Source organism: Chrysemys picta, chromosome 1, assembly GCF_011386835.1.
Source record: "Chrysemys picta bellii isolate R12L10 chromosome 1, ASM1138683v2, whole genome shotgun sequence".
Lineage (NCBI taxonomy): Eukaryota > Metazoa > Chordata > Testudines > Emydidae > Chrysemys > Chrysemys picta.
In genome coordinates, this window is record NC_088791.1 from 326131572 (window position 1) to 326419929 (window position 288358).

Here is a 288358-nt window from a genome sequence, read left to right on the forward strand (position 1 = left end):
AGTCCCAAGGGGGTCTCTGTGACTAAACCCGTCACAGTAATATTACTTCTAACAGTCACCTCAGGGAGTTTTGTAGGCATAAACCCTTCTAGGGAATAGCAGGAGAATTGGTGCAGCATTCCATGGCCTTTAGAAGCAGCTTGCATCTCCAAGGGCACTAGACAGGGGAGTTTGGGGATTACCATTGCACCTGACCTTGAGGAAGAGGCACATAGTGGAGTGGGGAAGGTTCCTTGTGAACTCCTGCCCAGCGCTCTGCAGTTGAATAAAGGCCAGGTGCAATCTGGTTCTTTGCTATTACCAGTGATAGCTGTGTTTCAACAAGCTCTCTCCCACATGCCTAACTTCTGTGTGATCCCACAGAACAGTCATAGCCATGCATTTGTCACTTGCGGCTGCAGTCCTGTAACATGGAAATAAATATGCTGTCATCGCATCTGCAGGATGAAGTTGGGAGAGATGCTGGGAAGAAGAAAAGCCCTTTTTGTTTAAATGTAAATACCTTTAGTGATTAGCACTGGAGAATATACTGTAGGGAGCAATCCTTCCTCCATAACCCTGCTCCCCCCTCCCCCCCCCTTAGGGGCCTGCTAAACAGGGTGTTTCCAGCTTTGCTCTCTATGATCTTATAATAGTTAACAAAGGTGGAAGGCAAAAAATGATAGACAAGAATGAAACATGACTGGCTGTTAGGCTGGTGTGGTTTTTTTTTTTTTTTTTTTAAGAGATCTGAATGTTTTCCTTGAGGTTAAAATCCTTCTTTAAGGTGTCAGCTGTCTAGTTCCTACTAAACAGATGCCCCCCTCACAACCTCTGCAGGAGGCTATAACACATCACAGATTAAATCCCCAAGAAATGCTTCTGACGGGTCCTTCCAGCAACTCCACTAAGCAGAAAATTACAGGCCTCCTGGGCCTAATTCCTTCTGCTTGTTACCACCATATCCATCCATCTTTTGTATCATCCCTGGGGCTCTCTCCTCTTTCTGCTCTGCTGGGCAGGGAATGATCTCCAGACTTGTGGCCCCCCTCCAGCAGCATCCTACCCATCCCCAGTTCCTGCTGTCATCGCCAGCAATGTGTCTCTGTCCCCTGCGCCTTCTGTCTTGGCTGGGAGAGGGGAAAGGCCGGTGGTCTCCAGCAACGTGTTCATCCCACCCCCGCCTCTTAGCAACTTGATGGTGGCTGTTTATCACCCCCACGGGCCAAGTTAATCCCTTGACAGAACGCCTTTGGTATCAAAGGGTGGTGAAGCACTGGAATGGGTTACCTAGGGAGGTGGTGGAATCTCCAGCCTTAGAGGTTTTTAAGGCCGGGCTTGACAAAGCCCTGGCTGGGATGATTTAGTTGGGGATTGGTCCTGCTTTGAGCAGGGGTTGGACTAGATGACCTCCTGAGGTCTCTTCCAACCTTAATATTCTATGATTCTATGAAAGGCATCAGGGATGAATGGGGCCCCTTTTCCCTCCTCCTGCCTTTCTTCCTGGTCTGCCCTACACAGAAACTGTGATTTTGGGCTGAGGCTGGTCTCCAGCACTGCGCTGGTCCCACCCACCCTGCGACCACCGCTTCCTTAGTAGCATTATTTCCCCTGACCTCCCCTCGTCCTGCACTGCTGGCCAGCGGATGAGACAGGGAGGGGGCGTCTTGCACGATCAGGCCTACCCCCACCCCGCTTAGCAGCAATCTCCCTCTGCTAAATCTCTGTTGCTGCAGGACCAGTCCCTTGCCTTGAGCATCTCCTCCGCCGGGCGGGCAATGGGAAAGGGAGGGAGTGGTTGCTCTCCAGCCTGGATCTCAGGCGTCCCGGGCCGGCCAGCCACCCTCCTCAGGGCCGGGATGGAGGGGCTCGCCTCCGCCCCCTCTCCCGGGGGATAGCCGAGGGCACTGGGCAGGCGGCCCGGCGGGAGCCCGGCCGGCACCCTGCGGAGGCTGCGTGGTCGGATGGTCCCAGCCTCCTAGCGGCCTCCCGCGGCCCGGCTCGGGGGGCGTCTCTCCTCCCCTTCCCCGCCGGCTGGACTGCGGGGCCGGGGGGCTGGTTCTTCCCCCGCCCCCTCGCGCTGCACGCCGGGCGGACATGGCAGCCGCCCGGCCCCACCTCAGCCGCCCTGCTGCAGCCCGCGGGCAGCCAGCCGGCCCCGGGCCCCGAGCCTGAGCGGCCGCCGGCGGGACCCGCCCCTTCCCCATCTCCATCCCCCGCTCGCAGCCGCCGCCGCCCGCGATGGAGAAGAGCTCCAGCTACGAGAGCCTCGGCTCCAGGCCGGCTGCAGCCCGCCAGCCCAGCGTGGACTCGCTCTCCAGGTACCCCGGCTCCCCTGCAGCCACCGCCCGCGGCAGCGGGGCCGGGCTCTGGCTTTGCAGCTGCCGCCCGCGGGGCCTGCCTGGCCGGCCAAGGAAGCCACCCGGCGGGTGTCTCTGGCGAAGCCTTTGCTGAGCAAACCCTGCAATCACCCCCCACCCCCGCGTGTGAGCAGCTGCTGCTGCCGGGGCCGTTTCCTCCCCTGCCCGGGGATATTCCGCCCCTGCTTCGCTTGTGGGCGCCCGGTCTCCAGCAGTCACATCCCTGCCCCGGGGGCTGCTTCATTTGGGCTGAAGTTTCTTGGAGGTGGGGGTGGAAATCAGGTGTCTGGGTCCGTTTGAGGTGGCCCCCGTAAACAGCCCTTAGAAGAGGATATGGGTCCGGTGATTGATGGGTCTTTTAAAAAAAAAATCCACTGCCAACAAAGCAAAGAAACGGCGGATAAAAGCGATGGGACTGGTGCAGTTTTTAACCCAGCAGGGGAAAGGGATTGAGGTCCCATGTGGGGCAGGGCTCCGTGATTTGACATTTGCCCTTGGATGTGGGTTGAAGCATTCAGCCTGGATTGATGGCTCACGCTGAAGTTGAAATTGGGGCTCAGGAATAGCATATGTATTTTTAATGCAGTGATTTGCAGTTGAATCTGTGTTGATTTAAAAAAAATGGACAAAGAAAAAGAAAATCCCCTAATAACTAGTTTGAAAACTTCCAATTGTTTTGTGATCACTTGATATTTTGTAAAGGTTTTTGCAAATGCATAACTTTCACTTGTTTTAAAACATAACTTTTGCTTGAAAATCAGTAAAAACTCTAAGAATATTGTGTAATTATACAATTCAGCACTTCTTAAAAATCTGTCTGGTTTATCCATTGGATCCCATAAGAAGTGATTGTTTGTGTGTGTTTTGCTGTTTACAAAATTACACTCCTATTGTATAGTTATTGGTAATGATGCTTCTGGGATATGTTGATAGTGATGTTTGACCATTTATATTGTAGCAGTTCCTAACTTTTGAGTACTTGACTTTGTATCCTTAATAATTTGCCTACAATGTTGTAGCTGTGCTGGTCCCAGGATATTAGCGAGACAAGGTGGGTGAGGTAATATCTTTTATTGGATCAACTTCATTGGAACTTCATTCCAACTTTTATTGGAAGTTGGTCCAATAAAAGATATTACCTCACCCACCTTGTCTCTGTAGCAACCTTAATAATCTGTTGTTGTTTCTGTATAATTTCCTAGGTTTTCAAAAAAGCAAATAGAAAAAACAGAATTTCTATCATGTGGCATCATATTTACACTCACATGGGTCATCAGCAAGGTTGGAACCTTTAGATCAGTGGTTCTCAAACTTTTGTACTGGTGACCCCTTTCACATAATAAGCCTCTGAGTGCGACCCACCCTTATAAATTAAAAACACATTTTAATATATTTAAACACCATTATAAATGCTGGAGGCAAAGCGGGGTTTGGGGTGGAGGCTGTCAGCTCGCGACCCCCTCTGTGTAATAACCTCGTGACCCCCTGAGGGGTCCAACCTCCAGTTTGAGAACCCCTGCTTTAGATTCTCCCACAAGGACCGCTGCCACTTGAGCTAACTGAGTTACTGATAGAACTAGTAGGTTGTCATCCTCTATTGTGGACCAGCACTAAAAGGGAGTGGGACACTTTGCCAGTGGGTTTTACAGATGTTTGCTGACATCAGAGGAATGGTAAGACTCAGGAATCTTGGGCTCCATTCCAGTCCCTGGAGTCTCCAGTCAACCCAGTCTTGTTGCCCAGCCATTCCCAGTTCCCTCCTCCCAGGTCCTCATCTGATCTGTTTTCCCCACCAACTTGAAGTCAACCCCCATGCTGAATCACAGAGCTTCCCCCTCCCCCCCAGCTCCTTGTCAAATCTCTCTCTTCCACCCTACTGGTTCTCAGTCCCAGTCCCCTTGCCCAGCCTGTCCCAGTTGCTCCAGCTCCTCATCTAATCTCCTGACCCCTGACCCCTACCCCAGCTCCCAGTTTACCCCTTGGTTTCTCTTCCTGGATCCCAGTCCCCCCCACCCCAACTCCCAGTTTCTCTCTACACCCCCCATGCCAGCCTTCAGTGCCAGTTTTGGGCTCCCAGTCCCAATCTACTTCCCTTTCCCCTCCCATGGGTCCAGCTCTTCTCCCCTCTTCATTAAAATCAAGGCGCTTTCTCCTCCACGCTGATCATTGAGGGTATGTCTACACTTTGAGCTGGGAGTTTGATTCCCATTTCATGGAGGCATACCAGCCCTAGGTCTGGTGAATTAGATGAAGGTTTCTAACCATCAGAGGAGTGAAGTTCTGGAACAGCCTCCCAAGGGGAGCAGTGCGGGCAAAAAAACCTAACTTGTTTCAAGACTGAGCTTGTTAAGTTTATGGAGAGGATGGTATGACAAGACTGCCTACAATGGCATGTAGCTGAGGTGTGGCTGCTAGCAGCAAATCTAATGGTTGGTGATGGGATGCTAGATGGGGAGGGCTCTGAGTTACTACAGCAAATTCTTTTCCCATTGTCTGGGTCTTGCCCACATGCTCAGTGTATAACTGATGGCCATATGTGGGGTTGGAAAGGAATTTTCCCTCAGGTTGGATTGGCAGACACCCTGGGTTTTTTCGTCTTCCTCTGCAGCATAGGTCACGGGTCACCTGCAGGTCTAAACTAGTGTAAATGGTGGATTCTCTGTAACTTGAAGTCTTTAAATCATGATTTGAAGACTTCAGTAACTCAGTCAGAGGTTAGGGGTCTATTTCAGCAGTGGGTGGGTGGGTAAAGTTCTGTGGCCTGCAATTTGCAGGAGGTCAGACTAGATGATGATCCCTTATGGCCTTAAAGTCTGTCTATGAGTCTGATTGAGCTAGCATGCTAAAAATAAACTGTAGTTGCAGCAGCCTGAGCAGCAGGTGGCGCTAGCCATCCCAAGTATGTACCCATTGGAGAAGCTAGGTGCACATACAGGGCAACTTGCCCCTTCCGCTGGTGGCACTACCATGGCTGAAGTCTATATTTAGCTGGCCAGCTCAATCAAACCTAGCGTTGGTATATCTCTTTGAGCTGGGAATCACACCCCCAGTTCGAAGTGTAGATTTACCTTGAAAGCTCAGGAGTGACAGCCTCCCACTCTCAGTTCAGGTGACCAGACCTAGCATGGTCCAGAGCTGCGGTTGTAGGGAAAGTCCTGCTCAGCCTTGGGCTGGAGCATGCCCTGTGTGGATGGAATCTTTGGGATTTAGCTGCTAAAATCTAAGAAGTCTCTACTAAGCATGTGTGAACTGTGGTCTCCCCCCACACCCTCAATGCTTATCTCTGAGCCAAATTTGGGTGGATTTTCACAGGGGTGGCAAAAATCACATTCCTGACACAAAGGCTATTCCCCATACAAATTTCAAGTCCCTGCTCCGAAGGTCACCAGAATTTTTTAACATGAGCATAACAATATATTTTTCCTTAGCCTTGTTCTTAGCAATGGCTGAACTTCTTTAGGTGGAATTTTCCATTAAAATTCAGCCGAGTCAGACCCCTTGCATTGAAAATTTCATCCCAAGCTGTTAAAGTTTGGCAAAGTTATAAGCAACTGAAAACAGGGTGTTCTAATGGGAAGTGTTAGGAAACCTGCATAATATATGGTAGTACCATCCCCTCCTGTAATTCTAGTGATTCGGTTGCAGAAGGAAATAGTTTTCCTGTGGACTAAACAACAGATTTTCTGTTTGCCTGTCTCTCTCACAGAGGGTTATTTATTAATTAAGGCTCCAGTCCTGTGAAGATGTGAGCATATATGTAATTTTATGCACATGAGTAGTGCCATTGAATTCAGTTGAATTACTTATGCATAAAGTTACACACACTTAAATTTTGCAGGATTGGGGCCTAGTTTGTAACACCTTTCCTGGAGACAGTTGTGATTTACTTCTTTAAGTCTTACTTATAATAGTTTGATCTGCTAGACTACAGTAATGTTGAGTTGTTACAGTGTGATTGTAGTGATGTGTTATAGTTGCAGTATATCTGCTTGCTAAAAAAAAAAAAAAATCTTACATTTTTATGGGGATGGTGTGGGGAGTACAGTGTACTGTGCAGGTGCCATAATTAGTTTTATAAATCTGGCTTTCTTATTTAATAGTAATAATCACCTTCTGAATATAGATATAATTCATTCAAAATTCACAACTCTTACCTATGTAAACATGAAACCTTGTTGGGTTATAGGAGCATGAATATCCATTTTAAATGACACTAAAAAAACTGGAAAAGTGAAAGATGACTTGACAGATATGATGCATTTATACCCCACCCTGACATAATTTTATCGTACAGCTTTCTTAGATCTGATTGCGAAGTTAGGTCAGTTGTGTATGCCTGTAAGTACATAAGATGTGTTTCTGGAAAAACACGTGCATACCCTAGAACTCACATAAGTAAAGGTACTTGCATGAGAAAGTGCTCTCAGGATGATACTGTAGTTTTTTGGGAGTTAGTTTTTTCTTTGTAGTGAAATGTGTGGGATAGATCAGCAATGGTATTTGACATTTTATATACTTTAAAATGGAAGGATGGTCTAGTGGTTAGGGCACTAGCCTAGGACTTGGGAGGTCTAGGTTCAGTTCCTTGCTCTGTCACAGACATCCTGTCTGATCTTGTGCTTCAGTTCTCCATCTCTAAAAATGAGGATAGTAAAACTTCCTATCTCACAAGGGTGTTTGTAGGACAAATGCATTAAAGATTGTGAAATGCTTTGATATCTACCGATGAAAAGCACTATATAAGAGCTAGGTGATCTTATTATTAATAGAACCTGGTATGTGTGCATTTCATGAGTAACATGCAGAAATAACTCTTCATGGGACTAAACAAACTGTTGCCCATTTTCTACCCCAACCTAGAAGAACATTTGAGAACCAGTTTGCCCTCTGTTGCACGCAGAAGGCGATGACGAGCTTGGCCATAAAAACTGATTCCCTTTTGCAGTGTATGAGGTTGAATCTTTGTCAACAGCACAGATAAGGAGTTAGTGATTTTTCTCTCTGTTATGGAGGAGTCTTTCTCCCGTGTCTTCTCCCAGGATGATATGTCACTGAATTTGGCTGCTTTCACTTACCACCACTTGTCAATCAGCTGGCTTAAGCACTGGTATTTCTCCATTCATTACTCAGCACAACCGACTTTGTCGTTGAACGGAAAATGAACACCATCTATCCACAGAGTTTTTAGCTTTGGCTTTAAAAGACAATGCAAAATGTTTCCCCCTTGCCTATAAACTTACATTTAACAATCACAGTATAGAGCCTTGGGGTAGAATTTTCAAAGATGACTTAAAGTCCATTGGCTTTCAGTAAAACTTAGGCTCTTAAGTTCCTAAGGGCTAGACTTTTAAAAAAAGTATTTAGACACCTGAAGATGCAGATATGCACCTATAGGAATTAGGCAGTTAATGGGATTTTCAGAAGTATCCATCTGCATCTTCAGGTGCCTAAGTACTTTAAAAAATCTGTCCTTAAGTGCCTGTCACTACTGAAAATGGGACTTAGCCTAAGTCATGTAAATGCTTTTGAAATATTTACTTATGGTAAAATATTGATGGGTTTCTCTTTAGTGTATTAAAAAAAAGTAATAGCCTATTTGAACACCAGAACTTAGATTTCCTCAAGCAATTAAAGATGTCTGACAAAGAAAGCAGATTATAAAGGAATGCAAATCATATATATCTGATGTAGCACACAGTATTTTTAAAAGGTATTTGGAATAGATCTCCAGCTCTGGGTTCTGTTGTTGTGCCAGATGGATGGGGGTGAGACTAGCAACTAATGAGAGGTGGAGTAAGGGGAGGAAGTGTTCAACTATCTCCCACCAAAGAGCATTCACGTGCCTTGGGGAATCATACCAGCTAGCAACCTCCACCAATTCCTTTATTCTAGAGCTCTGTATCTACAACGTTCAAGTTATTCTTTGCCCTGCTTCTGAGAAGTGATACTTTAAATTCTTAGCTCTTTCCTTTTGGTGGTTCTGCTTTCTTTTCATGTCAATCTGTTTTACTACTTCTTCATGTAAGCTAGCTTACCTGCAAAAGGAAAGATAACTTTAGAACTCGGAACATCTCATTTTTGTGGATGTTGTCTTGAACTGTAAAGACTAGAGAGTTTGCATTTAACCTTTTAAAAAAATCTCCTGATTCCTTCTATAAATCCATTTTGTTGTAATAAGAGGCCTTTGAGGCACAGTCCAAAAATGTTGGATGGCCTAGCACAGGTGGAAAGGTTTATTGCTCACTCAAGAACCCTGATCGTTTTAATGGTATTGAAATGTATATATCAACTGAGAAAGTTAGGTCTCATGCTCCCAACAGTGTCTGAGCTCACCATGGAATGTCTTCAGGACGCTGGAATCTGTAGTTTACAATGACCTTGTATCTGAAGTTTTGACTTCAGGAGAATTACTTGACAACTTTAACTCAGAAATAAACTGAATTTGGCTTAACCTTTGTTAAAACAAACTGTTTCTAAAATTAAGAGAGAAAGCCACCAACGAGTGATGTTCATTTTGAAATCAAGCTACATAACCATACAGGTGATGCGAACACACCCCACAGTGAGGATTTATAAAGTTTGTTGTCCCATTGGGTAGCAATAGTCCAATGCAATACTCAAGCAACAGTCTGTTCTGTCTACTAAGAAACAGATTCAAAGTGCCTGTGGGAAGTTATGGAGGCACTTGAATACTAAACAAATCATATTATGGGAAAAGAGGTAACAATTAATGTTTTAACCCTATTTTATGAAGAATACAACTAGTTCTAACAGCAATAGTTTAGCTCAGGGGTTCTTAAAGTAGGGATTGTAATCTCTGGAGAGTCACAATCATGCTCCCTTTTCTTCCCTTTCTTAAAATAATTATACCACTTAGTGTTATGGATCCATTGATAACTTTGATAACATGAATTGAGCATAAACAGATGCAGTGATGCCTGCCTTAATCTGCAGACAGGCTGAAACAATAGCTGTAAGTGGTGTGAAGGGCCCCGTTCATCTTGATTATGGCCCTGTGGATACCTGCTCGGATGGCAATTTAAGGTCCTATTTGAAGAATTTTTCCCCGAGGACAAGGCTAACATTGGAAGGAGATGGATTTGGAATCCCTTTAGGGGCTTTCTCTCTGAATTTTAGACACCAAAACCACATTGCTGCCAGATATGTCACATTGGTGGATTGAGTTGCCTTGTGATGACTCATTGAAGTTACAGTTTGAAAGAGAAGATTTTTTTTTTTTTGCCAGTTTTGGTGATCAGTGAAGCACAAATATCCATCACTTTTTTCAAAGGCTGTGAGAATGCTTCTTCCTTTTGATTCCTCATATATATGTGAGGCAGGATTTTCAGGAATGGGTGCCATTAGAAATAAGTACAGTAGGTGGCTGAGTGTTGAGAAGGAGCGACTTTTGTGTCTGAGAAACTTCACGTTGTGTCTAGAACCTGTTAACGACTCCAAACAGGCTCATCCATTCTTAATAATCATTAACGTTAATACGTGAAAGACAAATTATTACACTTAATTGAAACAAATACATTTGGGTGCAAATTTGTACAACTGTACATTTTTGTGTATGTTGCTAACATAATGAATGGATTATAAAGCCTTATAATTCATTTGTATCATAGGGAAAGTCCATTTTCAGGGGCTGAGGATTTTGGGAATTGTGAAAATACTAGTAGCCTAAAAGGGAGTGACAGTTTTGAAAAGTTTAGGAATCACTGACTGAGAAAAAATGTAATCTTCCAGGAGCTGTCAAAATAACAATCTTCAACCTACTTTGGTACTCTCTACTTTTAGCTAATGTAGGTTCTAAACATCCTTGGCTGCTCTGACAATTCGCCTCGGCATTTTTTTGTCAAGGACATATTTTGCCCAATGATGGTAATTCATACTAAGAACTCTTGGGTTTTGGTCAACATTATCCTTCCATCTTCTGTTTAGTCAGACACCATAAGGGTATCTGTCTTCTATCATCTCAACTATATGTCCTCTTCACAGAAGTAGTTGCTTACATCATTTCCTCCCTTTAAATTATTGTCCTGTTAGCTATGCTCCTTTAATTATGTATAACTTTTACTTCTACTGTTTTCTTATCACTGTTCTTCTTTTTCTAATTCATTTATAGCCTCTGTACAAAGACAGGAACTGATTCTGAAAAATAAGGAAAAGCCAAACACACCCTCTCAGCCTAATCAGCAGGATCTATAAGCTCCTGGCTTCTCCTTCATGATCCTTTTTCTCTTGACCTACTTTGCTGCTATTGTTTATTCAGTGCTTATAGTGTGTCCGGTGCTGTATAAAGAGGCATGAAAAAGATTTGAGGGATGGTGGTGGATAGTCAGCTGAACATGAGTTCCCAACGCAACACACTGGCCAAAAGAGCTGAAGCGGTGCTTGGATGCATAAACAGGAGAATCTCAAGTAGAAGTAGGTGGTTTAGGAAGAGCACAGGAAGTGAGAGGGGAAGTGGGAATAAATGAAATGAGGAATCCTATTACAGTTAAGTTTCACTCCCAGTAATCAGTAGTGCATTGTAAGACAGTTAAAAGTGAAGGGTGGGTCTGTTTTTAGCTGCTCTAACTATCACTACACTTCTGCAAGGGTTGGTTGAAAAAATGCAACAAGACGCAGAAAAAAATTCAGTGGAATTTTTCGTGTTCTTGTTCCCCCTTTTGTCTGCTGCCTCTATTTTATTTTGGCAGATAGTTTTTAGTCCCACCGTTACATGACTAGATAACTTTTTCCTACTTTTCTCTGGTCTTTTACACTCCATTAATTATTTTCCATTCCTTTCCAACTTCCCACCTACCTTATGGAGCGAAAGAGCTAGTGGTTCTCTAATCCACACCCCCAGATGCAGTAAATAACATTTGAAGTGCTGTTCTAGTCAATAAAGTGACTATGTAAAAATGTCACCATTTTACAGATCTCTGTATACTCAGTCATCTGTTGACTTCGATGAGAAAAATAAATCCTCATTCCTTTTTATGCATGTTAGTCCTGTAGAGCCAACACAGCTGAGAGAGAGGGAGCTGGATTCTACTCCATCATGTGGCTCATAAACAGACTTATTTATTATATTTTAGTCAGTTACACCTGACTAAACCAATTGAAGACAAATAGAGGTTGCCCAGGTGGTATTGAGCACATAAGTTAAAGCCAATGCGGTTGCACAGATGTAATTGAACTCTTCTTACTAGAGATGATCTGTGAGATAGAAAGAACCTTGCTTAACCCTCATGTTGTGTTAGCTGGGTTGACAGTTGAAAAAATGCAAACAAACCCAAAGGTCATCTTTTTACTTGTAAACTGAACACATTTGATCCAGAACCTCTGCAATGTCTTTTTAACAAAGTCACTCTTCAGAGTAAGCTTAGATTTGAAATTCAGGCTGTCCTTATAACTGAAAACGGGAGTCCCACTGCCTTATTGAGAAGGAATGATCTCAGCTCCTTGGACAGTTATTGTGTCCCCAGTTACTGGGAGCACCTTACATCAATGTACGGAAGCTCAAAGGCCCAGATCCTCAAAGGTATTTAGGCTCTTCACTCCCATTGATTTCAGTGGAAGGTAGGAACCTAAATACCTCTGTGGATTTGGGCCACAGTAACTATTTAAGTATAAGCTCTATTGGAGATGTATCCCCAGAGCACCTCACTAACCTCTGAAAGTCATGGCCCAGCATGCAATGGGCTGTGTAAAACCTCAGAAGAATTTTCAGAGGAGGGAGCTCCACGGTGGGAGGGGCAGGCAATCTCTTCTGTGGTTGTTCCAAAGCCCCGATCAAGAATTTGGAGGGGATGTTCCCAGGACCGTGTGATGCTGGATGAGCCATTCTTGAGAGGGGGAAAATGTAGCAGAGTTTCCTACTGGATGCCATCACTTATGAGCTAATATCTGCTGTCAAGCAGCTGATCAGCTGTGACCCATTACTTATGTGATTACATAAGAACGGCCATACTGGGTCAGACCAAAGGTCTATCTAGTCCAGTATCCTGTCTTCCGACAGTGGCCAATGCCAGTTGCTTCAGAGGGAATGAACAGAACAGGTAACCATCAAGTGTTCCATCCCATGTTGCCTATTCCCACCTCCAGGCTAGGGACAGCATTAGCAACATCAATATAGCTTCTGGTGATCTGGTGGGGGCAGGATCATAACCATCTTCTTCACTGGTTGCGATAGGACAGCTACACTCCAGTGCAGTAGATGGATGTATTTCTAGGTTAATATGTTCTGATTCCAGACCATGACTCCAAGTGGTCTCAAGCAAGGAAAAGCAGATACCCTATTGCTACATTGCTAAAAAGTTACCTCCACTCAACAGAAGAGGTGCCCTGGCCTTAGATTTTTCCCTCCTCTTTTAGGAGGGGAGGAACTATTTAAATGCCTTTTTTTTCTTATTTAGGTGTTTAAATCCATTGGCAGGTCAGGAAAGATGAGTAGTTATTTTCTTTAGCAGAATAAATTCTTTTCTGGGTGGGACAAACATAACTTCCATTATTTATGGAGATAACAGCCTTTACTGTTAGGTGAGTAATCTTACAAGATTATCCCCAGTATATAGATTCGACAATTGATATATAGAGAGGTTGGGGACTCACCTTTTCAAAAGTGTTCACTCATTTTGGATGTCTCCATTTTTGGGTGCTCAGCTTGAGACAGACAGAACCAGATTTTCCAAACACCATTTAGACACCTTCAGAAGTGGCGAGTATGTCAAGTGCTAAACTCTTTTGAAATCCTGGCCATGCGTCACAATGGGAGCTGCTGGCCGCTGAGCTCTTTTAAAAAAATCTTATTTAGGTACCTATGGGATTTGGGCTTTTTTAGAAATCTGGTCCTAGTTGTGGGTGCTGAACACTTGGAAATCTGGACTGTGGGGTCTGATTTTCAGAAATGCTGAGAACCCACACCTGCAGTAGATGTTGATTTACCTAGGGACACGTAACAGTTCAGTGGCTGACCTGGGATTAGAAAGTAGGCTTCTGATCCCTATTCCAGGCTTCGTCTGCAGTCAGAGCACACTGCATCTCAACATCTGACTGCTAGAGAATATCTAGGTATCCGTTGGAGGATTTCTACTGGATAATAGGTGACTCTCCAAATGGGGGCGTATTTATGTGCTGTATTCAAAAATACATTTTCTTCTTTCTTTTAATTAATCCCAGTCTGGAATTACAAATGTCAATGATTAGTCATTTGCTGGTATTCTTAGTAACTAATTTTTTAATGAAAGATAAACAGCATGTTTGACAGTACAAGTTATTGTCTTATGCAAGTATTTAAAAATAGAGAAAGGAATGCAACAGAATAAGGACTGAGTTATGGTAGGTATACAGACTTACTGTTAAATCGGTGTGTACAGCGGCTAGCATAATAGGGTCCTGTTCGTGACTGGAACTTCTAGGTACTACTGCATTACAAATAAGTTATTTTATCTGTTCATCCTATTTGGGCTATCTTCCTTTGGTGTCCTACCAACAAGTAGAAAGTTTTCCGGTCTTTTTCTTGATCCAGTTCTTGCAAGTTTTGTTACCCTAATTATCACTTGGTAAAGATTTAAGATCAATTAGTTTCAGTTTCTGATTTTTTTTTCCTTGCACGCATTGGACTGATCTAACGTGCTGACTAGTAAGGGCCCCTAACAAACTGTTCTCTGGGGAATCACTGGAATACATCAACATTTTGGCCATGGCTTCATCTTTATTCCTGCTCTTCAGAGAAACTGTGCAACATAGTACAATCTCTCTCTCTCTCTCTCTCTCTCTCTTTTTTTTTTTTTTTTTTATAGGCTGTGTTTGTTTCTTGACTCTGAAATACTACCTCCACTTTCTTTTCTCAGGGGGAACCTTCTTCATTCAGCCCTGTTCAGCCCTGCTCTCTGCCGTGTTGCACCTTTGGAAAGCACTGAGTAGGCCTGGTAGATTTTCCGACCTTCACAGTACTCTCCTGCCCCATCTTTTAGCAATGGCCCACTGTGTGTGAGAGGGCTGAACTGAGTAGACCATTAGCTGGCAGTGTTGTTTGACAGGTTTGACAGTAACCTACGAGGACTCTAATTTAGGTTACATACCCAGTCTACGTTTTTGAACCTCCACTCTTTAAAGGTAATTTATTTATTTTTTATTTTAAATGTTAACTGAAGTTTTAGTGATTAGAAATGGGACCAGATTGGATACCTATAAACAGAAAACCTCAGAGTGCACAACAGACCCAACTTAGGTTTCCCTACACTGACACACAGGACCGGCTCTAGGCACTAGCAAACCAAGCACGTGCTTGGGGTGGCACAATTCCAGGGGCGGCATTCCGGCCCCCTTTTTTTTGCTTCGGCAGTTGTGCTCTTGGAGTTGTTGTTTTTTTTGCTTGGGGCGGCAAAAAACCTAGAGCCGGACCTGCTGACGCAACAGTGTGCCTCAATCTTTATTGGGGTGTCAGGGAGAATTATTTGGCTTGCCCTCATCATAATATCCGAGCACCTTACCATCTTTAATATATTTATCCTCACAAAATCCCTGTGAGGTTGGGATCATTATTCCCATTTACACATAGCAACAGCGGCGCAGAGAGACTAAGGCCCAGTTTCTTAAAGGCATTTACGTGTCTAACTCCCATTGATTTGAATGAGAATTAGGCAGCCAAATAACTTTGAGGGGCTAGACTTTAGGGCCTAAATCCTATTGACTTCAGTGAGACCTAGGCTCCTAAGTGCCTAAGTCACTTTTCAAAATGGGCCTGATGTGTCTGTCACCTGGGCCATACACCGCTAAGCGGAGCAACTCCTAAATACCTTTACAAATATGAGTCTGAGTGACTTGCCTGAGGTCACACAGGAAGTTTGTGGCGGAGCAGGGAATTGGATCTGGGTCTCCCAAGTACTAGGAGAGTGCCTTAACCATCCAACAATCCTTCTCACTCTTCCTTCTTGGGAGTGGTGATTCGTTTGCCCTGCCCATCAGTCACTGTTATTGCTACTAAGTCTGCAACTGAAATGACCAGTGATGGTGGTGGTTTTTGCAATGCGGACACTGATCCAGAAGGAACTGGACTAAGACCAGCTAAGTCACTTCACATGGGTTATCCATCTGCTTTCAGATAGTAAGAAATTTTGATCCCTCCTGACATGGACTGAATTTCAACTGATGATGCAGAGGTAAAATGTGGTGTATTCCCAGTACTCATCTAAAATCTTTTGGATAAGAATATTATTTTGGCTTTTCCTTTGCAGCTGAGTGCCATCCTGCACCAGCCTGGAGCCTGTTACTAGGCGGATTCCTCTTTTGTTTCTCTCATGAATACAGATCATGATGTCGTCGTCTTCCATGTGATGTTTTTGATTTGGGCCTATGTCACTTGTATTCTTCTGGTTTTACCTTCTGGGCTGTTTGACTCAGGAAAGCGGGATACCGAGGGCTGCTTGTTATTATTAATTATGTGCTGCTTTTCAGTTAGGCTTTGGGTGTTGGCTTTCTATCCTTGGAACCTTGCTAATATCTCAGACAATTGGCCTGTTGTTTAGCCAGTGCTGCAGGCCTTTTGTGAATTTTGGTTAAAAAAAATAATAAAAGAATGACTAATTGAGCATGAGCAATGCTGGTGAGACTGTAGTCCATTGTGTAACTATTGAGAGCAAAATTTGCATTCCTAGAAAAGCTTGTTCACGGTCAAAATATAGGGCACTCTCTTTATTGCTCATGGGAAAACATGTACTATATATTCAGCTCAGGATGCTATTTAAAAGAATCAACTTTATAGAAAGTGACATTTTCTTTGCTTGGAACACTGAAGTCAGATTGAAACCCTGGTTTGCTTGGCAACAGAAGTGAATCTTTCTTATTCAGGCAAGTATCGCGGGGGCTATTTTAAGTCTGTCAAGCACACGCACAATGATTTGTGTGCTGAAGTGGCTTCTTTTAAGATTGTTTAGCACTGTGACATGGCCAAATCTTTTGAAGGGGAAGGCTACAGTCCTATGTTATATAACTATCTGCCTCTTCTGTGTGCTAGAGAGCACCCGCCAATTGTCTCTCTCTTATTTCAAAAATATATTTGTCTGTGGCTTTTTTCCTGAGATGTGTAAGTCAAGCAGAAGATAAAGTAGGTATCTAACAATGTTCAGAGAAATCATGACTTCTAGGTAACTCTTAAATATAGTCAGTTGTATACTGAGTACATGTACAGTATAAATACAGTATGCTGAGCTTTTGTATGTGTGCATGTTTTATATAAATGTATAATAGATTAAGTTGCTCTCTGTATGTGCATTCTGTTGTAGGTAGGATAATCTGTTTTTTTGGTCTATTTTGGTGTGAAGATTCAAGTCTGACTCATCGATGAATGGGGGATAGTGGTTCCTTTGTCCATCTTCTCTGTTTAGACCAGTGTTTCTCAAATGCAGCCCCTGTGGCCGCATGCGGCCACCAGGGGGTTTTCTTACGGCCACAGCCTCCTGGGCAGTGATTAGGGGGGTGGGGCGGACGCAAAGCAGCGGCCCCTCCCCAGGGGCCACCAGGAGTGGTTTGGCCCTGCCCCCCCTTTGGAGAGACACAAGCTGGAGGAACAGGCAGCCAGTGAGTTCCCCACCTTCCCAGGGGCAGTGGGATCGGGCTTCAGCCCTCAGGTGACAGGCTCCAGCCACGGGGCTTCGGGCTCTGTCTCCTGGGCATGGGGCTTTGGGCTCCAGCCCCAAGCTCATTCCCCCATCACCTTTGCCCCCCACTGCTTCCCCCAGTGCCCCATCACCCCTGGCCCCTGCTGCCTCTGTACCTACCTCCCTATCCAAGGCTTAACTTGTCCCTGGGTTTGCCGGGGCTGACTAAGTCTGTTGTGAAAAGTGATATTTGTATGTTTGTTAATGTAACTTTTCACAGCACACTTAATAGCTAGCAAGTCTTTAAACAACAACAACCAAAAAAAGCAACAGAAACAATAAGAAAAATGACAAGAATGGTCAAAGCACTTGATTTGTGTTTCTATTCTGTTTAGGTCCAATAAAGAATAGAGACAACTGTACACTATTTTTATTATTGAGTCTGTTTAAAAAAAAAAAAAAACCACCCTATATAGATAGATTACAATGATTTGGACATGTACCTGTGCAAATTTATTTCTTTTTTCTAAAGTTAATTAAGTATTTTAGGAAAAATTGTCACAGCAAGCATTGGTGGCTGCACTCTGAGGTCACGAAAAAATTTGTTTTGAGAACCCCTAGTTTAGACTAAGGCTAGGTCTACACTGGCGGGGGGGCGGGGATCGATTTAAGATACGCAAATTCAGCTATGCGAATAGCGTAGGTGAATTCGACGTATCCGATCCGACTTACCCTGCTGTGAGGACGGCGGCAAATCGACCGCCGCGGCTCCCCTGTCGACGGCGCTTACTCCTACCTGGGTTGGTGGAGTATGCGCGTCGATTCGGGGATCGATTGTCGCGTCCCGACGAGACGCAATAATTCAGTCCCAGAGAGATCGATTTCTACCCGCCGATCCAGGCGGGTAGTGAAGACAAGCCCAAAGAGAGTTCTTCGGGGCCCAGAGTGACTGTCTGCACTGTGTATGTACAGTGCCTAGCACAGTGGGGCCCAAATCTCAATTGTGGCTTTTAGGTGTTAGTGTCATACAAATCAATTAAAATAGTAATCTTTAAATGTTGTAGTTTGGGATCCTATTCTGCAACCCTTACACAGGCACAAGCACTCTACTCCTGCCGATAGGCAAAGCAAGCATCTGTTTAAGTACTTGGCAGAATTGTGCCATTAAGGGGCTACTGCGTAGTCGCTGGGATCCTTGCGTGAATGAGGGTTTAGGCCAGAGGTGGGCAAACTATGGCCCACGGGCCACATCTGGCCCGCGGGACCCTCCTGCCCGGCCCCTGAGCTCCTGGCCCGGGAGGCTACCCCCGGCCCTTCCCCTGCTGTTCTCCCTCTCCCACAGCCTCAGCTTGCTCCGCTGCCAGCGCAATGCTCTGGGCGGTGGGGCTGTGAGCCTCTGGGGCAGCGCAGCTGCAGAGCCCGGCCTGACCCAGTGATCTGTGCTGTACGGTGGCAACGGTGTGGCTGGCTCCAGCCGGCCAGTGCGGCTGTAATGCCGCCAGCCACTAGTGCTCCAGGCAGCGCAGTAAGGGGGCAGGAAGCGGGGGGGGAGGTTGGCTAGAGGGCAGGGGAGTTCAGGGGGGTGGTCAGGGGGTGGGGGTGTGGATAGGGGTCAGGGCGGTCAGAGGACGGGGAACAGGGGGGTTGAATGGGGGCAGGAGTCCCAGGGGAGCAGTCAGGAAGGAGGGGGAGTTGGATGGGGCGGCGGGGGGCTGTCAGGGGCAGGGGTTCTGAGGGCAGTCAGGGGACAGGGAGAAGGGATGGTTGGATGGGGCAGGGGTCCCGGGCGGGGGGGGCGGGGCACGACCCACTCCCCTAACCGGCCCGCCATACAATTTCCGAAACCCGATGCAGCTCTCAGGCCAAAAAGTTTGCCCACTTCTGGTTTAGGCCCTTAGTAACTGCTAAATGGGAAACGTGGATTGAACAGCAAGGTGGACTTCTTGTCTTCAGGCCAGCACTGGCTGGGTGGAACAGTGTAGAGGAATGGGGTTCTGTTTTGATATGAGCCAAACTTTCTTCAATATTTCTTTTTCCTTCTGTGAAGGAGAGAGAGGAGCAGGGAAGAGTGTTGAAAGGGAAGTGTTGCCATCTTGGATGTTGAAAATGAGCAGGGAGTGCTCAATAACTCTGTTTATTTCTGCTTTAAAAGAAAGTACATGAGGTACTAGAAGTGCTCCTATGCATGGTCCGACTACAAAATTCAAACCCATTAGATGCCAGTTTTCTGGCATCTGGAATTTCCAAATTAAATTGTTTTTGCCACTAGTCATGATTAATTTGCAGTTTTCACCTTGCATTTTCAGGATTGCACATAAAGAGAAACTTTGAGGAAAAACAGGAAGAGAGGAAATGGAAAGTATATTCTGCAGTGCTTCTCTCCTTTATGACCTCTGCAGCTGAAATAACATAGCACAGTGCTGCATTTTATCACCTGTTTTCCATATCAGCTCAGTGGCTGCAGAAAGAAAATATACAGTGAAAATGTGTGAGCAGCTTATACCAATTAGTATCCGAGCAGCTGGCACACCTCTGCAAGCAAAAAGCAGCTACTTGTTGCAGCACCAGGCAGGAACATTCATTAAGAAAGCATTGGAGAATCAATCTGGCATCCTATGAGGTTATTTTGCTTGCTTTCCCCATGAGAATGAGCCTGGCAAAGATTGTCAAGCTTGGGTACCAAATTTAGTGTCCTAACATATTATTCAGTCACCCTAAATGAAAGTGGCCCTATTTTCAGAAGTGCTGACCACCTCCACCCATCCCATTGAGTTCACTAGAAATTGAAGATGCTCAACACCTTTGAAAATCAGGTCAAACTTATATTTAGGGGAGCATAAATAAGGATTTAAGAGACTAATTTTAGGCACCCAAGTTTGAAAATTTTGGCCATTATTTTTTCTTGCAGAGAGACAGAGGCATCTGTTCCACTTTCACCCTTCAGAGGTTGAACAAGTATAGCAGAAAAATAAAGTTTTGGACGGTTTCCTTGGGAAACATCCCATCCCAAGCGGCACAGGATTGGTTGAGGCTATTGGTCTGCCACATGTATGCTTTCCTGTGTTTCTGCTGATCAAGAGGTGGAAACAATTAAGATGCTGCTTAGGAAATTACCATTAGCGTAATTACAAGTCCTGATGGCTGATTCATCTTACACAGTTTCTCACAGGGACAAAGTAGTGTTATGACTTTACTCTAAATTCTTGCCAAAAGTTGTTACAGTGCTTGAGCTTCATATAAATCGGTAAATTTGTTTCCACAACTTTATTTTCAAAACCTGTGACCTACAAGGAAAGGTTATGTTGTATACTTGGGATGTGAAAAAAAAACCATAGGTTTTATTTTCACAGAAGAAACCTTTCTGAAATTCCCCTAGGATATCTGTTTCCTTTGGAGAAAAATCTAAATTTCAGACTATTTAAGTACAAAAGATATCCAAATAGATCAATTTGCCTGCTACAGGAGAAGGCTAGGTACTATATGGGGTGAGATTTCATTACAGCTTAAACCAAAGGCGGCACGCGAGCTGATTTTTCAGTGGCACTCACACTGCCTGGGTCCTGGCCACTGGTCCAGGGGGCTCTGCATTTTAATTTAATTTTAAATGAAGCTTCTTAAACATTTTAAAAACCTTATTTACTTTACATACAATAGTTTAGTTATATATTATAGACTTATAGAAAGAGAACTTCTAAAAAATGTTAAAATATATTCCTGGCACGCAAAACCTTAAATTACAGTGAATAAATGAAGACTCGGCACACCACTTCTGAAAGGTTGCCGACCCCTGGCTTAAACAGTGTGGCAATCTGCATCAAGTTTAAATTTTCTTTTTTCACCTTCAAGGTCCTTCATAATTTGACTAACTTCAGCTTCTATGTCCTTCCTTCCTTATCTGCTCTTATTCCTTATTGCATCTTCCCATCTTCACACTGCCAGATTGTATGCTTCTTCCAAACAGTATCGATGCTTTCTTCCGCACATGGAATGCCCTTACTGAACGAGTCTGGAGGGCCCAAACCCCCTCCTCCTTCTAATCCCTTCTACAAGAATGTGAACTAATAACGGGCAAATAAATGGGCAAAGCAAATAATTAATTAATGGAGATAGGCTATCTCCTAGAACTGGAAGGGACCTTGAAAGGTTATCGAGTCCAGCCCCCTGCCTTCACTAGCTGGACCAAGTACTGATTTTGCCCCAGAACCCTAAGTGGCCCCCTCAAGGATTGAACTCACAACTCTGGGTTTAGCAGGCCAATGCTCAAACCACTAAAAATCACTATATGTTTTATTTCTGCCTTCACCGTTTGTGTGTGGCTTGCTTTTTTAGATTGTGAGCTCTTTGGAGCAGGGACTGCATCTTATTATGTTTGGAAAGCATCTAGCCTCTTGTGGGTAATCCTAGTAATGATCAGCACCCTACCAACAGCTGAGCCACTGAATTTAGTTCTCATTATAATTCCCTTATTAATTGCATATATCTGCTCCCCATAGCCCAGGGCTCAATAATGAGGGTAAATATTAAAAGAGGGCATTGCGGACTCCGTCCTCTGGACAAATCTTGGTCTAATTTATAGTTAAAAACCTGGCCTTTAGAAATGCATTTAACTGTTCTGCCAATGTAAAATATAATTATCAGGATGAGGAGTAGACTGTACATCGGTGGTAGGCAGGGAAAAATTAGGATCGAAATAGCAAGAATACCCTGAAAAGTCATTCTTGGTTATTTCCCCAACAGTGCCTTTGAATCACTGCGGGGATCTCTGTTCCCGTTTAATAGTGGTAGCAAAAAGGAAGTAGGCAGAGCAGCTGGGTTTTGGAGCTTGGGGTGAGCAGAGGTTAGGAGGTACTTGGGAGACTGAGGTGCATTCTAAAGGATCAGTAATATAATATTTAGCACTTCCAAAGAGCTCCAGGTATTTTGAAAACATTAGTGAATGTAGTGACATGGTGACGTAGCCCCGTTGACTACAGTGGAGCTGTGCTGATTTACACCTGCTGAGGTCTAGCTGTTAGAGTTCTCACATATACATGGCCATCCCATTTTTTGGGTGCCCCTTCCAATTTTCAAAACCAGCAATTACACAGAACCATTAAAATCCACAGCCACCCATCCGTACGCTCACAATTCACCCCCATCCCATATTGCCATTATTCCATTATTCCCCAGGTAACAAATTCCTCCCTGACATCCTCATCTCAGCCTCTCCCCCCCCCCCCCCCCAATAAAATAAACATAAAATGGACAGTTTTACAGTGGGTCTGGAAGGCTAACAAATCCCTGGGAGTGAAGGCGCATTGCAGAATCTAAGGGCCCTCATAGAGAGTGCCTGGGCAGCAGCTCTCTCTGTTCTATATTAAGGAATCTCCACCTTGAGTGCCTCCACTGATTGTAACTGCAGTAGTGTGGAGCAAGAAGAGAGGGGGTCTGCTGGGTAGCCTAGACCCATGTTATTTAATGGTTCAAACAAACATCTTGAACTCAACCCAGATGCCCACAGACTGCCAGTGCAGCTCCCAGAACACTGGTATAATGTGCTCCCGGTGCAAAACACCACATACCAGGCAGGGCTGGATTTACACCTTATGTGCCACTAGGCACAGCATCTTCTTCATCGTCTCCTCCCTCTTCCCCCTCCTCCCGCCCCCCAGCCTACAGCTGACCTTTGTGTTTTCTGTAAAAAATGAAATGAAAAGAAATATAAACACAGCCTCCCCAGGAAGGCACAAGACCCTCTGCCATGCATGGTGCTCCCTGCCTGAGCTGGGGCGCAGCCCACCTGTCCCAGGCGAGATGCAAGGGGGGACTGTACCTCTCCACAAGGCGAATGGTCCCTGGGTGTCTTCCATCCCTCCTGCAGCCCGATGCAGCAGCCGTGCTCTGGCTCTGCCTGTGCAGGTGAACAGGCTGCTGGTCACGCTCCTCCCTCTCTCTTCCGTGCATGGGGCAGAGGCAGCGGGCGGGCGAGATTGGGAAAGGGCTGGGATGCTCCCAGCTCCTTCAGCAGCTGCCCTGACCGTCCGCGGCTCACAGCGCGGGCTGACTCAGACGCTCATCCTGCTCCAGCCCCACATGCTGGGCAGCCACCAGCCCATGCCAGGAACCTGGCTGCCCACGGGGGAGCTGTATGTATTAACTTTTAGGCACCCCTAAAATGCTGGTGCCCCTAGGCACATGCCTACTGTACCTAATTGGAAATCCAGCCCTGATAGGCAATTTGCCATGTTCCAGCCTAAGCGCAACTTCTGAATGGGCCCAAGTACAGTGGTCTAATCTCAGGGTGGCAAAGACTTTGATACGCTGGAGAGACGACAACACAGAGAGGTTAAATAATTTGTCCAAATCACACATAACGTCTGTGGCAGACCTAAGAACAGATCTCAGTTCTTCTCATTCCTGGTCTGTGTGTTAGCCGCAAAACTATCTTTCCCTTCAACGAGTATTAGGCCACATGGCTTCAGGTTTTTTGTTTTTTTTTGCCACATAGGAGAACTCCAGGTTAGCTAAACCACTGAAGGTAATAAATGTGGTGTGTAAAGGGACATCAGGTTAATTAGTTTGCTCAGTGAAGCCATGTCAACCCAAACCTGACTGATACTGATAGGAGGAAGAATGTCGTGAGCCAACTGAGTTTAAGTTCTTTGTTAAGTCAGTGTTTGTTCCTTAGCTTCATTTCAGTTCAGTATTAATGACTGATGAGGCGAATAGAGGCACTGAGCCAAACACATGCAACCTATGTATACTTTTCAGAGCTGCCTAATCCAGCTATGTCATAAGTGTTGTTTGCTGTGTATGCAGGGTAGGTTTTTCAAAAGTGCTGTGCTGTCACTGATGTTAGGCCAATGATAGATTGGCACTTTTGAAAATTTTGCTTAGAATGTGCAAACATTTACCTGCATTAAAAACCATTTGGGACTAAGCATGATCAACAAATACGAAATGCTCTTACAACTGAATGTCCACTGCCTTGTCCCTTAGGTAGTCATTTCTCCCTGTGCAAAATGAGCCTAAAACTCTACCAGCCAGATTTGGTAGCATTTTACTTACACTTTGCATCAGTGGACACAAAATGCAAGGCAGTGGAGAATCTGGCCCCTACCATATAGGTCTGGACTCAAATGCAAGGAACTGAAGAAAAGAGAACTGGAAGTGATATTAATGATGGGGGACTTTTGCATATAAGTGACACTTTTGGGGATGACTCCCATAACTGAAATGTTGATGCTGATGGGAAGGAGTCTGTGATAGGTGGTGGGAGAGGAGAGTTAGAAGAGGTGGCATTGTGTGCCCAAGGTGCGTACAGTGCCAGTGAGCTGATGTCTGTATAAAGACCTGATCCTGTGAACCTTTACTCAGGATTTGTCCACACACAAAGTCGCACCAGATGAACTAAAGGTCTGATTATTATTTTTTTAAGCCAAATTAGTTAAACCTTTGTATATCCCTGGAAGGTGCAAGCCAAACTGACATAAACCAGGCTTAAACTTGATTTAAGAGGGTCCATCAAGGGGTTTGCACTGGTTTAACTAAACTGGTATAAGCCAATCAGTGCATGCTGTGTAGACAAGGCCTTGCACAAGTAAGGCCATGCCTACGTGAGGGAATGTTGTGGGATTGGGCTTTACATTATTTTTTTTCCAGGACTTTGCTTCATTTACTGTCTGTGAAGCACTGGATATACAAGTGGTTCTATGATGACATCCAAAATACAGCATTGCCTTAGTGTATATTAATTCCCAGAACTAAGTAGTTTGGAAATGAAGTGATTGGCAGTCCAATGGTGTACAGTAAATAAACCACATTGAATTGTGTCTTAAATTCTTATTTTAAATAATTTATTCTTGAGTCCATTTCTGAAACTTCAAATGAAAATAATTATTCATCACCTGGTGGTAGGATAAAAAGTTACCATTGCATTTTTATCCTTGTAGCCAAAGTATTTACTCCTAGCCAGAGCCACATTTGCTGTAGTAATCCCTCACTTTTTTTTTAAATGTCACCAGTGTGGGATTTCCCCAGACTTGAAAGCAGGGAAATTGAATGTTTTTTGTAATTTGATATTTGTTTGTTTTACCAGTGAAAGAGTCAAGTAGCAGGGGGGAAAAAAACAACCTGTGAGACAGGTCTCCAGACCTATCTGAAAGCCTACACCTAGATGTTTCCAGCATGGGATGTCACGTGCTCAACTAAAACAACAGTTGATGGTGACATTAAGGCTGGACTTTGGCCCTTGGCTGAAGCTAGGCTTGACCCCTGCAAGCTGTGTGTGCAAGTTCTTTCTCCCTACACAGAGCCCCGCTGAAGTCAGTGGGGCTCCACGTGGACACAAGGTTCCACCCATACGGAGTTCATTGCTGCATTGGGACCTTTTGCTACAGTTGCACAGCATTTCAAGAGTGCTAATGCTAGGTGTAAGCTGTTAAGGTTATAGGGAACGTTGCAGCGTGAATATACAGTGCAACAGTACTAATTTTATTTATGCACAGCCATACTGGAGGGGCAATATAGAAAAACAGGATGATGCCATGATGTTATAGTTTGTCAAATAGTGCTACATGTCACCAGGGATGTACGAGGATCTAGGGGAAGAGGCTGTTGTAGTGCATGAGAGTTACACTAAAACCCAAAGGGACAAAGTTACAATTGATGGAAGAAACTTTTAGTTTGTTCTGCTTTCATTTTCACTGCTTCCATGGTAAATCTGTGGTCAGGCCGGGGGTGTCTTGCACTCAGGATCCTGTCTGGTTTTTATCCCGTAGTAACACAGTAACCTCTCTTATATAAATGTTTGAAATTGAGGCTTTTCGCTTTAGTTAGACTCAGAAATGCACAAGTCTGACGTGTATTTGTCTCTTTGTAGTGCTTCCACCTCTCACTCGGACCAGTCAGTGCATACAAAATCTGCTTCGGTTGTGTCATCGGATTCTGTCTCCACCTCCACAGACAACTTTTCTCCAGATTTGAGGGTACGTATTCCCTGTTTTGAGGCTACAGTGAGATCCCCAGTACATTGTTTGGTGGTGGCGTAAGACTTCAGCCTCCAGATTAATAGCACAGTTTATTTAGCAGGAGCTGGGGAGGGACACAGAACCCAACAGCTGACATAGGAGTTAGTTTGATCTCTACACCATTGCTTCCTTTGTTACTGAAAAAACAGTCTTGTAAGTGGTCCCACATTTGGGACCAGACTTTCAAAAGAGTTCAGCTTCCAAGAGTTCAGTCCACCTAAATAAGGGCCGGATTCAGCACCCAGCTGCTCTCACAGCACCTTATTTTGGTGCCTAGATGGAAGCTGATCCTCTGAAAATCTGGCCCCATTTGTGAGCATTGAACTCTTGAAATATCTGGCTGTTAACATCTGTCTTAAAATAGTTTGCACTGGAATGATCACTGACAAATACTAGCTGGTACTCCCAGTAATATAGACTTCTCCTCCAATAAAGACCTCTTAAATCAAAATGTCAAACTTGGGTACCTAGAGCCAGGCAACTAAATCCATAACTGGACACCTAAACACGTGGTCTGATGGCCTGGATGCTGAAATGTACCTGCAGTTCATACTGAAACCAGTGGGATTTGTGGGAATATCCAGACCAATGAGGGGCTGTGTCACCACTTGCCCTGCAACTTGGGGTGCCTCACAATACTTTGCAGCTGTAGCTTCCACCTGGGCCGCTCACAAACAGCCTGCCAGCATGCAGGTCACACCCCAAGTGTGTGTATGGCTACAGCTCTGGTCCAGCAACTCTGACCCCAGCTGCCTGACAGCAAACACCAGCCACACTCTGGCTTCCACCAGCCTTGGTAATTAATTACCGGGTGATCCAAACATACTCCCAGTCTCCAATTTTCCCCCAAATCTGTGTGTTCTGCACTGTCCAGCCTTCTCCTGGACAACCTAGACATATTAGGTCCATTGCCTTTCTACGGGGATCAACATACAACAGTTTGCTACCTTAAATGAAATTATGCAAACATTTCACAACACTGGTTTAATTTTAATAAAACAAATGCATTTAACTACAAGGAGATATGTTTTAATTGAATAAAAATATAAGCCATAAAGTCAGAAATGGTTACAAGAGAAATAAAGATAAAATGCTTCCTAGTACTAAACTTAACAAATTAGATTTTGTTCAAGGTGAAGTCCCTTACCACGTTTTTCCATTAACATTGCTGACCCAACTCTCAGGCCAAGATCTGCTCCCAAAGTCCAATGGCTGTTTCTTTTGTCGTCTTAAGTGAAAAAGAGAGATGGATAGGGAGAGAGAACTTGGTGTGTTTTTGCCCCTCACTTTTATAGTTCAGTCACACTTTGAAATGCATTTTCCTGAGGGTTACCTTACCCCTAGTTAAAGTTCATTCCAAGGGTAAAGAAGACGACGGTGAAAGAGGACGCACACTGTTTCTTCTCACCTCTGTTTGCTGAAAAGCAGATCTTTCTTGTCTCCTGTCTTCCCCCTCTTGATATCTGAGGACCCTGTTCACAACTTATACGTAAACTGAGGTAAACACACATTTCTGTGTTTAAGACTGGCTTGACCAGTCCTAATTGGGACTACGTGGGTTTGAACCTGTGCTACCAACATTATTCAGGGGGAATTCCTGACTTTACATATAATGTTGCTACACACATTTCATCATGGTATTATTGACCAGTGAGTTATTAGTTTTCAAATGATACCTCACAAGGCGTATTTTGTAAAAGATTATTACAATGGGTGCTCAGCACTTTTGAAAATCAGACCATTTATTTCGGTACTTAAAATTGGTTACACATTTGTTTAAAGTGTGTACTGGTTTGAGATAGATTTTCATGTACCTATAATGGGGGATATTGGTAGAACCATTAATAGCTTTCAAAGTGTGGCCACTACTTTGTAGTTAAGTTAATATCATTTTCATTATTTTTAGTATTTATTATTTATATGACAATAGCATCCAGATGCCTCAGTCAAGATCATGGGCCCATTGTGTGAGATGCTCTGAGAACCTGTATGAAGACATGGTTTCTGCCCAAAGAAGAGCTTAAAGTATTGCCAAAAGTATTTAAAAAAATCATGCATCTTCCTTAAAAACCATGGGATTTTTAAAAAATAGGGATTCACTTATTTTCCTTCTAGTTTCTTTTCTATTCAGCGTTCATGTTCTCAAGCTTGTCTGCAAATATAAGGTCTAGAAACTTCTTTTTTTTTTTTTAAATGAAAGCTGAGATTCTCATCATCAACAAAACTCCAGGAACTGGGGCTATAAAACAAACACCATATGCTCACAATCAAATTGTAAGAGTTGGCAAAAGCAATACAGGCCTTTTTCGTTTTTATACTGTGGCTTGTGTTAAGTTTAGTCTCAGTGCTGTTTTGGCGAGTGTAATTTTTTCCACGACTGGTATCTTTCCACAGCTAACAGAAAATCCCCTAGTTTTACTATTACAAGGACTTGATTGTTTCCATTTGAAGAAGGTACTTGACTCTTTGAGGCTTCTCAGCCATTTGTACTTAAACATTAGGCTGCCGTTTGAAAATTAAACATATGTTCCTATTTTCTGATGATAATTTTCATGTCTTTAGTATCTTCCATCTGAGAGTCTCCATCTGCAACACAAGCACATGAATTCATCCTCACAACAACCCGATAAGGCAGATAAATATGTAAATCTATAGCTTCCCCCACTGCAAAATAGGGATGTTGAAATAAGGAAGTTAAATGATTTATTCATTTTCAGAACTGGGATCAGATCACAAGACATTCTGATTCCTCGTCTCATTGCTTAGACCATGCCTAAGATTGGAAGCTCTATTACAACTTTAACTGCAATTATATCAAATTCTTATTCATTCCCTCAATTCAGACCATGCAACTCCCACTTAAATTAACCAATGTTTGATTTGTATGTGTGCATGCCGGTGTGTGTGTGTATGTATGTATTGTGACGTTGCATTCTATATGATTTTATGAAAATATGCTAATAAGTGTAAATATAATGTAACTGGAATATGCTTCATGCAAAAGGTTTCTTGTACGGTATTATTACAAAGCTTATAATCTACTGAGTGTGGTCATCCTATTTGTATGAATGTATCACTCTTGTATCTGAAACGAGAAATATGAAATGTAACGCTGAGGTCCTATTGTAGTTATGCAAAGTGTAGGCCATTAATGGTGGTTTGGAATCTAGATGGCTTCCATCAACGAGGACAATTGACTGTGGATGGCTCTGTTTGCTTGCAGGTCTTCCTGTGAGTCAGGCTGGGAGGAATGAGGGTTTGAAGTCTTACAGTGACATGTGATCATGTCACCTGAACTGGAATCCATCTTTAACCTGGTGCTTTTCCATTTAGAAGGAGGGGTGGGAACCCAGAGAGGGACAAAGGAGTCCCGCCTTGTGCAAAAGATATATAAGGGGGTGGAACAAAGGGGGTTGCAGTCATGAGAAATCCCCTAGCTACCACCTGAGCTGGAACAAGGGCTGTACCAGGGGAAAGGATTGTGCTCAGACTAGGAAGGCGTCCAGTCTGTGTTAGAAGCTTATTAAAACATCTCGGAGGGTGAGATTTTCATCTGTAATTACTTTCTTACTGTATTAGGCTTAGACTTGCGTGTTTTATTTTATTTTGCTTGGTAATTCACTTTGTTCTGTCTGTTATTACTTTAAACCACCTAAATCCTACTTTTTGTACTTAATAAAATCACTTTTTACTTATTAATTAACCCAGAGTATGTATTAATACCGGGGGGGGGGGGGGATGGGACAGCTGTGCATATCTCTCTATCAGTGTTATAGAGGGCGAACAATTTATGAGTTTATCCTGTATAAGCTTTATACAGAGTAAAATGGATTTATTTGAGGTTTGGACCCCATTGGGAGTTGGGCATCTGAGTATTGGAGACAGGAACACTTCTTAAGCTGTTTTCAGTTAAGCCTGCAGCTTTTGGGGGATGTTGTTCAGACCTGGGTCTGTGTTTGTAGCAGGCTAGTGTGTCTGGCCCAAACAGGCAGGGCACTGAAGTCCCAAGCTGGCAGGAAGAATGGGTTCAGCGGTACTCTCAACGGCAGTCCCAAAGGGGATTTCTGTGATCCAATCCGTCACATGTATGTATTCATTCATTCTTGGGCTAAAACTACACAGATGATTGAGAGATGAGTGGAAAAAGCAGTAATGGACATGAAAAAGAAATTTCTATTGACCTCTTTTCATCAACTGAAAGAATTCTCTTTAAATGGTTACTCTACTTTTCTGTCCTAATGCACAAGTTTAATGGAGATCAGCAAGTACCGTTGCCATTGAAAATGCTGTAAACACCTACTGTTATCTTGGAGATTATCTTCCACAAATGGAAAATCAAGCAGTACTTAACAGATTACTAAATACTGCTCTTTTAGGATCCAATCCTCTAAAGTGCCTGGTGTTTTTACCTTCCATTCACTGAATTGGATGCTGAGGTCACTCAGCACCTTAGAGAAGGGGGCCCATCAGTGGTACTGCTTTAACGAAGCCCGTGTCATGAAAGGAGGAATTATCAGTAAGTTTACTAAACAGCCAATTTTATTTTCATTAATACCACTTTTGATCCCTTGTGTTTTGATTGCACCAGAGAATGTATTTTCCCAATAATTCCCTCTTGAGCAATTATCATGGTGGAAGGAATTCTGCATCTGTGTCTAAATCTGAGATTGTGAAATCTGGTTTGTATGCTGGTACTTTTCCATCTCTTGGACCTTGCTAGCTGACCTTTTGATTTCCAGCTTCTCTTCTTACCAGAAGTGGTGTGGTGTTACCTTATTTTAGTGACAACATTGGCAGCTGTCTTGGCAGATATGTCCTCTCAAGTTTCATACATCTGTAGGTTTTTTTGGTTTGTTTTTATTTTTTGCTGACCACAAAAAAGACGGAAGAGTTTGCTCAATGGCTCAGTTAATTAAATCAGAACCAGCAGGCAAAGGGGTTAAATATGCCACCCCTCTTAGGTTTTTTGGCCAGTAAGAGTGAGCATATTTTCAAAGAACCCAGCCTTGTTCTAGATTTTCTTTTTTTCTTTAGTGCATAGTGGTTTCTGCTGCAATAGCTAGTACTTAACTGCATGCTTTTGTGTTTCTATAAAAAAAATAAATAGATTCTCCCCTCCCCCCATAAAATGCAACATTAGGGATGGGTATTTAAACACACACATTCAAAAATAAGGTCACCATGGCAGCATCACCTCAGCTACATTATATATACTTCAGCCAAAATGTACAGACTTATTTAGAAGTATGGGGGAGGGAGGAAGGTGGCTTTTAAAATCTAAATAATCTTTACAATCCTCACACTATATCACACGCACGCAATCCTCACACTATATCACACGCACACTTCAATTCCTAATTTCCCCCAAATGCCACTTCTCCTACTGTAGCCCAAGGGCAGGGAGTAAGAGAGTTAGGCTTGCCTACACTACAGAGTTTTTGTCGACAAAAGTCAGCTGTCATCAACAAAACAGTAGAGGTGTACACATTACAAAGGTCCTCCTGCCAACAAACTTTCTCACTTTGCCGACAAAGTAAAACCACCTTAATGAGAGGCATAGAGCTTTTTGCAGCAAAGTTACATTGACAAAGTGTCAGTGTAGACACTGGTTGGTTATGTTGCTGTAAATGGCCTCCAGGAGGCGTCCCACAATGCCCATCCTGACTGCTCTGGTCAGCAGTTTGAACTCTGCTGCCCTGCACCCAGGTACACAGGCTTCTGTCCCTCCCCCTTTAAAGGCCCGGGAATTTTTAAAATTCCACTTCCTGCTTGCTCAGTGTGGACAGCTCACATCGCATCTTCCCAGCTGACCATGGCAGATTCACGAAGCAAACACTCTCCTGCTTAGAGCACACCTGAGTTGTTGGATCTGCTGGTACTGTGGGGAGAAGAGGCTGTTCAGCCCCAGCTCTGCTCCAGCCATAGGAACTTAGATACCTATGGTCAGATTTCTCCTGGCATGTTGGATAAGGGCTACAAACGAGACACATATCGGTGCCCTGTGAAGATAAAGGAGCTGAGGCAGGCGTACTGTCTGCAAAGGCCTATACTTTAAGAATTTAGGTGTATTCTTATCACTTAGCTAGTTATAGAGGTATAAAAGAAAGAATCAAAATCACTGTCTGCTGGTGTAAGGGCCTTTTCGTACTGTGACAGGCTGAGGCCCTGTTCTTAGGCTAAGGCCTTTGGCGAAGCAGCAGAGGCAGCCATAAACTGGGAAGTGTATGGTCACATCCTCACATCCCAAACTAGTCACATTGAAATAAGGTGCTATTGGCTGTTAGGAATATCAGGACAGGATTGTATTCCTATCACCTCCAGAGAAAGGGAAGAGCCTAGAAGATGTAAAAGGAAACTTGATTTGATAGCATCCTGTCTGGCAAGAACTCACTTATCAATAGCTGGGATGTGAAATCCTCATTTCTATATTGTTCTATCACTGTAGTCTCCACTTCCCTATTGTTTGTCTGTATAATCTCTGTCTGGTTCTGTGATTGTTTCTGTCTGCTGTATAATTAATTTTGTTGGGTGTAAACCAATTAAGGTGGTGGAATATAATTAGTTAAATAATCATGTTACAATATGTTAGGATTGGTTAGTTAAATTTCAGTAAAATGATTGGTTAAGGTATAGCTAAGCAGAACTCAAGTTTTACTATATAGTCTGCAGTCAATCAGGAAGTAAGGGGGGGAATGGGAACAGGGAATGGGGGCGGGGGAATTGGAATCATGGTTCACTAAGGGGGAGGGGAGAATGGGAACAGGGAGTGGGAACAGGGACACAGGCAAGGCTCCGTGGTGTCAGAGCTGGGAAGGGGAACACTGAGGAAGGAAACTAGAATCATGCTTGCTGGAAGTTCACCCCAATAAACATCAAATTGTTTGCACCTTCGGACTTTGGGTATTGTTGCTCTCTGTTCATGCGAGAAGGAGCAGGGAAGCGAGAGGGTGAAGGAATAAGCCCCCTAACACCTACCAGAAGGCAAGGGAGTCAAACCGTTGATCTGGTGCTGTGGCGAAGACCTGCTGCTTCTATAAGGAGCTGGACACCATGCTCAGTGGCAAGCCCACCTCCGCCACCAAGAGCCCTCTGAATACTTCGGCAGGGCTGGAGACCGCGGATAGTGGACTCAACCGCGAGGACAAAGCTGTGGATGAGAAGGTCGAGTTGGAGGATGATATGGAGCACACGGCAGGGTCGTCTGGTGGTGCAGTGAGTCAGGACCTTTTTTTCCCACTCTGGAGGGATCCAGTCAGTCCCAGCAGTCCGTCTCTGGTGCACATGAGGCAGGAGAGGAGAGTCTGGTAAGTGATCTTTTGATGCTGCTCGGTTACATGAGGTAGAGCTATCCTTTGCTCTATATATTCTAGAAGAGGGTGAAGGGATAGGAATGTACATGATTAGCTGTGTTTGTGTGCTTCACATTCCCCTGTGCAGCTAAGCAGTGCAGTGGAACAGTGTGTTAATGCACACTTAGATTTCACGGGAATCTTCCAGAGAGATCTCTAGGAAACTTTCCTGGAGGTACTCGCCAATCTTCTTCTGGAGGTTCCTTGGCAGAGCTTCCTTGTTCCTTCCCCACATTGTAGAAAACTTTCCCATGCCATTCGGCAATCACTTGTGCAGGGACCAAAGTGGCACACAGGCAAGCAGCATAGGGACCTTGTCTGATGCCACACGCATGCAAGAGATGCACCCTTGCATCCTTGCTTACCCTCAGGAGTGACATATCAACTTCAATGACCCCCACCTGTGGATAATGGTGTCTGAATTTACAATATTGTCCCTCGTCGCCTGCAGTGATCCCGTTAAAAAAACATCAAGATCCTTTGCCCCATCTTCAGTGCTCTACGCTCCCCCTGGGCTGAACTCACCATGTTCAGGGTGTTCGCCGAGCTGTGTGCTTGCCAACGGACAGTGAGAAACTGATTCATATTTTTAAAATAGGTGCATTTTACTATAATGATTCGATGCTGTGCGTGCACTAACAATCATGCTTCTGTTTATTGTTTCTTGTACTTCTGCAGATGTGGCCTTCATAGGAACCCTACACACCAGCGGAGCACCTCCGCCAGTTAAGGAAGAGACCAAGGAGGACATGTTTCGAGAGGTGCTCCAATCCTCAGAGGCCAAAAAAATGGAATGCGGGGCGTAGAGAGAAACTTTAAAAGAAAATGATAGAATAGTACAGAAAGGAGGAGCAAACTGAGATGTTGAAGTTTCTAATCAAGCTGCAGGCTGAATTCATACGTGCTCACGCCCTCCCTCCCCCTGCAGCTGATACAGAACTACTTTCCATGCCATCCCCAAACTCCTCCCACACATTCCTTGCAACATCCCAGCCTGTCTCAGTACCTTGTTCACTCTACTCCTTCGGACAGATTCCAAAATGATAGCTGGACTTACATGCAGCTATAAGAGCCCACACTGCCCTTCATTGTTATCTCCCTTCCCACCAAGCCTTTTGTGTGTGTTGGTAATTGGTATTTAATAAAAACATACTCTCTGAAAGATAACCAATCTTTATTTGTCTCCTACACACGGTAGTTGCTGCTGGAATTAATACACAATGGCAATTTGATCATTTGCTGAGTACAAATCCTGTTCAGGAATCAACATTTTCATGCAAGGCAGCAAGTTAACAAATCATGGCAGTGTCAAAAGCCTCCCTAATTCGAATAGCCCCCCATTATGCCCCTCTAATAGGCTTGGTGTCTGGCTGCTCAAAATCAGCCACCAGGTGATCTACCTCTGTGCTCTACCCCAGGGGCAACTTTTCACCCCTAGCCTCACAAATATTATGGCGTGCACAGCAGGCTGCTATGACCATGGGAATATTTTCCTCATTTAGATCTAACGTGTTGTAAAGGCAGTGCCACCGTGTTTTTAATCTGCCAAAGGCACATTCTACGGTCATCCGGTACCTGCTCAGCCTATTGTTGAAGCGCTCCTTGCTGCTGTCCACATTTCCCATGTAAGGTTTCATGAGCCATGGGAGTAAGGGGGATGCTGGGTCTCTCAGGATCACTATGGGCATTTCAACATCCCCCACTGGAATCTTCTGGTCTGGAAACAAACCCTCTGCTTGCCGCTTTTCATACAGGCCAGCGTTCCTGAAGATGCGTATGTCATGCACCTTCCTGGACCACTCCGTGTTGATGTCAATGAAACAGCCACAGTGATCTGCAATACCATAGAGAAGTATCCCTTTCTATTGATGTACTCGGTCTCAAAATGGTCCAAGGCTAAAATTGGAATATGCATCCCATCTATCGCCTCACCACAATTAGGGAATCCCATGCTGCAAAGCCATCCACCATTTCACACACATTGCCAAGAGTCACAGTCCTTCGTGGCAGGATGTGATTAATGGCTCTGCACATTTGTGTTAACGCAATCCAAACAGTGGACTTCCCAACTACAAATTGATTCGCAACTGACTGGTAGCAGTCTGGAGTTGCCAGCTTCCACACACTGATTGCCATGAACTCCTCCATTGAGAGAGTAGCTCTCATTTTGGTGTCTTTGCACCGCAGTGCTGAGGCGAGCTCTGCACACAGTTCCAGGTGTCTTTCTGCATCTGAAAGTTCTGCAGTCACTGCTCATCATCCCAGACCTGCATAAAGATGCAATCCCACCACTCACTGCATGTTTCTCTAGTCCAAAAGCGATGGTCCACCATGTGCAGCTGCTCTGAATGCCAAAAGTAATCTGGTGTTGTTTCTTTCCCTGGCACACCTCTGATTCCTGTTCAGATTGGGTGCTCATGATGTACTGCATGGCCAGTCATGATGCATTCATAAGAGTGACAACAACAGTGGAGAGCAGTGGGACAGACATGGTGGGCACGCAGTAAACGGGTCATTGAAAAATGCTGTGAAATGCAGTTGGAAGTCCATGGAAAGTTGGGACGGAAAAAACTGCATCATGGGACGTTGAACGCACGCTTTTGATGCACTGCGATCCACTTCACCTTCCCACAATTCCTAGCTGCAGAAACTCACTGTGGCGAGTAGCACAGTGGATAGCTACCCACAGTGCACTGCTCTCTTTATCAATGCTAGAGCACCAACTGCTGACAGGTGGAGTGTTGTGTGAACATGCACAAGCAATGTAATTATACTGGTTTTTGATTGTCGGCGTAACTTGCATCAACAAAACTGTAGTGTAAACAAGGCATTAGAAGCCACAGATACCAGTCTCTGTACACCTTTAAAATTGGTGAAAATGCTCTGGAAACCTATAATAGGTGCTTCTTCCCTGTTCAGGATGGAGAGTGGGGCTCAGTCCTTCCCACAGCAGGAAGGTTGGGTAGGACATTCTGCATGGCTGTCTAGCCCCTGCTGTGCGAGCAGCTCTTGTCATTTCTGCCAACGAATGAGGACATGGGGGGAGGGATAGCTCAGTGGTTTGAGCATTGGCCTGCTAAACCCAGGGGTGTGAGTTCAATCCTTGAGGGGGCCACTTAGGGATCTGGGGCAAAAATCAGTACTTGGTCCTGCTAGTGAAGGCAGGGGGCTGGACTCGATGACCTTTCAAGGTCCCTTCCAGTTCTAGGAGATGGGATATCTCCATTAACTTATGTTTCACAGTGGTCCCAAGTGCCCCAAGGGATGGTCCAGTTCAGGAGCTATCAAATGGCTCATGGAGTCTATTACTTTAGTTACTTTAGATACAGAGTGTTCACATAGACATTAGGAAGGTCCATCTCAATCACCGGCTCCAAATGGAACAGAAGTAGCTTTAGTAGTAAATAGGATGCCTCGATGTAGCTTTATAACTTGTCTTGAGTTCCCAAGATGTCAAGAGAAGTATACGCGATACCTTCTCGCTACAGCATTTACAAGACATTTCTTGTTACCGTTACCTTTTCCCCTTTATGTTTTTAGTTTTTATAAGCAGCCCAAATAGCACAGGACTATAGAACAAATAGTGCTAACCCTCCATTATTTGCCGATTTTAGAATGATGAGCTACGAGAGATCAAAATATGAATGCAGCTATTTTTATTGCTTGAATCTGGGGTCTCCTAAAACAGAAAAGCTTCTGTTCATGGCTACTGATTTTTTTTCTGTCTGTCTATAAAAGGAAGAGTTTTTGTTGCTATTTTTACTTTAATAGATTTTTTTTTTTTTGCTTTGCTCTGATGTGCGTGGAGTCTCAGTTGCAGCCATCTTTATAATACACACACAAGGCCCTTTTTCCCCTTTCCACGCCATGGACATATCTTCTGTGGAAGGTGAGAGGATGACCTCCATGGCATTATTCCCCCTCTGCTTTGCCTGACCACTTGACAGTCTCTTTGGGGGGGATTCCTGGTGCTTGGGCTCCATGCCCGGAGAGGAGACCATAAGGGTCGGGACTGTGGGAGAAGGGGAGACTGCTGCTCTCTGACATCATTCACCCTTCTCATTGCATCCTACCAAAAAGATCTTATCGTTTTACTTGTGTGCCTTCCCCATCCGTGTTGTGGAACCATGTCCCAGCCTGATATTTCTCCATACGGCAGGTTCAGGGGGAAAACATGTAGCAGGGGAGTACCCAGTGTCATGTCCTCTGAAGCCAAAGGGGGCCAGGTGGGGGTCAGAAGCACTGGTACATAGGAATTGCCATACTGGATCAAAATCAAAGCCCCATCTCATCTGGTATCTTGTCTCTGATAGCGGCCAGTGCCAGATGCTGTAAGCAGTGGTTTTCAAACTTTTTGTATTGGTGACCCCTTTCACACTGCAAGCCTCTGAGTGTAACTCCCACCCCTTACAAATTAAAAATGGGGGAGGGTTAATTTAATGTAATGGGGGCTCGGAGCCGTCAGCCCCATGGAGTTGACAGCTCCTGATCCCCATGTAATCACCTTGCGACCCCCAGAGAGGTCACGACCCCCAGTTTGAGAACCCCTGTGTAGAGGAAGGTGTAAGGATGGGAGTAGATCACTACACAGTAAGCAGAGGAGGGGTAATCTGCTGCCATCCTTATCACCAATAGTTAGAGACTGACGTAAGCCCTGAAGCAGTAGTTTTAATTTCCTTTCCACAAAATTTGTTATCCTTGATCATTCTGGATGTTCTCGATACCCACATAAATGCTCAGCCCCTTATGGAATCTTGTTAAGGTCTTAGCCTCCGTGACTTTCTGTGGCGATGAGTTTAATCACACATTGTGTGTGGGGGAAAAATGTATTTCCTTTAGTGGTTTTGAATTTCCCACCTTTTAATTTTACCACGTGTCCCCTTGTGATTGCGTTATGAGACAGAACAGAAGCTCCTGATCTCCATTTTCTAGACCATTGAATATAGTTTTATCATGTCCCCTCTTATTCATCTCCTTTCTAAGGTAGACAATCCCAGTCTTTTCAAACTGTGTTCATATGAGAATTTTTCCAGGCCCTTGATCATACTTGTCATCCTCTGAACCCGCTCTAGTGCTGCAATAGCCTTTTTGAGATGGGGTGACCAATGCTGCACACAGTATTCCGGATCAGGCTGCACTATTGACTTATATAAAGGCATTTGAAAATTATCTGTACCATTTTTTTTCACATCCTAACCTCTTCTTTGCTGTTTTGGCCACATCTGTGCACTGTCACACAAGCCAGAGTAGATGCACAGGGCTTCCACCTAGATGGTCCTGAGATCTGAAGAGAATTTGAGGGAGCCTAGATGGTCCTGAGATCTGAAGAGAACTTGAGGGAGCATCTTATTTATTTTCTATTCTGAAAATCTTCTGTCTCTGTGGAATTGCTTATGTGGGAGACAATAGACACAAAATGCTTGGGGCCTGTGATGGTCTTATAAAGAGGGTGCCTTGTAGGAGCATTTGAAAAAAGCATCTTTCAGATTTTGAAGTGATTCTGTCAATCATTGAAAATGCACTTGTGGTGTGTAACTAAAGCATCCATGCTAGAATAAGCTGCTACATGGATCTATCACTCCTACCTCTGCTTGATCTCTTGCTCTGCGTATGAGTCAGCTCAATTCTAGAAATTAAATCTCTGTGGCAATGGAAAAACACTCTATTGTAGCTTCAGCAAGGCAATTTGCACTAGTGCTTTCTGTGGGGAATTTTTAGCAGAATTGTAGGAGTCCACAGGGGGGAACACAAATCTTTTCTCTAGTGTCTCTGTGCCTGCAGACTTCCTCTGGGCAACAATGTAGTGTGTGTGTGTGTGTGTGTGTGTGTGTCTTGGGGCTGAGGGCACAAGAGAGGCTATTACTAGTGATTCCTACAGTGTGCGTTTTCAGTATTCTTAAGTCTTTGACGCATCTCATAATAACGTATATAAAGCTTTTCATAGTAAACATTTTGATACCTGGATCTAAGATTAAATCCACCCTTCACTGCAATTTACAAAATTTTTCACTTCATAAATCCAACATTAAGTAATATTTAGCTGCTACAATCAGCAGTATTAAGCTGCAGGCATTGTTGGATTGTCTCCTGACTAAAGAAGCTTAGAATCTGATGTAGGGAATGCACTTTTCCCCCCTGCCACATGTATTAGCATAAGCCATCAACCTGCTACCAGACAGGAACAGAATTAATTCAAAGTGAAAATCCCTTGGAAAACCCATGATGTTTTGTATAATTAGGGTGAGATTTTTAAAAGGCCCAAAGTGACTTAGGAGCATAATGGGAATCATGCTCCTAAACCCCTTAGATGCTTTGGAAAATCCCCCTAACTGCTTACAATCATGTATTGTACATCTCACTAGTTATTTTTTAACTAGTGCTCTGTCATCCTTATGGGATACAGTCCTAGAGATTGCCACCTCGACTTAGTTCTTCACTCATAGGAAAATGCCTGGTTTACTACATTCAAACTTTGGAGTAGTTCTTGGTAAAAGGATTGAATTCACTCCCAAGGTACCACCTGCAGGTAGAAAGCAGTGGATAAGGCGGTATGGAAATTGTCAGCAAACTCCTCTGAATAGTAGAATGTTTGACCTTAATCTCCATTAAGGCCTATGTGTTCCTTTATGGACTATAAAACTGGGAGGAACAGAGCTGTTTTTTATGGGCAGAGAATAGGACCCATAACTATGTTGCTGGGAAGTGGAAGAGGAATTGTTTACTGGTAGTATAGCCAATATTAACCTCCCAATAAAACCTTATGAAGTAGGGGATTGCTCACTGGAGCTATGCCATCAGCGATGAAGGCTTGTCCGAAATACCGCCTTGGTCATTATGCAAGGTAGACAGATTTAACGTGAACCCTGAAAATGATGGCTAACACAGGCTGCAGGGCAGCAGCTGCACCTAGCTACCTGAGGCGAAGGAAGTCGCTGAGAAAGACTCAACGGCTCGGGTCACACAGCGTGAAGCCAGTACTGGTAGAAAAGAGGAAAAACAGGAAAAGAGTTGTGTTACTGCACCTCTGTCTCATCCCAGTGGGGTGAAGTATTTGCTGGGATAATCGTTCGCTCTGGGTTTTTTTGGACCATGAATAGCCTAGTACTCAGCACCAGAGTTAAAGCCCCTGCCTTACTTTCAACTGTAGATGCCTTGTTGGTGCTGTCTCCCCACAGTGCAAACGTGACGGGTTTGTGCCAAAGCTCCTCCGGGGATGTGCATTCTCTGATGTCGGCAGGCACTGTGACAATGCATCCAATTCTATCTGGGATCTCCAATAGTCCACCAAAATTGCAACTTGGAATGTTGCAGCTCTTCACAGGCCTGGTCATCAGGTCGCTGTCTCACGCGAAATGGACCGGTTTGGTATATCGATTGCAGGACTAACAGAAGCAAGACTGATAGATCACGGACGTCACAAGGTGGAAGATTCTTTACTTCTGTATTCTGGCAGTCCCAACCATCTATATGGGGTAGCACCACTGCTACAAGGTGAGGCCAAGCCCTCCCTGACAACCTGGACTCCTGTGTCTCCTCGTTTACTTACTGCACGTCTTAAACATCGGCATGGTTCCTCACTGTCATAGTGGTCTATGCGCCGACAGAGGAATCTGTTGACTCAGTTAAAGATCATTTCTATGATCAATTGGAACATTTAGTATGCACAGTCCCTCCACATGATAATCTCGTGATCCTGGATGACCTAAATGCAGTTACTAGCTCCCTGCAAACTGGGTTTGAACATGTCATTGGTCATTATTGTTCAGGCACACCCAATGATAACTCTCGCCACTTGCTTACATTCTGTGCCTCCCAGAATCTTTCCATTCTTGGGTCATGGTTCAAGTGGCAATGCATACACCAGATGTCATGGATCTCTCATGATGGTATCACTCAGAAGGAATTGGACCACATCATTACACGGGATAGGCATCTCGTCGCCTCTTGTAGAGTATATCATGGTGTGGAATGCGTGGAGAAAACAGATCACCATCTAGTGATCACCTGTATGGTGTTGATTCTCCAACGAGCACATAAGCCCTCTGCAATGATGAAGAAATTTGACATGGACACACTCCGTGTGCCAGTTTAGCCAACAGGTTTTGTACTGATGTCAGCAACAGATTCTCAGCTCTAACTAATTTGCCAGACGACGTGGAGGTTGCCTGGTCCCTGATCAGTTCTACCCTTAACCAATCTGCTGAGCAGACGATTGTCTATAGGCATCCAGCACGCTGACCTTGGCTATCAGAGGAGGCCTTCCAGATAATTAAACGAAAGGCTGCAGCCCACAAACGTGGTGATAAGCGCACTCATAATCAGCTGAAGCGAAAATTTAACACCCTGGCACTCCGCGATCGCGAGGCATATTATAACCAAGTGGTGGATGATGTTGAATTTTGCTTAGCCAGAGGCGACTTGAAGCCAGCATTCCGTGCCATTCACAACCTCAGCAGTCAAGAGGTAGTCACTACAAACAGCATCCTGAATGACAGCCAAGGCCATCCATATAAATCGGATGATGACATTCTCTCACACTGGGTGGAACATTATCACAATGTCTTGAACCATCCTCCAGCTGCCGCTTGTTCAGAGCTGGATGATCTGGCAGTCACTGCGGTTCTGGATCCAGACATTTGTACTGATGCACCAACATTGGGTGAAGTGAAGTGTGCCATCTCTAAACTGAAAAATGGACGCACAGCCAGTGCTGATGGCATCCCCTCAGAGCTGTTAAAATGTGCTATTGATCTTGTTGCAGAATCACTTCTGGCCATCTTTCGTTTGGTGTGGAGAACTAGAACCCTGCCAACCGCCTGGAAGGACAGTATTGTGATCTCACTCTATAAGGTCAAGGGACCACACAGTGAATGTAAGAGCTACAGGCTGATCACCTTGCTCTCCATTCCAGGGAAGGTGTTTGTGCATGTTTTGCTGGCACGCCCGGCGCCTTTGCTACATTGGAAGCGTCGTCCCCAACAGTCAGGCTTTACTAGGACAGGACCACATTAGATGCCATTTTGGTCCTTCGCTTGTTGTCAGAGATACATCGCAAGTTCAGGAAGCCCCTGCACTTAGCATATGTTGATCTTAAGGCTGCATTTGATTCAGTAGACCATATTGCGTTATGGAAGGCCTTAAAGGGCATAGGTGTCCCTACCACTCTGCTGGGCTTGATTAGAAAGCTTCATAATGGAATCACTGCCTGTGTTCGTCTGGGGAACTGGATGTCAGCGCGTATTAAATCAATATCTGGTGTTAGGTAGGGTTGCATTCTGGCCCCTGCACTATTTGGTCGGGCAATGGATTTCATAATGCAGCATTCCGTCAGGTCCATAGGCACTGAGATCGGTGATCTCTTGCTCGCAGACCTTGACCACGCTGATGACATTGTTCTTTTAAAGGATATTACCTCACCTGCCTTACCTCTTTAATGTAGGCAAGGCCTTTGGGAAGCAGCCAGTCACAGCAGTTGTTTTGTTTCTTCTCTTGCTCCTCTTTTTCTGCTTCCTAAATAGAAGATAAAGTTGGTCAAATGGGACGGGCATTCCCCCCACCAAACTGTGTCCTGCATCTGGCAGGAGAATAGGCTGGAGTGGGAACTGGACTTGCTTTCTTCTCTAGAACAATAAGCTATCGATGAACAGAGATGCAAAGGACTGAGTGGTTACAGAGACTGAAGTATGCTCTTGTCCCTAGGCACACTCATTTCTGGAATGGCACGCTGGTGATGAGTGAGCAGCCCCTGCCTATGCAATAGTGTATTTGCTGAGATAGGCCTCAAGTCTCCAGGGCTATAAATATGGAATATTTCAAGAGAGTCGCCATCTCTTTTTTTCAGCTGCCTTGTGATGGGGAAGATTTTGCTTGTTTGAGCAGGATTATCCTTTTCATGTCTTTCCCACCCTCTTTTTATACCTCCATCATTATACACCAGCCAAAGTTCAGGTTGCAGGATATTGACTTAATGCAAATTAGATGGGGGGAAAAAGCTAGACGGGGTCAATTTTCTGTCTCTGTTAGATGAAAATAATATCCCCTGAGCACTCATCTGGTCAGAAGACGGCAGAAGTGGCTAACATTAATATGCCTGAACATTTTAATATAAACTAATGTAAAATAAAGAAAAAACTCTGGAATCATTTATGATTGTCATCCATAAGGAATGGAAACCTAAAGAGAATAAGCAAATGGCCTTCAGATATTTCTGCTGATTTTTTCTTAGATGCAAAGTTCCTGAATTCTCCTTTCTGCTGAGTAGAACTAGAGAAGGGGTTATGGTTTTTCCAGATAAATATTCAGTAGGCTGGAGTAAGAAGCCAACAGGAGTGCAGTACTGTACTCTAATAAGAGTCTTCATAAGGGTGATTGATTTCAATTCTTTGCTAAGATTTGATTATCTGTGGGTTTAGTTGTCTTTGCACTAGGAGAGCTATTTTTTCCTCCTCTTTTTGCAAGTGGTACATGATTGTAGACAAATAGTTGTCATTTCACATCTGGAACTTCTACTTTACTCAGCACTATTTCCTAAGTGAAATTAGTACCTTGATCTGAAAGCCAATTTTCTATGATTTGGCGTAGTTAGCAGAGTTTATCACAAATGTGAAAAACTCTGCTCAATCAACTAGAGCATTGATTTTTACTTTTAATTTTATGTTACTTACCAGCTCATTCACAAAAGTTAAACTTATCTGCCGCAGACTGGAGCTTTGAACTTCATTAATGTGCATTTTTTAGGATTAGTTTATTTCTTTCATTGGGAGCTTTAACAGTTTAACCTATGACTCTAGGAATCTGTTTAACAAATGGAAAATAATCAAAAAGTGGATGCAGACAGGCCACTGCACTGTCAAAAGATATTGGATAGCCGTTGTTCATGAATAGAACAGTTGTCTCCCAAGACACCATTGGCGCTGAAGAAAGCTCTGTATTAAAAATCTTGAACTTGTTCGAATAGATATTTTCTATGATATTCTGTGCCGGGGAGGCTGACATGTTGAGTAGGTGATGGCTTGCTCTAGGAGCCTATTGAGACAATTTTTGGAAGCACCAAGCCACATAAACTTGCAGAGAAACAGGAGACCATTCAGCTCCCATTTGGTGGCCCTCAACAATGAATTCCTTTTGAATTTCTAACTCTCAGCTCACATTCACATGTCAGTTTGAAGGGCCGAGAAATTACAACAGCCCAAGAAATGACTGAAGTGCCCTGCACAGCTGGGACTGGGGGTGGGTGGGTAGGGAGGTTAGTCATGAAAAACAAAACAAAAATAAACCAGGAAAACACTGCTGTGAGACTTATATTCCCCTCCACTGGAAACCATCTTCATTTCCTTGGTGGTCTTAGTTATTTAAAAAGAATCTTCTGGCCATAAACCTTTTTAAAGCTCTTCAAGCCAGTGGCAAGTAGGCAAGTGGATTTTTCAAGCCTTGTTATACTTACATGAAACATACAAGACGCAACGGCAGGTGAATTTTATTTAGTTTGCTTGCTTGCTTGTGTTTGTTCAAGGCTTGGAAAGCTATCACTGGAAGGCACTTGCATTGTACATTTTATCAGATGGTGGTTCTCCAGAATAGAGAAAGGCACAACCTAATATTCTCTGGCTTAATTATAATTGGAATGGGAGTTTGTTATCTTAAAGCAAGTTGAGAGACTGTCTTCAGCCTGATGTTCTGTTCTAAACTGAATGGAACGCTGTGAGATAATTCCTGTGGGCAGATTGGCCATTGTACAGAATGTTGAATCCCTTGGATGTACCATTTTGAAGTGATCCATATGCCTTTGGTGTTTTGTTCAATTCCCATTTTCACTTTGTAACAGCCAAAAGATTAAGACACAGGCATTTCTATGGGATTAATGACATGCTGGGCTGAATGGCTGTATTCAGCCCATCTGGTCATTAATCGCCAGAAAAGGCCCTACGGCTCAGTCCTGCAGTTGTCCTGTCATTATGCTCCATAGATACTCTGGTCATGGTATCCCCAGTGATTCTAAAGTAATCAACAAAAGCCCGTTTATAATTTATTACATTTTCAGTAAGAAACATAGCACAAAAATCCTCCCAAAGTGCCGTTGAAATAGTCCTAAATGACAGCAGAAAATCTCTCCGAAGATGTACAATATTTGCAGGGCACAGTGGGATTTATCTAGTAAACATAATTACTGTTTTATAGTTGATCTAATTTTGCATGAAGGAAACAGAAGCATCTTGCTTGCAAAATTCCAGAAAAACGATGCCCTCAAAATCTGCTCTGTCTCTGTAGGAAATGTTTTGATTAGTGGAGAAATTAATGCACCAGTGATCGATTATTTTGTTCTTAAATTAGCATCAAGGGCTTGATTCTGCAACCATTTGAGTGAGTGAAGAGCTCCCATTGACTTCAGTGGTGCAGAATTGGGCCTCCGTTATTTATTGTTGTGAATGCAAGGAGACTCCCACTTCCATTTCCCCCCCCCCCCCCGAGATCCTTTAATACCCATTTTACAGTATCCTGGGCTAAGAATGGATTTTGGTACATACACCATGGTAATGTCTACAGAGTTTCACTCAAACGATTAAATGCCAACTACACAAGGCAGTGGAGAACTGTAAATTCAGGAGGCGAGACTAACTTTGTGCAAAGGTAGCAGATAGATCAAGGAGGAAGATAGGGGAGGAGGCTGTGATACTCTCTTGGAGTGCCCAGAACTGTAAGCCCCTGTGTTACCCCCTGCCTCAGCAAGAGAGAGCTTTGCTGAAGTTTAAACTCTGTGTGTCAGCTCCCTGCCACACCAGTCTGTCCACTGCCCCAGCAAACTCCTTGAGACTCTGTGAGTCTTAACCTTGTCTTGCAGGTAACGTTCGGTGAACCCCAGTTCCCGAGCACCCTGGAAGAGCATTCCTCTGCAGTCTCCAGCCCCTATCATAGAAATTGCCAAGTCTGCTGACTCCAAAGACACATGCTACACGCCAGAGGATGCACACCTTACTTTAATATAATAGCACTGAGATGGATTTATTATAAAACAAGAATAAGATTATTAATAAAGACCAGCAAATTAAGTGATACTTAGCAGAGAGAATAGAAACAGAAAATAGTTATATATAAAACATGCTTACTAGTGTCTAAAATTTAACAGATTACAATCCTGGTCTCAGGCAATTTTGCACCAACAGTCATTTCTCAGCATCCACAACCCACATGGTTGGGGGATCCTCCTATCACAGATTCCAAGAGCGCAGCCCCTTTTGTCCCTTAAGTGATGGATAACAAAGGAGTCCCTTTCTTCCCAAAATCTTTGAAATGTATTCTTTGATGGGTAAATCCAGACAAAGTTTCTCTTCCCTGCTGCTTGTTCTTCGGGGTGCAGGTGCCCAGCCCCACCTTCATCCTCTGGTCACTTTGCTTTCTCAATTAACTTGACCACTCTGTTTACCTTAGATGCAAATATATTTTCATTGTCCTTCGCTTGTAATCAATGCTATTTGATGCATGCTATTTTCTTATCTGCCTGTCAGCTTGATCCATGTGGGCAGGTAAATCCACATTCCTTTGTCTAGGGAAGGCTTGTTCATCAGCTGGGTTCAAAATGTATTTCCAGCCCATATACACAACTCTATATATACAACCCATACATGCATCCTGCAGTGATATTTGTGACCAGTGTGTCACCTTACAAGACATTGTTTGGCTAGATAGCCTGACAACAGTGTGTTGGGTGTGCCCTTTGTCAGTTGACATACGGGGGCTCTTAAGGTCACAGAGGCCTTAGACTCTATCAGGAGAATGTCTTTGGATACCTTGGTATAGAGCATGTTGCTTTTTACATTCCCGGGGGGCGGGGGTGTTAAAGAACATCACAGATGCAAAAAGAAAACTCTGTATTATTATGTACATTACGGTAGTGTCCAGAAAATTGGGGCCTTGTGTCACTAGGCACTGCACAGACACACAGTACGAGACAGTCCCTGTCCTGACAGCTTACGATATAAGGCCCTGATTCAGGGAAGGATATTTATTTGGGAAAGAATTGAAGTATGCACTTATGCTCAGAAGAACTGCATTTTTTTCACAAAAGTTTTGGATATAATATTCAGGAATATGTTTTCCTTTTATAACCCATTAAAGTAATCAATTAGATAAAGAGTTTACTGAGGGAGCTTAAAGGGTTACTGCCCTTTTGGTACTAGATTTTGAATCCATGGATGTTTTATCAGCAAATAAATTGTTAGCTGGAAGATTAATTTTTTTAATCCATTTTTAGCCCAGTCCCTTCTTTGCTCACCCCACCGCTCCCACACACATACTGTCTCAGCTGTCAGTGACGTGCCAATGGCCAATGTAAAATTGACAGGGAGCTCTGAAAAATGAATGGGTGAGAGTTCAGACATTGGGAATGCAAAAGGGATTATTACTATTTATAATGTCTGTTCTGGTATGCTGAGGAGCCAACTGAGACTGGCAGCCACAGGGTGGGGGAAATGGGTATAATGTGTAAGCACAGTGAACAGAGCGATGGTTTGCCAATGCCTTGTTAGTGCCACCATTTTGGTCCTTTTTGGTGTGATGTTATTTAAAACCTTTTGGGTGGGGGCTTAGTGAGGAGGGGATTAGCTGGATGGGAAAACCAACAAAAAGGTCAAGTTTGGCTTTGTAAGAGGAGGCTGTTAATCCTGACCGTAATGTTGGCAGTAGCCATTAAATAGCCAGGGCCGGCTCTAGGCACCAGCATCCCAAGCATGTGCGTGGGGCGGCACTTTTCAAGGGGCGGCATTTTTTTTTTTTTTTTTTTGCTTCAGTGGCGGCACTCCGGCTTTTGTTTTTTGCTTGGGGCGGCAAAAAAACTGGAGCCAGCCCTGTAAATCGCAGTTTCATATGGGAACCTTTAGCCTCCCCTTACGTTGCATAACACAAGGAGATGACTGTTGGAGTCAGGACCCAAGTGCACAAGCCAGATTAGACCATGTGACCTTGGGTTTCATTTCTTGATGGCTTACTGTGCAGATTTTGCTGCTCAGAAGTCAGGTAGAAACAACACAAAAAATAATGTCAGTAAATTATGTATATAAACAACTGAGATTTCCCCCCTTTGTCTCCTCCCACTGCCAGCTTCCTAACTGCTTTCTGCCCCAATGCTTGGGGCAGGCTCTTCTTTTTCCTGTGTACTAAGCCCTCTTCCTTTTTCTCCAGCAATGTCCTGTTTAGAACCCACTTCTTTTGGGTGACCTCCTTACATGGGGCTCATTGCCGAGTTCTGGGGTTGTGAAGTGCTCTCCCCAGCTTCATGTTTGTTTTTGCTGGTATTACGGCCCATTACTGCTCACTCTTACTACTGGGCACTGTCCTGTTAATGTCAATGGGAGAATAGTAAGCACTGCCTCTGGCAGAAGTATTTTTCATGCATGCGTAAATCTCTTGTGAGAAAATCCTGAAACATCCTTTTTTTTCTGTGTGTTATTTTCCAGAATGCAGGGAAGTTATTTTTCCTGAAGTTCTGCCATTGGCTGATCCTACATGAAAGTTGACCACAGACTTGTGAGGTTCCAGAGCACAATTTCAGGCAGGCTTGTTGAATTGCCTTGACAGGGATTTCCTGATCTCAAATAAAAACAGCTCTTTCTCTTTTCTGTTTGAACAAACAAACACAAGTCTTCCTCCTGCCTTATCCTGTCCCCCTGCTATGTGTGTGTCTCTCTCCTGTCAGTATAGCTGATATGCAGTGGTGTCGTAGCCATATCGGTCCCAGGATATTAGAGACACAAGGTGGGTCAGGTAATATATTTTATTGGATCAACTTCTGTTGGTGAGAGAGACAAGCTTGCAGTTCTGAGGGTATATAAAAACAAAATGCAGTTCTTCTGAGGGTAAGCCCATACTTCAGATATTTCCTGAATAAAGATACCCATAAGGAGTCATGCTTGTCTCTCTCACCAACAGAAGTTGGTCCAGTAAAAGATATTACCTTGTCTCTATGTCAGTGGTTCTCAAACTTTTGTACTGGTGACCCCTTTCACATAGCAAGCCTCCGAGTGCAACCCCCCTAATAAATTAAAAACACATTTTAATATATTTAATACCATTATAAATGCTGGAGCAAAGCGGGGTTTGGGGTGGAGGCTGACAGCTCGCGACCCCCCCATATAATAGCCTTTTGACCCCCTGAGGGGTCCTGACCCCCAGTTTGAGAACCCCTGCTCTATGTCATTCAGGGAGATGGATTAGCTATGCTGGACTGTCTCCACTAGGGGGCTGTACCAGCATAGGCATTTGTAGATAAGCTCCTTTTGTAGAGGCAGTTATACCAGTGTAAGGTGCTTTATACTGGTATAGCTTATTTCGCTTTAGCTGAACCAGAATATCGATATACCTGTGTCTACATTGGGGGAGGGGAGAGGGTTCCATTTTAACTATGCTGGTGTAGCTAGAAGTGTGACAAGGCGTTTGTAACAAGTGTTCACACTGAGCCAGATCAGGCATTTCTTGTAGACTTAAGCCCATTGTCTTCAATGGGAGTTCTAATTCAGCTCCCACTTACAGCAGTATAAATTAGAAGTGACTCCATTAACCCGATAGCATTGGACTGGAATAAAATCAGTTTAAGAAAAGAATTTGGTCCATTTGATCATGTTTATAGATGAAATAAATGGTGGTAGAAATCACGTGTTGGTAAAGGGTTTGATTTGGTGTAATATATACACCAGGAGGAGCAGGGTGATGGCATGAAAAACAGATGGGGGGGAGGGGCTGGCTTAAACACAATTTCTGTCACAATCACCACCGCTTAAATCATTTCTGGACTGGGCCCATGAGGTGTGCAAGAGAAGCAGGAGTGGATTGAGATTTCTGAAGTGCTTGGTCACACTTCAGACGGGGGAGATTAGTCAGTTTCTCTCCGCTGCTGGAACACTCAGTGTGGAGTTGAGTGATACTACTCAGGAACTAAAAAGAGGTGTTAAAGTGGAATGCATAAAAGGGAGCAGGACCTGGAGAGAGGAGGGTAATGAATGGGTAGGCGCATGGGCTGTCAAAACTGTGTCTCGAGCAAGGAAAAGGAAATTCTGTACTAGCAGGTCATCTTGATATATAAGCCCTTCTACAAGTGTATTTAAAAGGTGGAAAACTGGCATCTGTAGACAGCTAGTATCTATCAAATGCCTCTAAAGCAGATAGCTTGGTACTGTTGTACTTTTCCTTTCTGATCACTGCCAGCAAGAAAATTCTTTTCCAGGAAAGGGAATGTAAACGTTTCCGTCCACTCTCTTGTGCCACTTGCAGTATGGCTGCTCGTTAACAGTATGTCCTCCTCCTGCCTGCTAATGGATCTCACTTGTGCTAAAGTTTACTTACTCACATGAGGTTGCATAGCCACATCAACCACCCCTCACGCTGCAATAGTGAGCTTTAATGCATATTGTCTTAACAAAACTTTTCAGATGACAAGATCTGTCCTGGTTCAGATGCCACAAGCATCAGTGCGTGATGGTGACGTCATACCGAGCCAAGTGTCCTTTCCCTGTTGAAAGGGAAATGGTCAAAAGCATGCACACCCCACATCTGCTGGAAAGTAATTAAGGAATGTTGGGCCAGGACCTGAGCTCTCACTCTGTTTCCTTTGTGTGCCTCCCACAGTGCCCAAGGGGATGGAGAGTTGGTAGGTGGGGATTCTCCTGTGCAGGGGGAATCCCCAGGTGGCATAAAGATGATGTAGACGGTTCTCTGCCATTCACTCCTGGGCTCCAACCCCCTGACATAGCAAGGACTGGGAGTTGCAAACTCGGATCTTGTCCTGGTTGGTCAAGTCACTTGGTCAAAACCTGCCTTTACCATGATGCCTACAAAAAAAATTGACAGCAGTTAGGCAGCTGGTGAACCATGAACACTGCCTTTTATGTTGACCAGTATTGTCTCATTGTTTTCTTGCGCTCCCCTGTTGGTCTGTCTGTGGTCTCATGTCTTATACTGTAAACTCTGGGTTAAACATTGTCTTTTTGTTCTGTGTTTGTACAGTGCCTAGCACAATGGGGGTCCTGGTCCAGGACTGTGACTCCTAGGCACTGTGACAGTACAAATAAATAACAACAACTTAGGGTGGGATTTTCAAAAACCGCCTAAGTGACTTAGAAACACAAGTCCTATTGAAAGTGGTGCATGTGCTCCCAAGTCACTTAGGTACTTTGTAAAATCCCACCATTAATCTCTGTGCCTCAGTTTCCTCTTTTATACAGTGAGAATAATCATAGTTATCATAGGAATTTCATGAGGCTTCTCAGTTCATATTTGAGAAGCACCTTGAGATCTACAGGTGGAAGGTCCTATCAGAGTGCTGAGGGTTTATTTCTGTTGTTATTATTGACCAATTGCATTACATCAAAAGGGTGAGCTTTTGATATATGAACATTTAATTTAATTCATTTTTTTTTCTGGGGCATTTTTATGTAGGTCCTGAGGGAGTCTAATAAATTGGCTGAAATGGAAGAACCTCCTTTGTTGCCAGGAGAAACCATTAAAGACATGGGTATGTGAACATGGCTCTAATTGCTTTTTTTATTGATTAGACAGAATTCCCATAATCCCTAGTATGTATTGAATAGATTCATTGTCACCCACAGGCATGGGCAAGGCTAACTAACTACCGTCTGCCCAGTAGTCAAATTTGTCCTGCAAGTCGATGTCTAGACCTGTCTGTGTTTCTTTTTACAGAGACAACTGGAAAGTTTGCAAGCTTAGGGTTCTTGGGTTTGGTTTTGTTCTGGCTTTTTTTCATTCAGGCTCTTTGATGTGATTGAGTGCAGTGGGTTTGCTGGTGAATTCCATGGAATGAAATTCTAATCAAACCTCTCATGCTTTGATTTGTCTCGGGGGTTCTAAAATGGGACATCTCATAAATAACAGCATTGGATAGTTGACCTGCCATGCTAGTCTTTTCCCTCGCCTCATTCCCTTCCCCTAAAAAATGACCTTATGTAGTCTTCGAAGAATAGATCATTGCTGAAAAGCTCGTGTCCTTCCCCAAAAAACTTCAAACATTCAGTAATAATCAGGCCCTGGAGACTGACATTTAAACGGTCCTGTGCCCCACAGTTGCATGTTATTTCTCACATGTGGATAGTTGTTAAATATCTTTAGCTATTAAGGGGTTGCAGACATTTCCCAGGAAATCTAAGGACAACAACTTAGATTTCTTGGCTGAGTAGACATGCTCTGGAGAGCTCCTGGGGAGCAATTTAAATATATAGAGTCACTAGTATTTGTATCTGTTTGTAAAAGATACTGCAGAATATATAGGTTCTAAAAACAAAATATAGAAAGATGGCACATGCTATAGGTTATAATAGGGAATTACAGAATTTTTAAACCAATCTATAGGATTCCATAGCTGAGATACCTTTTTCCATTAAATGCTATTGAGTTTTAGAGTCCTTTCTGTAGACCTCTATAGGTTTCATTCTGATTCCATTGTATAGGACAGGGATCGGCAATCTTTGGCATGCAGCTCGCCAGGGTAAGCACCCTGGCGGGCCAGGACGGTTTGTTTACCTGCTGCGTCCGAGGGATGTGCAGGCCGCCACTTCTCACAGCCCCCATTGGCCTGGAGTGGCGAACCATGGCCAGTGGGAGCCGTGATCAGCCGAACCTGCAGACGCGGCAGGTAAACAAACCGGCCTGACCTGCCAGGGTGCTTACCCTGGTGAGCCGCATGCCAAAGGTTGCCAATCCCTGGTATAGGAGTTTTCCATAGGGGTAGATTTTACTTACTTTTGAAAATGTTTTTTGCCCTGTAAATGGTTTAGATTAGCTTCACTATTTTAGAAACTCTACCGAGATGCCTTTTTTCCTCCCCATTATTTGGATTCAAATATTTCCTTTTCTTTGTAAAATGCCATTGGGATCTGTAGATGAAAAACACTCTGTAAGAACTAAATATTTATTATTTTAATTAGAACTGGTCAAAAATATTCAGAATTTGCAAATTTAACAAAATGGTCGATCAGAGTTTCAGTGAGAAAATAGGTTGCAACTTTCAACAATTTTTTTTCCCCATAAAAAATTCTCTGCTCCCTCATTTACTCCAACCCCTGCCTCCACCCTCTGTAAGAACCCTCAAGTAACCAATCAGGACTCTGTCTAGCCTGTCAGTATAGGAACCTATCTGTGTAATTCCTGACTTGGCTCAAAGGGGTCAGTAATGAGCAACACAAACTGCTTCAGCCCACTCCCGTGTCCTGCCCCATCAACCCCTGAGCTTAGTGCACTTATTCCACCCGGCATCCAACACTGGCAACCTGGGGAACCCAGTGATCCCCACGCTCTTGTCACCAGACTGCCAGGCAAGCTCTCCCACTGACTTCACCGGGAGTCACATGCTGTGACAAATGGGTCTGGTAGGGTTTCTAAAGGAGGTCTGTTCTTTGCGAGCTGCTTGGATTTGGCAGCTGTAGTCAATAAGCCTTTTCTGAAAAGATGGTTTGTGCCTCTGACAACGAGGGAGTGCTGGTACCTCTCATTGCAGAGTGCTGCAAGCTGGTGCCGTTGCACAGAGCCTGCAGAGTGTTTTAGTGACACGAGATGTGGCGTGGCACCGACTGAAGGTGGGGAGCGGGTAAAAAGTCACTTAACTGTTGGCATTTTTAACTGACATGAAACAGAAGGGTTGTTAGGGGAAGTGTTCCCAGTAGAGAGCCAGCAGCACCTCTTGCCTAGAATGAATGAGAAGCATTGACCGCCTTTTCAGAAGGGGACTGTTTTGAGTATTCATCACTCAAACCAAAGAATAATCATGTGTGGCAGATTGACTTTATTGCTTAATTAAAGATTAAAATCATTGGCAAATGAACTCCTTCAGTCAGATCCACAGCTGGTGTAAACTGGTGTTGCTCCATTGGCTTCAACGGAGCTATGATTATTTGTACCAGTCAGATGCAGAAGGTCACTATCTGAGAGTTAATTGAAGGATCAGGACCTACTCATGCTAAAAGCAGCCATGGGAAAAGTGGCTTCTTGCATTTATGATGGTATCTGAATTGGTATCACAGCACTGACCAGGATCCATGCTTAGTTTGATGCTGTTTTTTTACACAACGTTAACTATTTGCCCTTCAGGGCAGTAACGATCTCTTTTCTATGTTTGTGTCACGTCCAACACAAGGGGGCCCCCAGTCCTCATTAGGGTGTTTAATAAACTTTAATAGTAATAGGTTTTTTTAATGAATCAACTGTGTAACCATATGTAACTTCTGGTTTCTTCTCTTTGTGAACTGTTGTTTTATTTTGTTTTCCCCCCGTCTTTTTTCTAGTTATAGAATTTACAACACATTTCATCCATCTCATCATGTGCACCCATACAAAGATCAAAGGATTGATTTTTTTTTTTTTTGGATGTGCTAGTAGTAAAACAAATATCTCTTAAAATTGCACGGTTGTTCCATAAGATTTCTATTGGTGTTAGTGTGGTGCGTGATTTGTGCTAAAACGTAGAGGCTCTTTCCTTTGCAAACTTCTACCTTATTTCTGGATAAGCATTGACTAGACAGTGATATTGAAAGCAATGTGTGTAACCTAGAGATGTGCTTATGTGGTGGTATTTGTATGCAGGTTCAGTTTTGTACCGGAGCACAAATAGCCTTTACTTTGAACCCTTACTTCAGGGGTCCCCAACGCGGTGTCCGCGGGTGCCACGGCACCTGCCGGGGCGTGTAAGTGCGCCCGCGTACTGGCCGGTGGACGAGCATCCGCCGAAATGCCGCCGAGAAGCAGCGTCATCCAGAGGCGTCGCTGCTGAAATGCCACCGATTTTCGGCGGCGTTTCGGCGGCAATGTCTCTGGATGCTGCTGCTTGTCGGCGGTGACGCCTATTGACGTTGCCGCTTGTCGGCGGCATTTTGGCGGATGCTTCTCCGCCGCCACGTCCTCCGTGGCTCGTCGTCTGGCGCCCGCTGGGGACCACTGCCTTACTTTATAACAGTAATGGAAATTGCATTTATAATTCTGGGCAGGGTTGTGCAACCCTTGATCATACCTGGGAGCACCTGCTCATGCAAGTCGTGCCATTGATTTCAGTGGGGCTTCCCATGTGAGTAAGAGTCGCAAAACTGTAAATGTAAGTTACTACTATTAGGTTTTTGCTCCCATAGATTAACCTTAAACTTGCACTAGCTGCTTTTCTCTTTCTTTCACTTATTAGCCAAAGATGTGACTTACATCTGCCCGTTCACTGGAGCTGTAAGAGGAACCCTGACTGTTACAAACTATAGACTATATTTCAAAAGCATGGAAAGGGTAAGCTTTGTAACCATTTAATTCCTTGGTCTACTGTATGTACTGAAGCGCTGGGCTCTCCGTTATGACTCTGTATAAATAGCGGTTATATGTTTTGGTGGTTGGTTTATTTGTTTTTTCCTTTTAAACTAACAAATTTCAACGGTCTCCAGGACCCACCGTTTGTCCTAGATGCTTCTTTAGGTGTGATCAACAGAGTGGAGAAAATTGGAGGTGCTTCCAGCCGTGGTGAGAATTCTTATGGACTGGAGATTGTATGCAAGGTAAGTGGGCCTGGGGAAAAGATTTCTTTTTAAAGAAGGTGTCCCGCTGCCTGGTATGGGACACAGATAAGAGCGCCAAGCTCAGACTGCCAGAAAACAGGGCATGTTCCCCAAACTGGTGGTACACCCTATAATAAGATTTCAGCAAGCCTGTGACAAATGTATGCTTCCAAAATACTATATTAGTTATTATGGAGCCACAGACAGTTCCCTTCAGGCCCTCTAGCCCCTTATGCACCACCGAGACTAACCAGACTTCTGTGATAAATGATTATTAAAACTAGAAATCACATATATTAGGTTCGTCCAGTTCCAAAGAACTAGACACCCACCCCAGGTCAAAATATACTTCAGATCTTATCCAAAAACCACACTGGTAGCTAATCCTTTAGAAAACTAAAGGTTTATTAATACAAAAAAAGGGAAGAGAGTTATTAAATGCTTAAAGTGAATCATATACATCATAGTTGATTTCAGAGTTTGTAGACCAGGATAATAGCAGTGATGTTAAATCTGCTATCTTGTAATAAGTCTCTCTGCATCACCCAAAAGATCGGGGGTCCTCAGTCCATTGTTCAAAGCTTCCCTTTGTTAGAAATCATAATCCAGAAAGGTGGAGCAGGAAAGAGGCAAAGAGGTGGTGTCACAGTCTCCATTTATATCCTCAGCCAATGTGTATGGAAAGTTACTGTCTCAAACATGGAATCAAGGATCACATGTTCTACGTGCCCTGCTGAGTCACTGGGCCTCCATTGTCCATTGCTCTCTGAGGCGTTCTCAGGAGGGGCTCACTGAAACAGCTCTTACAGGGGAGATTGTGTGTGTGAGAGAGAGAAACTGACTCTGTAGGCCAATCCCGTGGGATGTGGGCGATCCAGGTTCAAGTACCTCCTCTGAGTCGGCGTATTATGGGATGGGTTTTGACCCGAAATTCCATCCTGGACCCAAAAAACTTTCCTGATGAAAGTTTTATCAGAACCGATATATTTCCATGAAAAGTTTTGGTGTCAATAACTCAGCATTTTCCAACAAAAAAATGATTAGTTGAAAAATTCCCTACCAGCCCTAGAGAGCACACGAATCTCCTTCCAGATCATTAACCAGTCTTCACCTCTTGTACATAGTCCATGGCAAGGGAAGGACAAGGGGATCCAGGGCCTTTGTTGAATGATTTATTTATTTCAATTTAATAAATTCAAAAGAATACCCGTCCAGCAATCTTGGATCAATTAACTGTACAATCTTAATACAACCAGCATATTATCCCCTAACATCTAGCCACTACTTAACCAGTCCACAAATAAATAAATAAAGCCCCTACCTAACCCCGGCCAGCCACCATAAATGATTGCACACAACGGCAGATGTTGTTTCGTGCCCAGAAGATCATCAAAGCTGGGCTATGTCAGACCAAGGTAGGGAAGGGGAAAAATGAATTCCAAAGGCAACACCCTAGCTGTAGTTCCTTCCCTTATACAGCAGGGGAGCTTGGGCTCAGGCACCCCTGTTGGCCACAGCAGTGGTCGTATTCTATGGGGAGAAAGGCGGTTTCTGAAGTAAACTGAACTCAGGCCTTTAGGACAAGGCCCAGGTCCAAGAGGAAAGGATACTACAGCCTCCTGGACAAATGATTGGAAAAAAGGCAGTCCTGGTCTCTGCTACTGTTTGAGCAGCTGGGATTCTATCGAGACTCCCAAACTGTGAACATGCTTAGTTGAGGGAATTGCATATAATCTGAGACAAATCCTCTAGTTGCTTCCTCAATGCACCATAGTTGTTGTCTTCTCTGGACACTATGTCTCCTGAAATTTACTCTGTGTGAGAAGCAGGATCCAGATCCAGGCAAGGCAGCCATCTATTTTCTGTAGCTGTTTCTCTCGTTTTTTCTTTTGGCCTGACTCCTCATACATGAAAGAGGGATATTCATGTATATGAACCTTCTAGTGTGACCACCATTTTCCATTGGTTACTAAAGGCTCTTAAATTGTTTACTACAAATCTCTGTGTTTTGGGTGAGGAGTTTCTCCCTTTTGGGTAAAATGTAGTGAACCTGGCTTCTTCTAGCTTCAGAATTTTGGTTTTGTAGGAGAGTACAATATCATAGAATCATAGAATATCAGGGTTGGAAGGGACCTCAAGAGGTCATCTAGTCCAACCCCCTGCTCAAAGCAGGACCAATTCTCAACTAAATCATCCCAGCCAGGGCTTTGTCAAGCCAGGCCTTAAAAACCTCCAAGGAAGGAGACTCCACCACCTCCCTAGGTAACGCATTCCAGTGCTTCACCACCCTCCTAGTGAAATAGTGTTTCCTAATATCCAACCTGGACCTCCCCCACTGCAACTTGAGACCATTGCTCCTTGTTCTGTCATCTGCCACCACTGAGAACAACCGAGCTCCATCCTCTTTGGAACCCCCCTTCAGGTAGACCAATATATTGGTCTTCGTGATCTAGCCGGACCATTGACCTTGTTCACAGAAACTGTTCAGATGTAGAAACCCGGGTTACAATTCTGTATTTCAATTCTCCTTGGATTCATTGGAATCACTATGCACGTTCAAGTTGTATTTAAGGTAATAACAGTTTGATGTCATGGTTTGTTTAACTTTTCTAGGACATTCGAAACTTACGGTTTGCTCATAAACCTGAGGGACGAACTAGGCGATCCATATTTGAGAACTTAATGAAATACGCTTTTCCAGTATCCAATAATTTGGTAGGTACTTCTCCTGCTGTTACTGGAAGATGCAGAATGTTGGTGCACAGCTTTGTTCAGATAATGCACTATTTTTATGGGGCGATTTTATTTGTGAGAGGAGAAATGCTGATCTTAAATCCTTTCTGGGTATGTCTACCCTGTGCCAGCTGACTTGGGCTAAGGGGCTCAGGCTAAGAGGGTGTTTAATTGCCGTGTAGACGTTTGGGCTTGGGCTGCAGCCAGAGCTCTGGGACCCTCCCATCTCTCAGGGTCCTAGAACCTGAACATCTACAGTGCAATTCAACAGCCCCTTAGCCCGAGTCAGCTGGCACAGGCCTGCCGCAGGTTTTTAATTGCAGCGCAGACATACCCTGTGTGGACAAAACGCTGCTTAGAAGGACGTCTTCTGGAATTCCAGGTGTGTTGAAAAGACAGGAGGTCTGGTCTAGTGATTAAAGCACAAGCTCAGGAGTCCTAAGGTTGGATTCTGTTCCTGTATCTGTCAGTGATGTCCAGGATGACCTTGGGCAAGTCACTTTTTTGTCTCATTTCTAAAATAATAATAATAAATTGCTTACTCCCCAGGAGTGCTGAGACTGTATTAATTAATATATGTAAAGCACGGCCATGTTAAATGGAAAGTATTCTGTAAGTGTAAATGATTATGATTATTTATTAATAGTTATTAAATGCCTGTTCAGTCTCAAAGCCTGATCCAACTCTACTAAAGTCAACGGGAGTCTTTTCATTGACTTTATGGGAGTGAGAGCAGCAGTTTGTCACATTTTACATGAAATTGTTTGAGCAAAGGGAGAATGCATGGTTCATAAATTCCCCAATCCTGCAACTTTGTGTGCATGTGCATTCCGTGCCTGCACCAGGGAGACCCGCTGATGTGAGCATCAGCGAGAGAACTCACCTGTACCACGCTTGAGTGGGACCTACTTATTTCAGTGGGGCTCTGTGCAGACAGATTGGTGCGTCCACATGCAAGCAGTTGCCGGATCATGCCATATTTTGTAACTGAAATATAGTATAGTATATTCTTCTTCATGTGTAAAGGAAATGCAACTCCTCTGTGTCACTGTACAATTATTTGAGAAGCCTGGGCGGGGAGTTTTCTCACTGATGCTCACATGCTTGTAATGGAGCAAAATGTTCAGGATACAATTAAATCTGTCAAGTATCAGAGGGGTAGCCGTGTTAGTCTGAATCTGTAAAAAGCAACAGAGGGTCCTGTGGCACCTTTAAGACTAACAGAAGTATTGGAGCATAAGCTTTCGTGGGTGAATGCCATGAATGGCCTAATGAAGTAGGCATTCACCCACGAAAGCTTATGCTCCAATACTTCTGTTAGTCTTAAAGGTGCCACAGGACCCTCTGTTGCTTTTTAAATCTGTCAGAGGTTCACAGTCAATATTTGGCTGACTACTCTCACGTCTGCAGAACAGCTGGTCCATTCAAGGATGTGATGACCATGCAGTTGTTGTTTTAGATCAGGGATTCTCAAACTGGGAGTCAGGACCCCTCAGGAGGTCGCAAGGTTATTATATGGGGGGTCATGAGCTGTCAGCCTCCACCTCAAACCCCGCTTAGCCTCCAGCATTTATAATGGTGTGAAATATATAAAAAAGTGTTTTTAATTTATAAGGGAGGTCGCACTCAGAGGCTTGCTATGTGAAAGGGGTCACCAGTACAAAAGTTTGAGAACCACTGCTTTAGATGCTGGTGAGTAAAGGATGTACTTCTACATAATGTGTGAGAGGAGCTTTCTTGCCACACAAGTCATTTTCCTTTAATAATAAACACGTTTTGTCCCTGTGATGTAGGAGGTAATGGATCAGTGTGATAATGAACATGGAAGAATGTACATTAGTGTGTTAATTACACTGTAGAAAGGGAGTGTCAATTACTTTACAAAGGCTTAAAGAAAAGTAGTGTAGTAGAAACAAAAGAAGAGTCGCAGGTTATTATCTGAGATGTCAGATAGCATGAAAAATGAACTTTGAGTATTTAATGCTAAATGTTCTTTCTCTCAGCCCCTTTTTGCATTTGAATACAGAGAGGTTTTCCCTGAAAATGGCTGGAAGGTGTATGATCCTATTTTGGAATACAGAAGACAGGTAGGTGCTTGTTTCACATCCTTGCTCCTGTACGTTCTTCTTCGAAAGTTAAGGTCTTTGCTGGAATATAATTACTGATTGTATGTAAGGAGGAATAACCCGACTCAGAAGTGTCTGCAGGATCAGGGCATTGGTCAGCATGTTTCAGTAACTGACAGCAGAGGTACAGCTGCACAAGCAGTAACAACACCTTAAACATTAGTGTAAATGGGATTCAGGTTGCCGGCTGTTTTCAGGATAATGTGGTAGAAACACCTGTGGCCCTGTCTACACTATCGGCTACACGGTTGCTGGCAGCTGCTGAAATGAGTGCTAATTTTGCTAGTGGAGACACAAGCCCATTGAACTTTCTAGGGTATGTCTAGAAAACCACTACCATGGTTCTCCTATCGCTGTAGTTAATTCACCTGCCCGAGAGGTGGTAGCTAGGTTGATGGAAGAATTCTTCTGGCAGACTAGCACTGTCTACACCAGGGGTAAGAGGATTTTTACATCCTGAGAGACATAGCTATACCAATGTAAGTTTTCAGTGTAAATCAGCCCCTATTCAGTGATGGGTTACGGTTTTTCCATCGTGCTTTAATTAGTTTTAATCCTTTTTCTGTACATTTACAGTTTCCTAAGGGTTTTTCTTTTTAAATTAAAAAATGTTTCTTTAAAGAGTATTTTTAAATGATTTAACTAAGAAGTTAGAAGGAGAAAATCCATATGAATGATGAAATAGATACTGTATGTTGTCTTGGGGGCTATTTTAAGGGATCAGCCTAGGCAGGGTAAGGTACAAATGTTCGTAGTCTGGAACAAAGGTATCCAGACTGGCCTTTACAAAGCTGTTAATTACTTTGAGTTAATTGGCAATCAGTTAACTTGAGGTAACGAACTCTAGGGGTACGTCTACACTGCAATAAAAGACCCATGGCCCTGGGTCAGCTGACTTGGGGTTGTGGGGCTTCGGCTGCCGGGCTATAAAATTGCAGTGTAGACTTTCAGGGCGCAGGGTGGGGGAACCCTACCAACTTCTTCCTAGTGTAAATACGGCCTCGGATTATGTCTTCTCTGCAAGAAAAGTGGGTTATTTGCACTGAGATAACTCTCTCAGTGTAAAATCAGAGGGGAGACAACGTTCAGGTATATATCTAGTTGAGATCAACCATCTTTCTTCCCCCACCCCATCCCTCAAGCCTAGGGTTTACCTTGACTAGTTACATTAAGGTAAAAATTACAAAGCCTTGTCTCCTCTAGGATGTTACATCGAGCCAGCTATCTCGGTGTGAAAACACACCTGGGTTTTGCAGTGAAGACAAGGCATGATCTGAATTCTGACCTTGATGGAACATAGTCATTACCATACCAGATAATAATAATAATTAATGGAGATATCCTGTCTCCTAGAACTGGAAGGGACCCTGAAAGGTCATCGAGTCCAGCCCCCTGCCTTCAGTAGCAGGAACAAGTACTGATTTTGCCCCAGGTCCCCAAGTGGCCCCCTCAAGAATTGAACTCACAACCCTGGGTTTAGCAGGCCAATGCTCAAACCACTGAGCTATCCCTTCCCCTTCCCCTTCCCTTTCCCTCCCCCCCATCCATCTTGTCTTCAAAAATGATTGGTACCAGCTGCTAAAGAGCAAGACACAAGCAACCCTTCAATAGGCAGTTATGGTATGACCTGGCCCCCTTTAATTAGAGGTTTGCTTAGGTCCTGAATCATGAGGGTATATGTCCCTTGCCAAACTTTGGGGTATTTCAATTTATTTATTTATTTATTGCTGTTTGTAACTCTGGATGTTCTCATTGTCTGAGTCTGTGTAAGTGTCTAATCCTTGTTTTGACTCTTTACTTAAATCTTATTGAATACATTGGATAATGTGTAAATAATATAATATTCTTGATAAAATAATAACTGTCCATTAATAAATCAGTATTGTGTTCCTGGCATGGTACTGGGATTTGTGCATATTGTAACAAAACTGGGATAATATAGCAAATTCGATAATGAGATTACCTGTCTGTGACCATATAAAGTGTGAACAGAAATCACAGAGGCAAAATGTATGTGTTATCTAGAGAACCTCTGGAATGGATTTAAAAAATTCTGAGAGCTGGTCTTGGCACAAGCAGTGCATTGATTCTACGGGGACTCCATGGTCTTACATGTTAATTGGCATCTCACAGACCAAGTGAATCTTCTCCCTCTGGGTGGAGGAGGGAGGGTTAGCTCAGTGGTTTGAGCAGTGGCCTGCTAAACCCAGGGTTATGAGTTCAATCCTTAAGGGGGCCACTTAGGGATCTGGGGGAAAATCACTACTTGGTCTTGCTAGTGAAGGCAGGGGGCTGGACTCGATGACCTTTCAAGGTCCCTTCCAGTTTTAGGAGATGGGATATCTCCATTAATTTATATTTAATTTAATTTAGTAGAGGGCAACAAGTAGAATCCAGCTGTCAGGCATTCAGAAAAGTCCTGACTTCAGGAGGAGGATAGGGTTGCCAATGCCAGATGTGTTTGAAACCATGGATGTGATGTGATCTCTTCAGATTTGTATAAATGATCTAGAGGACATTGCTACACAGAGATCCTGGAGATTAGGAAGGATGTTTAGTGAACCCAAAACTACTCTGTAAATGTCCCTGAGAAAAGAGAGAAAATGTGTAACTTATTAAAAATTATTGGTCACATAAAATGACGGAGAATAATAAACAACGTGTAGAGAACAAAAGGACCTCAGAGAGGCTTGGGTCTGAGTTGGTAATTGAGATCATATGTGGAAAATTAAATTTCAAACTGAAATTGCTCCCTGATTTTTATTACACACTGACTGGCAAAATATGAAACAGAACTGCCAAATGAATAAAATTCAGCTAAACCCAAAAGGCTTCTAGATTACTTGGGAATAACGTAAAGCTTTCAATTTCAAACAAGGTGGGGAGCAATTGGAAAATCTTACAAGGGGTTCTGAAGCTTGAAATGTGAGATGTTTCCTGAAGGAAGGCGTGCTGGAATGATACTATGCTCTGGTTAGATGTGTGGTGGAACCACAGCATGCAGGTTTCAGAACAAACAAATAGGAAAAGGTACTTGCAGTGGTGCTGTAGAGGGAAGAGCATCAATGCTTACCCAGAAGCAGAAAGGTAGAGAAAGAGAACAGATTTTTAAAGGGGAACATTTCCTAGGAAAGGAAAACAGGAATTGATCGGAAATGTTTCAAAACCAGGCTTAGTGTAGAATCTGCCCTCAATTAGACTCTGATCCAGTAAAGCAGTTAAGCTCATGCTTAACTTTAAGCATGAAACTAGTCAGTGGAAAGTACTTATGCTCAGTGATGAGCTCCCAAAATCCTAATAACCGGTTCCCTACTGGGTCCTCGGCGGCACTTCGGCAGCAGGGGGGTCTTCACTCGCTCCGGGTTTTTGCTGGTATTTCGCTGGCGGGTTCTTCACCCCCGCTGCCAAAGACCCGGTACGGAACCGCGCGGTGAGTACAAGCCCCACTTGCCTGTCTCATCTCCCCCCATCTGACTCCAACCCAACCCACGTCCTGCCCCCCTCAAAACCTGCAACCCATCAACCCCCCCCGCCCCCTGCTCCTTGTCCCCTAACCACCCCCTCCCGAGACCAGGGGTGAAAGTAAGTCCAGTGACTTACCAGTACGCTGGGGCCAGCTCTGGCCCCCAGAAGGGGCGGGGCCTAGGGCGGAAGGGGCGTGGCTGAGGGAGTCAGAGCCAGCCCCAGCCTACCCTGTAAGGTAAGCGTCGTCGTCATCGTCGTCCCCCCTTTCCTCCCCCCCCGGGTAGCAGCAGCAGCCCGGGACTCCAGGGGCTATTTAAAGGGCCCGGGGCTCCCCTGCTTCTACTGCCCCAGTCCTGTAAATAGCCGCGAGAGCCCTGGGGAAGCGGTGGGGCTCCCGCGGCTATTTAAAGGACCAGGTCGGCAGAGGCAGCTGGAGCCCCGGACCCTTTAAATAGCCCCTGGAGCCCCCCACTACCCCTGGGCTCTCGGGGCTATTTAATGGGCCCGGGGCTCCCCTGCTTCTACAGCCCCGGCCCTGTAAATAGCCGCGGGAGCCCTGGGGAAGCGACGGGGCTCCCGCGGCTATTTAAAGGGCCGGGGCAGTAGAAGGAGCCGGAGCCCCGGACTTTTTAAATAGCCTCCAGAGCCCCGCAGCCCTACCCCAGGGCTCCAGCAGTGGGGCTCTGGTGGCAATTTAAAGGACCAGGGACAGGACGGTCCCACGGACCAGAGCTTGCCCATCCGCTGGCCCCTTTAATAACTGTTTCTACACCGGCTTCTAAATTTAACAACCGGTTCTTGAGAACCGGTGCGAATCGGCTCCAGCTCACCACTGCTTATGCTTAACTTTAAGCACATGTGCTTTATGGGATTGTGGCTGTCATACCCAGTCTGATTCAATGTCTGCACTTTCACCATGTGACCAGCAGGGGGAGTGATTCACTTGAATAAAAGTTTATATGCTGCGTGTTTAGATGATGTGAATGTAAGTAAGTGATTAAAGAATAGTGTGAGTCAATACTATGAGGCAGATTGTGTCTGGCCCCTGAATGGAGGGGGCATACGTTGCTTTCCTCCCTGTGCCCTCACGCAGGGACTATGCACAGATGCAACTTTTGATGCTCCTGAGTTCAGGGACTGTAAGTGGTGCTAGCCTACCTGGAGAAGATAAACCATCTCCGTACCAGGCATCCATACCTCTCTGGGTGTGTCAGCTTGTCTCCCTGTCAGATCTCACTGACTGCTGCTCCCTGCTTCCGGGAGTGTCACTTTAAATCTTACTCAGTCCTTTAATCACCTCCCTTCACAGGAATCCAGTCCCTTTGTAACTGTTTATAGCCCTTTGATCTGCTAATGCCCCGCTCAGGGCTGGCTCTACTGTTTTTGCCGTCCCAAGCAGACAGAAGCCACCGAATTGCCGCCGCGGGCAGCTGAACATAGAAGCTGCCGCCGAATTGCCGCCGCCATGGAAACGCACGTTCCGCCCTAACGGCACACAGACTATCCCCGCTGTCCACGGCGGCAATTCGGCGCGCTGCTTGGGGAAGCAAAAACACATGGACTGCCGCCTCTTGGAGATTGCCGCCCCAAGCACCTGCTTGGAATGCTGGTGTCTGGAGCCGGCTCTGGCCCCGCTTTAGCAAAACAAGGCGTGCAGCTTGACAGAGACAGGAGGTAGGAAGAGTCCTTGCAACTCATAGCCTCCCTCATTCTCTTCCAAGTGTGTACCAGGATGTTCTCATCTGGCAAGCCATTGTGTTGCCTTCCTGCTCAGCCCCCATTGAATTCAAGCTTTACAGGCATATAATAAACACTCCACTGCTCCCAATACAAGTTAGATCAGTACAGTCATACAGGAAATTCTAATAACCTACCGTAGTTATACAGTAGCCTCACCTCGCTGACCAGGCCCCTTTCAGTGTTCATAAAACTCTTCCATCTCCGTATTCTTAGATTATTACATACTAGTTCCACAACTGCCACACTGGGCGCTATAGGAAAAAGTGCTTCTGGATCCCAGAATTCACAGGTGCAGCCACATGCCAAAACAGTTGTCAAAACAGAATTGGTGTGTGGACACCCTAAACCAGAGCTGCTCAGTTCCTTATGAACTTGGCTTGGTGGACTGGTTGATGGGACCCCTGTGTCCTCTGAACCATGTCCTGACGCAGCTCCTAACATTGCACCTTTATTTTCTCTCTCGTTTTTCCATTATCTGTTCTCCCCCCACCCCTTCTCTTTTCCATGTGCTTTACTGACCCTTCTCCCTTCTGGTCTCCCCTTCACCTTGTCTGGTGGCTCCCATCCCCACTCTCCCACTCACCAAAAAGGTGAGCATCACTGGGGCACCATCCAAGGTTGGACTGAGCAACAGAGAAGAAGAGAAGCTTGGGCTAGCCGGCTCCTATCCTGTGCTCTATAGTCATGAACTGTTCCTCCAGCTTGTTACGTTAGGGGCCACAATGGGAGCAGGGACAAAGTTGCTCTCAAAGCATTGCTTCACAGTATATTTTCCATGAGTGTGATTTTGGGTCTTGTAGTTTTACCCACCTTCCCTGATATTCTCCACTGCTCTGTCTCCATGAACTAAATCACTGTCCCTCTTGCAGGGGAGCACTTTACCAACTCATCACAAAGACAAGGGAGGTAACCGGCCATTTCATACAATCTGCGTTGCTGCCATAAGTTTCCTTCCTTAATACAGACACGCTTGTTTGTGCCCTTGAATTTAAATTCTTAGAAGTGACGGCAAAGTCCACTGGTCTCTTTTCCTTGGGTTGGGGACCCTGTAGTAGTTTATTTTCTAAACTAGTGTTGTTTCATATGCAGGGAATTCCCAATGAAAGCTGGAGAATAACCAAGATAAACGAGCGCTACGAGCTGTGTGATACATATCCTGCCATTCTAGTCGTGCCCGTGAATATTCCAGATGAAGAATTAAAGAGAGTGGCATCTTTCAGATCAAGGGGTCGCATACCAGTGAGTATGACAAAGGAAGACACTTTGATGTGGTTTTATAAAGACTTTCGTACCATAAATAATGCAATGATCAGACAAAGAGGATGCCATGGAGCAAACCCAAATGATTGATGGATAATAAAAGCAACGGGGAGACCTCTGCAAGGAGTTTGAAGGCAGCATTTTCTGTGGAATTAGTGTCATGAAAGAGACATAGACTAAACTGAAGTGCTAAGAAGATAAGAAAATTGAACTAAATCCAGACTTAATTTTCTAGGATACAAAATTAGCCCTGTTAATTATTCAGAATTTTCTGCCTTTTCTGATTTTTTGGGGAGGGCTGGGGGGGGGTATGTGTAACTGAATACTTTTTTTCTGAAGTCCTTTATTACTGTTAAAGAAGACTCTTATTTAACATCAGGTTGTAAATAAGGAATGTCATAATCATTACCTTTATTTCAGAAGCAGACAATATTATGCTATTTGCTTCACAGATATATAAAAAGACAAGTCCCTGCCCAAAGGAGCTTACAGTTTAAATGGGGAACACTAAAACAAAATTCAGAACAATGGGCATGCGTGAAAAGGGGTCTGTCTTACTCAGCTCATAACTGAATGGCAGGAGAATTAGCTGTACTCCATTTAAAAGTCAGGTTTAAGCATATTCATACATTTGTAAGTGGGTTCCAGCTTTGGGAACGTACTGAAGTGAAAGAACAAAATACAGGACAGTGCTGTCACTTTAATTCAGTCACGACTTAATTTGATCCAATCCTCTGGAACCAAATCAATACAAGGAATGGATCCAATGGAATCGGCTACAGGTAAATCATTTCACTGTCCTACTGAATTTCTGTCTCCATTTTTCCCCCCTGTGTATTGTTAAAGGTTTTGTCATGGATTCATCCCGAAAGCCAAGCTACGATCACGCGCTGTAGCCAGCCGATGGTTGGAGTGAGCGGAAAGCGAAGCAAAGAGGATGAAAAGTATCTTCAGTCCATCATGGATTCCAATGCTCAGTCCCATAAAATCTTCATCTTTGACGCGCGGCCTAGCGTTAATGCTGTAGCCAATAAGGTTAGATGTGCTCTCCTCTCTCAGTGGCAGGGGATGTTGCAATTCAGAGCTAGCCTACCACCCTCCTTTAATGGATAAAGGTGCGGTTGCCGTGATAGAATTGTTGCATTGACAATGGCTCCAATCCTGCAGCTAGATCCGTGCAGGTAGAGCCGTGCCACCTGCACCGAGTCCTGCTGATGTCAGTGGAACTCCACCGGCATGAATCCAGTTGCAGGATCAGGGCCTCAAACTGTAGAGGAAGAAAAGACCACTGAGCCAGCCACAGAGGGTTTAAGACCAGGCTTTGTTCAGGGTGTTTTGCTCAGCAGTTCAGAACAGAGATTCTGGCACCTTGAATCTTGGATGCTTCTGTTTCTCTGTGCTTGGGCCTGATTCCCTCTGCGCATGTTGCCTTTAACAGGACCTGTGGATGTTCAGGACCATTGAAAATAGGGCCTGAGATGCCTCAAGCTGGGCACCTGACATCCACGGTTGCTTTTGAAAATGTGATGGCCTGTCGTGTGATTTCTCCGCGTCAGACAGAGATTCAATGGAATGACTAGGAAGGCAGCCCAGGCCCAGACCCCTGCGTTAATGTTATGTAGCATACAATAGCTATCGAGCTTTGTTTACATGCGAGAATCCCTTTGCTGCCTACGCTCTGGATTTTCTCTATGTTCATCACCCCTTAAAGGCAATTACCTGTGGGGAAAATGCAGCCCTTCCCATAGGATCCCAAAGTGGGACTGCCAGACTGCAATATAGTGAGTCTGATGAATTTGTAACTTCAGGGGTGGTAACTCATAATTTTCAAAAAGAAAAATTAACACCTGTACATGATATTCAGCAGTTTAACATAGGTGAAAATTACCGTATTAAGGAAAAACCATTTCTGCAGGAAAATTCTATTAAGATTATGTACAGGAATAGCCTTGTCCCCATTTGTAAAATGAATACAATGCATAGGTCTGTTTCCTGCTTTCTTTCATCATGATTTTGATAGCCAATTTGTAATTGTTTTGATAATACATATCAAATAATATCTGTCCGGTAAATGCTACTGGGTTGAAAGACCAAACACATTTTTGTTAATGATTTCCTATGGGTTTGTTTTTATTTCCAGGCTAAAGGAGGGGGTTATGAAAGTGAGGATGCCTATCAGAATGCAGAATTAGTTTTCTTGGACATTCACAATATTCATGTTATGAGAGAATCATTGAGAAAACTGAAGGAGATTGTATATCCTAACATTGAGGAGACTCATTGGCTGTCCAATTTGGAATCAACTCATTGGCTGGAACATATCAAGGTGTGCATGTGTGTTAGTATCCGTGATGTATGTATCTGTCTGAAAGCAGAAGTGTCTGTCTACTCCTGGGACAGTTGCGAGGCAGCTGCTACTTCGTGTTTAATTTCAGACTCAGAATATTACAGAATAAGATCCTGATCCTGCAAAGACTTACACATCTGCTTAACTTCATGCACTCTCCGGAGTTCCATTGTGCTCAATGGGAAGTTCATTGGGACTCATGATAGTGAGTAAAGTTAAGCACATGCATATAGCTAAGCACATGTGTAAGTCTTTGCAGGATTGGGGCCAAAGTCCAAGTGTTCTCTCTCACAGAAACTTCATATTAATTCTTTTTTTCACTCTTGTTTTTCTTACTCTTCTATAAAAGTAATCTGCACTGAAAATATATGTTTTTCACGTCGTATGGGAGAAAATATAATGGCACCAGATGAATTATTAAGTCATTTTCATCCCCCGGAGGGAAATCTTTTCAAATAAGATGCTCTATAATCCTGATAAACCAAGAGAGAGAAAAAAAATGAGGGACTTATTTGTGTAAAGTGCTGAGTACCATCAGCTTCCCCTGCATTAGATGGGTATTAAGGGCTCCCAGTTGCAAACAGCCCTAGAGAGAGAGAGAAAAAAAGCCATTTACTTATAAATAAGAAGCTTCCAGCTGCCGCATTAACATAGATTTTTACTAGATTTGGCCTATGATTTTTATCATATGTTGTCATTTCTCTGAAAATCAGTGAGGGTTTCTCCTCTCCAAAATGTAAACTTTGTATGTGGGTTCATACTACACAGGTGTCCCAGGGAAAGCCAGCAGTTTCAAGTCTAAAAGTAGGAGATAGCAAGCCAAATCTTTGGGAAGAGTAGTACCCTATGTTGTTTGTCCTGCACTGTTCCTTATAGCTGAGTAGTTTGATGTCAGCTGTTCAGTTGGCAGAAAATATTTAGCCAAAGTAAATCAGTATTCCACGGGTGCCTGTGTTCATAGATAGATAATTTTTGGGGTGAATAACCTATTAATGTAAAAATGTGTAATGCACTAACACTTGGAACAAGGGCTTGTCTACATGGGGAAATTGACCAGTTTAGCTACAGTGGGAATAATTATTCCTCTATAGTTATACCAGCCAATTTCCCTATGTACACACACCCCAAGTCTCACTCATCTGACAAAATTAGAGTACCTGTATTTGCAGGGTTGGCACATAAAGGTCAACTCCCTGAAATTATGCATTTACACGAAAAAAAAAAAGGATAGTACAGAGCTGCTTTTGGAAAAGCAGGCTTGCCAGTTTCTTCCTTCGGCAAAATATAACCAATCTAGTTTTCCCATGTACACTACTGCTGTAGCCGAGACAAGGGACTTGGTTACAGCAGCACTGTTCCCTGACATGGTTAAAACAGGATTAAAATTGTAGTGTAGATGGGATTTAATTGTGTCCAGGTAACTGGGTTTAAATCCTGGACTGTCCAAGTATTTAATCTGGCTACTGGGACACTTCCAGAGTCATGTCTGCCCTACAACTTGTAACCTCTCTGGGGCATAACCAGCCTGTAACCAAGCCCCTGTCTCGGTTATAATTGTGACGCAGACATGGCCCTTGTCTTGTCTAGAGGTGTCACAGGCAATTCTCCACTTGTAGTTCATATTCTATGGAGAAACTTCACTAATGCCCTGTCTGTGTCGCAGCTAATTCTTGCCGGTGCTCTTCGGATTGCTGATAAGGTGGAGTCGGGGAAAACCTCCGTGGTTGTGCACTGCAGCGATGGCTGGGACCGAACAGCTCAGCTCACTTCTCTGTCCATGCTCATTCTCGATGGCTACTATCGAACAATAAGGGGGTTCGAGGTGCTTGTGGAGAAGGAATGGCTGAGCTTTGGGCACAGATTTCAGCTGGTGAGTCAATAGCCTTTTGAGCCGATTCAATTGCTGGGTGTTGAACAAAGAGCATCTCACTGGATTAGTTACATAGTTCTATATGTTCCTTTAATCAGCATTACTTGATCACAGCTGAGCTCACAGAGTAAAGGTGAATGCCACTGATACGCATTCTGGCACATTATATTCTTTGCTGATTTTTGCTCATTGTCCTTAGACTGCAGTCAGTTGATGTTGGTTAAGGTTATCTGATCTAATACTGTATCTAATACTTACCTAAGGCATTGATTTCATTATGTGATTTTGGGTAGTCACTTAACAGTTTTTCCATCTGCATACTTGTGATATTATCCCCCATTTTACATGTGGGGAAACTGAGGTAGTTGAGTGATTGAGAGCCCAATCCAGCAAAACAGTAAACCAGGTGCTTAAACTGTAAGGAGATGATTAGTCCCATCTATAAAATGGAGATGATGATGCTGATCTTCTTTGTAAAGCACTTTGAGCTCTACATATGAAAAGTATTCTATAAGAGAGAGGTATTATTATTACTTACATGCTTAAGCCCAGAAGAGTGGCTATACTGGGTCAGACCAATGGTCCATCTGGCCCACTATTCAGTGGCCAATGTCAGGTGCTTCAGGGGGAATGATCAAAACAGGGCAGTTATTGAGTGGTCCATCCCCTGTCGTCCAGTCCTAGCTTCTGGCTAACAGAGGTTTAGGGACAACCGGAGGATAGGATTGTGTCCCTGACCATCTTGGCTAATAGCCATTGAACTTATCTAATTCTTTTTTTTGAACCCAGCTACACTTTTGGCTTTCACAATATCTCCTGGCAATGAGTTCCATAGGTTTGCTGTGCATTGTATGAAGAAGTACTTCCTTTTGTTTGTTTTAAGCCTGCTGCCTGTTAATTTCATGGGGTGACCCCTGGTTCTTGTGTTATATGAAGGAGTAACTAACACTTCTCTATTCACTCTCACCACACCTTTTATGGACCTATTCTGTCATTCCTATATATTTTGTACTCTGGTATTACTGTGTCCCATTGATTATCATTCCACCAAGTTTCTGTGAGGGCTATTATATCAGTATACTCATTTAATACCAGGCAGTCAAGTTCACCCATTTTAGGATTTAGACTTCAGCATTTGTATCCAAGCACTTATAAAATTTGTCAATATTAAGTTGTCTGCCTTCATGTGATGTAACTGAATGGGACTCTTTTTCATCTAATTTTTTTCTTGAGTTCCTACCTGTCCTTTGTCAATTTTCTATCTTCTCCTCTTTAGTAGGATATAGATTATCCCCTTTAATAAATCCTCCCCAATGGATATCTCGGTCCAAACCGTGTGGTCCTCCATACCTTTTAGCTTTCCCCAAGTCTTTAGTTTAAAAACTCTTCTACGACCTCTACGGCTTTAGTGCTTTGCTGAATTGGGACCTTAAGTGATTTGCCCAAGGCCTCACAGCAAGGTCAGTGTCAGAGGCCTACTTCTTAGGGACACTTTCGTAACTACCTCTCATGGGGTGGTGAGGATGAGCTAGTGTTTGTACAGAGCTTGGCAGCTAGGAAGTGCTATATTATAATTATCATTAGGTGCTGTGTTTCTGTGCAACTCTTGGATCCATTATACTGTACTACTGAATGAAGATGATGATGATATATATAATTTAAAGGAACAAAAGTTTAAACTTTTTCTAGTCTTTTGAACGCTAGCTGTTAAATGAAGTCAGTGCCAGAATAACATCTGGAGCTTCTATTTAGATCACTTTTGTTTTTAGTTCTTTCTTAAGTGCACTTAACAAGTCCCTGAGAAAGGAACTCACTTCAAAGACTAGAGGAATAGCTGTCCAGAACTTCTGCACTTACTAATATAAACACAGCAAAATCAGGACACTTTTAGACCATCTTACTGCTATTGCGGGCTGCTGCATTGGTAACCCAGGTACACAGAATCCAAGCTATTTCATTGTGAAGTACTGTACTAGTTCATGTTCTTTTTTTGTTTTGTATCAGAGAGTTGGCCATGGTGATAAAAATCATGCAGATGCAGACAGATCTCCCGTTTTTCTCCAGTTCATTGATTGTGTCTGGCAAATGACAAGACAGGTAAATTTCTAAGCTGCAAACTTGCTTTATGCAGGACTTAGATGGGTGCGTCTGGCTAGTGATCTTGCTGCTCAACTTTGAAATTAAAATACAGCATCTTTTGTGTGTTTTTTTTGTTCTTTTCTGTTTTCATTTGGGTACAATTGTCAAAGTAACTGAGTGAGTTAGGAGCCTGTCATTGAATGCCTATGGGATTTAGGAGCCTAAGGGCCTAAGACACTTTTGAAAATAGGACTTAGGCTCTTTAGTCATTTAGTGACTTTTGAAAATTTTATTTTCCCCGAGTGGCATTAATTGTGTGAGGGGAGAAGGGATTGAAGACAGCTGGGTTTTGTTTCACTTTAACCTCTTCTAAAAGTGAATGCATTGCTCCTAAATTGTGCATGGTTATCAACATTGGAGTGTCTTCTTTACCCACAGACCAGGTACTGTATGAGCAGGGCCACTTAAATTCCTCTGCTCTGGAGGGAACATCTCTAGCGGCTTAGAGTGAGAGCCATGCCGCTGTGTCCACTCTGCATTTGGCCTCTGCGCCAGGGCCTGTAGGTTGTATTTTTATCCTTTTGACAAAGGTGCCTAGCCACCATTGAAAAAACCAACCTATAATAAAAATGGTGAAGAGGGATGCCATTTTAGATGCGACTTTTCAGTCGCCAAACAGGAGAGGTGGCAGCATGTCCCTTTCTTGGATGTTGCTAAAGCATCCTTTACAGTGGTCTTCGTAACCCTTCTCCCATCAAGTTCCTTGGGAGGAGTAGGTGTTTGGGATGGACTGAACGGCAGCTGATGACATAGACTCATAGGCATCAGAGATGGGAAAGACCTGTTATATCATCTAGCCTTGGGAATAGGGCTCTGAAGCCAGGGAGGACAGGATGGTAAGGGTTACAGAACAAGATTTCCTGCTGTCCCCTTGTGTTTCCCCACCACCACATGGTTTCAAATCACCCCACCCCCACACTTCCCTCTGGCCCTGCTCTGAGACTTCCTCCACCCACACACACCATAACTCCAGATCTGGCCGTGTTCCTTACTGCATAGCTCTGCCCCGACTCGAAAAAAAAGTGGACAGTTTTCACAACTCTCCCCACACAGGTTTTCCACTCTATATAGAGGGAGTCAGAAATATTCAATATTCAGAAAAGTTCTGATGAAATTTTGAAAAACTATTTTTAAAACAAAAGGGGGAAAAACGTTGTGAAGTTTTGTAACTGTTTTCCAAGCAGCTCAGATGGTTGCTATACATTTGTATTACAGTACACCTAGAGGCTTCAGCCAATGTTAAGGCCTTGCATGTGATGGCAATTCCTAGGTTCCCACGACCTATTCCCAACATGTGAACTAGTTTCATGGCCTTCTGCTGCAGCCTCATGGAAAACTCTCAATTGGATGCGTGAATTGTTTCCATTTAACTAGATGGAGCTTTCATTCCTACTTAGAGTTTGTTTATTTTATATCTGCTGCACCCTTTTGTTCATAACCTCTTTACAGTTCTGGCATTAGAGCCCTGTGCAAGCTCCAGTTTAAGCAGCTCTGGGTGTATATAAATACAGTGATCAGACCCTTCAGGCCTCTGGCTTTTGCTCAGAATTCCTTACTGCACATGTAAAGCAGATTTTTGAGTGAAGCGTGTGCTCTGAGAAAGTAGTAGTATGATTTTGGAGACAGAGGCAGCCAAATAACACAAACGAATCCTGCATTAGAAATGCATAGGGGACATATTCAGCTCATTAACTAACACGATTGGCTGTTACAGTGGGATGTGTGTTCATTAGCAACAAGCAATGTACTAAGGAAAATAAACACGCAATATTCCTGGTTGTGTTTGAAGTTTCCTACAGCATTTGAATTCAATGACTGTTTCCTGATGATCATTCTGGACCACCTATACAGCTGCTTGTTTGGGACGTTCCTGTGTAGCAGTGAGCAGCAGAGGGTGAAGGAGGTAAGGCCTCGCCTCTTTCCAAGATGAATGCAATTCTCAGTGTTCCTAAAATGGGCGAATGATGCTGATGGGATTGTTCCCATTCCCGGTGACTCCCGTGGGAGCAAGTTTGGGCCCTAACAGATCTTCCAGCTGAACAGCTGGCATTCAGAATTCTTCCCCCCTGTAAACTGGTGTAAACTACTCAGAGCTTAATTGCTATACTTCAGACTTGTGTACAGTCTCTAAAGGCACCTTCAACCATTAGCCTCTGTCTTAACAGCTATCAGTTGCCTAGGAGATGTTTATCTAAAGTTCAAACAAAATCATACTTTCAACTACCTGCCCAGTAATACTAGAAAGTGAGCTGATTGTATAAACTAAAATGTGTGCACAGTCATACCGTACATCCAGCTGACAACATGGAAGTAACAGGGTGCCAGATGCGCCCTTTTCCCTGGAGAGAATGGAACTGCTAGCTATTCGGAGGAATGTGGCTGTAGTGCGTTACATTGGATAGTTCTGTACTCTAGCCTGGCCTACCTTGGCAGAGCTTAAAGCAGTTACAAGACCCAAAGTGCAAGTGGAGGAATGTTGTGTACATTTGCATGACTTAAAACACTAATCCAATGTTACATGTACAACCCCAACCTGAAATCAAAAGGAAAATGAATGGCGCTCGCTCAGTCTCTACTTGCTAAAGCTGGAAGCACCATTTAGTTACACAAAGGTTGCATCTACACTAGGAAAAATGGCATCTGTAATTCTCCACTGGGGATGGCAACAGTGGAGGCTGTAGTCTAGTCAGGGCTATGGTTTTGTATCACTGTGTTGCATAGACGTGCACTGAGCTGAATTTAACAGCACAGTGGTCAAAATCGCTATTAAAACCACATTGCTGGTGAATTGTGTGTCCCAATTTTCCCAGTGTACGTGAGGCTTGAATATTTGTCATTCCAAAGAAGCAAACACATGCTCTGTTTGGTGTCTCTGTAAGGCCCATCAGTCTAGCAAAGCACTTAGGCATATATGTAGTCTCAGTGATTTCACTAGGACTACTCACATACTTAAACCTATTTTGCTAGATTGAGGCCTAGAACACATGCTTTTTCCTTGCAATTAAATACTTTGGGCCCTCTTTTGGGAGCATTTGAAAGATGGGAAGTGTAGCAAAAATAATGGTCATGTACATGGCCAGCCCTTCCTCCTGTCCTTTAAAGCTTCAGAAAACCCCATCTCCTCTCCGGGCAGCCTTCCCCTTTTTGTGCCAATGGTGATTCCCTTGATTGTGCTGCAGGTTGAGTTGGGAATAAGGGATGTTTGCATGCCGCGGTGTATACGTAAATGCCTGCCTGCATGTGTTTATATTCTAGAAAAAAAGCATAAAATGTATTTTTTAGTTATGAAAACGCAGCCAGATTTTTATTAATATGTATATGCAGATGCATATATTTTAAACATATGTATATGCTGGTATAAATACTCATAAAGCTGTGTAGATAAATACTAGTGTTCATATGGCTGGGTATGTAAAACAGCTTTTATTTTTTCCTTAAAGGGCCTTCCAAAAAAGACTCTGTCACTGTGGTCTTACATCAATAGCCAACTTGAAGACTTCACTAATCCCTTGTATGTGTGCTACGCCAACCATGTCTTGTATCCTGTGGCCAGCATGCGCCACCTAGAGCTTTGGGTGGGATATTACATCAGATGGAATCCAAGGATGAAACCACAGGTGACCATTTTGTTTCTAAAATACTGTGTTTGTCAAAAATCTTGTCTCTGATGTTCCTAAGGAACCAGTCACCTTGGCCTCTGGGAGCTGCACAACAGTAAGCAGTACTTTCCAAGCCCAAACTGCCACAGCTTAAGTTTAAAAACAAAACTTAATTGCAAGCACCGTACCTGCGACATGTGTAATTGAACTGGGTGCCTAACTTTAGTTTTAAAAATATCAGCCACGATTCTAAAAACTGGGTGTCTGACTTTAGACTCCCAAGTAAGTGGATTGGAAATCCCTGGGGGCTGTAGGTGCTCAGCCCTTTGAGAAATCAAATCACTTGAGCAGGTGTCAAAAGCGCCAGGTCCCACTTGCAGGAGGGACTCAAGCGCCCGAGCCTCATTGAACGTCAGTGGAACTGAGTCTTGCAAATCACATAGGCACTTTTGAAATGTTTACCCTAGATGCCTAAATAGAGACTTTGGGGCCTACCTTTAGTCATTCACTTCTGAAACTCCTGGTCACTAGAAATAAGAAGTGTTTTTAAACACTAGACCGTTGAACATTTAAGACAAGTTAGAGATACTTAGAAGAATCTCCAAAGTGCCCTTATTCTATATCTACTTAATTATCAACAGTATCGAGATGCCAAGGGGATAGGTGACCGAGAGATCTGCAGGTCTCAGCTTTTACAGTTCACAGTGCTTATGTTATTAACCTGTTAGTTTGTCTCATTCCCAAATCAGCTTTGTAAATAAAATATAGTAGACAATAAGCATCAGGGCCCTGGAACTAGCAGGCTGCAAGAGATAAGTGGCAAGGTATGTGGAAGTCAGAACAGCTCATTCATTTGCTTCATTCACTCAGCTGCACGTTCTTTTGCATTGCAGGAACCTGTCCACAGTCGATACAAGGAACTTCTTGCCAAACGGGCTGAGTTGCAGAAGAAAGTGGAGGAGCTCCAGAGAGAGATTACCAACCGATCGACCTCATCCTCGGAGAGAGCTGGCTCTCCTGCACAGTGTGTCACTCCTGTACAGACAGTTGTATAATACGGACTTCTATTAAGTATTTCCCAGGACCACCTTAAAAGGGCAGCTCTAGTAGGAAACCCTTTGAATTTAGATCTTGGTGTCTTGGAGGCACCAACTACCTTATTTATTACATTTCTCTCCAGGGTAATTTATTAGTACTGTAGCACTAGAGGAAGCTTAAGCTAAAAAAAGGGCAGACCCCTATGCAATCTTTTTGGTAGCTAGATGATGCTAAAACTAATTGCACTTGCCATCTAAAAACAAAACCTAGCGCTCTCAGTGATTTAGCTGTTAGAAATCATTTTGCTTTGAATGAGCGACTACTGCTTGGCAGGAAGTATTCTGTAAGGAAAGTATCTACAGAGGAGGAGGACTCTGAAAATTCTCCACTTTGCTGAAAGGAAACAAAAAGAGACTGAAGTAAGAAATCAGTCTGCAGAATTCATATCTGATTCAAATGTTTAGAATATAGCCATTGAATAGTTTGACTTATCAATGTCAATAGAGATATAACTGTCAGTTGAATTGTTTTGCCAACATCTCACTGAAAGACAGAAGCTGATAGGACCCGAGTAATAGAATGCTTTTTACTATTTAGTTAGATTGGCTCTTTCCTATCACTTTGATATACATCGGAGGAAGCTAGGCCAAGTTCTGCGACTTTACTTCTGTCATGGAGGTGGAACTTAAAAAAACAATGAAGTCTGTTTCTTTTAGGTATATACCCAATACTGCAAAGTGATGCCTTATTTACAGGAAGGGCAGCTTCTACCTATAGGACATGGTAGTGGATGAGCCCCTCGTATCCCTCAGCTTGTCCTTTTTGGGACCAAGTTTACCTCCATCACCCTCACCTGGAATCATCACTTATTTTCATCCAATTCAGTACTATGAAGCAAATGTTAATTACTGCGGGGGTGGGAAACAGATCCCCCAGTAGTTTCTGCAGCTTTGGGGAGGGGGGGGTCACCTTATATGCAAGAGCTGGCAAAGTAAGTTATATAAAACATGGCAAGTGCAACACTTGCTGGGATCAACTCAATTTAATTTTGCTTAGGTAAGTGTCAACCGTTATTTCCATATTTCAGTGTGGGATCGTGATGATGTACTTAAAATTCAAACTATTTTACTTCTCTTCTGTTGACAGTAAGTGTATTGACCAAAGAAAGCTTTCTGCATGTATTACAATCGCAATGTAAAAGTAGTGGTCAGTTGATGGAGTTGTGTAGTCTGCTAGCATAATATTTCAGCACTAGCTTAATACTTGTTACTCTGTCAGAGAAGAGAATACAGTGTACTTGGAGCAAAGAATCATTGTCATTGGCACAATGATCAATTAAACTTTATCCAAAATCAATTTTAATAACTTTATTGTAGAAATCAGGGTGAAAACGGTCAATTTTCTGGCGATTATTTTTGTTGAACTGATTTTTTCATTTTAATTGTCTTTCTAAATACATGCATATGCACTTGAATGAGAAGGTTGGGGGTGTAGCAAAAGTCAAAATATTTATAAGGGCTTTTTAGCTTTGCCTCTGGATCTCATTTCTATATGCAGATGTATGTTTTGATCAGAGTAGTTTAGCTGATTTTTGTGCAGTCAGCATATGTATATTGCCTTTAGAGGGAATGCAGCCCCTCAAGGTAGTGGAATTTCCTTGGAAAGCTACTTGTGGTTTACTGTGTGCCTCCTTCTTTCTCCTGCAGCTATGTCAGTCCATTAGGGTGAAGTCTTCTCTCTTATGGATGGCCTAGCATTAAGATGAAGTGTAAACATCACTGCATTTGTTAGGGTAACATGATCCTTAATGAGACTTCAAAAAAAAAAAAATCAGGTTGTGCTGATTCTTTGCACCATATGATGTATGGGGTGTACAACTTGCTTTAAGTTCACGTGTGTGTGTGAGAGAGAGAGAGACACTCAGACCGTTGGCCTGTCCTCCTTAGATTCCGTCACTATATAAAATATGTCAGTCTTAGGTTCTCAGATACTACAGTGTAGTATAAGAACCTATTATGGACTAGTCATTTACCTTTTTACCCTCACTTTGGCCATTTCACTAGGTATGCATTATTGTCTCTTTAGTATTTTGTTTCCTTATGGTTAATATTGATTGGTGAGTGGCTGTGGTCTTTTCTCCTTGGGCCCTGCTCTCCCTCCTAACAGTATTTATTTGTTCTTTATATAAAAAACACAAAACAAAACCCATCTGAATGTTGACGAGTCAGTCGTATCACTGAAAAGTAACCATTTCAGGAGTCAAAGTAAAGTGGAGGAAAGATGAGAAGTCTGTATGGCATTCTCAGTAAGCAACGTGGTTTTGTTGATATTCTAACTTTGTAGTTGTAGAATTACTGTAACATAATTGCTTTGTATACAACCAGAGCAACTTTCTGCTCAAAGGGAGTGTTTTCCTTTGGCTACTGTCCCAGTAACAATCCCTAGGTAGTTTATGAATTTTCCCATTATCTCAAATAATTTTGAGCTGGCAAATATTTAACATGAGCACCTCATACTTAATATCTAGCCTCACAGTATCCCTTGGAGGTAGGGAAACAAACACAGAGTGAAGGAGTTACCTGAGGCTACAAAGGATTCCTGTGGCAGAGCAGGAAATTTAACCCACGTCTTCCAAGTGCCAGGCTCCCATCTTCACTACTTACCTATCCTTCCTCTCTACTCATGCCACCTAACACCTTTGCTCAGGCAATGCTTGAGGTGAGTTTTAGTGCGGCAGGATTTTTTAAATAACAGTCTGATACAGGTCTGTCGCATCTTACGCGCATTTAACATGCGCGATTTCAACTTTATGCGGTCGGCAAAAACAAAACAAAAAACAGAGAAAAACAACACTTTTAATACTATACCTGTAGTGCGGGCGATTTCGCCTGCCATTGAACTCAATGGGGTTTTGACTATACGCGGTTTTTGCTTTACGCAATAACCGCGGAACGGAACCCCCGCGTAAGATGAGACAGACCTGTATTCAATTCAAAGAGTAAATTGTATCAGTGTCTTATGAGGAGTAACAAGTCACAGCTAGATAATTCGAAAGTTAGTAAAGAGAAATTTCAACTTACCTCACTCAGATTTGCAAGTTAATTTTATTGGTTTCCAATTATAAAAAACTTTATAGACACAGGTAATTTGAATCTGTCTTCTGTACACGCCATTACTACGAAATTCTTTACATTATTAATATAATAAATAACATTCACTTAGGTGTGCGAGTCATTTAGCACTCATATCTGCACCACTAAAAAAGCAGATATCCAACTCAAAATGAATAATAATTCAAGTTAAAATTAAGCAAGCTGCCAGCACTGAATAGCATGATTGAGGCACTTGCAAATTAAAAATGTCTGCGCTTTACCCCTCCAGCCAAAGTGCACTAGTAAATGATAGATTTTATCCCAATGTTCCACATCAGAAGACTTTTCCCTTAAGTGTGAAGGCACATTTCTCTCTTCAGTTTTAAGACATCATTACTATTAAAGAAGAGTCAATTGGTAAGAAAAACTAGTCCAAAAGATAATTACTTTGTTCTTTCTTTGAGTGAGTTGAAGTGTCCACTGCAATTAATATTGGCTAATGGAAGGTAGCAGACCTGGAACTAGATAGTTAAACAAAACACTTATGAGGTTCGCCTGCTTTTTCTTATGTTCTCAAAGGCTGTGCTGACAGCAACTGTGTATACATCCAGCAACTGATAATACCTTGTAGACTCGTGACTAAAGCTTCATTTTCGAATGGTGATATCCCTTTAAGCAGCCCCATGCAGAAGAGTTCAACAGCAAGAGTTGTGAAACCACACCTACCTTTTAGGCAAGCCACCCATGTGAACAATGAAATAAAACATCCTGCAGCAGGCGTGGAGGAAGGAGGCTAGAAGGTAAGACTTAAAGGAAGGATACAGCTGCAAAGGGGTGGATAATGGAGGGTGGCATATAGACTCAGTAGTTCGATACATTACAAATGAGGCTTGCTTTCTCCAATCTGTGTTGTGCATGGATTAGAACCATAATAAATCAGACCTACAGCTGCAAAATGGGGGGGTTACATTTAAAAAGTGCACTTCGTATACAGTAGTCTCTTTCACACAGTAGGAAAGGCATCTCTTTTAGACCTGGAATGTGAGAAGTAAAGTTCAGACTGGTGGAGTTTAAGGAAAATACCAACCAGTACAGAAATCAGTAGTCCCAGCTGACGTCATCTTTCTGAAGGGAAGTCTGTATACTCTGCATGTCCCGCAACAATTGAAGGTTTTTCCGGCTTTTCTCTCCAGGTTTCACTTTGATGGGGCCAGCATCCTTTCCCCTGGTTGTCACGGTGGTTGTTACTTTCACTTCACTAACTCCACTCCGGCAGTCTCGTGTTTCTTCAGCACGAGACTTTTTGGACTTACATTCTTTCTTGAGTTTCTCTAGCTGAAAGGAAAGCCCAAAGAGAAACATTAAGAGCAGCCCGGCTTCAGTTTACTTATTTCTCCCAATGGAATTAAAATCTCCCCTTTCACTCATGCCTGTGACTCAAATAGAAAGTTGAGCATCTATTACCAGGACAGCCAATCTCCTGGAATACTTAAGAAAACTTCTCCTATACAGCGTATATATTTACTACTATAGCCAAGTGAATAATGTAAATCTTTAAGAACATGGAGATAAAATCTCTGATTCCAGTGCAGTGTGTGTTCTGAATTACTGTTAGCTATTTTAGAAATCACACATCTAACAGATTCTAGGGGAGTTTCCCCAATCGTGAGGACATGTGGATAAGAACGGACTTAAGTCTCCAATCCACACAGCCACTGCCCAACTTTCCCCAGAGATTACTGAAAAATTAAGTTTTCCATTTACCTACGGCAGATTGTATAGGCCACTCACTGTCCTTAGAAAGCAGCTACCTGAGGTGGTATGAAGAACTGGCATCAGCTGTAAAGATGTGTAAATAGGACAGTATGCGACTCAATTCTACAGTGGTGCAGGAAAATTTTTACTAGTCGGGCATACAGGATTCATGCAGAACCATGCAAATTGCCATATAATGTCAGCAATGCTACACCTGCCGGTCTGCAACAACTGTTTCAGTTTCTTGACAGGAGTAACTAATAAATTGTCTTCCTCCACTGGCCCAGACATTCCTCTGCAGAATAGGTTAAGGGCTATGAATTCTTCAGTCATCTGATTGGAAATCTAGTGCAGTGGTTCTCAACCAGGGGTCTGGGGCCCCCTAGGGGTCCTCAAACAGTTTTCAGGGAGGCCTCCAAGCAGGGCCAGCCTTAGACTCACTAGGGCCCAGGGCAGAAGGGGGCTGAAGCCTAGGTCCCTGAGCCTCACCTGGGGCTGAAGCCTTAGCAATGTAGCTTCATGGGGGCCCCAGGCAATTGCCCTACTTGCTGCCCCTGGCTTTTATATGCAGGAGTTTTTAGAGCATGTTTTTTTGGGGGGTGGGGGGGTCAGAAAGAAAAAGGTCGAGAGCCTCTGATCTAGTGAATGTGTGGGAAACATGCTCAACTGCCTTTGATTTCAGATGACATCTGCAGTTTAAGTCTTCAACACACTGACTTTAGGCAGATGAATTTTCTGACTCTAGAGCACACACAGTGTCAAAGCTGGAGATGAGGGGGTTGAAAACTGCACTAAGATATGCTTCACAGCAATGTAAACTGAACAGGCTTGCCACACTGTATTTGATCTTTGGGGCAAAACAAACTTCAGTAAGATGAAGGAAGACTGGAGAAAGAAGAATCAGATATGGGATTGAAGTCTTTGATCAAAGTAGCTATCTTTAACTTTCTCTCCGATATTTGTGAAATGTGAATTATAAAGCAAGACCAGATAGATCAGCATATGCAAAGCAGAGGAGGACCGTCCAAAAATTTCGAGTAACAGTGAAAATAGACCCTGGGAACCCAAACCTTTTCCCGAGTAAAGTGTGGGTGACCAAAAGCAAAAACACAACTAACTTGTTTTCCTCAATGTATGTTAAAGTCTTTTGACAACTTGTAAAATGTCTTTGTGGGATTTCCCCCATGTACAAATGGTTCTTTCTCCTGTGACCACAAAAGGCAGGTCATGTCTGCTTCTTCCAAATTCAGCTATAGCAGCATTTCAGACAGTGAAAAATTCCTCAAAATAATCACTTTACAGAAGCGCAACTGCAGACAACTGACTTACCCGTGTCCGATGTTTCCGGACTTTACTTATTTGGTCTGCCTTTGCCTCCATTCTTCTCACCAATGCCTCAAGTTCCCGCTCCAGGTCTTCCCTCAGGCCAACAGTTGGTGTTTCGTGGATTAGCTTTGCTAGCTGCTGGTGATCACTTATACATAACGACAGAAAAAAAGCTTGGGTGTGATTTTTCTCAACTTTACATTGTTTGCCCACTTGCCTGAGAAATGACATCTCTAGGGAGGCATAGTATTAGTAACCAGAAACTGTCTCAATATATTTAATCTATTATTGCATAACAGTAGTCTGTAATGTTCTTGCCGGTGAGCACTGTCAATGTGGAATGCGTACACGGGCCACTGCTGCTGCACTAGATAACTGATCAAATTAGTTAGGCCTAAGTATTACTAATTTAAGATTACATGGGTGGCCTCCTTTAGCCATATAGTCTTAGCGCTCAGTCAGTTCTGAGGAGAGAGTCCTATTTCCCATTCTGCATTTCCTTGGTTCATTTGCATTAGCTGCTATTTCAGGTCCGTGCTCCTACTATGAATGATATGGGAGATTAGCAAAGCTGTTTAGATCCTGATAACTAGATGACTATTTTAGCAGAAAGAATAGCAAGGCAGCCCTCACAAAAGCGTAGTCCCATTTACCCACTTGTCTGATGCGTTATGAATGAACTCGGAGGTGCGCCTCTTGGAACTGCTGCTTGTAAATAGTGCAGGGCTCTTTGTATTAGTATGTTATAATAACCAAAGTTGAATGTTGATCAACATTACAGGGGAAAAAGGCTGCCATGATTGGATAGAACTAAATCCTGATCCACCTCTGCCTAAAAGCATGCATCATCTTTGGATAAGGGACTGCATAACCCCCCTCCCTCCAGAAAACTCCCAACACCAAACCAAAATCACTGGCAGTATCAAACATTCACATTTGTCATTTAATCACGGGACTCACAAACTCATCTGCCCAAATTCATCCTGCAAAGTCAGCAACACTTCAGAAAGCTCTTCCTGGGATGCAGAGGAGCCTGTCGAGAGAGAGGACTTTCTGCCTTTGCTGGTGTGAGATGCGTTGCCAGTCGGCTTAGGTGGTGGAACATCACTGATCACACGATCGTTACACAGAGCTTTAGAGTGTTGTTTCATTAGATGCAACACATGTTGTACATTGGCTCCAACAGAATGGCTGGGACTAGTAGACTGAAGGGAAAAAGTAAAGTAGATGTGAATAGATCTCTTAACCTAGAGCAGGAGAGAGATTTTAGGACATTTTATTTAGAAATAATTCTACTTGTGTTTTTCCTTTTGATTTGCTGCTACTGACTTTTTTAAGAAGAGATTTGTGTATGAGTGAATCCATGCTTGTGAAAAGTGCTTGACTAGCAGCCCTGAGAGCAGGGGAGACGTTTCTGAGCATGCCAGCTCGGTGTTACAGAAGACAGAACAAAGCATTGCAGGAAAGGCAGGAGGGAAAATTAAAAGTTAAAGGAAAATAGAACTGTTAAGTAGTCTGACCACTAGGTGTCATGAAAGCACCAAACAAGATGCTAAACCTGTGGAAAAAACGCAGAAATTGGGCTTGTTTTTGACTTAAATGGCTTGAGTGTTGCTTGTTGGGTAGTTTTTGGCTTGTAGCTTCTTTTTTGATTGGCTCCCAGCAAGCAGGGGCGGGGTGGGGGGTGGGGGGTGGTGAGGGTGCACAGAGGGCCCACCACAGTCCCAGACTGCACGCCGGGGGATTTAGTCACATAGTGTTGGGGTTCTTAGGGATTGGCTTGTTTTCGCCTTGTTTTGAAATGGGATTAGCTTGATCGTTGGCTTACTGTGCAAGTCGGGGTGCTTATTTACTGTGTGAAAGTTGGCAACCGTGACCTGGAGCCCCGTCTTCTGAACTAACTTCGTACTCAAAGTGTAAAATTCTCCACAGCTTGCTATCTGTAGGCATTCAGAATTAACCCCACTCACCTTTCCAGCGACAAATGGCACATCACCCAGACACAGCCTGTAGTGGGGCTGTGCATGGAAATGTCTCGTAAGAGGGCGTTTCTAAGAAGAGAGAAACTGTCATTAGACGTGACCCTGCCAAACCCCTACCCCTCTGCTTCCTAGTAAAAAGGAGCCAGCTACCTGATCTCTCCCTCTCACCCACCCACTTCATCCTCCTTCCTTCCCAATGCAATTTACAATGACAGCATGCTACCTTGTCTGGCTGCTTGGCTTTCTTCTTTGTTTTCCTTGGCTTTGGGGGAACTGATGGCGTTCCTGCCCGCAACAGGAGTCGGTTAGTCTCCAGTCCTGTCTGAAGCTGTGAATGGAGTTAATAGTGGGAATTATGATTTTTTTGAAAAAAAAGGAAGGTGTTAAAAAAAAATAAAATCAAACCCTGAAGTCTGGGACTGGCCAGCCAAGGAGCAATTTTTAGACAGTAAACTCTTTGCGGCAGGGTCTGTCCTTTACTGTAGGTCTTGTACTGCCTAGAACAACAGTATGCCCATGTGATTAAGGCCTCTAGGTATTATTGCAATGTTAAACAACAGTAGTGACACTGAGTACAATAGATAATCTACAGAAATTACTTTAAAAAAAAAAAAAAAAACACCCTTGAATTCAGTAGGAAAAAAAAAGAATATTTTCTATCCATCCTAAAACAGGCCTAGAGTTCTTTCCTAAATGACCTAGGATGGGTCAAAAACCTCTAGGAAGTCAATCATTTTCTATTCAACTTTTCAGAACAGAACCAAACAAAGCTAACTCAGCTGAGTCCTGTGATGTGGTCTCTACCAACCACGAGTGCTTTGGGACTTATAGTTCAGTAACCTTGGGAATGGCAGGCTGTCAAAGCATGCTTGGTACAAAAAGGCCGGTTTTCCTCAGTCTGGGGAGGAGAGGGTAGCAAATGTTTGCCTATGTGAAGGCTCAGGGAGGGCAGCAGTCTAATCTTTCCTAGGGCAAAAAGGGCTTGAGGAAGAAGCATGTAAAAGCATGTGAGGAAGCTTTGGAAAGGAACGGGATAGAAGACCATTTGGAAGCCTCGAATGAAGAGAAGCTCCACGCAGCTTAGGGTGAGGGGCTATATGTAGGCCAGGGAGTTTGATTTAGCTGGAGTTGAAACCATCCAGTTAACTGGGTGCACTGGCCAGATCTGGTAATGGTAAGCTGCATCCTCATCATCCTAGCTGGAGATGATCTGAAGGAAACACCAGACTAAGTTTGTGTTTTTATAGTAAAATATAACTTACTGGACACCCTCTTCTTGACAGGACTGGGGAAGTCACAAAATGTCACCCTTCCCAATTCCCAGCCCTGTCAGAGAAAGTTTTCCACCATTGCATGCAAAAGAACAGAAAAAGAGAAAATGGTGCCTTTGGTATTCTTGGACTCCATCACCAGCCAGACTGCAACGAGCTCTTCGTTACATTGCACATGAGAGATCCTATCAGTGAAAAGTTTAATGAGAGGGCGACCTACTTGCAACACACAATAAAGTAGCAGAAAAGATTACTTGCTGGTTACCTCAGCTGCCTTCTCCTGCACAAGCTTCCTTGCATGTTCCTCCTCTTGGAGCTTCTGTTCCAGTTCTTTCATTTTTTTCTAATTGAAGTTCAATAAGAAAAATGTTACTGGTGGAATGCCTGGTTCCTTTTTTCTGAAGTCTTAAAATAGGAACTTGAACAAAATTAAAACTAATAGTTCAATGCATTGTTTTAGACCGAAGACTCCCTTCAGATTCAGAACAACTGTTGATGAGTCTCATCTGTCTTTAACAAGTACAAGCAGGCCTGAATATTTAAAATTGAACACATTGGATTTTCCCATGTTTATTTCAATAAGACATTAATTACAATGCCTGAAAGGCTAGAGCAAGTTAGTGAAGGGTGTAACCTACACAGAGGAAAAAATGAGGTTTCTTTAAAAATACATAAAAGGCCTAAAAATGGTTTAACATTTTTTTTTTTTTTTTTACATTAAAATTTAGGTCTTGTCGTGTGTCAGGCTAAAAAGACAGCTAAAGAACTAGCAATTTTTTATGTCAGATACTATGCAAGTTGGAATAGAGACCTGAAACATATTTTGGGTTTATTTTTAACATCTGTAACTAAAATGCCTCAAACATTTGCAACAACGGAGGTCTTTGCACATCCTGACCATAAGTTAACGACAGAGGTCAACAATCCATAAGAGACATCCAAGTGGTCGTCTAGTAAAGCCAGAGAAGACTGATTTCACATTCCTGATATTTCTAAGTAAAATACCAGGCAAAAAAATATAAAGAAGTACCCTTTGAAAAATCCTTCCAGGGATTCTTTATACATCATGAAGCAGTAAAAAAGCACACTTTTCCTCTTTGCAAATCACTCCTAAGATGAAAACCTTGACTTAAGGAGATGAAGTCACAGCTTTGTGATGAGCCTGACAGGTATAAACTCAGAACCTTAGAATGGACAGTAAAAAAAGCCCAGGGCTCTAGAACATGGCCTAACCTTCACACTGAAGATTAAACATTGCACCCTAATATAATCCAAAATCAAGCTGTCATCAGAAAAAAAACCACTGTATTCCAATTACTATGTATATAAATGGGAGCATATTTGTTAATTTTTAGGGAAAAATGTAATATTAAAAAAAAAACACAGTTAAGTGCATTACTAAGTCTATGCAGTATTGTTGTAGCTGTGTTAGTCCTAGATACTAGAGAAACAAGGTGTGGAAGTAATATCTTTTACTGGATCAACTTCCGTTGCTGAGAGAGACACGCTTTCGAGCTTACACAGAGCTCTTTTTCAGGTCTGGGAAAGGTACTCTCCCAGTGTCACAGCTAAAGACAAGGTGGGACAGGTTGTTTAGCACCCCGCCAGACATAGAGGGAAAGAAATGGAAGAGAAGGTGCTGGGAGGAAGGGAGGTTGTAAATGGGTTAGAGATTGTTGTAATAAACCATACATCCAGTTTCTCTATTCAATCTATGATTTTTAGCGTCTTGCAAAGTCATTGGAAAACTAAGAGCCTGTTTTATGCTGGTGTAACTACAATAAAGTTTCACACTCCCTAGCTGACATAGTTATGCTGGCAAAGCCCCGTTGCAAACACAACTACGCTATAGAAGAGTGCCTCTGTCAACTTGGCTAGTGTTGTTTATGGAGGTAGTGTAATGACGCTGGCAAAAGAACTCCAGTCTGACATAGCATCTCCACCAGGGGCTATCCCAGTACTGCTATACCAGCAAAGGCTCTGTAGTCTAGACAACGCCTTAGTCACAAGAGTTGATCGAAACTTCCTGGCTCAGATTTTCCACGGGGAAAAAAAACAAAATTTGATTTTGCCCCAAAATATCCAAGTTCTTCATGAAAACAAATATTTCATTTTTGGGGCACTTGGACCTGAATCAGAATATTGTATTGTGTTCAACTGACCCAAAATATTTAGTTTCAAATAGGGAAACAGTTTATTTTATGGAACTATCAGTGTGTTGCCTTCTGGGCACTGTAGTTCAAGCCCCCATTCTCTCCTATGAGCCAAGCTCCCTGGCTGGACTACATCTTCCATAATGCAATTAAGATTTGCCTCTGACAACACTGTATGTGGTGCAGAGGGTTACCACTTTTGAAATGATGGGTCCCCAACAAGGCCATCCCACCGCAACCCCAAACTCCAACCACAAGGCAACATCCACCCGCCCCCCCCAACAGCCATTTATAGTATCTAAAGAGAGAACACATATAGATAAGATTGATATCACATGTCTCCTCACTCTCACACGTGCACGTGATGTGCTTGCGTGCTGGTGGGCAGAAAGCTGTGTATTTTCAACAGTTTTGATCTGTTATCGCATAAACTGCGGAAGTGGGAACACTGCAGCATCTTTAACTGAACACAAACTTTTAACATTAGATATCCCAGTGCATTGTGATGATAATGCAAATCTTTAGACGCACATAAAAAAAACTGGCATATTAAATTATTTTTCTGGCAAATCCATAAAAAAAACTGGCCAAGCTGGTCAAATACCAGCCAGATGGTAACCCTAGTGGTGCATCATGGTAGATGTAGTCCAGCAAGGGAGTCTGGTCAGTGAGCGAATGGATACAGCAGGTTCCCAAACTACAACTCCTATAAAGCAACATGCCCCAGTAAGAAAATGCAGTTTAATGTTGAAATGACTAGAAATGAAGAGTTTGGGGTCTTTTAAACAAGCCAAAATGAAACCTCTCAATTTTGGGAATGTTTAAATGTTTCATTTCGATTGAAAACATTGAAACAATTCAGAATTTGTTCCATACAAAAAATTCAACTTTACGTCCTGATTTGGGTCAAAAATGTTAAAAATATCAGAATTTCCTGCAGGACGCACATTCAGCTCTATTAGTGATCTCTTGGCAGAGGACCAAAACATGCTCAATACTCATGACCAAGACAAATCTGATTTAGTGTGCAAGAGGAATGACGGACCTCTGCTAGAGACTGCATTGCAGTTAGTTTGGTGTATTCTTGTTCCAGCAAATCCAGCTTTTCCAATTTAGATTGAACATGAGATTGATCTAGAAGTCGGTCTCTCTCTAAAGTGACCTACAAAGAGAAAAGGAAAAAGCAAAAAACTGTTAGAAATGCACCACCACAAAAGCCTCCACAATCATCCAAACCTAGAGTTTGAGAACATGCAGAGGCATCACATAATGCAAGGAGGAAACCAGGATAAGTCTCTACAGATGTTTTAAGGATGTAAACATCTGAGGGGGGAAAGAATTATTTATAGACGAGGAGTTTGGGGGGGTTGCAGGCAGGGCCAAGCACTGTCCTAGAGGTATGGATTTGTCATTGGAGGGAACTAACAGACTCAGGATTTATTCATACTGTGAGAACACAGCTACTGACTTCAACAAGAGATGTGTTCATAAGGAGAAAGCAAAATATCAGTGTTGAAATAGGACTGGCAGATATGAGCAGAGAACTTTATTCTTAATTTATTTAGATTAAAGATAGGTTAAAGCAGCATAGAGAATCACATTTAAAGGTGCCAGAATTACAATGATTGCTCAACATCATGCCTTAATTCATTAACTTCTCTAGTACAACTAGCAGGTAAACTTGGATTGGGTGAAACTTACCTGTTTTTCCAAGACACTTGTCTTTTCATTTTCTGCATGCTTTATCATATTCCTCATATATTCCAGCTGCTTCTCTAAAAGCCTGCAACGAGATTCAGCAGCTGCCAGCTGAGAAGACAGTTCTAAGATAGAGAAAGTGGAAATGTGAAATCAGTCAGTTAATTCACTTCCGGTAGCATCCCCAACGTGCTAAGTGCTGCTCCAAAACAAAGGAACAGTCTCTGCCCCAAAGAGCTCACAGTTTAAAAATCCTCCCATGACACCAATCATGCAGTAGAGCAGAGCCTGGCAACGGGACTGGGATTCTGCGTGTCCCACAGGACCCACTGCCGTAATAGTGAGAGTGGGTAAAACATATTTTGTTATGGGCAAGATTGGGTGGGCAAAAAAAATCAGACTGTGGTAATCTGCAAAAAAATACTTTAAAACAAAAAACACCTTTTAATACTTAAATTTAAGTGAAAAAAGATTTGATGTCTATTATTACAGTTAAAGTACATTTTTACATGGTTTAAGCAAGATTTGTTTTATTCTTGTAGTGGTAAAAATAGTATCTGAATTCCATTTATACTTATATATTAACCGACTTTTTGTAGCACGGGGGAAATCTGACTCTCATACAGGATCTAAGGTTTTGCAGATGGGAGCAGGATAAAAATGTAAGAAACAATACAAGAGTGGGTGGGAGAGAGAGAGTGGGTATTGCAGAGCGATATGCGACCAGGATTTAAAAAAAAAAAAAAAAAAAAACTGTCCTGCACAGGGCTCTACAATAGAGTAAAATCTGTAGGAAGCTTTCATGTGAACTAGGACATCACTCCCTCCTCCATAGCTTAACAGAAAAAGTAAGCTGTGATTTAAAAAGAAAAAAGTCTTCAAAACAGTTCTCTAGTTCAGTGGCACAACCAACACATCTTTTCCTACTCTGAGGAAATCAGTCTGGCCACTTTGCCTGAAAAATCCTGGTGCTAATTGCTGGAATGTCTGTAAATTTTCTCACACTCACAATGTACAGTCGCTACAACTAGGCAAGTAATCAGAATCCTGCAAATCCTGCTCAATGACAAACAAAATATGGTAACAGGAACTGTTACGCATGTATCACAGACCACTAGCTTCATTTGAGCACCACTGGAATTATTCCATTTGTTTTTCAGAGAGTGACTTCACCTCTTCATCTCCAATCCTGCTGAACACAGTACAAGGCTACACTCATAACAAGATCAAAGCGTGACACCGTTGGCAGCCCTTCCAGAGCTCTAATAATGCAGAAAAATGTAACTTTTCCCAGTGTAGACAAGGTCTAATGCATTAAAGGAGTGTATATATGGCTAGGTCTACAGCCTGGATCGAGGCTCTGAGATTGATCCACTGCAGTCGATTTAGCAGGTCTAGTGAAGACCCGCCAAATCAAAAGCAGATCGCTCTCCAGTCGACCCCTGTACTCTATCCCCAATGAGAAGAGTAAGGCAAGTCAACGGGAGAGTTTCTCCTGTCAACCCCCGGCGATGTAGACCCCCATGATAACTTGACCTAAGGCAGGTAGACTCCAACTACGTTATTCATGTAGCTGGAGTTGCGTAGCATAGGTTGACTTACCGCGGTAGCATAGACATAGCCTATGAGTAAATTACTCCAGAATAAAATAGGGTGTAATTTTAAAGCGCAATAGCTATTCTGGAATAACTCCCCAAGTGGACACTCTTATTCTTGAATCAGAGTGTCCACACAGGGAGCTATTCCAGAATAGTTTATTCTGCAATAGCCATTCCAGTCAATTTCCTTGTGTAGACAAGCCCTAAAGCCTGGCCTATGCTAGAAAATTAAATCGGTTTAACTACATCAGTCAGGGTGTGAAAAATCCACCCCCCTGAGCAATGCTGTTAAGCCTACCTAAGTCCATGGGTACGCAGCACTAGGTCACTGGAAGAATTCTTCCATCAACCTAGCTACCACTTCTAGGGGAAGTGGATACTGATGGGAGAACCCCTCCCATCAGGGTACGTAGGTTGTGTCTATGCCGAAGTGCTACAGCAGTGAAGTTGCAGTGGCGCAGCTGTGCCACTTTTAAGTGTAGACAAGCCCTAAGTCTCTGTGGGCGCAACACACAAACAGTTCATTCCTGGCAGAATGTTCCCACACAATAAACTAAAGCCAGTCAGCTACCTTGGGTGGAGTTTGTATTGTTACACCCTGACCACGCAAAGGCTACATGTGAACAAACCTTGATTTTGCTTGGATACCTCCGTCTTGGAGTGCTCCCTCTGTTGTATTTGCTCATTTAGCACTTTCTTATAGTCAGATGTTTCTTTACTCAGGTGTTTCACATTCTCCTCTGCCTGAATCCGTTCCAGCTCTAGTCGGCGAATTTTCTCCTGAAGATTCTTCAGAGCAGAAAATATTGCTGTAATTGAATTAGACATCCTCGTTACACGCCAGTAAGAGACAGCGCCTCAGGTTGCCACTTGAATATTAAACGTTTCTTTTTAAACGTGTTAATATATTAACAAATGCCAACCACTCCCTCCTCTTGCCACCTTCCCGCACTCCCTCCACATGCCAAGGTCCATGCAACACCCATGTCCCTTAAGTCTGGTCAATACAGGGGAAATTTCCCCCAAGGTCCTAACTGATTTTTAAAGAGTCTCAGCTGAATAGAGTTTCAAAGTGCGTGAGGTATTGGGTAAACCAGACTGCATTGGCCTGAACAAACTTGCTTCAGTTGATCCAGTTTTGAAATCAGTTAGTGGTTTGGGGGCAACTTCTACAGCACAGCCCCTAGTGCCAGGCCCCTTTACCCACAAGTTGATTTTGGCCCTTGACAACATCAGAAGAGTCACTGGCTATCTTTGCTGGGCTCCCTCCTTCAACTCTACCTGCACTGAAGACATACTGGACAAGTGGAGCTAGTGCTCAGTGACAAGAGAAATTGCCTTTAAATTAATATAATCAACAACAGATTTCCTGACTGCATCTCTCATTCTATCATATAGGTAGAAGAAGACTGGCACTGAAGTGGTAGTAAGGTGCAAGACTGATACCCCACTATAAGCTCAATGGGATATATAAACCAGGGATGGGCAAACTTTTTGGCCTGAGGGCCACATCTGGGTGGGGAAATTGCATGCAGGGCCATGAATGTAGGGCTGGGGCAGGGGGTGGGAGTGCAGGGTGTAGGAGGGGGTGCAGTGTGCAGGAACGTGCTCAGGGCAAGGGGCTGGGGTGCCGGAGGGGTGCGGCAGGGGATTAGGGGCTCAGGCCAGGGGGTTGGGGTGCAGGAGGAGTTCAGGGTGTGGGCGCTTACCTCAAGTGGCTCCAGGGTGCAGGCTCCCTGCCTGCCCTGGCCCCGCGCCGCTCCTGGAAGTGACCAGCATGTCTGGCAGTGGCTCCTGGGGGTGGGGCGGGGTAGGTGGCTCTGCCGCGCACTGCCCTCGCCTGTGGGTACTCCCATTGGCTGCGGTTTCCCGTTCCCGGCCAATGGGAGCTGCGGGGGACAGTGCCTGCAGGCGAGGGCAGCGCACTGAGCCCTCTTCCCCCCCTCTCCTCCAGGGGCTGCAAGGATGTGGTGCCAGCCGCTTCCGAGAGCGGTGCGGGCAGGGTAGGCAGGGAACCTGCCTGAGCCCCACTGTGCCATGGGGCTGGCAATCCCGCAGGCCAGATTGAGAGCCCTGACGGGCCAGATCCGGCCTGCGGGCCGTAGTTTGCCCTCCCCTGATATAAACAATTACTCGCTAGCATTTCAGTGTGGCTACAGACTCAACCAGTGCATTAGTGTACACTGTGAATACTCACTGAAACCAGGGAGGTGAACGTGAGTCAGAAGAGATGCAAAAATCCTCTTCTCCTCAGTGTTGCTCTATTTTCCTCCTAAGCTGCCCTTCTGGGTGCCCCTTTTGTATCCTTCTCCCATTGCTGTTTTTTCCCCTTTGATTTGGAATTCCCTCCCCACTTCACTTGCACCCTTCTCTTAATTCAAATTCCTCCTTTAACCACCAATTATCCCACAGAATCTTTAGACAGTCAACTACCACAAAAAAAGAAACTGCATCATCTTGAGCTGAAACCTTATGCTGGTCATCTAAGGTATTATGGATCTACACTGTATTGTCTAATCAGGCCCCAATTCTGCAAAAGGACCCTTACTCCCATGTGAAGTCCCATTAAAGCAGAATACATCTATACAGAGACCACATCTGCAGATTAGTATTGTTAAAGTCACATTAACATGACACCTCTGTACTGAAACCCACACTGAAGGTAACAAAGCAGGTGCATTTATTAAAAAGATTAATACATGCAAGGGTGGATATTGACGTCTTGATATAAGATCACAAAAGGGAAAGAACAGTTACTACAGTATAGTGGGCAAATTCTGAAGCAAAGACATCAAACTCAATTGTAGAGTGGTAGACAGACAAAAACCACTGTTACTCTTAAAGTAACTAATTAATTAATAATAATATATAAATGAATGATAAGTGCATGGGTGTATATTTTTATACGTTACAGCTATAAAAACTGTAGCATTTAAAAGTATGGACACAAACAGTCAGTGGAAAGTAGCTAAATATTTGGATGAGCTCAGGCAGACAGGGTTATAGACAGCATGACTGTTCCCAATGCGACAGCAAGAGACTGGATTTTTGTTTGTTTGTTTTTTAATTGCGGTACAGATCACACAGCACCATTTTTGAATTAAGAAAACTCTCTCACATTTTTGCTACCAGACTATTTTACAAGTCAATGTTCTGGTGTTAAGCGCTGAACAATGAAAACCAGCTGCACACCGTGGCTTCAGTTTACCACTAGGCAACATATGAAAATACACCTTCATCAATAATTCGCAGGAGAGCTCTTCCTGCACTAATGAATACTTCTATGTTTCAGCCACAGTGCTCCTTTAATTATGTATCAACAGCACTCTCAGGACAGAAAGCAGTTCATGTGCCAGAGTGCATGTTACATTTAAGAGGCAGTCTGTGCTAGTTTACTACACTGGCCATTAAGGACCAGGCCTTCCCCAAGTCAGACTGCACTACAACATGCATTACAACAGCCACTCCAACCACGTTATACTACTTTATAAAACTTAGAGTTTGAATCCCGTGGTTTAGGTTCAGCTTAATCCTTCCCTTTCTTCCATCTCCCCCCCCCCAGGAATCTCAAACTCTTCACAAATCCACCCCTCCATACAACTCTGCTCTCATTTCATTTCATACCCCCTCATGGGTAGTGCGTTTCCGTGTCCTCTAAATGTTCCTCTGGCAATTCTTCCCCTTCTACCTTTTGTATCCTGCCCCTTCCCCTACACCGAGTGCCTCCCCTCTCCTTCAAACCCACTTCTGAGCTCAAATTAAAGCCCTAATCACTGGGGGAGTTGGGAAGGCAGGACCATATGTCAGTCATAGGCTACGTTATAAAGTCAATAGCCAACTACCCATCCATCCAGGGAATTGCACTGTTTTCCATGCAGCTTGACTGGCTCAAAATCAGACTTTTAGGCACAGGAGGTAGAAGATTTTCAGCCATGGGACTCCAGCTATGGCAGGGGTTCTCAAACTGGGGGTTGGGGTCACAAGGTCATTAAGTGGGGAGTTTGCAAGCTGTCCGCCTCCACCCCAAACCTCACTTCACCTCCAGCAATTATAATAGTGCTTAATAAAAAAAGTGTTTTTAATTTATAAGGGGGGGGGAGGAGTCTCACTCAGAGGTTTGCTGTGTGAAAGGGGTCACCAATACAAGAGAACCACTGAGCTATGGAGTGAATATTGCTCTGGGCTGTACTAAATAGTGTTTAGATCCAAATAAAAGAAGCACCTCTTTGATTAGACCTTTCCCTGGGAGTAGTATCACCCTCAGACAGATCCATAATGGGACAGTGAGGAGGGCAAAACAGGAGGAACTAAGGAAAGAGAAATGACAGGAAAGAGAGGAGAGATTAAACTTCACCTCCCCTGGGTAAAAGCAGGAGAGACAGTGAGATTACAGCCCTTTGTGGGCATACTCTATGCTTGTTACATGGCACCCAGATCCCACAGCAATAGATGCGGGACTGAAATATTACCTCTGCTGTTACTTTCTGGATATGGAATTACTGGTTTCTCAGGGGAGCGCTGCAAATCAGAATTAATGAAGGGTTTGTATTTCGGATAATCTACAAATGACGCTGCAGAGAGTCCATCTGTGACTGATGTAGATTTACAACTTCCACGTAGAGTACCCTGAAAAATGAAACAAAGTTGTTATTTGCAATCCTCATTTTCCAGTCACTAATTGCAACGAGCAGGGAGAATCAGATGTATATGGTGGTCATTATGCGATCAGGTTCTGCTACAAAAGTATGGGGGGAGGCGAATGGATGCCCTCTGAAGAGCCTGGGAAAGGGAGCTGGCAAATTACTCCAGCCTATGGTACACGTTTCTCCTCCCCAGCTCCTCCTAATTACTGATGGAGTGCTCAGATGCATTTTGATTTTCATGAGCACTGCAAGAGATTAATAATATAATTACATTGCAAAGGCCAGATTTCCTGCCCCACCATCTGGGACTATGAGCTTCATTTTCACCCTAACTCATATCAACAGGGTCTGATGTAAATAAGAAAAGAAAAATTATTTTGTTCTATTCCTTTGTTTCACTATACTTGCCCTAGCACCAGACTTTTATCCCTTTACTCCCCGCAACTGAAGGGGACAGGCTGAGTGCATACTGGCACCCAGCATATATACAACACGTCTTCAAGATTCAGAAAAACATGTTTGCATGGAAAAGCCTAGGGACATATAATCAACTGCGGTTTTCTTTCTTTGCTTAAGTGGCACCTAGCCACCACCATGCATAATATATTTTTTTCCAGAGAGTCTATTTAAACACTTGGACATAAAATTTCATAAAGCAAAATAAATATTTGCCCCTTTTACTTATTTGCATTTCCCTTGAGAACAATCTGGCTACAAGTATGTTCATTCAGTTACTCTCTGTTTGAATGTTGCAACGAAGAGTCAATATAACCATCCACTTTGGATCAATGTTGACAACCCCCATCTTGAAGTATTAACCATTGTATAGTTCAGACAAACATTTCTTGCCACAGTCCAAATAATATCATGCTTTCAAGTACATTTCACTTATGAATGTGGCCAAGCAACAGTTTCATATGCTACTCCACAAACTGGGTCAGGACTGAACTGTTCCAGATGTTCTGTAACTTACTGAAAGATAGTGAGCTTTACAGCGACTTGGATATTTGAATTTTAAAAGGTTCAAGAACAGCTTAGAGAGCACTTATCACCCCAATAAAATCACAACCTCACCAACTCAAACGTCATGACAGACCCTCCCAACCCCCACAATAAACCCATGAGATTGGCTTAATTCTTTTTGTAACATTATTTCTTTTTAATCTTTTTTTCCCCCCCGATTTTGGAACTCTTATGGGAAGGACCCCCTTTGTATGTGATGTTTCAGGAAATGCAACCTGAAATGTACAAAAATTAACATGAAAATGGAGGGACCTCCATCAAGGTCAGTCTAACTCATGGGCCATATTCACCAACCACAGTTTCTGTTCCCTCTCCTGGGCGTTACCCCCGTGACATAAGTTGCGCCAACAAAAGCGCGGTGTGGACAGCACTATGTTGGCAGAGAGTGTCTCCCGATGCCATAGCTACCACTGCTCGTTGGGGGTGGTTTAATTATGTCGGCAGGAGAGCATAGAGCGGCTACACAGACCTACAACGGTGCAGCTGCAGCGGTACAGCTGTAAGGTCCGTAGTGTGGACACAGCATAAATAATACTCTTAGACTTAACAGGAGAAAAATTAAGAGGTACAAGCAAGGGAGCAAACACCTTTTTAGATTAGATTTGTACAGGCTGTACAAAAGTTAGATGAGATTGGCTCCCGAGGACAGCGTTATATCGGGGCAGAGGTGTAGTAACTGTAGTAAACTTGCAGAAAGGCAGCAAGAGGGAGGTGGGTGCGCAAGATGAAGAGAGTCAGCAGGGAGGCAAGTGGAGTGGGAGAGGATTCCTGAGATTTTGAATTTGGATCCAGGCATGACTGGGGAAAGTGGGTGGAGGCTGAAGCTGCAGATGACAGCAGGTACTAGCAACCCAACTCCTTTACATTCCTACCAGGCAAAGCTGCCTAGGAATTTTGCAGTTGAGTTTTTCTGCAGGCAGTACCCTTTTAGAGGAAAGGAATAGCAATTTGATTGTCTTATGCTGGGTGACACAAATGCAGGGTGGGACAGATTCACATAGATAATAGTCAGACCCTGATCTTCAGCCTAGATATCAAGATAGAGGACATTACATTGTCTTGGACAGACCATCACCTCACCAAAGCCAATGGCTCAGGCAATAGAAAAGACCAGTCATCCTGACATGACCACAAAGGCTCACGAACTCCAACCAATTCCAAAGCCTGCTAAATGGCAGCAGCATTCCAGTCATAGGATGAGGAGTCAAGGTTACCTGTGGAATAATCACCATTCTGCACTGGCCTCTGCCATTGACATGCTGTCTTACAAATGAACCCTTCCTCCCCATCACCAACACAGACACCCTTCGGTTTTTGACACCTTGTGTTAGATGAAGGAAGGGGGCAGCAACTCAAGTACTTATGCAGAAAACAAAGGCTGATTCAGACAGGAAGAAACATAATTAATCCCTCAAAGCCTATGCTGAGGCTGTATTACAGGTAAGGCTGCATGTCCGTGACCTCCGTGACTTCTACAGCGGCTGGTGCTGGCTCGGGCTGCCTGAACCAGGCAGTCCCTGGGCTAGAAGCAGTTTGGGTGTGTGGGAGGGGGCTCAGGGTTGGGGTAGAGGGTTGGGATGTGGGGCAGCACTTACCGGGGGGAGCGGGGGCTCCCTGGCTCCCACCAGCATGTCCCTGCAGCTCCTAGGTGGAGGGGCAAGGAGGCTCTGTACACTGCTGCGGTTCCCAGCCAATGGGAGCTGCGGAGCTGGCGCTTGTGGCGAGAGCAGTGCGTGGAGCCCCTTGGCTGCCCCTCCCCTAGGAGCTGCAGGGACACGCTGGTCAGAGCCAGGTAGTGAGCCTGCCAGCCCCGCCAACCCTCCTCCCCCCTCCCAGCACTAGCAGGGGTCCTGATCTGCATGCCGCCCACCCCCAGCAGGGTCCCAGGCCGCACGCTGCCACCCACACACATACACCCCCACCAACGGGGGTCCCAAGCCGCACGCCACCGTACGCCTCCCCCCAGCACCAGCAGGGGTCCTGGGCCACCCCCCGCCATACTTGCAGCACCCCAGACTGCCCCCCCACCCCAGAGCACCCACGTCCCCTGGCCCATGTTTTAGTTAGTGGTATATAGTAAAAGTCATGGACAGGTCATGGGCCATGAATTTTTGTTTACTGCCGGTGACCTGTCCATGACTTTTACTAAAAATACCCGTGCCAAATCCCTCCCCAAGGAGCTTTCTGCCTGCCTGCATTTCCCAACGTTCAATACGTTCACTCATCAAGAAGTTCTTGACACCATAAAGGAGTCCTGATGCAAGACTTGTAAATCCAACCCATGCCCTTCCTGGCTTGGGGAAGAGAATCATGAACAACTGGTGCCATTCCTGACCAAAACACCTCATTCAAAGACTGAATCTTCCCTTCTTCCTTCACACACACGGAAGTCCAACCAACACTGAAGAAACCCACCCTGGATACTTCAGTCTTAGCCATCCATTGCCCAGTGTCAAACCTGCGCAAGCTCATAGAGAAGCCAGCCAAAGGTCAACTACAAGCTCATGTAACTGAAGCCAACATTCAGATAGACCCAGTATAATCAGAAGTAAAACTGCCTTAGTGTGGCACTTGCTATTCCAAAGTATGAAGAGCTGGCATGGTCACTTTTCACTCCACCAACATTTAGAATTCTAACAGAGCCGGTACAGTAAACCCCCAACTGAGGATGGATTTCACTTTTAAAAGCCCACATCTTAACAGTATATTTGAGATTACATTTATTATTCAATTCTCTCTCTGATTTGAGGCCAAGACTGTTGCTCTGACTTCTGTCCCATCTGAAGAAATAACATTCAGAATGCCCACCTAGGGACTATGCCGAGAGGACTACAAGCATCCCTACATCCCACTCCCCTCCCCTATACACTCTGACTGCTGCAGGTGGAAAGCTGGGGCCACAGGAGTGGAGCAAGCTTAGTGAGACAAAATTGAGGAAGCTAAGCAGGGTTAGGCCATGTCTACACTACAGGTGCTGCAACAGCACAACTACAGTGCTATAGCCAAACCGCTGTAGCAGCACAGTGTAGAGCAGGGATCGGCAACCTTTGGCACATGGCCCGCCAGGGAAAGCCGCTGGCGGGCCGGGCCAGTTTGTTTACCTGCAGCGTCTGCAGGTTCAGCCGATCACAGCTCCTACTGGCCGCGGTTCACCGCTCCAGGCCAATGGGGGCTCTGGAAAGCAGTACGGGCCGAAGGATGTGCTGGCCACCCTTCCCGCAGCCCCTATTGGCCTGGGACAGCAAACCGCGGCCAGTGAGAGCCGTGATCGGCAAACCCACGGATGCGGCGGTAAACAAACCGGCCCGGCCCGCCAGAGGCTTTCCCTGATGGGCCGCATGCCAGAGGTTCCCTGGTTTCCTCCAGCAACAGAAGTTTTTCCATCACTGTAGGAACTCCACCTCCCCAGTCAACAGTAGCTAGGTCAAAAGAAGCATTCTTCCATGAGCCTAACTGTGCCTACTCCAGGGGTTAGATCAGCATCGCTCCGGCACTCGGCATGTGGATTTTTCACACCCCTGAGCACTGTAGCTATGTCAACTTAACTTTCTTTTAAGCATAGCCCAGTCTTCAGTCATACCGGGCAGCTGATTCTAACCTGTGGCCCAGGAAGTGAGAATAGCGCTTTCAGCTAATGGTTTATGGCCCGTTGCCAGAAGTTCTCAGAAGTCAGGCTCATGCACCACGCCCTCCCAGCAGTTGCACCTCCTCTCACAAACGTAGTTGCTAGCAAAAAGAGCAGACTTCACTTCTGAGGGCCACGAATGTCAGGTGAAGGCAGCAGACCAGGAAAGTGTGGGGAAACCACATTCTCATGGCAATTCTAGCTTCACTGTCCAGGTAATTCTCTAGGATCATCTGCCTGGTAGCCTACAGACCAGTACAGCAGCCTCAATTGTGTGCTATTGTGCTTCCCACAACAGTCATCCTTTCTTCTCTCCCCTTCCCATGGAAGTTAGAGTTGGGAGAGAGAGGGTCCCACTGTGCTTTCCTGAGCTAGGCTTCTTGGGAAAGATACATGTGGGGACATTTGAGGTAAGTCTACACTGCAGCCTCCCAGCCTGGGTAGCCAGACTCAAGCTAGCACAATAAAAATAACAGTGTAAACATTGCAGCTCAGCCTGGCACTCCCAAGTTCAGAGCCAGGGGGCCAGGAAAGCTTGAAAGCCCGAGTTACAATGTCTACATCACTATTTTTAGAGCATTAGCTTGAGCTGAGCTAGCATAAGTCCGCCTACCCAGACTGGGAGGCTCTCTCCCAGCTTCAGTGAAGACATACCTTTCTGGTCCCTAGATTGTGATTCTTTGGGCTTTTAGGCCTTGATTTAGCAGCGTTCTTAAGCAAATGCTTAATTTTAAGCCTGAGTAGTGCTAAATTGAGCCTATGATGAGTCCTAGAGCAGACATCATCAAACCAACAATCCTGGCAGACACCAGAAAGTGCCGGAAAATACAAATAAACTATTACAACATTCTATTTCTTTTGTATAGAAAAGTCCTTTAGATGGAAATTTACCCTCCTCACTATACCAGAGTTTGAGGTGACAGCAACACTTTTAAAAGGGCCAGCCTTTTAACATCTGAAGCATTTTCAGAAGATCTGTCATAGACATGCACCACTAGACTGAAGGCATTTAAAATTCCAAATTTCACTTGCTCTTGCAAACATTTTTTAGATGTTCAATATCTTTTAGTAATTTATTCTGCTTGGATTAGGTTTTGGCTTCAGCTTCTAGTAACGTAAACACCTCTTCTTAGCAAACTGTGTTGGTCTCCACTATTTCTCTGGTGGCCACAGATACCAGACTGTGCTGTGCAATACAGAGACTCCCATGTAGTACTGCTGAGAGGTTTTACACTCAGAGATTTGTATATTTTTCTGCATCACACACAAAATATTATAAATTTTCTTAATAGACATTTGAAGCCCTTTGTAAGTAAACATGTGCCATTAGCTTATTAGATTCCATGCAGCATCACCATGATGTTACCCATCCAGAATTCTTTAGCCAGCTCCAAGCTGCTGAGGGATGGTAAGAAACAGCTGGAGACCTAGAGATGTATAAAAGCTATGCATATTATTTATTTGCATTACAGTAGTGCCCAGAAGTTTCAACGCATGGAGGTGCTCGGGGGCACCGTCTCCCACCTCCAACCAACCCAGGTCAGTGCTCAGGGGGGCAGGTAGAATTCCCACCAAGATCTGTCCTGGGGAGAGGAGATGTGCTCCTTGAGGGGGTCTTTCCCCACCAGGAACTGTGCTGGAGGAGGGGATTGATTCTAGCAGTCTTTCCCAGCCAGGTCTGTGCTTAGAAACAGAACAGGGCGGAATTTGGGTGTCTTGTTCAGGAGGGGGGATTCCCACCAGGATCCGGGCGGGGGGTGGAGGGGGTGAACCAGAGGGGGGTCTTTGCTGGGGCGGGGAGTCCCCGCCAGAATCCGTGTTGGGGGGGATGAGAGGAGGATGCAGGCTGGAGGGGGAGTGATCGGGGGTCTTTCCGAGCCAGCTCCATGCTATGGGGGTGACCGGGGGATCCCCACCAGGATCCGTGCTGGGGGAGCCTCAGGTGATCCGGGGGGGAATCCTGCCCCCCCCCCCCGGGGCTAGGCTGACACGAGCTTGCCCCCGGCTCATACCGGTGGACATGGGAGCGCCCCCACCCCGTCGCCATTTCTCACCATGTGCTGGGGGTCACCAGCCGCCGCCATGTCCCCAAAGGGCGGGCACAGCAGGTGCGGGCCCCTTTAAGGCCGCGACTCCCATACACCCGCCACCCCCACTCCAGTCCCAGAGGCGCCTCTACGCCAACAAGGTAGTGCTTGACTGACATGGCAATTGACCAATGAGGAGGAGGGAGCGGGGTTGCCCAGCATAGATCCCACCCCTTACGAAATACAACGTCTGTGCGTCACAAGCCGATATTTGATTGACATGTCAGCTGTCCAATCAAACGATAAAGATAGCAGTTTGCCCAATAAAAGGGGAAGGTTTGGCGGAAGGGGCGTAGCCTCGTTCTCAATCGCTTGACCTGACCAACTGAATCGGAGAAGAGTAGTGACGTCAAGGTTTGTTGTTGAAATAAGGTATTTCTTGCTCAGGCGCATCTCGCGGGCGGCGGAAGAGGACGGTCTTTGTCAGAATGCTCGCGTGTCCTCTTAGCCAATGAGAAATCAGAACAGGCCCTGAGCAGGCCAATCGGAGCAGCCAGTTAGGAAGGGAGAAAGCGATCCAATCAATGGCAACCGCAGGACGTGTATCCGAGCTTTGATTGGCTACTGCAGGAGCGGGCGGGGTTTGCCATTGGGTTACAAAGTTTGAAGGTTGGCTTGGCGCGCGGCGTTGATTGGCTGGGGTGCGTGTGGGCGGGGCTGGCAGCGGAGCGACGCCGATGCCGACACAAGGAAGCGGCTTCGCGGCCCAGGTTCTGCGCGGGGCCTAGCGGTGCAGCGGGCGCGGCTGGAGGCCGCGGGCGGAGGGTTATTGGCGCGCTTGAGTCGTTGGCGTCGGCCCCGCCTCCCTCCCTCCCCTCGCCCGGCTCCCTCCCCGCAGCTCGCGCCCTCCCTGTCGGCGGCGGCGCGGATGGCTGCGGCGGCGGCCCCGGCTCTGTACGCCTGCACCAAGTGCAACCAGCGCTACCCCTTCGAGGAGCTCTCCCAGGGCCAGCAGCTCTGCAAGGTCCGCCAGGGGCCGGGCCGGGCCGAGCGCGGGGCTGCGGGAAGCGGGTTCCTCCCGCCCGGGGGGTGGCGGGTGCGCCTGGGGGCCGAGGCGGGACGGGTAGGTTTGAGGGGTGGTTGGGGAGAGGGCTGGGGGTGCTGAGGTGGGGGGCAGCTGAGAGGAAGAAGGGGGAGCAGGAGGGGCCCAGAGGAGAGGTTGTGGGGGAACCGGGGAGGGGAAGAAGTAGGAGGAGAAGCGGGGGCCCGAGCGGGGGCAGATGAAGAGGGGTTGAGGGGGGGCTGTTACTGGGCACAGGGTTTCTGTCGCTCCCACATCCGCTCCCTGTCTGCGATGTTCAGGCTGTACCTTGTTCAGGACAGGAAGTCCCCCAGCTTAGGATGATGGCCCGAAGGGACCTTTTTGCCCTGGTGAAGGGATGAGCCAATGCGAGCTCTTGCACCACTTTACAAAACCAGTTACACTCACAGCATCAGGCTCTGCTCACCGGTCTTGCCTAGAGCTACACCCTGAGTGAGCCAGGATGCATACCATTTGGGGCTGGCCAGGGGTAGGGTCACTTCTGGGCTATGGTTAAATACTAGCACTTACCTTCACCCTCACACCAGTGTTGAGCATTAGTCACGCTAATCCTCTGCTTAGCTCTACCTGGAAGAAAATGATAATAGTGGGTTTTAAACATCCCTACTTCAAAAATCGTTTTGTGTTTTATGATAAACGTCATAGCCTCTTCATGCTTTTTGCATTCTGCTTCCTGTGGGGGGAAAAAAGGGTTTTGTTCTTTATTAAATCTGTTACATGGGACAGTTGCTACAAAACTAGATGGTGGAGAGCAAGTTGTAGGATAAACTATTGCGTGTGTAGTTTTTTTAATCACTCAAGCATGAATGTATAGTGCATAGTGGATGTATAAAATAACTATGTAAAAGCTTATGTGAAGAAGTCAGATGAGATCAACTTGTAACGTCATGGTTGTTTGCTTTGATAAATAGTTACTGATGGTTTTTCTTTCAGGAATGTCGAATTGCACATCCCATGGTAAAATGTACTTACTGCCGATCAGAATTCCAACAAGAGAGGTATGTATGTGTTCTGAAACTATTTCAGCCTTCAGAAAGGAGTATTAAATTGGCACCAAACCCTTCCTTCATGTGTGTGGCTAAAATCTCAAATCCACAAACATTGCTGTGGATTATCAATAATATCTGCAGCGAAAAGCTGTGTCTTAAATCATGTGTTGCAATAATGCAAATAATTATCAGTGAAAATATTAGGCTTTTGGAAGTGAATTCCGTGAGTTGGCATTAAACACAGTCACAATAACTTGCTTTCTGTAGTGCCCCAAATGTACTATATAAACATAAAAGAAAGCAGACTCCCTCCATACCTGGTTTGCTTTAACTAGACATTGGGTGTAGCTTATGTTTGCATGCATATTATATGGTAATTGCATATGGGAAAGAATTTGAAAGTTTTTGTTTGTTGTTAAAGTAAACTTTGCAAAATCTTCTCTCTAGCAAAACTAACACAATATGCAAGAAATGTGCCCAAAACGTGAAGCAGTTTGGAACGGTGAGTTGGCAGTTCATTGTCAAAAATACATACAAATTTCAGTTGGTCTACAAAGGCAAAAGATGTTGCAAAGAATAGCATGTATCTTGGTATTATAAGCTTATTTAGATCGTCACTAGTTAAGATTGTAAAATATTTTCAGTTATAGACATTTTTACACACACACACCCCTTCCTGAAAAAATAATCTTTTGGAATGAAAGTTTCTGTGCTTACTCTCTGACCTAAGAAAAATCCTCTGAAAAGCTTAAGGAAAAAGCCCTCCGCTATTTGCGTTTTTTTCCCCACTTATAAAAATTGGCATACTTTTCCACAACATTTAAAAAATGGTTCAGTTTGAAACGATTCATTCAGGGCAATTCACAGCCAAGTTTCATAGTTATGAATCATTGAAACTTGTTCATCCTGCACATGTAGTGCAAATTAAAGTCTGTGTGCATTTTATATGTACACAGTAAATCCCTGCATGTTTTCATAAATGCTCACTTGACAAGATATGCTGCTAGCTATCTGAGAGGCTTAGTGTCCCCTTGGTATTTTTTTAATGAGCGACTCAATGTGAAAATGTGGTTATGCAGTATGAAGGTTCCATTATTAATGTAATACAAAAATGAAGGTTCCGAAAGAATGTTGATTCCACGTGCTGTCAAGCGTACCATCAAATTCTGCTTGTGTAATGTGGCCTGGTTAATATTACTGTAGGAATGATTTATATTTTCTCATCTTTAGTTGTAACTTAGTGCTGTGTTAGAAAAGTTTTGCATGTAATAGTTGAGTCCATATTCATGAACAGTATTTACGTTAAATTGCACTGTATGCTTTTAGAGAAGGCATTGTTGGTAATGCATATCAATTTCTCATGTGAACAGAAGCACTTAAATCTTGTAAACTATGCCCTTAGATTAACACATTTTTACATGAGATTCAATTTATTGTACTAGTTCAGTGTAAAAATTACCAGCATGTAATTTACCCAGCTCTTTGTAAACTTAAACTGGATAAAGTAGGATCTCTTTTGGAAGTTCTAAAGGGTTGTAATACATCTCACCAAGCATAATATAGATGCACCAACATTTGGGGCAATACTTTATCAAAAAAGGAAACCGCCTCAAAGCAAAATAAGGTCATATATGAAATAGAAGGGAATTTTTTAGAAACTGATTACCGTAATTTTAGTTTCTAATTGCATGTCTTTATTGGCTTAATTTTACAGTAAAGATTAAACTCAATTAACTGACCGTTAGTTAGCTGAAGGTTTGTTTTACTCCCCATAGGGATGTAGGAGCAGGCATTATATCTGAAGCCTGTACCTGCAGTGCTTCGAAGTTCTGCAGTGCTCAAGTCCCTTGGGTATCTGAAGGGTCTTCATGGTTCTCAGAAACCTTCAGAGAAGTGCAAATGATCTAATTACTCTTTTTAGGTTTAGGTAGATTTCTTGACAGAAAAAATGTTTGACCTGGTAAATTGGAGAAGGCAACATCCAAAAAACGTGTGCACTTCTTTCACAGAGCATGTACGCAAGTTTGTGTGCAAAACACTGTTTATTTTTTTTCTCAGTTGAGCTAGCATCACTTTAAAACAAAACAAAACTAGGGCCATCGTTGATTTAAATATCAAACTTTTCTACTGTTCTTACCCTCAAGTTCTAAAGACTAGTTTAGAAGCATGATTTATTTTAATAATTGTAGTGCTAATTTGTTAAGCATTTTTAATGTACTAATTTCTAATTCTCCATTATTTTTCAGCCCAAGCCTTGTCAGTACTGTAATATTATTGCAGCATTTATTGGCACTAAATGCCAGCGTTGCACAAATTCAGAAAAGAAATATGGACCGCCTCAGACGTGTGAACAGTGCAAGCAGCAATGTGCTTTTGATCGCAAAGAGGAGGGAAGAAGGAAGGTATGCTTTATTGTGGTGGTACTGTAAAGGCTGGGTCTGAAAACAAAAGATACAATTTGAAATATTTCCCTCTTCAAAAAAAATAGCAGGACTTAATTTCACAAGTAGCAACAGGGTATAAAGAGAATTGCATTAGGCTTTCTAACATAAAGATCTGACCTAGCATTTTGTATTAAACTTTTGAGTCATGGCGATTCAATGCTTCTCTGACTTATTCTGGAATAAATTCATTCTCTTTTTATAAACCAAAAATAATCTGACCATGGCAGTTGAGTAGTCTGTTTTTTCCCCCTCCCCTTAACCTTCAACACTACAAATTTCCTTAGCTTGGATCTGTCACTTCCACCTTGTCCTATCCTTCAGTTTGCAAGAGTTCCTTTTAACCATAGAATATGACTGAAAAGAGGAAAAAGACTGCTCTCGGCAGACCCGTGTATTTTAATTTCTTAGAGGGGCACTTGCCAAAACCATTTGTCCAGAAAGTGGTGGTGAAATGACATGGGTGATCACGCTTTTTAATTGAACCCCAGAACAGTGCTGTCAATAAGAGACTTCTTTTCTCCTTAACTGCTAAAAAATAATTTACTTGGTTTGTATTGCAGCCGGTCTAGGCAGTCTGATGCTGCCCTGAGTAAAGAAGACTTGAGTTGCTGCATGATGTCTAAAGTAAAAATTTACTTAGGAGAAGGGATTTTCTGCTTTTTTTGTGGGGGGGAGGGCGAGGGGGAGTGTTGGCATTGGGGGAGGAATGTTGGACATATGTCCAACACATGTTATATAGCCCCTTTTACAATGCAACTAAAATGCTGAAGAGAGAATTCACTTTTCAGAAGTGTAACTTAACTAGAAAAGATGATGCAGTATATTGAGTTAACTTCATTGGTGTCATTTATTGTAGAAAGTAACTACTGGCCTTCATTGCCACGTCCCACAGTGTATAGTAAATAAGAAAATTGCGGCACAAATATGTACTGTTACTATGTATATTTCTAACTTTTTTGTGTATATTAAAGAATAAAATCCATATTCTGGAGTCCCAGTAGTGGTATTTGGTTGTGAAGGTTTAGCCAAAAGAGTCAAAGGGCTGATCCACACTAACCCCCTAGTTCGAACTAAGATACGCAACTTCAGCTACATGAATAACGTAGCTGAAGTCGAAGTACCTTAGTTTGAACTTAAAGGTACTTACCAAAGGTCCACACGTGGCAGGCAGGCTTCCCCGTTGACTCCGTGTACTCCTCTCGCGGAGCAGGAGTACCGGCATCGACAGCGAGCACTTCCGGGATCAATCCAGGATCGATTTATCGCGTCTAGACAAGACGCGATAAATCAATCCCAGAAGATCGATTGCTTACTGCCGAACCCGGAGGTAAGTATAGACGTACCCTTAATTGGTTTGGTTAGAATTATCTATTATCCCTGTGCAAGTCAGAGTAAGAGTTTTTCCTCTAGAGTTATCTTTCTCCTAGCAATAAGTACAGTTGCCTACTTTTTGTGAATTTTTTCTTAAAAGGTTGATGGGAAGCTGTTGTGTTGGCTTTGTACACTGTCCTACAAGAGAGTACTGCAGAAGACAAAGGAACAGAGGAAGAGCCTAGGGTCTTCACATTCTAATTCGTCATCCTCGTCTCTTGCTGAGAAAGACCAGCATCATTCAAAACACCATCATCACCACCACCACCATCATCGTCACAGCACCAGTCATCACAAGTAAGTACTCTGAAACTTGATGGAACTTGAAAAATCTTGTAACTTTTATGTGACAGGATTAGTAGTGAAATGAAAGTAGCTGTTTACATTACTGAATTGAAAATAGGAATAACATTTTGTGAATTTATTCCACAAATCTAGCAGAGTTTCAGTATTGCTATAAATGGAATGGACTAGAATTGATTTAGTAGAAAGGAAAACCTTTTGGCAATCTAATTACCAGCTGATGTTGAAACTGCCCATAAGTCTAGAAATGCTAATGGGGTTACTTATCTGAGAAGTAGATAAATGATGTCATGGCACCATCTTTGGGCTAGAAGCATTTCACCTCTGATTTTTCCCCAATTATTATAATAAATGTAATTCTTGCCAGAATATCCAATGGTGACGGACATTCATGGTGTTACCTGCACACTCTAAGGCACCCCACCTTTATCCTTCCATGGGCTCAAGGCGTAACCCGGTTAATTTAGGCACCTGCACGCTTTCCTAGGGCCAAAGGCACCTACCCTTACCCAGTTCCTAGGGTTCAGGGAGTAATCTTCTACAGGTTTGCGAGGCCTTTTACCAGTGAAAGAGCCTTACACAGTAATATTCTTAATCTCTTTATTAACAGTTACCAAAACAGAATACACACACAGCATTCAGTGCTCACCACTCCCAATAAGGCAGATGAACTTTTCCTTGTGGCCAATCAAGATCAGGTCATCTGGGGGTCCTCCAACTTCTGCACAACATGGTTGACAGGGTGTTGAGGTCTGGCAGCTCTGATCTTGGGCTGTGTCCTGGAGTGGTTCCAAAGAACTTCCTTTTGGACCCCCAGTTTATATAGTTAAACTTGAGTCCTGCTAAACTATATCTAGGGCCTTACGAAATTCACAGCCATGAAAAATGCATCACGGACCTTGAAATCTGGTCTTTTCTGTGCTTTTATTCTTTACTATACAGATTTCATGGGGGAGACCAGTGTTTCTGAAATGGGATCCTGACCCAAAAGGTGGCTGCGGGGGGTAGGAGGGCTGCAGTATTGCCACCCTTACTTCTGCGCTGCCTTTGGAGCTGGGCAGCCAGAGAGGGGCAGCTGCTCTAAAGGCAGTAGCGCAGGAGTAAGGGTGGCAATACCATACCATGCCATCCTTATTCTGTGCTGCTGCTGTGGGTTGTTCTGCCTTCAGAGCTGGGCTCCTGGCCAGCAGCCACCTCTCTCTGGCCAGCCAGCTCTGAAGGCAGCACTGACACCACCAGCAGCACAGACATAGGGGTAGACCCTACAATGGGTGGCTGTCGTGTCAGTAGCAGGGCAATGCTATTGTCATTTTAATTCTTACTTTTAAACTTCCCACTCGAATCATGCTTCAGAGTGTTTGCAGCTATCTGGCTGTGGGTTAAACAGTGTACCAATTTCTTTTGTCATGTAGCTCTAGTTTTGTCCACTTGTAAACACTTACCAGTCTTTGTAGGCAGCTGCTTCCAAGGATTTAGTGTTTGTTTTACCATTCTGTTAAAAGGACACTGGTGTAGGAATCATACAGATGTTAAGTGTAGGCTTGAAGTAGTTTTACTTTAGCACCTCTTTATAACATTGTTTAATCTGAGAAATACAAAATGAAAAATTATAGGTGGAGTGCATAGATTCCTAAGGCCACCCTAAACATTTTCATTACAAACTTCATTTTTCAGTTGCTAAAGACATTCTTACTAACTTCTAAGCTTAAACTTTTGCAGGTCTGATCTAACTAAAAATTACTTTTTTAAAAAGCTTAAGGGGGAAATTGGTTCAACTGCTCTTGAAAATGAAGACCGGGGAGGGGAAATAAATTGCAATTTTCCCATTATACCTCTCAGTCAGAAGAAGAAAGTGACTTTTGGCAAGCAGATTAATATTCGGAAGGATAGGTGCCTTACAATGTCTGATGAAAATCCATTTTCACTTACCCAAGATATAACTGGTCAAATCTTATTTCATGAGAGCGTGGCAAATATCTAATAAATAAAACATTTTCAAATAACTTCTTGGTGTCATAAAGAAAAGAACTTAAGTGTGTATACATGTATTTGCTTATATTTATTAAAATGCACAATTCCAAACTTAAACAGAGTTGACAGCTCCAATCGACAGGCAACTTCCTTTGTAAACCGCCTCTGTGGTTTCCCATCAACTTGCCCTGTCCAGTTTTATTAATATTGTTGGTAGAGCAGTGCACATGGAGGTTTAAAGTGTGTAATGAATTAAATTGGGCTCTACAGGAGATCAGTTTCATCCAATGCAGTCTTCTAAGTTGCACATATGTTGAGCGTAACCATTTCACTTGTGCTCTCTGGTCAGCTTACCTTGGAAATGAATGAAGATACAACTTATACTTACAAAAAAAAAATCAAGTTCTGTTCAAAATTGTCAAGTATTAAAATAATATAAAGTTGGCAGAAGTAGGAAATACTAAAACTGAGGCTGAATTGTCAACCCTAACCCTGCCCCTTGTGCCTTATGATAGCATGCAGTAGTTTAAAGACTGTTTTCAAATGAGCCTGGCCTTGATGAGGAGTAATCCCAAATGTACTTACTAGGTGCCTTGCTAATTAGCCATCCAATTACAAATGTATAAACTGAGCTGCTTTGCTGCACAAAACATAGATATGGATGCTTTTTCAGTTACAGACAGTGGTAATGGAAGTTGACCTGTTGCTGAATGTGTATTAATTACATGTATTTCAGAATCAGCAATCTGAGTCCAGAACAAGATCAGGGAATGTGGAAACAGAGGTAATTACACTGCCCGTTTCTGAATTTTTTTAGCAAATGAATCTTGTATTCTTTATTTGAAAGCTAATTTTTTTTCATACTTGCATCTCTGATTGTTCAAGACTAATCTTTATGTGTATGAGTCATTTTATATGTAAATAGTAGTAGGTTGGCTGTTTCTGCAGTCTGAGACCGTTCTACTGCTTTTGATTTAGAATATTTGTTGTTTAATTTCAGCCATAAATCCTCTGCAGCTATTCAGAATGAAACTCCAAAGAAAAAACCCAAACTGGAATCCAAGCCATCCAATGGAGATAGGTAAAGTTATATTCTACAGCTGAGATAGTTGAACCAAGTAGACCATCGGTTGCTGCCAGTTGCTGTTTTTGTTTGGCAGATTAGAAAGGCGAAAAACTACACTTTCATCCTAATAACTTTTAGGGTTTTATGGCAGAGTGCTGTCAGTCTGTTGAATGTTTATCAATAGAAAGCTGGCACTGTCCCTATTTTTTTCGCTGCTTTGGGAAAAGGGAAGCAAAAGTAGAGCATAAGGCCATGGTTACCAAACAAAGAATATTCTGACATCAGTGATTTTTCAAAAGGACACAGATTTTGAATCTGGTGCTTGAAACTGATGTGGTATCTAGAAATGTCTTTGGGCCTAAATGTGTGAGACTGAACAACTTATTCTGTCTCTGATCAATAGTTGGAATAAATGTACAAAGAGGCTGCTTCACTTAAGAAGAATTTGACCCCCTCAAAGCTAATACTCAATTATATTTCTGCAGGTGTATGTAATGTGTGCCATTAGTAAGGTAATTTGCCAGTTGCATCCATTTCTGTCAGGTACATACTTTTTTTGCATTAGTCCTTAAGGATGTTTGTGGAATTGTTAATTAAGCAATTTGAACTTTGAAAAATGTGGTGTTCTGTTGATGTTACAAGTAACAGGCATTTTTTTTTTTTTAATTTTAGTAGCTCTATAAATCAGTCAACAGACAGTGGGGGAACTGACAACTTTGTCCTCATAAGTCAGTTGAAAGAAGAAGTGATGTCACTCAAACGTCTTTTGCAGCAAAGAGATCAGACTATCTTAGAAAAAGATAAAAAGGTAAAGGCTACAGCTGCTTAAGACCTTATTAAATTTTTTCTTGTATCTTGCAGACTCAAGGAGCTGTCAACCTTACAATTGTTTGAATGTTAAAACAAAATTAATAGCAAAACTTTGTTTTGTGAATAGAGATTATAACATTACCAAATTGTCCTTTTAAAAGGTTAAGTAGCAGACTTACACAGCTTGGATGTATTTTAGCTGTAAGGCAACTCTCCCTGAACGTAATGTATACAAGAGACCCACCTTTCAGGCAGCGTACTGTCTTAAAAACAGTCCCAAATATTTTCATTTTGCTAAACCTTTATTAGAAGCTCATCTCTTAAGCAACTGACTTGTTCGCCAGTTTAAGGTTGTGTCTTTGGTGTAAATGGGTACTGTTAGGACTGCAATGTTAGGTTCTTGTATTGGTATATTGAATCTTTGAGGCTAAACGAATTAATCTGGACCACTTTTAGAATGCTTAGAAAGTCCTTATCTCTAGCTATTCAGTGGCTAAAGTGAAATGAATTGGGCAGTCCAATTCATAATACAAAAGCTACCATTACCTTTTCTGGTAGTCCCTTAATGCTTGCCCTCTGAAGAGTCTTGTTAAATTCCCATTGAAGTCAGTGGGAGGCCATAAATCAGTATGGAAACTGAAACTACATTTTGACTCTTTAAATTTGATCTAGGTGAAACACAAAAAGGGCAGTGTGAGGAAGCTTAGATGAACAGTAGGATTGGGCACACAGTAACATGCATTTGTGCCCCTTTTTACAAGCCAAACACTAAACTGAATTTTGTTGCTCTGTTTTTATATTCTGGAGTCATTGGTCTTTGCGCATAGTTTCTCCCTGCAGTACAATTTGAATTAAATAACTGTTTCACTGAAAGCTAATGCAGTACTTAATCTAGCTGATCCCATTTATTAACATTAATGTTCATATGTCCCCTCCTTTGATTTCACTTCATGTACTCTTAACTTGGTGGTGATTTGAGTTCCAAGCATTTATCAGAACACTTCTCTTTAATTCTAGAATAGTGATCGTTGGTGCAATTAGCCCTTTTACATAAGCCCTATAATCAAATAACTAAAAGATGACCCGTGAGTAGATATTGTAGCTAAACATTTACAGAGTGTGTATATATAATACTATGAGCTGTTTTAATACAGTTCTTCACTGGTCCAATTTTCTCCATAACTCACCAAGAAGATATTTGATATTAGCTAGGAGGTCCAGTTTGGTGTAGATTAGAACAGACAAAATGCAGCTCACAATTGGAATGATTGACAAGGCAGAGGACAATGCTTGTGTTAGAGGCAGTGATTAGGCTCATGCTACATTTTATTTGTCACTTAATGTTGTAATTGCAAAATCCTTGTTTCAGAATTGCTAGCTGAACCATTTTAAATATGGCTATTCATGACTTTAAGTTTCAGGCGCAGAGGATGTATTATAGAATATAGTCTACTTTTGAAAATGTAAATTCACTTTCCTCTGTGGAGGATTCTCCTCCTGGATCTCAGCTTCTTAATGCAAAATAGCTGGAACTCCCCAAGGTTTAGGTCAGAAGTAGCAAATAGTAGCACAAGTAGTCCTCAGCTAGTGGTGGTATGATATCCCGTGCCTTAACCACTACTTTCAGAACCTTCCAGTTTCTTTTTGATATTGATAGCTCTCCACAGGAGCTGCACCTCTTCAGCTCTTAAACACTCAGTACCTAACTGTTATGAATATATTTTTGTCTTCAAATTTTTTCTTACCCTGTGGCCTCTGTTTCCCTAGGAGCATTGATAAGGTTGCCAGTCTCTGGGGATCATAGAGAAACTTCTGTTTGGCCTGAGTTTTTGTTTTGACAACTTGTGCTTCAGCGCCTTAGTATTGCTGTTGTTAGAACCTTTTTCTTGGCATCTCATAGTTCTCTGAACTTCAAAGCTTTTTCAGGTATTAATTTCTTTCAGAATAACATCCATCTCCTCAGCACCTGGGTGGGAAGGATGACCAGTATCTGTCTGGCTGAAAGGTCCATTATAAATGATCATATTCACAGAATCCTCAGCCTGGGAGTTAGTAATTCAAAGTAGTGGGACAATATGTGCAGGGCTTTCAGATGTTTACCCTGTGCATCCAAGCACTGTGAGAAATTTCTTTAAGCCCTCCTTAACGCACTCCCCAGAGACTTCCATAAGTCCAGCATGTGGCCAGCCTGGTAAACTCTGAAGGGAAAAAAATAGAAATACAAGCCTTAATCAGCCTCTGACCACCTGGACTGTATGCCTGCAGTGCCCATGTCTGTGCAGACCTTGCTTCCCTCTAAGCCCAGCAAACTAGTTCCCTTGGGGGGGGAATTCTGTTTCATCCCATCCAAATCCAAGGACTCTACCACAAATCAAGGTCTCAGTGCTCAATGTCTATGGTACTGACTTCTGGCGCATCAGACTAGGAATTTTCTTTCAAAGGAATAATTAGCAGGAGACACTAGAAGAGAGCTACCTGCCCTTCAACTCGTCACTTCCAAAGACTTCGGGCAGCTTCACATCGTAGACCACGGCATCTTCTCTTCACATTGGTTCAGGACTGGGAAGACTGCTTTGGGGGGCCTCCATGGTGTCTTCAGCGGCCTAGCCATGTCCCCCCTGGTGATTTCGTACAGTGTAGTGCCATCACTTTGATCCTTCATCCAGATAAGCCTGAGTTTGATACCTGTACCCCAGGATTAGCTCCTTCAACGAACAAAGTACTGGCCTTTAATAGCAGTACACAAACCCCACAGCGCCTGTGCTGGGGGTCTGGGCACAGCCATTGTTGATGCCTTTTGAGATAGTTAATGTGCCAAAGTGCCCCTTTGGCTCACTACTTTGCTGCCTTAGTAGAAGCATGATGTTGGTCAGGGATACAATTTCTGCCTCCTGGATGCAGAACAGATTAACTGAAGGAGTAACAAGACATGCTCTATAAGGATTTGACTTCCTCTAATGCATAAAGTTGGTGGGATCTGGATTAGCACCCGTCGAGGAATTTACAAGGGCCACAATTAGTACGTACATGGAACAAGAGCATCCATCCAATGGGGTGGCCATATCCTTGCATCCTATTTTGGACCACTTAGCAAAGGTGTGTTCGACAACTCACAATGCTTCTTTTGCGTCAAACATTGCTGAGAAGTACATACTGCCCAGGACTCTACCAGCAATGTCTCCCATCCCAGTGAAAAGCTTGGTGGTCAAGACAACCATGGCTAGAGAAAATATCAGACAATTATCCTTCACATCAGAAACTGCCAGGCTTTCATGGCCCAATGACATATTAAATACTGGGGAACTGACAATGTAGTCCACAGGACGGATACCAGGAACTCAAAGATGGTGGATAAAAGTGTGGGGCTGAGCCAGTACTGGGTGCACGTGTTCTTTTATATGCAAGTGACAAGGTACCAAGAGCTGTTGCTTCAGAAATGGATGTTTGTAGGTCTCCTTGCCTGCAAGTATCTGGGTTCCACAAGAAGATTTAGAAAAAAATCTGTTCTGAGAATATTACATAGCTGGTGTCAGAAGATGAAAAATTACTTGTAGTTCTGCATCCCTGAAGATGTCATCTTGCAGGATTTTCACTTTCCCAGCTCCATTCAGAGTGGAGGGGAATCTTTGTGAGGTTACTGCTTTTTCAACCTTTTTGTTATGACTGGCTTATTTGCCTCTGGGAGGCGTCACTTCCTGATAAATCAAACTTGACTAGAAGGGTTCAAGGGTGGCACTACAGGTCTTAGATGGCTTGTGCTTCTGCCCACTGCCTTTGGGGATCAATACGCCTCTAAAGCACGTATTTCTCCGTTTCATGCTTGGTATCTGAGACCCAGGGTCCAGAAACCTGTAAGGTAGTCTTCAGAAGAGAATTAAAAGATAAGTAACTTTTCTATATAAACTTCACTTGTGATTTAATTCTCCTATCAATGCAGTGTTTGCAGTGGAAATGATAGATCTCTTGGAATTTACACTCCATTTAGGAATGAGATATAATAGAAAGACTTATTCTTCAGAATCATTTTATTACGTCTCTGTAGATATTTGCCATGTAAATTATAGCTTTATGCTGATTAACTGTTACCATAGTCCGTCTTGGCCAGTATCCTGTATCTAACAATGGCCTGTAGTGGGGCTTTGGGGGAGTTTACAAAACAGGGCAATTAAGCAGTAATTCACCCATCTTCCGCACCAGCTTCTGGTAGTCAGAGGTTGAGGGACGTCCTGAGCTTGTGATTGTGCTCTGGCCATCTTGGCTAATAGCCATTGATGGACCTATGCTCCATGAATTTATCCATTTCTTATTTGAACCTTGTTATACTTTTGACCATCACAATGAGTTCCACAGGTTACTCGTGCACTGTGTGGAAAAAGTACTTCCTCTTGTTTAAAGCTATTAATTTCCTTGTGTGACCCTTGGTTTTGTAGTGTGTGAAAGAGTAAATAACACTTCTCTATTCACTTTTCCAACCATTCTTGATTTTTATAGATTTAGTCATCTCTTTTCTAAGCTGAACAGTCTTACTCTCTTTTTAGTCTCTCTCCTTGTAGCGAAGCCATTCCATACCTTTGGTCATCTTTGTTGTCCTTCTTTGAACTTTGCACTATGTCCTTTTTTGAGATGGGGTAACCAGCACTTGGCAGAGTATTTGAGCTGTGGGGGCACCATGGATTTATATAGTGGCATTATGATATTTTAACTGTCCCTTTCCTAATAGTTCCTAACATACGTTAGACTTTTTGACTGCTGCTGTGCATTGAGAGAAGTTTTCCGAGCGCTATCCCCAGTGACTCAAAGGCCTATCTTGGGTGGTGACGTTTAATTTAGAACCCGTCGTTGTATATGTATAGTAAGGATTATTTTTTTCCGGTGCATTACTTTGCACGAATCAATGTCAAATGTTATCTGCTGTTTTGTTGCCCAGTCATCGAATCATAGGAGTGGAAGAGACCTCCAGAGGTCATCTAGTCCAGTCCCCTGTGCTCATGGCAGGATTAAGTGTTAACTCAGTCAACCAGTTTTGTGAAATTCCTCCAACTTCTCGCAGTCCGCTTTGGACTTATTAGCATGAATAATTTTGTATCATCTGCTAACTTTGCCACTTAACTGTTTACCTCTTTTTTCCAGATCATTAATGAATATGTTGAACAGCATGGGTCCCTGTGCAGGTCCGCTGTTCACCTCTCCATTTTGAAAACTGATCATTTATTCCGATCATGTTTCCTGTCTTTCAACCACTTACTGATCCATGAGAGGACCATTCCTCTTATCCCTTGGCTACTTAGTTTCCTTGAAAGCCTTTGGTGACAGACCTTGTCAAAAGCATTCTGAAAGTCCAGGCACACTGTATCAACAGGATCACCCTTATCAACATGCTTGTTGACTCTCTTAAAGAATTCTAGTAGATTGGTGAGGCATGATTTCCCTTTATAAATGCCACATTGACTATTCCCCCAACAAATCCGGTTTATGTATGATAATTCTGTTCTTTACTAGAGTTTCTGCCAGTTTGCCTGGTATTGAAGTTAGGCTCACTGACCTGTAATTGCCAGGATCTCTTCTGGAGCCCTTTTTAAAAATTGGTGTTGTAGTAGCTACCTTCCAGTCATCTGTGACAGAGGCTGATTTCAGTGACAGGTTCCATACAATAGTTAGTAGTTCTGCAGTTTCATATTTCAGTTCGTTCAGAATTCTTGAATGAATACCACCTGATCCTGGTGACTTATAACTGTTTAACTTTTCAATTTGTTCTAAAACCTCTTCTACTGGCACATCAATTTTGGACTGTACTTCAGATTTGTTGCCCAAAAAACAGCTTTGTGCCAGTGTCATAGCTAAAGCCTGTCAGACGAGTCTCATGGCTGAAAATAAAGCTGAGTATTGTAAATCAGTGTGATCCAATGTCTGAAAATACTTTGAAGGACTAGTCTTCCATATCCAGTTCTCAAATGGGACTTTCACATGTAAAAGAGATATTTGACTTGTGCTGTGAGATATTTTTACCCATGTCAACACAAGAAGCAGGAAATAAAGAAAGTAGTCAGTGTCCCCTAGAGACTCTTTTATGCCTCAAAAATTATTTAATGGATCTAAGAGTTGGTTAAAAATACATATGAGGTTGGCTTCCAAAATATCCTCATAGAAGTTGTTTTTCTTAGTTGACAGAGTTGAAGGCAGACTTTCAGTACCAGGAGTCTAATTTAAGGACAAAAATGAACAGTATGGAAAAAGCTCACAAGGAAACAGTGGAACAACTGCAGGTAAATACTTAAAAATAGTTTTAATAGAGTGGGTGTCAAAATATTTTGTATATTTGCTTTGAGAAATGAAATAGTTTAAATAGAACCATTGTGCACGGTCATCCTTGCATGAGTTACCAGTCATTGAAATGGATGAGTCAGTTTCCATCTCTGACCTGTTTCAGGCTCGCATGCTCGCGCTCTCTCTCTCTCTCTCTGTTACACCTGCATTATCTTCAGTTTTCTTTTCAGGCGTAACCACTTGATAGATACTTTCTTAGAGCAATTGAGGCACATCCTCTCCCCCCCCAGGTAGTTCCTCATGCCCCCCTTCTCAAGGGGCATACCCCTCATACTTTAAGAAACACTGGTATACCTGTTCTAGGTGATATAATGACCTAGCATAACTGCACAATTTTATTGCAGTGCAAGAAGCTAATCTTGCAATGATGTAACCCATATTGAAAGTACAACTGTTTAAGCAGCAGGAAAACCTGAAACGATTTATAAATTTTAGAATGAACAGAAATATCTATCTACCATGCAGTAGATATATTGATTTTGCAAATCCATGTGAGGGATTTGGCTTTATATCTTCTTTATATCTTCCTTTATAAAACTAGTGGAAGATGTGAAGCTTAAATACCTGTGCTGTGCTGAAAACTTCTGCCATTATGTTGATTGATTCTCAGGAATAGAAGTTTTACGCGGGGGTGGCTTCATAACTTCAGCAAGACAGTTGTGCATGGCATTGTTGAATAATTGCTCCCTCTTATTCAAGAAGCTTATTGATCTCTTTCTGCAATGTATCACTGATGGATATAGTACTGGAATTAAGAGTAACTATTAGGACTTTTGAACAGTGTTTCTGTTATGTTTAAACAGAAGAGAAAGTGTTTCTATAAATCTTTCTTTTTATCTATATTACAGGCCAAAAACAGAGAACTACTCAAACAGGTTGCCGCATTGTCAAAGGGTAAAAAGTTTGATAAAAGTGGAAGTATACTAACATCTCCATGAGGAACTGGTTACTTACATGAGGATTACTACTCAATGTAAATTTGAGTAATTCTGTGAAGCCCTTAAAATCCTGTGTCGTGGAAAAATATTTTTGCACACAAGATTACTTGGCATGTTTCCTACACATTTTTATAACTAATATGCAGCTTTTTAGTTAAACTGTTCAGATAAAGTACTTCAACTGGCTTGAAGAAATTTTTTATTTTATTTTTTTTATATTGGGAACTTTTTTGCCAGCAATAGTATTTAACAATTGCAGAGGGGGTAATACAGCAGTGCTCTCTTTAACACATCATGCAATAACAAAATAGGTGTACTTTCTACAGAGTTCAAAGCAGCAGCTGAATCCCTTAAACTATGATAACTTTGGCCAAAAGTTCAGTTTAGAGTTTATAAATCTGCAAGGACAACGCTTTTTGGAATAGGAATATGGACACTGGGTTCTGGCAACTGTTCTTTTGCTTTGTATTAAAATATAGGACATTTAGGATGGAAATCATGGTGCTCTTAAATGAAACTCAAAAGATATATACATATGTGTAAATACAATTGTAACAGTTATATTCTTAGTGATAACAAGTGAGTAACTAGTGTTTTACATTCTTGTGATAGGAATTTATTGAAAGATTATCTATTGTACAGTACCAGAGGCAAAGTGTGGTTTTTTTTTTGTAAGATTTACTGTAGACTTTTTTCTTGCAAGTGCCTTTCTCCAACTGTTTATTTATAGGAATGTTGGTATTTTGTACATAACGTTTTTGTTTTAAGATCATGTTTAATAAATGTTTGTGTATATATAAATGTGTGTACAGAGGAATCAAAAACAAAGATCAAAGTTTGCTAGTGCAGTGCTTGAAGCAGCATTCAGAACTAATTGATGGACAGTGTGTATTGACTTTTTTTAACCTTATTAGATTGCATCTGTGGGGTTTGTTGAGTCTGGTTAGTGCTTATTATGCCAAACACTTCCTAAATAAACAATTTGTATGTTTTTTGCCACACTAGACTATAATGCTTTATGTATTTTTCCTGTTGGCCCAGTGCTAACTTTTTTTTAATTTCATAGCAAGCATTGTACTCCCACTGTTATATCCTGAATTAGCAGTATAGTTAATACTCACTACTTTATTTTTAAAACTTGCATATTCAGTTTGTCTTGGTTTTAACTGTACTTAGTTGTAACTTATGGTCACTTTTTAAAAATTAAGTAATTAGATTGACACTTACTTAGTTTAGTAAAGATACACATCGAGAAAACCGTAGCCAAAACTGTAATGGTCAGTACATAAATAAAGGGAATGGATGTGGTGTGGTGTCAAATGAAAGCTTATTGTTCAACCCTTTGAATGGAATCTTCTGTTTTTATATTCAGTTAGTTCTGTTTTAGCTCTGCTCCTAATGGACATCAGTACAAGTGTCTTAGTAGGATGAAACAACTGTTTAGGAAAGCAAGTTCTAAACCAGCATAACTTGGAGTAGTCCGTTGTCTGTCAGATGGTAGCTCTAGTTCAGATGTGGATGTTGATTTGGTGACTTGGGAGCTGCTTGCACTTCAGCTAGCTTTATTGTCTGATCTCTTGCTGCTTGGAGGACTAGAATCTAAAGTCCTCTGGCTGTCTACCCAGATGCTACTGAATTGGGAACAACTTCAGCAGTTTAGAGAAGACCTAGTCTATGGCATAATTATAATTTGGAAAAATCAAGCTACCTTGTTTCCTACAGTGAAGATGTATTTGATTTCTTTTTTGTACATGAAGATCAACTTTGTAAATTTATAAAAACTGTTCTTTAAACTTACTAATACAGCTAGGATAGAAAATGCTGCTGCTATCCTATTGGGATGTTAGTTGTATTGAGAGATTTAAAAAAAAAAAAATTAGGACTTTTCCTGACTTTCATTAGTTCAGAATAATATTTTGATACCGGGGGCTTTTCTCTCCAGTTTACTGGCCACCAGTCCATGGTGCGTGTGGATTTTAAAATCCAATTCAGAACCATGCACATCAAATTGATGAATTATCCCATTAAGTGATTCTTATTCAAACCTCCTTGAGCTGCAATACAAATTGTCTTTTTTTAAGGAAAAGTTCAATATTATACTTAAGCTTTATAGATCCCAATGCTTAAAAACATTTAGGGGCTTCACAGTATTTAGTTACAATTAAATACTTGATCTCTTTATTCTGTAACCTAACTTTTAACTTTAATTTTTAAAGTTTGTAAACTAGCCAATTGAATCCCAGTCCTGAGGAATGCGATCCTGGAGCTGTAGTGAGTTGACATAATGAGCTGATGTTCTTTTAATGTTGATCTGGAAAGAGAGATGTTGTACTGTAATGTGCTTTTTAGCCTGTTTTTAGTTGTCAATTAACATTGACAGGTGATTGCCACTTTGGCTCAAGTTATTTATGTATTTTAAGTCTGTGAATATTGCAGTCCCTTTTTAGATAGTATGTCTAAATATGCATCCTGCAGTGAAGCTATTCAGCTGTCCACATGTATAGACTATTGAAATACTGTATTGACACACATCTGATTGACATTTTGTACCTTTTTCTAAATCCAATATTTCACAATAAAAGCTTGTCAAAACGTTTAGTTGCCTTTTTTATATTACTCAAAGTCGTAATTTTGTTTTAAACATCTGTAGTGCCAAACATTAACCAGAGCTCAACATCAGTCGCGCTTTTGAGGGGAATCATGAAGGATCTGTTCAAAGACTTAAGCTGCCACAGTAATTACGTACATGGCGCATTCTTCAAATTGCAACAAGTGATAGTTTTGGAATAATTACCTACTTTAGTGACTCAATATATTAAATTATTGCTATACTGTTACAATGTACAGAGTGATAATGTATGGAACTGCTTCAGGGCAGTGACTACATGTGTAACTCAAGAGAAATAGGCCTAGTATAGACCTAAAACTTAGGCCAACTTAGCTGCATCGCTCAAAATTTCACACTCTGTGATGTAGTTAAGCTGACCTAACCTCCATCGTAGATGCAGCTATGCTGACAGAAGAATTATTCCTTTGACCTAGCTACTGTCTCAAGAGGGTGAATTTACCACAGCAATGGGAAAAACCCCTTTTGTTGCTGAAGTGTCTGCACTTCAATGGCTCTAGCTCCCGCCCTGCAGTTGCGCCACAGTAATGCTTGTAGTGTAGACATACCCTTAGTGAGACTTCCTAAGCATTCAACAAAAACTTAGATGCTGTAAAATTGGGAAAGTTTAACTGAAAGATTCTCTTCCAAACTGACAGAATTTCCTCATTTAGTTTTGATAGAGCTGGTTCATTAAACTGCAGGCTATTTCTCTATTCCACATGCTTCACCTTCAAAAAGCTGGTTCCTTCATTTTATCTTATGTTCTGGCTGGAGAGAACAAGATATCTTACTGGAGTTTACTTTGCCCTTAACATCAGCCTTCCAAAATAGTGTTTCCATGATTTTCTTAAAGCCTGCTTCACATTAAACTCTTACATATATGAACCATCCACAACACCATTCTAGGAAATGCGTTGGATGGGCTTATTAACATATGGCATCTTGGAATTAATGTGAGGTCATATCCTGTGAATTTTGAAACTGCTTAAACTGACCCGCATTCCATTATTGGAAGAACTCCGATATTAATCTCACAATCTTCAGTATGTTTACTTGGCTTGGCTCAGCTCAGGCGCCAGCCACTGCTATTACAAATCCTGTCATTGCTACAATGAAACCAATCTCAACAGAACAAGGCTCTTAGGCCAGTGCAAACTTGGGTCAGGCCCAGAGCTGAAGCAGAGCTCTGTGTAGTTCACAAGCTCGTCTCACCAACAGAAGTTGGTCCAGTAAAAAAAATATTACCTCACCCACCTTGTGTCTCTAATTATATGATTTTTAAAGCTGAGTGAGTTGCATGTGTGGACATGACTCATTTTAAACCTGGCTTAGATAAGTAAACTTGAGTCATAGGATGAATCAATAAATCCAATTAAGAGTGCCTGCACAGGGTTTTGTATTGTTTAATGAAATCTGATTTTAGATTGGTGCAAGTTGTATATGAACAAGATCTCTGTTCTTGGCAGTCTGCAGCACCTCCAAGAAGCACTGAATGTACACTTCTTTTTAAAACAAGTTGTAGTGAAAACATATGACAATTGGCAATCTTTAGCAGAGTAAAAAGTTGTGTACAGAATCCTTATTGTGTATACATGTCCCTTTTTATTGTGTTCTTGAAGTTTGACCGGTCTGTAAAACTAGCGTAATAGAATAACAGTGGAGAATGCAGCATTTTACCTTAAGCTTTTCTACCAAGGAACCCAACATTTGTAGCTGTTGGCAGAGTAAATGTGGCTTGTGTATCCTAAAGAACAAGCACTGCTACAAAGGTGCATCATGCAAAAGAGGTATTTTTAAAAAACAAAACTAACTCTTTAGTTTGTATGTACAGAAGAAACTGGGTGGAAAATATAAATGTTCACTTGAAAAGAGAGCACTCTATCCTACTGACCCACTTGAGGCATGACAAGGGTTTCTGTTTACCTTACAAGAGACTTGACTTCACTTTGTCTACCTGCATTTTTATGCAGTGGCCAGCAAATGTTCTTCAAAATAAGATACTAGCTATATTATTGTAGTTATAGAATTTTATGGCTAGAGGGGACAACTAGATCCTATAGTCTGACCTCAGGTATATCACAGGCCACCAATACCATCCAGCACCCACACAGTAACCCCCACAACCAGAATTAGACCAAAATATTACAGCCCACAAGAGATTAGACTATTGTGTGCTGCAGGCAGAGAATAGGAGGGACTGAGGTGCACCAGTCCTCGAGGACCTTGCAATGGCAGGAAAGTGAGATATACCCAGATAATCCTGGCGAGTGACCTGCACCTCATGCTGAAGAGGCAGATGAATAAAATAAAAATAAAATTAATGGAGATATCCTATCACCTAGAACTGGAAGGGACCTTGAAAGGTCATCGAGTCCAGCCCCCTGCCTTCACTAGCAAGACCAAGTACTGATTTTCCCCCAGATCCCTAAGTGGTCCTCTCAAGGATTGAGCTCACAATCCTGCGTTTAGCAGGCCAATGCTCAAATCACTGAGCTATCCCTCCCCCGTCCAAAACCACTAAGGCAAAATCCAATTTGACCAAAATTCCTTACCAACCCCACATATGGTGATCCGTTACAAACAGCATGTGAGCAAAAACCAGCCAGACAAGCACCTGAGAGAATGCTTGGTACCACCTCAGAGTCCTGGTCCTCCCTGTCCAATGTCCCATCTCCAGCTGTGGCCATCCCTCATGCTTCAGAGGAGATCAAACTAAAATACAGTGGGAGGAAATCTATGCCATTTTCATTGAGACAGAATGGGAGAATACCTCCAACATTTATAATAGAGTTAAATTTAAATAAATGTGGTTTTTAATTTATAAGGGGGGGGTTACACTCAGAGGCTTGCTGTGTAAAAGGAGTCACCAATAAAAAAGTTTGAGAACCACTGAAGAGCAAGCTGTGCTTGGTGAACTTGATTTAGTAGTTTGAGATAAGCTATCTCAGGCAAGTACTTGCATAAGTTTAACATTTCACAGGATCGATAGATTTCCCCTCTTGCATTCATGCACTCAAAATTTCACACTACCACAAAAAAGGCTAGAGTTAAATTTCTCCAATTCCTGGTCCTCTTCCAGTCTGACACATTTAGGCTTAGTCTTCCCTTTAAAGTTTTACTAATACAACTGTTTTGCTTAGGGGTGTGATTTTCCCCCTGAAATTGTTTTATCCTTCTTGATGGTATAAGCTTATAACATTACAAGCATAGTTTTACCAGTATAATCATGTCTAGGGGGGTTGTATCACTTAATTATACCCTATTGTTAAAGAGGTACAGCTTTCTAGTGTAGGCAAAGGCCTACCAGGAAGGGACCACGTACTAAGGCTTGTCCACAGTAGAAAAACTTTTGGAAATCTTTCCCACCACACCTCTCACTGGGTCAGAAAAATCAGTAGCAGCAATAGTGAATTCCTTAACTTACCTTAGTATCTCCCAACAATTTGTTAGGGGTGAAATAGTGATATCCACAAATCCAGAGAGAGTGTGCTCACCCAAACCCTCTGCCTGGGAAGATGTGACCACTTCCTGTGTAAGAAGCTTTCTTCTGGAAGTGCCGATTGCAAGAGGGAGTGACTTAACCAATATAAATCAATGAATTTCCCTTGCTGTTTTTGGTTAAAGAAATCTTGTTCCTTCAGGTAACAGACTGCTCCTGTTTGTGGAGTATGACTCTTAATATCATTTGTTGCACTTTTTCAGCCATTGTGTATTGAAGATAGTGAGTGTGATGCTGTGAGCCAAGTGCCAGCTGTAGCCAAGGTGTAGGTGTCATAAATATAAAGGGAAGGGTAACAACCTTTATGTATGCAGTAACATAAAATCCCTCCAGGCCAGAGGTACAGAATCACTTTACCTGTAAGGGGTTAAGAAGCTCAGATAACCTGGTTGGCACCTGACCAAAAGGACCAATAAGGAAAGAAGATCCTTTCAAATCGGGGTGGGGGGGGGAGAGAGGTTTTTGTGCTCTCTTTGTTCCCCTCTCAGGACAGAGAGAGAGACCAAGCAGGTAAATCATCTCCTGAAAAGATACCTGAAATGATACATCTAAAATTACAGAAATTGTAAGTAAAGGCAAGGAAATGCATTAGATTATCTTTTGTTTTAGCTTGTGAATTTTCCCTATTCTAAGAGGGAGTTTTATTCCTGCTTTTTGTAACTTTGAAGCTGAGCCTAGAGGGGAATCCTCTGTGTTTTAAATCTTTTTATTTACCCTGTAAAGTCACCTTCCATCCTGATTTTGCAGGTGTGATTCTTTTACTTTTTTTTTAATAAAATTATTCTTTTAAGAACCTGATTGATTTTCAATGTCCTAAAAACCCAGGGGTTTGGTCTGTGCTCACTTTGTAACCAATTGGTTAGTATACTGCAGACCCTTGCTAGAACGTGCATCTTTATAGCGCAAATTTGGTTATAGTGCGGGACCACGCATGGATCCCAAATTTAATTACCTTCATTGGAATCCATGGTAACGTGGTCCCTGTGTTAATACGGGACCATGCATGGATCCAAAACCCCACTTCTAGCAGGGGTCCGGTGTATTATTCTCAAGCCTCCCTAGGAAAGGGGGTAATGGGGGAATATTTTGGGGGAAACAGGGACTCCAATTGGCCCCTTTTCCTGGATTTTTGTCAAAATCACTTGGTGGTGGCAACAATACCGTCCAAGGACAAGGAAAGGATTTGTGCCTTGGGGAAGTTTTAACCTAAGCTGGTAGAAATAAGCTTAGGGGGTCTTTCATGCGGATCCCCACATCTGTACCCCAGAGTTCAGAGTGGGGAGGGAACCCTGACAGTAGGCATCAGCAAAAAACTGACAAACTTGCAGCTGGAAGCCAGGCCAATTCACTTGTGTATTAATATAGATGAAAGTGGTTGTTGAATGTGTTAGGAACGTGTTTGGTGTTTAAACCTCATGAAAACGAATGGGATGTTGCATGCATTGTATTCACTTATCTGTATCCTGTTAGAATGAAATAGCAAACATTTATATTGTATATACCTTATACCTAAGTGACTGATCAAACATAAGGAAACCATGTATAATTCAAACTATAACAGGAAGGTGCTAATTCCTGCACATTTCTAAGCAAGTGGTCATTGTGTGTGATGATCAGAGATCAAAGACTCTAAATGCATTCCCCACTCCATCATCAAAGAGCCCACATGGGTAGCTGTACTGTCAACTTGTTCTTCTGTGAAAAGAAGCTATAAGTGTGGACACAAGGAACAAATTCTTCAATTCTGGACTGTTTGGATTCTAACTGAATGAGAAGATGGAGATCCCCAGAGTTAAGACTTTTGGAAAACTGGCAGATTACTACATCTGTGCTACCTTTTGAAATTATAGACTGTGACTCACCTGTACATATATATTTACCTGCTTTAGCCTCTCAAGAACTCTCATTCCTTTTGCTTAGCTAACAAACCTTTAGTTAGGTTTCAGGGTAGCAGCCGTGTTAGTCTGTATCCTCAAAAAGAACCTTTAGTTAGTTTACTATAGAATTGGCTACCAGTGTTGTCTTTGGTGTGATGTCTAGGATGCAAATCGACCTGGGTGAGAAACTGGTCTCTTGAGACTGGGTGTAATCTGAATATTATTGTGATTTTTGGTGTAAATGACCATTTATCACAGAGTTCAGCTTGCCTGGATGACAAGATAGAGCAGAGTGTCTAAGGGGATTGTCTGTGACTCCATTATAAGACTACTGTAGTGCTTTGGGAGTTCACATTTACTCCTGGGTTGGTGAAATCTAATAACAGAACATATCACCAGTTTGGGGTATCCACCCTGTTTTTGACAGTTTGGCCATACGGAGGCACTCAGAGTTGTGAGCCACTCCAGACAGTGTAACAGTGAGTGCATGTCCACAGAAAGTTTTGTTTATAGCAAACTCTCCTTTAAATGTTGATTATAGAAAGCATATGGTGGCATTTACCCAAGTCTTTGCCCTTATTACCTGAACACTGAATTTTAAAAATGAGCCTTGAGCTGAATGTGAATGGCTGCTTGTTCAGTATTAACCACTAGATGTTGCTTAAACCACATACTTTCTCCAAAGCATATGCTGTACAATGTATTGCTGCACACATCCAGCAGCGACACAAGAGATTTCATTGGAGAGCTAGGAATTCTCTGTCCTTCCAAAGTCACCAAAATGAAAACACCTTGGCTGCTTAAATTGCCATATTCTCTAGATCTGTTTTAGTAGATCTGTAAAGTGAAAATACGAAAGCTATTTTGGATAACAAACTAAAAATCTTTTTAGTAATTCAATAACCCTTGTCACTTAAATTGTGATTTTTTTCAGCCATAGATCTTAAATCATCGTACTCGGAGAAAAATATATCCCCATGTTATGAGGCCCAGAGGTAACTTGTTCACTGTCAAGCAGCAATGCAATGGTAGAACCGGGAATTGGATCTAGGTCTCCTGATGCCCAGGCTATGGCATTTAGCCACTGGATGGTGCTGTCAGTTTCTATATAAGTTAACAGGGAAATAAATAATTTTGGAATTTAAATGATATATTCCCAGGTTCAGTATATATAGGCTAAAGCAGTACCCCTTTGGCACTAAATCTAATTAGGCTTGACTGTTTTCCTCTTTCTTTCCCCCTTTCACAAAATTTTGATCCAGATATCTTCCAGGCAAACTGATTATAGTAGCAAAAATATTTGAGATCATGTGGACTTGCCAACAAAGGATATAACTCAGGTCATCATTTAAGAACTCAGGGGTCTACTTGAATTGAGTCCTGAAGCTTTAAGGGCATAATAACTTCAATTCTGATAAAAAGATTATTAAACAACCAAGCCTTTTCATCAGCAGCTCCACATGTTGTGCAGGGCATTTTTGTATACTGTGTATATGTGTTTTGAGAGCAGGAAGACCTGATACTGGAACTTACACATGGTAAATGAAAAATTAATAGTGTTAGTTCATGTGGACCATTAAAATATGTGCTTGTATTGTGGAAGAATTGCTATCTAGCCTAAGTTTTGATGTTTCTGATTGAGTGTTGTCAGGAATTACTTCCATACTCATACAATTTTATACCTTCTGCTCCTTGTTTTCAGTTCTGTTATATGAAAGAATCAAGAGACAGTAATTTTTGCATTAACAATCTAGTAAGAAAAATGTCATATAGGAGTTAGTTTTAATTTGAAGTAGAGAATTGGAAAGTAATCCTCTAGCTATAGTCTGCTGAGCTTGTAATCAGAATGTTTCTGCATGAAGAAGCATTTTCAAGAGCTATTTCGGGAAGAAAGCTTCAAGTACATAGGGCACAAAGCAGTGACCTCTCACCTACTTCTTCCTTGCTAATCTGTTAACAATGTGAGATAATTTTCATACTATGAAAATGCAGAGAAAAGTCTGACAATGTTTATTGTACCTTATTTCCTTGTTTTTTAAGACAGCTGTTGGGTAAAATTCTCAAGAGCACCTAGGTCCCATTTTCAAATGTGACTTAAGTCTGGATCCACAAATGGACTTAAGTGTTGCAACACTGAGCAAAGCCTAACTTTTAGGCACCTAGAAAATTACAGGAACAACACTGCGAACCACAAAGCCTGAATTGGGTGCCTAGGCTCCCCGTACAATGAGTGGGGAGAGGCAGGCCCCTTAGAACAGGACCCACAAAGCCAGCATGCTAGGTGGGGAGCTGTCTAAATTAGCCAATGGGAGATACCAAGGAGAAGGGTGTATCTTAAGCCCCTCCCCTCTCATGGAGATAGGCACCGAAGTCTAGGCTGCAGTGAGGCACTTACCTCTGCTAGAAATCCACAACTGGGAATCCCTCTCCTGGAGCCAGGTGCCTTAGGTGCCTAAGTTGTTTCTTGTGAGCATGATTGAGGCAGGGGCTCCATATAAAGCTGAGGTGGAGGAAAAGGAGGTGCTGCTGCCATGTTTCACCTCATAACTTTAAAGCCAGTGGTGGTTAGTGCACTCATCTGGGACGTGGGAAATTCAAGTTCAGTTCCCCCCCAGCTGAAGGGATTGAATAGGGGTCTCCCACCTCACAGGAGAGTGCACTAACCACTGAGCTATGCGATATTCTGATGTGGGGTTTGTGACAGGTTGGATCACAGAAACCCCCTTGGGAGCTGCCAACTAATGTTTTCCCTGCCAGCTCAGGACTCCAGCACCCTGTCTTGCTGAGCCAGACACTCCCATCTGCTCCAACAAAGACCCAGGGTCTGAATTACTTGCCCCAAAGCTGCAGGTTTACCTGAAAACAGCTCACAGAAGTGTGCTTGTCTATAGCACTCAGATGCCCAACTCCCAATGGGGTCTAAACCCAAATAAATCCGTTTTACCCTGTATAAAACTTATGCAGGATAAACTCATAAATTGTTCGCCCTCTATTACACTGATAGAGAGATATGCACAGTTGTTTGCTCCCCCAGGTATTAATACATACTCTGAGTTAATTAATAAGTAAAAAGTTATTTTATTAAATACAGACAGTAGGATTTAAGTGGTTCCAAGTAGTAACAGACAGAAAAAAGTAAGTCACCAAGCAAAATAAAATAAAATGCACAAATCTATATCTAGTCAAACTGAATACAGATAATCTCACCCTCAGAGATGCTTCAGTAAGTTATTTTTCTCAGACTGGACACCTTCCAGGTCTGGGCACAATTCTTTCCCCTGGTACAGCTCTTGTTCCAGCTCAGGTGGTAGCTAGGGGATTCTTCATGATGGCTCCTCTCTCCCCCTTTGTTCTATTCCACCCCTTTATATATCTTTTGCATAAGGCGGGAACCCTTTGTCCCTCTGGGTTTCCACTCCCCCTCACTGGAAAAGCACCAGGTTAAAGATGGATTCCAGTTCAGGTGACATGATCACATGTCACTGCAAGACTTCATTACCCACTTGCCAGCAAACACATATACAGGAAGACTCACAGGTAAAACACAGCCATCTGCAGACAATGGTCCTTGTTAATGGGAGTCATCAAGATTCCAAACCACCATTAATGGCCCACACTTTGCATAATTACAATAGGCCCTCAGAGTTATATTTTATATTTCTAGTTTTAGATACAAGAGTGGTACATTTATACAAATAGGATGAACACACTCAGTAGATTATAAACTTTGTAATGATACCTTACAAGAGACCTTTTGCATGAAGCATATTCCAGTTACATTATATTCACTTATTATCATATTTTTATAAAAAACATATAGACTGCACAACGTCACAGGGTTCCCTCAGTCTCTCCTATTAAAGTTGTTCCACTTTGGATAAATACTTAAAGGGTCACTGAGCCAGAGAGAGAACGATACTAGTATACTAATGAATATTGAGCAAAGAAAATTAATTTGTCTCCAGACTAATAGCGTGACTAATAGTGAGTAGTGGCTAATAAAAATGCCACGAGAGTGTCTACACACTTGATTCTTTGGCTAGAAATATAACCACACTGCACTGACACAGGCAAACAAGTTGTATAAGAAACTAAATGGAAATGAATGAATATGGAGGAGCATTACATTTTGCAAAATTTCCAAACTAAACTAGAATTAGAATGAAAGCAATTGCCATACTAGTTCAAACCAATAGTCCAAATATCTCGGAGAGTGTCCTGAATCTGCTATTTCAGTGGAAGGTGTAAGAAGCCCTGCAGTAGGCAGTTATGAAATTACATGTCCATAGGGAGGTTGCTTCCTAAGCCCCATTAACTGGAAGTTATCTCATACCCCAAACCCTAATGATTTATATTCCTCATTACCACAATGGTATCTTGTGGCAGTGAGTTCCATAGACTAACTGTTGATTGCACAGTGGCTCTTTCTCAGTTTAATCCAAATTTTAGCTTAGATTGTATAGGCTTTAGCTCTGGCCTCCAGAATTAAAGTAGTCATACAAGCAGTTAGTATTTTTGTTCACCTAAACTACTTTACATTTGTGTGTACTTCTCGGCACCATAACCCTTCCATTCTTAGAGTCAGAGCTGTCCCTCCAGAAATACATCATATGCATTTTCCCCAGAGTGACCAGATAGCACGTGTGAAAAATCGGGATGGGGTGGGGGGTAATAGGCCTGTATAAGACAAAGCCCCGAATATCAGGACTGTCCCTCTAAAATCGGGACACCTAGTCACCCTAATTTTCCCAGAGCTGCTAGGTCTAGTTTTTCTGTATACCAAAGTGTCTGCCTTTGCCCCAATGTGAAATAAGTTTTCTGTCTGCTTGAGCAGTGGAAAGTTCTAGTGACACTTCCCCTGCTGTTTTTCCTGATGGGCGGGCCCTGTGGCAACCAGCCAAGCCCAGCGCTTGAGAGAAGTCTTGGCTATTAACCATTGGTGGCATATCTAAGGAGAAATGCTATTGCCCCATGGCTGCTGTGGCCTACCCAGGGCGATGACTCTGCTCCCCTAGCCCCCACCCCACAATTTGGGTTGCTTTCACACACAATGGGCTAAATTCTACTCTTCCAACTCATTCACGCAGTTCCCACTCAGACCAATTGCAGTGGCACACATTTGTCTGAGGGTTGGTTACCACCTCCCAGTTCTATTCCATTTTGGTGTTTCATACACACCCTAAATGGTATTTTAAAAGTCAGAAATTGATTATTGTGACATGCAAGCAGAGTGAGAGCGATAGCTTGTGCATTCTGTTTCCCATGCTGATGTAGGGATGGGCGGGTGTGTGGGCTCGTCACTCGTGTAGTGATTGTGGGTGACACGGTGCACTAGAGAGAACGGTCTAGCTGACTGAGCACAGGATTGGGAACTGCTAGATCCTAGTGCTGACTCTGACACTCTCTATGGCCTTGGGCATGTCACCTAGACTAAAATTTTCAAAGTTGACCTCGGATTTGGATGCCTGAGTTCTTAGGTGCAAGCTTGAGACACCTGCAGGCGGATGTTTAAAGGTGCTAAGAACCCAGCCACCACACATAGCAGCCTTTCCCCCCAGCTAGCCAAAGATCTGGCTCTGCCAGAATGTGTCCTGGCCAAGAGACGGGTTTACCTTTGAAGGTCAGGAGTCAGTTCTCCATTTACTTCACCCTCTGGTCAATCCATAAATATTAGTAGGATTTCCTTTGACCTGGGTTTTGTTTTCAGCTTGAAACAAATGTCAGTATATTTTTTCCTGGCTCACACATACCTAACTCTCAGGTAATGTTTTCTCTAAATACCCATTTCACAGTGGGATACTTTTCCAATACAAACTTCCCTCCCAAGGAGGTGTCACTGCTCCTCCCATCAAGTATTGCCAGCTCTCCATTTCCCCCTCCACACCAACAGGTCTCACATTAATGGCATCAGCTACTCGACCATTCCAAAAAAATCCCCTTGAGAGGCCTCACTTGGGTAGCGTATTAATTGGGCAGAGCTGTAGAACTGACTTCTCAACCCCTAGGGTGAAGATTATTTAACTAAAGGTAAAAATTATGTCCAGAAAAGATATCAGATAGAAGTAGAAACTCCACAAGTTGGATTTACTGAACAGTCACTCACCAATCAGTAGTAATTTCAATAAGCATCAACCAATCCAGGAGCAGTACAAGACACAAAGTGAGACAGTCCTTTCCCTAATTAGCTAGTTGTCTAAAAGGGACCTAAAAGAGAAGACAGGACAGAGCCACAATGGAGAATCACTTGGGAATGTACTTAAGTTTCATTTCCTATGTACCAAAGGCAAATAGCTTTCTAGCCAACTCGTGCATCCTTTGCTTTTAACAGAAAATTTACAGAATGTGGTTTATTGAACTGTTTTTTCCCTTTGTCTGGTTCCCCTTATACTTCTGCAAACTCTCTGTGAGCCAAATTCTTAATATGACCTCTTTTTTTTTTCCAGAAAGAATGGAAAATTTTGTTACTGGGGGGATGACTACATGACTCAGCATCACAACCAATAACTAGTAACTGAACTGCCGTATTTTAGACAATTCCTGCTTTCTGCTATAGACTACCAAACATCATATGTGTTTAGCAGTAGTAGCATATTTCCAACCATCTGCATTTGCCTCCCACTCACATACACTTAGTCACTGCATACAAACATACACCTTCTGCTGAACTTTAGAATTATGTTCTTCTCTACTAAAACTCATTAAGTTTTTAGCAGTATGGTATTCTACAAAGCCTTTTCTGGCAACCTTTAGAGCCCAATAATCTGGATTTATTGCCAAGGCGTACAAAGTACATAATTTAACCCAATCATTATTGTAACTTTGCTTTTGCATGCGTTCAATAACACTTTGATAAAGTTTTACTAGAAAACCCTCTTGTTTCATTGGTTAAGTTGCACCAGGGGAAAGTATACATGGCACTGTAGAAATAATCCTATAGAATTTAATTAATAGGGATGGAACCAGTATAGTTCTATAGAAAACACTCTCAAAACAACAGGATTCAATAGAATATTATCCTTCCCAAAGAATTTTTTAATCTGCCACATCCAAGTCTTATACAGCCCCCAACACTGTGCTGTCAGAGTGCTTCTCAAAATTATAGAGAGCACAAGGAACTGGACCTAGTCAATTTGTTTATTTTTCAGTGTGGATTTATGGTGGGAAAACTCAACCAAAGAAAGTGGGATTTGCACTTTGCTCTGAAAGTGTTAAGTTCAGGGTTATTCTGGTCTCTCAGGAGAGTGAGTTCCAGATTTGTGGTCCTGGCTGCTGTCCTTGCAAATTTCACTCTACAGTTTGTTTGTTCCACTGGAACATAGCTCTCCTGGGAGGTCACAATTACTGAGGGAGAGGCAATCTCTCAGGTAACTTGGGTTAGTGCTAGGAAGGGCTTTGAAGATGAGAAAGAAAACCTTGACATCTCACCCAGTATTCCACAGGGAACTGGTGAAGAGAGTGAAGCACAGGTTTAATGTGCTCTCGGCAGCCTGTTGGGTTGCTGGGAACTAGGATTTTTAGGGTTGGTGAGTTCATTCCTAAGCATGGAAAATTGTAATATGCGAGGGTGGGGATCATGGATCACTGTGAATAAGGCTGAATCCAAAAGAAGGAGGCACCGTCACCTTGATAGCCAGAGTTGGTAAAGGGCATTTTTCATGGCTGTGGCTATTTGCGAATCCAGCAGATATGAACATGAAGAATGTAGATGGACACCACGGCTGTAGACCGGCTTAACAATTTTAGGGCCATCTGCTTCGATGGAGGGTGATGCCATGGAGGTGGTGCATCCTTCAAGGTGCTTCCCTCTCTCCACCAGTATCATCCTACTATTTCCAGATTCTGTCAGCTCATCTACATCCAGTTGCTGATCTTAGACAAGCCCTTGGGTGTCATCGGCTTATTGTTGGCATTCAAGTCCATACAGTTCCAGAATCTCCACTACTGGCTGCATGGAGGTGTTGGAGAGCATGATTCTGTGTTACTCAGATGAGAGCTCTGGAGATGGAGGAGCAGGGTCCCAACATGCCACTCTGGGTGCAGTCTGAGAGAAATGGTCAAAGCCATCTCCACATGAGCCTGCTCTCCCTCCCCACCTCTGGGGCGGGACAGCAGAGTCTTTGGTCGGCCAGTCGAATGCTGTGGAGAGGTCCCACATAAGTAGGGATCTTTGGCTCTTGGCACTGATAGAATCATAGGACTGGAAGAAACCTCAAGAGGTCATCTAGTCCAGTCCCCTGCACTCAAGGCAGGACTAAGTATTATCTAGACCTGACAGGTGTTTGTCTAATGTGCTCTTAAAAATCTCCAATGAAGGAGATTCCACAACCTCCCTAGAAAATTTATTCCATGATGAGCTCCTCTTAGCCATGGACAACAGCACCATGCCTAGTCCATGTTCATGTTCTGGTTTGAAACCTGAGTGGGAAGGGTCCAGGATGCTGTCAGGACCTAGGTGGAGTTGGCGAGCTATTCGGTTAGCTGCCTAGACACTGATTTCCATGGCAGTTAGGTGCCCCAGTACCTTTGTGAATCTGGGTCCTAGAACTGAGTAATTTTAGAGCAGGGATATCATTGTCTCTTACTTGCTATAGGCTGGTTTACACTTTCTATGAAAAGCTTATCAACTGTTATTAAATTAGACCCATTCCATAAGGATATGTCTTAGATGCTGTTTCACGCAACAACCCTAGTATTGGGCATTCATGAGAAAACATAAGCCAGTCAAATCTTTACTGTAAAATTCTTCAGTACATTCAGTTGCTAACATAATTTTTAGCATAAAGGTCAATAGTTAATAATGCACAACACTTATATAACAAGATGAATATAATTAGAAGTACATTAAATAGCCTAATTCAGCAAAGCACATGCTTAAGTCCCACTGACTTCACTGACTTTCAGCATGTGCCTAAAGTTAAGCTTGCACTTAAGTGCGATGCCAATTTGATGCCAATTGTGGCTAGAAAGGAAAGATGGGCTGTTGGTTTGGGCACTAGCTTAGGAACTTGGAGACCCATGTTCCATTTCCTGCTCTGTCACAAACCTCCTGGATGACCATGCGTAAGTCACTTAGATTCTCTTGTGCCTCAATTCTTCATCTGTGAAATGGGGATAACAGCACTTCCCTGCATCGCAGGGTTACGAATGGGGGCCAGATAAGTATGTAAAGAAAATGTTGCCATTGGGCTCCATACAAAATAAAAGTGCAGCATTTATTTGTGACTTCATTCAGATATTAGCCTAATGGGGTGTAGGCCTTTCTGTAAGTTGCCTCTATGAGTACTGTACACGCCTTGGCATTGACAGGATTATAACCAACTTGCTAAAATAAAGAGGTTTCTGGATTCATTTGCAAAGTAAACTGAGAGGAAATCAATGGGATAAAGCAGCTGTAAAGGAGTAAGAGGAACTAGGTGGTGAACACAAAACATGTAGTGCAACACAATTCCCCAGAGAGTCTCCCATGGCACCTCTCAGCCTTTGTACTTGGCAGATGCCTGTTTGACCTTACTGCTTGCACACAGTGTGAATAAAAGAGCACACAGAATCGAGGCCATTGAAAGAGGCCATCAAAAACATACCTTTTGGTGCCAGCGTATAGTTCTGGGTCTGGGGAAATGTGAATGAGCTGTTTGAAATACACAGGAGGAAAGAAAAAAAACAGAGATATCGATAGAGGCGGACATCTTTCTCCCTTTCATTTCAGTGGGGAAAAACATTTAACAGAGCAGATGGAAAATCACTGCTTTGCCATTTAACACCTGCAGTGTGTTTGCAAAGAAGAAGAAATATCTCCAACAGCCAGAGATGGGACACTAGATAGGGGAGGGTCCTGGGTTACTACTGAGAATTCTGTCCCAGGTGTCTGGCTGGTGGGTCTTGGCCACATGCTCTGGTCGAACTGATCACCATATTTGGGGTTAGGAAGGAATTTTCTCCCAGGTCTGATTTTTTTTTTTGCCTCCTCTGCAGCATGGGGCATGGGTCATGTGCTGGCCTAAACTAGAGGAAATAGTGGAGTCTCTGTAACTTGAAGTCTTTAAATCATGATTTGAGGCTTCAATAACTCAGCCAGAGATTATGGGTCTATTACAGGAGTGGGTGGGTGAGGTTCCATATCTGCAATGAGCAGGAGGTCAAACTAGATGATCACAATGGTCCCTTCTGGCCTTAAAGTCTAAGAAGAGCGAGAAGAAGGAAGGAATTTCAAAGTTAGACCAGACATTTCACTTGCCAATTCCAATTCTGCAGTTTCTCGTTGGAGTCTGTTTTTGAAGCTTTTTTGTTGGAGTATTGCGACTTTGAGATCTGTAATTGAGTGACCAGCGAGGTTGAAGTGTTCTCCGACTGGTTTTTGAATGTTATAATTCTTGACATCTGATTTGTGTCCACTTGAATTGGAATTAATTTGCAAACTGGATACCATTAAATTAGGCTTGAATAAAGACTGGGAGTGGATGGGTCATTACACAAAGTAAAACTGTTTTCCCATGCTAATATTTTCCCCTACCTTTTTCCTATTTTTTCCTATTATTTCCTATTTTCCTCACACCTTCTTGTCAATGGTTGGAAATGGGCCATCCTGATTATCATTACAAAAGTTTTTTTTTCTTCTGCTGATAATAGCTCACCTAATAGCTCACTTTAATTAATTACCCTCGTTACAGTTGATATGGCAACACCCATTTTTTCATGTTCTCTGTGTATATATATTTTCCTACTGTATCTTCCACTACATGCATCCGATGAAGTGGGTTTTAGCCCATGAAAGCTTATGCTCAAATAAATTTGTTAGTCTCTAAGGTGCCACAAGTACTCCTCGTTCTTTTTGCTGATGCAGACTAACACGGCTATCCCTCTGAAATCAGCCATCACAGGGCTCCTCTCACTCTTTTCCCTTTCAGAAGAAATGATGGGCTGCCACTCTTCCTCGCACCAGGATAGTTTCCTAACATATCTTGGCATAGAGGTATTTACAAGCTTGATTTTTACTGGGGTATGAATTTTGGATATCAGTTACATTACCTGTATCAATTCCAGCCAAGATCAAGTCCTCAGTAATAGCTTAGAGTGTCCAGCATTTCAAAGTGTGTTCCACAGGACAATTTTTTCTACTAAGCTGTAGGTCTGAGTGCTTCTGTGCCCCTAAGGCACTGGAGGCTTTGATGTGCATCCTGGAAAAATGTAGGTTATTTTCTCCTTAGAAGGTGAGATAAAAGACAGAAAATAATCTAAAACCCACCAGAAATGTGCAGAAAACCTCTGACCCAGAAACTTGTTTAAAAAACAATAACAGCTCTTGATTATTTCAACTCTACTCTTTCTACCCTGGTCCTGTCTTCTCTGCCTATCCTTGGGTTAAGCACCCTTGGTGAAAGACACCCCATGCAGAGGGGCCATCACATGACCTATGTACCACCCATGGGCAGTGGTGAACCACGGACTCAGGGAGGCTAGCCCCCAGCCTGGCCTACCCCTTCTGCCTGAGGCCCCCCCCCCCTCTTCCTCCCCAAGCCCAGAGGCCCCCCCCCCTCTACAGCCGCCAGCCTCCCCACAACCCCGGGTCACCTGAATGCCTCCAGCCCCAGCGTGCCCGGTGGGCGGTGCGCAGACCCCCCAGCCCTGGAGCGCTGGATGGGCAGGCAGCACACGGCTTCCCTCCCTTCCCCCCCAGACCTGGAGCACTTGGCAGTGTGGCCCCAGTGCTGGGGCCCCCACAGTGCTGGGAGGCCCCAGCCACCCCAAGTCCCAGCTGCCCTACCCCCAGCCCCAGCAGGCTTCCCTTCCTGGAAGAGGAGCAGCATGCCTGGGCTGGGGCCAACTAGCAGCTGGAGGGGGCCTCGAGGTGGAGTGTGGGCAGGGCCACGTAGGGCTGTTTCGGGAGGCACAGCCTTCCCCAGCCTATTATATGTGCCGCCCATGGTACCATCTCAAAATAGGCTCTTTGAACAGCGGTGAATTTCATCTAGTAATGGCTCGTGCTTCTTCTCACTGTGAGCCAATAAATCCCACATACAAACAGATCCCTGTAACAGATATTTATAAACTCTTTCACATCCACCCTTTCAATCGGTATAATGGTTTGTTCTCCCAGCTCCTGTGGATGGTCATTTTCCACACTTGATGATCTGTGCAGTGCTGAACAAATTGCCTTAAACCTTCCAGTGATGCAACAGGGCAGATACTGACAGCCTTTGAATTTGCAGACATGTGAAGTGCATGTCCAAATGTTGCCTTCCTGCTTGGCAAGCACAATAACTTTGGCCTTTGTGAGGAATGGGTAAAGAAAATCCTACCAGGATAGCCTTTGTCCTCCAATTCCAGGTCCAATAGCTGTCTGGAAGTTCAGGGTTATATTTAGTCTCTAGCTCTTACTTGATTTTGAACTTGGCATTTGTCTAGTGTCTTGTAATCTGTTTTGAATCATATTAACCAGTGTAGAAGCTTACAGCAGTTTCTGGTGCAGGACTTTTGAGTCATGCGCCTTTTTTTTCAACATTTAGACTATTGTTGTTGTTCATTTCCTGCTTTTATTGGAGTTACAACCTAACCTTACATTTTCCAAAATTCTCTTTATTTCCCAGCTATCACAATTTGCAATCAGTCACTAATTACTAACCTAATGCAGATTTTAATATATACTTTTCATACGCACTTAATGGCACTGTCTGGTAATGGTAGCTTCTTGTGTTTTGCCCGTAAACAGCAGTGTGTGGGACCGATTCTGATCTCAGTTACAACCTCAATTACAGAAGTCAAAAGAGTTACTCTGTCTCTACACTCGTGTGCCTAGGATCAGAATCTGGACTGCAACAGTATCCTTCATTCTTGGCGTTGTGAAATCCACTTCCAACAAAACGGAGCATGAGCTCCTATGTCCAATAACAGCAAACACATTTGAAGAAAAGCAGGTCTCCCCCACTTGCCATGAAATTTTCCAGAGGTGACAGCCTGTCTCCAATTCTTGCACTCTTCAGAAAGCAAATCTTCCAAAGGGAGCCTAGCGTAGCAGGAACTTTGTTAGTGAAAAAAATGCATAACTGGAAATGTTTACTCAACACAGTATGCTCATGTTAGTATATTATGGACTCTTGCTGAGAGCCTTCACATTGTGCTGTCGAACACTAAGGAGTAGATATAAGTTAGCAATGGACGGTTGTGGAAGAAGAAATATTTCCTTCCACAGAAAAGTAAAAATAAAAGCACAAATAGTTTCTGATTTCATTACCATTTTTCTTGCAACGTCCCATTAGCGAAATAGAGGAATCTACCTACCTACTCATGTATTTACTCATGTGGGCCCCATCACTGTGGTATCTGAGTGTGTCAAGCTTCAGGGAATTACAGTCATTTCTCTGCCAAATGAAAGTACTGCAAGTTAGGCCTTCCTTGGAATACTTTCAACTGTCAGTGCCTGAATTCCAATCTTTTCTTTGGAAATGCTGCAAAAAAGCACTTTGAAAATCATATTTCAGGGCAGGCTGGTGGAAGGCTAAGGAGCCTGTTTTGGAACAGTCTGTGGATAGCTCAGCATGAGGGAGAAAGCAGGAAGTAGGAGAAAGCACGTAGCTGCAAAAAGCAAAATAGCAATGAGACAAGGGAAGGGGAAGAAGGGGAGGGTGGAATGGACCGGAGCCAAGTTTTTCTGACTCTCTGTTTACTTTAGAATATAGAATGTGTACATTGAGCCATACGTATCGCAGTTTAACTCTATAGAGTTACACCAGGGATGCATTGTGGACCATTATCCTTAGTTCTTCAATATTTCACATTCTCCTCCTCCTCTGCTGCTTCAGGGTCCATGTCCTTGCCTTCAAAGCCCTGCATAATATATCTTCCGCTACCCTGTCCATCCAGGTCTCAGTCACTTCGCTCCACGTGTCCCCTCCACTCTGCTAATGCTGCCAGCCTTGACATGCCATCTGTCTGCTTCTCCCACAACACACCTCTGCATTTCCTTCCACATCACCCCCTACATCTTGCCAACCTCATCCACAAACCCACTACCCGTTCCTTTTTCCAATCCCTCTGGAACAGCTGCTTCTACCATGATGCCTACAAGCTGACATTGATTAGGAGGTAGGGTAACTTGGGACAGTCTATACAACTTATCTTTAAAAGACTTCCAACAAAATCCATACGCCATTATGCGATTCAGACTTCGTATTATCGGAATGGAACCAATTGCCATGTGGTCACCTTAGTTAGTTGTTCCCATCCATTTCTCTGTTCAGCTTGGTCTTTTTAGAGCATAAACACTTTGAGACAGGAACTGTGCCTTTATTTAGGGGGGAGGAATAGCTCAGTGGTTTGAGCATTGGCCTGCTAAACCCAGGGTTGTGAATTCAATCCTTGAGGGGGCCACTTAGGGATCTGGGGCAAAATCAGTACTTGGTCCTGCTAGTGAAGGCAGGGGGCTGAACTCAATGACCTTTCAGGGTCAGTTCTAGGAGATAGGTATATCTCCATATATTAAAATATTATTAAATTTTAGTACAGCACCTGAGCCTTGATTCAGCAAAGCACATGTGCTAACTATAAGTCCCATGGACATGCTTATGTGCTTTGCTGAACAGGCCTGAACTTACATGTGCTTAAAGTTAAGCAAGTGCTTATGTCCTTTGCTGAAAACTTTGCCTAGCACATTCTGTTGGAAACCAATACAATAATAATATGCTAATAATCCCAAATTACACTGTCCTCTGCTCATTTTGATAATTTGATGTATGTCTGTATGTATTTTTCTAAGTGATATTTGCTTTTTTTTTTATCAGACTTTCACTATGGCATCTTTTTGTGGACGTTCATAGCAGGGATTCATTTGTCATTGGGAATAGCCGTGTACGTGATGAGTTAGTAATCCTGGCAAGTTATTTCTTGAATAACTGCTAGGTTTTCAATGATTTCAAAAGGATCATAAGAATAAATTGCGGGAGGGAGGGAACCACCAAACAAGGAGCAATAGCAAGCCTGATTCTCCTCTCACATGAACTGATGTGAATCAGGAGCAACTCCACTTCAGTCCATGGCTTTACACCAGTGTACAACCAATCTAACTGAGAGGAGAGTTGTTATTAAAAAGCTTACATTTCAAGCTTGTTATGATGCAGAGTGGGTTACAACATGTCCTGTTACTTAGTATGAGATGGTTTTAGCAAGTACAAAAAGCCTGTGAAACTGTCTGCTAGAAAATTGATCTATGTGTCTGCATATGGGTTACCCGGATCTTGGGATGCAGCACACAGGAGTAACATGCTCACCCACTTACCCTTCCCCTGGAGCAGGTCAGTGAGGAAATGGGTGAAGCCTTGACCATGCCCCTATGTGCCAGCTAGCAGAACAGAGCAGATGCTGTGGGAGTGGTGGTGGTGGTTCGTAGGCTCATAGATTCCAAGGCCAGAAGGGGCCATTGTGATCATCTGCTCTGACCTCCTGGACAGTACAGGCCATAGAATGTCCCCAAACTAATTCATAGAACAGAACTTTTACAAAAACATCAACCTGGATCTAAACATTGTCAGTGGTGAAGAATCCATTGTGACCCTTGGTAAATTGTTCCAATGGGTAATTACCCTCACTGTTAAAAACTATGCCTTATTTCCAGTCTGAATTTGTCTCTCTTCAACTTCCAGACATAGGGTCATGTTCTACCTTTCTCTGCTAGATTGAAGAGCCCATTATCAAATATTTGTTCCTCATTTAGGTACTTATAGACTGTAATCGAGTCACCCCTTACCCTTCTCTTTGTTAAGCTAAATAGCTTGAGTTCCTTAAAAACTCCCTCTTGTTGTCCTTAACTCTGCTGGCCATAGATTTCTCCTTGTGTCCGTTTGCTTCCCTTATCAATTTGCTACTATTCCTAGCTTCTGATTTATATGGTAGATGTGGGTGTTATAATTTTCTGCCAGTGTAGGCCAGCAGCCTGTTGCTACCCTCTTGGAGCAAGGGGGAAGCAGGAAAGGAATTGTGCCTCAGATGGGTGACTGTAAGGTACAATGCCTCCCTAGGCCACTCCTGAGATGATGTGACTTGGACAATGTCCTTTGCCCTCCTGAAGGCACAATCTAGCCCAAAGTTGCTTTTTGCAGAAGGTGACATTCATTCCAACAAGTACTGACCTGGAAATGGGTTTCATGCAAAACACCTGTTCTGAGGCTGTGTCCTCTAATATGTCTTGGTGCAGAAACTAGTAGAAGGATAAAAGTAAAGGTCAATGAGAGTATTCGATTAATCTGAAATAACTGATTGAAATATGAAGCTATTGAACAAATGGGGTTGGTGAGCCAAAGGCTAACTGCAGAAAAAAAGAAAAAAAGAAACTGCAGTATTATTAAATAGTTTGAATCCACATCCAGGCAGCTACCTACTTAAAGGAAAGTTTTCCATGGTGGTTGTTACCTAGTGCACTACGCAGGTAGGCAGTGATAGTGGTGCTTAGTAACCAGTTTGTGAAAGGCGATGTGATGAGTCACTCGGTACATCAGCGAAGTCAGACCCTAAAGGGAACATGTGGGCAGAAAAATAACTCTGGATGTCTGCATGATAGTCCCTGTAAAGCATCATTTATCTCTACATGGTTCTTTCAATTGGGTGTGGTGAAAATATGAGAAAATTCAGAAGCAAAACACCTTGCACCAGAGAAACTAACAAGCCAGCTGCTCGCAGACACCTTGAGAAGGACCTTAGGGAAGGGCAGAAGAAGTGGTGAAAGTCAGCATTTGTACAGGATTCAGCATTTGAGCTGGGAAAGGGAGAATTTCTGCATGTAGCAAGACCTACCCTGTAACTCTTTAAAGCCTCCAATCAGCAGTCTCCCCCTGGGCTGCAGAGCTTTGCTGAACAGGGATGGATTCAAACAGGTGCTTAAATGTGTGAGTGAACTAAGACCTAAGTTTGTTCCAGCACATCTCCCCTCTTTTAACCCTAGAAACCTCCTTTCCAAACCATGGCCATTTATGCTTTATATAACCTCTACTTCTGCCATATCTATGTATTGAAAAGCCCTAGGAAGTCTAACTCTAAACTTTATCTGGAGTGTAGGGTAAGACTATCTGTCTGGAATTGTCTCTGGTTAGAAGTGGCTCTTAGCCTGTTCTTCCTCATTCAGCAGCCTGTCTATGAATGCACCCTGCTGCTTTCCTCTCTGGAGCTTCACTTTCTATCCTTTGACCTTAGGGTTGGCCTTTTTCCCTTCTCCTGAGCGATTTATTTTTGGTTTTGTTTGTTTCTTCGACGGATTTCCACTTTCTCCAGCTCAGGGGACCCCTAAGGGGCTAATTCGCAGTTGAGTATTGCTTAACTCAACTAGACTCCGCTGTAGTTTTCAGATTTGTCAGTAGCATCTCCGCAGCTCTCGTCGCTGCCTCAGACGCGTGATGTTGGGGGTCTGTGGGAAAGGAAGCTCATTCTTCTGGACTTTGAGTGACAGCATTTTTCAAGCCCTCCAATGAGCTGGACTGTTTTAAACCGAAGATGGAACCCAAATATTTGCTGGGAGTCCTCCCATTTTTGTCCAGCCAATGGACTCACTTAGCTTTCTCTGGTCACAAGTTCCATCCTCTTTGAGGCTTTCCGATTTTCTGCTGAATTTGCTATGGAGCTATGGTTATAGGACTAGGTTTTCAAAGGTGCGCACCCAACAATTCCCATTGAGAAAAACCTGTTCATGTCGGTGCCTACCCAGAAGCTGAGACCTTTGGAAGGTGGTTGCAGAGAAATAAGATGTTGACCATAACATTGAGTCAGTGGAGACAGAAACAAGTTGTATTCATGATTGTGGGGCAGATTCTGCACTACACTTTCTGAGGGACCCAGGGATGCTGGGGGCAAAGATGACTTTAAGCCACTGCTGTGCCACTCAGATTCTGGACTGCTGTGTGAGCCAATATGGCTTCCAGTGTAAGTCAGAGCAGCCCCAGGAGCTACTTTACTTTCTGACAGCCTCCTCTGGGCTACCTATGGGCTCTCCTGCAGCCCGAATCCCTGTAGCACTGAGTGTCACAGGCACATCTCCTCCCACCCGTGTGCCCATTTCTGACCGGTCACACCACCTGCACTGGGGCCTGCGAGGTTGGGGGACTGACTGCAAAGTCATAATTAGCATCATGTTAGTTAGTATCACTCCTAAAGGGGTGTTCTAACTTGCTGGGGTTTTCTAGTGCAGACAAGCCCTTGGTTGAGCTTTGTTAGCAAAGTCAGTACCTGGGGGTGAGGAGGACACCCAAGCCCCCACTATTGAAGAGTTTCTTTATTATTTTCTATTTATTCTGTCCTCTCTCTGGAAGTGGGATCCAGCCAATACTGGCACCATGTGGTACAGACAGGAGCAGGAAGCACAGAGCTGCTGGTATAGGTGCAACAGAGGTAAGTGCTTGATTAGTGATAATGAAGTGAGAAGGAGCAGCACTGCTTCTGGGTGCTGAGACCTACTGTATTAACTCCCTAGGTCAGAGGTCCCCAAATTGTGGGGCGCGCGCCCCTAGAGGGTGCAGAGGAATATCTGAGGGGGCATGGTGGGGCCTGAGCCAACCCATATGGGGGTCAGGGAGGGAGCATCACCCAGCCCCTCCCCACCCCCAGTTCTGCTCCAGTCCCGCCCCTAGCCATGTCCCCAGCTCCCGGCCCTGCATCTGGCCCCAGCTCTGGGGGCGGGGACCAGACACAGGTAGGGGAGGCGTGACCCTCAAAAGTTTGGGGACCACTGCTCTAGGTGCCTTCCTGCATTGGTCAGTGTTGTGTGCATATGCAAAGTAATAACAGCTGAGGACATGGGGAACCCAATTCTGCATTAATGGGAGTGCTGCTGCATGGCTGCAGTTTGTGGAAGGTCAATAGGCCTGATGCTCAACTCACAGAAGTCAGTGAGAATCTTTTCCTTGACCTCCGCCATCTTTGGATCAGCCTTGAAAGGAGGAGCACATCTGTTACTAAGCACCTTGTGAGCTTTGGATGAGGATCATCCGTAAGCCCCTGTCAGACATTCCCATTCTCTGCTTACACCCCACCTCTTTTTCCCCCCTGTGTATTTGTGAGTAAGGGATTGAGTGCAGAGGGTGTGTGGAGATTCATTCCATCTAGTTTTACCGAACCTCACACATAGCCTCCGCTTGTCCTGGAGCACAACAGACTTGCACACCTGGCTGTGCATTGCGCAAACACTTGCAAGATCAAGGTCCTTATGGGTGGCCACAAAGCAAAATGGAAAATACGGTGTTGAAGAAAGATTTTCTATAGAGACTTCTCCGGAAAGTTGCTGAAGTGGAAAGATGAAGCTAAAGCCCTTTAGTAACGCAGTCACCAGGACACAATCCTTGCTGCTGATACTTACTATGCAAATGTATTTGAAGATGGAAAAAATATAGCATTTATTTTTTCCTCTCGCTTAGCACAACTCTTAGAAGCTGAAAGCCATCATTTCCAAATGAGTCACTGGAAGCATTTGGATTTCAAAGGAGCCACTGTGAAGGTTGCAGCAGGTGGAAAAAGACTGCGGGGGGTGGGGAGCAGTCAAGGCATCTTTTCCAGCATAACTCTTTCAGCATTTTTAAGCCAGTCATGCAGTGGTTAGAAAAGGGAACTGGGAACTAGGAGACTTGAGGTCCATATCTGGGTTCTAACCATCTATTCTCTCTCTCTCTCTGCAGTCATATCCCATTTTTAAAGTATATTTCTTCTTTGAAGCCTACAGATATAGATAGGCTTGGAAGGAGTAGATGTATATTGGTTAAAGGTTGGTAAATGTCAATTTCACCATACGCATCCAAACCAATGAAAACATGTTTATACTGATAATAATCAAAATGTACAGCTGGGCAAATTAATAAGTTCTCAATGAGCATTTTTCTTAGAGTTTGGTTTAAGGATATTTACTTTGTTTTGACATGTGATGTTGACAATTTGTGTTTAACTGTTGTAAAGCTTTAACTTTTTGAATCTCAAAGTCTACTATCGTTAAATAATTATTGCCTGACCTGCCCATAATTTCCCACAACTGTGAAAACTTAAATAGATACAAATTGATAAAAACGCTTAAAAATAAACATCTCTATTAGCCGCTGAAATTTTATAAAAAAAAAAAAAAATTGAATTCTGTCAAGTCTAGATATAAACCTGCTTCATCAAAATACTGGAAATCCCCCATTTCCAAGCTAGACAAATTCAAACTGGAAACAAGCTGCAATTTTTGAACAGTGAAGTTAATTAACCATTGGAACAGATCACCACTGGATGTGGTGGAGCCTCCCTTACTTGAAGTCTTTAAATCAAAATGGAATGTTTTCCTGGAAAGCAGGCTCGAGCTCAACCACACTGAGCTAAATGCAGGAATCACTGAGTGAAACTCTTAGCCCTGTATCATACTGCAACTCAGACTAGACGATCACAATGGTGCTTTCTGGCATTAAAATCTGAGAATCTATACATTAGAATTTGGTTTTAATTGTCAGCCCATTTGAGACCTGATCCAACACTCACTGAAATCAACAGGAGAGATTCCCAATAATTTCAATGGGCTTTGGATCTGGTCCTAAGACTATAAACTCCTGAGACCATGTCTTCTTCTGTGTTTTTTACAGTGCCAAGCGCACCATCAGTGCATTACAAATAATAAACAACAGCAATAATATTCCCAGCACTGACTCCAGCTGTGTTGGGGCGTTGAGAAGGTCACAGACTCTCTGGACCTCAGTTTGCCCATCTGTGAAATGGAGCTAGGAATACCCACCTTGGTAATGCGCTTTGAGAGCCTCAATGAAAGGTACTAAGTATTGTTTTTACGATGACTGTTATTAAAAGCTTACGCACAAAGTTATGGTGATTAAGATGATTGCTGTTCATCTTGAGGCATTTGGTATGAGGAGAGCCAAAGACACCCTCATTAATGGATACAGCCAGCTCTAGCAGCGATCCCTTTAGTCATTAACAGAAATCCCCAGGAGACGTACTGAAGAGACCTTTGTAAAGGCTAGCTATTATGTCAAGTCAACACTACAGGGAAACAAGGTTTATATTTGCTACCCAAAAGGCCAAATAGAGTTCACAGATTATTCTTTACACAGATAAGATGGACCTTGTATAAACACTCATCACTGGAAAGTATGTGCTGTTTGTTTTCCAAACTTGAAACATGTGGTTAGTGCCAGCAAAGAGAATGAAATGAAGATGGCTTTTTAATAATAAACAAAAGCAGTATTTTCAAAGGTCCTTGATTGGGGTTAAGGCAATCATTGCTATTTATACCAGGCCTGGTCTACACTAGTCTGTTATTTCGGAATTAGCCGAGTTAATTCGAGAAAAAAAAAAAGATTCCGTCCACACGACCAAACCATTTTTTTTCGATTTAAAGGGCTCTTTAATCCGATTTCTGTACTCCACCTCGGCAAGTGGAGTTAGCGCTTAAATTGAGATCGCAATCCCGGGTTAAAGGTATTGTGGACACAATGTGACATTATTGGCTTCCGGGAGCTATCCCAGAATGCTCCCTTGTGACTCTCTTACATACAGTGCAACTCTTCCAGGTTTTCTTCCCCGCCTGTCCTTCCTGAACAGTTTATACCCATCCATGACAGTGCTCCAGTCATGTGAGTTACCCCACCAAGTCTCTGTTATTCCAATCATGTTGTTTAAGTAGTCATCCCAGAAACATAAAAATAAGAGTTGGAGTCTTCCTTTGCTGGATTGATCCCACCACTATGTTTGATTGCCTTGTCACGTTGTGGGACAAATGTGTTCATGTGAGCGGTGTTGAGGGAGTAGGTTTCCACCCATATGTTGTACAAGCCATTGTCATATTATGACCAGTTACATGGTGTGGCATTTTCTTTCTATCTAGCATGCCAGTTGCCATGTTATCTAGGTACCAAATACCTTAGCATTTCCATATCATCCTGGTGAGATGAATGCCTCAGCTCTTCCCTTGATGGGTTTTATTGTGTGGGTCTTCTTTAGAGAGAGCCATCTATGGGAGGAAGAACCTGTTATTGTTCCCAAAAATGTGTCGTTTATAGTGCCCTTTAAGAGGCAAGATATGAACTCATGTCACTTTCCTGGGGTAGAGAATTTCATTGCTCTTCTGGAGTTCTATTGGGGGTGTGGCCGAATAGCTTTAGTCTAACATACAGAGAATGTATATTAGGGAAAAAAAGAGACGCTTTCACGGACACTCTCTGTACTTGCTGGTGGAAGCTCACTGTCTGAGAGATTTAAAAGTGGACTGGACAAAGCCCCAGAAAACACACAATAAGGGACAAAGCTGCTGGCGCAGGGGGGGTACAGCTGTGACACAGCTGCACTTTTCCATATATAATTTGTGTGATTCTATGAGCATTTAGGCTACTTTGTTTTCCCTCCACAGAGTGTGCTAGGCATTGTGGCTGGGAATTTCAAAGAGAGCAAGGACCCCAACTCCCTTGGGCTTCTTTGAAAATCCCGGCTTGGCTGCACTGATTCCAGGGGGCTTGTGGGATCAGCTCCCTATTCATTTATGGTCGAGCAGATTGCGCTCAGGCGGGGAATCAGAATCCCCCTACGTTCTGATACTGACTGTGCCACTGACTCACTTTGTCAGTGGAAACTGACTTCTCAGCTCCACTGACTCAGCCCATTTTAACTGAGTGGGAAATGGGAAGTGCAGGAACTCACCTGCTCTGAAAATCACCCCACCCAGAGCTGCCTCACTCTGGGGTTAGAGCCCTACAAGAAGGCAGCTATATTTGAAAATTTTGATCTTAACCAATTTGTCCCACTTTCCCATCTGTGAAATGGGGATAATAAAACTTCCCTTTGCCACAATGGCAGTGTGAGGATTAGGTTGGGTGGGGGGAGAGCTGTAAGCCAAGTTTTGGGCTCAATTTCATAGTAGGGAGCCTACTAGCCTTTCTTGTCAATTTCACAGCTCCAGCTGTGAGCCATCTGCTGCGGAGTGGAGCTGTGAAATTGACAAGAATGACAGCTAACAGCTGATGTAAGTAACACAATGTTTAAGTGGACACTAGGTCACCCTAACTATACTGACATAAGCGCTATGCCTCTTGTGGAGGTGGAGTTATTATGTCGGTGTAGTGGGGCACTTACATCGGTGGGAGCAAGGCTGTAGTATGGACACTGACATAATTAGGTCGACATAAGCTGCCTTATGTCGACGTAACGTTGACAGAGCCTGGTCGTTGGCGGGCGGGATCGAACCTGAGGCCTCTGGAGCTTAGTGCATAAAGCTAGCTGGCTATTAGCTAAGGCTGTAGGAGCAGACTCATTTTACTTCTCTCTCTAAGTGGTCTCAGTGCCACTACAGGGGACAGAACACCACACCCAGGAGGTGTGTGGGTTACACTAACTCTGTAGTGTAGACCAGGCCTCAATTACTAATGCTTAGCAGATAGTAGGGTGCTATTCATCCATGGATCTCTGTCAAGGCGGGGCTGCTCTGTAGCACCCCCTGCAGGGCCAAGCATGATACTGCAGGCACTCCCTGCCTAAGTCCACAAGTTGTGGCTGCCTGCTTAGAGTAGGATAGCATGTGCTGTAAGCTCGGCGACAGTCTCTACCCAGTTAAATAAAAATAAACTCAGAATGTGGTTGTCTGAGCCTTTAAACAAGCAAACAAAACCTCAATGGCAAGCACTTAGTTGCAGTGCTTGAAGGCCAGGCCTTGACCTGGTGCTGGGGTTCTGGGCTGGCACTGAGGATCTCCCCCTCTGTCCCACTCTCACTGAGCATTGCTCCTGAGAGAAAGCAAGCAAGTCTTCCTAGCTGGTCTGTTGGCTCCTGATTGGTCAGTGTCTCCTCCTGGCCATCTAGGCCTCTGGAGGACTAAGTCTTGTTGGTAGTTTAGCCTGAGCAAGGGGATATCAGAGTGCAGATGCCATCAGCATGGAGCAGAGAAGGCCTGATGGAGCCCGTCACAATCTCAAAGCATTTTAAAAAGGTTAGTGAGTACCATTATCCCAATTTTCAGATAGGGAAAACTGAGGAACAGACGACAAAGAGTCCTGTGGCACTTTCTAGGCTATAACAGACGTATTGGAGCATAAACTTTCGTGGGTGAATACCCACTTCGTCAGACACAGTGGGTATTCACCCACGAAAGGTTATGCTCCAATACGTCTGTTAGTCTATAAGGTGCCACAGGACTCTTTGTCGCTCTTTACAGCTCCAGACTGACACAGCGACCTCTCTGATACATGAGGAACAGAGAGGGAAATTGACCAATGTCCCACAACCAGTGTTTTGCAAAATACCTTGAAGATGTACAGTGAAGTTATGTAAGTGCTAAGTATCCTTATTGAAAGGCAGTCTGCACTGAGTTCTGATCTCATTAACTGGTTTTTACAGCAGTGTAGCTCAATCAACAACGTCAGTGGAGTTACCGCTGAGTTACGGTGATGTAAATGAGGTCAGAATAAAGCCCTTAATTTCTGAATTTCCTAAAACAGCTCTGGCATTAGAAGCAGACTTTTTCCAGAGTAAATACCATAATGTTGTAGGTAAACAATAAATAACATTATTGGATAAACAAATAACATTGGGGAGAACTATGTGAAGAATTTGTCCCTCCACCTCACTGAGGGTGGAATCAATTATAGCTCAGTGTTTGTTTGTTCTGTATTTAATTTGCCACCAATTGTTATTCTTTAAGACTCTTTTGTGGTATGTACTGCTGGAATATATTTGCAAAGCAAAATTAGCAAACAGAACACAGATGTTGCTCTGTATCCCCTTTTTAGCCATACAAATGATAAACTATGTCTCCTTATGTCAAGATAGTGTTTTCAGGCTAATATTGGTTTCAGAACTGAGTCTTTCAGTATTTTAGCTGTTTATAGCAGCCCATCTGGTTTAATATCCTCACTACTGTACTTATTCGGAGGTGTAATAAAGGTATGCTCAAGTTCTGACCAGATATCTAAAATCCATATGAATATTATTCAACTGGCACAAGACTAGATGGGGCTTTACAGACCTAGAGGTTACCAGTTGCATAGTGACCAAGGGCTATACTGACAAAAGTTGTTAACAGCCAGACAGTGGCTTATGCAGAAGGAATTAGGAAGCAGCTGTCTCCAGCCCAAAGTACCATCACCACTGAGACCCTAGCTGGTATGGAAAGTCCAAGGACTGATAATCATGGACAAGAATAATACTCTCACAAAACTTTATTACAAAGCAGTAGCATGGCCGGTAGTTTTCTGTTCAAGTCCAAAAGAAAGCCATCCACCAATGCCAGCAGAACCATCTTCTTGCTGTGTTCTGGTGTGAAGGAGTCATGATTCACGAAGGTTTGTCTGTGTCCTGCCTATTTTACGGAGTTTGGAGTGGTGATCTGCTAGTAAGAAAGAACTGTTTAGGTACGGTGACCAGGGGCGGCTCCAGGCACCAGTACAGCAAGCGCCTGTCTGGGGCGGCAAGCCGCGGGGTGCAGTCTGCTGGTCGCCCTGAGGTCGGCAGTCAGGCTGCCTTCAGCGGCATGCCTGCGGGAGGTCCCCCGATCCCGAGAGGCGCCCCTGCTCTTACACACCCCAAATACTCTGTCCAGCACCTCCCAAATACCATCTCCCAGTACACACACACCCCTCCAGCACCTCGAAATACCCCCTCGAGCTCACCCCCCCACAGCAGTGGCCTCTATTAGGGAACGTGAAATACAGGTGGGGTCACCCCAGATACAGTTGAATTTTAAAGGCAGGTGTTTCTGTTCTCCCTCATGGTGTGACCGCAACGGGGCCAGGCTCTGGAAGAGAGAGGCACTTTTTATAAATGTATTATTTTTTCTATTTTTTATTCTACTTTATGTGAATCGTCTACTCTGTTGTCCAGTCATTTGGGCTCCTATCTTCTCTCACTCCAGTGAGGGTCTTCAGCCTCTCCAACCCATCATGGTAGTCATGCGCTGCCCCAGCCAAGTCTCTTTGTCCCCTGACTCCAGCCAGACCCTCCACCACCACCATTCCGATTGGCGGTAATTCGGCGGCTGGTCCCTCAGTCCCTCTCGGAGCGAAGGACCTGCCACCGAAGAGTGGAATGGTGCGATCGCGCTGCTGCGGCTTTTTTTTTGTTTGTTTGTTTTTGCCGCTTGGGGTGGCTGAAAACCTGGAGCCGGCCCTGCCCATGTGGACAGGGCTAGACAGCAGTCTCACTCCGGCCATGCGGCCACCCCAGCCTGGGAGTGAGGGGCGGCGCCCTCCCGGGCTTCTGGACCCACAGACAAAGCCCAGGGGGAACCACTCCCATTTATACTTGCTGGACACAAGGCTCTTGCTCGTGTTGTACAGGAGGCTAAGCGACCCCCCTGTTATACACTGAGCAATGAGGGCTCCCTCCGTGTGGGGCAGAGGCGAGACCCTGCGCTCCAGGGACGAGGTAGCTGGTGGATAGACCCCGCCGGAGCGGGGAATGTCGGCAGGCGCCACTCTGCCTTGGACGGAGTCATCTCCACTTGAGCAAGCGAGACTCCCCGCAACCGCCAGGCACCTCTTCCGTCAGTGGACAGTGACCCTGACTCCAGGAGAGACCCCCGGGAGAGCGAGAGAGAGACGGGGTGTCTCTCGGCTGGGCCCCCTGGGGCGAGATTCAGCCCAGCCGTAGCGGGGTACACAAGGTACTAGGTGGAGAGGGGAAGGAGAGAGAGAGCCAGGCTGGAGGCCTCCGGGCTCTGCTCCCCTCTCTCTGCACCGGCCTGAGTGGGGGGCCTCAGGGCTTTTCCCAGCGTGTACCCAGCTCACACAACCGTGACATGGGTCCGGGCCAAGCCTTCGGAATGAGGGGAGAGAAAAGGGCAACGCTGCCTCTGCCCGGGCTATGCAGGGAATCACCCCGCCCTCCTGGAACTGCCCTCGGGGGACCCAGCTGGGATTGTAGCTCATTGAGACTTCCAGAGCCTGGCCCCGTTGCGGTCACACCATGAGGGAGAACAGAAACACCTGCCTTTAAAATTCAACTGTATCTGGGGTGACCCCACCTGTATTTCAAGTTCCCTAATAGAGGCCACTGCTGCGGGGGGGTGAGCTCGAGGGGGTATTTCGAGGTGCTGGAGGGTATGTGTGTACTGGGAGATGGTATTTGGGAGGTGCTGGACAAAGTATTTGGGGTGTGTAAGAGCAGGGGCGCCTCTCGGGACCGGGGGACCTCCCGCAGGCATGCCGCCGAAGGCGGCCTGACTGCCGCCCTCAGGGCGACCGGCAGACCGCACCCCGCGGCTTGCCGCCCCAGGCAGGCGCTTGCTGTACTGGTGCCTGGAGCCGCCCCTGCACATGGGGGGCAGAGAGGGGGATACGGGGGCACACACCAGAGCTCCTCACCTATGATATGGGAGCACAAGCCCCATGGACTCTCGCCCTCGGTTTTACAATTGTACTTCTTTTTTCTTTCTTTTTGTGTGTGTTTTTTCTTAATAGTTATATTTTTACCTTTTTAATATATTTTACTTGTATTTCCTTTTTCATTTTATTGTTGTTTATGTATATTTTAAGTTTCATTTTATTTTATTTCCCCTTTTATGGTTTTTATGTATTTTACAATTCTTTTATTTTTCAGTTTTTATTATTTCACTTTTTTTAAGTCTGTTAATATTTTTGTATTTTATTCATTATTACTATTTTAAATTTATTTTGCACTTTTTATAAATGTATTATTTTTTCTATTTTTATTCTACTTTATGTGAATCGTCTACTCTGTTGTCCAGTCATTTGGGCTCCTATCTTCTCTCACTCCAGTGAGGGTCTTCAGCTTCTCCAACCCATCATGGTAGTCGTGCGCCGCCCCAGCCAAGTCTCTTTGTCCCCTGACTCCAGCCAGACCCTCCACCACCACCACCATTCCGATTGGCGGTAATTCGGCGGCGGGTCCCTCAGTCCCTCTCGGAGCGAAGGATCTGCCACCGAAGAGTGGAATTGTGCGATCGCGCTGCTGCGTCTGTTTGTTTTTTGTTTTTTTTCCCGCTTGGGGCCACAGAAAACCTGGAGCCGGCCCTGATGGTGACCATATGATTGAAAGCAAAAACTGGGTCATTTTTGTGGTGACATTTTTGAAGATCCTGAAATACTCCCACAAAAGTACATTCTTAAAAAATGCTTGTGAGTATCACTACTGGCAGCTTCTGACTCAGTGGCAACCGCTGCACATTTCTCACAGAGGAAGTTTTTCCCCCGTAGTCTTGCATCGGGGTGAGTTTATTATGACACACTGAACATATGTTTTTGAGCGAAAGTACAGATCGGACAACATCTACATTCATTCGACTCTCTCTTCACTCCAAACATTGTCCATTACTGAACCCTAGTTCCGTTGGACTGTTAGTTCCTGGAAATACAAAGCAAATTCTTCAAAATATATCTTGAAGAAACTATAGCTATTAAAAAAAAAAGGTCTGATTGTTGAAATGCAAAACTGGGACATTTAAAATGTCCTGGAAGAAGTTCCTTAGACAATGGGACATTAGATGAAAAACTGAGACTAGCCCCATTGTTTACTTTATATTTTGGGAACAGGATACTGTTGTGAGTTCAAATCCAGATTTTCCAGCAACTTGTATGTTGCATGCCTAGGTTTCTGTCTAGAGATTTAAGTAGCATTTGGATTTTGGTGGGTAGCGGTGGGGGGGCGGGGTTGGCTCTGTTCTTCTGAGGGTTAGTATTGTTGAGTCTGAAAATGCAGCTGTAGACTGATGGAGTCATTTGGGGCTTGTTTCATTTTGTGTTTGGTTCTTTAGTAATGGCAGAGGAAAATGATACTGCTCCATATGTATCGCGTTATGGTACTTCAGTGGGTAATCAGAGCCTTCGGGGCTGATAATCTGACACCTTTTGTCAGCAATAAATTCACCTAATAAAATAAAGCTGCTGGGTGAGAGGTGAGGGAATAAGGAGTGGCTCAATATTTAATGACACAAATTGAACGACTTGCAAAGGTGACCATGTTATTTGGGAAAGAACAAATAAACTGTGAGCGATCCCCTTTCATAATTTCTAGTCTCCTCCCAGGGGCACCAAAGCATTTGATGTGGGCTGGGACTGGATCTGACAGCTCAGTGATATTTGTATAATTCTCAGGAGCTGCAGGACATACAAACATGACTGATCTCTGCTCACGCATTTCAGGGAACAGAACCCATCAGGCACTAAAATGGGTACTAAAAAGATAGGTAAATCCTGCTGTTCATAAGTGGGCCTCATTTTCTCTCCCTCCCACTGGAACGTTTGGTCCAAGTGCATCTTTGTCTCCCTCTGCAGTTCTATGGAGAGGTCTTTCCTGCTTTTTATTTTCCTGGCCCTGTGGCTCATCAGCCATTTCCCCCAGCCCATTCACCTGCCCTCAGGCCTACTTTGGGACATCCATGGAAGTGATTTACTGGCCCATGCAATGAAGAATAAGACGTGACAGATCATTAGCATAGTGACGGTGTGGCAATCCCTTGGAGTACCCCAGGCATGTAATAAAAGGGGGAATGAGTCTCCGATGGATGGACGCAAGCCTTGTCATGCCACACATCCCATGCTGGGGGATTCATTGGGTAACAGCAAGTTAAATGAATCCATATGCACTTTTTTAGGTTGGAGATCAAGCAAGCATGTTGCTGATACTGCAGGGAAGGCAGCCTGAGGTGGGGATTTAAAACAGGAAGTGTGTTGAGATGGAGTAACCCCAGCCTCCTCCCTAAAGTGTAGTAGGAAGATCTGATTCCTGCTGAATGTTCCTTCTAGATTGTTTGATGATACTACCTTTTAGATGGTCCTAATTCTAGGCTCTAAATTTCACACCTCACTTAGATGAGGAGATAAGGCCCAACTTGACAAAGCCCTGGCTGGGATGATTTAGTTGGGATTGGTCCTGCTTTGAGCAGGGGGGGTGGACTAGATGACCTCCTAAGGTCTCTTCCAACCCAAATCTTCTATGATTCTATGAGTCATGCTGGGAGTTCACATCTTTTGTGCATCTAGTGGCTGGTGACAGATTACTCAGTTAACAAGCAAAGAGCTCAGCAAAGTGCAGAGCGAGAAGATTAGCATGTCTACCATTAGGGCGGGGGAAGGCTGGGCATTTTCCAAAAACAAAGTTAGGTTATGTTAAAAATGGCAAAAATTAGGGACTCTGATCGAAGGCCCCAATCCTGCAAACTGCCTCCAACACACTCCTGTGTCCATGCAGAGCCCCTTGCCCTCAATAGGGCCCTGCCTGCATGGAGCAGTTTGCAGGAGCAGACTCCGTATTTTTCGTTTATGGTCATAATTTCTCTATGAGCCTTATGTCCACAGTTCTTCTCCAGTGCAGTCCTGTGAGATCACTAACACATTTTTGAATAGGCTTTCATTAAAACAAACCCCGTAGACTCTGATTGCCACACCCTGTTATAGGGACAAAGTGTGTTGGTGGAGAGGTCAGAAGGCTAAAGCCATGTTTAGAACAGCAGCTCCCAGTACTGGTGAGGGTATTACTTGTGCTGCATGATGTGCTACGTAATAAAGAACCACTTAGGTCAGCTGCCTCCTAAATACAAAATGGCTTCCAATTTGGATTAAAATTTAAACAAAATTGATAGTTTTATTACTGCCTGCACCCCGGTCCACTTATTCATCTTGTCAACCTGGTATTCAGGGGTGCTGGAACAGTCTACATAGTGAGGGTGCTGAGAGCCATTGAACTAAACTGTAAACCCTGAATATAATGGAAACCACTTCAAGCCAGGGGGTGCAGCAGCACCCCTAGTTCCAGCACCTATGGCCACTGGTATGTGTTGTCTTTTAAATCCATCTACAGTAGGAACCTAATGGGAAGGATGCTTTGGTGGCTAGAGTGCTGTCCTGAACCTTGGGAGACCTGGACTCCATTTCCTCCTCCACCACAGATTTCGTTTGTGACCTGAGCAAATCACTTAGTCTCTGGGTGCTTCAGTTCCCCATATATAAAATGAGAACAGTAGCACGTCCCTACCCCACATGCAAGGATAAATACATCCTATGTTGAGAGGTGCTCACATACTATGACAATGTAGTGGCGCATATGTACATACAATGGATGGTTAATGAATAAGAACAGCAGCCTAATAACTGAGCGCCAAGATGGCCATCTCTTTGAGCTGGGACTGACACTTACTATATGTTTGTACAGCACCTCTGGCCTCTAGCTGCGGTTCAATATATAATTGTTAAAACCACTGACCCCTCTTCCCTTTATGGAAGTCTCCATGCCTGTTCGATTCTTAGCCTCACTGCTGATGCTAATCCAACCAATCAGGTTGCCAAACAATAGTCCTTTTCGGGGTGTAGTGTGGCCACCTCTCCACTAATAACTAGACTAGCCTGTGATATAGTGACAGGCACAACAGCAAAGTAGCCCATAGCCCAACAGCATGTGCTACTCTAATTCTCCATACAGTACAGGATCATTTTCCCAGCATGCCTTTCTGGGACTGGCTCTTTAAATTTGGCTGAGCCAAGAGCTGCAGCCCAAAAGTGGCCATTTTGCAACTGACAGCTGCATCTCTCTCTCTTCCAGCTGGGAAGTACCTCCTTAATGTTCCGTTCTTATTGCTGAGGAGGTGACACGTTGTCACTCATCACGTTTTACAAGTGCCATTGGACAGCCATCAGGTGGCAGCGCCTTCCAGCCCCTACTGATCTGGCTTTAATCTGAACAGGTGGTGAAAGGTTCATGCCATTACTAGTTCCTCTTTAAAGCAGCCTGTTAAAAAATCCTAATTCCAGCCACAACTTTTCCGCTTGTTTGTTTAAAGTGCCATTTGATTTCTCTCTTTGTGAGATTTTTTGCATAGCCCTCTGTATACGTTACAGAAGTTGGAAGGATTCCAAGTGTCTTATCTTTGCTGTAATTAATCCTTCCCCAATCTCCATATATATCATCCCCACCCTCTTTCACTTCTAGTTGCTTTTAAACTGTCATCCCTATGTGTCCCTCCTGCTAGCTGTTGTGCCGTCACACTCTGTCCAAACACTAGGAAGGGAATGGATTGGTAGAAGATGATATTGAGAGCAGCAGAACAGCAAAGAGTTTGCCAGCTTTTCTTCACAGCACTTGATACTCCTTTCCCTCATAACCAGAAGACTGGGCAGTCATCGTGGGATGCTCTTTGTGGTGCAAGAGGGAACCAGCAGTTGTACTGTCTTTCTGCCCAATAATATGACCAACTATTCTATTCACTCAAATGCTTAGTACAGTTTTTTAGCTTTAGGAGTTAATTAAAATGTACTGAGAGAAATGATGGCACCGAAGAGGGACTCGGGTTCAGGTCCTCACTCTATCATGAACTTCGTATGTGTCCTTGCGAGATGGACCAAGAAGGGGCCGGATTCAAAGCCCACTGGGAGTCTTTAATGGTTTCAATGAGATTTGGAGTGAAATCCTGGCCTCTGAAGCAAATGGCAAAACTTCCACTGACTTTGATGGGGGCCACCCCCTATTAATGCATGCCTCAATTCCCCATCTGGAAAATAGGGGATCCCTTCTCCCATCCTTCTTTTGTCTGTTTAGATTACAAGATCTTCAGGGCAAGGACAGTCTCTTACTACCCCTATGCCCTGCGCCTCGCACAACGAGGTTCCAGTCTCACGCAGGGCCTCTCGGCAGCATTGTAATAATCATCACCTACATACCATGGTGAGGGGAACCCCCTAGATGTGTAATAATAATGCATATGTAATAATGGACAGACTGATATTTTGATTGGATGGTTGTAGCTCCACCAAGAAGCAGTTGCTTTTCAGTGGCAAGCAAGGCCTTGCTTATCCCCACAGGTGTTGTAAAGCTTAATTAATGACTGTTTAAAAAGAGCTTTCCGCTGTGAGCTTGAATGGTACTAGAACCGCAGATTGTTGTAATATTGTTACTGGATCTTGCTGGGGGAGTGATGGTGGGGGGAGGGGGAGTAGAAATGGGCTACTGAGATAAGCCAAAGCATTTGGAGTTACAGATGAGACCAAGTGCCTGGTTGTCCTCTTGCTTACTCTGCGTAAGTGGGTCCCTACATGTGTAATTGAGGCTGCAGGATACAGAAGAATCTATAATTATGGAGTAGAGAAGGAGGATTCATAGATTCTAGGACTGGAAGGGACCTCGAGAGGTCATCGAGTCCAGTCCTCTGCCCGCATGGCAGGACCAAATACTGTCTACACCATCCCTGATAGACATTTATCTAACCTACTCTTCAATATCTCCAGAGATGGAGATTCCACAACCTCCCTAGGCAATTTATTCCAGTGTTTAACCACCCTGACAGTTAGGAACTTTTTCCTAATGTCCAACCTAGGCCGCCCTTGCTGCAGTTTAAGCCCATTGCTTCTTGTTCTATCCTTAGAGGCTAAGGTGAACAAGTTTTCTCCCTCCTCCTTATGACACCCTTTTAGATACCTGAAAACTGCTATCATGTCCCCTCTCAGTCTTCTCTTTTCCAAACTAAACAAACCCAATTCTTTCAGCCTTCCTTCAGAGGTCATGTTCTCAAGACCTTTAATCAATCTTGTTGCTCTTCTCTGGACCCTTTCCAATTTCTCCACATCTTTCTTGAAATGCGGTGCCCAGAACTGGACACAATACTCCAGTTGAGGCCTAACCAGAGCAGAGTAGAGCGGAAGAATGACTTCTCGCGTCTTGCTCACAACACACCTGTTAATACATCCCAGAATCATGTTTGCTTTTTTTGCAACAGCATCACACTGTTGACTCATATTTAGCTTGTGGTCCACTATAACCCCTAGATCCCTTTCTGCCGTACTCCTTCCTAGAGAGTCTCTTCCCATTCTGTATGTGTGAAACTGATTTTTTTTTCCTAAGTGGAGCACTTTGCATTTGTCTTTGTTAAACTTCATCCTGTTGACCTCAGACCATTTCTCCAATTTGTCCAGATCATTTTGAATTATGACCCTGTCCTCCAAAGCAGTTGCAATCCCTCCCAGTTTGGTATCATCCGCAAACTTAATAAGCGTACTTTCTATGCCAATATCTAAGTCGTTAATGAAGATATTGAACAGAGCCGGTCCCAAAACAGACCCCTGCGGAACCCCACTCGTTATGCCTTTCCAGCAGGATTGGGAACCATTAATAACAACTCTCTCAGTACGGTTATCCAGCCAGTTATGCACCCACCTTACAGTAGCCCCATCTAAATTGTATTTGCATAGTTTATCGATAAGAATATCATGCAAGACCGTATCAAATGCCTTACTAAAGTCTAGGTATACCACATCCACAGCTTCTCCCTTATCCACAAGACTCGTTATCCTATCGAAGAAAGCTATCAGATTGGTTTGACATGATTTGTTCTTTACAAATCCATGCTGACTTTTCCCTATCACCTTACCACCTTCCAAGTGTTTGCAGATGATTTCCTTAATTACTTGCTCCATTATCTTCCCTGGCACAGAAGTTAAACTAACTGGTCTGTAGTTTCCTGGGTTGTTTTTATTTCCCTTTTTATAGATGGGCACTATATTTGCCCTTTTCCAGTCTTCTGGAATCTCTCCTGTCTCCCATGATTTTCCAAAGATAATAGCTAGAGGCTCAGATACCTCCTCTATTAGCTCCTTGAGTATTCTAGGATGCATTTCATCAGGCCCTGGTGACTTGAAGGCATCTAACTTTTCTAAGTGATTTTTAACTTGTTCTTTTTTTATTTTATCTGCTAAACCTACCCCCTTCCCATTAGCATTCACTATATTAGGCATTCTTTCAGACTTCTCGGTGAAGACCGAAACAAAGAAGTCATTAAGCATCTCTGCCATTTCCAAGTTTCCTGTTACTGTTTCTCCCTCTTCACTAAGGAGTGGGCCTACCCTGTCTTTGGTCTTCCTCTTGCTTCTAATGTATTGATAAAAGGTCTTCTTGTTTCCCTTTATTCCCGTAGCTAGTTTGAGCTCATTTTGTGCCTTTGCCTTTCTAATCTTGCCCCTGCATTCCTGTGTTGTTTGCCTATATTCATCCTTTGTAATCTGTCCTAGTTTCCATTTTTTATATGACTCCTTTTTATTTTTTAGATCATGCAAGATCTCGTGGTTAAGCCAAGGTGGTCTTTTGCCACATTTTCTATCTTTCCTAACCAGCGGAATAGCTTGCTTTTGGGCCCTTAATAGTGTCCCTTTGAAAAACTGCCAACTCTCCTCAGTTGTTTTTCCCCTCAGTCTTGATTCCCATGGGACCTTACCTATCAGCTCCCTGAGCTTACCAAAATCCGCCTTCCTGAAATCCATTGTCTCTATTTTGCTGTTCTCCCTTCTACCCTTCCTTAGAATTGCAAACTCTATGATTTCATGATCACTTTCACCCAAGCTGCCTTCTACTTTCAAATTCTCAACAAGTGCCTCCCTATTTGTTTAATATCAAGTCTAGAACAGCTTCCCCCCCTAGTAGCTTTTTCAACCTTCTGAAATAAAAAATTGTCTGCAATGCAGTCCAAGAATTTGTTGGATAGTCTGTGCCCCGCTGTGTTATTTTCCCAACATATATCCGGATAGTTGAAGTCCCCCATCACCACCAAATCTTGGGCTTTGGATGATTTTGTTATTTATTTAAAAAAAGCCTCATCCACCTCTTCCACCTGGTTAGGTGGCCTGTAGTAGACTCCTAGCATGACATCACCCTTGTTTTTTACCCCTTTTAGCCTAACCCAGAGACTCTCAACACTTCCGTCTCCTATGTCCATCTGTACCTCAGTCCAAGTGTGTACATTTTTAATATATAAGGCAACACCTCCTCCCTTTTTCCCCTGTCTATCCTTCCTGAGCAAGCTGTACCCATCCACACCAACATTCCAATCATGTGTATTATCCCACCAAGTTTCAGTGATGCCAACAATGTCATAGTTGTATTTATTTATTAGCACTTCCAGTTCTTCCTCTTATTACCCATACTTCTCGCATTTGTATATAGGCATCTAAGATACTGGTTTGATCTTTCCTCCCAGTTTTGTCCTGACCCTCCTTTCCCTCTGCCAATATAGCCCACACTCCCTCTCATTTCCGACCCATCTCCCAGGTCTCCATGTTCCCCACTTACCTGCGGGCTTTGCTCACCTGTCCCCGTCGAACCTAGTTTAAAGCCCTCCTCACTAGGTTAGCCAGTCTGTGTCCAAATAGGGTCTTTTCCCTCCTCGAAAGGTGAACGCCATCTCTGCCTAGCAGTCCTGCCTCGAATAGCATCCCGTGGTCTAGGAAGCCAAAGCCCTCCTGGTGACACCATCTTCGTAGCCAGGCATTCACCTCCATGATGCATCTGTCTCTGCCCGGGCCCCTACCTCTGACAGGAAGAATCAAAGAGAATACCACCTGCGCTCCAAACTCCTTCACCCGTACTCCCAGAGCCCTGTAGTTACTCTTGATCCGCTCAGTGTCACACCGTGCAGTATCATTTGTGCCCACATGGATGAGTAGCATGGGGTAGTAGTCAGAGGGCTGGATAATCCTCGACAATGCCTCCGTAACGTCTCGGATATGGGCTCCCGGCAGGCAGCATACCTCCCGGGATGAAATGTCAGGGCGACAGCTGGGCGCCTCCGTCCCCCTCAGCAGAAAGTCTCCGACCACCACTACCCTACGTTTCCTATTCGCAGTGGTGGCAGCAGACCTCCCAGCCTTAGGAGTACGAGGCTTCTCCTCCTTTACTGTAGGGAGTGATGCCTTCTTTCCTGTATCAAGAAGAGCATAACGGTTACCTATTACCACAGCGGGAGGGTTCGGAGCAGGGGTGGAGCACTGCCTGCTGCCAGAAGTAACCAGCTGCCAGTGTCCACCCTGAGCCATCTCCTCCTCCACCAGTGGTGTATCAGCAGTCCTGTGTACTGGGACAGCTACCTCAGCTGTCTCCACATGGACACTGTCCAGGAATTGCTCGTGGATTCGGATGCTCCTCAACCTAGCCACCTCCTCCTGTAGCTCTCCCACCTGCTACCTGAGAGATTCCACCAGCAGGCACCTTTCACATTGGATGGTCCCCCCAGCCTGGATATCAGTAAGTGGAAATTGCAAGTTACAGTCTCCGCAAAACGACACCAGGATCCGGGTAGAAGCATCCTTGCTCAGGCGCTCTGTCTGGCTACAGGCACAGGTGGAGGAGACAGAAGCAGTGCTGGCACAGGTGTTGCGGGTCTTCCTAACCATCGTAAGCCTCCCTCTGTCAAACTCACATCTGTAGCCCCCTGCCCGCTAAAAGGGTTGTTTAAGCAAGAAGTTTTAGGTTTTAAGGGGAATAAAGGGAAAACAGAACCAGCAAGGGACCCTCGCCCCTTCCCACTCCCCTTCCACACTCCCTTGCGAAACCCCCTGTTCACAAAAGCTCCCTGGTCGCTTGTGCGCTGCTTTATAAAGCCCTGGCCTGTATGAATGCCCCGCCCACTGATTAAGGCTCAGCCACTTACCAGAGGCTTCTAGCTTTCAAACCTTCCTTTGAAGCTCACAGCTTCCAACTGCCAGCCACAGCACAAGGTCCTTCAACCAACCAACCAGACTGACAAACACAGGCTCAGCACACAGCAAGTAACCCCCAAACACAAACAAACACACACTACAGACAGTCACTTACCCCAAAAGGGTGCTGTATTGCTCCTCCTTCACCTGGAGAACTCCCTTGCGAAACTCCCTGTTAGCAGCCCCTGGTCACAAAAGGGAAACCCAAAAGGGCAATATTATGTTTTTCCTACACAAAGACTAACCATGTACTTCAGGCCAGATCAACAACTGGCATAAATTGGCATAGCCCCATTTACTTCAGTCTATAACAGCTGGGGATCTGGTCCTAAGAGAGCCATCAAGCAAGGAAGAATGAATGTAAAGGCTGCATGAGAGAGAGCATAGTGCAAGCAGCCTCTATAACAGGCACCATCAAAACCAAACACAAAATGGAAGCTGTCTCCAGCAGACTCCTAGAAATTTAAAGGCACAGTTCAACTGACAACAAAATCTTAAAGACATAGTTACATACACTCCAGGGAGCAAACCAGGAGTCCTCTCCTGCCTTCCCATGGCTACAGGGCATGGCACAGAGACAGCAGATGACATGGGGATGACCGACGCCGTTAGTGTTGGCTGGAATTCAGTGAAGGAAACCCTACTCTCTGCCTGCTTTTAATGCTATAAATAATAAACATTTGTATGGTGTCCGAACCGCCTACGCATTTTTGCTTCAGCAATCATCTCCACATGGAATTTCTTTACCATATCCCCAGCCCATTTTAATGGGAACAGTCATGTCGGAGGTATAGATGGGGAAAAGGAAAACAGGTCTTCAAAGCCTGGTCAGGGTATTCTAAAATTCAATAAGCACTTTCAATTAAAAGTGATTTGGACTGCATTTTTCTTTTGGCTCAGCTATTGTGTTGGTAAAGTAATTACTGTATTACCTCAGCCTTGGCTCTCAGCCCTGTGTTATCATGCTGAGCAAGTTTTTGGGAACATCTTTAGCGGGCTAAATGGTTACAGCTTTGCAGTAGTCACTAACTGAAATAGTCACTGAAAATTTGTTTTATAGTTTTCAAAACCATCTTGTACTCCTCAGCTTTTATCTGTTGAGCCAGGAAACTGCCATGAAGGATTTTTTTTTGGTGAAGAAAGGAAAAAGTCTGAACTGAGTATGCACTGTATAGAAAGAGATTATTCCTGGAGAGATGGCTTGCATAGTAGAAAAGGGTTAACACACCACAGACGATGCATTAATGTGGATATGACTTTTGGTGTGGACATAAGTAGCAGATTTATTTTTTGCTACAAGCTAAATCATTTTAATTATGTTTACTGCTTTTGGGGACGCACTGTACAATCTTGCACAACTTGGCTTTCCTGTTGTTTTAGATCTCTCACTATCTTCTTGTTCGAAAACAAGTCTACAACCTGCCTCTTTGTTCTCGTTCCCGGAATGATGCCAAGTACAGTGTTTGCTTTGCCCATTAGTGTCCTTAGAGACCACAAGTCTGGCTCCTTGCTCAACACAAACAAAGTTTTAAGTGAACCTCAAGCAGATGGTGGAATCCCACGAGCTGCGCAGAGAAGATGCTGCTGAGTAAAATAACTCCTGGCTCTGACAGCTCATGACCCGTGTTAGTTTTCCATCATAGCCAAGCATATAGGATTCTTCGTTTACACCAATGAGACCATGCTGTTCAGTAAAGGCAGGCATGTTGTGAAGAATGAAGCAGTTGCTCCAAAATTGGAATTTCATACTGCCAGCACATGACACAAGTGCTCCAAGTTCTGCCCGGGCTGCCTAGCATGTCATCAGGTCATATTGACCTATAAAGCCCTAAATAGCCTAGGATTTGCCTACCTGAGAGACAGCATCTCCCTGTGCGATCCTGCTGCAACTGAGATCACCAGAGACACTAGAGACAGAGGCCTCTTAGAACTTAAGAGAGGGAACTACCCTGCCAGGATGTTCTCCATGGGGGAGCATAGCCCAGTTTTGGAATTTGCTCTCCCTTTGGTTTGAAATCACCCATATCTATGAGCTTGAGGGCACACTGCAAATCCCATCTCTTTTCATAGACTTTTGGGGAGGGACGTGCTGAACGCTGGGATTGTGGCTGGGGTGGGGTTTTCTCACCCCATCCAGGTTTCGGGGAGGCTGCTGCAATTAGCTGATGTACACTGTATTTTGATTAACATGACAAAGGCACCTGGGACCCTGGATGGGAGCTTTTAAACGTACTATATATATCTAAATACATAACTATCAATATATGCCGAAGTTAGGCATTTCCTTCTAATGTGTCTTTGTAACATCCCCAACAGCTATAACACAACGTGAGGAACTGACAGCAGCACTCAGAGTTTTTGTATCAATAATATAAGGCATGGGACTTAAAAAGAAGTATGAGTCTAATAATAAATTCTATTAAATGGTCTAGATCAGTAGTTCTCAAACTTTTCTACTGGTGACCCCTTTCACATAGCAAGCCTCTGAGTGTGACCCCCTCCCCCTTATAAATTAAAAATACTTTTAAATATATTTAACACCATTATAAGTGCTGGATGCAAAGCAGGGCTTGGGGTGGAGGCTGACACCTTGTGACCCTTCCATGTAATAACCTCATGACCCCCTGAGGAATCCCGACCCCCTGCCTTGAGTGCAGGACTGGACTAGATGACCTCTTGAGGTCCCTTCCAGCCCAATGTTTCTATGATTTTAATCTCAGAAGCACAATAGTGAATTTGTTCTTGAGGTAAGAACTGAGGTGGGACATAGACCCGTGATTATAATCTCGTCTAAAATAGGTTTTTCTGCCATTTCATGAACTGGATCAGCTTATTTACATTTTTATTTTACTCCACAACAGATTCATAGAAATGTAAGGCAGGAAGGGATTTCCAATGGTCATCTAGTCCAGGCTGCTGCGCTGAGAAAGGATCAAGTATGCCTAGACCATCCCTGACAAGTGATCTAGGGTGGTCCAACTGGCGGCCTGTGGGCTGGATCTGGCCTTCAGGACAATTATGTCCAGCTCCTGAACGTGTCTGGCTCTGCACCATTTTGCTCTACAAAATGGCATCCTGCACACAGTGTGACCTCACACATATGGTGTGCGCAAGGTCACACTGTGCGGATGCTTTCAAAATGGCTCTCTCAGCACAGCATGACCTTGCAAGCACCGTATGTGTGAGGTCATCCCACATGGAAGATGCCATTTTGCTTCTGAATGTTGCCCCTTGAGGTACTGCACAACTATGCATGCAGCCCATGTCGCTGAAAAGGCTGTTCTTAAAAACGTCCAGTGATGGGGATTCCACAACTTCCCTAAGTAACCTAGTCTAGTATGTAGCTACCCTTGCAGTTCGGGAGTTTTTCTTAATATCTAACCTAAATCTCCCTTGCTGCAGATTAAGCTGATCACTTCTTGTTCTACCTTCAGTGGACAGGGAAGACAACTGATCACCATAACAGCCCTTAACATATTTGAAGACTGGTATCAGGTTCTCCCCCACCCGCCCCCTGCCCCAGTCTTCTTTTCTCAAGACTAAACATGCCCAGTTTTTCGACCTTTCCTCATAGATCAGGTTTTCTAAACCTATCATTTTTGATGCTTTCCTCTAGACTCACTCCCATCTTTCCTACAATGTGGCACCCCAAAGTGGATTATGTCTCCATGTGGACCACAGAGGCACTTTGTTAGATTTTTTTAAGAGGTCACAGAGACAAGATGGGTGAAGTAATATCTTTTATTAAGCAACTTCTGGTCCAATAAAAGATATTACTTCACCCACCTTATCTCTCTAATATCCTGGGACTCACCACGGTTGCAACAACACTGCATACAAAGAGGTCACAGGTATTTAAGCAAGCAGCTCAGAGATGGATAAAATTAGTTGAACCTCAGCTGCATATTAGCTGGCTCTTGAGAGGAAGTCCAGCAGTTAGGGTTTTAACGTGGGTCTTGGGAGATCCAGGTTTAATTCCTTGCACAATGTGACCTTGGATAAGTCAATTATTCTCTCTATGCCTCAGTTCCCCAGCTGTAAAATGGGAATAATAGCATGTCCCTACCTCACAGGGATGCTGTGAAGGTAAAGTCATTAAAGATTGCAAGGAGCTCATATGAGTATCTAGAATGATCTTGATGTACTATGTTGATGTATTGATACTACTGAATACTGGAAATAAAAAATGTCAGCTAACATTTAATACTGCTGAAGAAATGCCCATGGGTCATACTTAAAGCTCCTCCTTTACATTTTATTTGATTCACCTAATTATTTTTATAGATTCATTTTTATAGATTCATAGATTCTAGGACTGGAAGGGACCTCGAGAGGTCATCGAGTCCAGTCCCCTGCCCGCATGGCAGGACCAAATACTGTCTAGACCATCCCTGATAGACATTTATCTAACCTACTCTTAAATATCTCCAGAGATGGAGATTCCACAACCTCCCTAGGCAATTTATTCCAGTGTTTAACCACCCTGACAGTTAGGAACTTTTTCCTAACATCCAACCTAAACCTCCCTTGCTGCAGTTTAAGCCCATTTCTTCTTGCTCTATCCTTAGAGGCTAAGGTGAACAAGTTTTCTCCCTCCTCCTTATGACACCCTTTTAGATACCTGAAAACTGCTATCATGTCCCCTCTCAGTCTTCTCTTTTCCAAACTAAACAAACCCAATTCTTTCAGCCTTCCTTCAGAGGTCATGTTCTCAAGACCTTTAATCATTCTTGTTGCTCTTCTCTGGACCCTCTCCAATTTCTCCACATCTTTCTTGAAATGCAGTGCCCAGAACTGGACACAATACTCCAGTTGAGGCCTAACCAGTGCAGAGTAGAGCGGAAGAATGACTTCTCATGTCTTACTCACAACACACCTGTTAATGCATCCCAGAATCATGTTTGCTTTTTTTGCAACAGCATCACACTGTTTACTCATATTTAGCTTGTGGTCCACTATAACCCCTAGATCCCTTTCTGCCGTACTCCTTCCTAGAGAGTCTCTTCCCATTCTGTATGTGTGAAACTGATTTTTTTTTCCTAAGTGGAGCACTTTGCATTTGTCTTTGTTAAACTTCATCCTGTTGACCTCAGACCATTTCTCCAATTTGTCCAGATCATTTTGAATTATGACCTTATCCTCCAAAGCAGTTGCAATTCCTCCCAGTTTGGTATCATCTGCAAACTTAATAAGCGTACTTTCTATGCCAATATCTAAGTCGTTGATGAAGATATTGAACATAGCCGGTCCCAAAACAGACCCCTGCGGAACCCCACTCGTTATGCCTTTCCAGCAGGATTGGGAACCATTAATAACAACTCTCTGAGTACGGTTATCCAGCCAATTATGCACCCACCTTATAGTAGCCCCATCTAAGTTGTATTTTGTATCCATGTTTCTATTGATCAAAATGTGTGTGTAAGGATGGTGAGGGGGCGGGGAGGAAGAGACTGGAAAATACATTTTAAGTTGAAATGTTTTCACAGAAGTGGGGGGATAACATGGTCAGAGCAACAGGCCAGGAAGATGATTGTGGAAGCCGCATTTTGAGTGGACCTGAGAAGGGGTGAACTGAGCACCGGGAAAGCCAGAAAGGACCTCGAGGTTGAGCAATATAGACTGAAAGAAAGAGGAAGAGTGTGGAAATGCTATGGAGCAAGAAGTGGCAGCATTTGGACACAGCTTGGTCATGTGGGGCAAGGGAGAGGGAGGAGTCAAATGACTCAGATTACAGGCCTGAACAACAGGGAGCTGGGTGGCAGGAATGGGGGACAGGAGGATGTCGTGGGAGGAAAGATACGTTATTTCGCTACCTTCTACCTGGTCTTCTCCTCTGAAATGGGCAACGGTAGCTTTGCATTTGTTGTCATAAATAGACAATGTAAATTTTTCCTTTATGCTTTAAATCCAGCCCAGGTAATCACAAGGGGTTGGAATTTCAAAGGTGCCTGGGGCAGTTAGGTGGATTTTCAAAGGGAACTGGGCATCCAACTCTAAGGTGCCTTTGAAAATCTTACCCAATATCTTAATAACATCCCACCACAACTAAAATATCCCCTCCAGTGGTAGAAAAGGGCTCTCTGGCAGCAGGCTGGGACACTGGGTCAATGCTGACTCAGAGAGAAGAGCACCTCCTATTGAATCATCAGCACCATGTCCAGAAACAAGCTGGTGTTTCTTGGAACCCTCCCATTCTATGCTGGTCCTATGTTGCATAGTTTGGGAGAACTGACAGGATCACAGCTGGGCCAAGCTAACTGCAGGCATTGATCTCAGTAGATCAGTGCGATACAGCATGGTAAAAAGCAAAGTACTTTTCAAACAAACATTTAATTTAGTTCTTTTTAGATGAATTACAGGATAAAATTCAGAGCAAAACAACAAGGAAGACACAAGGCTGAGTGACAATGAAAATACACAACAGAAAATGAACTGTCTGTCTTTCAGAGGGATGGAGAACAGCTAAAGTGGGAGGGGGTTCAGACATCTAGAGAAAATCAGAACAGAAGGTTACATCCATGAGTGGTCACAAAAGTGGAGAAATCCTTTATTAACGTAGTAATTTTTTCAGCAGTTTTTCACTGAGGGTACGTCTATACTTACCTCTGGGTTCGGTGGCAAGCAATCGATCTTCTGGGGTCGATTTATCGCGTCTTGTCTAAACGCGATAAATCGATCCCGGAAGTGCTCGCCGTCGATGTCGGTACTCCTGCTTTGCAAGAGGAGTAGGCGGAGTCGATGGGGGAGCCTGCCTGCCGCGTGTGGACCCGCGGTAAGTACCTTGTAGTTCGAAGTAAGGTACTTCGACTTCAGCTACATTATTCACGTAGCTGAAGTTGTGTATCTTAGTTCGAACTGGGGGGTTAGTGTGGACCAACCCCTAGACTGATATTCATTTCAGAAGCAGAGAACCTAGCTAGTTTCTCTTGCCCCTAGATCAGAGTGGAAGGGGGGGGGATTTATAGGAGTGGCTAACAGGGGAGTTTTGCGAGGGAGTGTAGAGGGAGAGTATGTGTGTGTGTGTGGGGGGGGCTACATACACTTAACATTCTTTAAGCTTAAAGCCCAAAACACCCCCTGATAAAAACAAAACATCAATAAAGGAACGAGCTGCAGGAGTAAAAAGAGAATGCAGGCAGAAGTCCAGCAAGAGAGTGGGGGCTATCCAGTTTATTGCACCCAATGCAGCATGGATGATTACCTGCCCTAAGGGCAGATGGCGTATGTGTGCATTTGGTGCAAGGAGCTCCTGGCCATCAGAGACCATGTATGGGCTTTGGAGACCAGAGTGGCTGAACTGGAGAAGCTAAGGGAGACAGAGAGGAAGATAGATGAAACTTTCTTGGACACAATAGAATGGGCCCAGTCCCGGTCTGACAGCTTCTGTTCTGTTGAGGAGGATGAAAGGCTCAGGGAAGGAGAACATCCAACTGGAGCAGAGGGAAACGATACCATAGTTTCAGAGTAGTAGTCATGTTAGTCCGTATCTGCAAAAAGAAAAGGAGTACTTGTGGCACCTTAGAGACTAACAAATTTATTTGAGCATAAGTTTTCATGGGCTACAGCCCACTTTATCGGATATATGTTCCATTCTATGCATCCGATGAAGTGGGCTGTAACCCACGAAAGCTTATGCTCAAATAAATTTGTTAGTCTTTAAGATACCATAGTTGGGACCCTCCTTCCAGATGATGTTGTGGTATCCTCTCGCACTGAGGATACCTCTCCCAGGGAGGGGACTCCAGTTATTAGGAAGAGACAGGTAATAGTTATGGGGGATTCAATCACTGGAAACATAGGTAGCTGGGTTTGTGATGACCAGGAGAACCACATAGTGACTTGCCTGTCTGGTGCAAATATAGGAGAGAGGTCTTGGATGCCAAATTTAGGCTGCTAGGTAAGAGATTGAAGTCCAGGACCTCCATGGTAGCATTCTCTGAAATGCTTCCAGTTCCACTCACAGGGCCAGTTAGACAGGCAGAACTGCAGGGTCTCAACGCATGGATGGTGTAGGGAGGAGGGGTTTAGATTTATTAGGAACTGGGGAACCTTTTTGGAAAGAGGGAGCATATACAGGAAGGATGGGCTCCATCTAAATCAAAATGGAACCAGATTGCTGGCACTTAAAATTGAAAAGGTCATTGAGCAGTTTTTAAACTAAGAGCTGGGGGAAAGCCGAAAGGTGCGGAGGAGCACGTGGTTCGGACAAAGGCATCCCTTAGGGGAGGATCTATTAATGGAGATTCTCTATGTCCTAGTAAGGAGGAGAGGATGGAAGATGATAAAATACAGGTAGGATCTGATGTGAAACAGTCAAATGAAAAAGAGTCCCATTCAATTACATCATGTAATGACAGACAGCTAAAAAATGACAAGTTTTTAAAGTGCTTATATACAAATGCTAGAAGTCTAAATAATAAGATGGATAAACTAGAGTGTCTCATATTCAATGAGGATATTGATATAATATGCATCACAGAAACGTGGTGGAATGAGGATAATCAATGGGACACAGTAATACCAGGGTACCAAATATATCAGGACAGAACAGGCTGTACTGGAAGGGGAGTGGCACTATATGTGAAAGAAAGCATAGAATCAAATGAAGTAAAAATCTTGAATGAACCAAATTGTACAATAGAATCTCTATGGATAGTAATTCCATGCTCTAATAATAAGAATATAGCAGTACTAGGGATATATTACTGACCATCTGACCAGGATGATGATAGTGACTGTGAAATTCTCAGGGAGATGATTGAGGCTATAAAAATAAAAAACTCAGTAATAATGGGGGTGTAGACGTCCGGGGTGGGGCTCGTCCCTTGCAGGGGCGAGTGGGAGCCAGGCCGCCTCACTCCACGAGGCTGGGGCACTGGTCAGTCTCGCAGGTCCAAGCCCTAAGTCGGGGCGGGGTTGCGAGCAATCAGTAGTTCCGGGCTCAGGCCCTCAGGCAGGGGCTGAGCAAACAAACAGTGAGTTCAGGGGCTCAGGCCCTCAGGCAGGGGCTGAGCAAACAAACAATAGTTCAGGGGCTCAGGCCCTCAGGCAGGGAGGAGGAGAGACTGCCACCCGGCAGGGGGCGGCAGTGGGGAACACAGGCCCACCCACTCCACTGTGTTCCAACCCGGGGCCCTGTCAGCAGCAATCCGTCTGCTGCTGGGTCAGTGGGGATCCTGACCGCAACACACTGACATAGGTTCGGGGTCTGCTATGCCTGGGCCAATTCCCATCTCCTCCTCCATGGGTACCTGCACGTCCTGAGCCTTGTCCGCCGTGTCCCAGATCATGGGCTCCTCAGCTCCTCAGGGCAGCGAGTGCTGGGTAGATTGGGCGGCTCCTCTGGACCCTCGGTGAGGGGAAGTTCAGTTCGCTCCTCCGGATACCGGGCTCGGGGCAGGCGCGGCCAGTCTTCCTCAGGATACTGGGCTAGGGGCAGGCTCGGCCAGTCCTCCTCAGGATACCGGGCTCGAGACAGGCGCGGCCAGTCCTCCTCAGGATACCGGGCCTGGGGCAGGATCGGTCCAGCAGGAGCTCGGGCACCAGCGTCTGCCCTGTCCCATGGTCGGGCCGCCACTGAGCGCTGGGGCAGGCCTTTATACTTCCTGTCCCGACCCTTGACTTCTGGGGGGCGGGGACAGGCGGCGGTGACTCCGCCCACTCCGGCAGCTGTTCTGGCTCGTCCCTCACAGGGGCGAGTGGGAGCCAGGCTGCCTCACTATAGGGGGATTTCAACTATCCCTATATTGACTGGGTACATGTCACCTCAGGACAGGAGGCAGAAATAAAGTTTCTTGACACCTTAAATGACTGCTTCTTGGAGCAGCTAGTCCTAGAACCCACAAGAGGAGAGGCAATTCTTGATTTAATCCTAAATGCAGCACAGGATGTGGTTCAAGGGGTGAATATAGCTGGACCGGTTGGTAATAGTAATAGACCATAATATAATTAAATTTAACATCACTGTGGTGGGGAAAACACCACAGCAGCCCAACACTGTAGCATTTAATTTCAGAAAGCAGGATTACACAAAAATGAGGAAGTTAGTTAAACAGAAATTAAAAGGTCCAGCACAAATAGCGGAAGCCCTGCAAACTGCATGGGAACTTTTTAAAGACACCATAACAGAGGCTCAATATCCCAAATTAAAAAACATAAGAGAACCAAAAAAGTGCCACTGTGGCTAAACAACAAAGTAAAAGAAGCAGTGAGAGACAAAAAGGCATCCTTTAAAAAGTGGAAGTTAAATCCTAGTGAGGAAAACAGAAAGGAGCATAAACTCTGGCAAATGAAGTATAAAAATATAATTAGGAAGGCCAAAAGAATTTGAAGAACAGTTAGCCAAAGACTTAAAAAGTAATAGCAAACATTTTTTTAAGTACATCAGAAGCAGGAAGCCTGCTAAACAACCAGTGGGGCCACTGGATAATCGAGATGTTAAAGGAGCACTCAAGGACGATAAGGCCAATGTGGAGAAACTAAATGAATTCTTTACATTGGTCTTCATGGCTGAGGAGGTGAGAGAAATTCCCAAACCTGAGCCATTCTTTTTACGTGACAAATCTGAAGAATTGTCGCAGATTGAGGTTTTGGAACAAATTGATAAACTAAACAGTAATAAGTCACCAGGACCAGATGGATTCACCCAAGAGTTCTAAAGGAACTCAAATGTGAAACTGCAGAACTACTAGCTGTAGTTTGTAACCTATCATTTAAATAAGCTTCTGTACCAAATGACTGGAGGATAGCTAATGAGACACCATTTTTTAAAAAGGGCTCCAGAGATGATCCTGGCAATTACAGGCCAGTAAGCCTGACTTCAGTACCGGGCAAACTGGTTGAAACTGTAATAAAGAATACAATTGTCAGACATATAGATGAACATCATTTGTTGGGGGAAGAGTCAACATGATTTTTGTAAAGGGAAATCATGCCTCACCAATCTACTAGAATTCTTTGAGGGGGACAAGCATATGGACAAGGGGGATCCAGAGGATATAGTGTACTTAAATTTTCAGAAAGTCTTTGACAAGGTCCCTCAACAGTGACTATTAAGCAAAGTAAGCTGTCGTGGGATAAGAAAGAAGGTCCTCTTATGGATTGGTAACTGGTTAAAAGATAGGAAAGAAAGGGTAGAAATAAATGGTCAGTTTTCAGAATGGAGAGAGGTAAATAGTGGTGTCTCCCAGGTGTCTGTACTGGGACCAGTCCTATTCAACATATTCATAAATGATTTGGAAAAAGGGGTAAACAGTGAGATGTCAAAATTTGCGGATGATACAAAACTACTCAAGATAATTAAGTCCCAAGCAGACTGCTAAGAGCTACAAAAGGATCCCTCAGAACTGGATGACTGGGCAACAAAATGGCAGATGAAATTCAATGTTGATAAATGCAAAGTAATGCACACTGAAAACAAAATCCCAACTTTACATATAAAATGATGGGGTCTAAATTAGCTGTTACCACTCAAGAAAGAGATCTTGGAGTCATTGTGGATAGTCCTCTGAAAACATCCACTCACTCAATGTGCAGCGGCAGTCAAAAAAGCGAACAGAATGTTGGGAATCATTAAGAAAGGGATAGATAATAAGACAGAAAATATCATATTGCCTCTATATAAATCCTGGTACACCCACATCTTGAATACTGTATGCAGATGTGGTCGCCCCCGTATCAAAAAAGATATATTGGAATTGGAAAAGGTTTAGAAAAGGGCAGCAAAAATTATTAGGGGAATGGACCGGCTTCCATATGAGGAGCGATTAATTAGACTGGGACTTTTCAGCTTGGAAAAGAGATGACTAAGGGGGGGATATGATTGAGGTCTATAAAATCATGACTGGTGTGGAGAAAGTCAATAAAGAAGTGTTATTTACTCCTTCTCATAACACAGGAGCTAGGGGTCACCAAATGAAATTAATAGGCAGCAGGTTTAAAACAAACTAAAGGAAGTATTTCTTCACACAATGCACAGTCAACCTGTGGAACTCCTTGCCAGAGGATGTTGTGAAGGCCAAGACTATAACAGGGTTCAAAAAAGAACTAGATAAGTTCATGGAGGATAGGTCCATCAATGGCTATTAGCCAGGGTGGGCAGGTATGGTGTTCCTACCCTCTGTTTGCCAGAAGCTGGGAATGGGTGATGGAATGGATCACTTGATGATTATGTGGTCTGTTCATTCCTTATGGGGCACCTGGCATTGGCCACTGTCAAAAGACAGGATACTGGGCTAGATGGACCTTTGGTCTGATCCAATATGGCCGTTCTTATGTTCTTCTTATGCTACACGCTGTACAGCCAACGTACCGCTGGAAATGTTTATATTAATATTATTTGTATTACAATAGCATCTGGGGCCCAAGCCAGGATCAGAACCCCATTGTGCATTGTATGCACTTGTGTGAACACACATAGCATGAGACAATCCTTACCCCAAAGATCTTACAATCTAAATAGACAGGAACCCAGACAGATTAAGGGTGGGGTTTTCAAAAGGACCTGTGTGATTTAGGAGCACAAATCCCATTGATTTTCAATGGGACTTCCCCCCACCCCCAAGTTACTTAGATATTTTTGAAAATCCCACCCTAAGTGATTTACCCACAGTCACAGGGCAGGTCTATCATAGAATCCAGGTCTTCCAGTACCAAATCCATAGCCCTATCCACTAGACCATGCTACTAGCTATGCCCTGGGTGCTAATCTGGGGAGAGATACATTTAAGAGACGACCATGGCATTGGAAGTCATTTAGCCCTCACTGAGTAACCACATCAGCTAATTCAGTGGTTCTCAACCTTTCCAGACTACTGCAATCCTTTCAGGAGTCTGATTTGTCTTGTGTACCCCCAAGTTACATCTCACCTCCTTACAAAATCAGACATAAAAATTCGAAAGTGTCACAGCACACTATTACTGAAAGATTGGTTAATTTCTCATTTTTACCATATAATTATAAAATAAATCAAATGGAATATAAATATTGTACTTACATTTCAGTGTATAGTATATAAAGCAGTATAAACAAATCATTGTTTGTATGAAATTTTAGTTTGTACTGACTTCGCTAGTGCTTTTTATGTAGCCTGTTGTAAAACTAGGTAAATAGCTAGATGAGTTGATGTACCTCTGAAAGACCTCTGCATACCCCAAGGGGTACATGTACCCTTGGTTGAGAACCACTGATCTATTTGATGTAACACCTCTTCCCACCCCCATCGGAGCTAAACTGAGGACTGGTCCAAGAGGGTGTAGTTTCATGTGCATGCCCCAGCTCTGAATTTGACCCTCAGACTCTAGTCAGTTCTTTGTCTACCTGTGCACCGCTTAGTTAATTTATTTTAATGAAACTTGACCAGAATTACAATATCAAATATTTTTCTGATTTATGTCCTACAGAATCCTTTGCCTCCCACGATTTGAATGAGGTGACTCAGGTGAAATTGTCATGTATGCAGGCTGTAGAGAGGCAGGGTCAAAAAAACAATTGAGAAATTGTTACAAAGAACTGAGCAAAACAATCCAAGTTGTCTGTTGTCCTGGGCTTCTGTGGATGCTCTTCTGTCACAATCAAAAGTAACTGCATGTGTGGAAAATCAGGAACAAGTCCATGTCTAGACAAGCCCTATAGACCCTTCTTGGGGGTGAAAGATAGGAATCAACTGCCAAAGTTTAAACTTAACATTACCTCCAGTTACGTGCATGACCAGAACTTGTGTAGCATATTATCATAGGCCTTGATGACCTTGACAGTTGTGACCCTGGGTGCCTGGGGTAGCCCTCACTGGAAATGCCAAGGTCAGGGCAGGCTGCAAAAGGGAGAGCAGATACTTCCAAGACTGATGGGTAACATTGAAGTTAAACTCCCCAACCAGTCATAAACTGCTTCTGATCCCCCACATTGGTTATCAAGAAGCAAAAAAGAAATCACACAGCCCCCTTTATTGCATTCCAGTTCTCTGGCTCCCAATCAGCACCTAGGTCGAGTATAGTGAGACGTTATTTAAAAAACTCTGCTCACATATTCAAAATATTCTTCTGACCCCAAGGGTCAGCCACATTACCAGGTCAGTATAGGTTTGAATCTTATCCAAAATACCACGCTCCCAGCCAATCCTTTAGTGTCTAACACTAAAGGTTTCTTATAAAGAAAAAGAAAGAACAAAAGAAGAGATGTTAAATGGTAAAGCAGTCTCATACATACAAAGACTTCGAAGTCCATATATCAGATTCTTAGCAGTACTGGTGAGTTTGCTGGCTTGAAAGTCCCTCTGGAGGACATCCACAGCTTGGATGTGTCATTCAGTCCTTTGTTCAGAGCTTCAGTTTGAAGCAAAGTTCCTCCAGAGGTAAGAAACGGGATTGAAGACATAATGGAGAAGATGCAGCTGCCTTTTATAGTCTATTGCCATGCAGCCTGCACTTCCTTTGTCCCAAACACAAGCTGCCCAGCACATGGCTTGGAAAACTTAGAGCTCTGTCCATCCATAAGCATGCCCCCGCATGCCTTGCTGAGTCATAAGGTGTATCCCTTACCTTCTCTCAATGGGTCAGTTGTATAGCTGATGGTCCTTAATGGGCCATGAAGCAGGCTAGGCAGTGCTGATGCCAAACTGTCTGAGGGTATCACCCAGACAGGGGTGGTAGGTTTGTATAATTTTTGGTGGTGCCCAGAACAGGTCCAAGTCCTGTCCAGCTTCCCCCCTACTCCCTGCCTTGTAAGCCCATATATATATTTTTAAAATAATGTAAAAATGGACTGGAAACAGTAAGCATTCAACAGTTTCCCTATATTGCACAAAATCACTATCATAAGAAAAATGTATTTAACTAAGAGTATCAACTTTATTAATACTCTTTTGAATACGGAAACAACCAAGCACTCTTGGATCAATAACTCTCAAAAGCAAATACTTTCTAAAATTAAAACAAAATGTAGCCCCTTCTTTTGTGATGTTCTTCAGGAGGCAGCAAACACTTTTCGTCGTTGTTCGGTGGGGGAGGGGGTGCCCCTTGGGGCAGGAGCCGTGACTGCGGGCGGCGGGGGCCAGGGTGTCACGAGTCCGACACTCACCCAAGCCCCAGCTGCTCAGGTCTAGACTCCAGGAAGCCCCCTTGGAGTCGGAGTCATCTCCTGGTGGATGCCGTGGGCGGGGGGGGGGGGAGGGCTGCCATCATGTGTGCGCCTCCTCCCTCTGCAGGCGCAGCAGTAGCCTCACCCTGCCACAGGCGCTGCTCCCTTTGTTGTAGCCAGCAGCAGTTGGTGAGGGAGTGCAGCGTGGAGCGGCAGGGCAGCTGCCCACGGCGCAGGCAGGGACGCTCTGGGGGAGGCAGGCGGGGCTGGGGGAGAGACCCGGCCCCGAACATTGGTGGATCCGGGCCCCCATGCCCTGAATATTACAGGAGCACGGGCCCCACAGGCCCATATAACTCACCTCCCCTGCACCCAGAAACATAGCACAAGTTTGAATACAGACATACATACCTATAACTCATAATACAAAGGTGATACAAACATATAAGACAGATGATCATATCTGGCAAATTATAACATTTTTGCAGATATCTTATATGACATATCTGGCATAACTCATGGCAATTTTACAATATTGGTATTCATAATATCCAAAAGTGTCCCCCAGATTCCATATAGCGTAACAGCAGGATTAAAGAAATCACAGCTTTACGCAGATGAACTCTTGTGTCCTAAAACTGACTAGAATGATTTCATCAGTGTGGCAGGAACAAGCACGCCCTGAAGGAAGGAGATGGCGGTGCTCAGGAAACTCCATACAAGCCTGGGCCCGAGCATCAGGCTGTTTCTCCCTCTGGATCCCTGGGCTCTGTGGGGGGGGAGGGGGTGCAGGCATCTGGGCTGGGGGACCCCACAGCTGCACTCTGGGGGCAGAGGGGTTGTGGGTGTGTGGCCCCCTGGCTGGGCTCTGGGGGGCAGAGAAGCAGGAACTGGGTTGTCATAGGGGTTTCTTTAACTCTCTACTCCTGGGGGAATTTGTGTGGGTCTGTATTGTTACAGACATACTTGCTGACAGGTATTTTGAAATAACTCACCAAAATAATTGAAACTGGCGCGATTATGTAGTGTTATTTTGACAAATAAAATTTGCAGAATTCTAGAATACTGTGTGCAGAATTTTTATTTTTTTGGTGCAGAATATTATGTTTTGGTGCAGAATTCCCCAGGAGTAAAGTATGTAGTTACTAAGACTTGTGCTGCTTCCCATCTATGGTTGAAAGAAGTCACTCTATAAGCCTAGTGCGAGCCCCATGAGCCTAGGTCAGTTGAGCTGGGCTCTGAGACTTGCTGCTGTGGTATTCTTTTTCCTGTGTAGACTTAATGGCACAATCTCGCCCAACTTCATTAGGTTAATGTGTATTTCAAATGCAAGTCTCAGAAAAGAACGATTAACCTGCCCCTCCCTCCTTTCATGCTGTGATAAACTTCCTAGACTCTGAGAGGTGAAAAGGGGATTTTAATGGTTTCCCCACTCCCCATTATCTAGAGATTTTATTTTAAAAATAAAATGTGGCTGGAGCCACAACATTGGGATCTGGGCCAGGATTTAGAGACTCTCTTCCCCCACCTCCCCAGTCTAGGGATGCTGAGATTAGGCGTTTAGTAGGGTTACCATGTGTCTGGGTTTTCCTCAGACATGACCTCTTTTCTTGGTCCTCTGATCTCCATCTGGAGGGGTTTTTGATATATGAACAAATGTCCATGATTTTTCCTTCCTTGTCCTTTTTCCAACATGGACTCTGGTAAAACTGCAATTCCCGGAGTGCCCTAATAGCAGCATGTGTGTTTACTGGTTTGCCACCCTTACTTCTGCACTGCTGCTGGCCGTGGCACTGCCTTCAGAGCTGGGTGGCCAGAGAGCAGTGGCTGTTGGCCGGCTGCCCAATGCAGCCCCACCACCAGCAGCAGTGCAGAAGTAAGGGTGGCATGGTATTGCCTATTGAATCACTGAAAGGGATCCTGCTTGTACAGTACAACTTCAGACACACATCTTGCAAAGGACTTTCATGGCCACTTGATGAGCAATCAACCACTGCTGAGAAAGATACGCTCTACAGAGAAATATGCATGGGCACAACAGGAAGAAGCACAGTAGGAAAGGACTGAATGCATGTTAAAAGGTACATTTAAATTTCATTTACATTTATTTTTGAGGCTATTACACTTGTTATCTATAAATGTTAGACATTCAAAGTAGCAAGAAACTGTGCAGTAGAAACTATACCTCTTCTCCCCCTCCAATTACCCCTCCCCTTGGCACAGCTGGCATTAGCTAAAATTGTGCCCTAGGCAAACTTGTATTTACCACTCTAGCCTCCGTTTCCTCTTAAGCCAGCAGTGAAGTCTAAGTCCTATGTTGATGACATCATCTGCAATATTTGTGACATTACATAGTGTGTATTGTTATGTCACTGCAGCATCTGTGGTGCTAAGAGCAGACCTGGGGAAGAGGAGAACCTGGGATTAAAAAATAATCTGCATGTTTTTGACGCTAAAAGAAAAGCAAATTGCTTTGAGAAAGGAAGAAAAATGGTCAATAGTTTTAGGTTTGAAATAAGATGGCTCCAAAACACTTTCCCAGTAGGAAAGCCCCTGCATAAAGATTTCCCACCCTCAAAAGGCTTTGTCAAAAGTTCATGTTGCTGGCTCCTTACAAACCAGTTTGTTTGGGAGCCAACAATATGGCACTGGTGGCACTGCTGGAAAATGTTGCAAGAATATGCAAATAAGGCCTGAGGAGGCAGAGGGCTGCTGGGAAGCAGTACCTAACTATAAAAGGGCTTTGTTTATCAAAAAACAAAATTGCTTCCCCATCCACCCCCTTAAGTTTGGGAGACTCAACAAGTTTTTTGTTACCTTTAGGGAAACAGTGAAAATGTCAGTCATGCACCACAACTGTAAAGAAACATCCGCTCAAAAAGGGAATAGCTGGAAAAGTTCAGCTCTTGTAAACAAGAAGAATTTAGCACTGGTGTTTGTTGCATCATCATTAGGGACTTAAAGGCAGTTCATTGTGGTTATAATGAATTAAGCAATCCTCACTCTGAGCTCTGCTGACCTTTGAGTTTTAGAAGTCAGAAATGGAAAAGACCCATTAAATCATCTGGTCTAGTGAAGGCTTGTTCTTTGTTTTTTAGTGCTTTGGAAAAGTTTGTTTTAAATGTCTCAAGTAATGGGACTAGCAATATAAGCACATCACACGAGATCACGTATCTTGTATGGGAGACTGGAGAATGGTTATAAAATCTTATTTGGGGCAATTATCTTTTTAATCACATGGTAAATGCCTTGTAATTAATGTTTGAAATTAAGTTATGTTTACATGGGTCTAGATTGTGCCTGCACAAGGGAATAAGAATTACCCTTCACAGCTACCTGGACTTTGGATCTGGGGACACAGAAATAAGTGGGCAATGTACCTGCTTAAGTGGGGTGGAGCCCTGGGTCCCCCACCCCTATATGCTGGCCAGTGCAGCTGAACAGGAACAAGGGCTTCGGCCCTGAGTGGTGGGGCTCGGGCTTCGGTCCCAGGCCCCAGTAAGTCTAATGCCATCTCTAGTGATCCCATTAAAACAGGGTTGCAACCCACTTTGGGGTCCCGACCCACAGTTTGAGAACTACTGCTCTAGTAGTACCATACCCTCTTTGTCAACTGACCGCTGCATGTTATATCTAGCATATATACTTATGGTTTTGTCTCTTTTTGTGCACTGCTGCTTTAAGTTTCCAAGCAAGCTGCTGTTAGGCCCTCTATTTTGGAAAGTACTTCGAAGTGTCTACTGGCGCAGAGTGACTCACGCTTGCTGGGCTCTCACTTGCAGACTCAGCATTTGTTCTTTCTTCTTTTATTACAAAAATGCTCTATTGGAGCTTGGTATTGTTTCAGGCTGGGTGTATATGGCTGCTCTTTATTTCTGGAAAATCATAACACAAATCTGTTTGCAGCTCACCATGGTACCCAGCCATCATATGCAAGAGTTAAAAGTTCTCAGTGTAGTTCAGGCATGACCATCTCTGCTCTTCCCTCAGTGGAGGTTTTATGATGAGCCAGAGGAGTCTGTATTTCATTCCCATGCATCTTTTGTGTGTGTAGCCCATTTATTCTGCCTGTGTGCTAATTTCTGGGATTTGGCCACATGAAAGTACATTAATCACTTAAGTAGATGTGCAAGAACCTGTATGATATGGTCACAAGACCCAGTTAGTGATGTACAAATACAGTAGCTAAGCAATGCAAGTAAACATCAAATGAGCTTTCAAATGCTGAAAGCACATTTAGGATCCTAGCCATTATCTTCTTCTGATCTTTGTGCATATTTTGCTATATAATGGGAGTTCCTTATAGAGAAGGACACTTCAATATTGCCCTGGGTGTAAAGAAATTTTAACCGTTTATGAGTTTGGCAGGTGTCTGGTACATTCATGTATTTGGCATGCAGTTACATTTTAAGGATATGAAACAACTGTGTGCTTATATACTGTAGTTACTGTATTTATCCAGCACTATATTTCCTATTATAGTTTATTAGACACTCACTATAAAATGTCATTGATTTTTCATTTGTGAATGGATTGGACAATAGTTTATCACAGAAAAGGCCCCCACTAAAAAACTGTTGATGGAAGGTGCATACATTGCACCCATGTATTTGCATCCATGAATGGGCAGTCACATTCTCCACAGACAACTGTGAATATGGATAATCAATTAAGTGTGCTATTATCTGTTCTCGGTCACCTGTTTGCATGACTGGTCAAGGAACGGGACAAGTTCAGGAGATATGAGTTCTACTTGTTTTGTGACCTTAGGCAAGTCACTTACCCCTTTTCTGCCACACTGCTCCATTTAGAAAATGGGGGAAATAATACTTAATTATCACATAGGGCTTTAATTGATTTATGAAACATAGTGTTCTCTGTAGTTGATCAGATCTAATTCTGTCTAGTCTAGTGTCCTGTCTCCTGGTACCAGATGTTTCAGAGGAAAGTGCAGTATAACCTGCCCCCAGGGAAAGTTCCTTCCTAATCCTCATCAATCAGAAGTTGGTTTAAGCCCTGAAGTTTGAGTTTCTAAACTCCTGGGGATTTTGTTCTTTAAAACCTAACTATACTAAAACTCTGGATATTCTTATGAGTGAGTGCAGCTCTGCATAGAAGGACACAACTGATGTGTGAAGTATTATAATAGTTACTTGATTAGGTTTAATGGCTCCTTTCATGAGCTTTGAATTCATCACACACAGAATCCACTAAGGGCAGTGCTACCCTGCATCTAGGAGCAAGCCCAGAGCTGCAGACTTCTGCTACTGTAGGATTACCATGTTTCAAGTTCCCAAATAGAGGACACTGCCGAGGGAAGGGGGAATTGGAGGGGAAGGGCAGGTACAGTTTCTTTTTACTTTGAATGTCTAACATTTATAAATAACAAGTGTAATGGCCTCAAAAATAAATGTAAATGAAATTTAAATGTACCTTTTTACATGCATTCAGTTCTTTCCTACTGCGCTTCTCCCTGTTATGCCTATGTATATTTCTCTGTCGAGTGTGATTGCTCATCAAGTAGCTATGGAAGTCTTTGCAAGATGTGTGTCTGAAGTTGTACTGTACATACAGGATCCCTTTCAGAACCTCAACAGTCAATACCTTGCCAGCCTTACTTCTGCACTGCTGCTGGTGTCAGGGCTGCCTTCAGAGCTGGGCACCCAGCCAGCAGCCGCCGCTCTCCGGCCTCCCAGCTTTGAAGAGCAGTGCTGCTGCCAGCAGCAGCATAGAAGTATTGAATCCCATGATGGTACCATTTTAATAGTTCAGAGAGAGAGTGAAGTTTCCCTTGTCAGTACTCTACAGTGAGAAGGGTCTCCACCCATATCAATGGGTTTTAATAACCATTTTTAAAGGCTTAAGCTGTGTGTAAAAAAAAAAAGTGTTTCCACTATCAGCAAATCAAGGCTGTTGGATTTTCCCAGGCTTGACATGCCTTCAGCAAATGGAGAAACTAAAGCCAAGAACTGGATAGTTCACTCAGGGGGGAGGAGTTCCCATCCAGCACAGGGTAAGCACGCTGCACATCTGACTTACAGCTGTGATGGGTCTTGATGAAGTAACCTGGAAAATAGATGAAACGTAAAAGTGCGAGAGGCTCAGGTTTTATTTGTTCCTTTTTCATTTTAAATAGTACTGCCTGTGGCTTTACAGCTTCAAGCAAAGTGAGGCAGACTGAAGTATGAAAAGGCCCTTATTAAAACACAACATACATTATGTATGAATATGAACTTGGCCTGACCTCTAGTCCTGGATCTGCCCCAATCCCCCAATCATGAACAGCTTGGACCAGATTTCTTGATGCTGTACTAAATGACTTGAACAAAGATCACAAGCTGTGTTGTCAAGATGCCTATATTCCCATTAAAGAAATCTTCTCAGGATCTCATGTATCTCAAAGCTCCATGACTCAAAAATGTGACTAAACGTAAACAGTTATCTGTTGTTAGAACTGGGTCACAATATTTCTTCATACCTATTATTAGCAAAGTGTACTTAGATTTACAAATGCATAATTAGAATTAGGGCTGGTAGAATTATTCACTGTAAATCAGTTATCTGACACATCTAGCCCTCTTTTGGTTCACACCACTTGTTTGTGAACTGTGCCTGAGTTAGCTAGTCACTGGTATTTGCTGAATTGTATATGGACAAATTTCAGTCCAGTGGGTTATTTGCAAACTCTGCACTTTAGCTGTTTGCTATTTGTGGTGGATGACTCATCACATAAGTTAGATGGTATTGTTCTACTCCCGGACTGGAGGGCTGAAGCTTTTTATGCAAATGAGTAGTGATAATAGTGAACACTCTCGTTTGTATACATAACACCTTAGCCACTACAGTGAGTCACAAAAGTACTTAGGTGTTTAGGCACCTAAGTCCCAGTTTTAGACTCCATTGCAAGTCACAAAACTCCTGCTGAACCCTGTAGTTGCCTAAATTCACTCGGCACCCTAGTTTTTAGAGTAAAAAGTTCCCTAAGCACCTATATTTTCTAACTCTGTGCATTTGCTCTGCTGGCGCTCTCTAGGTGTCCAGATGCCTAACTCCCACCTGAGCCCCAGAAGGTTTCACAAACCAGGGGAAGATAGGCCTTCAGCCACCTGACTCACATGCAGGGCCCGCTCTGATAGGTGTGTTCAGAGACGGCCTACCAGATTGGGCCCTGTAGGGGAGTTCACACAAAACAAGTAGGGGTGAAGGAAGCCTAGTGGTGAGGTACTCACTGGAACTGGGGGCCTCCCACAGCCTAATTGCCCTCCATCATCTGATTAGAAGAAGGGATTTGAACTGGGATCTGCCAGCTCTCAGGTGAGTGCCCTAAGCAGTGGGCTAGGGGGTATTCTGATGGTAGGAGAGGGCCCTCATTCTCTTAGGTTGAAGGTGATGCACTTTGGCTCAATAATTAGCCACTGGGGTAAAGGGAAGTGGTTCCTGCCTGAGTGCTCTAACCACCAGGCTCACTCTCACACTTGTGCTTCGTCCCTCTCCCTCTGGCCCAAATGACCATTTATTTATCCACAGTGGAGCAGCTTCAACAGGAGAGATGGAAGAAGCCCAGCTTCCGAATACCCTACAGCCCAGCGGTCAGGGCACTCACCTGAGAGGTAGCAGAGCCTTCTTTGAATCCCTTCTCTGCATTGTATGGGGACCGGGGAGAAATTGAACTGGGGTCTCCCACAGTACCTGCACACTGAGCTAAAAATATAAAATGTATACTCCCCCCGCCCAATATTTTTGTGAGACATTCCACAGGCCCCTGACTCTAGGCGAGGGGTCGCCAGTTGTGGCTGGCTAGCAGAGACAGGTGCCTATAGTCCTGAGGGGGGCAGGGCTTAGCACACATCTCTTTTGTTGGCAGCCCCCTGCCTAGCATGTGGACTTTTGTGAATCACAGTCTAAGTTGCTTGTCTCTGCCTATTCATTGTATAAGGTGCCTAGGTTAGGGTGACCATCTTTTCAAAAGGCAAAAGCAGGACCCATGCAGGAGCCCCATTCCCCTCTGTACCCCCCTGCCCCTTCTCTTCCCCCGAAAGCCCTGCTGTCTGCCCCTTCTCTTCCTCCTGCCCTCCAGATCTCCACCTCCTGGCCATGCCAGAAGCCAGGGTCAGGCTGTGATAAGAGCTGCCCAGGAAGCCTGGGCTGCTGTGGGGAGCCCTGGACCATCCACCTGCCCTGGGCAGGGGATGGGGTGTCAGAGCAGCCCCTGACCTGGGTCCTTGCCCCTCCCAGGGCACACCGCCAAGGGCAGGTGGAGGATCCAGCGCTCCCCACAGTGACTTGGGCTCCTCAGGCAGCTCTTACTACTGTCCAGCCCCAGGTTCTGGCCTGGCCAGGGGACGGGGCCTCAGTGGGAGAGAACAGGCAAGGGGAAGGATCTTTTGGCAAATGGGGCTAAGGCCCACCTCAGTCTCCCTCATTGGGAAGAGGCTGGCGCTGCCCCTGAACCTCAGGCAGGCATGGAGCGGTGCAGCGAATCCAGTACAAATGCTGTCCTGGAGTCATTCAGGTGGGACTTGAACTCTGCGTTTCAGGATGTTCCACCCAATTCAGGATGAGTGGTCACCACAGTCTAGGTGCCTAACTTAGGCTTTGTAAATTGCAGTGGTGTTCCCGTCATTTTTTATGTACCTAAAAGTTAGGCATTGTGACTCACAGCCTCACAACACCTACATAACTCTGTGCGAACCTATGCCTATGTGAATAGGGTTAGTGATACAGGGCCTAATGCTGCAATCCTGAGTTCTTCTGAGAGGTGCTCGGAGCCCTTGAATCCCACTGAGTCTTGATTCTCCACCACCTCGCACCTGGCGTAGTCATCTACATCCCTGCCAAGTGGGTATAAAAATGTTAATATTATGAGTTTAATATGCTGTTTGTACGGGAGGGTTATGTAGGGTGCAGGGTAGTGGACAATCAGGCTCACAGACTTTCGTGGGTGTTGAAGGTACTGACCACCACTTGGAAATGCTCAGCCCTTGCACAGGATCAGTCCCATAAAGGATCAACTGGCCTCCAAATATTCATGTGAATGCAAACCCCTAAATGTCAACGTTTCTGAATAATGTCCCTTAGATTTATTTGCATTATCATTAAAGTGCTATCACCAGCTCATAAATGGTTTGGTTTTGACATTTAAAACAGCACTGATGATGTGGAATATTAGCTATAGAAAAGCATTTGTTTTTAATCTGCATATTATAACAGTAAATTAGCAAATGACAGAATCTGAATGCATGTCACCCGAAATAACATATCATTCCAATTATCTTATTTCTTGTTGCTAATTGTGGTTACTGCACAGTTCAGCCAAGAACTAAGCACATGCTTAACTTCATTCCTATTCAGCAAAGAATGTAAGCATATGCTTAAATTCCATTAGACTCATAGACAGTTAAGTCTGGAAGGCACCTCAAAAGGTATTTAGTCCAGCCCTGTGAACTGAGTCAGAACCTATATCTAGCCCATCCCTGAAAGGTGTTTGTCTAACCTGTTCTTAAAAGCCTCCAATGATGGAGATTCCACAGCTTTCTTTGATAACCTGTTCCAGTTCTTAGCTATCCTTATAGTTAGAAAGTTTTCCCTAATATCTAACCTGAGTCTCCCTTGCTGCAGATTAAGCCCCTTACTTCTTGTCCTACCTTCAGAAGACATGAAAAACAATTGATCACTGTCTTCTTTAGAACAGACATTAACATATTTGAAGACTTATCAGGTGCCCCCTCAGTCTTCTTTTCTCAAGACTAAACATACTCAGTTTTTTTAACCTGTCCTGGTGATGTTTTCTAAAGGATTTATCATTTTTGTTGCTCTCCTTTGGACTCGCTCCAAGTTGCGCACATCTTTCTTAAGTGTAGTGTCCAAAACTGGACATAGTACTCCAGCTGAGGCCTCACCAGTGCTGAATGGAGTGGGACAATTGCCTCCCATGTTTTACATATGAGATTCCTGTTAATATACCCCTGAATTATATTAGACTGTTTCACACCACCACCATATTATTGGCTCATATTCAATTTGTGATCCACAATAACCCTCAGATCCTTTCATTAAAATTAATGTGTGAGATCCTGGCCTCATTGAAGTCATGGGGAGATTTGCTACTGACTTCACTAGGGCCAGGAGTTCACCTAATGAGACTTAAAAACAGGCTTAAATGCTTCGCAGAATAGTGATGTTTACTGAATCAGGGCCTAAGAAAACCTGAATAAGGAAGGGAGAGATTGAGATTGATTCTGTGGGTGGTTTTATGGCAAACATCTGGAAAGGGACCTCCCTAGTGGACAGCTAACTTGGGAGTGAGGCAATAATATCACCAGTGGAAAAGCATTTGCTTCATACCTCAGCCCTCCAAAAGGGAGAAGGCAGTGACCCCCCCAACGAAAGAAGAACTAGCTATATTGTGTTATGTGGAGTAAACAACCCTAGAGGAGACCGCATTTTGTTTGCAAGCTCAGGTTAGCTGGAGGGATTCTAAATGTAGAAATCATTTTGTAAAATGTAACTGGAGACTATTTTGCAAGTTTTAAACATCTGAGATATTGATTGATCTTCATGAGATTTTTTTTTTAATAAATGCAAAACATTTCAGTGGTGAGTGGGAAGAAGGAAATTTATGAACCTGTGTGTCATAAAATGCAGTCTGTAAAACCAAAATATAAAGTTTCTTTTGGAAGTAACTACTTGACCTTTAATAGTTGCTGGCAATGGATATAACTTTTAAAATGGTAATAGATATGAAACTTTATGTATGACTGATTTGATTTTGCATTCACCTCTCTCAATCAGGGCCCAACTGATTTAATCAGGGCTCATATTCTCTTGTTAATATGAAGCAATTTGTTGAATGCATGCGGGAAGAGAACAGCAGGGAGTGGGTGTTCTTTGTTTAAATATTTAAACATTGGAGCCCAGATTACAGTCTCCGAGAGCAGCACAAAGATGTTTTCATTTTGCTGTACTACACTTTAAAACCAGATAAACTACTTTTTCCTTTCACTGACACAACCCAAGCGCCCTAGAAAGTTCCTATAGCACTCAGACGTATATTTTCTTCCCTGCACTTATTAGCAAGAAACTAAAACAAACATCCATCTCTCATTTCTTTTCTTATAGAATTTGGCCCTGATTCACCATTGTAATACTCAATTTTTATGCAGGTGTAGCTCCATCAGTTTTAAGAAGGGGCCAGTTTTGTTTTGCCTTCACTGTGGTAGGCAGGCTTCACCAGACATCTGGGCCAGTGCCCTTCTGAGGAAAACCCTAATAATTTCATTTCTAGTTCTGACTAGCTCTTCAGCCCAATGATCTGGCTGGGTAAATTCCAGCTGTGTGCCAGGGCTGTGTTTGTCTTTTGAGTAGTTTTCCCCCAAGGCTCTGCTTCCCATTCTGAAGCATTTGCAGCAGCTGGTGAGCTGCAGCCGCTCAGGGAAGAAAACAGACCGAGAAAACCAAGGGCAAAAGGCAAGAGTCCATATCTCCTACTTTGCTCTCCCTTGCTGAATGTCTCAGAGAATTCAGCCTTCTCCATTGGTAGAATAGTTTCCCCCTTATAGCCCAGTCAAGAGTGGGGTCTCCTCAAAAACCCCTCTCTCAGGCAGGCTTAGGGAGGCCAGCTTTGGTGGGCAAAATGGAGGCACTGTCTCAGTAACCCACTCAGGGTGGGGTTGGCTCTGAGGGGCAAGAGGGTTGGCTCTGAGGAGCAAGATGCAGACACTGTCTCAGTAGCTTAGTCCAGGCTGGGGTCACCTTGGCTCCCCTTGCCTGGGCAGAAAGGAACCAGGCAGGATTGGAAAAGCCAGCTCCAGCAGCAAGCAACTCCCTGGAGTCCCTATTATCCCTGAGGGAAGCAATGCCATAAAGAGCATGCCACATGGAGGACTGCATCCAAGTCCTAGAGCCCGCACCAGCAGCCACTGCTCCAGATTGCAGAGCTCAGGCACTTCCCTGACCTGTCTCCCCCCTCGGGCCTGAGGCCCCACATAGAGGTCACTGGACAAAGCATAGTCAATGACAGAATGCAGTGAGGGGCTTTGGGCCTGGCTCCCACCCAGCTGCTGTCACCTTTGTACAGGGCTCCCTAGGGTTCCCTACTGATATCCCAGGCTGGGGCATCCAGGGGGAAACAGATCCAACTCGGCCCCATGTGGCCTTAAGAGCCAGAGCACAAACAAAACATCCAGCTCCTTTGAGGAGAGCCAAAATCACCTGAAATATTGTTAGAGCAAACCCTTAGCCTGATTTTGCACCTCCCTCTGAAGCCAGCGTAGAGAGACAAATGCCCACAAGGGAAAGAAAGGATAAAAGGATTTCTTCCCCCTAAGGAGACATGCCTCTGAAGTCACTGGGTCAGTGACTTTTCTCAGTCTGGGAAAGAGCAACGTCAGCTCAGAAAATCCTCAGTGGTGGCAGTAAAGCCAGCTGAGTGAGGGAAATGAGCTAACAGCATCAAGTTCTTGTCAAACACGGCGAGGTTCTCACCCATCCCTACAGGGAGATGGCAAGAAGCAGTGTGGAGAATTGACTTAGAAGTGCTGTTCTGAATAGATATACATGGTTTATATATGCACATGCATATGGCCTACAAGAATGTCAGCCTTGGGATCAGTATGGTTTTCATCAACAAAAAACAAAGACATGTGAACAGCTACTGGCATTTGGCCAGTACTATTTCCCCCCTCCGCCCCCTGTACATTTTTCACTGTCATTTTGACTATGCCCTGTTTGTTTTACCATATAAGGGAAAGGGTCTAATCCCAGTCTGGTTTGTACTGATGCCTTTAGTTTTGAAGACATAAAAACTGCTGCCTGGATGCACTTATAGAGAAGGAGCCAAGTTTGGCCTTATTCTGGATCTACATGGGATAAGAGGAGGTAAAAACATTTCCCTTGCTCATAGGGAGGAGTGCGGGGAACAGTGGTCACCATTTACTAATCAACATTTGCTAGCAGATACCACACAGTTATTTGCTATTTCAAGTATAGGGGGAAAGTGCAGTATGATTTATTAATGGTGGCCACTGTACAACCAGTCATGGGAGGCTACCTGTTGCTCTTTGCCACTGAAGTTTAGAAGATATAGTTTACAGCATTGGTTCTCTCTAAGTGGCACATGGAGCATTTCTAGGGAGTTTGTACAGCAATTTCTGTCACAGTGGTAGGAATCCATCCCTCCTGACACAAAAATGAAAGAAAGGGACCTAGGGGTTACAGCGGATGAGAAGCTGGATGTGAGTCAACAGTGTGCCCTTGTTGTCAAGAAGGCTAATGGTATTTTAGGTTGTATAAGTCTTGAGGTCCGTTCCAGTCCTATGATTCCATGATTCATCCTGGTTCTTTGTTCCTTTAAGGTTTTTCCTTGAATGATCCATATTGACAAATGCTGCTATTTCATAAATTCCCCTGAAGGGACACTGATTTCATGCCTCTTATGTATAAAAAAAAAATCTGCTATATAAGGGGTCTAACTGGCTGAAAAAAGAATACATGTATAAAACTGGTAACAGAAAACTAAACTGTATGGCAAATGTAAATCCCACGCTCTACCAGACTCTGAAGACTCTTTAATTTATTACTTATCATCAAAAACATTATTCCTAAAGTATTATTGGACAAAAAACGATGTTCATCTTCTTATGAACCTGAAGGAAAAGAATAGAATAAACATACATTTTGTTGGGGCGATCCCAATGCTTTAGTTTGTATATCAATCGATATAATTTACAAGTAGGCTTGGGAGAATTCAATTTTTACTTTTTTAGAATTTGCTGGATAAAATCTATTTTTATTTTTAAGTATTTTTTCAATTTTTGTCTATTTAAATTTTCACAGTCGTGGCAACGTATTGGGGGAGGGTCAGGCAATAATTATGTAATGACATTGAGATATAAAATGTTAAAGCTTTATAACTGTTATAACACAGACAACATCACATGTCAAAATAGACACGGTAAGTAACTTCTTCAAATTCCCTGCAGCATCCAAGAGCTGAGATTGCAGGGAAAATCCTGCTCAGCCTTGGTCTGGAGCATACGTACCGCAGACAAAATTTTCAAGGAGTTTAGCTGCGACGCTCTAGCAAGTCTCTACTGAGCATGTGCAAACTGTGACACCCTGCCCCCCCTCACCCGAAGGCTTATAATTTGAGTGGATTTTCCCAAAGATGGCAAAAGGCAGATCCCTGAAACAAAGGCCACCCCCTGTCACATTTCACATCCCTGCTTGTGGGGATGCTGGAGCTTCTTAAAGAAAAGGTTGCCAAATTTTTTCAACAGGGTCAAAACAATGTAATTTTCTGCAGCCTCGTTCTCTGAACCTACTGAACTGTTTTTATGTAAAATGTTCATAAAAAAAATCATGCAGGCTGACACTCGGGATAGAAAATATCAGCCTAAACAGTTAAAGTTTGGCAAAGTTATAAACAACTTAAATCAGGGTCCTACAATGGAGTGTTGAGAAACCTTAATAAAAGATAGTGCTACCAACCCTGCCTGTAATAACCTCACCCAAAGCAGCTATGTGATAGATAGGCACCCAGTTGGAGCACTTTTACATCTTGCCACAGCTACATTGGCTTGCAGGCCAGACCATGATCACACCTGATCTAGCAGATCAAGGGAAGATTATACTAGCCCAAACTTTAGAAAGCTGAGCCTCTCCTTTGGGATGATTTAGTTGGGGGTTGGTCCTGCTTGGAGCAGGGGGTTGGACTAGATGACTTCCTGAGGTCCCTTCCAACCCTGATATTCTATGATTCTATGACTGATTTATGAACAAAATAAACAGTTGCAAGAAGGTTGGCATTTTGCCAAGAGAACCTGTATTTAAAAAATCAGTGATAAATAACAATTGCTGAGAGCAATTTTATGACACACTAGAAGCCTCGTACAGAAATGATCATTTACTGAGCAAGTTATAAAATCAGCTTAATGCCTAAGAAAAAGTAACAGCTGCAGGAGAAAAAAAATGTACAAAATTTCTTTTATTCCAGACTGGCAACCTCTGCCAAGCTGTAGCAAGGGGACTATTCGCTTGAGTAAAGTGATTCACCTCTGTAAATGTTTGCAGCATCCGTCTTAGGGAATAACTGGAATTTTAATGGGATATATCAGCACACTCGGAATTCAGAGCCTAAAGGCACTAAGGGCACCCACTTGCCCCTTTTCCCTCTCCCTTTTTCTGACCATTGCAGTTTTGTGCTGTTATATCCAGTTATTTGACAGGGGGAAGAAGAGAGAGAAAGACTGGAAAAAGCTGCTGTGTATGTATAACAAGACCACCCATGACACCCTTGCAGGCTGGAACTGAAAATATATGGTGCCTTGGGAGCAGGCTTGTTTCTTTTTTTAGGCCCTTTGTGCCCTTCTGAAAATGTCAAGGCACTAACGAAAATGTCAAGCACTGCAATATGCTTACACCAGAGAACTCGTGTTGGTGATGTGTTTACAATGCCTTGGGAATTTTCAACTACCCCGGGCAAAACAGCAACTTAACGAAAGGCCAGGAGCGTCCATTTACAAGGTTGTCTGTCTGCTAAAAATCCTCCTTTTCACTGGCAAGGCTCAGCGGAGGGTGGTCAAAGACCGAGTGGGTATGGAACCGCCCCCAGACAGAATCCCCCTGTGGCTCAGCAAGTTAGCAGAGGCTTCTATGGGGAAGCTTGTTTTGCCACTGTTGCTGCTGCTGCCCTGTCTCTATGGATGAACAAAAACACCCTCTCTTGCTGGTGTGGTCAGTCCAGCGCTGTTCGTCTGCATGAGATTCAAAGTTTAAAAAGCAGGACAAACACACTGACAAACAAAATGATAGTCTTGGATTTACCCATCCCACATAGCTTAAAAAGCCTGCCAGATGCCTCATGGAAAACACTGAGAATCTTGTTTAGAGATCCTCCGGGTGCATTTCACAGGTACCATACATGTATGACATTGAAAGGCAGCCCGGTCCATTCGTTAAGGCATTGGACTGGGGCTCTGGGTCCTGGCTCTAGTCTCAGTTGAATTATTGTGTGACCCTGAGCAAACCATTTCACTTTTCTGTGCCTCTTTTTCTCCTCCCGACCTTTGTCTGCCTTGTCTGTTCAGACTGTATGCTCTTTAGGGCTAGGGCTGTCTCTTACTGTCATTTGTACAGCACCTAGCACAATGGTCCGATCTCATTTGGGGCTTAATGCAAATAATAAAACCAATAAAATACTGTGGGAGTTGACACCCCTTCTCAGCAGAGATCCTGCATGTGTCAATGGGCAGCAACTGATTGGCTCAGAAGAAAGTAACACTCTCTTCCATGATATTGTCCACTATGATATTTCATAGGAGCCAGCAGCAATATCACAAATGGTGGATTACATCTTCAGATGCCCGCTCCTGAGTCCTAAGAAATTAAAACAAAGAAAAAAGTCAAAAATAAACCAGCCGAGAAAGGTATAAAGAAAGCAGCTGACATAGGAGCAGAATTGTCTCAAATATGAGGTTGCTCAAGCCAGGTAGTTTGCATTCAAATCTGGTTCCAAAATAGGAACATCTCCTTAAAAGTTTGGTGATCCTCAGACTCAGGGTTCCAGTTCAGCCCATTGGAGAAAAGTCCACCACAAAATTTGATCCTAACCTCTGTAGTGTTTGGGAGGCTGCATCTGGGGCTCTCTCTTCAGCCCAGATCTACTCTGTTCAGAATGTGTGTGAATGTTTTTCAGGGAGGGCAGGCCCCTCAACCTGCCAACCTGCATGAAAACCTGGGAATTCACAGCTGTTTCCTTAATTTTTGGATGGCTCTCAGATTCTCCCATGAGACCCACCCCTGTACACATTCCCCTTCGAGCCACTGCAGGGGAATCACACTTATGGTGCTGAGCTGGCTCAAGGCAGACAGAGCCACCCCGAGCACCACTGCGATAATCAGGGAGTGCCTCTTCACCCTGCCAGCTGACACTACAGAACACTTCTCTCTGCAGTACTGGCTGCAGTCTGCGCGGTTTCCAGACAGAGCTGCAGCGCAGGCAAGAGGCGCATAAACATGAGGCTACTGGAGCTGGGTGACATTCTTTCTTCTAAACCGTTTTTAGGGCATTTTTGAAGAAAAAAACCTTGAAAATTTATTGGCTTTGGTTAAAAAAAATTGAGGGTTTTTTGGGTAAAAATTTTCCACTGAAAACTGCAGCATTTTAGGGGTTTCATTTTTTTCATAAAGAAAGAAAAATGTTTGCAGGAAATTTAAAAAGAAAAACCATTGAAATTTCTCATGAAAATAATTGGAACTTTTCAACCAGTTCTAGTTGCTACTGACGGGCCTGAATGGAAGATACAGTACCTGCTAGCAGACTGTCAAGGAGAAGGGGGAGAGAGACACTACTTTTTTCTTATACAGCACTTTTCATCAGTAGATCTCAAAGCAGTATTGTTATTCCCATTCTACAGATGGGGAAACTGAGGCACAGAGCAGGAAATGATTTGTCCAAGATCACCCAGCAGGCTAATGGCAGAGCCAGGAATAGAATTCTGGTTTTCTAAGGCCCAGACTAATACAATAGACTCTAGGCCAAAGGGCCAGCAAAAGTACAGGGAAGGGGGGGCCTGAGGTTGAGATGTAGGGCAGGAGGTGTAAACGAGAAGACAGAGAATGGGAAGGTAAAGAGCTGGGCAGTTTGCAAGAGGGGCTGGGTGGGAAGAGAGGACATATGGGTGAGTGCTGAAAGTGGAAAAGAGAGAGAGCACTCCTTAGCAGGGAGAGAGTTGGCTGGGAGTAGTTTGCCAGAGCTGAGAGAAGAGAATAATAAGATAAATAAGAATGCATGAAGGAAGGGAATCTAAAGGGGAAAAAAAGGAGAACAAAGGGGGAGGGGACAGAAATATGATACTGAAGGGGAAATAGGGAATCACAGGAGAAAAACTATATTAAAAACTACTGGTAAACATTTTAGTATGGGCGAAGTACAGAAAATTCAAGCAGCTGTCCCTTTGCCAGAAGAAATGCTCTCTTCCATTTGTGTGTTTGTCCCAAGCCAACGGTAACAACAGACACAGCCAGATGCAGAAATCCCTTCTACTTATGTGCAATGTGTTATGCTTTGACTCAGGCAGCCTGGGTTCAAATTGATCCTCTGAAGTTGGGGGAGAGAAGGGAGGAGAGTGTGAAGGAGAGAAAGGGTCTGAAGAGAATCAGTGGAGAGATGAGGAGAGGGAAAGAAAGAAGCAAGCACTGTTTGAAAAGCAGTCAGTGCTTTGGTATTGCTTATATTTATATGGGCCTCCAGAGTCACCTTACGTAGCATAAACATTTATAGGGAATATATAAACCCTCATGCTTCCCACCACAAGGCAGCTAATAATCCCCTCCCCCATGGGCTGCAGGCAAAATTGTTCATTATGGGGTTTCTTGCATCTGCTTCTGGAGCATTTGCTACTAGCTCCTGTCAGAGACAGGCTGCCATGCTCAATGGGTCGCTGGTCTGGCAACGCCGAGCACTTGCTGGTTGTTAATGTGGGGCTTCACTCTTTCCTTTTAATTTTAAAAGCTTTGAATACGTTAAGTGCCCCTGACAGGTGCTGGGTGCTTACTGACAGCATAGAAACTAGTGCTGCTCGGAAAGTGTCCAAGAAAATGGAGATACAGTTTTTAGCTATTGTTGTACCCCAGCTCCCATGTTTCTGGTCAGTGCTGCTAGAAACCTAGATCTTCTGTTTATGCATGCAACTTGTGCATCACCACTTGTGGATAAGAGGGTAGTTCCATTGCACATCCAGGCCACCACCTCTGTTAAAATTCCTAACACATGTGGTCAGTTGTGGTGATGGCCTGTGTTCTAGGAAAAGAAATTAGCCCACCAGCTCAGGGCCTGTATGGTCCAGACAATAGTGCACGAGTCAGGAGGTGTACGTTTTTATTCCTGGCTTTGCCATTGACTTGAGCCCTAATTCTGCAGCTGGATTCCCATTGGAACCTGTGCATCCAGACAGAACCTTTCTGAACTGGGGTTCCTGGCTGGTGAATCCAATTTCAGGGGTGGTATGTAAGCTAGGACAGGTCACCTAGGGTAACATTTTCAAAAGTGCCCAAGTCCCATTTTCAAAACCTTTTTCAAAAATGACTTAGGCACTTTGGAGGTTTTTGGTGAGACAAAGGGCTTGTCTACATGTACATTTTGCTCACACCAAAATCTACTTCGCACTTGCCTGCCATGCTCCAACTGTCCATGTGGAGCCTGCTGACAGGCATTAACAGTTCGGTTATGCACTGGGATCTACTCCTGTTTCAAAGGGGACTAGAGCAAAGCTCATGACTGAACTGTTAATGTGGATTAGCAGAGTCCCCATCGACAGTTGAAGCACGGCAGGCTAGCGCAGGGCAGATTCATGCTCCAGCTTGCTGCGAACTAAATGTTTGTGTAGACAAGCCCTTAGTCTCACTGAAAACCTCCAAAGTGCCTAAGTCATTTCTGAAAAAGGATTGAGTCTCCTAATGCACTTTTGAAAATTTCCCTTAACCTTTCTATATTTTATTTTCCCCTATCTGTAAATTGGAGATAACTACACTTTACCCCCTTTGTAAAACACTTTGCGATCTGCCACTGAAAAGCACTAAACAAATGCCTTATATCACTATCATCATAATTATTAACATATTTCACAGACACTAGTGAACACCCATCAAACGTAGAGCACTAGGTCTCAACCTTGGACAAATGTTAATTTCATAGATGTAGGTTCCAGAGCCCATTACCAACCCCCTATGCTGCATAGCTTTCCTCTTATTTAAAAAGCTTATTCAGGAATTTTTAGTTCACCACTGAACTTTTCAAATAAAAAGGCAAAGTCAACAGCAGCAGTGGGTATGAACTGAGCGCTGTGGGGAGGAAGGGGTAAGTTAATATTTCACAGGCACAATACACAGCCGTGAAATGTGATCACGACTGGGAAATATGTGGGTTTATGTTTTTTCTATGTTCAAATAAAAACAAGGTTGTAGCTCCAACAAAATACTGAGCCAGGACGTTGTGTTGCAGCTTTACATGAAAATTGAAGTTTCACTTGAACACTAATTAAATATTTTGCTGTTCTATGAGAGAACGCATCAGCCCTGAGCCTCTGTCTCTGCCTTCGGAGCTTTTGATGTGTTTCCGTTTTTGAAAGGAGAACTGAGAGTAGCTTTTACAATGTTTCATTTCCCCATCCTGGCCTGAAAGAAACACAGTGCCTAAAAAGTAGTGACAAGCAGAATAGTTTCCATGGGGTCCCGACTCCTGCAGAGACTCCAGCCTGTCTTCAGTTATACCTGGGCAAGACCATTTTGTGGCATCTAGCATCAGCAAATAGATAGATCAAAGATATTAGTTGCTGACAGCTGGCAAGGTAGAGTTGTTTTGAAAGGATCTCAATTTACTTTCACTAGAATAGAACATATGGACAATGTAACTTGGGGAGTCACTGCTTTTGAAGATCCAGTTCCTGCACCATTGAAGTGGAAACTTTAGCCATCGACTTTAATGGAAACCCGCAGCAAACCCAAAGTTAGGATTTACTGGGAACACTGTGCATGGCAATCCTGGCTGATAATAAAAGGAAACTTTGTTTACTGGGAAGAAAACACATTCTGAACAAATTCTGACACACCCTAAACCAACTTGCTTTTGAAAGCAAGTTAGGATTTTATTAAGCTTGGATTTAGAAAGTGAAATTAAAATGCATCTGTGGGAACTTGCTTGAATTATTAAAGATTAGTTACGCTAAGGGGAAAAATGAAGACACACATTATGCTGGGCTCCCCCTCGCTTCTCACCGAGTCAGCGGCATCAGGCTGGGTCAGTGTTCTCCCCATTCATCAGCCTGGCATCTGACTGCCTGATGGTTGGCATGTTGGAAATACCTGGAGTTGTGGAGTACTTGGAACAGTGTTGGTGATTCAGTAGGTGGAACACTTCCCTTTGAAACAGTATTTGCCTGTATCCCAAGCATAGTTTATATTCATTCTTAGATTCATAGAATGAAACCCTAGCCCCATTAAGGTTAATGAGAAAAATCCCAGTGATTTCACCCTTAGATTTTAAGGCTAGAAGGGACCATTATGCTCATCAAATCTGACAACATAAAAGTAGGGAAAATATTTCCTAATGGTTTATGGTATTGAAGAGCCCATGGAACATTCCACAAGAGCAAGGGTGTTGGTCACAGGCTTCTGGCAAAGTTGGGCGATCACATTCTATGTCCGTAGGTGCCTCCCTGCACTTTCAATTGGAAATGGTCTTCTTCTTCACTTCCTGTCCTAAACTTGTGTAAGTAGCTGCACTGTCCCACCTGTGGTGCCAATTCAGAATTTCCTGGAGGGATTGTGACAGAGTGCTGAGAGCTAATAGCTGTCCCAGCACAGTGGTCACTTAAAACTCTGATTAGTCCCCCCCAGAGAAGAATTGAGGAATGGATTGAGGAATTGATTGAGGAATGGATTACTTAATTACCTAGACAGACTGTGGGATAGGGGCACTAAGGAGCTAATTGTCCCATCAGCTGGGAGGGTAGTTACAAAGCACAGGGAGGCAGTACAGAGGAGAAAAGGCTAGTAGAGCTGAGGGACAAGGGATTTCAGGGGGGTGAGAGCTCTCTCTGCCCCGGAGAAAGGGCTGACATCTGAAGAATGTTATAGGTAGAGCTGCTGCACTGGATTGTGACGGTGGTGAAAATAGTAATAAAACCTGTAGGGGTGTTAACAAACAAGATGTCTACAAGACTGTTTGTGTGGGATCGCAGGGCAGGAGTGGAACCTGCCCTGTGACAGGACCCTCATTCCAGTCCCTGATTCCCCCCTTCCTGGACCCAGGCCTCCCTCTTTCTTACTCACACAGTGCATGGGTCGATGCTGCCAGGAGTCGAGTGCTCTGCAGATTCCCCTGTGCACTGCTGTACAAGAACAGATACCCCCCATGCCAGGTCGCAACACTGTTTGGCCTGGCTGCCCCTCTGTCTGTGCTGAGGGGTGGCCACGTCAGATTTCAGTGGTGTACTGACCACACACCCAATGCTCTGCACTGCTCCACCAGCATCTGTACTGATTTACTATGGAACCACTGCTTAACAGTGGCTGGGGACTTTGAGCAAGTGCAAAAACCTTGGAGGGAGGGGCACTCAGCCCCCAGCCCCTTCTAATTGGCACCATTGTGTCCCACCCTTGTGGTGGCTGTGTTTTGTCGGTGATAAAGCATTCCCCATGCACAGTATGTAAAATGCTCGGAGATCTTTCAGGATTGAAGGTGCTATCTAAATGTACGGTGCTCCTGTGGGCGACACAGATAACTACAAACTATCTCTGCCTGGCGTTGGGGTTTTTTTGTTCTGATTTTTTTGGAAGTGAAGAGGAAGGACAACTGCTGATGTGGGTGAGAAACAAATAAAATTGCTGTAGCTTCTGTCATATTTGTTGTGTGTGCGTGTTTTTTAAGGAGTTGCAAAGCACAACAACTGTCTCTGTAGCAGGAGCTTGCTAACTATTCCCAGTGTCAGCAGTCTGTCAATCCTCAATTTGAGTATTTAATATACTGTATGCTGACTGCAGCTAGTGTTCCTATTGACAGCCGCTGCTGGGCTTGGCCGCTCTTGTGAGAAATCTCTTGATACAATCGTGCATGCCATCAAGACATTATGGTGCAGAATAGTGAGCAGCTCGGCAATAACACCACCAACTTCATTCCCTGCGCCCTGGCAAAAAGCCTTAGACAAAGGGTATCTGTGCCCCCTGGTACAGTGTTTTAACCTGCATTGTTTTAGCTTTACAAAATACACACAATGTCGAAGGTCTGAGCATCCACAAATCTTACTGACATCCGTGGTAGCTGTAGGTGCAGAACACCTTTGAAAATCAGGCCAAATGTCAAGCATGAATGGTAGCTAATAGTAAACAAGTCCCTTTCTTTCCTCAACTTTTTTATTTTTTGGAATCATGAAAATACAAAAGGTTGCTCCACCCAAGTGCAGGGCACTGGCCATGTGTACTGCCATGAAAAGACGAACCAACATATAATTTACAGAGGGAAAGGCAACAAAAGCTCTAAGTATACTTTATGTTTTTGTTCAAGTCTGTTCTCATTGTTATTGTGGAGTGGTTGAGTGATTCCCTAAGAACGGGGTCAGAACCTCCACTGATGTCTATCAACATTGCTCCATTGATTTCAACAGGTCTACACTGATTTACCTACAGATAAGATCTAGTTTCAGGTGTTCAGACACAAATAAAGAAAGTAGAGATGGGCATGACACAAAACCCTGGATCTGAACATCATAACCTTTGAGGAACTTGAAAGTTCCTCTATCTGACCTTCATGACTAGTCTTTATTTCCTTAATGAGCTGACCCACAACTCCAGTTGCAAACAAATCCCCACACCCGAGAATTTTTCTGTCTGTCTAGTTTCTACTCTGGCCTTCATCATTTGCAGTACCAGTATTGTAAGCTGCAATATTTGTCACTGTTATTGTAACATTTTTACAAGGTTTAGTAGAGACAGAGCTGGTAGATTTTTCTCCTGCAGTTTCTTTTCCATTAATTTTCAGCTGTTTAATTTAGTCTTTGCCAACCCTAGAATTGTTTATACTTGCAGTGAATGCTCTAGGGGTCTGATTCACCCCTTGGGTTCTGCCAGCTTATGCTAGGGGACCCAGACCTAGCCAGCTGGCACACCCCCAGAAGTAGATGGGCTGGCCTATGTGGGGGCTGATGCCTGGCTGGCTGGGAGAGGTGTTGATTTACCGTCTGTTCTGGGCTGTCTACAGTGGTGGGACTCAGAGAGCCTTGGACAGACTTTAAAGCGTCCACTGCAAGAAACCCAAAAGAGCTCTGAGCATAATCACTGCCTATTGAAAATTGATCAAAGGTTTGAGAAACTGGTCCAGATGCTTCTTCTGTTGAAGTCAAATGTAAAACTCCCATTGACTTCAAAGGGAGCAGAGTTGTGCCCATTTGTTTTTGCACCGAGACCAAACAAATGCCCTTGCCCCAGCTACATTTTTTACTTCTGCTCTAGTTTTACAGTAGATGTTCAGGATGAGTTTCATGTAAAACATTGCTGATCAAACATTTTTTTCAATTTCTCTTTTTTGGTGTGATTAATAATGACTGTAACCCTTCTGCCCATCTGAGTTGGCAGCAACAAGGGCCGGGTTCAGTATCTAGGGGTTCTGTTTCAATAACACAATGCAAAACCGGCTCAAGCCTCCACCCAGGGACCTGGGACAATTACATACCACCCCTGGGCGCCTCTAAGAAGCAATACTTACCCTCTCGCAGGCACGGAGTCTGAGTGTAGCAAATCCTTTTAATAAAGGAAAGAAACAATGCAGCATTATGTTGGGGGAAACACCACAAACAGGATTCATAACACAAACCATGAGCAAAAGACCCACCCCCAAGTAAGTCTGGCAGTATCCTTTTCCCCTCAGGGTTTTAAGTCCAACACCCCAAAAGTCTCTTGAGTCCAGCAACTCCAAAACCACCCAAAAGTCCAACAACCCAAAAGTCTCTGTCCCTGGTCAGTGCAGCCCCAGAGTTCAAAAGTTTATCTGCAGAGTCTTAACCCCCCGTCCCCCCGGGGTGGAAATGGGGGGGGAAGGGGCGCACGGGGTGTTAAGGGGCACCTTATGTGGTCTGAGGCCGACTGCCCCGCCTCTCCATGGGGTTCTGCTGCAGCTTTCATCACGAGCCGCTCCACTCCACCAGCTGTCCCAACTGCTCAGCTTCGCTCCATTCCACTCCACTCCCTGTCCTGTGGGCTGCTCCAACCGTCCCGCAAACTGCTCAGCTCCGCTCTGCTTTGCTTCACTGCACTCACCATCCCGTGGGCCACTCCAACCATCCCACAGACTGCTCCACTCTGCCAGCCGCTTAGCAATATATTTTCAGGCTCCCCCACTAGTTAACACAGCACTCAGTGATCTCAGCTCTTAGTAATTTTAGCTCTTTAGTGATTTCAGCTTGTAGTAGGGGAGCCCCAGTGCTGGTGCACCATTGGCCCAAAGTGAATTCAGCATAGCAGCCTATAACTAGACTCTTAATGGAATCAAAATTAGCTCCGCCATTCAACAGTGGAGGTAGCACAATTGGTGTTTTAAGCCCTCAAAATAGGCCTATGCCATCAGGTACAAATACCTGTCCCCAACCTCTTTCAATTCACTGGGTTTTGGAACCCATGTCTCTTGTCTAGAGAGTGCTACTTAGTTGATGGTGAGTCCCTCTATCATTATCAGTATCCTTTTCCCCTCAGGGTTTTAAGTCCAACACCCCAAAAGTCTCTTGAGTCCAGCAACTCCAAAACCACCCAAAAGTCCAACAACCCAAAAGTCTCTGTCCCTGGTCAGTGCAGCCCCAGAGTTCAAAAGTTTATCTGCAGAGTCTTAACCCCCCGCCCCCCCGGGGTGGAAATGGGGGGGGAAGGGGCGCACGGGGTGTTAAGGGGCACCTTATGTGGTCTGAGGCCGACTGCCCCGCCTCTCCATGGGGTTCTGCTGCAGCTTTCATCACGAGCCGCTCCACTCCACCAGCTGTCCCAACTGCTCAGCTTCGCTCCATTCCACTCCACTCCCTGTCCTGTGGGCTGCTCCAACCGTCCCGCAAACTGCTCAGCTCCGCTCTGCTTTGCTTCACTGCACTCACCATCCCGTGGGCCACTCCAACCATCCCACAGACTGCTCCACTCTGCCAGCCGCTTAGCAATATATTTTCAGGCTCCCCCACTAGTTAACACAGCACTCAGTGATCTCAGCTCTTAGTAATTTTAGCTCTTTAGTGATTTCAGCTTGTAGTAGGGGAGCCCCAGTGCTGGTGCACCATTGGCCCAAAGTGAATTCAGCATAGCAGCCTATAACTAGACTCTTAATGGAATCAAAATTAGCTCCGCCATTCAACAGTGGAGGTAGCACAATTGGTGTTTTAAGCCCTCAAAATAGGCCTATGCCATCAGGTACAAATACCTGTCCCCAACCTCTTTCAATTCACTGGGTTTTGGAACCCATGTCTCTTGTCTAGAGAGTGCTACTTAGTTGATGGTGAGTCCCTCTATCATAAAACAGTTCCACTGGCCTTGATTCACATAATCAGGGTAACAACACTTTATTCTTCCTGCCCCAATAACAGAGAAACTGGGGATCCCACAGCAGCCAAAGTGACCATCTGGGCTCATGCTAGGCGGAGTGGGTGTGCCTATGCAAACAAGATCAGCCCCTGAAGTTCTTTTCCACAAGTCACCACAATTCACCACCAGATGTCAGGGTAGAGCTCATCCTGACTCTGCTTACATGACAAAGATCTAGTATGGGATGAATTGCAGCCCAAGAAATGTCACATTAAAATGCCTATGAGTTACGTAATACACTAGAAAAGATCGGCCATTGGAATAAATCCTGACCGTGCTCGCTCAATGCAGAGGCCCCAGACTGCCGTGCAAGGGGGACAGGACATGGCTACCCCATGCCTGGAGTGCACGACTACATAGAACATAATATATCCATGACTATGCAGATCCATCAGACAAATCCCTCTGTAAGGTGGGGAGGATGCAGGAGTGTGGATGCTTCTGTAGCTCTGAGGCTGCAGTAGCAGCCAGGGAGCAATTGCAGAAGGAGGGCTCTGATCCTCCACTCCAGTCATCACAGGACCCCCTCCACCAGAGCATTTGCTTGCGCTCAACACAGGGGGCAGGATTTGTCCCAGTCGTCCCAGGGGATATGCTTAATGGCGAATGCATTTTTCTTTCCAGATTTTGGGCCTGATTCTGCTTCTGCTGAAGTCATCAGCAAAATCCCCATTGACCTCAATAGGAGCCAGATCAGCCCTTAATCATGGTGTATTCCACCCCCCTCTCCCCGCCCAGATTTGCTGGCAGAATAAATCACTTGCTTTCATCTCTGGTTCCTATCCTCTACTAACCACTCACTCCACTCCTCCAGTTCTGACCTTCCCTACCACATACTGCAGAATCAGATGCTCTTTCTCTGATGCTGCCTCACCTCTCTGGGACTCCTTCCTTTTCTTGAGCTCCTTCCTCTCTTTAAATCTCACCTCTAAACCAACCTGCCTTCTGCTTCACTTACCACTGCTTGGCTCTATACAGTGCTTGCTGATGCTACGCTACAAAAATAAATTGTATTTTATGGGTATAGTAAAATAGCCCCTCACAGTAGGTGAGCAAGACAATTTCCTAGATCCTGCCTTTGACGGTTTTCATCTGACAGTGTAATTAAATTAAGTCTAAGGACTGGCAGGAGCAAGAGGCAATCTGTACTTCTGAATCTTTAGCGCTTGCTCTCCTCGGGCTTATGTCTGCGTGTGGAGGAAGGCGCTGAGCCACAAGCAACAACTCTCTTGCCATCTGACTGCAGGTTTGTCAACGCCACACGGGGCTCACCGGCTTTCCCAAAGGAATAATTACAGTCTAAGTCCTCTCTTGCATCCCAAGCAGCCAATCGTGGTGCAGGGAATTATGACAGGACTGTAGTAGGCCCTGCTGCTCCTTCAGCCCCATCTGTCACGGGACAATAGGTAGCAGAGCCACTGATAATGCTCAGATTCCTACCCTGCCCCCCAAATATGGGCATGCAGGACTTCCCAAATCCTGCTCCATCCGCAATGCAGTGCAATGGCATTGGTTACACTGGGTCTGGAGCTGGAGCAAGGGAGCAGAAATGGCCCTCAAGTGCATATGAAATAAGAGCCATTACTGTCCAGTGTCAGTGCCCTGCAGCACACTTATCTCAGGAACAGGAAGTCAGCTCTCATCCATCATCCCAAAGTCCATTCAGACAAACTGGCTGGTAAATTAGAGATTGTTACTGGGCTAACTCCTGTCATCCATAGCCATGCAAAACTCCCACTGACGTCAAGTGAAGTGCACTGATTTGAAGTCAATGGAGTTACTCTAGGCTGACATCAGCGCAATTGAAATTAGAATCTGACCTTCCGTGTCTACAATTTTAAAGTGGCCTCTTCTCTCTTCCTTTTAGAATATCCAGTTACATTGTCGGCAAGGATTCAATGCTGTTTTTCTCCCTCACTCTCCCCTTCATGGAAGCCCCTTGTACTATTAATAACAGTGCATCTTTGCAAGTTATTTGATCTCTATCAATATCTCAGGAAAAGTATGTATCTGATTACCTTGCACCCCGTTGCCCTTTCCATATTTCCTTCTCACCTGAGCCCTTCAACCCTACATCAGTATTATCTATGAATCTTTTCCTGTTAATAATAAAATCACTATTCTATATATACTCCACTTCTTGGCTCTCTCATGTGATCTTCATCTTCTCTCTTCTGGCTTTCGCACTAATAAAACTAATTTCCTGGGTTGTTAGGAGCAAGCATCCTTGTTTGCTACCTATTACCACTCAGTCCCTACTTAAAACTCACTTCTTCACTGGTGCTGATGGGAAGTCTTCTTCAGTCGTATGACAGGCTATCCCCACTTGACTTAATGATGGTATCTCCATTAGCACTGTATGTCACAGCTGCCATATAAATGGTAACAAATTATTGAATTTACTCCAGGTCCTCACCATGTTTGCACCTAATATTTATTATAATTTTGAAATTTAGATAGTTCACAGGATGTAGGGGTGCTTGTGAATGTCTTAATAAGTGCATTTTCCTCCATCTGCATTTGCCAAGAAGATACTAGTCTTTTCTTCTGGATGAGGTCTTCATGACCATCACCTGTGACTTTTTCATCTCCAGACTGGAATATCGCTCCACTTAGGGCTGTCCTTGAAGACCACACTGGAACTTTAGCTAGTGCCGAATGCTGTTACCTATTTATTTAGCAGAGTTTCTTGCTGGGAGCGTATTACACCTGTGCAACATAGATTCATAGACATTAAAGCCAGAAAGGACCATCTAGTCTGACCTCCCGCACATTGCTGGCCACAGAACTTCACCCACCCACTCCTAAAAGAGACCCCTAACCTCTGGCTGAATTACTGAAGTCCTCAAATCATGATTTAAAGACTTAAAGTTACAGAGAATCCACCATTTACACTAGTTTAAAACTGCAACTGACCTGTGCCCCATGCTGCAGACAAAGGTGAAAACCCCCCCAGGGAAATCTGACCCAAGGGAAAATTCCTTCCCAACCCCAAATATGGTGGTCAGTTAGACCCTGAACATGTGGGCAAGACACACCAAACAGACACCTGGGAAAGAATTCTCTGTAGTAACTCTGAGTCTTCCCTATCTAGTGTCCCATCACCGGCCACTGGAGATATTTGCTGCTAGCAGACATGGATCAGCTACATGCCATTGTAGGCAATTTCATCATACCATCCTCTCTATGAATTTATCAAGCTCAGTTTTGAAGCCAGTTAGGTTTTTTGCCCCCACTTCTCCCCTTGAAAGGCTAATCCAGAACTTCACTCCTCTGATGGTTAGAAACCTTTGTCTAATTTCAAGCCTAAACTTGTTGATGGCCAGTTTATATCCATTTGTTCTTGTGTCAACACTGGTGCTTAACGTATTCTTCTGTGGCTCTCAGTTCATTTCTGGGTGAAATTCAGCACGCTGCTTGAATGGTTTGAGTCTTTGCTACTTCTAAGCTCTTCTCTCTATTTGTGCTAACCACAACAATTGAGATCAGCTAAGGAACTCAAGCTAACATCCCTGTCCTCTTGGAAACAAGAAGTGTCTAGAATTCTCAGGGATCGTCTACTTTTGAATCAGCTACCTTCAAATTTGTTCTTCCTGCTGATATGTTACAGCCTGAATTGTTGACTTTCGGAGCAGTTGGAAGGCCCATCTTAAGCAGAGGCATTCTTTGATAAGACACGTTTCTCGTATGGTATGCTGAATGGTAGGAGTGTTATATGTTTTGTATGTATTTTTTAATGTATCTTAAATTAGTTGAATATACAACCTGAGATCGAGGATATGAATTTTAAAATTCTAAAATTACTAATGAGATTATATATTATTTCTAGACCTATAGGATGTACTGTCAACAGAACAAGTAGCTGCCCGAGACCACAAAAAAGCTAGTGTCTTTGACTGAATAATTCGTAGCGTATAATTTATTTTTTAAATTTCACCTCCAATTTTTAGGCATCAACACATCATGAGATTCTCAAATGTACCAGTTATTTGAAAATAGTCCCATATTTTTTTCACATTTTTTCCCTCGTGGGTGAAATTAACAACTGCAGAAAGTTCACACGAGGTGTATGCACTGTCCAACTTAAACACTCAAAATAGTGTTAAGCAATGCATAGGCCTGGTGTAGACTCTCTGCTCTGAGGAGATGTTCACCCTCTACAAACAGCTGTCAGACAGTTCACTGGGGATACTCAGTATCTGAATTTCAAAGTTCACACTGTGTTGGTTGATACGCAAAATCACATCGTATTAATTCTGTTCCCTGACTGGATGGCAGTGAAAATTCAAATGTAACTGAATGTATTCTAGCTGATGACTATTTGAATCCAAAATCTATTTTTCCTCAAGTATTGACACTTTGCTCAACTTCTTGGATGTTTGAGGAGGGTAAAACACAATGCCCACAAACATGACTGAATTGATATTTGTTTTGGAATTTGTCACAGATACACAGGATCAGGGCCATGGCCCCAGCTTTGGAACAGCTTCTAGGAAGAAACCCCCTTCAGTGTCTCAGACGCCCAAGGGATCTCACACTTCTTCCCAGGATAAGCCACGTGGCTTCCCTGCCTCCTTAGACTTAGACCTCTGGGCCTGCAGAACTCCTGCTTTGCATTGTGAGCTCTGTTCAGTGAGTCCAACTGAGACAGACCCCAGTGGAGACTTGTACACTCGTCAGGGACTAATGCCCCTCGCCAAGCACGTGCAGTGACACTCACACAGCATTGTCAAAACAGGAGGGTTTATTAGTCATCTGTAACACAGCATAGGGAGTCCACAGGTTAGTATAGAGGAATGAAGGTTAAGGCACAGTCCATTCTGGGTAGCCCAGCGCCGAGCCAAGCTGTAGTGAACCCTATTGTACAAGCTCTGTCTCTCCGTCCATCTGACTTCCTTGCTCTGGATCCCAGGTTAGAAGCCCCGCCCCCAACTACCTCCAGCAGCCAACTCTTATTCCCCCATTTCACACCTCTCCAGGCCCTTGTCCCCGAGCTGGGGAGATGCAGCTCAGCCCCCCTGCTGAGAAGCAGGGAAGTCCATATTTCTCTGGGTCGTTGGTTGCTAGGTATCAATGTCCCGGCAATTGGATTTGCCATTGTCTTCTCAGATGCTCCACTGGTATGGGGACCAAGACCCGAACAGTTAGACGACACCCATATCTATGGCTCTTCACCTGCCCTGAAAGCAAACAGCCCTTTTCCGTCCCTTAGGTAACAACACAGCACACAGGGGAAACTGAGGCACACACAGGCTTCATAAAAATATTATAAGAAATCCCCACTTCATCACAGAATTCAAATGAATATTCATGTGAAAAGGTTTTCACTAGGTGCTCAGCTACACTGTTCAGCGCCTGTACCTAATTCCTATTGAAGCTGATGGCCAAACCCCCACGGATGTCAGTAGGACCAAGACTGGGCCCCAAAGGAACGTTTACACTGCATCTGGGAGCAAGTCTCCCAGCCTGGGTAGACAGAGCTGTGATAGCAGGGCTCAAGCTAGAACTAAAAACAGCAATGTGAATGTTCTGGATTGAGCAGAAGCTCGGTCACGCAGGCTAACCCAACCCTCTACGTTTTAGCACCCAAGCTCCAGCCGGAGCCACAATGTCCACATGGCTCGACCTCCAATACTGCAAGTCTGGCTACCTGAGCTGGAAGGCTTGGTCCCAGCTGCAGGGCTTGGTCCCTTAGCATGAAGTGGTGGATTGGGCTGAGTAGAAGAGACATTTCCAGTTCATCTAGGGCAGCAAAGTCCTTTCAGCTGGTGTTGGTTTCTTCAAGGTGTCACATGGATATTCCTTGAAAATGCATTTATATTATTACAAACAAAAATGTATTCATTATTGCCAACCCCAAATGTTTTAAAATCATTAGAAGGGCTTTAAAAACCATGAAATTTAAAAAAAAAAAAGAGAGAGGGGGAAGTGTTCATTTTATTTGCCTTCTGGTTTTTGAGCTTCTAGGGTATGCTGGAGTCACATTTTCCAGCTTTTCTCAGCAGCCATGTGGACTAAAAACTCGCTTTTTTTGGTAAGTGAAAGCTGAGCTCCTCATATATTCATATGACTCAGACAACTGGGGCTTTAAGAAACAGCACCAATTATCACAAGACTCATGCGAGTCGGCAACATGCATTGGTGAATAGTGCTATCACCAGTATGACTCTTTTGTGGTCACCTGTGGACTGAAGTACCTTGGGCCAAAAGGGGGTGAGAGCACCGTGGCGGTGACAGTTGCACTTCCAACCTTTAAAAGAGCTGACATCACAGCTAATGCTAATGCTGATCAGCCTAGATGCACTGCAGTCATACCCTTCAGTTAAACCTCAGTGATTTAATCAGCTCACTGTCAGATGCTGGCTGGAACTACTATACCAAAACAATAATGACTGGTTTATGCCAGTTTGCAATAAAATGTAAAATTTCACTGGATTAGAAAATGCCATTCGGTTGTCAATTATCTGCAGCCTCTGCATAGGTACTGAACAAACGGTGTTGTTTTCAGATTGCCTCCTCTGTACTGTTATTGCAAAACTCTTTCTGCTCCAGGGTATTAAGTCATCTCTTTCTTGTTTATGAGACTAGGAAGTGTTGGGTGCAGCTTTCTGGATAAAGCTTCAGCTGAGCTGGACCCTGTGCACCACAGAGTCTGACCGGGGGAAAAAGGAACTGCACAAATAGCCACGAACAAAGCCTAAAACAACAAGAGCTGACGAAGGCAGTTTCGGCTCTGCAGAGCCATGGAAACGCAGATGTGTATCAATGAGGTAGGATTTTAGCAGGGATGAACTCATCTTGAATCCTTGTTTGTGTCTTTCTGCTCCTCCACCCAGTGGCTACCCCCACCACGCCAAAAAAAGCCCCATCTGAACCTTAGCTCCGGCTCTTTGGTTTTCCTTTCCTGAATGTTCATTACTTCCTTCATTCCTTCCTAACATTTTGAGCCATCTCTATATTTGTACAGGTAATAAGTAACTAATTCTTCTCTTTCAGCAGAGAGCTAAATTCTGTACCTCACAGCATGCCTGATGGCCGTGGGGGGCTGCGAATCTCCACAGGAATGGGGAATCCTTCTATCCCACAGGCTACATGCACTACATGCTAATTGCTAAACTCCCTCTCTGCCCAGGGGAGGGAAAGGACTGCTGGATCCACCAGCTTCTCCATCACTCTGCCTCCAAAACCTCCCTGAGCTCTGGGTATCGTGAGTCACTGCAGTGTGGCACACAGTGACTTCATCTCCTGAACAAGCTCTGTGTATCACCACGCTTCTGACTCTGATTTATCCAGAGCTTCCATACCCTCAGAAGGAGAATACCTGGCTCTAGTAACAATTAGAATATAGGGGAACTGTATATTCTACCCTGCCTTTCCCCTCTGGAGTAGGCTTTAGCATTGAATGCCATTTCATAGCAACTCTCCTGCTGGCCCGGTGGTCTCTGTCATTGCAGAGCCCATCCACTTGGGCTGTGCAAAACTCCGTGATTTCGGTTTGCATGACTCTGGACCACCATTGAGTTCATTTTGAGTTTGGGGTCCATGTACCTCAAAACTGAAAGCAAAACAGACTAAACTACCGTGTTTTGCCTCGTTTCAAGTTTTGGATGGCATAGCTCAGATTCATGAAACTTCGATAAGCCTATCCCAATGGGTATAGAAAGAAACACCAAAGCAAGTAAACCTCACCTGGTTTCAGGATTTGTCACAAAAACAGGAATCCCAAGGTGACCTTCCTTCCCAGATTTTCCCCAGTGATTTATCAGTGAGCCCCTGGACTGGCTTTCATCAAAAGTGTAATAAATACGAGGCACTCAGGTCCATGGGCTCTAAACATGCATCTTGAAGATTCAGAGGAACTATAGAACTATAGAGTTAGTGCTATTGAAAGCTAGATGGAGAGAATGTATAAAGGAATTTCCTTTCTCTTCCTCTCAAGGCTCAGGGAGTCTATGCCCTACAATTAGGAGGAAAGGCTCAGTTCTTCAGAAGTATTTAGACGCGTAACTTCCGTTAATTTTAGTGGCGCCTAAAATGCTTTTGAAGATCTGGGCCAAAATGACTGCGATAGTTAAACAAAAATATAAAGAGAGTTAAAATGAAGTAAGAAGTGTGCCAAAATTGGGAATCTGCAACAGACCAGGATAGGTCCCTAAAACAAAGAGATATCTAACATTTGGAAACAGTAAACGGTAGAAGTGGAAAGATCTAGAACAGAAGGACAGGAAAATCAATATTTAAAATAATAATTATAATTAATGGAGATATCCCATCTCCTAGAACTGGAAGGGACCTTGAAAGGTCATTGAGTCCAGCCCCCTGCCTTCACTAGCAGGACCAAGTACTGATTTTGCCCCAGATCCCCAAGTGGCCCCCTCAAGGATTGAGCTCACAATCCTGGGTTTAGCAGGCCAATGCTCAGACCACTGAGCTATCCCTCCCGCCCCTGACTAGCTTGCATTGCATGGGTCAAACTTCTGTGCATTGCAATCAAAGGGCACTGGACGGTTAGATATGGCAATGAGGGGCACTTCGGAGAGTTCTGGGTTCTGATCTAAGATCATGGGTCAAATACCTCTTCTGTTTCCTCCCCCACTTCTTATCTACGCAAGTATGAGCTGCTCCATGCAAATTCGCCTACTTCTGTTGCAGAAATGTACAGGTTCCCCTGTAGGAGGACATCAGCTTTTAGTCCTTGCGATTATTCCACACACGCTGAAGCAGGAAGAAATCAAAAAGGGTTTATTTTTAAATACAGATGTACAAATGCCAACCTGCTTGTGGCATGAAGTGAATGTGATCTGCTCATGACCCCTGCATTACCTCGACTCAGGATAAACAGCCCTCTCAGCAGAGCCAGACATGTGAGGACCAAGTAGGTCAGAGAAAGGGAAAAACATCTACATGTGCCTACAGTTTTATCCATGACAAAGAATTTCATTATTACATTATTTCTCCAACTCCCCCCCACCCTCCTCCGCATAATGTGCAATCACATCTCAGATCCCAGTAATAATCGCTCCGTTACTCTGACAAACAGGGCAAAGAATGCATTCGTTGTGAGCTAAGAAAGCTTTACAAATATTGCTGATTTAGCCAGATCGCCAAGCTTGCAAACATGGGGTAAATTCAACTGAAGGTGGTGAAGAAATATCCCAGAGAAAAAGATTAAGCATTTAAGTGTGCTTTTTGTAGTTGTTTTAGAGTCAGTGTCTCTGTCTGTGCCTAATGGGGTTCACTTGCAGATAAAGCAACTATATACAACATAGAATATCCAAAAGAAGGGCTTAAGTTCAAAGAAAAAATTGCACTGGTTGGTGTCAACCCAAAATGGGAGCGACTATTGGCCAGTATCTAAGCGCTGCTCTCTATTGTCAGTGGAGTGGCAAAGCTTCCACCACTCTCACTGGGAATCCGCATGTGGTTCAGAAGAACTTAGTTTGTTTTCTGTCGGAGCAAAATGCAAGAAAAATAGAGAACGAAGAACCTGTCCACACTACAACTATGACCTGGGATCCTGTAGCCAACTGGGGGGACAATCACCTTAACCAGTTACATGAAAGACTGTTCAATTTGCATCTTCGCACCATTCTATCACAATTGTGCTTGTGCTTATATGCCTACCCCACTGCCTATCCATGTTCGTCTCATCACTGCGTTCTGTCCCATACAGATACAAGCCATGTTTAGATCCAACCTTCCCAGTAACTGGCTCTTGTTATTTATGGACCAGGACCCCACTGTCGTGCTGTAGTGAAATTGTAACTTGTCACTTTACATCGTCAGGGTGTTTTTTTTCCTGGTCTTACTTTCAGGGTAGAGAGCTCTGTGGGAAATGTGCAAACTGAGCCTAGCAGCAGTCAGTCTGCAGCCAGCCAGCCTAGAGAAAGAAGGGATGAGTTGTGCTTCTCTGTTTTAGGGAGCAGCCTGCTCTTTCTCCCCCTACCCTCACTGTTTTGGGTTCTTGTGTGTTATTCTGAATTCTAAGAAATAAAACAGTGTTACGTTACCACCTTGGCAAGAGTATTTTATGTTTTTGTCTAGCTTCTCTCTTTGTATGCCATGAAACATAACAGTTGTGCTAAGCACTGCTAGGCACTGTACAAACACATAACAAGAAGACAGTCCCTAGCCCAAACCTGACAATCTACATAGGCTACAAATTCTGTTAAAAGTTTTCTTGTCAGCAGGGACGTACATTACAAAATGATCTCTGTCTAGTCCACTGTAACAGCTTCCTGTACTATTATCATTTCATTGGTGGCTAAATACTGTGTTTTGGGGCACTTTATAACTCTTTAGATAGATCACAGAGCAGTGTGTGCTTATCCTTGTAATGATAGGTATCTAGGCTCAAACCGCAAACCAATTTGGAGACACATTCCATAACATGAAGCACTTATTGCAGATGGTGAAAGAAGTGTAAATGCAATAGAAAACAGTTGATTTCCAAACTCTACAGATAAAGTTCATCCTTATTTTTTTTTTTAAAAAAAAAGACAGAATTTTACAGTGATGGTCCAAACCTATAGAACTTATCACAGTGACGGGACTAGCTGGATGATCAGGGCATTTTCTGTTTTTTGACAGAAAATTAGGTTTTCAACTAAATGAAACTTTTTGTGAAAAGTATCTGTTTTCAGCGGAAAATTTCAGTTTGTCACTGAAAAACAGAATGCCTGAAAACCAAAATATTTTGCCCGTAAACCAAACCATTTCAATTCTGGAATCTTGCGGTGGAAAATTTGAGAGCTGTAGTGTGGTAGCCTTTTAGTCTCATTCTCCTTTATGGGCCAGGCTTCCCAGCTCAGCTTCATCTTCCACAAAGTACTGTAGCCATGCAACTGCCATGATGGACCACCTCCCCTTACTAACAGGAAAGACTGTGATGCATCATGGGAGATGTAGTCCAACCAGGGAGTCTGGCTTATCATAGCAAAGGAGAGCTTAAGGCATTCAAACTACAACTTCTATGAGGCACCACAGAGCCATTTCAGAATCAAAATATTTGGGGGGTTGGTTTTTTGCCCACAACTTGAAATTTTACACAGAACCCTGCCCCCCATTTTTGGAATATCTTTACTCATGATCTTTAGATCATTTGGTGAAAACCAGTCTAACTGGTAATGATCCCAATTTGTTACCATTTGGTGGCAGTTCATGACCTAGGTGAAATGAGCTGATGGTCTTAGTTCATGTCTCAGTAAACAAGACACACAGGAATTGCCTGACTGGATTAGTCTCACGGTCCACATAGTCCAGTCTCCTATCTCCATCTGAGGCCAGTTTCAGAGGTCCCACAGGAAGGTGTAAAAATCCCTTTATTGAACAACAAAACCATGTAATGTACAGTCATAAAACTGAAAATCAAGCCACTTCTATTTCGGTGCCTACATGTGGATTCAGGAGATTTGAAAATTTTGGCCAGCATCTCCAGGGCTTTGCTGAAGGATTTCACATTTCATGGGCACTAAAAATACATTTTAAAAGTTGCTAAAGTATTTTGGGCCATTACTCATAAGTATTACCATATGTTTACATTATACTTATAACCAGGATCCACTGTCCCAATTGTGTGTGGGTACCCAAATTCTGCGAGCACACACATGCACACACACGCACACACAATTTGAGGCAGTCCCTGCCCTGAAGTGCTTACACTCTATAGACACGCCAGACTAATGGTGGGCGATAGGAAGTGACTTGCTCACGGTTATACAGGCAGTCAGTAGCACAGCTAGGAATTTAACCCAGATCTCCAGAATCACTGCCCAGTGTCTTATCCATACACTTCCCTTTCTCAGTGGTATTTTTTTATTTCAAAAAGATCAACACTATAAACCACTGCAGTACCAATAGTTGCACCCTTTGAAAAATCTCTAAATTCTCTTCTGAATTAAGAGCAAGAGAAAACTCACATTATCTGGATTGATAAAACTTGACAACATTCATCCCAGTGTAACATAGTCACTTGTTCGTGGGACTTTAAAATGCTTGTGAAATTTTTAATTGGAAATGGATACCATCGTGACTCCCTCAGCTCTTGTTTTCATGTGCATGCCCACCAACAAGGAGGTCATGCCCAGAATGAGATGGGAATGATTCTGTTTTCTCATTGTGGTCATCACCGTGTCTTTTGCCATCAGTTTGAAGCTCAGTGGTAAGGGTTGGCTTGGTGGGACAGCTGTCAGCTTTCACATCCACTATCCCTCCCCAGTCTAACAGCCCAATAGCTTTACATCCAATCCACCACTGGATGAATGGAAAGAAGAAAAGCAAATCTGTAGAACACGTGCAAGCTCCATCCTGAATAACTTCAAAGGAGAAACACTACATCCTTCTCCCTTTACATGGGAGGGAGGGAACCAAGCTACCAGTCCACACAGTCCACACAGAGTCCTGCCATGGAAGTTAATTATAGCCATTTTGCACAGCTCTGGGCCTTGGCAACCGTACTTAACCTTCCTCCCCCTTCTCCTTGCTCACTTGGACCACCTTTGTGTGTGTAACAAACAGGTCTGCACATGGCAAAGGAAAGCAGAGATAGTCAAGTCAGGCTGATCCTGAGTAGCTGGGGCCCAGTCCTTTGCTTCTGCAGCCATTCACCCATCCAGCCTCAGACAGCTGAATGCATTTTTTACTGAAATGGGAACCAGCTAGGCTGGTCACCAGAGAATTAGGACATTCTGAGCCCTAGGTTGTACTTACCATCTTTCTGCTTTGGCCTTGTCTCTTTTCTTCACAGCCCAGATGGCCATGGCAGACTGTCGGCTCAGAGTCCCAACACAACAAGAGGGTGCCATGTGGCTGCTGCCTCTGCTCTGGTACAGGTGACTGATTCTCTTCTGCCCCATCAACTCCTCCTTCCCCCAGCTAGGAGCGTCTCACTTCAGAGAGGCACAGGGGACTCAACAGCAGGTTGCCTCCCAAGGCAGTATGAGATCCACCTTTCCCTCCATGGGGCTTAACACTACAGCTTTGACAGTCTCAAAGGATGAGGGGGGCAGGGAAGCTGCGGAGGAGAGAGGAAGGAGTCCCCCAAATGGGGTGAGAGAGAAGTCTCTGGGTGGGACCTGACCAGAGGCATTCAGGAAGGTAGTAGCACATGAGGGGGAGGGGAAGGAGAGATATCAGGAATAGCCATGGGGAGAGAGACTGAGGAAGGAGAGATTCCAGAGGTAGGGACTGAAATGGGGCAGAACTGGGGGAACTGAGGCACAGAGAGATTCAAGGCTCAGACATGAGCCCTCTTACATGGCTGTGCAGGGCAGCAACCCTCTTCACTGCCCTGCATGGCTTACCCACCTCACCGGAGCCTACATGGGGGTAGAGAGGAAAGTAGTGCTACCAACCTGCTACTCCCGCTCCAGTGCAGGTGGATGGGGTGTGGGTGAGCAGAGGTGTGTAGTGGGCCTGGCTTTAGCTGTGTCCTCGCTCCCTACAACTTCCTCCAGCCAGTTCAGGAGTAGGGGGATAGTAAAAAGACAGCACCTTGAACAAGGGAAGAGTATCAGATTGTCACCTTTGGTTCACCCAGGATAGTGCATTCCCTGCTCCGGGAGCACTGCAGGTATGTGCCGCTCCTCGCTCAGGCTGGACTGTTAGTGATAATCCAGCGCTGTATGGCTTACTCAGGCAAACGTTGGCAATCAGTGACAGAGCCAGGGACTGCCCCCTCTCTCTCCTGAGTCCCTTAATCACAAGACCCTCCTTCCTAAAAACACCACGTTCATTTAAAAAGAAAAAAATGGAAGAAGAAAAAATTAGAGCTTTTCCCTCCAATGGTCTGATTTTTTTTTGGAAAGCCTTTCATGTCTGCTTCCATTTATGTAGCTAGCAAGGACATCTTTACAACTCTCAAACTGCAGTGTCTGGACCATTATTTTTAAAATGCAGAAGCATGTTGTATCGCTTTATTATTTTCTACCACAGCTAGAAAAGTCCTCTGCAAATCCTATTCTGCAGTGGCATAACAAGTCAAAAATGATATTAATGGCAGAAGCAATACAACTCGACACAAGGTCAGTGTAATGGTTGTGTGTGTTTATTCAAACTTGATTTATGATTTTGCTGCTGTATCTAGCAGTCTTTCTGTCTTTCCCATTGATATAAAGGACAATTGCCCAAGTGTACCATCACTATGCTTTATTATACTGCTTTGCTCACTAATTTTATTAGGGTTTTCTAGTTCATGTACCTGAATATCATTGAAGAAATCATTTGGGTGACAAAAAAATGGTCCAGTGTTTGTAACTACAGTCTATTTGATACTTGCTGTGGAACTCTAAGGAGAAGATAGTTCAATGGAAAATCAATGGAGCCGTCCCACAATAGAAATGGAGATCGCAGGTCAGCGAGCTCTTAAAAATGACATTTCCACCCAAGAAGGGAGTACATGTTTGAAGGAGAGAAAAGCTGCCCTAGAAGGAAGAGTTGGAGTGATATACACTGGGACAGAGTCCCCAACACAGCTTGTAAGAGATGAAGCATCCTTCTACCATACAAGTGTGACTGCACTGATTAGGCCATAAGCAGACATTATTGATCATATTATCATTTTCCATTGCTTTCACAAAGACTGAAATGGGGTGGGATAGTTTCATAATATTTTGTATGAATAGGGTATGTGCCTCAGTTTCCCCATGTGGTGCATTAGGACAGACCCAGAGATCCCCCATATCATGGACAATCCAAGAAGACAATGACCATCCCAATTGCCTGGACATTTGGCACCTAGCACCTAATGACCATGGATGGTCCACCCTCTGCAAGAATCCAGCTGGTGTGACCAGCTGGAGAACAAAGGGCTGAGGAGGAGGGCCAGGTGACAATGTTTGCCCAGGAACAAGGACAAAGCACTGAGGAGGGGCCAGGTGGGATTGTTAAGTGTGGGCACCTGGACGGGGACTAAAGAGGGGTCAGCGGGCTGGGCTGACCAATATGGACTGTGCTGTGACTCTCTGTTCTCCGTGTTAACCAAGGACTTTCTGCGCTGTGTTCCAGACATACAATAAACCCTTCTGCTTTCTAACGCTCATCACTGGCTGAGAGTCACTCCAGTTTAAGGACGTTGGGGGCGCATTGCTCCCTTGGGGTGTACATGCCTCTCTCTCAGGTGTCCAGCTCAGATGGATGTGCTGGAGAAAGCTCACGGTGTGAAGCAGGGGCACTGAAGGCTCTGAGGTTCGGTATACAGAGGTGATGAAGCCAAGTGGCTGACCCCCTAGTGAAAGAGTGTTACCCGAAGGGGGCTGGCACACTGAAGGTTTCCTCCCAGGGCCTGTCCCAGAGTTGTTCAAGAGCACTGGACCTGTGGATCTGTGACACAAAGCCATAGTGTTGTTTCAGTGGGGAGGACACTCCTTGTGTGTGTGATATGTGCTTAGCAGGGGGCACGTGCGATCACTGGCTGAAATTGTCAGGCGAGTAACAGATATTGTGATACTTTCTAAACCTCTCATGCCCACGTGCTCCCAGGTGCTGTCTCAATGGCAGAGGTCCTCAAACTATGGGGCATGCCCCCCTCAGGGGCGCAGAGGAACATTCGCAGTTGTGTGGCTGAGGCCTGGGCCAGCCCCCATGGGGAGGTGAGGGGGGAAGCGCCACCCTGCTCCGCTCCTCGCCCTGGCCCCAACTGCTGGCCCTGGCTGCCAGCCCTGCACCCGGGACTCTGCTGCTGGCCCTGTGCCCAGGGTTTTGGGGGGAAATTCCTTCCCAACCCCCAGTGTGGCTATCGGTTAGACCTTGAGCATGTGAGCGAGACCCAGCAGCCAGACACCTGGGAACGAATTCTCTGTAGTAACTCAGAGCCTTCCCCATCTAATGTCCCATCTCTGGTTGTTAGAGATATTTGCTAATATGCCATTGTAGGCAAGAGGGCCTGCTCCAGCTTTTCTGCTGCCCTAAGCAGCCAAATAAAAAAAAGAAGACGAGTGGCAGCACTTCGACGGCAGCTGAATCACACCGCTTCTTCGGCGGCAGTTTGGCGGCGGGTCCTCCCTCTCTTCCTCTTTGGCAGAAGCTCAAAGAGGAAGAGAGGGAATGAGGGACCTGCCACCGAATTGCCACCGAAGATCTGGACGTGACACCCCCATACCGGACGGAGTGCCGCCCCTTTGAATTGGCTGCCCCAAGCACCTGCTTCCTATGCTGGTGCCTGGAGCCCGGCCCTGATAGGCAATCTCATCACACCATTCCCTCCATAAACTTCTCAAGCTCAGTCTTGAAATACGTTAGGCTACCTGCTGCTAAAAGCCAAAGGGCCCTGTGCTTTTGGAGCTGACTTCTCTCCAGATTGCTGACCTGAATTTCCAAGTGGAATAGTGTTCAGCACAGCCAAACTGTAATGCCGAGGCACCAATGGAAAGCTGACAGGTGCGAAGGAGTATGTGATTCAAACACAGACATCCCTTAGGGGAGGATCTATTAATGGAGATTCACTATGTCCTAGTAAGGAGGAGAGGATGGAAGATGATAAAATACAGGTAGCTATTCACCCAAGAGCTCTGAAGGAACTCAAATGTGAAATTGCAAATTGCAGGACTACTAGCAGTGATCTGTAACCTATCATTTAAATCAGCTTCTGTACCAAATGACTGGAGGATAGCTAATGTGATGCCAATTTTTAAAAAGGGCTCCAGAAGTGACCCTGGCAACTACAGGCCAGTAAGCCTCACTTCAGTACCGGGCAAATTGCTTGAAACTATCGTAAAGAACAAAATTGTCAGACACATAGATGAACATAATTTGTTGGGAAATAGTCAACATGATTTTTGTAAAGGGAAATCATGCCTCACTAATCTACTAGAATTCTTTGAGGGGGTCAACAAGCATGCGGACAAAGGAGATCCAGTGGATATAGCGTATTTAGATTTTCAGAAAGCCTTTGACAAGGTCCCTCACCAAAGGCTCTTAAGCAAAATAAGCAGTCATGGGATAAGAGGGAAGGTTCTCTCATAGATTGGTAACTGGTTAAAAGATAGGAAACAAAGGGTAGGAATAAGTGGTCAGTTTTCAGAATGGAGAGAGGTAAATAGTGGTGTCCCCTGGGGATCTGTCTTGGGCCCAGTCCTGTTTAACATATTCATAATCGATCTGGAACAAGGGGTAAACAGTGAGGTGGCAACATTTGCAGATGATTCAAAACTACTTAAGATAGTTAAGCCCAGGCAGACTGCGATGAGCTACAAAAGGATCTCACAAAACTGGGTGACTGGGCAACAAAATGGCAGATGAAATTTAATGTTAATAAATTCAAAGTAATGCACATTGGAAAACATAATCCTAACTATACATATACAATGATGGGGTCTAAATTAGCTGTTACCACTCAAGAAAGATCTTGGAATCATTGTGGCTTCTTCTCTGAAATCATCCACTCAATGTGCAGCGGCAGTCAAAAAAGCGAACAGAATGTTGGGAATCATCAAGAAAGGGGTAGCTAATAAGACAGAAAATATCATATTACCACTATATAAATCCATGGTACGCCCACACCTTGAATACTGCGTGCAGATGTGGTTGCCCCATCTCAAAAAAGATATATTGGAATTGGAAAAGGTTCAGAAAAGGGTAACAAAAATGATTAGGGGTATAGAACGGCTTCCATATGAGGAGACATTAATAAGACTGGGACTTTTCAATTGGAAAAGAGATGACTAAGGGGGGATATGATAGAGGTCTATAAAATCACGAGTGGTATAGAGAAAGTAAATAAGGAAGTGTTACTTACTCCTTCTCATAATACAAGAACAAGGGGCCACCAAATGAAATTAATAGGTAGCAGGTTTAAAACAAACACAAGAAAGTATTTTTTCATGCAGAGCACTGTCAATCTCTGGAACTCCTTGCCAGAAGGTGTTGTGAAGGCCAATACTATAACGGGGTTCAAAAGGGAGCTAGATGGATTCATGGAAGATAGGTCCATCAATGGCTATTAACCAGGGTGAGCAGGAATGGTGTCTCTAGCCTCTGTTTACCAGAATTTGGGATTGGATGACAGGGCATGGATCACTTGATGATAACCTATCTGTTCATTCCCTCTGGGGCACCTGCCAGTGGCCACTGTCAGAGAACAGGATACTGGGCTTGATGGACCTTTGGTCTGCCCCAGTATGGCCATTCTTATGTTCTTAGCATCTGATGAGAAACACTTAAATGAAAAAAAAGCCCCTTTCAGTTACATCATGTAATGGCAAGTCTAAATAATAAAATGGGTGAACTAGAGTGTGTCGTATTAAATGAGGATATTGATATAACAGGCATCACAGAAACTTGGTTGAATGAGGATAATCAATGGGACACAGTAATACCAGGGTACAAAATAAATTGGAAGGACAGAACAGGTTGTGCTGGTGGGGGAGTGGCACTATATGTGAAAGAAAGCGTAGAATCAAATGAAGCAAAAATCTTAAATGAACCAAACTGTACCACAGAATCTCTATGGATAATAATTCCATGCTCTAATAAAAAGAATATAGCAGTAGGGATATATTGCAGACCACCTGACAAGGATGGTAATAGTGACTGTGAAATGCTCAGGGAGATTAGAGAAGCTACAAAAATAAAAAACTCAATAATAATGGGGGATTCCAACTATCCCCATATTGACTGGGTACATGTCACCTCAGGACAGGATGCAGCAATAAAGTTTCTTGACACCTTGAATGACTGCTTCTTGGAGCAGCTAGTCCTAGAACCCACAAGGGGGTAGGCAATTTTTGATTTAGTCCTAAGTGGAACACAGGATCTAGTCCAAGAGGTGAATATAGCTTGATCGCTTAGTAAAAGTGACCATAATATAATTAAATTTAACATCCCTGTGGCAGAGAAAACACCACAGCAGCCCAACACTGTAGCATTTAATTGCAGAAAGGGGGACTACAAAAAAATGAGGAAGTTAGTTAAACAGAAATTAAAAGGTACAGTGACTAGAGTGAAAGCCCTACAAGCTGCATGGAAACTTTTTAAAGACACCATAATAGACCCTCAACTTAAATGTATACCTCATTATCCTCATTCCACCAAAATAAAAAATATAGTAAGATAACCAAAAACGTGACACTGTGACTAAACAACAAAGTAAAAGAAGCAGTGAGAGGCAAAAAGACATCCTTTAAAAAGTGGAAGTTAAATCCTAGTGAGGAAAATAGAAAGGAGCATAAACTCTGGCAAGTCAAGAGTAAAAATATAATTAGGAAGGCCCCAAAAGAACAGCTAGCCAAAGACTCAAAAAGTAATAGCAAAAAATGTTTTAAATACATCAGAAGCAGGAAGCCTGCTAAACAATCAGTGGGGCCACTGGACAATCAAGATGCTAAAGGAGCACTCAAAGATGATAATGGCATTGTGGAGAAACTAAATGAATTCTTTGCATCTTTATTCATGGCTGAAGATGTGAGGGAGATTCCCAAACCTGAGCTTTTTTTTTTAGGTGACAAATCTGAGGGAGGGGGAGGAGATAGCTCAGTGGTTTGAGCATTAGCCTGCTAAACCCAGGGTTGTGAGTTCAATCCTTAAGGGGGCCACTTAGGGATCTAGGGCAAAATCAGTACTTGGTCCTGCTAGTGAAGGCAGGGGGCTCAGCTCAGCTCAGCTCAACTCAATGACCTTTCAAGGTCCCTTCCAGTTCTAGGAGATAGGATATCTCCATTAATTAAAAAAAAATTAAACTGTCCCACACTGAGGTGTCATTAGAGGAGGTTTTGGAATAAACTGACCAGTAATAAGTCACCAGGACCAGATGGTATTCACCCAAGAGTTCTGAAATGTGAAATTGCAGCACTACTGTAGTCTATAACCTATCATTTAAATCAGCTTCTGTATCAAATGACTGGAGGATAGCTAATGTGACACCAATTTTTAAAAAGGGCTCCAGAGGTGATCCCAGCAATTACAGGCTGGTAAGCCTGACTTCAGTACCAGGCAAACTGGTTGAAACTGTAGTAAAGAACACAAATGTCAGACACCTAGATGAACATAATTCATTGGGGAAGAGTCAACATGGTTTTTGTAAAGGGAAATCATGCCTCACCAATCTACTAGAATTATTTTAGGAGTCAACAAGCATGTGGACAAGGGGGGACCAGTGAATATAGTGTACTTAGATTTTCAGAAAGCCTTTGACAAGGTCCCTCACCAAAAGCTCTTAAGATAGTAAACTGTTATGAGATAAGAAGGAAGGTCCTCTCGTTGATTGGTAACTCGTTAAAAGATAGTAAACAAAGGGTAGGAATAACTGACCATAGTTTTCAGAATGGAGAGAGGTAAATGCAGTGTCCCCCAGGGGTCTGTATTAGGACTAGTCCTATTCAACTTATTCATAAATGATCTGGAAAAAAGGGTAAACAGAGAGGTGGCAACATTTGCAGATGATACAAAACTATTCAAGATAGTTAAGTCCTAGGCAGACTGTGAAGAGCTACAAAAGGATCTCACAAAACTGGGTGACTGGGCAACAAAATGGCAGATGAAATTCAGTGTTCATAAATGCAAAGTAATGCACACTGGAAAACATAATCTCAACTATACATATAAAATGATGGGGTCTAAATTAGCTGTTACCATTCAAGAAAGAGATTTTGGAGTCATTTCTCTGGGTGATTCATGAGTGGCTCTGGTAGCATTCATGCAATCTAGCTGGGTGTGGGGGGCTCCACATGCTGTTGTGCTGAGTGATAACAAGCCTGGTACATATCAATTTCTTTGTTAAATTGACGAACTCATATAAGCTTGCAGCATCCAGCAGGCATAACTGGAGAGGTTCCTAGGGCTGTGTCTGGGACTGGAGATATTGGCTAGTGTCATTTGGTTGCACAATCCAAGGAGCAGTTTACATGCCAGAGACCATGCACGAACAGCCCAGGAGTGGGGGTTCTCACAGCAGAGCAGGGTAAGGCTGGCTCCAAGAGTCCAGGATTGGAGTGACCTGGCAGATCACCGGTTCGGATAACACCAGGGGAACGTCACACTTACCTCCTTTCTGGAAATCTGACCCATAACCTTTAGTGATGGTTTATGGTGATTGAGTCACCTAGTGTGACTCCATCAGTGTAGTTGTATTTGTTTAAGACAGTGGGAAACAAGGCCTAGTTATATTAATTTTATATGATTAAAATAACATAAAATTAGACTTTGGTTCTCTTTTGCGCTACCTGTTCAAAACTTTGTATAACTTAAACGTAGCTGAATTGTAGGGCAGGATTCTGAAAAACACAGCAGGAACTAAAGGGGATTATTCAGCAGCCAATCAGATAACTTTTTATTTGCATATAAAAGGTATAAAGCTGGGGGCTGCGGAGCAGCAGGATTCAAAACTTCCACAGAAGACTGCAGACACAGACAGACTTAAACTATAAGGCAACTAAAGAAACTGTTAATAAGATGGGAACTGGCATAACATCAGCTATGTTGTGTTCCAGCTTTGGCTTCGGGGATTAAGAAGTGATTTCAGAGACTCGAAGACTGGAATTGTTGGCACTATACGTCTTTCAAGCCAGGGAAATTATTATGTCTACAAAAGACCAAATGATCTTAATTGTTTTTGCTTTCCTTTTTTTTACTTCTAGTTACCAAAATTCAGGCTAAGGTGTAACATTGCTTCAGAGCATTTTTCAATTATCTTTTATTAACACTGTTCACTGCCAAGAGAAATCAGTTACAAAATGAGTAGCAGTGGGTAGCAATGTCTTCCTGCATTAACTAACAAAAGGCTTGTCAACACAGTAGTGTGAAGCGCTCTATGATTTCTAAAGATCACTAATGTGTTGTGCATTAATTGGTCTGTGTAGACCCTGCTGGTGTTCCATAAAGGTTCTCTAGTGCACTTTAACATAGTTCTGTTTCAAGCAGCATTATGTTAAAGCTCACTAGCAGGGTCTACACAGACCAATTAATGTGCAACACGACAGTGCACTTTAGAAATCATATCCAATAGAGTACTTTTTCCCACTGTGTAGTCAAGCCCAACATTTCCTCATTATGGGATTTCCTAATTTCTTACTCTAAACTTTAGAGGTCTAGAATACTGTAGCAGATCACACTCTAGCTCTAGGAAATGGAGTCATATCCTTCACTATCTGCCATGACCTTCACTGGCTTCCTAGTCGTCTCTGAATAGAATTCAAGATTGCCCCTCTACAGTCCATCTTACATATCTGATCTCATAACAATCTTCCATCTATCAACTCTACCACCAAACTTACCTTCCTCCCTCACTATCCTTATTTTTTTTTTTATATTATGGTAGCACCATGGAACTCCAGTTGTGCTGGCATTGTACAGATAAGTCCCTCTCCCAGAGAGCTACCTGGCATTCACTCACCATCCCCTAGTTTTCAACCACTCTCTTTAAATCTTGCTTTTTAAACCTTCCTTCTCTCCCTCCGGAGCTTATAATGCATTCTCCCTGCAAAGTGTTTTATGATACTGTGTGTTAGGGGCACTCTGTATTGTGTTTCTGATGAGTGCGGCAAAATAACTAATTATATTTTGCAATACAGTTTTCAGTGTTCTGGCTGGTACTTCCAACAGCATCATCAACAACGAAGGCCACCTGGTTGCACATGAGTGGAATGCACAGGCCTACCATAGAAGATGCCAGCCTTCAAAGATGCTTTCAACTGCAGCATTGCTCCCTCTACTTGGCAGATACTGCAGCAAACATGGGACCATCATCCACTTAGGATGTTGATTGATGGCTTGTCTGACCCATTTTCATTGTAAATTAATCTGCCATTTTGAAACACTGATGCAGCTTTGTAAACTGAACAATGTGATCCTGGAAATGGCATTCACAAGGGCACTATGTTTTTATATTCAGTCTCAGGTAATGCATAAAGATGGATTTTTTAACAGGGTTGCTAATGGGACTGAAGTTTGAGGGATTGTCCTGAATTTCAAAGCAGTGTCCTTTGTCTTATATTGATCTCCTTGGCACACTAAAATGTCCCCAGTTAATGGAAAGTCACATTTTTGCCTTTTAAAAGTGTAACAATATCATTAAGTGACATATCGTTGTGCACACAGTAGAATGTATGTTAGAGACTGTCAGTGATGTGGCAATCTCAGTTCGTTGATCAAACCAGCCCAGTTCTGCCACACTTCCATTGCCCCCTCCTAGAGGACAAGCAGCATGCAGAACAGCTGACATGCCTGTAAAGTTCATCTGAGGCAAATGTGACCGAATGTCCCCTGTACTCACACCTACACACCACTGTAATAATCTTTGTACAAAATATGCTTTCAAGGTATCACTTGAAAACTAATAACTTGTTGGTCAATAATATCACGGTGAAGTATGTATAGCAACATTATACGTAAAGCTATAAACTTCAGCTGAAATTATGACTGAAATGTGTTTACCAGACAAGTCCGGGGAGGGAAGTAAACCTGTTCCTCAAAGACAAAGGACAAGCAAACACCTTCAGGCGTCAGGGTTGATAGGCAGTCACTGGTCAAGTGGCCATTCTTTGGCAATGGAGCAGGGCAGGAATAGATCAATCTGTATTTTAACAAACGACATCATGGAACCTTTTCCACCACGAGACTCCATGTCTTGGTCCTCACAACGAGAATGAACTTTACCTAGGGGTACCCTCAGGAAAATGCATTTCAAGGGTGACTGGACTATAAAAGTGAGGGGCAACCCCCCCCCCCCAGGTAGTCTTTCTCTCTCACTCTTTCACCTAAGAAGACAAAGAAATCAGCCCTTTAGACTGTGGGGGCAGAACCTAACTTGAGAATTTAGTCAGCAGTGTTGCTGGGAACATGTGGAAAGGATTTTACCTTGAAGTCTATTTTGTTAAATCTTAGCTACTAGGAAGCGTTTTATCTTTATTTCACTTGTAACCATTTCTGACTTTAATACCTTGTACTTGTACTCACTTAAAATCTCTCCCTTTGTAGTTCAATAAACTTGTTTTATTCTTTAATAAAAACTAATCCAGTGTTGTATTTAAACAAAAGTGTTTGGTAAATCCAATTAAAGTCGCAAACTACTACAGGGTCAACTGAGCTCTAATATCTGAACTGTCCAGGACAGTGCAGAACACACATTTTTGGGGGAAATTCAGGACTGGGAGTGTGTTGGGGCCACCCAGCAAGTGGTAACCAAGGCTTCCGGAAGCCAGTGTTGACTGGAGTATTGCTGGCAGGCTGCAGGTATACACAGACACTCAGGGTGTGACCTCCATGCTGTTTGTGAGGAGCCCAGGTTGGGAGCTCCAGCAACAAAGCATTGTGGGGCACCCCAGATTGCAGGGCAGAGGGTGACACAACCCCTCTCTAGTCTGGATTGCATCCCGGAATATGATAGCAAGTTACATGGATCCATAACTGTGCCTGTTTGGAAGGAGAAGAGCAGGGGAAATACTATCCTGATCCCAGTTCTAAACTTCTCCTTCCAATGAGGAGTGAGGACCTGAGGAACAACTCTTTCTTGCTCAAGGTTAGTCACTGAATCAGTAGCAAAGATGGTAATGGAACATTGGTCTCCTGGCTCTAACAACTTGACACTGCTGACTTCACCGCAGATAGACCAACTTTTAGGAGTTTATCTAATGCGAATCCTAAATCTAAGTGTTAGCCCATCACTAATTGCAAGTGGCCTAGAAAAAGGCCCATCTAGACATGCATCACCATTATCAACAGGATTTGATAACACTTCTCATTGGTTGATATCAGCAATCAATTTCAAGTTCTGGTGTTTGTCTCTGTCCCTTAGAGCCAATGCATTGAAGGGCATTGTGAATATTAGTATGTGATAGCACACAATACCTGTTACCATATTTACTGCAGTAACAGTTCTGCTTCTGTAAAGCACTAACTGTGCTCAAATAATAATAGGGATCAGAGGAAAGGAGTATTTTTTAAATGTTATTTCTTTGCAATGTCAGCGCAATAAATCCATGTATATCTGTTTCCATTTATCTTCATTCTCCATGGCTATTCAGGTAACTTTAACTTTAGAATTCTTGTTGCCAAATCAGCATGTCAGATTCAATTTAGAAGCTTCTTGACTAAATCGCTAACATTATTCTCGGAGCTGGCAGAGTGAGAGCTCAACTTCAAATACAGACCTCAAGAAATGTCACTGTCAGAGGGGGCATTAGTCAATGTAATTATTAGCAATAAGAGAGAATAGCAAGTCTTGGTTAATATCACTGAATTAAATGTGCAGGTTAAGTACAGTCTATGCATGGAGTAACTGGAAGGTTTTAGTTCGGATTCTGCATCCCCTTACTCATGTGAGTAGTTCCATTGACTGAGTGGGACTATGCATGTGAGTAAGGGATGTTCATGTAAGGCAGCGGGGTCAGATACAGTGGGGCAAGGAGTCCATGGGTATGACAGGTTTGTCATTCCTGCCTTACTTGCCATGCAAATTTGATTAAAAGCATAAGCTATTTGTAACTGAAAATGTCATAGCTAATAGCAGGGGAAGATAGATAATTATCTGTGGGCTTTTGAGAAGGGAAAATAGCTTTTACAAGTGCATATGGGCCAAAGTATGTTTCTTGAGATATACAAGAGACATATTCCTGTTTAACTACAGTTGGTAATTATACGTAAGCCAGTGGTCCCCAAACATTTTACCTCATGCCTCCCCCTTACCTCTGTCTGCGCCCCTCCCCCCAGAGCCAGGGCCAGGAGTGGGGACGTGGGCAGGGATAAGGGGGCCGAGTCTGGGGCCACAGCTGGGGGTGGGGGCGGGGTTGGAAATGGAGTCTCGGCCAGGGGTCAAGGCCGGTGGGCACAGGGCCGGCAGCCAGGGCCCCAGGCTCAGGAGCAGAGTCCTGGAGGCAGGGCTGGCAACCAAAGCCAGCAGCCAGGGCCGGGGCCAGGAGGAGAGCTAGGGGTGGTGCTCCCTCCCCATCCTCCATGGAGGCTGGCCCTGGCACCAGCTGTGCCCCTCTGAATGTTCCTTCTCATCCCCGTAGGGGGCACACCCCACAGTTTGGAGACCTCTGACTTAGGGGATGAATTCAGGCCCAGGTTCAGAGTGGCCCAGGTGTAGCACTGAGCCAGAGCTGTGACAATTCTACTGGTCATTTTTGCTAACATTATTAACGCATTGTTGGTGACTCTCAAGAATGTATCATGAGCCTCATGCTATCTGGTGGTTTTTCTTAAAGTCCCAGCTCCTGGAGTCATGGGATTCTGTGAGGATCTCAGTTTTAACTTTTTTTTTTTAAAAAAGGGGTTTGATTGCAGAGAAAAGCTTGAAAATTTGTAACTGCCTGCAAATCCACGGGCATCCCCTTTATATCCATGGATCATTTCTGCGGATCGCAGCTCGGATGCGGATACAAATTTTTTATCCGCGCCGGGATCTGCAGCACACACTCACCTGAACGGCACGTCTGTCACCCAGCCCGCAGGCTCAAACTCGGCTCTCTGAATCATGCAGCAGTGGGGGTAGCCCGCTGGGCATTCTGGGAGTTTTAGTCCCCAGCTTGCTTGGATGGAGGTGGTAAACTATAACTCCTAGAAGAGAATGAGCCAAGCACCATTTTGAGATAGGTGCGGTTGTAATTTAAAATAGCGGGCAGCAAGAGCGCGTGCTATGAAGAGAGTAGTTGTCGCTGCTCTCTGTCTGGGCTGGGTCTGCATGTATTACAGCTGCTGCAACTGCATAGGGCTGTCCGAGCCCCCCACTCAGAGGGCGGCGCTGCACTCGAGGGCACAGGATTGTAGCCTTCCTACCCGGAGTGAGGAAGGCCGTATGGCGGGAGCGGAGCAGGTGGTGGGGCAGGAGATCGCTGGGGAGAGGTGGGGGGCAGTTGGGGGCTTGGAACAGCCCTAAGTCACTGCTGTGCAGTGACCTGTGGAGTTGTTTAGAGCCCTGCAAATCCGCAGATATCCGCAGACCATTTTTGCGGATCACAAATCAGATGTGGATACACATTTGTGTACACATTTGTGTATCCACACAGGGCTCTAAAAATTTGATCCAAAGACTCAGAAATTGGAAAGTAAACAAAATGCATCACAAATATAGTCTTAAACAAAACAAAACCAAAAAGCCCTCATTAATTAATCTCATGAGTTTGGGAGGCCTGGCTCATGATTCTTGAAAGCTTGAGCTTGGCAATGCATAAACTTAGACCAGAGTTTCTCAGTGGCAGGTGACACACATCAAACTTTCTATGTGTGTGTGGCAAAATGTCTAACAATTCAGTAAAAGTGTTGGGGGCTATCCTGCTTTAACTGCCATTACCACCACATCCAATATAGAAAGAAATAAGAAAACTCTTCAATGAACTTTAACCTGTATTTACAAAACACTCCAAATAAAAAACACTCTGTGCTCTTAAAACATGATTTTTCTTGCTTTAAGTTTTGAAAATTCAGTCACTAGTTCTTTTAGATCCAGTTTTCCAGCTATTTCATGCTCTATTGACATTGTGGCAAGTCCAACAAGTCTCTCTTGCACCATTGTTGAACGCAGATATGTTTTTATCAATTTTAACTTTGAGAATCTACGTTCCCCACTAGCTACGGAAACTAGCAAAGTTAAAAGAATGCGGAGAGCTATAAAAATGTTTGGAAAACTGTCTGTGAGTTTATTTTCACAAAAAAACTTCAGTACTTCTTCAGGAGTGAAATGTTTCTTAAGTCGTCTTGAAAAAGCTTGAATCTCACTACACAAATCTGTAGCATCAATGTCTTTTGAATTTTCATGAGTCAATGCTGACTCCAGTTTTATACAAAATTCTCTTATCTGTTTTGCTGTTTTCTTTTGCAACCTGTGAATATCATATAGAAAGCCAAATACTGACTCTAGCTGCTGCATCTGTTGAAATCTTTCGTCAACTGAGTGAATAGCAGTATCAAGGACTGCGAAATAGAAATTCACTTTGAACCTTTGTTTCGGGTTCTGAATGAGTGTGTCTCGTCCTTCATACAAAAACTGCTGTTTCTTTTGCCGAATGCGAACTGGCTCTGGTTCAAATTCTGTGGAAAAGTCTATTTCTTCAGCAAGCTTGAGAGAATCTACCAGTGTTCTTTTGAACCCTTCATCACTTCTGAATTCCTCCAGAATATTTTTAGTTTGCTGCAGTTTTTGAATAGCAGAATGTATATTCAAGTTCTTTTCCTGAAGCTGCTTACTAGTGAGATTAATCTCAAAAAGGATATTATACCATAAAATGAGTGAAGTCACAAATTTGAATTTGGAAAGGCCATTTGCAAGAGCTTCTGCATCTGAATGTGCCATATTGCCAGTAAACATAGTATCATCAGACATTTCAATTAGGGCATCATAAATGTTTCCAAGTTCATAGCAAAGAGGCTTCAAAGCATCAATGCGACTCTCCCATCTTGTCTAAGTGGTTTCACAGTTAGAGAATTCACATGGCGAGTCAGAATCTCCCAGTGGCGAGATTATCATAGCCTTGGCCACGTAAGTTTTCAACAGATAATGACATTGTTTCAAGCTCTTGTAGAACAGTTTCAGTCATAAATGCTCCAGTCGTCTCCTTCAGTGGTACAAAACCCAAAAAATGTTCCTTTATGAGCACTTCAACATTATCTTAATCCGCAGACTTTTCCATATCCACAAAATGAATGATCATCATCATTTGTTCAACATGACTTACACCTGGTGTACAGTCCAGTATTATTGAAAAGTATTTTTCAGAATGGGCAGCTTCTACAATTTTCTTTTTAATGGCATTTGCTAGGATTTGAATCAGTTCATTCTGCATATTTTTTCCTAAATAATGAACCTGTGTTTCATGATCAGTTATTTTACGTAGATGCTCTTTCATGACTGGATCAAACAAAGCTAGGTATTCAACAAATTTTTAAAAGTTTCCATTACCTGGAGTGTATAATTTTTCATTTCTACCACGGCCGCGGAATGCTAAATTTTGCCCATGGAGAACTCTCACTAAAGCAATCAGACGCTCTAATATGTGTTGCCAATATTCTTCTTTTTCCTTGATCACACGTAAATTTTCTTCATCTATAGTTTTTCCTTTTTTCAATTGTAATTTAAGTTCTTTCCAATTTTGAAAACATTCCAAATGTTCTGTACTTCTTTCATGTGAAGAGAGAATTGAAGATATGTTTTTCCAGTCCTTCGAACCATTTTCAGTAAGTGATGTACCGATTGCTTGATTTCTAAACGACTTGCAGCAAAAGCAAAACACAGAGTCCTTTGACACTGAATATTGTAACCAGTTTTGATGAATTTCTTCCCCATTAATGAGTTTCCTCTTGTAATGCTGAGCAGACAATTTTCTTTTATTTCCATCCTTAGGGAAGGGAAATTCCTGAACTTGTTCAGGTCCATGTTCCACAAGAATTTGCCGCACACTGTCATCACATCTGGGCCATGAAGCTGGGTCCCCATACTGTAACTTATTTGTAACTTCCTCATCCTTTCTTCCTTCTACTTCATTTACTTCAATTTCTGCATGTGTCTCTGAAGGTGAATAGATTTTCTCCACTTCCATATCAGTCTGATGCTGTGAGCTACCTTCATCTAGAAGTAAGTTTCCATCATCTTGAGTTTCCAAACTACTTTTTTGTGGATGTGAGATACCCTCATCTCGAAGTAATATACCTTCATCTTGATGTTCCAAACTGCTTCCATGAGGATGTGAGCTAACCTCCCCTCCAAGTAAAATTCCTTCATCTGGATGCTGTGAACTGCTTCCATCTTTATTGGGATTAAAGAGAAGATATTCCAGGAAGGATCCCTGCTGTTTTGCTAGGTCCTTTTCCTTCTTAGCCTTTCGTTTACGATACTCAGCTCCTGCGGGTTTTCTTTTTCCTCTTTCTGCCATGGGGCATTTGAATATTGTTATGTACTATGCTCCCGACTACAAGCATTAAGGATGGCTGACACACCACATGGTTGGCGATTTAAACCACATTGCAGCCATCCCAACACATCTTTTCACTGCTTAAAGATTCAATGATTAGTAACATACACTCACTTACCTATTAAAACAGTTAGTTACAGTGTTTACATGGAAACAAAATGACCTTTTTTGACATTATAACCCGACACCGGATGTTTGGAAAGTAATCCCCTTCCTCACAGTTACCCACTTGGAGTGTGACGTCATCACTTTCTTAATCTATTAAGTGTTAACACTGTTACTTTTCTTTTATGGACTTTATTTATTATATGTGAACCAGTTATAACAAAGAAAAGTTCATAATTATACAGCCCGATAATAATGCTACGGTTTAATAACGCTTAAAGATATTCACATTTTGGATTTATAATGCTGAAAGACGTTATTCTTTATTCTTTGGCACCAAGAAACACAATTTGCCACAGTATTCGCTCGACTCTTAACCATCTACCTGCGATGTGTGTTAAAATGACCATTTGCCATGTATCAACTCACAATATCCCTCTCTACATGAATTTCTGGCTATGCGATCTTGATGTATATTCGAGTTAGGTGTCACTAGCATTGCAGCTCTTGCCGCTGGCAGATGTGTTTCATTGTGACTGAGTTATTGCTTATCAAAATTGTGGAGTGGGGCATCTTGACCTTATGTCGCAAATTGAAAAAAAAAAAACGCTAAAATATTATTTATTTTTGCAGTAAATAAAAGATTAGACATATTAATAAATTCTCAAAAATGAATTATAATTCATATTCCCTATGTACATGCATGGGAATTGAAATAATGACATCTTCATTATTTTATTTTAATTTTTTATCTTTTTCATTTTTTCTTATTCATTTATTTTTTTATTTGATTTTTTCCCCTCAAATTTGGTGCCCCATTTAACATGGCACACTAGGTGACCGCCTAGTTCGCCTATATGGACGGGCCGCCCCTGATTAACGTTCTTCAAAACTACTAACCCCACTAAAGACAAAAAAGCTGAAAATACCTCAGTACTCTCCTAATATCACTTTTCCTTGTGAGCGGTGGTTGTAGTGGCCACAGAGTTCTTAGGTGATTGAAAATGGGAGGGGAAGTTTGTAGAAATGTGCAAAGAATCTGGAGGAAGGAGCATAGGTTGCAAGAGGGTAGTGTTTGGAGGAGGAATGCCCTTACTCTGCCTACAGTACTGTAGGTCACAAACCCAGAAGTGAGCAATGGGTCAGAGGAATAGAACAGAAAACACCTTCTCCACTACTTCTATTGTTCTGTACATCAGGTTGCTTTGTGGATTCTGTGGGGCTTATAAGGACATACTCCTTTAATAATGAGCTATATACGGTGTATGTTCTCCAATATGCAGGAGCCTGTCCAGTCATTCAGAGTAGTAAACTGGAAGCCAGCCCCAGATTTAAGATTGACAATGAGTAAGGAAGCCGTCTCATACAGGGAGAGTGAGCATTTTCCTCTGGCTTCCAAGCAGGGCTGGAAGCCATGAGGCGAACTGAGGTGGCTGCCTCAGGTGCCAGATAGTGGGGGGGGGCGCCACTAGGACCCAGAGTGTAGAAAATTGTGTCTACTGCTGGTGCATATGTATTCTCTCTGCTCTAGATGCACAGAGATGGTAGTGCTGTGCTGGAGGAAGGAGGGCACAAGAGACATAACAGGCAGGCAGGGAAAAGGGTGAGAGAGAATAACAGAAAGCAGCAGGCTTTCTGCAGGGAGAGAGAGGAGGAGGAGCCTCTTATGTACCTCTCTAGCACCCCCAGGAGCCTGGACTGATTAACACCAGCTTCTCAGGGAGCTTCCTATTTCCTGCTGCTTCCCTGAACCCACTTCAGGAGAACAGGCAGTCAACTGAAGTAGTAGGAGCCAGTTAGGCCTTTAAGATGCTGATATCTTCCCTCACTCAGGCCCTGCTACCAACCTGCTTATTTGTCCCCTTCAACTGAGTGTTGAGAGCCACTATAGCTGGCACAGAACAGCAGTCATGAGTGAAAGAAGAAAACGCCCCTCTGGGGCAGCATTCAGAAAAAGAAAGAAAGCAAAGGAAGCTTTTCTATCTAAGCAGAAAGGAGCTCTTCTGAGATACATAGACACAAATGTTCACGGTGAGCCTTCTGGTCCCAGTGAGGATGTGAGTGGTGAGGAGATGCCTGATCTTCCAGTTAGTCAGAGTGCAGGTGACCTGGCAGCTACTGCAGCATCCATATCTCCATCTCAAATGGATGTAACCGTGCACATTACTGAAGAAAAGTGTAGATCAGAGAAGAGTGTGGTGGAGGTGCAAGAAACAGCTGCTGCTGACAGGGCGGCCCGGCCGGATTGAGCTGCTCACATTGGGGCCTCCAGAAGTCAGAGCCCCTCCCCTGCTTCCCCCCTCTCCTCCCCTGCAACCTCAGTGTGCCACGCCGGCAGCACTCTGAGGAGACGGGGCTGCGCGCTCCGCAGGGGAGCGCAGCAGCGTGTCTGGCTCTGCGTGGAGCCAGACACGCTGGTCTGAACGGCATGGTAAGGGGGCCGGGGGGTTGGAGAAGGGGCATGAGATCCCGGGGGCAGTCAAGGGACAGGGAGCAGGGGGGGGTTGGATGGGTCAGGGAGCGGGGGGGGCTGTCAGGGGGCAGGGATGTGGAGAAGGGTTGGGGCAGTCAAGGGACAGGGAGCAGGGGGGGTTGGATGGGCAGTCAGGGAGCAGGAGTGTGGATAGGGGTCAGGGCAGTCAGGGGACAGGTAGGGGCTGGAGTCCTAGGGGGGCAGTTAGGGTGGGGGTGTCTCAGGACGGGGCAGTCAGGGACAAGGAGAAGGGAGGCTTAGATAGGGGGTGGGATCCCAGGGGGTGGTTAGGGGCAGGGGTCCTGGGAGGGAGTGATCAGGGGGCAAGGAGCAGGGGGGATTGGATGGGTTGGGGGTTCTGTGGGGGGCAGTCAGGGGGCAGGAAGTAGGAGGGAGTGGATAGGGGGCGTGGAGTGTCCTCTTTTTGGAATGTTAAAATATGGTATGCCTACTTCACAGTGCCACCCCATTCTAGCAGTGAGCTCTCCATTCACAGCAAGCTGCAGCATGAGGTCTCAGCTACCTCCCTCCCTCCCCCTCCCTTTCCTGTTGATAGCTGCCAAGGGAATGCTGGGAAATGTAGTTCTTTCCCTGCTCCAGGGCTGGCTCTATAGGCAGGGAGCTAACCAAGGAACTACAGCTCCCAGGGCCCCCTGTTGTTTCTCAGCTCCCATGCTGGATTCCTGCTGCCCCTGCAATTGTGCCGCCCCAAGCACCTGCTTGCTTTGCTGGTGCCTAGAGCCGGCCCTGGCCATATGGAACAAATGACTTTAATGGTGCGTTTTGTAATAACAACAGAACCTAGTGAAAATGTCCCTGCAATGGTGACTGTCAGAGAGCATTTTCTAGAATTTATTGACACTGATGATACTACAGGATCTGGTATGACAAATGTGCTTTTTAAAAAGCTGGAAGATATGGGAATTGTGATAGCTGACATGCGCGGTCAGGGTTATGATAATGGTGCCAACATGAGAGGAAAGAACAGAGGAGTGCAGACACGGATCCGAGAGTTAAACCCTTGAGCTTCTTTTTGTCCCATGCAGTTCTCATTCATTGAACTTGGTGGTCAGTGATGCAGCATCAGCTTCTAGTGAGATGGCTGAATTTCTTAATGTAATTCAAAGCATCTATGTATTTTTCTCTGCATCAATTCATCGATGGCAAATTTTGAAGCAATATCTGGGAACATCCTCTCTGACACTGAAACCACTGAGTTCCACACAATGGGAAAGTTGAGTGGAGGCAATAAAGCCTATCAAACACCAAATTGGGAAGATAGATGATGCCATAGTTGCCATTATGGAGGATAATGCTATGACAGGAACTGTTCTTGGGAGAACAGTGACAGAGGGAAATGGAATCACCAGAAATATACATCACTTCAAATTTCTGTGTGGCTTAGTGTTGTGGCATGACATACTGTTTGAAATCAATGTTGTAAGCAAGAGAGTCCAAGGTGTTGACCGTGATATATATGGAGCAATAGAACAACTGGACAAAGCAAAGTCATACCTACAGTCTTACCAGTCAAATGAGGGATTTCAAACCATTCTGAACAGTGCACAGAATTGGCAGAGGAACTTCACACTGAAGCTATTTTCCCACCCATTCAAGAATACAAGAGTCACCGAAGAAGAAGACATTTTGATTACGAGGCACGGGATAATCCCATAAGAGACCCCAAACAACAATTCAAAGTTGAATTCTTTAACCAGGTGCTAGATTGTACAATACAGTCAGTTGAAGAATGTTTCATGCAGCTCAAGGAACACAGCAGTATATTTGGGATGTTGTAGGCTATTCCAAAACTCTTCACTATACCTGAAGAAGACCTACACCAGCAATGCAGAGCACTAGAGATAGTGTTGACACATGATGACATGCGCGATATTGATGTGAGTGATTTAGGTGATGAACTGAAAGCCCTTTCAAGTTACATTTCAGCAGGATCAACTCCAAAGGCTGTTCTGGAATATATGTGCCCAAATAAGATGAACACCCTCTTTCCAAATGCTTTTGTTGCTCTGCACATACTTCTAACACATCCTGTAACAGTTGCCAGTGGAGAACGCAGCTTCTCCAAGCTGAAGTTAATAAAAACACATCTACGCTCCACAATGACACAGGAGAGGCTGGTCGGCCTTGCAACCATCTCAATAGAGCATGAGCTGGCCCAGACTGTGGACCTTCAGGAAGCAGTTAAAATCTTTGCAACCAAGAAGGCACGGAAAGCACCACTTTGATTATTCAAACAGATAAAAATGCCAGTGTTTACTATGCAGACAAGAAAAGTTACATTTGCTGTTCAGGCGTTTGAAAGTTAAGTGTTACTTAAAATTTTTGAACAAGGCATTTTTAAGTTGTTAGTTCTCCTTTATTGGGGTAGGTAGAAGAGCAGTACCATGAGAGGAGTAGAACAGGAAGACGGCAGAATAGAGACCTTTCAAAGTTTTGGCCCAAGCAAGGGGACATGGGGGCGTCATTTGAGCTCCCCTTCTCAGGTGCCAAAATGTTGTGGGTCGGCCCTGTTTCCAAGCTCACCCACAACCAGCTACTCATATGAACATCTGGGTCTTTGCTACATCCAGGATGTAGATTAGGGCTAGAATTTACTGTGGCCAGGAGTTCCCTGGCTCTTGGTAATAAACCCTTTCAAACTGGCCTTACACACATCTCTAAGGAGAGTGAATCTGACACATACTCCTGTTTTCAGAGCTGTGTACGAAATGTAAAACAGAGACCAGAGAGATTTTTTTCCTATGGTTTTGGAACTGTAGTAAAAAAATTAAAATTGCGAAAAGCATTTTTGTGCATGTGAAATTTACTGGATTTTTTTTATTCCATCCAGATGTTTATGTATAAAATAATTTAGGAGTTATATTAAAACCATCATCAAAGAAACTTTGTGGGAGTAGCGCTGTCAGTAGCAAGGGGTTTTAATGAGACACTGGGCAAGAGAATGGGTCTCTCCAGTGTCAGAGTGGCTCAGGGGAATAAATGCATGTAGTCAATTAGAGCTCAGAGGTCGCCCGCCACATTTAGGAAGACACAGAAGCCATATTTGAGTTTAAATATGCTGTCAGTCTCCTTTGGGCTCAATTGTGCTCTGTAGCACAGCCCTGCCTGTGGCATTGTGTGAGCCCACAATGGGGAGTTCCAGGCAGACTTCAGCCTAAAGGAGTGCGGCACGGCTTCCCTTAGCGTGGCCATTGCCCTGTCTCCTTCCCACCCCATTGGGGTGTCTTGTACCCCGGGGGAATACCCAAGGAGCTACCCTTGCAGGCCCCTGAGCACAGAGACTGCAATTTTGCCCTGATGTAGCATAACAGCAATACTCCTTGTGCCCCCATCTCCTCCATGCACCCGCCTGGGCCAGCCAGGCACAATCCCTGGTTCTTTATGGTTCATAGTGTTTGTGCCTGTGGGAGCAGTGCGGATGCTGTATATATTAGAATTAGACCTGATCTACACACAGTTATTGTTCCAGTATAACTATGTCAGCCAGGGGTGTGTTTTGTTACCGACTGGAATAGTTCTACTGGTACAAACCCCTAAGGTGGATGCAGTTACACTAGTATGAAGGTGCCTTATCCTGGGATAGTGTAGGGACCCAGGGTGGCTGCCCTCCGAACCTGAGGGTAAAGGGCTGCTCTCTCAGCCTGAGTGGGCGGGGCCAGACCAAGGTCACTCCAACCCCTGGAAGGGGAGGGGTGGAACAGGAAGTATAAAGGGCGGGGCCCTTAGCTCAGTCAGGGCAGCACCAGGGAGGGAGGCAGACGCAGACCATGGGCTGCTCCCTTCAGACCCTGCTGCCACGCCGGGGGAGGCCCTGGACCAGTGGAAACCTCACCTGGAGGAAGGACTGGGGCTGCCAGGACTGCCCGCTGCCGAGTACCCAGAGGGACTGGAGGAGCCAGAGGGGGAGCTGGAGCTGCCAGCAGCTGAGGACCGGGAGGAGCTGGAGGAGCCTGAGCCAGAGTGGGAGCTGGAGCTACCAACCGCTGACTACCCTGACGAACTGGTGGGATCAGAGGGATTCGGACGAGCAATCGGGTAGGAAGTAGCCCAGGGACAGAACTGCACCGCGGTGAGTCTATATAGCAGAAGGACCCCACGGATTCAGTGGCGGGACCCTCGTCCTACCACTGTCAGGGCCCTGGGCTGGAATGCAGTGGTGTAGGGTGGGCCTGCGTTCCCCTACCCGTCCGACCCATGTCGGGACCATAACTCTGACAGCGATCCCCTGCCTGACGGGCGCGCTACTGACCTTTGCCAGCGCTCCCCTGCCTGAGGGGCGCGCTACGGACGCTGGCTGGTGCTCTTCCCGCCGCTAATTCCCCAGTGGCAGAGGCATCACCCAGGCCGGCCAGTGACACTGTAGCTCTCAACTGCCCCCTAGCGGGTTGGTGGACCGACCGACATCGATCATAGATAGATTATTCCCCTTCCCATATGGGAATAAGCTATACCAGTATAGCCACCTTTATAATGGTGTAACTGTCTCCACACTGCAGGGATTGTACTGTTTTAACTATACTGGTATAGTTAAAGTGGGACAACTTTGTGTGTGGACAACGCCTTAGCATGTCAGTGTAAGAAAGTACGTTATTTAAAGTAAGGGCATCTACCATTATACCCCACCCTGAAGACAGAGGACCAGATTCTGCTTTCAGTTACACTAGTGTAAATGCATTGGGCTAAATGATGAGGTTTCTACTCAGTTTTTACTCAGCCCTTGTCTCCCCACAAAGCTGCACTGGTTTAACTCAAGGTGAGTTTTTAAATGTATTCAGTGAAACTGGTGCACAATCAAATCAATTTAAAGTTGGCTTCTTTCCATTTGGCTTAAAAATATTCCTGATCGAATTCAGCTAACTTGATGTAAGCCAGGTATAAATGGATTTAAGAGTGTCCGGACCAGTTTAACCAAATCAAATTAAAAACACAGCTTTAGTGAAACTTTGTGTGCAGACCAGGCTGCTGGAAAACTTTTCATTGACTTCAAATACCTATTGACTGAGTAAAAACTGAAAACCAACCTTGGGATTTGGCCCAGCGATACTATTCTAGATTTACACTGGCATAACTGAGAGCAGAATTAGATCTTGAAAGAGCAATGCATCATTAAAGGGTTTTGCTTATATCCAAAACTGAAACCTAGCAGGCACCATAACCTTGCTAAAATAGCTATTTAACCTTCAATTGCATGGTGACATGCCTGATATAAAAAAAGATAGAGAGAGAGAGCCAAATCACCAGATTCATCAGTAATGGGATTTCCTCTAATGTGAAAAGGAAATCCATTTCTGAACAGGGACCCTGTGAAGGAAATTAATCTGTGGGACTAACCCCATCTCCCCCTCCCCCACACACACACTTGAAGCAAAGGGGAGAAGGAAAATATCACTGGCCCGTATCTTGTGCCCATGTTATTATTCCCATGGCAAGAGTTAAACTCTTGCCTTTGTAGCCCCTTATCCAGCCGACACAGAGATTGAATAGTACAGCTCTGTGACACAAAGCAGGCCAGTGGCATTGAAGATTTTTGCAGGTGACAGATTTCTAGGTGACTCGATTTAAACCTGAAAACAAACATAGTTCAGGAGAACCTATCCCTTTCAAAGTAGAGCTGATGGCAGCTCTGTGCTGAAAGTAGCAGCAGGAAGTGTGGTTACATGAGAAAACAAGCAGATTTGAAACAGTGTTCAGTCCAAGGGATTATACCAGTAATACCCCAGGGACAAAAGGACTATTTACTCCATTGACACTATGAAGAAAACATTCACTTTTTAAAATCTCCTTATGTTGATTAACTGGTTTGTGTCTCAACAGTCGCTGCATTGCTACTTGCTGCTTATTCTGGACCTATTTGTTTTATTTATTTATTTAAAATCTGGTTATTTGACTAGCATGGATGTTTCATGGTGTCATGCTAAGGAAAGTGTGGCTGCTATTTCCCATGTGTGAAAGCACACCTGATCGCTGCCTACTCTGTGTATGTGTAACCCACACACCTCCTGGGTGTGGTGTTCTGGCCCATCTAGTAGCACTGAGGCCACTTAGGGAGAGAGATTAATGAGTCTGCTCTACAGCCCTAGCTAAGAGCCATATGGCTTTTAGCTCATACAGTAGAGGCTCAAGCACTAGAGCTCCCCCAGGTTTGATCCCACCCAGTGTTACATATGCAGTCTGCCAGTTGGCTATGGACCTCAGAGAAACCATGCTGGGTAATGGTAAATATAAAAGTGGGAATTGGTGCTACTTAGGCCTTTGGTCCCTTAGGGCTCCAGTGCCTGGGGGTTATCATGCCATCTACTGCATATGTAATGCCAACAGACCCCGGTTGGTGGGCAGGATCGAACTGGGGACCTCTGGAGCTTAGTGCATGAGCCTCTACCGCATGAGCTAAAAAGCTAACTGGCTCTTAGCTAAGGCTGTAGGAGCAGACTCATTAATTGCTCTCTAAGTGATCTCGGTGCCACTAGATGGGACAGAACACCACATCCAGGAGGTGTGTGAGTTACATGTACATGCAACAGAGCATGTGCCTGCCTAAAAACGTATCATGGATCACCAGAAGAGGAGTACATGTCCCAGGCTTCTTCACTATGTATATTTGTCCCAGCAGTACTTGTCTTTTGACCGTGGGCCTCAATCATGCTGCACTCGGCAAAGTCTTAAGCAAGACAGGCATACACCCAAAAGCAAGAGCTGCTGACACAATAATGTTGCTCTTCTGTCTGCCAGTTTGACTGTTTTGTTTTTGCTAGGGTTACCATTCGTCCGGATTTACCCGGACATGTCCTCCTTTTTGTTCTAAAAATAGCGTCCGGGGGGAATTTGTAAAGCACTCAAAATGTCCGGGATTTCCCCCCTCCCCCGGCAGAGCAGAGCGAGCAGCTGGGAGGGCTGCAGGAAAGTCCCGGGCTGGACTCCGGAGCAGCTGTAGAGGAGCCGGATCCACCCTGCATTCTGAGCCGGCAGCTCTCCCCTGCAGCCCGGTCCAGCAGCCCTGTGCAGGGCCAGGGACCGGGTTTTGTTGTGCTGGGGAGCGCAGCCACGTGTCTGGCTCGGCTCGCACAGAGCCCAACACCCTGTTCTGAGCAGCAGGCTAAGGGGGCCAGGGGGCAGGAGAAGGGGCAGGGAGGTTCTGGAGGGGGCAGTCAAGAAACGGGGGGGGGCTTTTTGGGGGGAGTGGAGAAAGTTTTGGGCAGTCAGGGTACAGGTAGGGGGTAGGGTCCTGGGGGGCAGTTGGGGGGGGGTCTTAGGAGGGGGCAGTTAGGGGACAAGGAACAGGGAGTCTTAGGTAGGGGGTGGGGTTCTGGAGGGCAGTTAGGAGCAGGGGTCCCAGGAGGGGGCAGTCAGGGGACAAGGAGCGGGGGGGTGGGGGGCTGGGAGTTCTGGGGGGGAGCTGTCAGGGGGCAGGAGTGGGGAGAGGGATCGGAGCAGTCAGGGGACAGGGAGCAGAGGGGTTTAGATGGGTTGCGAGTTCTGGGGGGGGTTGTCAGGGGGCAGGAGTGCGGAGAGGGATCGGAGCAGTCAGGGGACAGGGAGCAGAGGGGTTTAGATGGGTTGGGAGTTCTGGGGGGGGCTGTCAGGGGGCAGGACTGCGGAGAGGGATCGGAGCAGTCAGGGGACAGGGAGCAGAGGGGTTTAGATGGGTTGGGAGTTCTGGGGGGGGCTGGCAGGGGGTGGGGAGTGGTTGGATGGGGCGTGGGAGTCCCAGGGGTCTGTCTGGGGGTGGGGGTGTGGATAAGGGTTGGGGCAGTCAGGGGACAAGAGGCAGGGAGGCTTAGATAGGGAGTGGAGTCCTGGGGGGCAGTTAGGGGCAGAGGTCCCAGGAGGGGGCAGTCAGGGGACAAGGAACGGGGGGAGGGTTGGGGGTTCTAGGGGGGCGGGAAGTGGGAGGGGCAGGGCTAGGGCGGGGCTCCTCCCATCCTCTTTTTTGCTTGCTGAAATATGGTAACCCTATTTTTGCTAAGTGATCTCTGTTGGAAGGATGGTCCAGCGGTTAGGGCTCTAGCTGGGTCTCTGTTCCTACCTCTACCCCAGACTCTCTGTGTGACCATAGGCAAGTCACGTAGAGGCCTGGTCTACACCTAAAACTTAGGTCAACCTAGCTATGTCGCTCAGCGGTATGAAAAATTCTCACCCCCGAGAGAAGTAGTTAAACTGGCTCAAGCCCTGGTAAAGGCACTGCTAGGTCAATGGAAGAATTCTTCCATCGACCCACCTTCTGCCTCTTGTGGGGTGGATTAACTACAATGTCAGAAAAACCCCTTCCATCACTGTAGCAAGGGCCTATGCTACAGCTGCCAGCACTGCAGCTGTGCCGTTGTAGTGTCTATAATGTAAACAAGCCCAGAGTCTCTTGGGGCCTCAGTTCTTTTCTCCCTCACAGGGATATTGTGAGGATAAATACATTACACATAGTGAGGTGCTTACACTTCACTACAGCAGTGGGGGGTCATAGAGGGACCAAAAATAGATATCTGGATCCTAGAGAAGGCAACATTGTATTTTTGGAAAGGGATCTATTAAAAAGATAGGGCCCAAGATTCCTATGCACTGCCCTGCCTTCTGCTCCTGTCTTCTTTATTGATTGTTCTGCTGTTTACTTGCAACTTATCCTGGGATTCTTACTCCTTTGTTTTAAGTACACTATATCAGAACTTAGCCCTGGTCTACACTGGGGAGGGGAGGGGGGAGATTCGATCTAAGTTACGCAACTTCAGCTATGTGAATAACGTAGCTGAAGTCGCCGTATTTAGATCGGCTTACTGTGGTGTCTTCACTGCGGTGAGTCAACTGCTGCTGCTCCCCAGTCGACTCTGCCTGCGCCTCTCGTGGCGGTGGAGTACAGGAGTCGACGGGAGAGCGCTCAGGGGTCGATTTATCGCACCTAGACTAGACGTGATAAATCGATCCCCGCTGGATCGATCGCTGCCCACTGATCCGGCGGGTAGTGAAGACATACTGTTAGTGCTCATGAAAAGTGCAGGAATGACAATCCTGGAATTTAATATACACAAAACAAGCGCAGCATGGACAGTGGAAGGGTAAGCTTCCCTGCATCGCTTCAGCTATCTGCCTCAGCTATCTGCCTGATCTAGAACAGGGTTCTCAACCTTTTTTTGAATCATGCCCCACCTTAGCTTTTTTTCTTTTTTCTTGGAGTCCTCCCTCCCCTTACAATAGCGAGAGGGATACTGCCACCTAGCATTGCCGAAGCATTTGTTCAGAAGATACCAGGCAAATTATTCAGAATGCAAGCCAAATGGTACTATAAAACACCCCTCACCTGTAGTAGTGCTGCTTATGTCAGTCAGTGAGAGATTTGGCCTTGTTTGGTACTGGGAAGCAAATCAATAGGAGGCTCTGTGTTTGAGAGGCAGAGTTGTAGGTCAACTTGGAGCCAGATTTGAGTGGCATTGCAGCCCCATACCCCAGGTCATAAATGCCACTCACTCAAATCTGGCCCTGCCGGCCTTCTGTCTATGAAAGGTGAAAAGCTCAGTAGTCCATGTAAAGATATGTTTGTAGAATATTATAATTTAGAGATGCTCCATCCTAAGGGACAGTATTATGAATATAGGAATTTGGAGATGGGCCCTGGGGGCGGGGGCTGGGAGCACCACACGGCTATGTGTTGCAGCTCACTACAGAAGCTCTCCAGTTGGTTTTATTAAAGTTGTATTCCTTTCTCATTCATTGGTGTGTTAGTTAATGAACCCCAAGATCGTTACAGCCCACAAACCATCCTCTGAGCCCTCTAATTCTATCTGTGTTCATGTAAAGGAAATCACCCTCCTTTTGTGGTTGTTGTTGCAGTTGGCAGTGGTTTGACTCAGTGGCATCTGTGTATTAATACTGCTTTATTTTATTTTAAGCAAAAATACGGTATCAAAACATAACAAAGAAGAAAATGAAGAACTGAAGAATTTATGCAAATCTTCTATAGATTTTAAATGAACCCAAGGCAGATTTTGCTAAAATGTCTGTGTGTTTCTTTTGGGTCTGTTCTGAATGGATGTAGCCAGGGCCATGCGGTAAGTGATTGCGTCCTGACTCCCATTAAACAGTCTCAGGGACTGGAGCCAATTGTGGGTTGTGTTAGGGGTGTGTAAAAACTACAGAAGTGCTGCTGTTTCAGCTAACACACACAAAAAAGTCTTGCTCTCATGGCTTCCTGAAGAAAACATGTGTTTTCTATCTGCTGATAAGGAACTCGGTGATATTGAGTTTTGCTGGAGGAACTTTGTGTTTGTAACAGGACACATGAAACTTTTCTTTAATGAATATGGTTTCATTTCATACCCAATGTCTCATTCTTTCAGTCTGCAGAGACTCTCTTTAAGCCTTATTCTTCCTATCCTTCCCCCTAAATATTTGTCATATACAAGAAGACAGGCCAAAAAATTAAATAAGTAGACATATTAATAAGTTCACCTCTAGGATGCCACACCTATGCTCCATAGGCTGTTCAGATATTTATGAACCAAATCAGTGTAGGTGAGTGTCAGCAAAGAAGCAGGCATGTGGAGCGTGGGATATGAGGAATGGAGGAAGGTAAGTACTCTGAGGATTTAGTCAAGAAAGCACAAGGCAGGGAGAAATGGAAGAAAGGGACAAATAGATAAAGGGAGAAGAAAATCTTCTCCAGTTGAAATTGCAGAGGGAATTTTAAGTAGGAGAATTGGCCGAAATCCAGCCTCAGTTAACCCTATAAAAAACTAGAGTCACTCACTGACTTCTACTGAGGGGCAATTTGAGAGGACCTGTTTAGTGGGCTGTCAGTTATTTAGAAGAGAGCAGCTTGAGGGGAATGGTGAGGAGGAGACATGTTTGGAAGTAATTGACATTGGAGTCCTTGTTGGGGTAGAGTTATTTAATAGATCAGAATGATAAACTGAAGTGGATATAAATAATTTGTTATCCACCCATGACAGACTAACCAGAACCAGTGATACGAGAAGAGCCTATGACTAATAATGAGAGATGTGCCCCAGCCTGGAAGTTCATATCTAGATTCATATCTCAATTTTCCCTAAGTACAGTGGTGTTTATAGTCAGCTTTTTGGCTTCACCCATTATAAGAAGACGAGTAAATTACAAAGTTTGGATCCGGATGAGAACTTCCCCAGAGGTTGGATGTAGGGTTTTGGCACATCTCAACTGCTAATAATAAACATTAAAATGAATGTTGGGCGAAGTGCCAAAGGCTTGAAATTGAGTTTTGTTTCAGAGACTTCTCCTATTGCTTAAATGCTTACCTGGAACTGATTTGAATATTTGGAAGCTGCAGCACAAGGTTAGGAAATACCAGAAAACATCCCCCCTCCTTTTATTTTCATTTTTTTGGCAAGATTTACAGCACTTCCACTTATAGTACACACCACAAATATTAAGGGAACACAGCCCCTTTTGCAGTACTTGGCCTCTTCAATTTCGGTCCCATGTAGAATCCAGGTTTGTAGAGACAAGTGAATATGGAGAGAAAGTTATCCCAACCTTTCAGGACTGCAGATAAACTCAGTTCAGGATCATTTATTAATAATCACGTTTAAAAGAACCTAAGAACTGCCACACTGGGTCAGATCAATGGTCCATCTAGCCCAGTATCCTGGCTCTGACAGTGGCCAGTACCAGAGCTTCAAGGAGAGTGTACAGAACAGAGCAATTTTGTAGTGATCCACTCCTGGCTTCCACTCCTGGCTTCTTGCAGTCAGAGGTTTAGTCAGAGGTGGCACAGAGCATGAGAGTGCCCAAAAAGCCAACCCAGAATCGAGCCCCACAGTGCTAGGCACTGCACCGCAGAGCGGTAACCAGTTCCTGCCCATACAAGTTTACAATCTTCATAGACAAGACAGATGCAGGGTCTGATACATCAGCAGAGGGAACAATGCGATGGCAGCAAACTGCATGGTAGTTCCATGATTTTTTTGCGGTGGGCTCAGCTAAGTGGAAAGGGAAGAAGAGACGAATGAGGGGGCCAGGGCAGGGGCGGAGAGAATAACAGGGGCAGGTGTGGAATGAAGCTGAGGTGAAGAGAGTGTGAGGGAGGGGGATGGAGCAAACGGCCAATCAGCACAGGGCAGAGAACGTCCAGTCAGTACTGTAGAGGGTTCTCTGAGTGCCCGGAGGTCCCTGCTTCTGCTGTTTCTGCCCCAACTGGCTGGCGTCTCTGGCTGGCTTCTGTGCAAGAACTCCAAGACTACAAGATGGGGGGGTGGGGGAAGGGAAAGGAAAGCACCACATCTGTTCTAGTGCCTCTAAAATATAGGGGGTGGATCACACACACACCCCAGTTCTGAGCCCAGGGGAATGGCCCCAGCTGGATCAGTTCTAAAAATGGTAAAGGCTTGGGGGGAAGGGTGCCTCATTTTATCCCAGGCAGTTCATCCATCTCTATAACACTCTAACTGGCATCCTCGGCAAGAACCAGCTGATGGAGAGAACATGCCACGTCCCCGTGTTTAGTTAACAATGACTATTGAGGGGCAACCATTTCTTGTGGATTCTTGATCAGACAAGAGGAGCTGACCGCTTGCTGAACTTTTTCAGGCCATGCACTCCATACATTCACTAGTCCTTAGAAAATACCTGCGCTAAGGAAGACAGGTGTATGGATTTTGTAAAAATGGCTGTTGCAGATTTAATTAAAGAAGGGGCCCAAGCTGGAACATTCCAATTGAGATCTGAACTTCCCCCAAAGCTCCAGGATGTTTGGATATCTGGAATTTCGTTCTTGGACCCATCGCTAGTTTCTACTGGGCATCTATAAAGAATGGATGATTCCCTTATATCAACCAATCAGAGCTTGAATAATCTCACCATTCTATTTGTGTTACAATTACTTTACTTTTATTGCAGATTTAATCACTCTGTACATGATTACAGATTATAAAATGGAGATAACATTGTAAGTCAGTGGAATGACTCAGCTGAAAGTAACAGTTGTTAGCAAGGTCTTTTCTTTTTATCTAGGTGCTTATATGGCCTTCGTCACAATAGAATCTGAATAAAACATACAGAAGAACAACAAACAAAACTTTCTCCTTCCACTCCCAATGCAGGCCTTAACTCATGTGTTGGCCTTTATAACAGCTTGGGGGTCAGCTGGGTTTCTACCCAAACCTGTTCTCTGGGTGTGGAGCCCCCTCTATCCCTAAGGGATTTTCCCCCATTTGTCTCCTAAGCAGCCACTTTTCTAGCCTTTCTCCTGAACGTGCATGCAAAGTGTAGGGGGTGTTACAGGAATGTGCTATGTAAATAGTTACTAGATGAGGCGCCAGTAGATGGCGCTGAAGAATATGTCGCATAGTTCCTGGGTTTTGCAGGCTCGTTAAATCTTGTAGTGCACTGCCAATGGGCTCTTCTGCACAACTCTTTATATAACACAGAGTAGGGGAACATGAGCCAAAGCTAATCCTTTGCTAAGTGGGAACCAGGAGTGCTCCTTCACTTTGTCCAGAACATATATTCAGGATAAGAAGGCTAATAACAAGGACAGGGTTGTAAGGACTTGGCCTACTGAGACCCCATAAGACCGCATGCATTTTCTGAGCTGAAGCAGTGATGAACCTGAAACCACAAGGAAACCCTTTGGTGGGGTGTTTGCAAGACTGCTCCTGTCAGAGCCAAAGTTAGGGTTGAGGTGATCTCTGGTAAGCTTACGAGGATGTGTGTAGGTTCTTCTATTGTTCTTAATATGATTTCTCTGTAGTTCTTTTTCTTTAAGAAGAAAATAGGCTTGCATACAAAGAGCTGTGTGGCCTCTATAACTGTGGGGAGTTAAATCGTTAACGGTCTCTGAAGAGAAAGCAAGTGGATGTGGTTGGGCAGCCTTTCTCTGCTGGGAATAACACAGTGAAGGCAAGGAACTGTGCAGCCTGGAAATACCCCAGTCAGAAGGGAGTCAGAGGCGGATCTCCACCTACGAAAGGCCTGGCTGGTGAGCTGGAAACCGAAGATTGGGAGTGCCCTTGCTGAACCCCTGAGGAGAAATACTGAATTGTGACACCTAGCACTTGGGAGCTTGAATTGTTGTTATGGAATCACTAGATTTGCTGGGAAGGCACCGAGTTTTGCAGCGGAGTTTCAGGTTTGTCTGAACATGAAATTCCAAGTAAAACTGCTGGGACTGGACCCCGGTCAACACAACCCATAGACCCCAGTTTTTAAAAGCAACATGAGCCCCAACATGCTGGTATCAGACAGCTCCATACTATGGAGGCAAGCCCCTGGTACAGTCATATTTGAGTACCAGAAGATGGGTTTGAACCCAAGAACGTTTATACAGAACTATAGGCAGGCTGCAGAGTGCCAGACATGCCTTAGACACATAGAATCTTAAGACTGGAAGGGAACTTGAGAGTCATCTAGTCATCCCTTGCACTCATGGCAGGACTAAGTATTATCCAGACCAGTGGTCTCCCTCCTTTTTACGCCCAAGATCACTTTTTGAATTTAAGGACAACCCCGAGGTCCTGTCCCTTCCCCGAAGCCCCGCCCTGCTCACTCCATCCCCCCCCCCATCGCTTGCTCTCCCCCACCCTCACTCACTTTCACCAGGCTGGGGCAGGGGGTTGGGGTGTGGGAGGGGGTGTGGGCTCTGGGCTGGGGCCAAGGGGTTTGCAGTGTGGGAGGGGACTCTGGACTGATCCCGGGGCAGGGGGTTGAGGTGTAGCAGTGGGTGAGGGGTGCAAGCTCTGGGAGGGAGTTTGGGTGCAGGAGGGGGCTCCAGGCTGGGGCAGAGTGTTGGGGTGCAGGAGGGGGTATGGGGTGCTGGCTCTGGGAGCAGGCTCAGGGCTGGGGCAGGGGGTTGGGGTGCTGGTTCCGGGAGGGGGGCACTTACCTCGGGTGGCTCCCGTCGAAGGGACAGGGGGGCTAAGGCAGGCTCCCTGCCTGCCCTGGCCCCACTCAGACACATCGGCAACTCCTCCCCATCACGAGCTGGGCCACCCTGCCAGCCAGTAGTGCACCATGTGGCCACACCACTCCCGGAAGAGGCCAACGCACTTCTGCGGCCCTTGGGGGAGGCACATGGCTCCGCATGCTGCCCCTCTCTGCAGGCACTGCCCCCACAGCTCCCATTGGCCACAGCTCCCTGTTCCCAGCCAATGGGAGCTGTGGGGGCGGTGCTTGCAGGCAGGAGCAGTGCGCAGAGACACCTGCCCCCCACACCTCCGCGGGACTGTGCTGGCCACTTCTGGGAGCAGTGTGGGGCCACGGCAGGCAGCCCCTCTGCGCTGCCGCGGCCGGAGATCACAATCAACTGGGAGAGTCTCCAGGATCGACCAGTGGTTCTCAAACTGGGGTTCATGAACCCTTGGGGGTTTGTGAAATGTATCAGGGGGTTCTCAGAAAAAAATTCTGTAATGGTGACAGAACCGTCCCTAGGGACCCCGGGCACAGGGACTGGCAGCCCGAGCCCCGTGGGGTGTGGGGGCCAGCAGCCTGAGCCCTGTGGGGCGCGGGGGCCAGCAGCCCGAGCCCGTGACTTCCTGGCAGAACAAGTTTAAGCTTTGTAGTAGTCGTGCGTTGTTTGCCTGGACTGCTCAAGACCCGAATGCTTGTGGGAGGAACTCTTTATTTGAGTTGGCTTCTTAAATACCTTCATGCTGTTTCACGTCTGGTACTCCTTGATGAAACATATAAGAGGCTTAATCGAAGTGATATGAGCTAAAAAAGTCAAATCTTGAAAGAGTGATGCCGTTTTCATAATGTAATAAAATTAATAATGTAATTATAAATAATAATGTAATAATAAATAGTGTGTAATACGTGTGTCATAAAAAAAACAAATGATTTCCAAGATCACTGCTTTTATAATTTATGCTCAGGTAAGGGAGAAAATCCCTGGAAATATTCATTTTTAGGAGGGGGTTCGCAAGATTTGATATTTTCGTGAAAGCGGTTTGTGGGTTGTTAAAGTTTGGGAATCACTGATCTAAATCACTGATGAAGATATTGATCAGGACTGGACCCAGAGCGGGACCCTAATCGAAATGCCCTTCCAGCTTTACTGGGAACGGTTTGCCAACCAGTTATGCACCCACCTTATAGTAGCTCCATCTAGGTTGTATTTCCCTAGTTTGTTTATGAGAAGGTCATGCGAGACAGTATGAAAAGCCTTACTAAAGTCAAGATATACCACATCTACCACTTTCCCCCATCCACAAAGCTTGTTACTCTGTCAAAGAAAGCTATTAGTTTGGTATGACATGATTTGTTCTTGACAAATCCATGCTGACTGTTATTTATCACCTTATTATTTTCTATTTTTCTATTTGCAAATCGATTGCTTAATTATTTGCTCCATTATCTATCCAGGTATTAAAGTTAAGCTGACTGGTCTGTAATTCCCTGGGTTGTCCTTATTTCCCTTTTTATAGATTGGCACTATATTTGCCCTTCTCCAGTCCTCTGGAATCCCTCCTGCCTTCGATGTCTTCCTTGTCTGTAATCACAAAGTGATTTAAAGCTGAACTTCCCCAAAGCTTTAGCGTATTTAGAATTGGTGTCCCAGTTCATGACTATTCTAGAGATGAGCCCAAGGCACAGCATTCAGAACCAAGTTTCTCCAGATCTGGAGTTCCAGTTCAGGCCCATCTCTAAATAAATCACAGTTAAAAGCACGAGGAAAGGACAGAAACAGAGAATCACAGTGCTGCCATGCTTGCCGCTGCTGCACCCCTCCCTCCCAGCCCAAGCAACAGGGCTATCAAACCACCAGTCGTGTAAGCTGTGTAAGGCTTACTGTTCATTCTCTCACACTGTGTGGGGTGGAGCATGAGCTGCCACATGCTAATAGGAAGTTTTGTGGCTGATAACTTCTCCTGGGGAATCAGGACATCTTTCCTTTATAGCTGACCCTCAGCTGAGGGAACATCACAAATTTAACTGCAAATCTCCATTCACTTTCCTGATAACTCCTTCCACAAACAGATACAGCAGTTCCGGACACACAGCTCCTTGCTCCTATAGTTCTGAACATGGTCACCCGCGCAGCTTGGGTGGCACAAGAGTTTGGGGAAGGTGATGGTAAAACACTGAATATTCAGCCAAGCAGCTAGCAGCTCTATTCTAATGGTTTTGCAGACTGGGCTCCAGATTTGTTCAAATCATCTCTGATCACTTGGCTAAATCCAGACCTGGCATAAAAAGAGATGGCTGTCATTGACTTGAATGGCAGATATGTGGGCTTACACCAGGGTTCAATTTGGTCAATAGAAGTCACAGCTGTAAAAGACTATCCATCTGCCAAGGCAGGATTATAGTATGCACCATGGAAATGTATTTGATGTGAGCAGGACTGTTCTTTAAACGAAGATGAAATCTCTCCCACAGAGGCAGAACTGCTTACAGTTTAAAGGGATTCTTCTCACACTTTTTAAAAGGTTGCATGTGGATTAGTCACCCGTAAAAATATTCCACTGTCCATATGTATGACACAAACAGAAATAGATGCATTGCTAACCAAACTGTGTTGTGCTGACATTACTATAATTCAAGACTAGACGGGTCCCAAATCTCTTCCAACATCAAAGAAAACTGTAGCTTCTTAATTGGAGGGAACAAAAATGCAACACAATGTGTGTAGCTCACAAACTAAGGTAATGCACTATTCTAAATTATAAAGCATAAGGGACACAATTTTTATTAGAAAATATAGTTTTAGATTATGGGAAAACCAGAAGGGACAATGTCTCACAATAATAAACAACATTATAAAACTGAATTACAGTTCAAACTGGTAAGTGTTACATTATGCAAAGAGACATGTAGGTTGTAAACTACAGCAATGCACTTATTCTGCCAAAGCTAGAACAGGCCTACAGGCGCCTTTTAAAATAAAGTTTAATAGCTCTTGACACAAAATGAGTAATGTTAAATAACACAGAGTGGGCCATAAAACATGGCTCTATATAATAGTTAATATCCTATGTGCTAATCTTCATAAGACATTTTCTCAAATAATCAGAATATTGTGCCATTAGGCCCTTCATTTTACAATATAACTCCCTTACCATATTTCCTTTGCAAGGCATACGGTTTGCTCAAAAAATATCCACAGGACTGTCAGCAAGGCAATACATTGCGGTATCCCACTAACACAACAGGCATTTTTTTTTATCATTCATGCTGGCCTCTGTTTAAATTGTCTACATTTTTCCTTCAAAGGTAATGGACAAAAATGTGCCAAGACTAACAAAAACAGAATTAGTTCTGCCTTCATTATCTAAAGCCTTCCAGGCACTGATCAACGTTCTGCTTCATCTAACAGCTACGGCTCATATATTTGCACCCATTGCTGCTCTTCCACACTTCCCAAATGGTATGACATGTCCATAGATTCCAAAGCCAGAAAGGACCATTGTGATCTTTTATTCTGACTTCCTATATAGGACAGAACTTGCCCAAAATAATTCCTAAAGCATATCCTTTGGAAAAACATCCAACCTTGATTTAAAAATTGTCAGTGATGGAGAATCTATCCAGACCTTTGCTAAATTGTTCCAATGTTTAATTATTCTCACGGTTAAAAATTTAGGACGTATTTCCAGTCTGAATTTGTCTAGCTTCAATTTCCGTCCATTGGCTCGGGTTCTACCTTTCTCTGCTAGATTGAAGAGCCCATTATCAAATATTTGTTCCCCATGTAGGTACTTACAGACTGTAATCAAGGATTGAGCTCTTTCAATCTATCACTATAAGGCATTTCTAATCCTTTAATCATTCTCATGGCTTTTCTCATTAGCTCTTTAGACCACAGTGTCACAGTGGGAGCTCATGTTCAGCTGATTATCCACCATGACCCCCAAATCTTGTTCGGAGTCACTGCTTGCCAGTCCCCCCATCCTGTAAGTAGAGCCTTGATTCTTTGTTCCTAGATGTACACGTTTACATTTAGCTATATTAAAACGTATACTGTTTGCTTGCAACCAGTTTACTAAGTGATCCAGATGACTCTGAATCAGTGACTTGCCCTCTTCATCATGTACCCAATTTTCGTGTCATCTGTGAACTTTATCAGTGACGATTTTATATTTCCTTCCAGGTCATTGATAAAAATGTTAAATAGCATAGGGCCGGAACCGATCCCTTGCAGGACCTGACTGACAACACAGATACTTGATGATGAATCCCTGTTAGTTACATTCTGAGACCTATCAGTTAGCCAATTTTTAATCTCTTTAATGTGTGATGTGTTAATTTTATATTCTTTTAGTTTTTTAATAAAAATATTGTGTGGTACCAAGTCAAGCGCCTTACAGAATCTAATTACATCAGCATTATTAAATTTATCACAAAACTTGTAATCTCATCAAAAATATATCAAGTTAGTCTGATAAGATCTATTTTCCATAAACCCATGCTGATTTGCATTAATTACATTACCCTCCTTTAATTCTTCATTAATTGAGTTCTGCAGCAACTGCTCCATTATCTTGCCTGGGATCAATGCCAGGTTGACAGGCCTATAATTATGCAGGTCATCCTGTTTACCCTATTTAAAAATTGGCACAACATTAGCATTCTTCCAGTCTTCTGGAACTTTCCCGTGCTCCAAAACTTATTGAAAAAATCAACATTAATGGTCCAAAGAGCTCCTCAGCCAGCTCTTTTAAAACTCTTGGCTGCAAGTTACCTGCTGACTTAAAAATGTCTAATTTTAGTACCTTCTGTTGAACATCCTCAAGATATACCAGTGGAATGGAAAGAGTGTTATAATCAGCAGATGGTGAGATTTTCATTTGGTTTTTCCCAAATACAGAACAGAAATATTTATTGAGCACTTTTGCCTTTTCTGCATTATTATTGATAATTCTACCATTTCTATCTAGCAAAGGACCAATACCATTGTCAGGATTCTTTTTGTTCCTAATATATTTTAAAAATGTATTGCCCTTAACTGTGCTGGCCACAGATTTCATCTCATGTCACCTGGCTTCCCTTATCGATTTTCTACAATTTTCTGATTTATATTTATTATTATCAACAGCCCATTTCTTCCATTTATTTTTATAGCTGCCTTCACTTCCCCTCTAAACCAGATCAGTGAACTCCCCTGGTTTTCTTTGTAATAAACAAAAAATCCTTGTTATTCTTTTGAATCACACACTTTCAGCTTCTACTAAATAACTAATTCACAACATTAAACCTCTATTAAAAGGGACATTCCCAGTTAATTTAGAGGCAATATGCTATTTTGTTGTTCCCCAAAGTTAATGTGACTAGAAATGTTCTTGTGGTTTTTGCAAAAGTGTCTTTAAAAGTGTATTTACAATATTATCCTACAACACTGGAGCTACAAATACAACAGTGCTAGGCTCCCAAGGAAGCACACAAGAATCAGAGGGTAAAACATATGTGTTTCATGCAAACGTTTGCTTAGTTTACATGACATATTTTAATATAAAATTGTCTCATTTCTTTGTCTCATTTCTCCCCTGTCAGTTGATTTGTATCCAGCTGTTGTCTCTTGTCTTAGATTGTAAGCTCTTTGGGGCAAGGACTGTCTTTTTGTCCTGTGTTTGTACAGAGCCTAGCTCAAGGGGACCTAGTCCACGACTGGGGCTCCTAGTTGCTACCTTAATACAAATAAAAATACTAAATAAGGAAAAACAAGAAGTAACAAAAGTTAAGTCTTTATCTGAGAGCACAGTTGGGCCTCCTCTGTATGAGAGATTAACACAAAATGGCAGTTGCATTAATAAAACAAAATTGTGAGAGTTACATAGTACTATACACCGTACAACTGATTAGAAATAAAGGCCCCAGTGTAGAACTGATGTGAATGAAAGAAGAATAAGATCCTTAGCGTGGAGCTGAACAGTCTAAAATCACTGCATGTGATAGTGCAATGGTGCAATGTAAATTAGATTTTAAACATTATTTCTGTTTCAGTAACCTAAGTTGTCTTAAAAAATGGTCTGCCATTTTACTAGCTATTGTGTGTAATTTTCATCTTGACAGTGTCCCATTAACCGTGAGAAAACTGCCACACACTGATAGTTTCCTTCTGCTCTTTTATTAACTGATTTATTGACTCATCCCTTCTAATGACACAGCCAATGAGTCTTCGCAGATGTCATACAGTAAAGGTGACAGCAGTTAACTTTCCCTCATTCTGGGCACACAAATTTAGGATAAAGATCATTCCCCTGCTGTAGATTTCTGCCTTACATCTACATATGCAATGGCCCACAATCTAATTTCTGTCTCTAAGGATACATCCTTGTCCGACTATTGCTCTTGACTGAACTGATTACATTATAGACAAGGGTGGAGTTCTCTAAATGCAAGGTTAGGTAGCTTTAAATTAAATCTAAGTGAGCTTCAGCATAATACAACTTCAACATCTTGATTATTAAGGGGATGCTGGCAAGTTGCCAAGTCAGCTTATTATAGGTGACTTTGGGTGGCTATTTTCAGGCAGTCACAGCCCACGGGTTTTTCCACTTTTATCTGAGGCCTGCTTTTTTTTTTCTTTTCCCCTTGAGCAGCGCCCCATGGTGTTTTTTGCCTCAAACCCCACCCAATGTCATGACATTTTGACACAAACCCCACCTTGCTTATTTCATTCTTTTTTCATGTTTTTTGGGAGCCAATCATGCTTGTTTTGGGGAGGTTTATTGCCCCGTCACACTGGACTGGGTCTCTGTTATCTTACACTGTCTGTTCCCAGAAGATGAGGTTTCTGGAACCTAGGGCTTTGCAGAAACTGCAGAAGTGCTGCCCATTTCTTTGTCTTTGAAGACAGTCACCAGAATGCTCTCTCTTTTGAGCTAAAGACGCAGCATTAGCTTGGATATAGGAGTAATGCAGGCTCTGATACGGCATTGGATTTTGTAAGATGCTCTGGATCTGAATATTGAAAAGGGGGAACTTGGGTGAAAGCTGAGGCTACTGCTGCCTTCCCTCTGTCTCTGCAGCCTAGACAGGTTACCTTGAGACATTATCCTGTTTGTGGAATGAATAAAGTTGCAGCTGCTTGGCCAAAATCCAGGCATCTGTTTCTGTTCTTATCAGCCCCGGCCTTTCGCACAGCGTTTTTTTAAAATCCACTATATTTCAAAAGGCTTTACAATATCATATTATAATTACCCCTTTTCACCCAAGTGGTTAGCCAATATTTGGGATCTTGTGAGTTGTTTCCGTTAGATGAAGATGTTTGGTGTTTATTTACAAAGAATGCACATCAAGTCCTGTTTCCCTGAATGCAGTAGGAATCAAACAGGAGGAAGTTTCTTTGCTCACAATCTCAAGCCTCTCTCCAGTCAGCACAGTACCCCAAAGCTGGCACTCAGCATTTTTTCTCAGGGTCATGCCACAACTGCTTCTCTGGGACTTCCTTGCTGCCTTCTCATTGTTCTTTTGTGGTATTTCACTCACACACACACACACGGCTCCATCAAACATCATACAGACTCCTGCATTTACATTTAGACCCAAAGAAAAACTCCTCAGATCAACTCTTACTCCAGAATTGCATGTGGCCTGATTTTGGTGGTGGCTGCTAGGGCTTCACCTCTCGAGTCCATAAAGGAGTTTAATTACTTTTTTACATTTAGCCTGAATCAAGGGCAGCCGTTACACCCACCAGGTTCAACAATATTTCACCTACCCCCAACAGAACACTATAAAAAATCAGATTTTAACTGTTGTTTGCTTTATTCTGGTTTGATTTTAATTATGCTTTATTGCAGAGAGCTTAAAATATTTCTAGATTAGTGCTACCTAAAAAGTTATTGTTTGAGGGACTCTCCATCTTGTTAAAGAGAGGTAGGCAACAATACTTCAAATGGAGCAACTCAAAACCACAACAAAATAAGATCCCATTGTGACACTTCCCAGGGGTGCCCAGGGTTGTGGGCATTGTCTCCTCACCTGCACCTAACATAAGGAAGTCTTGTCTGTGGCTGCCAGGGTCATCTCCCCAACTTCAACAGCCACGGGCAACACCAGCAACAGCTCGCAGGCCTCTGATGTGCATCTGCGATAGGCACACTGCTACCCTTGAGCCCTCCAAGTTTCTCCCTGGAGTGTCCAGCCCCTGGTCCACTGGATAGTCACAGCATCACAGATTTGTTGCTTCCAAAGAAACAGTGCACCCCAGCTTCCCAATTCCACCTTAGATCAATGCTCTGCTTAACGCACAGCACTTCAATATGTTTATAGTGAAATCAAATGTAAGTTTATTTAACAATGCATAGAGATTCAAGTGAGAGCAAGAAGTAGAAACAAATGGTTATGTATAAAATAAAGTCATACCATGCATTTTAGAGCCTAGACTTAATTACTTTTATGTCTTTTAGAGAGTTTGGCTCACTCAAAATCCTTGTAGTGCTTTGCAGCCAGGCTTGGCTGGGATTATTTTTTCATGAGACAAGTGGTTATCAGTTTTCCTCCCAGGTGAAGGATTCAGTTTGTTCCTTTGCCTCCCAAGATATACAAGTCCCACCCTTTGTCTTTATTCGTAAACAGGACATCCTCTGCTATGTTCTTTCTTCCTGTATATTCTCTCTTGGATATTTTGCAACCTTTTGACTGGCACCTGGCGTAGTATGCCAATAGGCTTCAATTGTGAGGCAGACAATATAAATATAACCAGAAGGAGAGATAAACATCTATTACCTACTCCCTGAAAGGAACAATTGCCAGATATATCGCCTCCTGGTGACATGCCTTAATTCCAAAACCTTAAGAATATAATTTTCAGTATAGATACATAACTCAAATATTATCTATGCATACATTTCACAAGGATTATGATGACCAATGGGCCACTGGCTCTTGGTAGAGACCTCACATGCCACCTTTTGGCAAACTATTATGCATATATCTGACCCAGAAGATCCCAGGCACCCCCTGTGCCCTCTGCCAGTTTCCACCAAGAGGTCCCTGGGTCACACTCATGCAACAACTAAGATTAAAAAGGCACATAGGAGTCCCAGGAAGCATAAAATCAACATCAGTGACAGCAGTTCTCCTTCTCCTTTAAAGGAGCCCTAACTATTTAAATCAATTCTCCATGGCCTTTGTAAAATACATTTAAAAGTAACCTCATCATGTTTTGGAGTGCAATCCAGACCACTAAAGGGCCTATCCTGTAACCCTGGGTGCCTTAAATGCACTGCTGCTGTGGTTTACAACCTGGACACCAATAGCCAGCAGATAAGCATGCAGTATCCTGAGTGTCTGTGTCCTGTGCAGCCCTGGTTCAGCGCTCTGACCCCTGCAGCCTGTCTACAATACAACAGCCCCACCTTCATTTCTACCAGCCTGGGTTACTACTTGCAGAGCAACCTCAACACACTTCCAGTCCCAAATTTCCTCAAAACTGTCTGCCCTGATGTGTCCAACCCTCTCCACTCAGAGAAATAATATGGTTTGTTTGCTCCTTTAAAAAGACAAAAGCATATCACAGCGTATTAATTTAACTGGGGTAGATATACCCTTCCTTGCGAACACAGCATTGAGCTTGTTTATTGTAAAACTAAAACAAGTTTGTTTTGTTTGAAGGAATAAAGTTAGAAAGTAAAAAGTAAAACAAAAGTAAAAATATGGTTTCTAGTGGCTAAGACTTAATAAGCCACAACTTTGGTTTGAGGTAGATTTCTTACCAATCTTTTTCTTTCCAGCCATGACTGACTTTCTCTCAGTCAGGACCTGGCACTGAAGTACAAGGTACTGGTTTTCCTTGTCTTCCTACATGAAAGATTTTTGCCTAAGCAGGTTTCTCACATATATTCAGTTCCTAGAGACTTCAACCACCTTGAAGGCAGGGCCGGCTCTAGGCACCAGCCCATCAAGCTTGTGCTTGGGGCGGCACCTGGAGGGGGGCGGCGCGGTGTGGTGCTCCGGCTCCGGCCGCCGGGGAGAGCGGAGCCGCAGTGGGCTCGCCACCCTCCCCTGGCGCTCTGGCCGCCGGGGAGAGCGGGGCCACGACTGGGCCCGCTGCCCTCCCCGCGGCGCCGCAGCGGGCTCGCCGCCCTCCCCTGGTGCTCTGGCCGCTGGGGAGAGCGGAGCCCCGGCCAGCTCGCCGCCCTCCCCCCGGTGGCTCTGGCTGCTGGGGAGAGCGGAGCCCCAGCTGGGCTCTCTGCCCTCCCCCCGGCGCTCTGGCCACCAGGGAGAGCGGAGCCCCGGCCGGGCTCTCCACCCTCCTCCTGGCGCTCTGAACGCCGGGGAGAGCGGAGCCCTGGCCGGGCTCTCTGCCCTCCTCCTGGGGCTCCGGCTGCCAGCAGAGCTGCGGCAGGCTCGCCACCCTCCCCCCTGTGCTCCGGCCGGTTGGGGAGAGCGGCCTGCGGCCGGGCTCGGCGCCCTCCCCTGCCGCGCTGCCGTGGGGGAGCGGGCTGGAGCGGCAAAAAAGCCAGAGCCGGCCCTGCTTGAAGGACCCATCTTTCTCATCTTGCAAGAGCTCTCGCCCCTTGTGTCTGTCCAGTGAGGGATGCCAAGCTTGCTTCTTCTCTCTCCTTATATTTTCCCAAACTTCCTGTTTTGACCCCAGACTCAGGATGACCTCATGTTGTTCTTCCCTTTCTGTGCACATCCCATCCCGCTGTTGATTCATATGTAAATTGAGCTTCCATTGTTTTGATTCTACAGTGCTACCTTCCCTCATTTCTGAGGAAACCTGTTTCTCCCTGTGTTTGAACACAGACTTGCCTTGACACTTTTATAATACAGGAATATTGTATGCAATCAGTTAATCCAGTTACTTATAATTTGAGGTTCAGACCTCCTGTCTTTATAGTCCAGAGGCCGTCTCCCCCACTCGCTTACTTGATGGCTTTGGTTACCTTTTGTGTAAATGTGCCTTCATTGTCTCTGCCTGACAACTAGCAAATACACATTCCTTTGTCTCGGGCAGACTGGGCTTATGCACTGCTTGCCAGACACACTTCAAGAACATAATTCTAGCTCATCTCCATAACTGTTTGTACACCCCCCGGTACATACATCATGCAAGGATATTAATGATCAATGAGATGTTAATTTTCTAATGCTATCTTACATGACAGCTTTTAGATACAGATTATGACAACAGTGTGTTAGGTGTAATGAGTATGTCAGGCGTGACAAGCATTGTTGACAGAGTAGTGAACCACAAGTAGGCCTCTGTGTCACCCCTGCCCCCCTCCCCCAAAAAACCAACCTTTTTCTTAAGAGTTTTGTGAACACTTTCGCCTTGATTCTGCTCTGTGCTGAGGCTCTGCTTGGGCATGGAGCAGAGAGGGGGCGCTGTCACAGAACCGATCACAGCTCTCCGATTATCAGAGCCCCGCCCCCGAATAAGTTAAAGTTGTGGCAGGGCAGCTTTGACTCACGCCACGGATGTAAGATCTATCAGGGACCATATACCAGTTAGCATTACCATGTGGAGATTGCAATAGGTTTCTAATCAGGTGCCCTATGTTACATATGTCAAGAGGCTGATGTAGACGGAAATGAAATAATCATCGTTCGATTTTTTGTTGGCTGTTCTTTACACACAGACTGCCAAATTCTGCTCTCAGTTATACCAGTATAAATCCACAGTAACTCTACTGATTTCACCGGAGTTACCCAGATTTACACTAGTATAGCTGAGAGCAAATATTCTCCCAAATAAAGCTGTAGGGGAACCCAATTTTCTGTTTCACGAGAAATTTTGTAATTTTGAAGAAAAAAAAATTCCATTGTAAAATGGACTAAAACCAAAAAATGTTGACATTTCCCATGATTCTGAAAAAAAAAAATTCTTGTGGATTGATAGCAACGTTTCATTTCAATAAAACTGATGTTTCATTCCCGTGAACTATTTTCTATTATAAAATTTTAAAAATTGAAACAAAGAGTTTCTAAACAGAAACTTGCAACGTTCCTTTCCAAAGGGTGAACATGCTCATTGAAATGCTTTTCTCAATTTTCCTCCCCCAATGAAATTTTGCTGAAGTTCATACCTGTCCGTGAACCTTTTTGCTTTTGACAAATTGGCATTTTTAGATGAAAAAATGTTCTCTCAGAAAATGTAGACCAGGCAGAAAGTAGTAAACCAGGCAGAAAGGGAAATGAACAAGGTTTCTTACCTGGGATGGCATTTCTCAGAGCAGACAAGATTAGTTAATCTCTAATTTGAAGGATTTTTGCTTATGTCATATTTGAACAGGCACAAGCAACCAATGAAACTGCAGAATTTGGAAGCATCAATTATTTAAAACTGCCTTTCAGTGTACCCAGGTGTGTCTGCCAGAGCCTTACAGTAATATAGGTACAAGCTGGGAGGTGAAAAACCTAGTTAAAATGAAAAAAATGACTCCAAAGATAGAAAGGGTCTGTCTGAGCCAGCTTACTTGAAGTGAATAGCTGTATCCAGAATATGCACACTACAATACTGAAGAAAGACTGTCCCCAATGAAAGACACAGTTTGGAAGACTTGTCAGACTATTAGCCACCACTGAATCTACATTCTCAGGTGGCTATTTGTACAGTATGGAGGAAGTCACTGGAAGAGTGAAACAAGAGTCTGATGCTGCCTAAATGTTGTGAATAAGATTCTGGGTGGCAGCATATATAGGATTAGCATCACAGGTCTCCTTAAAGCTTATGTGGAGCTCAACCTCAGGAATTTGGTCCCATTTCATCATAGGACTGGGAGCAATTTAAGAGCAAAATATGAAAATACAGTAACTCCTCACTTAAAGTAGTCCCGGTTAACGTTGGTACGTTGCTGATCAATTAGAGAACATGCTAGTTTAACGTTGCGCAATGCTCCCTTATAACGTTGTTTGGCAGCCGCCTGCTTTGTCCACCGCTTGCAGAAAGAGCAGCCCATTGCAGCTGGCTGGTAGTGACTTGGAACCAGGGTGGACCGGCAGCCTCCCTATCAGTTCCCCACTCCCCTAAGTTCCCTGTGCAGCAGCCACCCAGCAGGCTATCAATTGCCTGCAGTTCATCTGTCCCTCCCCCCACTGCCATGTGCTGCTCCTGCCCTCTGTCTTGGAGCTGCTCCCAGGACCCTCCTGCTTGCTGTGCAGGGGAGGAGGGGAGGAAGAGGAGTGCTAATGTCAGGGTATCTCCCTCCCCGCTACTCCTGCCCGCCGCTTACCCCATCTCCATAGAGCAGGAGAAGGACACAACAGGCCTCAGGACAGAGGGAGCTTGCTAGCAGCAGCTGCTGTCTCAACGTGCTGATCTACTTAAAAAGGCAGTGTACTTAGAGTAGGGTCAGCATACTTAAAGGGGCAATGCGCGTCTCTCTCTCTCTCTCTCACACACACAGGGTGTGTGTCTCTGTCTCTGTCTCTGTCTGCCATGCTGTCTCCCCTCCCTCCATTTGTGCTGCCTTGTAGAGTGTGAGGTTACATTAACAATATGTTAACCCTTGAGGGCTCAGCCGAGTGCTAGTTCATCATTCAGCTCTAAGGCATTCCCTGGGAAATATCCCACCCTCTGACTTCACCACCTCAACTAAACTTCACAATCATTATCGCTGTGTACAGTATTAAATTGTTTGTTTAAAACTTATACTGTTTTAAGACAATATAGTCTTTTGTCTGGTGAAAAAAAATTCCCTGGAACGTAACCCCACCTATTTACATTAATTCTTATGGGGAAATTGGATTCGCTTAACATCATTTCGCTTAAAATCGCATTTTTCAGGAACATAACTACAACATTAAGCGAGGAGTTGCTGTAATCAGTGACTTTTCATTATGAATCTAGGCCTCATCTGAGAACTTGAACCTAGTTAAATCTGTCTGACCTGCAGCAATTTGGGAAAGATGAATAATAGCAGAGAGGTTTTAATTAATAACTCAGACCACGTGAGTTGAAAAATGAACCATTTAAAGACACATTATAAGATGGGACTGAGGGACCGGGAACAATTTTAACAATGGCTTCCAGAAAAGTCTAGGTTGGGGTTCTCAAACTAGGGGTCGAGACCCCTCAGGGGGTCACAAGGTTCTTACAAGGGGGGTCGCGAGCTGCCATCCTCCACCCCAAAACCCACTTTGCCTCCAGCATTTATAATGGTGTTAAATATATAAAAAGTGTTTTTAATTTATAAGGGGGGGTCACACTAAGAGGCTTTCTATGTGAAAGGGGTCACCAGTACAAAAGTTTGAGAACCACTTATCTAGGCATTACCAATAGGCCACTTTCATGTAAGCACATGTAGAGCTTCCTGAGTTTATTATTAGAAGCAAAGAAGATATTACCAGCTGCTGTCTAACTGCTGAGGGTATTGATCTGCAGGGCAGATAAGTCTGGATGGAAGGAGAGAAAGAATTGTGTGAGTCAGAGTTTTGCATCATTGTGGCCCACCTGGGTCTAAGAACTTTACAGTGCTCCTTGCTTTCTGTAGGCAGTCTGTGAAAAGGCTGGAAGGTTAGCTCTACCTCAGAGGTGGCTGAAGGGTCTGGAATGGGAGACAGAGACACCCTGCTTATTGGGTAACATTCTCTCTCTATAACAACTGCAGTTTTTGCCTCTTACTCTCAATCAATGTCAATATCCCTTTAAGTGCGACACCTAGCTAAAATGAGATGGGGGGAAGCTACATTAGGGATACTTCTGGAAGGAATTATTGAACTCTCATCATGACTTGTGCTGTCCATTCCGTAGAGGGTAGAGACAGACTGGTAAAGCTAAGAGGAATCTCAAGACCAGTAAGAATGGTGACCCAGCATCCTGTGATCTCATTGGTCGATTGTACTTATAGCACACCTGCGGTAGCGGCGGCGTGGAGCCCCGGGCCCTAGTTTAAATCACCATCAGAGCCCGCCGCTACCCGGGGGCTCTGGCAGTGGGGCTCTGGCAGCGATTTAAAAGGCCCAGGGCTCCAGCCGTTGCTGGGAGCCCCTGGCCCTTTAAATCACCAGCTTGGGGAAGCTGGCCTCTGCCGGTATGGTTGGCAGTGTACTGGCTCTTGCCAGTACGCCGGACCAGACCGGCTTACTTTCACCTCTGGATTTACTCCATATAAATGAGGTCAGAATCTGGCCCAAGCATACAGTAGAACTGTTCTGTACTGGCAGAAGCAGAGTCAAATTTGATGCAAATGGTTTGTACAAAGGCAATTTTTTCAATTATATGGCCCTTATGGGAACAGCTGGTAACCACTGAAGTACTCTCCATGTCTGAAAGAAGTGTGTTCTGTCCCCTTTAAGGGGCAGTGAAACCCAGGGCCAATCAACCCCTATTCCATGACAGGGTCTGAAGGTTTCGGGTCTGACAGGCCAAAGGAAACTGTGTTCTATAAGAAGTTAATACATTAGACTCCAAGAGGAGGAATGTTACTTTAAATGCTCTGTGCTGGGACTGAATTATTGCAGGGGTGGCCAACCTGAGCCTGAGAAGGAGCCAGAATTTACCAATGTACATTGCCAAATAGCCACAGTAATACATCAGCAGCCCCTCATCAGCTCCCCCCTCCCCTGGCACCCAATCAGCGCCTCCCTCTCCCTCCCCGTACCTCCCAATCAGCTGTTTCGTGGCGTGCAGGAGGCTCTGGGGGGAGGGGGTAGTGAGGGCACAGCAGGATCAGGGGAGGAGATGGGAAGGGGTGGTGGAGTGGGGGCAGGGCCTGTGGCAGAGCCAGTGGTGGAGCAGTGAGCACCTCCTGGCACATTGGAAAGTTGGCACCCATAGCTCTAGCCCCGGAGTCAGTGCCTATACAAGGAGCTGCATATTAACTTCTAAAGAGCCGCATGTGGCTCTGGAGCCACAGGTTGGCCACCCCTGAATTATTGGAGAACCAGAAAAGAATTGAGGCCAGGCTGCCTGCAGTGCCACACCATGCCATTAGGGGGCACACTCTGAAATTGCATTAAAACAAAAACCACACAAAAACACAGTGATGGTGAACGTGAATGCACTTGGTAACTAGACAAGCAGCGAAACCAGGCTGTAACATGCATGGACAAAACTGCATCATGTATGTTTACAAAACAGGGAACACCCTCATGGATGACCACCTGCACTGGAAGGGACAGACACAATGATTGAGGGGCAGAAGATGAAATTTGCTGCCACTTCTTTATTCTGTTTATGAAACAACCCCTCCCACCCTCCACCCCATCTTCTTCTGCTCTCCCTGACCTGGGACTATGCACAACCAGGACAGGTGCAGAAAAGCCACATGCCAGTAGGTCATCACCTTTCTGAATACATTGCCACTGAAATCGTGTGTGCGTGCTCACAAAGAGTGAGAGATCTGCTACAAGGCCTTCACATGGTATACTGAAATGTAATTCCTACTCTCTGAAGTTCTTCCCCTCACGGATTTTATTGTGTGACTTGGAAACATTGATTGTGATGTGTGGTCACAATTCCCTGATCAGCAAACAGCGAAGCCAATGTTCCTCTTACAGAACAGTCCCCATCTCATTTCCTCGCTCCACAGTCCCACCACCCAGCCGCACATCTTGATTCAGGTTAAGGCTGGTGGGAAATGACAAATCCTTTACACATAAATCTTTACACTCGCTTGAGTTTGCTGAGCAACTCTGATGATTTATGGAGGATTAACAGATCAGAGTTGAGGAATGTAAAGAGGTTTAGGCCGGCTAAGTGAAACACTTACAGTTGGATCACGGTGAATTTGATTCAGACTTATGACTATTTAATTATGTGCAATAAAGAGTAAAATAGAGAAACATGTATATCAGGTGCTCTCTAACGCACAAGAAAGTTGTTTTCCTTTGTTGCTCTCTGGAGAACATTAAAATACTTTGAGCGACCCCCATTGATAAGACTCTTCAGCTTCCAATGGCCAACGTTAAAATAAAAGTAAAAGTGCACTTATTTTTTGTACGTGTACCTTTACACCGCCATACACAGTGGGGTAGGAAGGATGGTGTAGTTGATGGGGGACTGGACTTATGGGAAAAGGTAAAGCCACTGCAGCCTGTAAAGAGTTAGCAGATCATAGTGGCTCGGGACAAGGTTTAAAAGCAAGGGTAAGCTGGGGTTAAAGGGCAACTAATGGGAATGGTGTGTCTTCTCTCCTGGTTTGGTAAAGCAGGGAAAGCCCCTGGGGAATTATGCCTTGTGTATTTCAAATGATTTGGTTTGTGGTTTGGTGATTGGTGCCACTATGAGGGGGGAGGGATAGCTCAGTGGTTTGAGCATTGGCCTGCTAAACCCAGAGTTGTGAGTTCAATCCGAGTTCACTCCTTGAGGGGGCCACGTAGGGATCTAGGGCAAAAATCAGTACTTGGTCCTGCTAGTGAAGGCAGGAGGCCAGACTCAATGACTTTTCAGGGTCCCTTCCAGCTCTATGAGATAGGTAGATCTCCATATATTATAACCAAGTCCTGGATAAAGCACCTCAAAAGGACTGAGGCTTGGAACTTGATTTCCATTCCTGGATGGTTAAACCACTCACCAATTTACAAATGGGACTCAAGAGACCTGGGTTCTATGCCTGGCTCAGTCAAAAAATTCCTGTGTGACCGTGGTCAGGTCACCTCAGTTCCCCATTTGTCTATAAATGGGGATAACAGAACTTTGCTACCTCACAGAGGGGGTGGGAGGATAAAATCTATTAATGACAGTGAGGTGATCAGTGTGGAGACGAGGGCCAGATAAGTACCTAGATCTGCTTGAGTGAATATAAATCATTCATACTGACTCCAGTCATGCAATGTTCTACTCACACAAGTTGCCCCATTGGACTCACTGGACCTATTTGGATTATTCATGTGAATTAGGTTTTGCAAGATTGGGCTCTAAATTTATTCCAGAATTTTTTGCTGCTCTTTAAAGGGCTAAATAACAATACCTGCATCTAATTGTTTTGCAACAGAACCCTTAAGACCTGCTCTATTTCGTCCCCTACGAGAATTACTCTTTTTTTCTTTTCTTAAGATCAAAATTGGCTTTAGCTTCACCAACTAAGAGACAGAGGGAGAGCAATTAAGCTGAAATGTGTTAATATTTGAATGTTGCTTTAATGGATTCCTTAGAGTTTGCTGCATATTAATGGCTTAACTATGTATCTCCACATCCGCTTAATTAGGGCTCCAACACTGCTAGACACAGTGTTCTTTAATTTAACTAGTTGCCCTGCTAGACTCTAGAGAAACCTTTGTCATAACATGCCTGCTTCCAGCTTCTTCTGCCTACTGTATTAATTACCTACTTCCAAAAAAAGTCGTTCTCTAAGTATGTGAGACAGTGTGGATACGTCAACATTAGGTTATATCAGCTTATTGGCATGCCATGAAGTAGAATGAGCTCTGAGCAGTGAAATGCTACATGTTGGGCTAAATTCTTTTCTCTGCTATACTGATGTCAATGCAGAAGTCACTATTTTCAAAAGTGGCTAATGGTCCTGAGTTGCCTCAATTTTTGGATGCCCAATTTCAGACACTGTAAAGAAGCCTGATTTTCAGAAGGTAAGTGGCTCCACGTTTAAGGTGTTTTAAAGTGGGGCTCAAAAAATGGATGCACCCAAAGTCACTAGTCATTTTTGAAAATTTTGGCTGGAGTAACTACTGAGGTCATTAGGCCTGACTCTGGTCTCACACTGATTTTACACCGTTGTAACTCCATTGACTTTGCAGTGCAGCCCCAGTGGAGTTAAACCTCCAGTTAAACTGGAGGAACTAAGAGAAGAATTTGGTCCATTGGAAGCAGGTCCTATTTGCCAGGGCAGGATAGCGCCTGCCTTTCCAGGTGTTATGATTATTAGCTGTAACTAATTTGGCATATTTCCACTTGAAAACACATTTATTTTCAAAGGAAAATTGCAGTGCAAAGCATTCTTGAATAATAACATTTCAGTTGCCAGAGATTATTGCCGAGCAAAGTTTAGTAAAATGGGGATGACACATTCACCACTGAGCCATGAAAGTTTGTCGTTGCGGTGCAGCTGTTTTTGTCAGCTGAAAGAAACACCAACCCTTAGGAAATTAAAATGGAAACAGACACTGCTAGCTCACAGTTCTATATTCACTTATCACATCACTCTGCAGGAATCACCGGAGATAACATACCCTGACCCCGAGAGGAGAACATGATGCTTATTAAAATTCCACTGCATGTTACTAAAACAATAGTTAATATTAGTGTAAGGCTTTGAGAGGGCAGTTCTATTGCAGACAGAATTACAGGTCTAGACATGCTAATGTCTTCAGCTGAAGGACATAACGGGATTTCAGGGATGAGATTACTTTGAGGCACCTGATGATCTCTTCCTCTTGATCTCCCAGTGCAACTCGCCTTTCTGTGTTGGGTTTCTAGGTTATAATCTCTCTGGGTCAAGGACTGTCTGTATCATGTCCGGTGCTAAGCAAACTGTTAGGGCTTAAAAAAATGATAATTAACCATAACATACAATGTGTGAAAAGTGAGCGCCAAGGGCTGGCTTAGCAACAGGGCAACCCACTACTTCAGGGTGGGTCCAGATTGGAATTTTGGGCCTGATTCTGAGCTCACTTGCACCACTATGCTAAAACGCCACTGATGCAAGAGAAGTTACTCCTGATTTACTCCAGCCCTTTTCCTCTGTTACCATGTAGTCTGGCCTCTATTACTATAGCATCTGCCTCACAATCTTTAATTTATGTATCCCCACTGCACCCTGGGGAGATAGGGAAGTGCCCTTATCCCCATTATAAATGGAACAGCCCTCCCCCCACCCCCTTTCAGCTTTTCTCTGCATCAGCAGCTACCACAACTAGAGTTGTGCAAAACTTTCCTACTGAAACATGAACCTCACCTGGTTAGGTGTTTCAGATCTGAATCTGTCTCATGCACCCTTAACTACACCTATGTGTAACTCACTGACTCCTAATTGGTGTAAACGAAGGTTGAATTTGGCTCATGTAGACTGAGAGCAGCATGAGGTAAAGCATTAGAGAAAGGGTTAAATATTGTGCTGCATCTAGCGAGCCCCTGCTTTGCCTACAGTAGATTGGCTAAGTGCTTTTTTTCTGTGTCCTGTGAGATGCATGATGTTATGCTGTATCAAAATGCAAATATAGCGGGCTGGTCACCCGCTCCTGCCTTAAAAGGCTTAAAGCAGCCTGGGGATAGGACTGTGGCAGGGAAGGAAAAGCGGGGCTGATTGGGGGAGGCAGCCTCAGCTGGGGGCCACGCCCCAATCAGGCCAAGGCTGGCTTAATGAGGGCCCAGCTGGCCCTTATAAGAGGGCTGGGGGAACGCCAAGGGAGCCGGGGAGCTCTGGCCTGGAAACCCCCCAGGCTGTGGCCTAGTGGAAGGCCAATTAGGTACTGGGGTTGCAGGGGGCAGCCCATGGGTAGGCAGAGGCAGCAGGTGTAAACCCCCCTTGCGTATGATGAGTGGCTTTTACACTGCAGTCTGCCCCAGTGAATGGGGGCTAGATGGTGACTGGCAGTAGCCCATGACTGAGGCGAGGTGGGTAGAGAGGGTTGGGGGTTCCCCTGGGTGGGGAGACCCTGAGACTGCAGGGGTATTGCCAGGGGGCAGCACCCCAAAGACAAGGGGCACCAGGTCCTGGGAGGGACACGGAGGGCAGCGGCAGTGGGACACCGGCCTGCAGAGGGCTCTCCGGAGGCTGGAAACGCTAATTCCCTGAGACAACCATCAGGAGGCACTGCAACAATGAGTCGTGCACCGTCACAGCAAGCAGTGTCATTCATGGAGAGAAAAGCTACCTGACTGGGACTTCCTTGCTCTTCTTGAGTCATGCTTTTGCTTTAAAATGGTTCACCTCCAAAGACTGTGATTGCAAAGTTGAACAGTTGGGAGCAGGAGGAGTCATTTAGGCAATGGCCCTTGCCATACTGTAGAGTAGGTTAACTGGGTAGACTTCAATGGCACTGAGTCATTTTATTTAAATCTGTCTGATTTTGGCACTAGAGAGGGAGCGTGAGTCTAGTGGCTTGAGCAGGGGACTGGGAGTCTGGGCATCTGTGTCCTAAATCTGGGCATCTGTGTCCTAATCCTGGTGCTGTCAATGAAGTGGGTAAATCACTTCACCTACAGGTATGTCTTCATTGCAGAGTTAACTTGGGTGACTGGCATCCGGGATGGCCTCGCTCAGGTATAAGCGCCCGGGTTGGCTTAGTCTGGGTGTAAATGGCAATACTCCACTTTACTGTGTCCACACTAGTGCTGCACTCACTCGTATTTGGTGCTAAGACTTCTGGGGTTCCACGGTGTTTAGTGCTGCAGCGCTCTATAAATTCTTTAGCAGTGAATTATGAGAGAATATCTGTCCTTCTAGGCACATAGGGGGAATTCTGGGAAAGCACTGAAAGACTATCACACTCGAGTGGTTTAGCCTGTGTTCTTACTGCAAAGGAGGTGGGTTACCAGCCTGACTGAAAGTGATACCTGAGCTCTAGTCCAGTGGCTCTCAACCTTTCCAGACTACTGTACCCTTTTAGGAGGCTGATTTGTCTTGCGTATGCTCAAGTTTCACCTCACTTAAACTACTTGCTTACAAAATCAGACGTAAAAATACAAAAGTGTCACAGCACACTGTTACTGAAAAAATTGCTTCCTTTCTCATTTTTTAACCATACAATTATAAAATAAATCAATTGGAATATAAATATCGTACTTACATTTCAGTGTATAGTATACAGAGCAGTATAAACAGGTCATTGTATGAAATTTTAGTTTGTACTGACTTTTCTAGTGCTTTTTATGTAGCATGTTGTAAAACTAAGCAAATATCTAGATGAGCTGATGTACCTCCTGGAAGACCTCTGCATACCCCCAGACTCCTGAAAGGGATACAGTAGTCTGGAAAGGTTGAGAGACACTGGTTTAACCACCCAAGACAGATGGCTATCCTGCCTCCTTTTGAAAACCTCCAGTGAAGGAGATTCCATGATTTCCCTAGGCCATCTGTTCCATTGTCCTACTGTTCTTACAGTTAGGAAGGTTTTCCTGAGATTTAATCTAAATATGCTCTGCTATAGTTTGAACTCATTGTCTCTTGGCCTGCTCTCTGTGGCAACTTTTCTCCATCTTTTTTATGTCAGTCTTTCAAGTATTTGAAGACCGCTATCCTGTCCGTGTCTCTCTCCCCCCCCCCCCCCATCTCCTCTTTTCCAAACTAAACATACCCCGTTCCTTCAGCCTTTGTTGATTTGGCTTATATTCCATCCTTTTGATCATCTTTTGTTGCTCGACTCTGGATCCTTTCCAGTTTTCCTTTCTATACATTGATGGCCAAAACTGGATACCATACTCCAGCTGAGACCTAACCAGTGCCACGTAGAGCAGTACTATCACTTCCCGTGACTTCCATGCTATGCCTCTGTCACTATAACTCCAAATTGCATTTGCTTTTTTTGCAACAGCATTGCATTGTTGACTCATGTTGAGGCTATGATCCCCCATAACTCCCAGATGTTTCTCACCAGTGCTGCTGCCAAGCCAATTATCCCCCATTCTGTATTTGTGCATTTGGTTTTTCTTCCCTCGGTGTAATACCTTACATTTGTCTCTGTTGAATTTCATTTTGTTGTCTATAGCCCAGTTCTCCAATTTATCAAGATCCCTTTGAATTTTAGCTCTATCCTCCAGAAGTGTTGGCAACCTCCGCCAGCTTTGTGTCATCTACAAATTTGATCAGTATGCTCTCTATTCGTACATGCAGATCATCAATAAAAACATTAAGTAACACCAGACCCATAACAAAGTCCTGTGGAACCCCACTTGAGACCTCCTTCCAAACTCATATCATTCCATTAATAGCTATTCTTTGTTTGTGGTTGTTTAACCAATTAAGTAGCCACTTAATGGTAGTTCTACTGAGCCTGCATTTCTCCAGATTACTTATCAGAATGTCATGTGGGACTGCGTTAAAGCTAAAGTCCATATATATTATGTCCACCACATTCCACCAAACCAATTACTCTGTCAAAGAAGGAAGTCAAGCTGGCTTGGCATGATTTGTTCTTAATAAATCCATGCTAGGTGCTACTGATTACCCCTTTATCCTCCAGGTAGGAGTATGATTAGATATATTAATATTTTAATTACTAAAGACTATGCCTGCAAGCATACTAGGTCATGTGACCACAAATTTCCCCCAGTGTTCCTAAACAAAAGTGTCTCCCTTCCTGGTTCTGTTCATTCCCCACATCTCAGGTACCCAGGAGGTGCATGTGGAGACATGTTGCAGGCCTGTAAGGAGATGCTGTTAGAAACACACTTCATAGGGTGACCAGTCAGCAAGTGTGAAAAATCGGGACAGTGGGTGGGGGGTAATAGGAGCCTATGTAAGAAAAAGACCCCAAAACCAGGACTGTCCCTATAAAATCAGAACATCTGGTCACCCTAACACTTCATTACACTGGGAATTGGCAGTGCAGGTCTCAATGATCCAGGCAGGGGAAAGCCCTTTCGCAGATGCAATGTGCGTTAATGGTGTAAGATTAAACCCTAACTATCTGTCTAGTGGTAACAGTATTCCCACAAGCTCCTTTTCTCACTGAGTAGTCAGGAGACTAGGCAGGGCAGGCAAGTCCTCCCTGGGGATCACTGGAGAGGGACTAGCCACCCGCCCCTTCTGGGACGATGCTGACAGTTTTTAAAGCTTGGGCCCTGCGGGTTCAGTTGTAAGCAGGTCAGGTCTCTGGATACAAACTCCTGCTTCCTGTTTCAGGGCCAGCAGGGTGCAGGCGGTGTCAAGAGAGCTGGACTGTCTCCTCCAATTGCTGGCAGACTGGGGGCAGGAGGAGCGGATTGTCCCCTCCTAAGGCTTTTCTGCAGGCTGAGGTCACAGACCGGCCAGTTGCTGGGCCTGGATGTGCTGTGCGGACTGGCGGCAGGGAGATCTCTCTCCCCTTCACTCCCAACTGATCTCTGCCCCGTGCTGGGAAAGCTGAGCTATCCACAGCCTCCCTGCTGAGTTCCCGGGCATCCAGGGCGCTGCCCAGGGCAGAGAGTGCTTGCAGTCTGCCTGGTTGTTTTCCTCCCTCTGATTGGCTGCTGGGGACTGCTGATGTCTCCCCTCCTCCCATTAGAGAAGGTTGCCATGATACTGGGGTGGGAGGGTCGCATCCCCCATCCCTTCCCTCCTGCTTTTGGGGAAGTTAACAGTGCAGGACTTTGGGGTGGACCCCACAGGCCCTAAGAGGTGTGTGTCCTCTTTTGGGGCACAGCCCCCTTGCTATGGGGGCTGGGAGTTTGCTACATACAAATGAGGAACTGAGGCACTGAGCGGCTGAGTGACTTGCCCAAGGTCATACAAGAAGTCTGGAGTGGAGCAAGGCCTTGAACCTAGATTTCCCAAGTTCTAGGCTAGTGCCCTACCCCTTCAGTCACGTTTCTTCTCTATACAATGCACTAACACTTCCCTCACTGTCAGGACTGCTGCGAGGCTTAGCTAGCTGATGTCTGTGAAGACCCTTGGATGAAAACTGCAAAAGAAGTCGATATTATCAAACAGATCATAAGCTCTTCAGGGCCAGGCTTGTGTCAACGTGTGTTTGCACAGTGCTTAACACAAAAAGGCCTTACTTCTGATTGGAGGCTTGGGTTCTAGTGAGATGCACCCAACAAACAACGACGATTACCGGGACAGACGTTCCTGAAAGGCTCCATCTTTCACCACACATGTGATTGACAGCCAGTGACTAAATGCTGTGTCTTTCATAATCCTGATGACTCACAGCCCTTGGGTTGAGAACGAGTGCAGACAGTGAATGCCATTGTTCTGTGCACATCAAAACAAGCAAGGTCATTTTTCAGCATTTAAAAAGAATATCAGCACATTGGATTTGTTTCTAAACAAAATGCAGCATGAAGGAGGGATGAGTACATCTCAGAGATTAAAGTTCACAAGGAGGCTCAAACAAAATTTCACAGCCATTAACACACAAACGGCCAGACTTTGGTTCCGCTTACTCTGGTGTAAATCCGGAGTAACCCTGCTGCATTCAATGAAGTTTTAATGGCATAAATCTGCCAGAAAGCAAGAGGAGAATCAAGCCTAGGATGAGAAGAATATGGTTTAAATATCCAGTGGTGTATCTGGGTTCCTTGGACACTGAACACCACTATGATGATGGTGAACATTCCTCACTACCTTTGCCCTACAAATGTACACATGCATTTTGGGATGAATAAATTATCTGTATGCATGTAGGAAGGACTCTGTTATATGAACACACAGGACATAACCAATGTCAGCAGCAGAATCCCCCAAAATATGTTCTGGACCATTTATAACTGCGAGAATCAGGGTTTGATGTCCAGGTTTGAAAGTACTGAAGTAGTAGGAGTGGGAAGCTTTATTTAAAAATAGTAATAATGCATAGTGGACTAAGCATCAGGTATGGATGAGCACCTGAGGCCATATCCTTAGCTGGTGTAACTCCACTACTTGAGGGTTTGGACCCTAGTCTCCATTGAACTACTGCATCAAATCCTAGCCGGGCCAACTCAGCCTTCATCTTTGCAAGGCAGATAGCTGAGTGCCACGCAAGTGGCTATGTACACACAGGCCTAGATTTGTTTTAAATGGGTGCCTACAGCACAGACTTCAAAATCCATATGTAGGTCCCTAAATACGTGATGAGATTTTTCAAAAGCGCTGAGCATCCAGCAGGCGCTACTGAAGTCAATGGAAATTACTCGGTGCTCAAGCACGTCTGAAAAATCAGATCACTTAGGTGCCATAATAGGGATTTAGGAGCCTGTCTTTAGGCACCATTTTTGAATCTGGCCTGTAATCTATTAAGTGACATGTTTAAAAAAAAAAGTGGTATGTGGTCATTAAATAGCCCATGGCAGTTCTCATAAGAGCTGAGATTTGCCGTGGTAGTCTAGGTCAACAATTTCCTCTGTCCACTGATGTGCAGTGTGCGCTGCACAATTTGCCACAGCAGAATGGACTGATGGCCCACTTCGTCTGATGGAGTACTGGACAAGGCTTGTTTCATCACAGAAAAGCGTCAAGCCCCTCCAGTGTCTCTAATCAGGCATTCAGTTCTGCACCTCAGCCTGTATCACCAAAAGATTAGTATTCTAGATCACAGAAAGTGCTTTTCTTTTGTCTTAGTGGCATCAGGCAAAACTCCACTGATGCACTATAATACTTTGACTAATTGAAGCAAAAAGAACACGCTGGAGTAAGGTGGCAGGTGTTCTTCCCCCAAGACACAGATGCCACTTACATTTTACAGCACTGTTCTGAATCATCAGCTATCTGGTAACAAATACAGCCAACCACGCACCAAAGCAATTCAATGTTCATATGAAGAGGACAGTTCTGTGATCAAGTAGAGACTCCGACCAGAGGAGAAGTCACCCTAGATCTACTCTTACTAAAAGGTGCTTGCATAACCCTGTGATGGGGATGGTATAAGAACCTGAACAGATAGATTAGACATTGATTAGCGCTTCGAGTACCTATCACAATACAAATAATAAACAGGAATAGCAATCACTGAGAAGCTTGGTTATTATTATTATGTGTATTATGGTAGTGCATAGAGGCCCCCTCCAAGACTGGTGCCCCATTGCATTAGATACTGTACGCACATAGTAAGAGATAGCTCCATCCCAAACAGCCTTCACTTTAAGTAGACAAAACAGACCACATGTAGGAGAGGCACAGAGACTTGCCTAAGGTCACACAGCAGGTCAGTATCAGAGCCAGGAATAGAACATGAGTTTCCTTGAGTCCCAGGCCAGTCCTCCTCCACTAGAGCACACGACCTCTCTCTTCGTACCAGCTATTTTAGATTTTATTTCAATGTTTTGTTTTCTCTTCTTCCCCCTTTGGGCCATGCTTAGGGATCCTGCATGTTACAACCCTGTTATAAATGATGTTTCTAATTTACTTTAGTCTTGGTGTCCGAATGCCATTGGGGTATAAATGTCTAGAAAATAAAGACTTATGTCACTAGAAGAAAAGTCTCACACTCTAATATATGAAATAGCTCATGGGGATTTCTGCAACTTGGTATGGTACCTAGAGAATGTCACCAATTAACTAAATTCATCTCTAGTGTAACACCATTGACTTAAGTGGCCAAAGTCTCCTATCCATCACTGGTTAAAAGAAGGAAGATATAGTTGATTAAAGTTGGAGCCTGCCATCCGTTTGGAGGAGGGAGGGCAGGGTGGGGGATACAATCAAATAATTTTTGTGGGGAAGGCAAGCAAATCCTTTTTTCCAATTACAATAAGGTCTCTCCAGTTGTCTCATAATGGGGCCTGATCTAAAGCTTCTTGCATCAATGGGATTCTTTCCGTCAGCTCCATAGGACTTTGGATAGGCTCATTAAAAGTATGACAGGATCAAGATTATATCCATCTGGTGTATATACTTCAAAACAGGGGGGATTTGAATTTTTGTCATTTGACATAAATCAAATAATGTCATGGATCTATTTTTGTTCTGTACAGCGCCTAGCACAATGGAGTCCTGGTCCATACCTGGGTTTGCTAGGCACTACAATGTTACAAATAATAATAAATAATAATCTAAAAACATGATTAGTTCTAGGGTACAATCCCATCCATCCTGATTCAGAGCATGACATGCAATGTGTATAAAATCCCACACTAGCTCTTGCTTATCTTTGTAGGAAGACTAGGATGCAACCTTCCATGGTCCATTTCGTGATATTTAACAATCTTCAGTTTACCTTGAAGCCCGCAGAGAATGTGATTAAAAATGCACTCAGCTGCTGAAAACTGGCCACCCACTCTCCCTTGCCCACTCAGACACACAGTAACAAGTAGTAATAATCAAGACAGAAGGAGGGATACATGGATCTCCTTTCGAGTGATAGGAGTCCCAGAACCTGTTCTTTTAGCTTGAAAAATAATAGTAGCTTAACTCAGGCTGCCTCTTTCACATCCTTCCTTAGAATTCTTCCCTGCTGAGATGCCTACAAAAAAATATAAATCTATGAGTAACCCTTGAAATGCCAGTGCTGGCACCTTAATGTTGCTGGGAAATTTGGGGCAGTAAAGTGGTGTGTGTTATTGGCAAATTTACACTGACGACAGCATTCTTTCTGTGTACCATGGTGTTGAACCAGGTGGCACTGCCAGTTCCTGCTCAGGCACTGACATCACATAGAATGAGTTTATCAGTTGTTGTAATATTCTGATGGCTTCTATAGCGTGATACAGAATTGTTCCTTACTTCACAGAAAGTGGGTACATATCCACTGATGACGGCAACAGTAGCAATGAAGCAACTAGCCAGTGACATGATCACCAGATGTATCAGTCGTGACCCAGGATACACTCCCATTGCTCCCATGGTACGGCACATTTGGCACAGACATGCAGTGTTGGACTTGCCGGCTAGTTAGATGTGGTGTGGTGGGATTGCTACATTGCAGATTGAGGTGGAAAGGAGGTGCCTCAGTGTTGCTGGCACTCTGTTAACTGAGTTACTACAGAAAATTCTTTCCCAAGTATCTGCCTGGTAGATCTTGCCCACATGCTCAGGGTCTAGCTGATAGCCATATTTGGGGCCAGGAAGAAAATTTCCCCCGAGTCAGATTGGCAGAGACCATAGGGGTTTTTCGCCTTCCTCTGCAGCATGGGGCACGGGTCACTTGCAGGTTTAAACTAGTGTAAGTGGTGGATTCTCTGTAACTTGAAGTCTTTAAACCATTATTTGAGGACTTCAGTAACTCAGCCAGAGGCTGGGGTCTATTTCAGGAGTGGGTGAGTGAGGTTCTGTGACCTGCAATGTGCAGGAGGTCAGACTAGATAATCACAATGGTCCCTTCTGTTCTTAAAGTCTAGGAGTATTTGTATTACCATAGTGCTTAGGAGTTCCAGTCACAGCCCTTTGTGCTAGGCGCAGTACAAAGAGCGAACAAAAACAGTCCCTGCCTCAAAAAGCTTTCAATCTAAATATAAGACAAGAGGCAACAGACAGATACAGGCATACAGCACAGTTCATGGAAACAAAGACAATAATGGTCAGTATGATAGGCAATGGTAACATCTCACCAGCTGTCAAGTTTTGTGTGGGCATCACAGCAAAGGAGGGATTTGAAGGAGGACAATGAAGCAGGTTTGCGGCCTTCCAGGGGAGCTCCTCCCAAGCATGAGGTGCAGCATGGGAGAAAGCACGAAGGTGCATGTTTGAAAATTTCACACATGGGCAATGGAGACTGGCTCCCTATTAGACGGGAGTCAAACTTTCCATACTGTACGATGGGGATAGACTGTAAAGCAGCTTTGAAAGTGAAGACAAGTAGCTTATGTTTAACATGATAGAGAAGAGGGGGGTAGTGGAAGGATGCAAAGAGAGAGGGGTGACATGGTCAGAGCAACAGGCTAGGAAAAGGATCTTGGCAGCAGCATTCTGAACGAACACGAGTAGGGCAAGACGGCATTTGTGAAGGCTAGAGAGAAGAATGTTGCAGTAATTGAGATACAAGATGACAACAGCCAGGACAGGAGTTTTAGCTGTATGGCTCAATAGGAAAGGCCATCTCTTAGACATGTGGTGCAGAAAGAATTTAGACATTGCCTAGATGTGAGGACCCAGAGAAAGGTTAAAGCCAAAGATGATGCTCACTCTGTGCCTCAGTTCCCCATATATAGAGTGGGAATAATAATAATACTTTCTTTATATGTGTTGGTACAACACCCTGCACAATGGAGCCCCAATCCCTCTTGGGGCAGGTAGTCACTGCCATCATAAGCAATAATTCTATTCAGCATGTGGTTTTCATACTGAAAGCCAGACTTTACACACAGTAGTGACTTTCCTGCAGTACTCCAAAGTGATTTAGACCCTTCACTAACACAGAAATCACTTCATCTGCTGTTGATGGTTAACAGACCATGCCAAAACAACGTCTTTAGGGGCCTGTTCCAGCTCCCACTGAAGTCAATGGAAAGACAAATGGGATTTGGATCAGGTTCTAGGATAGGAATGGAAGAAAAAGATTATATCCAGTTGTTTGAAACTGTTTTGAACTTAAGTATCAGAGGGGTAGCCGTGTTAGTCTGAATCTGTAAAACGCAACAGAGGGTCCTGTGGCACCTTTGAGACTAACAGAAGTACTGGGAGCATAAGCTTTCGTGGGTAAGAACCTCACTTCTTCAGATGCAAGAAGTGCATCTGAAGAAGTGAGGTTCTTACCCACGAAAGCTTATGCTCCCAGTACTTCTGTTAGTCTCAAAGGTGCCACAGGACCCTCTGTTGTGTTTTGAACTTGTTTTTCTCCCCAGTGCATCTTACCCCTTTCAGTCCTTCAGATTCTTTAAAGGGGAACAGAAATGCTTTGAAAAGAAGGAACAAACCTCTTAGGGTCCCAAATATGTGCAGATTGTAAAATAATCATTGAATAGATGGTGAATCAAAGAGGTTGAAAATCAGTTCACCTTCTAGTTACCTGCCCCAACCTGTGTTCAGGGTTCTGTGTTTCACTTACTACAGAGGATGGCATCATTAACTCCTACAGCAGCACAGAAGGCTTTATCACATACGGCGTAGCCAGGGGAAACAGAATCGTGACTTTAAGGCTTGGCAGATGTCATGTCTTTCAGTTCCTCTTTAAGCCCTATGTTATTTCACTGGGTGAGTTCCAACCCTTTCAGCCTTACATTAATGAATATATTTGAAGCGATTATGGACTGAAATCAGTATGAACGTGTAGGTCAGCTCATCAGTGTGACCCTAGCAGTTTGCTGCAGGCATGTAAAAAGGGATGTACCATGCCTCTTCCTCCTCCTCCTCCTCCCTCCCACACACACTGTATACAATTATTTCTAGTGGCACCCTGCTTCTGACCCAAGAGCAAAACACCACCCAACAATGGCATGGAGAGATTTTGTGCTAATTAAGCAAAGATTTTGCTGTGAACTCTTGCATATAGCTTTATACAATAAACCTGGGTGATATCCAAGCCATCAAATTAGAAGAATTTCCAGTGTCTGCTATGTAGTCCACTCTGATGAAAAATCCAGCACAGGCCAGTAAAATGTTTGAAGCAGTTAAATTGAGGCTGATTCTGTGTATCCATCCAATCAAGCAAGGTAGCCTCTGCTTTTCTAAAACTGTAATTACATGAGGTTTGCATTTTGGTACTGAAGATCATAAGGACATCAGTTAAAGGAACAGTGTCCAAATTGGTAGGCCTCATATTATAGACACACTCAACCAGAGAGAGAGAGCTTGCAAATGAGTGCCTCAGTGTTGTAATGCATTCCCTCTATGGCCACTGCTTCTCCAGCCTATGGGTTGGAATAGAAACAGCAGCCCCTCGTGCTTCACAGGAGTTCCTAGCCATGGGATCTACATTGTTTGTACCTGTGGTTCCAAATAGGGTAGTACATGAGGCCTCTTAACAGTTCTTCCACTCGTGGCCCTCTCTTTCCTCTCACAGCCTTACTTGTTGGGTGAAAGTGGTTTGGAAGAGATTGTACTAGCCCTCCACATCTGGTTGAATTTCATCTTACAAAGTATGGACCCGATTCAGTTCTCACTCCAGTTTTATTTTGGTGGCGATACTACGCCCGATTTACTCTAACATAAATGAAAGTAGAATCAGGCCCCAAGTCTTTTTTTTCTTCAAGATCATTGCGGCAATGCTTTTTATAAAAAGCAAAACAAAAATGCCTTCAACCTCATCCAGTGTCAGTTACCCAGCACACAGGGCCATCTCTACAAGAGCAATCCAGTTTGTGAGTTGCAAACGTTGGTTCTAGTATTGAATCTGGGTTTTAACTTCTCCCTCAACCTGTCAGGTCTCTTATCTGGGGTTTTGGTTTGGACCATCACAGAGACAAGCAGCTGCCTGTGAAGTTGGGATCTGGATCGCAACTTCCCCCAAGTTTGGGGTTGTTCAGTTCTGCTTTTTTCCAGTTAGGGCTATAATCCAGATAAATGAACAAAACAAAGTGTCCATGCCTCTGACAGCTCAAAACACCAGCTAATGTGGTTTATTGATGTTTTCACTGAAAACTAAACAAAGTACTGGGCCTTTTCATCCTTGAACTGTATCTTCTGTATCACTGTGTCAGTCAATCCAACTGAAAATCCTTCTGAAACTCTGTGGGGAAAAGCACTGTGAGTAACTGTTTAAAGAAAAGCAATTCTGGCTGGAGTGTGCTGTTTCATAAAATCACTCTTCAAATACACACAATCCCACAAGTGAAGGACTGATGCAAGTAACTTTGGGCCCCAGCAATGCTTTAACCACACAATTATCTGTGCTGACCTTCCCCACTCAGCGCCCTTCAGTGAGTATCAGTCTCTTATGAAGCAGAAGGGAGAAGCAATTACTATCTCCTTTCATGCCATTCTCTTTGAGTCAGACGCCTCTGCATTATGCACCATGCACAGGGAGTAGACATGTGCCATCCTTGTTGGAATGGGGCCTAGGAACATAGAAGGGGAGTAATGGAGGTTACTCAGAGTGTAAGCTCTTTGGGGGACTGTCTTTTTGTTCTGTGTTTGTACAGCACCTAGGACAGTGGTGGGCAACCTGAGGCCTGCATGTGGCCCATCAGAGTAATCTGATTGCAGGCCGCGACCATCCCGGCAATCAGGGATTACCCTGACGGGCCTCATGCAACCCGCGGGCCGCAGGTTGCCCAGCACTGACCTAGGACAATGGGGTCCTGGTCCATTACTGGGGATCTGTGGTGTTTAGATGGTGCATGTGATTATTAGAACTGGGAGCACTGGCTGTTGGGAGTCTGAAAGGACAGGAAACAGGAAGGAGGGGGGGGAGTTGAGGAGGCTGGGAGAGTTACAGAGTGTGCAGCTACAGCTTGGTAAAGAGATTTCCACTGTAAATAAAGTT

General features: G+C 44.1%; 3 protein-coding genes across 10 annotated transcripts; 2 read left to right on the forward strand and 1 right to left on the reverse strand.

Annotated features, from left to right (window-relative positions):
- Positions 1–2081: 2081 nt before the first annotated feature.
- Positions 2082–79486, forward strand: MTMR2 (myotubularin related protein 2). 6 transcript variants are annotated; one of them, XM_005309168.4, is made up of 15 exons: positions 2082–2300; positions 25794–25899; positions 51714–51789; positions 55456–55550; positions 55703–55813; positions 58427–58528; positions 60550–60633; positions 66967–67116; positions 67984–68172; positions 69278–69463; positions 71148–71354; positions 73359–73451; positions 75283–75396; positions 76934–77110; positions 77986–79486. In XM_005309168.4, exons 1-15 carry the CDS (start codon positions 2221–2223, stop codon positions 78145–78147), a joined length of 1932 nt encoding a protein of 643 aa, XP_005309225.1. In that variant the 5' UTR covers positions 2082–2220; the 3' UTR covers positions 78148–79486. The 6 variants fall into 6 exon arrangements, with proteins under 6 accessions (XP_005309225.1, XP_065437635.1, XP_065437633.1 ...); XM_065581561.1 differs by lacking the exon at positions 2082–2300 and adding an exon at positions 15637–16184; XM_065581562.1 differs by lacking the exon at positions 2082–2300 and adding an exon at positions 25196–25344.
- Positions 79487–81215: 1729 nt separating this feature from the next.
- On the reverse strand, positions 81216–104584 carry CEP57 (centrosomal protein 57). Of its 2 annotated transcripts, XM_008174384.4 has the most exons (11): positions 104351–104584; positions 97475–97631; positions 93635–93814; positions 91411–91532; positions 90755–90871; positions 87822–87899; positions 86509–86613; positions 86274–86354; positions 85264–85508; positions 84307–84451; positions 81216–82557 (listed from the first exon to the last, which is right to left on the reverse strand). In XM_008174384.4, the coding sequence occupies exons 1-11, from the start codon at positions 104378–104380 to the stop codon at positions 82321–82323; spliced, it is 1497 nt and encodes a 498-aa protein (XP_008172606.1). In that variant the 5' UTR covers positions 104381–104584; the 3' UTR covers positions 81216–82320. The 2 variants fall into 2 exon arrangements, with proteins under 2 accessions (XP_008172606.1, XP_042711967.1); XM_042856033.2 differs by lacking the exon at positions 86274–86354 and having other exon boundaries at positions 104351–104510.
- A 448-nt stretch (positions 104585–105032) lies between these two features.
- On the forward strand, positions 105033–124236 carry FAM76B (family with sequence similarity 76 member B). 2 transcript variants are annotated; one of them, XR_006175859.2, is made up of 11 exons: positions 105111–105347; positions 106359–106423; positions 106862–106916; positions 108661–108816; positions 110330–110526; positions 113240–113287; positions 113504–113584; positions 114242–114377; positions 119510–119791; positions 120541–120642; positions 121552–124236. XR_006175859.2 is itself a non-coding variant. In XM_005309166.5 (10 exons), the coding sequence occupies exons 1-10, from the start codon at positions 105252–105254 to the stop codon at positions 121639–121641; spliced, it is 1026 nt and encodes a 341-aa protein (XP_005309223.2). In that variant the 5' UTR covers positions 105033–105251; the 3' UTR covers positions 121642–124236. The 2 variants fall into 2 exon arrangements, 1 of the variants encoding a protein (XP_005309223.2); XM_005309166.5 differs by lacking the exon at positions 119510–119791 and having other exon boundaries at positions 105033–105347.
- The last annotated feature ends 164122 nt before the right edge of the window (positions 124237–288358 follow it).

Coding starts and splice junctions, on each gene's coding strand:
- CEP57 (XM_008174384.4), bottom strand. CDS start 104,380: ATGGCGGCGGCTGGTGACCCCCAGCACATG. Junction 85,509..86,273: donor TGCCATTTGTCGCTGGAAAG/GTGAGTGGGGTT, acceptor TTTTCCCTTCAG/TCTACTAGTCCCAGCCATTC. Junction 82,558..84,306: donor TCCGGAAACATCGGACACGG/GTAAGTCAGTTG, acceptor CTTTCCTTTCAG/CTAGAGAAACTCAAGAAAGA.
- MTMR2 (XM_005309168.4), top strand. CDS start 2,221: ATGGAGAAGAGCTCCAGCTACGAGAGCCTCGGCTCCAGGCCGGCTGCA. Junction 2,301..25,793: donor AGCGTGGACTCGCTCTCCAG/GTACCCCGGCTC, acceptor GTCTCTTTGTAG/TGCTTCCACCTCTCACTCGG. Junction 75,397..76,933: donor AGCAGCAGAGGGTGAAGGAG/GTAAGGCCTCGC, acceptor TTTTCCTTAAAG/GGCCTTCCAAAAAAGACTCT.
- FAM76B (XM_005309166.5), top strand. CDS start 105,252: ATGGCTGCGGCGGCGGCCCCGGCTCTGTACGCCTGCACCAAGTGCAAC. Junction 110,527..113,239: donor CACAGCACCAGTCATCACAA/GTAAGTACTCTG, acceptor CATGTATTTCAG/AATCAGCAATCTGAGTCCAG. Junction 120,643..121,551: donor AAACAGTGGAACAACTGCAG/GTAAATACTTAA, acceptor TCTATATTACAG/GCCAAAAACAGAGAACTACT.